At 37.9% G+C, this 250,761-nt stretch overlaps 3 protein-coding genes and 1 non-coding gene across 9 annotated transcripts; 2 read left to right on the top strand and 2 right to left on the bottom strand.

Annotated features, from left to right (window-relative positions):
• Positions 1–12,453: 12,453 nt before the first annotated feature.
• On the bottom strand, positions 12,454–93,488 carry POLK (DNA polymerase kappa). Of its 2 annotated transcripts, none has more exons than XM_065941119.1 (15): positions 93,355–93,488; positions 50,338–50,501; positions 43,666–43,785; positions 36,849–37,001; positions 32,859–32,990; positions 30,186–30,339; positions 26,196–26,435; positions 24,915–25,039; positions 24,175–24,341; positions 21,973–22,005; positions 18,448–18,544; positions 17,192–17,363; positions 14,538–15,497; positions 13,944–13,986; positions 12,454–13,711 (listed from the first exon to the last, which is right to left on the bottom strand). In XM_065941119.1, exons 2-15 carry the CDS (start codon positions 50,491–50,493, stop codon positions 13,627–13,629), a joined length of 2,637 nt encoding a protein of 878 aa, XP_065797191.1. In that variant the 5' UTR covers positions 50,494–50,501; positions 93,355–93,488; the 3' UTR covers positions 12,454–13,626. The 2 variants fall into 2 exon arrangements, with proteins under 2 accessions (XP_065797191.1, XP_065797190.1); XM_065941118.1 differs by lacking the exon at positions 93,355–93,488 and adding an exon at positions 69,922–69,942.
• LOC136172792 (small nucleolar RNA SNORA26) lies at positions 83,784–83,909 on the top strand. The gene has a single exon (XR_010664128.1). It is a non-coding gene; the product is annotated as a small nucleolar RNA SNORA26 (small nucleolar RNA).
• Positions 93,357–214,172, top strand: CERT1 (ceramide transporter 1). 5 transcript variants are annotated; one of them, XM_065941123.1, is made up of 19 exons: positions 93,357–93,510; positions 93,746–94,148; positions 99,181–99,315; positions 135,628–135,744; positions 156,505–156,612; positions 157,182–157,320; positions 164,072–164,155; positions 168,432–168,589; positions 173,151–173,243; positions 189,348–189,434; positions 194,471–194,563; positions 195,078–195,155; positions 202,258–202,353; positions 204,628–204,760; positions 205,570–205,640; positions 208,458–208,586; positions 209,546–209,675; positions 210,866–211,002; positions 213,276–213,412. In XM_065941123.1, exons 1-18 carry the CDS (start codon positions 93,425–93,427, stop codon positions 210,991–210,993), a joined length of 2,268 nt encoding a protein of 755 aa, XP_065797195.1. In that variant the 5' UTR covers positions 93,357–93,424; the 3' UTR covers positions 210,994–211,002; positions 213,276–213,412. The 5 variants fall into 5 exon arrangements, with proteins under 5 accessions (XP_065797195.1, XP_065797194.1, XP_065797193.1 ...); XM_065941122.1 differs by lacking the exon at positions 93,357–93,510 and having other exon boundaries at positions 93,666–94,148; XM_065941120.1 differs by lacking the exons at positions 93,357–93,510; positions 93,746–94,148 and adding an exon at positions 94,979–95,017.
• A 12,546-nt stretch (positions 214,173–226,718) lies between these two features.
• On the bottom strand, positions 226,719–242,571 carry HMGCR (3-hydroxy-3-methylglutaryl-CoA reductase). Its single transcript, XM_065940876.1, has 19 exons — positions 242,407–242,571; positions 241,879–241,990; positions 241,510–241,597; positions 239,934–240,018; positions 238,917–239,022; positions 236,224–236,330; positions 236,017–236,133; positions 235,423–235,583; positions 235,063–235,310; positions 234,771–234,949; positions 233,564–233,758; positions 233,060–233,218; positions 232,761–232,918; positions 231,902–232,007; positions 229,934–230,104; positions 229,509–229,649; positions 229,262–229,420; positions 228,631–228,785; positions 226,719–228,493 (listed from the first exon to the last, which is right to left on the bottom strand). Exons 1-19 carry the CDS (start codon positions 242,569–242,571, stop codon positions 228,439–228,441), a joined length of 2,667 nt encoding a protein of 888 aa, XP_065796948.1. The 3' UTR covers positions 226,719–228,438.
• Between the last annotated feature and the right edge of the window lie 8,190 nt (positions 242,572–250,761).

Raw genomic sequence — 250,761 nt, 5'->3', positions numbered from 1 at the left:
AATTAAAGTTAAATGTTGTGTGTATATCCCTGACCTGTCTGAAAATGTATCTACTGCCTTGAAGGATATGAAAAATCAAGTGAAAGCCATGTCTAATGAAAATATTCCCTTTTGGACTTCAGTTCTCTCCTGGGTAAAGGGAGACTGGTAGAAAACCATTGTAACTGTTGTTATAGTAATCTTAATCATACTGCTCTGTGGGCCCTGCTTCCTATAATGTCTTGTGAATTTTGTAACCCAGAGGTTGATAGCATTCTCTCATATGGGTGGCAGGAGGGCTAAGGTACAATATATCTCAATAAATGATGCTCGTTATGGAAACTAAGAGCATCAAGAGGGGGGAATGAAGAAGGAATTCATAGGGCCTGGACTCCATCTCAGGCCTGTCCGTGCTGATCGTGCTCAGCTGCCTCTCCAGTGGACTCTGAACTCTCTGCTTAGTGCCTGTGGGAACGACAATGGAAGGATAAGACCCCCTCCGGACAGGGGAACCTTGAAGATCATATCCAGGTTACTCATCGCCTAAGAGAAAAGAGACACTAATCACCCCTGCCTCCGGACACTATCTATCAGAATGTAAGCACAGGCTTATCGGTTATTAACTGTTTGGAATATAACTGCGGGCTGATTGATTATTGACTGTTTGAACACATAACACGGGAATGATGGGGTTATTGTAGTTGTATTTACCCTGCCTTTGTTTATGTAAGTCTCAAGGGAATTGAGGTGGTGGGTTTGGACACGTACACATGGGGTAGGTGGTGGGTTTGGACATGTACACATGGGGTATAAAAGATTTTCACAAATGCTGGACGGGGTCCTTGGCTAAGAGGTGACTCTGCCTTGGGCCCGCCGGTGTAATAAACTGCACTCCACTATCTGCATTGTCCTTCTGAGTGAGTCTGTTTCCCAGAAAGCGTGGCTATAACAATCTATTTATTTATTTTATATTGTAGTGGTTTTTGCCATACATTGACATGAATCAGATATGGATTTACATGTGCTCCCCTTCCCAATCCCCCCTCCCACCTCCCTCTCCATCCCATCCCTCTGGGTCTTCCCAGTGCACCAGCCCTGAGGACTTGTCTCATGCATCCAACCTGGGCTGGTGATCTGTTTCACACTTGATAGTATACTTGTTTCAATGCTATTCTCTCAGAACATCCCACCCTCACCTTCTCCCACAGAGTCCAAAATTCTGTTCTGTACATCTGTGTCTCTTTTTCTGTCTTGCATTAAGGGTTATCGTTACCATCTTTTTAAATTCCATATATATGCATTAGTATACTGTATTGGTCTTCATCTTTCTGGCTTACTTCACTCTGTATAATGGGCTCCAGTTTCATCCATCTCATTAGAACTGATTCAAATGAATTCTTTTTAATGGCTGAGTAATATTCCATGGTGTATATGTACCACAGCTTCCTTATCCATTCGTCTGCTGATGGACATCTAGGTTGCTTCCATGTCCTGGCTATTATAAACAGTGCTGCAATGAACATTGGGGTGCACGTGTCTCTTTCAGATCTGGTTTCCTCAGTGTGTATGCCCAGGAGTGGGATTGCTGGGTCATATGGCAGTTCTATTTCCAGTTTTTATTTATTGTTGGTAAAAATACCAACAATACCAGATTTAAGTTCCTCTCTCAGGGCATCAAGGCCTTGCCTGAACTGGTTCTGTGTACCACCCCAATCTCATTTGCTCTCCCCTTCACTCCCTAATATTCAAATAGTCTAGTCTTACCCCACTTTCTTTTTCTTAAAATATTTATTTAACTGCACCTGGTCTTAGTTGCTGCATGCAGGATCTTCCCTTGCAGGGCACAAAATCTCAGTAGTACATGCAGAATGCCAAAATGCTGGATCTTAGCTCTCCCACCACAGATCGTACCAAGAGTCTCCCACATTGTCAGGAGGATTCTAAACCACTGGCTCAACAGGGAAGTCCAGCATTTTCACTCTCCTCTTTCACTTTCATCAAGAGGCCCTTTAGTTCTTCTTCACTTTCTGCCATAAGGGTGGTGTCATCTGCATATCTAAGGTTATTGATATTTCTCCTGGCAATCTTGATTCCAGATTGTCCTTCATCCAACCCAGCATTTCACTTGATATACTCTGCATATAAGTTAAATAAGCAGGGTGACAATATACAGCCTTGACGTACTCCTTTCCCTATTTGGAACCAGTCTGTTCCATGTCCAGTTCTAACTGCTGCTTCCTGACCTGCATATAGATTTCTCAAGAGGCAGGTCAAGTGGTCTGGTATTCCCATCTCTTTAAGAATTTTCCAGAGTTTGTTGCAGTCCACACAATCAAAGACTTTGGCATAGTCAATAAAGCAGAAATAGATGTTTTTCTGGAATTCTCTTGCTTTTTCGATGATCCAATGGATGTTGGCAATTTGATCTCTGCCTCAGGTTCCTCTGCCTTTTCTAAATCCAGCTTGAACATCTGGAAGTTCACAGTTCACATACTGTTGAAACCTGGCTTGGAGAATTTTGACCACTACTTTCCTAACGTGTGAGATGAGTGCAACTGTGTGGTAGTTTGAACATTCTTTGGCATTGCCTTTCTTTGGGATTGGAATGAAAACTGACCTTTTCCAGTTCTGTGGCCACTGCTGAGTTTTCCAAATTTGCTGGCATACTGGATGCAGCACTTTCACAGCATCATCTTTTAGGATTTGAAATAGCTCAGCTGGAATTCCATGACCTCCACTAGCTTTGTTCGTAGTGATGCTTCCTAAGGCCCACTTGACTTTGTATTCTACGATGTCTGACTCTTGTTGGCGATCACACCATCATGATTATCTGGGTCATGAAGATCTTTTTTGTATAGTTCTTCTGTGTATTCTTGCCACCTCTTCTTAATATCTTTTGCTTCTGTTAGGTCCATACCATTTCTGTCCTTTATTGTACCCATCATTGCATGAAATGTGCCTTTTTTCTAATATTCTTAAAGAGATCTCTAGACTTTCCCATTCTATTGTTTTCCTCTATTTCTTTGCATTGATTGCTGAGGAAGGTCCCATGGTTGATTCCTTCCTATCATTCAGAAATTTGGCTCAAATGTCCTGTCTGCCCTGATCACCACATCACCTGTTCCCCTGTCACAATCACATCACACTATTCCGTAGTCTCCATAGCATTTACCACTACCTTAAAATATCTCATTCGTTTATTTGCTTATTTATTTCATCATCTATCAACCCCCCACAACCAGAAATTTAGCTTGGGCCAGAATACACTCTGTCTGCATCTCTACATCTAGAATGTGTATTTACATAGTAATTTCTTGAAAATATTTCTAGAAAGAACGGCTGGCTAGCTGGATGGATGGATGGATGAACTAACTGAACACTATCTTAAGAAACTGATGCTCTGTACCCAAGACTGGTCTTTGGGAAATGAGGCCATCCCAGCGAGCTGACCTGGATGGTGTGCCTGTTAAGAGACTTGATGTCATGCTTAACTTGGAAGACTCTTAAACAGCATCCCTCAGTTTATGCTGGAAATTTATTCCTAAGGCACAGAGGAACCCCTCCATGCTTTTAAAACTGAAGTACAGAAAAATTAGGTGCCTTATTTGAGGTCACACAATAAATTAGTGAAGGCGCAGGCTGTAGGAGATAACAGCACATAAAACTCTTTCCTTATTTGTAAAAGGGCTGAATCATTTCTTGGAAAATCCTCTTGCTTAATTTGAAAGAGGAACACTTTCCTTCCGCCTACAATGCAGGGTTAACCTGAAATAAAACGTTCTGAGAAACGTGAGCCAACCCTTGGGAGGGTGTGGATCCCAAAGCTGAAGCCCAGCCCACCGAGGGCGGAGGGGTGAGTATGGGCTCCGGTCCCTGGGGCACCCGCAGCTGCTCAGCCAGTTCCCCCGGCCCGCCCTGCGCCGCCCCGGAGGGAGTGTCCAGGCCTGTACCCGGACTTACGGAACTCGTGTCCGGCCGCCGCCTCCTCCTGCGGCCGCTCTTGCTGGGGGCCCCGGGACAGGCCCATCTCGGGCCGGCCGCCGCGCCCCTCAGGTCCTCCCGCAGCCCCCTCGCCGCCGCCCAGCTCCCTGGGGCGGGCAAACCGGGCTCCAGGTCCCCGAGGCCCGCCCCCCGAGGGCGCCGCGCACCGCAGGGGCCGCTCTCCGCCGGGCGCCTCCGCGGGCGCCTCGCCCGGGGCTGCAGTCCTGCCCGGGCGGGGCCGCCTTCAGGTGTGGCGCGCACTGCTGGAAGCACCTGCGGTGAGAAATTAAGAGGAAAGTCCCGGCCATGTTTAGGTGGTTCTGAGTACCATTTGGAGAAGACTCTTGAGAGTTCCTTGGACTGCAAGGAGATCAACCAGTCCACCCTAAAGGAAATCAGTCCTGAATATTCATTGGATTGATGAATATTCCAATACTGAATATTGAAACTGAATACTTTGAAGCTGAAACTCCAAAACTTTGGCCACCTGATGCGAAGAACTAACTCATTGGAAAAGACCCTGATGTTGGGAAAGACTGAAGGTGGGAGGAGGACAGAGGATGAGATGGTTGGATGGCATCACCGACTCAATGGACTTGAGTTTGAGCAAGCTCCGGGAGTTGGTGATGGACAGGGAAGCCTGGCGTGCTGCAGTCCATGGTATCGCAAAGAGTCGGCCAAGACTAAGCTATTGAACTGAACTGAATAGAATATCATTCGGAGTTGTCGAGGTTAGCTTTATAAAACCAACACCATTGGATCTTCAGTACTGAATCAATTCTAAATGGGCTTCCAGAATTTTCTTTTGAATAAAGTACGACTTAGTTCCCTCTTTGAAAATGGAAAACCTTGGTATCCCATTTTAACGCAGTGGTAACCTACTGGCCTCCCCATCTTGGGTATTCTTTCTTTCTTGAAAGTGAATGAGTTAGCAGCTCAGTCGTGTCCAACTCCTCGTGACCCCATGGACTATACTGGTTTATAAAGTAAAGAATTAATAAAATACAGTAATCTATGCTGGGCAATCATATGCCTAGCTAAAATTCGAATAATAAGAAAGAAATGTAGACTAGTGAACAGCCACTGAATCTCCATATCTCCACTGAATCCCTACTGTACATAAACACAATGTACTTGAATTAGGAGTTAAATTAGAAGTTTAGCATATTCTGAGAGTGAAAAAAAACCTCAAAACAGAACTAGATTTGAACCCACAAGTGACCCACCTCTTTGGTACACACACACACACACACACACGCTCACACACACACACACACACACAGATGAGTGATGTTAGGAAACATTGTCTATGGTTTAGTGAAAGGAGAGAAACTGGTGAAAGCTGAGAAGTAAATCAGAAGGCCAAAGATTAGGCAACTGCTGAAGACTTGACAAAAGGAATAAAAAGAAGTGGTGTTATAAGGGCTGATAGAATTAATAACAGATATAGGTTTGGCAAAGATCGTGTGTGTGTGTGTGTGTGTGTGTTCAGTAGGTATCAGTTCAGTTCAGTTGCTCAGTCGTCGCTGACTCTTTGCAACCCCATGGACTGCAGTATGCCAGGCTTCCCTGTCCATCACCAACTCCCGGAGTTTACTCAAACTCATGTCCATTGAGTCGGTGATGCCATCCAACCATCTCATCCTCTGTGGTCCCCTTCTCCTCCTGCCTTTAATCTTTCCCACCATCAGGGTCTTTTCCAAGGAGTCAGTTCTTCACATCAGGTGGCCAAAGTATTGGAGTTTCAGCTTCAGCATCAGTCCTTCCAATGAATATTCAGGATTAATTTCCTTTAGGATGGACTGGAGTCCCTGCAGTCCAAGGGACTCTCAAGAGTCTTCTCCAACACCACAGTTCAGAAGCATCAATTCTTTGGCACTCAGCTTTCTTTATAGTCCTACTTTTACATCCATACATGACTACTGGGAAAACCATAGCTTTAACTAGATGGACCTTTGTTAGCCAAGTAATGTCTCTGCTTTTTAATATGTTGTCTAGGTTGGTCATAACTTTTCTTCCAAGGAGTAAACATCTTTTAATTTCATGGCTGCAGTCACCATCTGCAGTGATTTTGGAGCCCCCCCAAATAAAGTAGGTATATACACATATATTTATGTGGTGTATGTACATTTATGTGTATGTGTATGTAGGTATATATGAGTTTGAAATAATAACAAACTTAAGAGACTGCAATTAGACAGAAAGGGTGAAAACTATTTGCCTCTGAATTATCTTTTGTCTCACTGAGCCTTTTGTAGATAGCAACAATTTTAGAAAATAAATTACCTCACACTTGTAGGGGGAACAGTCCAATATTATGATTTACTTAATAAATGAGATCATGTTTTCAATACTCCCTATAATATCATTTGAGTTTTTCTTGAACAACTGGTAGTTCAACTGTGTATGACAAAGCAAAGGTGATTATCCCTTAATAATCCAACAAAAAAACAGTTTTTGCCCCAGGGGTATAAATGCCACCTCTCTGTGAAGTTCACTGACATCCTACCAGCACCCGGGATGCTCTAACATATAATTGCTTTTCAAAATGGGGAAAAAAATCAGCACCAGGTATGCTTTTCACAATGAGATATTTCCTTAAAAAGCATTTTTTAAAACCCTAGGTTACTGGTCATATTTTGAGCCTTTTTCCAAATATTTCCAAGTTACCTCGAAAGAACAGAGTAATAAATCATTTCTAAAATAAGCCACTGCCCAGTAAAGAGAAAGAAGTACAGTTCCCTGCTCCTGGAATGCCCATCCCTATGGCCCAGCTTGAGTGCAGCCATCTAAGTTAGCCATCACCCTATCTTTCCAAAGAAAACATGGTAAGAGAGTAACAGACATCAGTCTTTGGACAAATATTATTTATTCATTTGTAGGTCAGCAGATAATAGTTAACGTCTGCAAAGTGCCAGACTTTCTGCTTAGAGTTCAGAGATCAGGAGAAGACAGTCCAGCATCTCTAGCAGCCCACAACCCAGTCGAGAGAGACCACAGCAAAGTCACAGCAAAGAACGCTTCAGAAACAGCCACACAAAGGAGTGACTGATCAGTTTTCCTAGAGCGCAGGGACCATTTCCTGAAAGGGGTCCCTGGGCTGAATGGTGATCCTTGGGTGAATTGTCTTTTGATGAATGGTCATGTATGTTTATTGTGTATGCAGAGGGCAAAGGGGCATCCAGGAAGCGCATTCTGAACAGAGGGAGCAACCGCCCACGACACCAGAAGGGAGAAGCAGCTCGGTTTATTGAGGAAACTACAAGCTATGCTGTGTGACTTGTGTCCTTGAAAGTCAAACCTGAGTTTAGTGTGCACCAGACAGTGATTTGTAGGAGCTCATTTGAATTGGCAACCAAGAGCCAGCTGTTAAGTTTTTAGGAGTTTTGTGAGCCAGTTGACATCATGTCAGTAGCTTGAAATCTGCCGTGGTATTTGCACATGCATGCGTGCTTAGTCACTTCAGTCGTTTCTGACTCTCTGCCACCTGTGGACTGTAGCCCGCCAGGCTCCTCTGTCCATGAGATTCTCCAGGCAAGAATACTGGAGTGGGTTGCCATACTCTCCTCCCCGGGGGATCTTCCCGACCCAGGGATCGAACCAGTGTCTCCTGCATTGCAGGTGTTTTCTTTACCGCTGAGCCACTAGGGAAGCCCATTTGCACCACAGAAATCATCATATGCTGAAAATCCTACCCTTCTCAGCTCCCACTGATCCTGGACAGAGTTGAGAGCTTTTGACATCTTTTGTTTCTGACATAATGGTGACATTATGAAAACATCATTTGTGGCTACTGTGCAATAAATGCACAAAGTGGTTTAGAGCAGGAAAAGCTGAGAAACCAGTTGGAAAGTCAGAGTTTAGGCACAATTTGTTTGTTCAGTTGCTAAGTTGTGTCTGACTCTTCACAACCTCATGGACAGCAGCGCCTCAGGCATCATTATTAAATAGCAGATACCTTTGGTACTGAGTCGTCTAAAATGTATATATCCATGGCAATACTACTCTATTGTTGCTGTTGTTAAGTCACCAAGTTGTGTCCAACTCTTTGAGACTCCATGGACTATATATAGCACATCAGGCTTCCCTGTCCTTCACTGTCCCCTGGAGTTTGCTCAAGCTCTTGTCCATGGAGTCAGTGATGCTATCTAACGATCTCATCCTCTGCCACCCTCTTCTCCTCCTGCCCTCAATCTTTCCCAACATCAGGGTCTTTTGCATTGAGTCAGCTCTTCGCGTCAATTGGCCAAAACATTGGAGCTTCAGCTTCAGCATCAGTCTTTCCAATTCATTAGTAGTAATACTATGCTATTAGTATATGGTATTAATTACTACAGCTTTTTAATAAATGTTGATATATACTAGGGCCTGTCGTTCTACCTTGTTATTCTTGGGTCTTTGCTCTTCCTAAATATAAAATTTAGGATCTACTTAAGAACTTATGAGAAAAACCACGAGCAGTTTTGTTTTGAGTTTTATTGAACTTACAGAATTAGGGGAGAATAGTTATCTTTAAAATAGCTATTCTTCCTGACTAATTTACTCAGACATACTGTTTGTCTTTCAGTAATATCTGGTAGTTCTAAAGTACTCAACAAATTCTGATAGATGACACCACCTCCCTACCTCCCCAGACCCTATAGGTCCCTTATAGATTTTATCACGAAAGAGATTATGTTTATTACATTTCCTAATTTTCTATTATTGTTGTACAGGAATGCTCCTGATTTTGTACATTGATCTTGTAGCCATAACCTTGAACTCCTTTATTAAATGTAGATTTTTAAAAATACAAACACATCTGACAATAAAGTTTTGTTTCCAATTTTTAATTCATCTTATTTATTGAATTGACTCCAGCAAAATAATAGAGGATACCCTTGTGTTATTTTTAAGGAGTGCTTCTAAAATTTCACCATTAAATGGTATGATTTATATAGTCTTTTATAGGTAAGACACAATTTACTAACAGAACCTGCTTTTGTTTGGGTGTAGCAATGTGTCTTGCTAAAAATTACATTTCCAGGTTCCCTTTAATATGAGGAAGCCACGTGACAGTTTGGCCAATGAGATGGAAGTGTAAACTGTTACGTAGGGCCTCCAGGAAAGCTCCTTAAGGTGGGACAGACTCATTGCCCTTTATCCCTGTCACTTCCTTGTCTTCCTACCTGGAACTCAAGTGTAAGGCTGGACGTGGAAAAGCCCATCCATCTTGTGACCAGAAGCTGGCCATGTGAGGCCAAGAAAATTAGACTGTGAACCCATCTTTGAACCACTGAGTTAATGCTAACCAATGAAATTCATGTTTCATGGGAAAACTAGAACTGATTTTTTTAAAGAGACAGATTGGGTTTCTATAACTCACAGCCGAAATGAAATTCTGAAGTGATGCTAAAAAGTAGGGTGCTGAAATAAAACCCAATATACCATATTCCTCAAAGTCCCTCCCTTAAACATGAAGTCTAAAAGGGAGGGACTTTGAGGAATATGGACACATATCATAGGCTGGAAAGATGGTGACTTGTTTAGAGATGATAAAATACTTGGTCAGCTTTGATAGTTTGATACTGGAGAGTAGACCAAATGCTGCTATAGCTATAGCATTAGGGGAAATGTTAGGAGAAAAACTGAAAATGTTGACAAGGGATGGCTCTTTCTTGCTGTGTTCAGCAAAGTCCTAGCAGAGAGAAATGTACTTTTATCTATTGAGGCAAATACCTGTGGAGATGGAGGAAAATATCACCTCAATAAAGAAAGAAATTTCTGACATTTTAAAAAAAATTGTGATATATGTCATTTATGAACAAGAGTGTATAAAATATATATGTACAATGTAAACAATATTTTAAAAGTAAACATCCACAGAGTCACCACCCAAGACAATAGAACACTGACAGCATTTCAGCAGCTCCATGTGCATTCCTCAGTCACATTCCCTTTTCTCCACACAGAAAGTCATTATTCTATCTTGGGGGCAATAATGTACATACTTCTTTGTATAATTTGATTTATGACATTCCTAAAGTGATATACACGGTTTTGAACTACATGCATGGACTCTTGCTGATGGCATCCTTCTATGATTTGCTTCTGTTGCTCCACATTACGTTTGTGATATTCATCCACTGTCTGATGACCTATTCCTTCATTTTCACTAATGTGTAGAATTATACTGTTTGAATATACATGAAAATACAATGGTAGGATTTAGCCTTTCTGCCAATGATGACTATTTGGCTTATTTCCATATTTTTTGGTTATTACAGTGCTGCTATATGTAACCTTGCAAATGCTTCCTAAAAACATCTTCAATAGTTATCCCAAGGCATTGTATCAGTTATGGTCCTGGCAGTAAAAAGAGAAACCTTGTATTTTGAGATGAGTTTTAAGAAAGGGACCATTTACGAAAGTGTGGGCCGGCTGTGTGTGCTGTGTAAGTCACTTCAGTCGTGTCTGGCTCTTTGTGACCCTATGGACTAGAGCCATCCAGGTTCCTCTGTCCATGGGGTTCTCCAGGCGAGAGTACTGCAGTGGGTTGCCAAGCCCTCCTCCAGGGGGTCTTCCCAACCCAGGGATCCAACTGCATCTCTTATTTCTCTGCATTGGCAGGCGTGTTCCTTACCACTAGCGCCACCTGGGCAGGGTGTGAGGGAAGCACAAAAGATAGGGCAGCACCTGAGGGCTAACAAGGGCAAGACTCCGTTGCCACCTTGTAGGGTGAAAGGCTGAGGGTAGAGAAAGCATTGTCAGAGCCTGGAGAGGGAGCGAGAAGAGAATGACATATGAGGAATATGTGACCTTTGTTCAAGAGACTTGACCAGCTTCAGAGAGGTATATGAGAGAATAAACACCCAGCTTCATCTTCTATCCTTGAAACCTTCTGCAGTGGCTTCTTGCTGCCATGATGCCTCACTGGACATAACACAGAATGAAGGGCACAGAATAAATCGGGAGGGCAAATGGAAGATAACCAGCACATATACAGGAGTGCAGTTACACGAGTATACACATCTTCAGAATTACTAAAGGGACTGTTTTCCAAAGAGGTTGTTTTCAAAGTAAGAGTTCATAGGGACTTCCCTGGTGGTCCAGTGGTGAAGACTCCGAGCTCCTAACACAGCGAGCCTGGGTTTCCTCTCTGGTCAGGGAGCTAGATCCTACATACCACTTGAGGCAGCTAAAGATTCCACATGCCGCAACGAAGATTGAGATCCTGAGTGCTGTAACTAAGACCCGGCACAGCCATGTAAAGAATTGTGAATGTGAAGTTGCTCAGTCATGTCCGACTCTTCACGACCCCATGGACTGCACCCTCCCAAGCTCCTCTGTCCATGGGATTTTCCAGGCAAGAGTACTGGGGTGGGTTGCCATTGCCTTCTCCAGGGGGTCTTCCCCATACAGGGATTGAACCTGGGTCTCCCACATTGCAGGTGGACACTTTACCCTCTAAGCCACCAGGGAAGCCCATAATGAATTAGCCCATAATGAATTAATTAATAATTATAAATAAAATAAAATAGTTAATTAATTAATATAAATAATTAAATAATTTTTTAAGGAGTTCATATTGCTACACATCATCACCAAAACAATATCATTAGATCCTTTCATTCTTATGAATCTAGGAGAGATGTTATAATCTCTTTGAGGTTTTTTTCCCCATTTCCCTATTACTAAAATGGCTGAGGATGTTTTCATGTTTCTTGGACATCTGGATTTCTATCTAAAGTGCCATTTAAAGACTTTTGACCAAATGTCTATTGGTTGTCTTTTTCTTACTGATTCATAGGAATCATTTGTGTATTCTGGATTATATACATTCTGGATACTAGTGTTCTGTAAATTATATGTGTTGCAAATGTGTTCTCCCAAGTGGCTCCCTATATTGTCACCCTCTACATAGGTAAGATTATAGGTGCTTAATCTTTGTGGTTTCGCTGTGTTTTTTTAATGTCCCCCAAACAAAAGTATAATAAAATGAGTTGGATTATTAGATAAAACAGAAGAGGATGTGGAGAAAATTCTGGGCAAAGAAAATAAGACTGAAAGTAACATAGGTAGGAAAAGAGTGGAAAAGTAAGGAAACCACTTATATTGGCTACAAAATTAAACATTTGAAGTTTCATTTTAAATTTTTATTAAATATTACTAAATGATAACATTTCATTAAATGAATAATCTAAATGAAAATAATATAGTATTTACTCTAATGTTGAAAAATCAATAAAAATAAACCTAAAACAAAATAGAAAAGAATATGGTATCATTTATTTTTCAATACATTAAATCAGTGCTTCATTGAACTTAATTTTCAGAGAATTAATGTAAGTAAATCATATGATCAAGAATCGCAGTTCTATAACGAGATACTTATCATAGCATATAATATTAGGCATGAAATTGGTATTCTGATAAACACTAAGCCTAATTTTAAACTAGCTAGTTATTTAAAGTCAAATTACCACTTCGGTGAAAGGTTGTGTGAGATCCTAATTTACACTATTCTTAAAACATTATGTCTTTATACAATTAGGTAATAAGCTATAAAATATAAAAAGAATAAACAAAAATATGAGAATAAAAGATTCGGTTCCTAAAAGCAGTAACAGACAATGGGTCCCATTTTCATGTTTCAATTAAATAATTGTTTTGTTTTGTTTTTCATAAAAACTCTTGATACCATGAAAGCATTTGGAGCAACTACTTAAGCTAACTAACAATTGTTAAGCTGTCTTCTTTCATGAATATTAATAAAAACATGATAGAAATAGAACTAAGATAAATGAGGTGTTTTATTTATTTTTTTAAATGAGGTGTTTTAAAACACATTAATCTTTTGAACTGCACATTCTTCTCTAGAAGATCATGATAAAAATAGAGTGTACAATTTATTCTTTTTTTCAAAGATCTGTGTAAAGTACAAATACAACTGATAAGAAATGAAATATTGCCATCTAAAAGTCCTAAATAAGAAAATAATGACCTTGAATCTTAAATATTTTTTAAAGTGAATAAGTGCTTATTCATTAGATAAAGAAATTTTAAATAAGAAAATAAAATGAATAATCATATTTTAAACAAAAGTTATTTTAACACAGAAAATAATGCTGTGATATTATTTTCCTTAAGGTAACAAAAGCACGCAGACTAATTCTTTTAAGCTAATACTCTTCATAGAACTTATGATAAATATTAGTAACGAATTCTCATGAGGTATCTGAAGATACTAGGACCTAAAATATAATTATTCAAAGTTGTAGAAGATACTAAGATCAAGCAGAGCATCCAGTGCCAACAAAGTGGCTAAGTGCTAAAAAATTCTTATGCTATGATAGTTTTATCTGAACCTATGAAAGCCCTTATAAATGTATGTTTTTATATTCACTATAAAACATAATAAAGAAACCACTTCCTGATCTCATTCCCAACTTTTCATTTTAAAATTATCTCTAACAAAATTATCTAACTGAAGTATAACTGAAAGTGAAATTCTCAGTTATCAAAAGATGTATACAGAAGTAAATTAGTATATATCCCAAATTTATACAAAGGGATTATTGTACTGGCCTTTCACTAGATGAACCTGTAAGCTTGAAACAGGGAAGAATACATTCAGTTATTATAAAATAACAAGTTTCAATCAAAAATTGATAAAATGTTCAACATTCATTTAAAAAATACATCAAGAGTGTGTCTGGGATTGTTTGGTCTTGTTTTCTTTGATGCTGAGTACTTTGTCATCAATCCTGGCCTAGAACGAAACAGAACATTGTAATGAAAACGCACAAAGAAGAATAATAAGAACAACAGAAAAGCATAAAGTTAAATGCACGAAGAGATTTTAAAAATTGTTTATGCAAATAATTGATTTTAAAATTTTTACTTAACGATTTATAAAAGCACATTTTAACATTTCCTAAAAATCAGGCCTCAAAATATAACAATTTCATACCCAGCTTTATTAAAACTCAAATTAGCCATACCTTTTTGCTTTGTTCCCAGTCTTCTGCACTTTGCCTGAGTTATCTTTAGAGGGAAGATAATGCATAATGAATAACATGAAGTAGTAAAAACAGTTTCTAAAGATTTAAAAAGTTAAAGTTAACAGATTAGAGATAATAAAAATCTCTTTAGGACTACGTATTTAGAATTTATAAATAATTTCTTTGTATTTTACTTATTTCATTAGTATTGCAGCTAACTTGGAAGCTGGGTTAGAGTCAGAACTACCAAAAAACAAGTTAAAGAGGCTTTCTGGCTATATAATTATAGCTAATTTACCACTGTGCCTTGGCAAATGTTCTCTGAAGGAATTTCTCTTTTGGATTAGATCACTCAGTTCCCTAAACCTTTGAGTTCACTCTGTGCTAAGTCAAGCCTAAACCAAAGATTTCCCGAAATTTCAAATCTAATGGCTTCAGCTAATTCTAACCCATGGTAAGGTAACTAACATTTTCCTAAGTGGCAGCATACACAAACTATCCCTTTAAAAGTATATGTTTTAGATTTAATAGCAATCTGAATTTTAATAAAACATTCCTAGAAAATCAAACTCTTAAAAAAACCCATAAACTCACCAGTACTTTTGGAGCTTTCTTTGGGTTGGTTACATGGATTAATCTTATCCTTTCTCAGTTCCTGGATAATGCCTTTATTTAAGCAAACATCTACATGCCCATTGAATAGGGTAAGATCTGAAGTCTTTTGTTCTAGGTTACAAACAGGACAAACTAGAACTTGGTCACTGATTACTTCATATAAATTAGGTTGGGGGGGTTCTTGCCTTCTTAATGACCCAACATCTTCATTTTCCAGTGAAGCGGTATAAGAATTCTGAGGACAGTGTTCCATATTAAATGATTTGCTTGAAGGACCAGAACATTCCTCTTCACTCAGCTTATTACTTAAAGCCCTTATATCATCTGTATTTGATGGTTTACCAGTAGTCTCTACCAGCTCTACAGGATCTACTGACATGATCTCTGTATTCTTCTGGTGGGTTTCATAACCCTGCTTCTCACAGAGAGAAACAGAACCATATACATTTTCTTTCTCGTTCACTTCTGCAGAGGAAGCATGTGAACATGAGGACATTTTGGGGTTTCCACTGATGGAAGGTCCATTAAGACATGCATCTACATGTTTATTAAAGGCTTCTAGACTGATGCTTCCTTGCTCCCTAAAGCAAACTGGACAGGTAAATGTCTGACAGTTATGTGATTTCTCCACCATTTCTAAATTCTCACTCATCTTCTTGTTTAAAACTTGGAATGACTGTGATGTTTGCAAACTTTGTTTATTTACGGTTTCACATGTAAATGTGTCTTGGGGGCTCGCTTTCCTTTCAGATCGTTTTTTATCAAAGAAACTCTTCTTATGAGACATTTGTGCAGGTTTTAGAAACTGATCTTTATCAGTTTTCTCTAGTATACAACTGGTGGCTGAAAGGGCTTGGTTTCCAGGCTGTAAGAAGCCAATAATGCTCCTTTGCTGGTGTTTCTTCTCCTCTTCATTGGGAAAACCAGAGAGCCGCACCCCTATATTAAACCAACCATAATTAATCCATTTCCAATTCAACAAAACCAACTCAACTGTAAAGCATAAAGTCATTTTGTGTAACAGTATTGTGACACTTATAAAAAAGCCTGTTTAGCCAAAAATAATAAGCAACACTGCATATTCTCTGAATTAAAGAATACTTTTCTAAAGGTGGTATTATGAATAGAAATTTACTCTCTTTATAATGCTAGGTATACTAAATAATAAGTATCTATTGCAGTTAGCATGATTATATAGGTCTTTCAATTAATATCTGACTCATGATACCATTAAATACCGAGTAACTAATTGGAGTCAATTGCACTGATTCTTTAGCTCCTTTTTTGCAATAGGCTCTATTTTTTAGAATAATTTTAGGTTCTCAGCAAAGTTGAGTAGAAAGTACAGAGAGTTCTCATATATACCCTGCGTCCACACATGCACAAACATCCTCCACCAGAGTGGAACAGCTGTTACAACCAATGAACCTACACTGACATGGACTATTATTCATAGTCTATAGTTTACATCACGGTTCACTCTTGGTGTTGTACAGTCTATGGATTTTAACAAAGGTATAATGACATGTATCCACCATTATAGCATCATACGGAATAGTTTCTCTGCCCTAGAACTCTTTTGTGCTCTGCCTATTCCTCCAACCACTGATCTTTTCAGATCTCTACCATTTTGCTTTATCCAGAATGTCCTATATTGGAATCATATAGTATTGTAGCCTTTTCACATTGGTTCTTTAAGTTAAAAATATACATTTAAGTTTTCTCCATGTCTTTTCATCATTTGACAGCTCATTACCTTTCTTTTCTTCTCCCCCATCCTCTATCCCAATAGATCATAGATCATTTCTTTTATGTGCTAAATAATATTTTGTTGTCTGGATATACCACAATTTCCATTCACCTACTATTGGAAGACATCTTGGTTGCTTCCAAGTTTTGGTAATTATAAATAAAGCTGCTATTAACATCTACTCTTTATCTCTTTTAGCTAATATACTATATTCAAATTGATTTTCATGTGTGCTATCTTTCATATGTGAAAGTACAGCTGACGACCCCCATTCTTAGCAGTAAAGTTGGCTTATCCCTAAACATTCTCTCACTTGTTCACTTTGGAAACATGGTTTGTTTGCCTTTTTTACCCCATGATGGCTAGAAATGTGGTTTTATACTGCCACAATCCTTTATCTGTAATTCTGAAATCTAAAAGCTCTGAAAATTGTAAGCAACAAATGGTAACTGATGACAAGATTGATGTGAAGCTATTTTGAGTCTTTACAACTCAGTGTGAATATTTTTTGTTTTGCTACAGAAATAATAAAATGTTAGATCATAAAGTGCTGCCTCAGATCCCAAAAGAGTATTACACAATATACTCAACATGTACTGAATTTGTTCTCTAAAATTTGAAGTTTAAAATTTTGAAAAATACCTAACCCCAAGGATTTCAGTAAGTATTGAAGGAAAAGAATGACTTTAACTGATTCTTACTAGAATTAAACTAGTGATCATGGCTTCACATGCATCAGGTTCTAAGTATCAAGAAAAATGAAAGTAGAAGAAATACAACTCCCTGAATGGGTCTAAGAAATAAAATGGAGGTGAGACTATTTCTCAGATTGACTCTTTGGAAATGTCTTGCAGATTTTAAGGAAAAACAGTAAAAGTTATACCCATAAGTCTTAATCTCAAAGGATGTGGAAAATCAGCATCAATTTCTGTTCTTAGCAGTTCTTTAGCAATAACAAATATTTCTTCTGCAGTTGAAACAAGAGCTGAAACTGTAGAGGCACGAGTTTTTACTTCAAAGTTCACATTCTTTAGCTTAATGGTAACAGTTTTACCCTGTAACAAACAGAATACATTATTTTATATAGCTCTTTAATGTCTAGAAAAAAGTTTTTTACATGTTAGAAAAATTCAGGAAAGTCTCTTATGTACAGAAAGTATGGAAGTATAATCAATTATTTACAAAACACGGTAATGAATACTGTCATAAAGAATAAGTAAAATCTGTAAGCAATCTAAAAATCTGATTTTAGTCAGTAATTATTACTTTCCTCTCCAGCTGGTTTTTTATGAAAGACTTTTATATAAAGGGCAAAGTTAACTGGTCATTTCTGTTAACTTTATTCTGTACTATAGAAATGTACACTATTATAATAAAAGATGTTAATAATGAGGGAAACGGTATACTGGAAGTCTCTATATTTTCTTTGTAACTATTTTATAAATCCAAAATAATTCTAAAATTAAAAGTTCATTTAAAGTTTTTTTAAAAAGAACTCTCTTTATATTTAAGGTATAATAGAGAAGGGTTATAAGAAAATATACATCAGATGGCCTTTTCTTTGTAACAACTTTTTAATGCTTTTGTATTACACTTTGTAATAACTCCATGTCTGTTTTGAGAGTGTTGGAAAAATACTAAACATAGGTTGTTGTGAGTGAAGATTATAAAACACGAAGTTCAAAGACTTCCAGGTTTTGTTCTCAATGTATTAAGCAACCTGGATTAAGGACTTGAAACAAAATGCCTATTCCACAAGCTACTGTCTACCTGACCATGACATCAAAGGATAACTGGAAAGGCATTTAAAACAGTACAGTTCTAGAGAAATCCTTCTCTTTGCCTTATTGTTTACTGCCAATATAACCCTGATTTTGAACTTACTCAAATGTACTCCCAATGTAATATAAACTCTGGAAATATATTGGAGTCACTCCAGCCTCGTAAATTGCTCCTCATAAAATGACCGCATCACAGGCTTCAGATAAGGGTCAGAATTCAATGTGTCTCTACTGAAGATATGAACTCTTTTGATATATCCCAATTTGTTTTTAAATGCAAAATCTAACTCTTAGTTTAAGGTTGCTTTTTATTATTAAAAATTTAGAAAACTAAGAATACCACATAAAAATAAAGTACCTTAAGTCCTTCTTTCTGCAGATCTTGAGCAAGTTCACTGCAAAGTTCTTGGCACAAGCTGTACTGTTCTTCTGCTTTACTTATCTCACTGAATGTCCTACGAAGACAAGAACGACTTGGGTGCACAAAGTCAACTATACTTCAGGATAATTTAGAAATGATAAAGTCCATGCAAATGGCCTAGCATTAAGGTATATTTCCTATAGTACTGAATAAAGTTTCCAGATGTACTAAGATATAATTAAGTAACAACATTCAAGATCTTCCTAAATAATGGGAGATTATTTATAGCTAAACTGATTAGCAAAGGTACATTTGTTCTCTATAATATTTTTTAAAAGATGATTAAACTCACCAACATATAAGGATAATGCCCCAAGAACTTACAAAACATTAGGATATATAGGTATACAGACCCTGTTACAGAGCACTGTCTTAAGAAAGTACAGATGAGAACATCATTCCAATTATTGCATGAATATTATCTGGAAGAGATTTATCTTCAAGTAGGTTTACGGGGTTGGTTCACGGCCCCTATATAAAGTTGTTTATAGACAATTGGAAATGGGCCGGTAAGATTAAATGCAGAACTTGTGAGTTCATTTGCACAAGGGTGTTGAAGGTCATATTAACAAAAAAGAGGAAGACACTAAAGAGAGAACAGGGTAACCAGTAAAAAACCTTGAGCAAACCCTGAAGAGTCATTCAGTGAAAAGTGGCCCTTCTAACCCAGCTGCCCACAGCAACCCAGTTTTGCTCCCTAGCGGCAACCAACATGGCCAGCTTCCTATTTATTATTTATTCCTCTAGAATACTGTATGCATATAAAAACTATGTTATACTTTTATAAATGAGCAAACACTTCCCCTATATAAATAGTAAAATATCAGACACTGTTTACCACTTTACTTTTCTCATTCATCCTGGTGAGTTCCCTGTAAGTAAACGATTTCCTCATTTTCATGTGGCAGCTGTGCTGTGCTGGGCTTAGTAGCCCAGTCGTGTCCGACTCTTTGTGACCCCATGGACTGCAGCCAACCAGGCTCCTCCATCCTTGGGGATTCTCCAGGCAAGAATACTGGAGTGGGTTGCCATGCCCTCCTCCAGGGGATCTTCCTGACCCTGGGATTGAACCCAGGTTTCATGCATTGCAGGTGATCCTTTATCAACTGAACCACCAGGGAAGTCCAAAAATACTGGAGGGTAGCCTATCCCTTTTCCAGGGGATCTTCCCGACCCAGGAATTGAACCAGGGTCTCCTGCATTGCAGGTGGATTCTTTACCAACTGAGCTACCAGGGAAGCCCTTTATATGGCAGCATGATATCCTAATTTAAATATGTAAGATCATTTAACCAATCCTCTATTTGTAGATACTTAGGTTATTTCCAACCTTGTGCTATAATAAAAAAAATGCAATTCACAACTTAGTATAAATGTAAAATGACATGTGATGACACCTGTGGAATAAAGAGAAGAGTGGGATAAAGAGAATAGTGGGATCAAAGTACATGTGTATCTGTATCTTGATAGACAAAATCGCTTGCTCCCTGTGGTAGGCCAAATAATGGTCCCCAAAGATGTCTAAATTCTAATCTCTTAGAATCTAGTACATTACATGGTGAAAGGAATTTTACACATGTGGCTAAATTAAAATGGGGGTGATGATCCTGGACTACCTAGGTAGGTTCAGTGTAATCCCTAGGCTCCTTATGAGGCAGGAGGGTAAGAGTCAAAGAAAGACAAAATGTGGAATCTGAAGATGGAGAACGGCGTGTGAGCCAAAGAATGCAAGTGGTCTCTAGGAGTTTTTAGTAAGGAAATGGACTCTGCTCTGGAGCCTCTAGAGGGAATGTAACCCTGCTGACACTTTAACTTTAGGACTTCTGACCTTCAGAACCACTAATTAGAAACTAGCACACTCTCCTTTAGAGTTTAATACCTTTTTCACTCACATAGTTTTGCCAATGGTGTGTGTATCTTTGCCAACTTGATTAATGAAAAATGCTATCTCAGAGAATTTTTAACCTGTATTTCTTAAATAAGAGACTGGGATTATTTTCACATGTTTGTAAAGCCATTTGTACCTTCTCTTCCATTAACTAATTGGATCTCTGTTCATTTTTTCTTATTGGTTTGCTGGCCCTTTCTTAAGAAATAGTAATATTAGTTAATATTCTTGTACAGCAAGCAATGTTCTCAATAACAAAAGAGAAGACAAAATAGGAGGGAAAAAACCATTAAATAGGAAACAGGACGATGCTATCTCACATTTGAATGCTTTTTCCCCTCTTTTCTTTTGGTTGCATGTGTGCGTGTGTACGTGCGCGCTAAGCAGCTTCAGGCATGTCTGTCCCTTAGTGACCCAAAGGACTGGAGCCTGCCAGCTCCTTTGTCCGTAGGATTCTCCAGGCAAGAATACCGGAGTGGGTTGCCATGCCTTCTTTTAGGGCATCGTCCGGATTCAGGGACTGAACTTGTATTTCTTGTGTCCTGCATTGCAGGATGATTCTTTACCGCTGGCCACCAGAGGAGCCCTTTCCTTTGATTGCTCTTACGTAAATCACAGCCTAAAACAGCAATTTTTATTAAGTCATTTACTGAGTGTGTTGTTTTAGAAAAGTTATTCAGTTTTTCTGATCACCAGTGACACATGTGCAAAATGAACACAGCCTCACAGCAGGTCCAAGGTTCTCTTTCTGTTGTTGTGCCGTTGCTGTGTGCAGGCTCTTTCTAGTTGCAGCAAGTGGGGCTGCTCCCTAGCTGTGGTGTGGGCTGCTCCCTGCGGTGGCTTCTCTGGCTGCGGAATGCAGGCTTCAGTAGCTGCAGCGCAGGTTCCGCAGCTGCAGTGCGTGGGCTTAGATGCACGTCGGGGATACTAGCTCCCCCGACGAGGGGCTGAAGCCATGTCCCTGCTCTGGAGGCAGACCCTTAACCACTGGACCACCAGACAAGTCTCGGCCCGAGTCTTAAATGTCTCAGTGGAACTGTGGCTCTTTGGGGAGACAAGTGAGAGGCTTCTCAGACAATCACATATATCCCAAGATAATAAGGCTCCATTGAGATTTCAGCCAACTTCCAACCAGGATTGGAAGCCACTGAATGAGATCGCCTCTAAGGTCTCGTTCATCGGGATCTTACTATTTGGTCCCTTCAGTCATTTAACAGTATTTGAAGAACTTCAGGGAAAACTTCCATTATTGTATCTTAAATTAACTACTCAGTATTATTCTTCTTATAAACAAACCTAGAAATTAAGATTTGGAATCCTAAAATTCTTGGTTTTCATTGAATAGGAACAAAACTAACATTAAAAAAAAATAACCGCAGTTAAATTTTTTTTTTCCCATTGAGAGCATAGCAAGCAAAGATAATAAAGCATTGTACTAGAATATTTACTTTAGGGGTGTCAACTGCTGAAAATTGTTATCTGGTCTACAAATAGATTTTTTAAGTTTCAGTGATATTTTATTAAAAATTAGTTTAAAATTATACAAATTATGAATAATTAGTAATAAAGCATTACCTCTCAACACTCCTGCTTTTCCTCTCTCCATCCCTTGAAATGAAAAAAATAAAAAGATTTTTATTTGCTTTCCAAACAACACTGAGTTCCTTTTAGTCAACCAAAATGATTTAACATCAGCTACCCTTTAGAGATCTCAATAATACTTTGGATTAAAAGTTATACATCATTAAATACAGTGAGTTTTTTAATCTAAAAACTATCACCAAAGAATGTAGATAGATAAGCTAATATAATTACATGCATGATGGATCAAGTCTATATCTATCAAAGAACACATCTGAAAATAGGATATTATAAATTGTTTCTATTAAAAACCTGAATATCAAAACTCACAACTGATGAAATCAACAGAATGTGGTAGCATAATGGTTTTCAGCTATAAGATATAATTGAATTTTGAACAGTTTGATTATCTAGTTTTTGGCCTTGGGCATATCAGTACTAGCCTATTTATTACCTATACCACTCTATAGAAGCTCAGTCAAAATGTGGTCTATGGCAATAGGATGATGACTGCGGACCTGAACCATCTAGTTAGGTTGGATTTTAGCTGCCCTGACAGGAGTAGTTAAAACCAAAAATCTGAAATGACACATAGATTATTCATTTTCCAAATATTTCATGAACCAATTATGAATCAAGCATTGTTCTAGGCCTTGGAGATACAATAATGAACAAAACAGACCAGGTGCCTGCCTTTAAGAAACTTCTATCCTGGTGGAGGCAGACAAACACAGAAATAAATAGAGAATAGATTAGAAAGTAAAAAGCACAAGAGATTAAAAAAATAAAGCTAATTAGGGAAATAGAGAATATAGAAAGAAAAGTAGGTTTGCTATTTTATATTTTTAAAAATTACCTATGAGTTTCACTTAAAAGCATTACCTCCTGCATCTCTACCACTGGTTAATATCTGCTATGTTATATTAAAAACTATATTGTTTTCAAGCACTATGGAAATAAAAAGAGGGTAATTTTTGGAATAAAGAAGACAGTGTTATTTTCCATCATCTTCAAATACTGGATTATTTATAGTACTGTGATGTCCTTCTCTTATCTTTCATCACATCCACTCAGGATCAAAGCCAGCTACCTGGATTCGAAAGAATGAGGAGCACAGAAAGAGAAAAGCAACAGCATAGGCCTCACAATCTCTGTAAGATTTAACAGATTTAACTGATTAAGCAAACATTTTATACGCCTCCTCAGTAATCTTTTAGTTTCAGTTCAGTTAGTCATGTCTGACTCTTTGTGACCCCATGGACTAGAGCACGCCAGGCCTCCCTGTCCATCACCAACTCCCAGAGACTAGTCAAGTTCATGTCCATTGAGTCGGTGATGCCATCCAACCGTCTCATCCTCTGTCGTCCCCTTCTCCTCCCGCCTTCAGGGTCTTTTAGTTTAGTTTAGTGTTAATTCTCATTCTTGTTTAGTGCCTTCTTTTCACCCACCCTAAACAGTGTACCCTTGTAGCTCTGGGATTCTTTTTAAGACCAGGATGAAGGAGCAGCAGGGAGAGAACACAGGGCTTCTCTAGTTGTTTCCTCTCCTCCTAGGTCTTTGCCTGGCTGGCCCCTTCAGGTCTCCACCACTGGAGGACTACAGCCGGCACCACCTCAGCCTCTCAGGTCAATCTCTAGGCCCCTACTCTGCCTTACTTTCTTCACTTGGTGACTTTCTTTTTCCCGCACTACTCTGCAAACTTTATGAAGGCAGCATTTCATCTTGTTTATTGCTATTATCCCCAGTGCCTAGAAGGGTGCCTAACACAATGTACTCAGTAGAGGAGGAGAAATGCAGGTAGTTCATGAAGGATTTCAAAGAATCACTACATCTGTTTGTTTAAAGAGTGAGTTCTGGAGCATAAGCCATCTTTCTTTCCTCGAAAATCCAAACACCAGTATTCTTATGTTCTGAACAAAGAACAAGGCAGGTTCAGAAAAGAAAGCACCCATCGTTCCTCTTACCCATCTATCCAGTTGCAGGAGCCAACAACCTAGGAGGGATTCTTTATTCATCACTTCCTTTTCTTTCATATCCAATCTTTTGACTCTAATTCAAAAATTATATTCTGAGCTGAGCTAGCCTAAAAGAATTTAAAACATGTTATCCTTCTAGCCTCTATCTCAATGGTGAAAACTGTTATTTCAGCAGACGATAAAGAAAAAGCAGAATGATTATAGATACAGATACAGATACCTTGCCAGGTGTGTCGAACCTAGACCCAGGGAAATATGAAGGAAATGATGCCAAGATGTTTCAGAGAAAAGGAGAGAAAGTAATGCCCTCTGTTGGTACAGTTCTGTACAAGTAATAATTCCAAGGGCCTTTAACATTTTCTCTGTAACTTTTCCTATTCCAGAAACCTAGAAGAGAATCAACATTTATCATTAATACATTTTAAAATTAAGGTAAGAACTGATATTATAATCTCATCATACCTTTTATAACTCATAAAAGGTATAAATAATGTCCTAGTTTTAAAAGTCATGCAAGAAAATGACTTTAAATAATTTTTGGCTGTATTTCCTAAACTAGTGTTGCATGGGAATTTAAAACTTTAAATTCCATGGAGTTTTTAAAAAGCATTTATAAAAGAGTTCTGTGGTCATATAAACTCAGGGAATGGTAGAATAAATGACTTCTTATTCTCTTTTCATTTTTTAAAATCAGAGTTATAGTTGACATACACCATTAGTTTCAGGGGTACAACACAGTGATTTGACATTTATATACATTACAAATCAATCACCACAGTAAGTCTAGTAACCATCTGTCCCCATAGAAACTTTTAATATTATTGACTATAGACTCTAGGCTATTCATTACATGACTTTTTTTTTTAAATAACTCCAAGTTTGTACTTCTTAATCCTCTTTAACTATTTCTTCAGAAATCAGAGGGTATATATAGAGGATAAATTTCATATAAAATCTCACCTTTCTAATGGGTAAGTCCTTGATGAAGTCCATTACAGCTTGCCTGTTAGGTAGAATTTGGTATTGTCCATTTGGTTTATTCTTATCACTGCATACTTTTGCTAACATCATATTGGGTGCAATGCCTTTAAAGAAGAACACTCTGATGACTCAAAGAACATGATGTATACAATTTTAAAACACGTGATAACAATACATAAAAAAATTAAATACAAAATCTGAAACTATGTGGAAAGCCACTTTAAAAATAACATTTGATTATTCTCTATCTCCCCAAGGCTTGCTATGGTTTCAGGAAAAGAAACTGTATTAGTTACTGTGGCAGCAGAAATGAGGAATATTTAAATCTCCATGGTATTTTAAAGTTTAATTTTTGAGTTTAAATGATAATATTAGTTTCCTACTATATTTAGTAGGAATATAGTCTGTCTTATAGAAAAGATTGAGAATATAATTTAGGATGAAAGCTTTCTCTTTGAAAAGATCTTTCGTATAGATTACCCACATAAAGGGAAAAAAAAAATCAGATTCTGGTTTTTAGTATATTTAAAACAATGATAATGAAATGTGTGCATACTTTATATGCACACAAAGCAAATTACCACCACTTATCAGAGAGGTGTTTTATAATTTCTAGGTGTCTTAATGATTAAGATAATTGGAAATAGGTATATTCAAATATAATAAATAATTTCAGTTTTTATACATATCATTCTAAAATTTATTACTTATTCTCACGCTTTGCCAAAGGAAGAAAAGACTAACCCAATTATAATATGGCTTTGTCAAAATAACCTAGGGTCCTCATGAATATCAGTTTCCGAACTAAGACACAGAGATATCCTCGTGAGTGACTGACATATGGTGCTCTTTTCCCCTTTACCAGATGATCCTAGATTGCTATGCAGCTTGCTGGTGTTTTTTCTGTCTTGTCCATACCTTGTACAGTCACCTGGGCCCTTTTTTTGTACTGTAAGTCTTCAAAGGGAAAACTGATAAAATATTATGTCCAAAACCAAATTAAAATATATTTTGTGTTTTGAAAAAGATAGCTACATGAGCTTTATGGTAAGTTTTTGCTTTGGACACATGGACGTTTCTGCTTAATTCCCATTTATCTATAGGATCAGAGCATTCTAAATAGGTAAACTGTCAGAAGTTAATAAAAAAATGGCCACATAAAATTTGTTAACTACACACTTTATAATGAGAAACTACTAATATTACATTTGAATTAGCTAGTCTGAAAGTTGTAACTATCAGAACCATCCTTTTAAATACCGGCACTGGCTGTGAGGGTTGTTTTCTGCTCGATCCTGAAACGAATTTCCTTCACCACTTCCTCAGCTGACGTTCCAAAAACAACTGAGTTTTGGTGTATTTGAGAATTATTCGGTTCTTCAGAGTTCACTTGGAAAGGATTTCCTGGGGACTGCAAATCAGGAGGACTGTCTTCAAAAAGGAGTGGAGAGATGGACCTTCCCAGCTCACTCAGTTTGTTAACTTCCTTTCCTGGATTATCTAAATTGTAAACAGGAACAGTAATTCATCTTCATTCTAAGAAGTACATACTTCATAAATTAAGTTTCCGTCAATCTTTTTAAAGACAAAACAAATCTCATTTAGTTTTGTTTCTAAGAACCAAGGTCAGAAACATTATCATTTATATTTTTAACTGTTTAACAAAGAAAACACTGATTCTAAGCTTTTCTTAAAAAGAATATCATCCATTTCCACTGTATACAGTTTAAAAAGAAATACCTTAGGTAAAATTCACTAATTTTTGAACAAAATTAGTTGAAAACAAGAGTTGGAATTAGATTCACAGTACTTTTTTTTCTTAAAAAAAAAAAAAAAAAGAAAGTTTTTTTCCCCTTTACTCATCTCTAGGAGAAAAAAGAACCTTAAGTTAGAATTTAAGAATAAGGAAAAGGCATTAAGCAACCTAGGGCAATTATGCGTGAAAGATAGATTTTATTTTTAGAGGAGAAAAAAACCTTAATGCTTTCTTCATTCATGGTAGAACTTTCCAAGTGTTAAAAGAATCTGAATTTTATTCTTTCAAATGCTGATTTTAATTTTAACTTCTTTTTTCTTTTTATAAAGTATCACTCTTACTAACAGCACATTTGAAATAAACAGAAATTATTTTTGGAAGTTATACTTCATTAAATATATAAATTCTTAAGGTCTAATCAGATTAACAATGATCCAAGTTTAAGGGTGAGAAGCCTTTATTATCAAAGGGCTGTTAACTGATATTATTAAAAAGTAAAGCAAAAATACTAATCTGGTTATTACCTCTTTTGAACAAATCCATGAACTTTACTTTCTGGGCTTAATGGAGAAGAAATTGGTTAAAGTGTAAAATTTATAAAAATAAGATGAACAACAGAGCTTTCTGATCCACTCCACAATTCTTTTTTATTTTTGGCAGCCCCACGTGGCTGGTGGGACCTCAGTTCCCAGATCAGGGATTGAACCTGGGACACAGAGGCCAATGCACTGAATCCTAACCATGAGACCACCCAGGAACTCCCTCCAGCCCATAATCTCACTACACATGAATGTTTTCCAAATTAAGGTACATACAGAAGCAAAGACTAAACTCTTAGTTTCAAGACACATACAAATGCATTATACTTAAAAAATGAAGTTGGCATTTTAGAAAGAGTTTACAGATAACACAAATAATATGACAGATACCTGATTAATATCAAATTTTTAAATATGTAATATCAATTAAGTCACAGATATTTTCCAAATCTGAATTCCCAGGCCACTACAAAATAAGGCTTATTTTCAAATTATATATTAGCTGTTACTTATGTACTTCAGTTCCTTTTCCATTATTTGCTTTTAAAATACAGAGCAATTAAGAGGGGATTAAGACTGTGGCACAGTTGAAATGGCATCTACCTGAACCCTTTCCCCACCTAGAGGTGTGGAAGTCAACGTAAAGAGCTATGGCAAACCTGCAGGTCTAGAGAGAAACCTTCACAGCCCCCTTCTGCAGTTCCTGGGCCACGTTTTACACTGCAAGCTTTTGTCACCACATCCTCAGGTGAGGCACTGACTGCGGAACACCATGACAGAGAGCAAAGCCTGCCGTTGTCAGCTCCGCTGCTCAGAGTCACTGCTGAATGGTATACAGGCACTGACTATGGAACACCATGACAGACAGCAAAGCCTGCCGTTCTCAGCTTCGCTGCTCAGAGTCACTGCTGAATGGTGCAGTTACCTGGTCAATCTGTCTACTTCTCTGCGAGGCCTGGCTCTGCAACCAACCACTCAAGTGGTTTCCTATTTGCTTTCTGAAAGAAATATCTTTATAAGCCCCATAACTGAGGTGATCAAAGTGCAAAATTAAAGTTTCTGATAATCTGAAATACTAAAAGATCCCATCTGGATGGCAAGTGCTAAAAAGGTTACGGTACAGTATTTTAGTTTTTTATATTGGCTAGCACCATCCAGATTTACAAGAAAGAATAAACATAAAATTATTATTATTATTTTATTTCTATATAGACATGGTAGTTAACAATACTTTTCCAAAAGTGCACCTTTTAGAAAAGGGGCAAACAACAGAAAAATGCCTTGGACTTTAGAGGAAGATATGTCAGCCACCTGCTGTGACTCCAAAGGTAGGTTGGAGAATTCACTGTTGAAAGCTTCTCTTGGCATAATGTGAAATCAGACATGCCTGAAAGGCCAGTCCACAGGGACTTAGATATGAAAAAAAAAAAAGCTAAGCTATTTAAATTGCTTAAGAATATGAAATACATGAAGAGGAAAGTACATAGATAAATGTTAAGAACGACAGGTATTAAAAATTCACAGCCTCATAATGAGTTTGGATGTACAGTAAATGAAAAGAACATTAGTAGGGAATGAAAACATTTATCTCAGCCCCAATATAATTTTTTATAACTTATTGTGAAAGTAATTGTTATAGGGGCTTCTCAGGTGGCGCAGTGGTAAAGAATCAGCCTGCTAATGCAGGAGAGGCAAGAGACACAGGTTTGATCCTTGGGTTGGGAAGGTCCCCTGGAGAAGGAAATAGCAACTCAGCCCAGTATTCCTGCCTGGAAAATGCCATGGACAGAGCCTGGCTGGCTACAGCCCATGGGGTTGCAATGAGTCAGACAGACTGAGCACACCACGCCAAGAATATAGGAGACCCTCAGGGAGTGATTCAATGTAACTATTGACATTTAATGGTTCCCCTCCTTTCTCTTGTGAAAGTTAAGGAATAGAGTAAGATTTTAAGCAATCTCAGGCGATGTGTGTCACTTCCCCAAACAAGTTCTACTAAGAGCAAAACACCTTTTGCTTCAAGACTACGTCCAGAACTGTTTACTGCTTATGTTGTTTAATGATTCTCTAAGAGAGAGAGACCTTAGAGTTCTAAGCAAGGTAATAAAATTATGATTTGATGTCCATATTAAATTTGCTCCTAAGAGGTGAGCCCCAAACCATGGTAGCATGTCCCCTCTGAAGCAGTCAATGAGTTGTGCACATGAAACGTGGCTATCGGTTTAAGCAAACCCTCTATTTCTACCTTTTCATCTAGGTGAACTTTGCTCAGGGGTCCAGGGCAGCGCTGGCATTTGAAGTAATCACACCCCGGACAGAGAGCTGACAGAGTACATGTACTCTCTGCATGTTTTTTGGCATTGTTTTGGATAGATAAGGGTCCCATTTGAAAAAACCCTTAGGGTCATAAAGGGTTTCATTACATAGAAAAAGAGCCAAAATAAGGTCTAAGGCAAAGAAGGGAATTGGAGAATCATTAATTTTGGCAAGGTTAAAAACAGTAATCACAATAACCAGATTATGGAAAATCTATGAAATAAAGGGGGAAGAAAATCCCATCCAATGTTTTAGTATGTTTGAGACTAATTTTTTTTTAAAGTCTATTTTCTATTATTAACAGCTACAACCAAAGGCTACCTTAAACAGAGAACCTCCTCAGATTCAATGCAATCCAACCCTCAGTTAGGTTAGATCTTAAGAAAAAAACTTCTATGAAATTACTTTGGACAGGGACTCTGCACACTCAAACTCTAAAGATTTAAGAATTTCATTTGGTTTAAAAGTGACATTCCACACATTTATCTCAGAAATCCTACTGGTATATTTAAGTTTCTGATTTTCATTTTTAATACTTTTTCATAATAAAGCTATACCTAGTCCTACATCTATGCCTGCTAACTGGTTAATCCAAAGGGTTTTTTTTTTGAAGTCTGATCATTCTAATAAATTGCTTACCGTTTTCTAGAGAGGTCCCTGCTGTGATGAAATACTTCCTTTTGTCCTCAGGCCAATTTTTTCTTTCCTCTAAATGCTTTGTTATATTCAGGTAGGCTTCATCAAGACTCATGGCCATAAAATTGGGATCATAGTCAGTAAGGATTTCCTTAACCTTCAAAAGGAACATGTTTAACATCATTCTGATAGGCAGAGAAAAAGTTAAGCAACATAATTTTAGGTAGCAGGTCAAAAGCAGAAGTGGGAACAACAGGATCTTGATCTCCTTTTATGACCTTCTTTTGTTCATTTTAAAAAGGAATAATCTTACATGAAGGTACTATGTTGCTTTAGAAAGTAGTTCTACTTCAATTAATTATGTCTATAAAACTCTACTCAATAATGCATGTATCCATTCAGAAAACAAAACAGCTACCAGGATTTAGAATGGAAAAGATGACAAAAACTGTAGTGTTAAGCCTATGACTATATTAAATGATGGGGAAAAGTCTGGAGTTGCATCTTGGAATAAAATAAATATGTAAAGACATCAGAATCTCTGTATGATTCCAGAAATGCCTTTTACAGAAGATAATTTTATTATATGAAGCTAAGAAGTTTTTTTTTTTTTTGCTATGAAGTTTTTTAACCACTGAAGTATTAGCTGAAATTAAAGGAAATGGTTGCCAAAATAATATGTATATTAGAAAAACATATTTGCTGAAATATGTAATGTTTCATCTAGTGTTTTAAAGCTGTCTGTGGTATCATGAGAAAAATCTTTCTAGACGTTTTATAAAAAGAAAGCTTTTTTGTTTAACATAACTATGAACAGCTGAATCAAAGGTAATTTTAGGAAATGTCACAAAAAACTTGGCCAAGCTTCACTCAGAAAGTGCCTTAATTAGCTTTGTTCTTATAGAAGAAATCATTTTCACAATGTGCTTAAATGGAATCTTTTTCGTGAAAATGAAACTGGAAAGTCAGTAGTTGGCAGCCAACTAAGATGATTCTGAATGAGAAGTGCTCTCTGGAGACAATGAGTACTCACTAACTTCCTTTACATAAGATACTTCTTCAAGAACAAAAATAGACAGGCTCCAGTGAAAACGAAGTACTGAGGCTCGGAGAACAGTTAAAGCAACTCCACTCTTTTGGATAAAACAAAAATGGCTTTTTCTTAAACTTTTAAACAAGCCATAAATATTGATGCATTTGTTGTCAGTGCATCTGCACTACAGTTCATTTACAGATAAGAACCCACTTGTCATCTGCAAATAAACTAGTTAGATCCTGATCAAATTTGAAGACAGATTTCTCTAACTCATGTAAATAACTAAAACAATTTGGTTCTCATTGTTATGTTGTCAGAAGTTTTACTGACTTAAAGCAGAACTTAAAAAAATTCTTACAACGTCTTTGAAGGATTTTCAAACTTATTAGTATTAAAAGCCTAGGTGGCTCAGTGGTAAAGAATCCTCCTGCTACTGCAGGAGACGTAGGTTCGAGCCCTGGGTCAGGAAGATTTCCTGGAGAAAGAAATGGTAACCCACTCCAGTATTCTTGCCTGGGATATCCTACGGGCAGATAAGCCTGGTGGGCTACAGTCTATGGGGTTCCAAAAGTGTCAGACAGGACTCAACGACAACAACAGATACACGGGGTAACCCGTGTGAATGGGCCTCCCCTTCCCTACCACCTTTGCAGATGCAGGCACCAAAGCCTTGCTTCCACAGACTGCTTTTGAAAGAACTGTTAAAAACTTTAAAAAAATTTGGGGTGGAATATCATTTTAATTTGGGGGAGCTTTCATTTCCAGGGGAAATGAGGTGGAACACAAATAAGAAGAGTGAATCTAAAGACAGTTTACATGACTAAATGGTAATAAGTGTGAGACTGGAGTTTTTAAGTGTTTCGATTCAGACAGCAGTCTTTAACACAGTGCGTTTTGCCACAGTAGTCTAAACATATTTTGACATCATACATTAAAATTTCAATTTCTGACTTCAGTTTTAGCACTGGCATGATGGTCCAGTTATTACTGAAACTAGAGGAAAGGACAGTTTTTCATACATCACACTTTAGGCAATTTTTGTGAATAATCAAATCTCTATTTTTCAGAAATCCTCTTCAAAGCAGTATATTATTCCCCTTTTTCTTTGATTATGGTTTTCAGGATATTAAATGCTCATAAGCCCCTTCACTAGATTATGGGGCCAGGAGAGCAGCTAATCAGAATAAGTTAATGTTGTTACTGTTAAAAAACACTGATAAAAAATTTACTTAGAAAAGAGCTGGAATTAATGATATGGAATTAAGTCTGCAGATTATAAATATAAGGTGATTCTAGAAGAAAATGTACACTGCACATTAGCAGAAAAAGAGCTAAAGTTAATTTAGGTTATAATTAAGGTAATGCAGGGTTTTCCGGGGAGATAAGAATTTTCTATGCAGATGAGAAAACACATGGAAAAGCAAAAAACAAAACAAAAACAAAAACTGGGAAATAGAAGGGCATAGTCTGGACATATCTGCAGCTCAATGCTCGATACATAAGCTGAGGAAGTGGTAGAAGGGACACTTACAGGGATTAGACAAGGATAGATTCTGATGTGCTACGGTATTTGGACCTGTCTCTATATATGACGCGAAATCAACAAGAGGCTATAAGCAGGAGTGAGATAGCAGACTTACCTCTCTACTCACAGCTTGGTATTTGTCAAAGTTTGGGGGCACTATAATAAGCTGTGGGCAGAGTCTTTTAGCAATAAATCCTGGCATGGCTGCACGAACACCGAATCTCCTTGCGTGGTAATTTGAAGTAGACTGAAAGAGAGTGGGCCACACGGAGAAAAACATTCAAACCAAAACTGACATACTGATCGATGCTTTCAAGAGAACCACATTACTGATGTGCATTTTCAATTCAAAGACATTTCTTTTATAGGCCACTGTCTCAAACCAAGCTTCTGACTTCGTCGTATCATGGTATAGTACCACGACGCTCTCCACTGTTGTCTCATATTTATAATGTGACATGAGGTAAAAAGCAAGACTGTGCTATTAAAAAGGTTCTCTTACATTTCAAGTAACTAAACTTCATTGGCTTTAATGAATATCTGTAATACAGTACATATAAAAGTTTAGATGACAGAAGGAGATTTACATGAAAGTTATAGTGGTATAAAGCTATACAGTACAAACAGTATAGAAGTTACAGAAAGTAAAAGTACATAAAGTAATAGTATAGCATAATACTATGGATTTGGAATTTGCTCTATTTGGGATTTGGGAAATTTTTCATCTAGAAAAAAAAGAAATATATGGTCTAATATATGGTCAGTTAAATTAAGTCTCAAACATGAAATGATTAAAGCACAAAAGAACTTTTAAAATTAAGCTTTATTTCCTAAGGCCGAAATTTTTTTTTTTTTGGTGAAAACATTTTAACTAGGAGATGGCACTTAATAATTATGAGAGTAAACAAGAAAACATTACTTATTAAATCCTGTTGATGAAAATACCTGGCAACAATCTAGGCTAATGTGGTAGGCCACAGTACCACTTAGAAAAAATTAATCACAAATGGAATCCTTGGAATCTCAAGTGAAAAATTCAAAGAATGTAAAACAAAATCTACCAAATGAAAGGGTATTTCAGAAATGATAATATAAATTTGCCATTTATAGTTTTCAAGTGGCATTTAAAAATCTTGATAGTAATCAAAACTATGCTAATCCTTGGTCAACATTCTGGAATAGAAAATGCAGACAGCACTTGGAAGACAAACCAATGCTTTAAATATTAATATGAAGAAATCTATTGGGATTGATATTAAAAAAGCTAGATCTACAGTAGAGTAGAAAAACAATTTTATATATGACGTCCTTTAACCTTTAGGTTTGTGGGGGATTGTAGATAATAGTCACAATCTTTCACAGTTCCTCCTGTCAAAAGGTGGGTTCTAGTTCCTCTTACCAAGAGACTAGTGTTGACTTGCTTTGACCAAAGGAATGTGAGGGAGTGACATTATATGAGTCCTGAAACCTAGGCATGAAGAAGTCTGCAGCTTCTGCCTTTGCTTCTGTGGGGTCCAGCAACTATGTGAAGATCTCGTGTTAGATTACAGAGGTCTTATTACCAGGATTTAATAAGACCATGTGGAGAAGCAAGCGCCATGTGGAGGGGAAAGCTCATAGCTAGAGGGATATGAGTGAAGCCATTTGGGACCCCTCAGCTCCAGGCAAAGTCCTGGCCAACCCCAAGTGGGATAAACAAACCCTCCCCATTGTACTCGGCTCAAATTACAGAACCATGAGCCCAAATGAATGTTCACTAAGTACTAAGGGGCTCATGTGCATAATTTCACATAAATACATGGTGATATATATTCTTAATAACACTGAATACTTTTCTTAAGTATTAGTTGATGATTTGTAGGAAAGGGGAGTGTACTTTCTATAAAGTTATTTTAGAACCAGGACTGTCAGTTGCCTACATACTTGTGGGAGCAGAGAGAATGAACAGACTGTAGTTTCATAATAAAACAACAACTCAGGAATCATGTTAGTAGCTATCGAAGGCATTGAAAAGAGTTAGAACAAAGAAGAACCTTCCTTATTTCTTGTGTATTTTTTTTTTTTAAACCAAACTCATCTATTTCAGTTGCTGTTTCTAACTCCCAACCCATTTTTGGCTACACACAGCTGTCGTGGTCACCTACCTGCTATAGTGAGGGTGGTAATAAGGAAAAGCCACACAGTAACAGAAATGCAAAGGTTTCAAGTCATGAAAAGAACTACTCAGTTACAGGACTCATATTAATAAAACACCTTACTCCAAAACTGGTGTTGGTAAACTTTTGCTGTAAATGCAAAAACACCTTAGGCTTTGCAGATCATGTGGTCTCTGCGGCAATTCCTAACTCTGCTCTTTTAATGAAACAACAATAAGTGAGTGGGTGTGACACTGCTCCAACAAAACTTTTTTAATTTTTATTGGAGTAGGTCCCACGGTGGTAAAGAATCCGCCTGCCAATGCAGGAGGCAAAAGAGATGTGGGGTCAATCCCTGATTGGGGAGATTCCCTGGAGTAGGAAATGGCAACCAGCTACAGTACCCTAACTTGGGAAAATTCCATTGACAGAGGAGCCTGGCTGGCTGCACGGTCCACGGGGTCAAGGAATCCGACACGACTGGGCCACTAGGCACACACACATAGTTGACTGACAATGCTGAATTCAATAAAACTTTATTTACAAAATAAGGCAGCAGGCGGGATTTGGCCTGTAGGCCACTGTTTGCAAATTTCTGCTTTAGAATAACATTTCCTTTTCTTTCTTTTTCAATTCTCTTTAACTAGAACAATTACTTAAGAAAAATTAATTTGCAACAGAAAGATAAAATGCCACTCTATCATTTACCAGGTTTATAATATTTTCTTGAGAAATCTGTATGCAGGTCAGGAAACAACAGTTAGAACTGGACATGGAACAACAGACTGGTGCCAAATAGGAAAAGGAGTACATCAAGGCTGTATATTGTCACCCTGCTTATTTAACTTATATGCAGAGTACATCATGAGAAACACTGGGCTGGATGAAGCACAAGCTGGAATCAAGATTGCCAGGAGAAACATCAACAACCTCAGATATGCAGATGACACCACCCTGATGGCAGAAAGTGAAGAAGAACTAAAGAGTCTCTTGATGAAAGTGAAAGAGGAGAGTGAAAAGTTGGCTTAAAACTCAACATTCAGAAAATGAAGATCATGGCATCCGGTCCCATCACTTCACAGGAAATAGATGGGGAAACAGTGGAAACAGTGACAGACTTTATTTGGGGGGGCTCCAAAATCACTGCAGATGGTGACTGCAGCCATGAAATTACATATGGCTACTCCTTGGAAGAAAAGTTATGACCAACTTAGCATATTAAAAAGCAGAGACTTTACTTTGCCAACAAAGGTCTGTCTAGTCAAGGCTGTGGTTTTTCCAGTAGTCATGTATGGATGTGAGAGTTGGACCATAAAGAAAGCTGAACACCAAAAAATTGATTATTTTGACCTGTGGTGTTGGAGAAGACTCTTGAGAGTCCTTTTGGACTGCAAGGAAATTCAACCAGTCTATCCTAAAGGAGATCAGTCCTGAATATTCATTGGAAGGACTGATGCTGAAGCTGAAACTCCAATACTTCAGTCATATGATGGGAAGAACTGACTCACTGGAAAAGCCCCTGATGCTGGGAAAGATTGAGAGCGGGAGGAAAACGGGATGACAGAGCATGAGGTATTTGGATGGCATCACCAACTTGATGGACATAAGTTTGAGTAAACTCCAGGAGTTGGTGATGGACAGGAAGGCCTGGCATGCAGCAGTCCATCGGGTTGCAAAGAGTTGGACACGACTGAGCAACTGAACTGAACTGAACTGAACTGATAACACTGGGGACATTATAAAACACTTCTTTGAATTTGTCTTCTTATCTGTCAAATGGAAATAAAAATTTGTACCTCAAGTGATGTTGAAAGGATTCAGTAAGTGAATACCTATAAAACACCTAGAAAAATATTCTGATAGAACTGGTAGAGCTTAATAAGGTCTTTTCCCTTCATGAACCGGTAAGGATTACTTGAATATGAATATGTCACGAAACTTCTTTTTTGTCTCCAATCTTACCTACTTACCAGCATACTCCTTGATCCTACAGCAATGGGTTTATCCTTCAATTCTGGATTGTCCCTCATTTCTACAGCTGCATAGAAAGCATCCATGTCAATGTGCACTATGGTACTGTTCAGATCCCGGCTCTGTTCCAACTCCATTGCAAATCTGTCAACCTTAATTTTTGAAAAGTTAACACATTTTAGGAATATAATATTGAAATAACAGTAATCATAACACTACTCTTTTTTTCCCCCTCTCCACTTGTGGGATCTTAGTTCCTTGACCAGGGATTGAACCCAGGTCCATGGCAGTGAAAGCACCAAACGCTAACTGCTGGACTGCCGGGGAAGTCCCAACACCAATCTTATTTTCAGTAGGTGTCTGTTTGTCTCTGTCCATCCATCTGGCCATCACTTATCCACCCATTCCCATACCTATCTATATATATATTTGATTATTGTTTATTAAGGCTGGTAATGGCTTTTATTTCCAAGAACATAGGCAGCCTGTTCTCAAATATCACTCCCTACCAATGCTTTCATTTTTCAATACCCACAAGTACATAATAGGTACTTAATAAATATTTACTGAATGAATAAAGCATTCCAACTGCTTATATATCAAATGATTCTACTGCTTTATAAATTTGGAAAACTTACTGTAACTAAAAGCTTCTGTTTAGGTAAAATAAACAACTTCCATCTGACTCATAATATTAATGTCTTAAAATACTAAGAAAGGAAATGTACAATAAACGATTATACTTTGGCCTATGATGTTTATATTGAATAGTACTGTACAACTGATTGTCTTAAGGCATGATGTAAACATTTCCTCTGTAGAATTGCTATTGTAAGGCTAAAATTTGATAATTGGTAGTCTATTTGAATCAAAATTGAAGATTTAATCTATAATTTATTCTTTCATGAAATTTCAACAATAACAGTGATAAATCTTGATCTTTAAGGAATTTTGTTTCTTTAGAGAAAAACAGTTGGACTGATAAGAAAGAAGACAGAGAAATGAAAGAAATAACCAAAGTAGGGCAGTGAGAAACAGCTTACATAGCAAACACACCCATTCCCAAGTGTTCCGTTCTTGTGGCCTCTACCGTGCAGGCTGAAAAAGCTAAATATATGGTATTCTAGCTTCCTCTGCAGCTGACGGTGGCTATGTGACCATTTTAATCTAGCAACATATAAGGAAGTCAGTAAGACCCTCAAGTAAAATCATGAAGAGAAGAGAGAAGCAAGCTACTGAATGAAACAGAATATATGAAGAGTGTGGAGGTGTGTCTGGCACATGGTCCAAGTTTAACAAATGCAACTTTAACTCATAAAAGGATCCCTGGAAAACTTCACAACAAAGCAATAAAAAATTAAGAGAAAAGCAGCCAGAAATAATCAAGTGGGGTGAGCTCTGAATGAAATGTGACAATCCCTAGAGTAGGTTTTCTAAAAGGTGGGAGACTTTCATGGGGGTATAATGGAGCCTTTCCCCCTTGTTTGACTTCAACCTTGTTTTCATTCTGCAGAAATTTTCTTTCCAAGGTCTTCTTTCTTAATGTTATAGTGACACCAGTTAACTCTTAGGTACAAGTCAAAACTGTAACTCCTTTATCCTCCAATTAAAAATCATATTAGAAAAAGTAAAACCAAAAACAAACAAACAAACAAACCCTGGGAAAACAAACAAAGAACTGCAATTCCTCTTTTATAAACAATCGCTCTGATGCACACTTGTCTCCAGTAGCCACAGTGAGGTTTCCGAGAGGATCCAACCTTGTTTAGCCGGACACTCGCTGAGTGACCTAGCTGCTCTGGGCCTTCAGGCTGCTGCTCTGGTGCAGTGCCCGTCCCAGTTCTGACATCAGCCCTCAGGGAGCTCAGAGGCCCCCCAGTCACACCAGGCCTCTGTCCCCTGTGCTGCAGAATTCAGGGTTCCCTTACTTGTTTTCTTGCTCTTAGGATGGCACTTACCCTACTAGCTTCTAAATTGTGAGTTCCATCAGGAGAAAGACTTTATCTGCTTTGAAATTTTTTCCTCATTGGAAGATTAAAAGGTACAAACTTAAAAAAAAACTTAAAAAAATAAAAGGTACAAACTCCCAGTTACAGAATAAATGAGTCATGAGAGTGAAATGTACAACACGAGGAGTAATATTATAATGACTTCGTATGATGACAGATGGTAACTATAGACCTACCATGGTGATCATTTTGTAACATACAGAAATATCAAAACACTATGTTGTACACCTGAAACTAACACAGTGTTACAGGTCAACTGATCTACTTCAATTAAAAAAAAAAAAAAAGATGAATAAGATTTGGGGTCTAAGGTACAGTATGATGACTATAGCTAACGACACTCTACTGATATGTGAAAGTTACTTAGAATGTAAATCTTAAAGGTTAGCAACATGAAAATAAATAACGGCAACTATACAAATAAATTCCTCATAAGAGAGAAAGGGAAGAGAGACTTATACACCCATTTATATTTATCAGTATAAATTTTATTCTTTTATATATGGACATGATTTAGCATGGAACAACATATATATACTTATTACATATGTATAATATATATATATCTCATTTAAAAGGAGAAAATAGTATTTGTAGAAAAAGTTTGGAGAAGGCTGATTTCACAGTGAGATACTACATCTAATAAATAGAATTTTTTTGACATTATTCCAATTTATCATCCAGATTTAAAATAACTATTTCTTCCAGTACTTCAATTTTATTTTATTTTTTTAAACATTTATTTTTATTTATTTGGCTGCATAGAGTCTTAGTTGTGGCATGTGGGATCTAGTTCCCTAACCAGGGATCGAACCCAGCCCCCCTGCATCAGGAGAACAGAGTCTTAGCCACTGAACCGCAAGGGAATTCCCAGTACTTCAATTTTAAAATAGAGAATAACATCCTGACATTAAAAAGATGTAAACAAATCATGGGGACTAATAAAAACAAGGGTAGATTAACCCAGAAAATGTGCCTAAGAACTGAGTCGACTGAGCATAAGGGAGAAGCATCTGAAGTATCTTAACCCAGAAACACTGAAAAGGAAGAAGACAATAAACAGAAACCAAGCCAAATGGGGGAATAATAAAAAACCCCTCCTCAGACTCATAAGTTAATGCTCTGACAGTTTCTTCAACAATCTGTTGTCTTTCTGTGCTCACAGCAAGTGTACCGTTGCCAAAAGGAAACCGCGCCACGGAATGAGTCACACATTCCCCTTTCCTTTACTATCTCTCATTAGTCACCCTTGTCTGAACTCTTCTTCTACATCTACCAAATGCACACTACCACTGCTTTTCTCCAGTTTCATCTGCTGAAATCTTCATTCATGGCTTCCTTCCCTCCATTTTTCCTTCCAAATGACTTCCAAGTCATATACATATATCTTGTATATACCCAAGTATATAACATTACCTAGTCCCTCTTGCTACAGTTCGGAGCCGGCGTCTGTCACAGTGTGTGAGGGCTTTATTTGGGTCTCAGGCCTGCCACTTACTAGTTAAATGGTAGTGGACAACTCAACCCCTCTCATCTTTACTTTATTTGTAAAGAGGGACTGGCATGCTGCAGTCCATGGGGTCACAAAGAGTCAGACACGACTGAGTGACTGAACTGAACTGAAGGAGAGACTAAACCAATTTCAAAAGGTGTAAAGAATTAAAAGAGATACCCATGTAACACACTTATCTAGGGATATGGTAAGGGCTGAGTGATATTACCTATAGTTTTTAAAGTAGAAATGACATTTGTTGATTATATTATATGTAATATGCAAAATGCTTATGTTAACTCACCTGCTGGTCAAATTAATTCAGAGATACTTATTATCCCCATTTTATATATGAAGCTAAAGCTGAGGAAGATTATGTAATTTGCTCTAAGTCATAGAACTGGTCAAAATGTTAGAACTAAACCTGGAAATCAGGTTTCTCTAAAGCCTGTACTCTTTCCATCATATCATGATATTTCCCTAAAACAAAATTTTTTTAAAGTATTTAACACTGAAATAAGCTCAAATAGAGATCTAGAGGCATATTTTATATCCATATTATGTCTTATTTACATTTTAAAAATTATTTTTAAAAGATTATACTTAGGAGATTACTTCAGAAATAGTTTTTCATTTTCTTAACTTACTATTAACCTAAAAATTGTGGGATAAATCTGAGTTCTCCAAGTCAACTGTCAAAGTGGTCAAAGCGCACTGATTTACTGACTAGTTGCCATTTAAATATGACATGGATGCTTGTCTATTCATGAGCCCAAGCTACACTAAGACGCTCTGACAGCTACAAAAATGATTATGCTTTTAAGTTTAATGAGGATGGGATCGGGTAGGGATACTTAGGGAGGTTCTGAAGAAACATCAGGGGAGTTCATGCCTTCAGAGCTTACTTATTACACATAATAAAATCTACTGTTTGGAAATTTCATTACTCTAAAACAGAAACACATTTCCCATGAAAACCTCTCTGTTCTTTCAGACCTTCTAGCCTCCTTAGGATTTCCTCAATCCCCTCCCACTTATATAATTTCTTTTAAAGGAAGCTCAAAAACTGAAACAATTTTACAATCAACAAAAAACACACTTCCTGCCATTTCCCTTGCAAAAGATGCCACAGAGCCTCCCATGGAAGAGTCAACTAAAACCATAACAAAACGTGAAGTTCTGCTACACAATGTAAGGGATTCTCTTATTTCTTCAGATTATTAGCATATTTAAGGATATGAGTTTTTAAAGTAGTGTAAACAGCAAGACGTTGCTATGCCACTCCTATGTATTACATCTTTAAAACTTTATTAAAGATATTTGTAGGCTATAAAGCAAAAAGAGTTCCAGAAACTAAATTGCCTAAGGAGTAATATCAATTTAAAAACAATGTTACTTTGGACTGAACGGAATTACTTTTTAACTTGATGAAATAATGCTTAATCTTGTATGAAAAAAACAATGGATGAAGAGAAAATGTTTTTCTAAAGAAGAGTGGTGAGAAGGAATATTAAACTATATTATTATCATTCAATAAATAAAATTGCGTGGTACCTATTAGAAAAATCTTTACGAGGGACAGACAAAAAAATATTTATTATACGGTAAGATCTATAAATGAGGAGAAATAAACTCTAGAAATGTGAGCAAAGAATATTGCCTTGGACTGCTAGTTGAACCCTGAAGTCTACTCTCTTCCTTCCATAGTAATAGATTTTTAGTTGAGCATATGGCCACCCACTTAGAGAATATATTTTATAGCTTCTCTTGCCCTTAGGTGTGGCCATGAAACTCAAATGTGAGCTAAGGTAACGCGTAACTTCTCTTTCACTAGCTTAATAGCAAATTACTTTCCTTCAATGAAGTTTTCTCCTTTTTCTTTCTTTCAATGTATAACAGAACCTGAGTCTCTAAATTACTACGGTGATCAGAACCACCAGAGCAGCTGGGACTACTTAACCTATAATGTGGGAAAGAAAGAAACTTATCTGAACCATTATATTTTAGGGTCTCTTGTGCCAGTTACTTAGCCTATATCCTAACAGAATAAAGCAGGCTATTCCCGTAAGAGGGAAATACTGACGGCTAACTTATATGTGAAAAGACATTCCTTCTCTGCTGTAATCAAAGGAGGGCAAAGTAAAACAACAATAATATTTCGGATATTGTATCAGCAAAAACTAAAAGACTGATAAAGTTGATAAAATTGAGTTTTACACAAGTATGTGAGGAAACCATCATTTTTATGTTGAAAATGTAAAATGGTACAATCTTTGGTGAAAATAACAGGACAAGAGTGCAAAGATACATGAATGCAAATGATCATCACAATATTATGTACCTCCACGGACTGACCTGCCATGAAACATTAAAAATGATGATTTGACAAATTATCTTCAGTCATGATAGCAGACTACTCAACATAGAAGATAAAAAACTAGCTTGTGCTCTAGGAAAGCATATGTCCAAAAAAGATGACATGCTAGTTTGGTAAAGAAAACAAAATTTACAATATCTGAACTCCCACCATAAGAAGATTTTTATAGCACACTTGATTAATGTTATAATTTTATTGCTATGTTATAGCTTAAAGTACTTTGTAAAACTGAATCAGATTTTGATAGAGGGTAAAACTCTCTAAATGTAAACTTTAGTTTTACTGCCTTGAGTTCTCATTCTACCACCTAATGCCTTATAGACTGGCTCGTCTCAAACTTTTCTATTGAAATAACTTGTAATACCACAGGAAATTGAGCATTTATTCCCCAAAGATGCCGAAGAAGCCAAATGGCCCCAAACTTTTAGAAGTCTCGTGTTTTATCTTAAAAATTCATGTACATTTGGCATTTTACCATTTACATGACTTTTTGTTTTACTATAACACAATTACGTTTCAAAGTACTTCTAAATTTAATTAGTTAACATGTTCCCCCAAATCTTTTTTGAAAAATTAGTTTTTCAAAAAACATGTCACATTTATCTTGGGGCCTTTTCCAACTGCAATATATGATTTGGATTAAATCCTAGCTCTGACAACTACCTGTCATAAGAAGCTGGGCAAGTCACTTAACCTAACTAAGGCTCCATTTAATCTCCTGTATAATGGAGGTGACAATGTTTAGGTGTGGGTCTTTATGTAAAAACATAGAGCAATTTTTTACAAAGTTGTATGCACATTTGTTAAATTTTTATGCTTTACAATGTAACAAACATTTACATTTCACCTTGTTTCCAGTTATAATTAGACCATGATGCATTTTAACTACCAATTATTATTCTACCAGTGCCTACTATAATTAGCAATTGAATTAATACCTGTAATTGTGCTTTCCTTAGCTGCTGGCTGGTAATTTGAGCTTTTTGTTGCAACATATTTTCAATTCGTTGGTTGACTTGCTTTTCTTTCTTGAGCTCATTTCCATAAAATCTGGACCCCTAATGTAGGAAAAGAATGCATAGCATAAAAGGGCTGAAGGAAAGCATCAGTGTGAACCTGATGGCTAAGAGTACAGGCTCTAGAAAGAAAACGGCTTGAATTCAAAACTTACCTCCATTACTTACTAGCTCGGTGACCCTAAAGTTCATCTTACTATGCCTCAGGCTCCCTAATCTGTAAAATGAACTTATAGCTATCTAAATCACAAGATTGTTGTGAGGCAGTAAGCACAGTACAAACTCTTTAAGATGAGTACAGATCTGCATTTGGGAAATAAAAGCATATCCTAGGTGGGATCCTCCGGGCACATCCAAGGATTTAGTCAGCTGGGTCATCAATTATCTCCTTTACTTTCATTGAAAATTTATGATAAAAAATTAACTAACAGAAACCTCAATTAAATACTCAGAGATCAGAAGAGGGAGCTCTGGCCCCCTTTGATGATAGCAGAAAGCATCAAAAAAACCTTTCCTGGCAACGACTCAGGCAATGAAAAGTCATGGCCTCTGTTTACTATATACCCTTGCCAACTTCCTTTTCTCCTCTTGGAAAGAGTTCTTCCCTTTATTTTTGCTAAGCACTTGCACATGGCTTACCATGGCTGCAGTCCTTGAACTGCAATTCTCTGCTAATCTCAAACAAAGCCATAATTTTTTTTAATGGAGAAATAATTAGCAGTCTGTTTTAGGTAAACAGTACTTTTAAATATTTAATATTAGCCATTAAATAAAATGTAGAAAGTAACTTTTAGAAAATAATCTATCATTACATCAGTGAACATACTATCTACCTATTTATAAGACTGATGGACATTGAGATCATTTTTACATTTTGGCTATCATGAAAACGGCTGCAGTGAATAACTGTGTACATTTTATGTGGTCACATGTTTTCACCTTCCTTGGATATGTACCTGGAAGTAGAATCTCTGTGTTACATGGCAACTCCCCACTTAACCTTTTGAGGAACTGCAAAACCATTTCCCAAAATGGCAGAAGCATTTCATAAGACTACCAGCAATGTATGAGGATACCAATTTCTCCATATCCTTGCAAAATCTGTTCCTGTTTGTCTTTATTACAGCCATTCTAGACTATAATACTCTGACTGTATCTCATTGTGGTTTTTTGAGTTTTTTGGGTTTTTTTAGCTACACTGGGTCTTCACTGTGGCATGCGGGGGGCATCTTTAGTTGTGGTCCATGGGCTTCTATAGTTTGGGCTTAGTTCCCCAACCAGGGATTGAACTCACATCCCCTGCATTAGAAGGTGGATTCTTTTTTTTAAAAATTTATTTATTTTAATTAGAGGCTAATTACTTTACAATATTGTGGTAGGTTTTGCCATACATTGACATGAATCAGCCACAGGAGTACAAGTGTCCCCGACCCCAAACTCCCTCCCACTTCCCTCCCCATCCCATCCCTCTGGGTTGTCCCAGTGGACCAGTTTTGAGTGCCCTGTTTCATGTATCAAACTTGGACTGGTCATCTATTTCACATATGGTAATATACATGCTTCAATGCTATTCTCCCAAATAATCCCACCCTCACCTTCTCCCAGAGTCCAAAAGTCTTCTATACATCTGTGTCTCTTTTGCTGTCTTGCATATAGGGTTGTCATTACCATCTTTCTAAATTCCATATATATGTGCTAATTGGTGTTTGTCTTTCTGACTTACTTTACTCTGTATAATAGGCTCCAGTTTCATCCACCTCATTAGAAGTGACTCAAATGTGTTCTTTTTAAAAGCTGAGTAATATTCCATTATGTATATGTACTACAAGTTTCTTATCCATTCATCTGCTGATGGACATCTAGGTTGCTTCCATGTCTTGGCTATTATAAACAGTGCTGTGATGAACATTAGGGTACATGTGTCCCTTTCAATTCTGGTTTCCTCGGTGTGTATGCCCAGCAGTGGGATTGCTGGGTCATATGGCAGTTTTATTTCCAGTTTTTTAAGGAATCTCCACACTGTTCTCCATAGTGGCTGTACTAGTTTACATTCCCACCAACAGTGTAAGAGTGTTCTGTTTTCTCCACACCCTCTCCAGCATTTATTGTTTGTAGACTTTTTGATGGCAGTCATTCTGACCAGTGTGAGATGGTACCTCATTGTGGTTTTGATTTGCATTTCTCTGATAATGAGTGATGTTGAGCATCTTCTCATGGGTTTGTTAGCCATCTGTATGTCTTCTTTAGAGAAATGTCTAGCTCTTTGGCCCATTTTTTGATTTCGTCATTTATTTTTCTGGTATTGAGCTGCATGAGCTGCTTGTATATTTTTGAGATTAATTCTTTCTCAGTTGCTTCATTTGCTATTACTTTCTCCCATTCTGAAGGTTGTCTTTTCACCTGGCTTATAGTTTTCTTCACTGTGCAAAAGCTTTTAAGTTTAGTTAGGTCCCATTTGTTTATTTTTGCTTTTATTTCCATTACTCTAGGAGGTGGGTCATAGAGGATCTTGCTGTGATTTATGTCGGAGAGTGTTTTGCCTATGTTCTCCTCTAGGAGTTTTATAGTTTCTGGTCTTACATTTAGATCTTTAATCCATTTTGAGTTTATTTTTGTGTAAGGTGTTAGAAAGTGTTCTAGTTTCATTTTTTTACAGGTGGTTGACCAGTTTTCCCAGCACCACTTGTTAAAGAGATTGTCTTTTCTCCATTGTATATTTTCCCCTCATTTATCAAAGATAAGGTGTCCATAGGTACATGGATTGGTCTCTGGGCTTTCTATTTTGTTCCATTGATCTATATTTCTGTCTTTGTGCCAGTACCATACTGTCTTGATGACTGTCGCTTTGTAGTAGAGTCTGAAGTCAGGCAGGTTGATTCCTCCAGTTCCATTCTTCTTTCTCAAGATTGCTTTGTCTATTTGAGGTTTTTCTGTATTTCCATACAAATTGGGAAATTATTTGTTCTAGTTCTATGAAAAATACCTTTGGTAGCTTGATAGGGATTGCATTGAATCTATAGATTGCTTTAGGTAGTATACTCATTTTCACTATATTGATCCTTCAAAGTCATGAACATGGTATATTTCTCCATCTATTTGGTCCTTTTTGATTTCTTTCATCAGTGTTTTATAGTTTTCTATATATAGGTCTTTTGTTTCTTTAGGTAGATCTACTGCTAAGTATTATATTCTTTTCATTGCAATGGTGAGTGGGATTGTTTCCTTAATTTCTCTTTCTGTTTTCTCATTGTTAGTGTATAGAAATGCAAGGGATTTCGGTGTATTAATTTTATATCCTGAAACTTTACTATATTCACTGATTAGCTTTAGTAATTTTCTGGTGGTGTCTTCAGGGTTTTCTATGTAGAGGATTATGTCATCTGCAAACAAGAGTTTTACTTCTTTTCTAATCTGGATTCCTTTTATTTCTTTTTCTTCTCTGATTGCTGTGGCTAAAACTTCCAAAACAATGTTGAATGGTACTGGTGAGAGTGGGCACCCTTGTCTTATTCCTGACTTTAGGGGAAATGCTTTCAATTTTTCGCCTTTGAGGATAATGCTTGCTGTGGGTTTATCATATATGAATTTTATTATGTTGAGGTATTCGTCGCTCAGTGGATAAAGAGTCTGCCTGCAATGCAGGAGACATGGGTTCGATTCCTGGGTCAGGAAGATACCCTGGAGAAGGAAATGGCAACCCACTCCAGTATTCTTGCCCGGAGAATCCCATGGAGCCTGGCAGGCTAAAGTCTGTGGGGTTGCAAGAGTCAGACATGACTGAGCAACTATGCACACAGCACACGTGTTCCTTCTATTCCTGCTTTCTGAAGAGTTTTTATCATAAATGGATGTTGAATTTTGTCAAAGGCTTTCTCTGTATCTATTGAGATAATCATATGGTTTTCATCTTTCAATTTGTTAATGTGGTGTATCACAATGATTGATTTGTGAATATTGAAGAATCCTTGCATCCCTGGGATAAAGCCCACTTGGTCATGATGGATGATATTTTTTAATATGTTGTTGGATTCTGTTTGCTAGAATTTTTTTTTAAGGATTTTTGCATCTATGTTCATCAGTGATATTGACCTGTAGTTTTCTTTTTTTGTGGCATCTTTGTCTGGTTTTGGTATTATGGTGATGGTGGCCTCACAGAATGAGTCTGGCAGTTTACCTTCCTCTGCAATTTTCTGGAAGAGTTTGAGTAGGATAGGTGTTAGCTCTTCTCTAAATTTTTGGTAGAATTTACCTGTGAAGCCATCTGGTCCTGGGCTTTTGTTTGCTGGAAGATTTCTGATTACAGTTTCAACTGTGCTTGTGATGGGTCTCTTAAGATTTTCTATTTCTTTCTGATTCAGTTTTGGAAGGTTACACTTTTCTAAGAATTTGTCCATTTCTTCCAAGTTGTCCATTTCACTGGCATATAGTTGCTGATAATAGTCTCTTATGATCCTTTGTATTTGTGTTGTCTGTTGTAATTTCTCCATTTTCATTTCTAATTTTGTTGATTTGACTCTTCTTTTTTTCTTGAGTGTGGCTAATGGTTTGTCTATTTTATTTATCTTCTCAAAGAACCAGCTTTTAATTTTGTTGATTTTTGCTATAGTCTCCTTTGTTTCTTTTTCATTTATTTCTGCTCTAATTTTTATGATTTCTTTCCTTCTACTAAGGAACCTGGGGTTCTTCATTTCTTCTTTTTCTAGTTACTTTAGGTGTAAAGTTAGATTACTTATTTGATTTTTGTTTCTTGAGGTATGCTTGTATTGCTATGAATCTTCCACTTAGCACTGCTTTTACTGAATTGCATAGGTTTTGGGTTGTTGCGTTTTTATTTTCATTTGTTTCTATGCATATTTTGATTTCTTCTTTGATTTTTTCAGTGATTTGTTGGTTATTCAGAAGCATGTTGTTTAGCCTCCATATGTTTGTATTTTTAATAGTTTTTTTTCCTGTATTTGACATCTAATCCTACTGCACTGTGATCAGAAAAGATGCCTGAAATGATTTCAATTTTTTTGAATTTTCCAAGGCTAGATTTATGGCCCTGGATATGATCTAATCTGGAGAATTTTCCGTGTGCACTTGAGAAAAAGGTGAAGTTCATTGTTTTGGGGTAAATATCCTACAGATATCAATTAGGTCTAACCAGTCCATTGTATTATTTAAAGTTTGTGTTTCCTTGCTAATTTTCTGCTTGGTTGATCTATCCATAGGTGTGAGTGGGGTATTAAAGTCTCCTGCTATTACTGTGCTACTGTTAATTTCCCCTTTCATACTTGTTAGCATATGTGGAAGGAGGATTCTTAACCAGTGAACCACAAGGGAAGTCCCTCACTGTGGTTTTAATTTGCTTTTTCCTAATGACTGATGAACATCTCACGAGCCATTTTTATATCTTCCTTAGTAAAGTGTCTATTTATATGTTTTGCACATTTTTTGACTGGGTTATCTTCTCATTAATGAGCTGTAAGAATAATCCATATTTTCTGGATATAAGTCCTTTGAGATGTGTGTTTAGAAAATAGATATTTTACTCTAGTATGTTGCTTATCTTTGTATTTTTAATGATATCTTACAAACTTTTTGAAATTTGATGAGAAATATAAATTAATGCTACACTGCATTACCGAAGACTGGCAAATCCAAAAGTATGGTAACATACTGTGTTGGTACGGTTTCAATATACTCTTATATACTGGCAGTGGAAATGTAAATTGATACACATACTATGGAGGGCAATTGAGCAATTCATTGAAAACTATACATGTATATATACTTTCAAGCTATCTGTATTTGGTTCAGGGAATCTCTCCTACAGTTATATTTGCATATATGTAAAGCTATGAAATTGGAGAAGGAAATGGCAGCCCACTCCAGTATTCTTGCCTGGAGAATCCCATGGACGGAGGAGCCTGGTGGGCTGCTGTCTATGGGGTTGCACAGAGTCGGACATGACTGAAGCAACTTAGCATGCATGCATGCATTGGAGAAGGAAATGGCAACCCACTCCAGTATTCTTGCCTGGAGAATCCCAGGGACGGAGGAGCCTCATTGGCTGCCATCTATGGGGTCGCACAGAGTCGGACACGACTGAAATGACTTAGCAGCAGCAGCAAAATTATGAAATACAAGGTTATTCACCATAGTATTATGTGTAAAGATGAAAGACCAGAAATGACTTATATGTTCATTAACAAAGATTCTGGCTAGTTCAATAAATAATAGTATATCCACCTATGTAGGCATAAAAAAGAGGGAAGATCTTTACTTTCTATACAGAAAGACTTCCAAGATATAACTGAAACAAAAACAAAAACACCCACAATTGTAGTATTCTCCTCTTGGGGTGGGAAAAAAGGGCTGAAAAAGAAGATATATGTTACTTTGCTTTAACAAGCATACTATGTGCATGTCAAGTACCAAGCAGAATGCAAAAGCATTAGCAGAGAAGGAAGATTATTCTACATGCATTGGAGCTTAACAATTTTATATATTAAAATACTTAAAATGTTATCTAAAACTCACTAACTTTCTATTTAAAAAAAGTAAAAAGGTTACTAAGCTAAAGATATTGAAAGAAAAAAAGGAACATACCTTTGTGGCTTCCATTATAATTTTGTTAATTTTCTCTTTATCTAATCCTTCCATTCCAGCTTTATTATCATTAAGTCCCATCCTGAGCAGAAGATCATCTTTGTAATTGTCACTCTTCTCCTTTGCGCTGTCACTCTTCTCCTCTGTGCTATCCATGGTGTAAACTTGAAGAAAAGAAAAAAAGTTAATGGTAAAATGGTTCTTTTTAGTATCTGAAAAAGCATACCAAACAAACATGTTTTTCAAAGCATTCATGGAGGACAAGGGTTTGGGAGAGGGGTGTCATTTTAATAACTGACATAAAAATCAGCAAAACAAAAATGCCAGTTAAGATTTTTTTGGTTACTGAGAAATAATTAGTACTCAGATTTAAAAATTATTATCCCAAGATTTATACTCTTGGAAGGAAGAAAGGGATTAACATTTCCTGCCAACTCTGTGCCAGTCACTACACATGGAGCTTTACACTTGAATTTCACACATCAGCCCTGGAAGGTAGATATTATTATCCCCAATATATAAGAGAAAAGAAACCTGAGTTATGGAACATGCCTACTGACAGACATTTGATAAGTGACAATACTTGTGTCCAATGTTTATGTTTTTTCCTCTATTTAATGCACTGTATGGGTTTCCCTGGGGGCTCAGACAGTAAAGAATCCACCTGCAATGTGAGAGAACTGGGTTCGATCCCTGGGTTGGGAAGACCCCCTGGAGGAGCACATGGCAACCCACTCCAGTATTCCTGCCTGGAGAATCCCCATGGACAGAGAAGCCTGGTGGGCTACAGTCCATGGGGTCGCAAAGAGTCAGACACGACTGAGCAAATAAAATCACTGCACAGCACAATGCACTGTATAAGAAATAAATACAAAGTAACACCTTCCCTGCCAAATGTAAGTTCAATAGCATTTATTACCTACTGGTTGCAGAGTTCCATTCTTAAATCAGTGAAAAATACAGGGAAAAAAATCTATCCCCTTGCAGAAAATCATTACACTTTGCAAAGTCACGTCACTTCTGAGGTTAATTTCAAATAATAATTCTTTCAGATTTTAATATAACTCTTTATAATTTACCTTCACATACATTAGCTTTTAAAAACAATTAAAACAACCACAGAAAATAGCTTTGCACATTCTCATGTTAGGGAGAAAGAAATTTGAATTTCAGGAAGGTTAAATGAATTGCCCACCACAGCTCTGATAAAAAGCAAAAGATCTAGGATTTCACGCCAAGTCTTCTCACTCCAGATCTAACGCAGCTACCAGGACATCACAGCTGCCTCCAGTTTGGGGCTCTTCCACCCTGGTGGCTCAGACTGTAAAGAATCTGCCTGCAATGCAGGAGACTCGGGTTTGATCCCTGGGTTGGGACTCCAGTCCATGGGGTCGCAAAGAGTTGGACACGACTGAGCAGCTAACACTTTCACTTTTTCACATACTACAAATAAATGGCCAGGTGAATAGCTGCCATGAATCTACAACAAATTATGACCATAATTTCTCATTTGGATGATTTACAGCAGGCTCATTTATTCTACCCTGCATTGAGGCCCTTCTCTCCCCAGTGACCCCCTCCTCTCCCCTTCCCCTTTTTCTATTTTAATATCACCATACATAGTTACAAATGTTTTTCTTCTGATGAGAACTTTTAAGATCCATTCTCTTAGCAATTTTCAACAATACAATATCACATGAACTATATTCACCATGGTGTGCATTACATTTGCATGATTTATTTTATAATTGAAAGCTTATACCTTTTGACTCCTGTTACCTATTTCCCCCACTCCCTACCTCTCACCCCTTCACTCCTCTCCCCGTCACTGCCACTGGCAGCCACCAATCTGTTCTCTGTGAGTTTTCTGTTTGCAGTTTTAGATTCCACATGTAAGTGAGATTATACAATATTTTTCTCTGACTTATTACCCTTAGCATAATGCCCTTAAGAGGACCTCTTCTTGGGAGCTGCTTTCATTTTTAGTACCAGCAAAGAAAAAAGTAAATTATAAAATGAAATTTGAATACTGTGATTATTAGTGATGGTTCCACTAGAAAGAAAATAAAATAAACCTGTATATCACAATAGTTGTCAAACTTTGCTACACATTACATCCACCGTAGAGATCTTAAAACCCTCGATGCCCAGCTTGTATGCCATACCAAGTAGGTCAGAAAGTCTAGGAGTAGAAGTCGGATATAAATATTTTTAAGAGATGCCCAGATAATTCCAGGGTGCCATGAAGTATAGGAACCACTGGTAACTAAGGGAATACAGGTTGATTTTCTATTATCCTTTGCATATTCTTCTCTTCAGCTTTCACATTAAGCCTAATATTACCCTGTATTTTGCCTTATGCTTTAGCAATCCAATAGTCTCATTTTCTAGTAAAACAGGTGAATGTAATTCATTCATAGTTTTCCCAAACCAACAATACTGAAGAATGAAGAGGCTAAATGCAGACAGCCTACTTTTAAGCTGCCTTTTCCTTTAAATGGTGAACTGTATGAAAGGAAGGAACAGAAACAATTATTGAAAGCCCACTACTTCACACACAGTATGTTACTTAGTCCCCAAACTCTTGAGAATTGATTTTAGCCCTTAATTGGTGAGAAGAACTGGGCTATAAGCAATACTGGCCCCAGGCACAGTTGTGAGACGTATAGTTTTCAGTTACCTTGCTGCCTTGTTGATGCCCCATTGCCAGGCAACATATATCCAGTTTCATGGGCACAGATTTACTTTCATCTACATGCTAATGACTTCCAAGCTTACAGCTCTAGTCCAAATGCCTGCCTGACATCTCAAATTTAACAAGTCCGAAATGGACCTTCTCTTCTGCCTCCATCCCCCAAACCAGCTCAATTTTCAGCCTTCCTCATCTCAGCTGAGGGCAACTCTAATCCCTTCCAATCGATCACGCAAAACACGTTGCAGTCATTCTTGACTCTACTCTTTCTCATACACCCCGCATCCAAACTGTCAGGAAATCTTGAGGGCTCTACTTTCAAAGTGTACCAGGAATGTAACCTTCTCTCACTATTGTCACACTAGTCTGAACCACCATTATTTTTTTCCTGGATTATTGCAATAGCCGCTTAAATTGTCTCTGTTGCTGCCCTTGCCCCCTATAGTCAATTATCAACACAGTAGCCAAACTGATTCTCCTAACCACGAGTGAGGTCACATCACTCCTCTGCTAAAAACTGTATAAGCCTACCTCGTCTCACTCTAGAATAAACCCCAAATCTTTACAGAATCTGTATCACTCTTACCTGTTACCTGTCTACCTCCATACCTAATGTTCTCCCATGCTTGCTCACTGCTGTCCAACTTTGCTGTTCTCAAATCTGCGAGGCACTCTGACCTTGAGGCCTTTTGCACCACCTGTTCCTTTCTCCTGGAGGGTTCTTTGGCCAATTCTTTGACTAAACTCCCTTATCTCCTTTAAGTCTTGGCTTAATGTCACCTTCTTAATGAGGGCATACCCCAACTCCCTATTTAAAATTGTAGCCTGGTTATCCCTCCCACACCCTCTTTCCACTGCCCTACTGCTGTGCATAGTTTACTTACTATGTTTATCATTCCCTAACATACTTACTATGTTTGCTGTCTGCCTCCCCCTATGAAAACGTTAAGTTCCATGAGGGCAGTGAACATTGTCCTCCCACTGAATGCCTCACACAGTGCTTGGCACAGAGTAGGTAGTCAATAAATATTTATTAAATGGTTGAACTAGGTTTATATCATTTTCTTATTCTTTTATTCACATAGCAAGGTCACTTAGTCACATTAAAAGATTGGGAGAAAAACTGCTTTTCTGAAGTTAATCATTTAAAAATACTATTAATTTTCCCTTACTTTAATATTATATAAATAAGGACAATTCTATGAGCTTAACAACTTTTGATTTTATAAGCCTTATTTTCCTATGATATTTAATGGTTAAATTGGTTTATTAAAGCTTTTGAGACTTATAATGTAAGAATATTTCCAATTTACATATTAGAATGCTTGCCAGGCTCCATTAATATTAAAAAATTGTAGCTTGTATTTCTACCTTGGGAAATTAAGTTACTTTGTTAAATCTAATTTCTTTGATTAAATATTCTTCAATTCTATCTAAATCTAAGAAAAATCATTGAAGAAATATAAACAACATACTAAGTTTTAGTATACTTGGATCTCCATGTGTTACTTTTGGTAATATCATTTATGTTATTATGGTGATTCTTCTTTTGTTTTTAGTATTTCTCTTATTTTCAAATTTCTAAAATTTCTCATTAGTATTGGTTATCTGCATTTTTCCCATTAGTTCTCACTGAGTTTCTTTACCTAAAAATCCAAAATTGAAAGGGGGAGCTCCAAACAGATGTGATCACATACTATAACAAAGTATGATAATTTTCCATATTTTTCTGGAAAGTGAGATTTAGTATTATTTCAAACAGCATTGTGAGGGCAGCATATAATGGAAGTGCCTAGTATGGTGTCTGGTACATGATAAAAGCTCAATCAATACTTATTATTACTAAAATTAAGACAAATATCCAAAGCTGTGAAAATCACCTGTCTTACTTTTCTCTCTTTAAGATAAAGAGGCCCTAAAAGGGAAGAGGGTACACTGTAAGCACCCTTGAAAAAAGCTGATATTTACAGATCATACAGAATTTTGTTTGTTCTGCTTCCAAAGAAGTATTTGTCCTATGGATACTATGCATTCACATATAGTCACATATATAGTCCCAAGGCCTATGAATGGATATAACTGTGCCTTATAAACAAAAAGTTTCTTTGAGAAAGAAAACAGTCAAACATTTTTATTGTTTGATATTATTGAATACAGTCTGTTTCACTTCAGCTCAGAAGCACAAACAGTAAATGCACAGCTCAAAGGAAAGAACTCCGGGTCCTTGTGATTTAGCATATTGCTTTAAAAGTACATTTTCTCTAAAAATACTAAAATTTTTCCAGTCTAATTCTACCACTGACTATTCAGGTTACCACTTAAAAACTGCAAGGCCAACCTCTATTTTTGGTGATAGTAAGACTGGAAAATTAGAAGTTTTCAGAAGGAATTCTAAGGAAGTTTTATGTGGTAAAGTTCCTACTCCTTATAAGAAAGCACACAAAACTATATAAACAATATCACAAATGCTTAGCATATTGACCAAAGTCACCTGGAACTAATCTATCAGGAAACAGGCAAAATATACAAAAGGTAATAAGAGAGAGAAAGAGAGGACTAAACAGGAGAAGAAGGAAGAGGGGAAAGAAGAGAAAGAGGGAAAACTAAACTATAGTAGGTTTCAAGGTGGAACTTGCTTCTTATTTCTAACATGTGATAATCAAACTCAATAACTCCCTCACCTCCCCCAAACAAACATTATGTATCTTAAGAACAAATATTTTTAAATTCCTCAACTATTCAAATATTTAATATGGTTGTTTGAACAGATTAAGTACCCAATAAAAACTCTGGACTGTGATTAAATGTTCTTTTAACAATCTACAAGAGTGAATTAAATGTAATAAATTAAGAACACTACTCAAATTTTAACATAGTAATTTTCAAATTAATGTCTGACTTACTTTTCCTTTTTCATTTTTATTTATTATAAAAAAATACCTTTTAAAATTTCAAGAAAATGAAAAAGTCAAATCCCAAGACTTTAACAGACTGTGTTAATTTGTTAACATGTTCCTCTCCAATTATTTTACAAACACATATGTGAACACATACACGCAAACCACATGACTACAATTCTTATATGCTGGGAATGAAAGCACAGAGGAACCTCTGTATTTTCAACTTTAGTTTTTTTTGTGTCCTGACAAAATAAGATGGACAAAAATTTCAAAATTATTTGAGATAGGATTATTTGCATGATCTAAAAATTTATATGCATCACTAAGAGAAATACAGAACTAATGTAACCTCACAGATCATAAATCAAGGGGATGTATGCTAAAAGAAAACTCATGTTCAAAGTTCCCTGGTGGTCCAGTGGTTAGAACTCAGGCGCTTTCAACTGCTGTGGTCAGGGATCTATCCCTGTTCTGGGAACTAAGACACCGCAAGCCACACAGTGTGGCTTAAAAAAAAACAAAAACCAAACTCAAGTTCTCACTAAGGAATTAAGGTCTACTCTTTAAGAGAGACCCATGCATGTATTTTCTTCCATTGCCTTTTTACTTCCTGAGTTGCTTATTTAATTTATTCCAAATAGAGTTGGATATAACTATGAGTCATGCTGGGTAGGGCACCCAAGACAGACAGGTCACAGTGGAGAGTTCTGACAAAAAGTGGTCCACTGGAGAAGGGAATGGTAAACAACTTCAGGATTCTTGCCTTGAGAACCCCATGAACAGTATGAAAGGGCAAAAAGATAGGACACTGAAAGAGGAACTCCCCAGGTCGGTAGGTACCCAATATGCTACTGGAGATCAGTGGAGAAATAACTCCAGAAAGAATGAAGGGATGGAGCCAAAGCAAAAACAACACCCAGTTGTGGATGTGACTGGCGATGGAAGCAAAATCCGATGCTGTGAAGAGCAATATTGCATAGGAACCTGGAATGTTAGGTCCATGAATCAATGCAAATTGGAAGTGGTCAAACAGGAGATGGCAAAAAGTGAACGTCGACATTTTAGGAATCAGTGAATTAAAATGCACTAGAATGGGTGAATTTAACTCAGATGACCATTGTATCTACTATTGTGGGCAAGAATCCCTTAGAAGAAACGGAACAGCCATCATAGTCAACAAAACAGTCCAAATGCAGTACTTGGATGCAATCTCAAAAACGACAGAATGATCTCTGTTCGTTTCCAAGGCAAACCATTCAACATCACGGTAATCCAAGCCTATGCCCCAACCAGTAATGCTGAAGAAGCTGAAGTTGAATGGTTCTACGAAGACCTACAAGACCTTCTAGAACTAACACCCAAAAAAGATGTCCTCTTCATTAAAGGGGACTGAAATGCAAAAGTAGGAAGTCAAGAGATACCTGGAGTAACAGGCAAATTTGGCCCTGGAGTACAGAATGAAGCAGGGCAAAGGCTAATAGAGTTCTGCCAAGAAAACGCACTGGTCATAGCAAACAACCTCTTCTAACAACACAGAAGACAACTCTACACATGGACCTCACCAGATGGTCAATACAGAAATAAGACTGATTATATTCTTTGCAGCCAAAGATGGAGAAGCTCTCTACAGTCAGCAAAAACAAGACCAGGAGCTGATTGTGGCTCACTCAGATCATGAAATTCAGATTTATATTGAAGAAAGTAGGGAAAACCACTAGGCCATTCAGGTATGATCTAAATCAAATCCCTTATGATTATACAGCAGAAGTGACAAATAGATTCAAGGGATTATATCTGAAAGAGTGCCTGAAGAACTATGGACGGAGGTTCCTGACACTGTACAGGAGGCAGTGATCAAGACCATCCCCAAGATAAAGAAATGCAAAAAGGCAAAATGGCTGTCTGAGGAGGCCTTACAAATAGCTGTGAAAGTAAGAGAAGTGAAAGGCAAAGGAAATAAGGAAAGATATAACTATTTTAATGCAGAGTTTCAAAGAATAGCAAGGAGAGACAGAAAGCCTTCCTCAGTGATCAATGCAAAGAAATAGAGGAAAACAATGGAATGGGAAAGACTAGAGATCTCTTCAAGAAAATTAGAAATACCAAGGGAACATTTCATGCAAAGATGGGCACAATAAAGGACAGAAATCATATGGACCTAACAGAAGCAAAAGATATTAAGAAGACGTGGCAAGAATACACAGAAGAACTATACAAAAAAAGAGCTTCATGACCCAGATAACCACGACGGTCTGATCAGATATCCTGGAATGCGAAGCCAAGTGGGTCTTAGGAAGCATCACTGTGAACAAAGCTAGTGGAGGTGATGGAATTCCAGTTGAGCTATTTCAAACTCTAAAAGATGATGCTGTGAAAGTGCTACACTCAATGTGCCAGCAAATTTGGAAAATTCAGCAGTGGCCACAGGACTGGAAAAGGTCAGTGTTTATTCCAATCCCAAAGAAAGGCAATGCCAAAGAATGCTCAAACTACTGCACAACTGCACGCACCTCACATGCTAGCAAAGTAATGTTCAAAATTCTGCAAGCCAGGCTTCAACAGTATGTAAACCGTGAACTTCCAGATGGTTAAGCTGGATTTAGAAAAAGCAGAGGAACCAGAAATCAAATTGCCAACATCCAGTGGAACATTGAAAAAGCAAGACAGTTCCAGAAGAACATCTACTTCTGCTTTATTGTGGAGAAGGTAATGGCAACCCACTCCAGTACTCTTGCCTGAGAAATCCCATGGACGGAGGAGCCTGGTAGGCTGCAGTCCATGGGGTTGCGAAGAGTCGGAGACGACTGAGCAACTTCACTTTCACTTTTCACTTTCATGTACTGGAGAAGGAAATGGCAACCCACTCCAGTGTTCTTGCCTGGAGAATCGCAGAGACGGAAGCCTAGTGGGCTGCCATCTATGGGGTCGCACAGAGTCGGACATGACTATCGTGACTTAGCAGCAGCAGCTACTTTACTGACTATGCCAAAGCCTTTGACTGTGTGGATCACAACAAACTGTGGCAAATTCTTAAAGAGACGGGAATACCAGACCTCCTGACCTGCCTCTTGAGAAATCTATATGCAGGTTAGAAAGCAACAGTTAGAACTGAGCATGCAACAACAGACTGGTTCCAAATAGGGAAAGGAGTATGTCAAGGCTGTATATTGTCACCCTGCTTATTTGACTTACATGCAGAGTACGTCATGAGAAACGCTGGATTGGATGAAGCACAAGTTGGAATCAAGATAGCCAGGAGAAATATCAATAACCTCAGATATGCAGATGACACCACAGTATGGCAGAAAGTGAACAATAATAAAGACCGTCTTGATGAAAGTGAAAGAGGAGAGTGAAAAAGTTGGTTTAAAACTCAACATTCAGAAAACTAAGATCATGGCATCTGGTCCCAACAGTTCATGGCAAATAGATGGGGAAACAATGGAAACAGTGACAGACTTTATTTCTGGGGGCTCTAAAATCACAGCAGATGGTGATTGCAGCCATGAAATTAAAAGACCCTTGCTCCTTGGAAGAAAAGCTATGACCAACCTAGACAGCATATTAAAAAGCAGAGACATTACATTGCCAACAAAGGTCTGTCTAGTAAAAGTAATGGTTTTTCCAGTAGTCACATATGGATGTGAGAGTTGGACCATAAAGAAAGCTGAGCACCAAAAAATTGATGCTTTTAAACTGTGGCGTTGGAGAAGACTCTTGAAAGTCCCTTGGACTACAAGGAGATCCAACCAGTCCATCTTAAAGAAAATCAGCCCTGAATATTCATTGGAAGGACTGATGCTGAAGCTGAAACTCCGATACTTTGGTCACCTGACGCAGAGAGCTGACTCATTTGAAAAGACCCTGATGCTGGGAAAGATTGAAGGCATGAGAAGGGGATGACAGAGGATGTGATGGTTGGATGGCATCACTGACGCAATGGACATGAATTTGGGTAGACTCCAGGAGTTGGTAAAGAACAGGGAGGCCTGGCGTGCTGCAGTTCATGGGGTCGCAGAGTTAAACACGACTGAACGACTGAACTGAACTAGGTAAAGTCAATATTTTTGCTGACCTGGCCTATAATATCCAGAGAAAGAATCTCTTAGCCTACAACTTCATGTAAGTGTAAACAAAATTTTCATTGTAAAAGGAACCTAGAAGACTTTTACAAAATATGCAACTCATCATCAAAATAGGAGTGTATAAGCTGAACTTTGGGACTTTACATTTCAATTGATTAGTAAATGTGTTTTGTATCAGGATATATTTCATTCTGTACTGAGAAGCAGATAGTTTCAGTAAATTATTCTGTATCTGTGAATTCTATATGTCTGTAGGATTATGTGGAGTGTAGGTTTTTGAATGCCTTCTGTCTCATTCAACTTTCAGTTCAGTTCAGTTCAGTCACTTAGTCGTGTCCGACCCCTGGACTGAAGAATGCCAGGTTCCCTGTCCATCATGAACTCTCAGAGCTTACTCAAACTCACGTCCATTGAGTTGGTGATGCCATCCAACCATCTCATCCTCTGTCTTCCCCTTGTCCTCCCACTCTCATTCTTTCCCACCATCAGGGAACTTTAAATAGTTAAGAATAACTTTAAAGGAAGGTTTGTGAAAGGGAGCATGAATTAAAAATAAAAATATGTGCAAAAGTACTTAGCTAGAATAATTTATTAAACTATCATCTGTTACACAAGTGATTTATGCTAACTAATGAGAGTTATTGGCTTCCCAGATGGCTCAGTGGTAAAGAATCTGTCTCACAATGCAGGAGACACAGAAGATGCAGATTCAATCTGGGTTAGGAAGATCCCTTGGAGGAGGAAATGGCAGCCCATTCCAGTATCCTTGTCTGGAGAATCCCATGGACAGAGGAGCCTGGCAGGCTACACGTCCATGGGGTCACAAAAGACTCGGATGTGACTGAGCACAAGATAGGGCAAGGCAATGAGAGCTATTAACAAAAAAAAGCAAAAGCAGTCCAGACTTACTAAAACCTATTTTTTCATAACCAGATTTAAATATGCTAACTGCTTATTTTAACATACAGAAGACTTAAGAAAGAATTCAATTCTAAAAGGAATTTTGACATGGTGCAAATAGTATGTGCTTTGAAGCCTGAAAGACATGGACTGAAGTTTAAATTCTGAAATATAACCAAGTTGTGTCATCAAGGGCAATTTAAGGTCTATAAATTTTGGTATTTTGCTCTGTAAAACTTATTTTTCAGGGTTTCTGAAGATTAAATGTGTGATATGTAAGAGCCCATGGCACAGTAAACACACACCAAGTATACCACAAATGTGGAATCTCTTCTTTCATTTTCATTATTGCTTATTTCTCTAAAATGTGATGAAGCCTACAGGCCTGGCTGCAAATACAAGCCTGGAATTGATTGAGAAATCATACAAAACTAATAAAAATCTTCATTACTAAAAACATGGCAAGTAAAAAAAAATCACACACAAACTCTCCCCTGTCTCCATACACACAATACACCACCTAACTTTAGGGAATTTGGAAAGAACCAACAGTACCCATCCCTTGCATACCATGGAACATAGCAGACCAAAAGGAAATATTCTTCATGGCTTTTAAGGCTACACCACTGATACGGTCCTAAAATTCAAATCAAGATACCAAGGAGCTATATTTTAGTTTACCTTAAGTGTATGAATATAATATTAAGGTAATCACGTCTAGACATGTATGAAATTTCAGTATTAATACCTAATGTGGAATTTGATCTCATAATAATTAATTGTATAAATGCAGTCATGTTCAGTATGACTGATTTAAAAATAACATATTAATGTGTAGAATATGTACAGAAATACTTTGTATAAATGAAGTTTGACACATAAATGCATCTTAAATATTAAAAAAAAAATCACATTAAATATACTTCTAAGAGTAAATCAAGTTTTTTCAGAGTAAGGTTTTGAATCAAATCCCAGGATATCCTCAAGTCAATCTCTGGAACTTTAGTTCAGAACATGTATATTTTAAAAATGTATATATCTGCTATTTACAATGCTCACATTAACAGATAATTTTAATCCCTTAATCTAAATATGTACTTGTATTATATAACTTTCACAAGTAAGCAAGATGTATCTCTCCCTCTGTAAGACACCATGATTTTCTTAAAAAAAGGAAAATGAATGATATCTCTGGTTTCCTTATGAAATTTTTCTTTTTGATTGCCAATCTAGTAATCATTGGAAATGTTTCTATCTTCCTTACCAGCCGACTCTGAAAACTGCATCCATTTATTTTAACAGAGATTAGAACCATATAGCTTGTTACTGCCTTTACTCTAAGCTAACACTAATAGCAACTCTGTCTTGGAACTTAAAATCTGACTTATTGCTATGTAAATATAATTATAAAAGGTTAAAATAAAGTATAGGTCTTTATTAAGGGGACAGCTAAAATTTATCAAGATTCAAGAATTTTAAACCATAATGGCATTAGCATATTTGCAAAACCTACAAAGATAATATTTTTGCCAAAAACCTTGCCCAATGACAGTAAGCTATTATGGTTAACTCAGTTCAGTTCAGTTCAGTTCAGTTGGTCAGTTGTGTTCGACTCTTTGCGACCCCATGAATTGCAGCACGCCAGGCCTCCCTGTACATCACCAACTCCCGGAGTTTACCCAAACCCATGTCCATTGAGTCGGTGATGCCATCCAATCATGTCATCCTCTGTTGTCCTCTTCTCCTCCTGCCCCCAATTCCTCCCAGCATCAGGGTCTTTTCCAATGAGTCAACTCTTCGCATGAGGTGGCCAAATTATTGGAGTTTCAGCTTCCAGTGAACACCCAGGACTGATCTCCTTTAGGATGGACTGGTTCAATCTCCTTGCAGTCCAAGGGACTCTCAAGAGTCTTCTCCAACACCACAGTCCAACTCTCACATCCATACATGATTACTAGAACTAACCCTGTTATTAAATCTGTACATGGTACTGAATTATGAAAATTAATCAAATTTGGCAGTAGTTTCCAGCATGTGAAGCACTCATTTTTATACTGCCAAGTACAATAAGAAACAAAATTTCATTTACAAATGAAATATGCATTTCCTAATACTACTAAAATAAACTTTAATACATCCTAGATATTGGGAAAACTAAGAAAAAGGAACAAATGCCATAATGTATAATAAAGTGACGCTCTTCTTACAAAAAATATATAGCAGAAGCAGAAGTGATAAAATGTTATATCCAAAAGTGGGTTATAAAAGAATGTGACTTCCATCTTTAATATTCTCATTATCACTTGGATTACTCTCTCTCTGGGGAAGCCAGCTGCCATGTGAGGCAGTCCTGAGAGGACTCCACGTGCGTGAATGTAGAACTAGATCCTCCTCCATCAAGTCTTTAGACAAGACTGCAGCCCTGGACAATAGTTTGACCGCCACCTCACAAGCCAAAGGTGCTCAGTTAAGCCCAGACAAGATTCTTGATGCACAGAAACTTTGAGATAGTTAATATATATAGCTTTTAAATATGTAGATCTTCCCTGATAACTCAGATTTGGTAAGGAATCCGCTTGCAATGCAGAAGACCCTGGTTTGATTCCTGGGTCGGTAAGATCCACTGGAGGAGAGATAGGCTACCCACTCCGGTATTCTTGGGCTTTCTTTGCTGTTCAGCTGGTAAAGAACCTGCCCACAATGCAGGAGATGTAGGTTCGATCCCTGGGTTGGGAAGATCCCCTAGAGAAGGGAATGGCAACCCACTCCAGTATTCAGGCCTGGAGAATTCCACGGACTGTATAATCCATGGGGTCGCAAAGAGTCGGACACAACTGAGTGACCTTCACTGCACTTTAATACAAACATATATATATATGACTGGTGATGTGTATACATATAAATATATGTGTGTGTGTGTGTGTGTGTGTGTATGTATGTGTATATATATATATATATATATATATATATAGAGAGAGAGAGAGAGAGAGAGAGAGAGAGAAAGAGAGGAAAGAGCTTACTCTCAAATTCAGTAATTATCTTGTTACTGACTAGTACTGGTCCACAGGCCACATTTTGAGCAGTGGAGCTTTAAAACAGCTGTATAATAAAGATTATTACTGTTTCGGTTTTTTTTGACCACCCTATGCACCCTATGGAGCCAAAGGAAAAACAACATCCAGTTGTGGATGTGACTGGTGATAGAAGTTAGGAACACTGATGCATAGGAAACTGAATGTTAGGTCTGTGAATCAGGGTAAATTAGAAGTGGTCTCACAGGAGATGGGAAGAGAAACATCAACATTTTAGGAATCAGTGAACTAAAATGGACTGGAAAGGACGATTTTAACTCAGATGCCCATTATATTTACTACTGTGGGCAACAGTCCCATAGAAGAAATGGAGTAGCCATCATAGTCAACAGAGAGTCTGAAGTGCAGTACTTGGATGCAATCTCAAAAACAACAGAAGGACCTCTGCTCATTTCCAAGTCAAACCATTCAATATCACGGTAATCCAAGTCTATGCCCCAACCAGTAATGCTGAAGAAGCTGAAGTTGAACACATCTATGAAGACCTACAAGACCTTCTAGAACTAACACCCAAAAAAGATGTCTTCTCCATTATAGAAGACTGAAACGCAGAAGTAGGAAATCAAGAAATACCTGAAGGAACAGGCAAGTTTGGCCTTGGAGTACAGAATGATGTAGGGCAAAGGCTAATAGAGTTTTGCCAAGAGAATGCACTGGTCGTAGAATATACCCTCTTCCAACAACACAAGAGATGACTCTACACAAGGATATCACCAGATGGTCAATGGAGAAATAAGACTGATTATATTCTTTGCAGCCAAAGATGGAGAAGCTCTATACAGTCAGCAAAAACAAGACTGGGAGCTGACTGTGGCTCACTCGGATCATAAAATCCTTATTGCCAAATTCAGACTTACATTGAAGAAAGTAGGGAAAACCACTAGGCCATTCAGGTATGACCTAAATCAAATCACTTATGATTATACAGTGGAAGCCACAAATAGATTTGGAGGTTTAGATTACTTAGAGTGCCTAAGGAACTATGGATGGATGTTTGTGACACTGTACAGGAGGCAGTGACCAAGACCATCCCCAAGAAAAAGAAATGTAAAATGACAAAATGGTTGTCTGAGGAGGCCTTACAAATAGCTGTGAAAAGAAGAGAAGTCAAAGACAAAGGTGATAAGGAAACATATACTTATTTGAATGCAGAGTTCCAAAGAACTCTTTGTGGATCACAATAAACTGTGGAAAATTCTGAAAGAGATGGGAATACCAGACCACCTGATCTGCCTCCTGAGAAGTCTGTATGCAAGTCAGGAAGCAACAGTTAGAACCAGACATGGAACAACAGACTGGTTCCAAATAGGAGAAGGAGTATGTCAAGGCTGTATATTGTCACCCTGCATATTTAACTTATATGCAGAGTACATCATGAGAAACGCTGGGCTGGAAGAAGCACAAGCTGGAATCCAGATTTCTGGGAGAAATATCAATAACCTCAGATATGCAGATGACACCACTCTTATGGCAGAAAGTGAAGAACTAAAGAGCCTCTTGATGAAAGTGAAAGAGGAGAGTGAAAAAGTTGGCTTAAAGGTCAACATTCAGAAAACTAAGATCATGGCTTCTGACCCAATAACTTCATGGCAAATAGATGGGGAAACAATGGCAGACTTTATTTTGGGGGGCTCCAAAATCACTGCAGATGGTGAATGCAGCCATGAAATTAAAAGACGCTTACTCCTTGGCAGGAAAGTTATGACCAACCTAGACAGTATATTAAAAAGCAGAGACATTACTTTGCCAACAAAGGTCTGTCTAGTCAAGGCTATGGTTTTTCCAGTGGTCATGTATGGATGTGAGAGTTGGACTATAAAGAAAGCTGAGCGCTGAAGACTTGATGCTTTTGAACTGGGGTGTTGGAGAAGTCTCTTGAGAGTCCCTTGGACTGCAAGGAGATCCAACTAGTTCATCCTAAAGGTGATCAGTCCTGAGAGTTCATTGAAGGACTGATGTTGAAGCTGAAACTCCAATACTTTGGCCACCTGATGAGAAGAGCTGACTCATTTGAAAAGACCCTGATGGTGGGAAAGATTGAAGGGAGGAGGAGAAGGGGACGAGAGAAGATGAGATGGTTGGACGGCATCACCAACTCAATGAACATGAGTTTGAAAAACCTCTGGGGATTGGTGATGGACAGGGAGGCCTGAAGTGCTGCAGTCCATGGGGTCGCAAAGAGTTGGACAGGACTGAGCAAGTGAACTGAACTGAACTGAAAGAATAGCAGGGAGAGATAAGAAAGCTTTCATCAGTGACTAATGCAAAGAAATAGAGGAAAACAATAGAGTGGGAAAGACTAGAGATCTCTTCAAGAAAATTAGAGATACCAAGGGAACATTTCATGCAAAGATGGGCACAAAAAAAGACAGAAATGGTATGGACCTAACAGAAGCAAAAGATATTAAGAAGAGGTGGCAAGAATACAGAAGAACTACACAAAAAAGATCCTCATGACCCAGATAACCACAGTGGTGTGATCACTCACCTAGAACCAGATGACCTGGAATGCAAAGTTAAGTGGGCCTTAGGAAGCATCACTACAAACAAAGCTAGTGGAGGTGATGGAATTCCAGTTGAGCTGTTTCAAATCCTAAAAGATGATGCTGTGAAACTGCCACACCCAATACGCCAGCAAATTTGGAAAACTCAGCAGTGGCCACAGGACTGGAAAAGGTCAGTTTTCATTCCAACCCCAAAGAAAGGCAATGCCAAAGAATGCTCAAGCTACCACACAATTGCACTCGTCTCACACGTTGGTAAAGTAATGGTCAAAATTCTCCAAGCCAGGCTTTAACAATATGTGAACCTTGAACTTGCAGATGTTCAAGCTGGATTTAGAAAAGGCAGAGGAACCAGAGATCAAATTGCCAACATCCTCTGCATCATCAAAAAAGCAAGAGAGTTCCAGAAAAACATCTACTTCTGCTTTATTGACTATGCCAATGCCTTTGACTGTATGTATCACAAAAAACTGTGGAAAATTCTTAAAGAGATGGGAATACCAGACCACCTGATCTGCCTCCTGAGAAGTCTGTATGCAAGTCAGGAAGCAACAGTTAGAACCAGACATGGAACAACAGACTGGTTCTAAATAGGGAAAAGAGTAAGTGAAGATTGTATATTGTCACCCTGCTTATTTAACTTATATGCAGAGTACATCATGTGAAACGTGGGGATGGATGAAGCACAAGCTGGAATCAAGACTGCCAGGAGAAATATCAATAACCTCAGATATGCAGATTATACCACCCTTATGGCAGAAAGTGAAGAAGAACTAAAGAGTCTCTTGATGAAAGTGAAAGAGGAGAGTCAAAAAGCTGGCTTAAAACAACATTCAAAAAACGAAGTTCAAAGCAATCAGTATCATCACTTCATGGCAAATAGATGGGGAAACAATGGAAACAGTGACAGACTTTATTTGTTGAGCTCCAAAATCACTGTAGATGGTGACTGCAGCCATGAAATTAAAAGACTCTTTCTTGCTCCTTGGAAGAAAAGCTATAATCAACCTAGATAGCATATTAAAAAGCAGAGACATTACTTTGCCAACAAAGGTCCATCTAGTCAAAGCTATGGTTTTTCCAGTAGTCATGTACGGATGTGAGAGCTGAACTATAAAGAAAGCTGAGCGCTGAAGAATCGATGCTTTTGAACTGTGGTGTTGGGGAAGACTCCTGAGAGTCCCTTGGACTGCGAAGAGATGCAACCTGTCCATCCTAAAGGAAATCAGTCCTGAATATTCATTGGAAGGACTGATATTGAAGCTGGAACTCCAATACTTTGGCTACCTGACGTGAAGAACTGACTCATTGGAGAAGACCCTGATGCTGGGAAAGACTGAAGGTGGAGGAGAAAGGAACGACAGAGGATGAGATGGTTGCACGGCATCACTCATTTGATGGACATGAGTTTGAGCAAGCTCAGGGAGTTGGTGATGGACGGGAAAACCTGGCGTGCTGTATTCCACAGAGTTGCGAATAGTTGGACACAACTGAGCAACTGAACTAAATGATGCAGCTTGTGGGATATTAGGTCTCCAAGTCCTAACAGCCTAGGAATTCCCCAACTGTTTTCATCTGAATAAATGTGAAAATTGTAAACATACTAATAACCTGATCAACTAAATAACCAATATAAAATTCAAGAGGGCAAAATCTGGGTACAGTGATAGGTCATTGAGCCTGTTATTTAATAAGTGCATGTTGAATGAATGAATGATGGGCAGATTAATAAACAGGAATAAAATTAACGGTAACAGCTTGTTAAATCTTTTTAAATGCAATAACTGTAAAAGTGTTTTGATCTTACAGTGTTTAACATGCATTACCCTATTTAATTTTCAAAAGAGATGAGGAAACCAAGGCACAGATTTAGTAAGTACCTTAAAGTTATAGAGATTGATACTATTCAGATTTGGCTTCAAAGGTGTCATACTTAACACTATAAACACAAAAAAGGTGAAATAGAAAATTGAAATTTTTAAAAAAGAAGAGTATTTGTTTTGTAGACTAATATGGAAGTAACATCAAAGTGGCATGATTGATAATGTTAATAGTTATAATACATAAAATATGATACATTTGCTGTAATATTTTAAATGATATTGCAGTCTTGAAAATGCTTTTAAAAGCCTAGGAAGTCTTCAAATGAAGAATACGAAATAATAACAAAGAAACTAAAGTAAAACTATGAAAATATGATGTTCATTCAGACTTTTCTAAAAACTAGGAAATTTTAAAGAGTATCTTAGAATGTTAGAAACACTATACAAATAAAACTACATTTGGGGGATTAACTGCAGATCTTCCTAGTGATCTGAAGGGCAATTTCTTCAATAATCATAGCAAAATCAATTATCAAAATAAAAAGCCCTATATTTCTCCCTAAAGTAATGCAGAAAATAAAGGGAAAGCATTATTCATAAAAAGATTTTTTTTTAATGACAATGAGAGTTCCTAATTATGGTCTTTGTACAGATCAAAGTAGCAGCAACAATGACTTCTCTTTCACAACACTGTCAGTGGTTTCTTCCGTTTTCAAGGATAGCCAAATTCAGTAAAGTTGAGGGAAAAAATAGAACAGATAAAAATAGAAAATATGAAATTCCACAAGGTTAGCTACATTTTCTAAAAACACGTATGAATAAATGATAACTAACATGTTCTAACAACTTACCATATACTAGGCACCTGTTTAAGAAGCATTCTCTAATTTATTCTTCATGTTTATTCACTAACTTATATATTATCCCAACAGAGTACATGACAGTAAGATATATAAAGAGAAGGTGTCCAAGCCTGAATTCAATTCCAGATTCTGTCTCCAGAGCCCACATTTTAAATTTGTATGCTAAATATGTAAATACTGCCTAAGATGCCAGTAGGCTTGTTTCACCTCTATTCTTGAAAGATATTTTCATCAGATATAGAACTGAGTTCATTTTCTTTCAGGGAATTACAGCTGTTGCTTCACTGTTTTCTAGTCTCCATTATATCTGTTAAGACCATAATCACTTAAGTTGTTGTTCCTTATATGATGTTATTTCTTTCTGACTTTCCCGTTTTTCCTCCTAGTCTTGGTTTCACCAGTTTGGTCATGCTGTGCCTAGACACATACCTTCCTTTAAAGGACATATCTAGACCCAGTTCCTATATTCTCCGTGAACACTTCCCTCTCTACTCCTGCTTCCTCTTTCATCTGTTCTTTTAAAGAACTAACTGGAGGTTTCCTCTGTTTCTGATATGCAGCACAGCTATCTTCCTTATCCCCTCCCACCCTTCCACTGCCTTTACTTTTTTCTCTTTTTCCAAAATATCCCCTTTTGAGAAAGAGAAAAAATGCCTCCAAGGCTTCAAAAATTCCCAACTTTCCCCCCCAAGAATATGACTTACAAATCGATTTGAATTATGTACCTGTTTTGCTGGGTTTCCCAGGTGGTGCAGTGGTAAAGAATCTGCCTGTCAATGCAGGAGACATGAGATGAGGGTTCGATCCCTAGGTCAGGAAAATGCCCTGGAGAAAAGAAAATGGCAACCCACTCCAGTATTCTTGCCTGGAAAATTTCATGGACAGTGGAGGCTGGTGGGCCACAGTCCATGGGGTCACAGAGTTGGATACGACTGGGTGACTGAGCACACACATACTGTTTACTAACTGAAATATCAAGTATTACACTCATCTTACTCACAAAATAGTCTGGGTTCTTAGTCCATAAAAAAGCACCACCACCAACAAAACAAAACAAACTACCAATAATCCACAGAAAGAAGCAAAGAGAAGGGCTTTGCCTCTGAAATTCGCCAGTATTTACTTCATACATCTTTTAACATGTCTGATTGAGGCAAAAGTAAGTATTACCACATGTTGTTTATTGATTCCCTTGAATTCTTGCTAGTTTTTTATCATTTTCTCAGATCATGATACATGAAGTATGGTTCTACTGTGAAATGCTTGCTACAATGGTATATACATGACAGCCATGCTTTTCGTATGTGAAAAACTGAAACATTTTTAGTATTTTAGCTATTTCTAACAAAGATGAACTATTGTGATGTCCCTAAGGTCAAATCTTTATCATATACTTTATATTTGATTCCAGAAAATTACTATAACTTCATTTTTTACTTCTTTAGTTTATGCTGTGTAGCTTATAGGCTCCTAGTTCACCCACCAGGAATCAAACCTGCACCCGCTGCAGTGGAATTGCAGAGTCTTAACTACTGGACTGCTAGGGAAGCCCCTACATGATTTTTTTAAAAATACATCTATTCTTACATTTTCTCCATCTAGTTTTTAAAAGTGCAAAAATTTCGCTGGATTGGGCAAAGAGAAATGAACCTGTAATATATTAAGATGCGCTTTGATATTTAAGGTGTGTCTGTCATTTGGCCATTATCTTGGAATGAATTATAATGGCTAACCTTCTGCCTGAAATTGGAGAAGGAAATACAAACATGTTTTAAACTTTTCACCTGAGACAGGAAAGGAAACAGAAACTAGTTCAGGTTTGGTTATGAAATAAAATTAAGGAATGTGGTTATATTAACCCTTGGTATACCACAAAGGGCTATTGGATTCAATTTTAGTTTTTGAGTTTTTTTCTTTGAGCAACTTCATTATAGGAATTGACATCTCAAATCTTATTCCTTCTTAGGAATCTTCCAAGGAACAAAACAGATTTACATTTTTAAAAATAATTTATTTGTCTGCACAGGGTCTTAGTAGCAGCATGCAGGCTCTAGTTCCCTGACCTGGGATCAAACCCAGGCCCCCTGCATTGGGAGCGCAGTCTTAGCCACTGGACCACCAAGGAAGTCTCAAACTTAAACTTTTTAAAATCAGAATTAATTATTGTGATTCTTATTTAGAATCAGATAATATTCTGATTCTTATAATATTCTGATCCTTATTTTACAATTTCTATATGAATCTATTTGAATTTTTCACAACTTGAAGATACATTATGGGGGGAGGAGCCAAGATGGCGGAGGAACAGGACGGGGAGACCACTTTCTCTCCTACAAATTCATCAAAAGAATAACTGAACGCAGAGCAATCTTCACAAAACAACTTCTGATCGCTAGCCGAGGTCATCAGGCGCCCAGAAAAGCAGCCCATTGTCTTCGAAAGGAGGTAGGACAAAATATAAAAGATAAAAAGTGAGACAAAAGAGCTAAGGACGGAGATCTGTCCTGGGAAGGGAGTCTTAATAAGGGACGTTTCCAGACACCAGGAAACTCTCGCACTGGCGGGCCTGGGGGAAGTGTTTGAATCTCGGAGGGCAACCTGACTGGGAGGGAAACAATAAATAAAACCCACAGATTAGGAGCCTAAAAGCAACTCCCAGCAGAAAAGTACCCCAGATGCCCGCATCTGCCACCAGCAAGTGGGGGCGGAATGGAGAGGAGCGGGCGGCATTGCTTGGGGTAGGGTCCGGGCCTGAGTGCCGAGGACAATCGGAGGGAGCTTTTGTGAGTTCCCAGCTTGAACTGTGGGAGAGCAAAAGAGAGAGAGAAAATTAACCGGCCGAACACACTGCCGGCCATTTACAGAACAAAGGGACCGAGATTCTGGATGGTCGACATCCGCCGGGAGGGTCGCGGCGAGACACAGGGCGCAGGCACCTGACCAGCGCGGGCGGGGACTGGGGCTGGGGACGGAGGGCAGAGGGCGCACGCACCGGACTGGCGCCGGCGGAATCTGAGACTGGGACCGCGGAACGGAGTGGGCGCGCCGCACCCGGGGTGAGTGCGACCGCCAAGCCCCTGGCTGCCTGGACCGCTCTGACGCGGAAGGCACAAAGAGCAGGCGCAGCTTTTTGTTCCGCGCTTTTGTGGAACACCCGAGGGCTGGAACCGCGCACAGCGCGGGGCGCGCTCCATGTAGAGCAGCCGGGAGCCTGAGCAGTGCAGACGGAGAAAGCAGCGCTAGCCCCTCCCGAAGCGACAGCCCCTCCCGAAGCGACAGCCCCTCCCCGCAGCGCTACGGAACTAGCTACCTGAATAAGAGTCCACCTCCGCCCGCCTGTGTCAGGGCGGAAATGAGGCTCTGAAGATACCGGCAAACAGAAGCCAAAGAAACAAAGGGAATCGCTTCAGAAGGGACCGGTGCAACAGATTAAAATCCCTGTAGAAAACACTGACTACACCGGAAGAGGCCGGTAGATATCGAGAAGTGTAAGCTGGAATGAGGAGCTATCTGAAACTGAGCCGAACCCACACTGACCGCAACAGTTCCAGAGAAATTCCTAGATATATTTTTACTTTTTTTTTTAAGTAAAAAAAAATTTTTCTTCTTTTTTCTCTTTTATTTTCCTTTAAAATTCCCTATTACTCCCCCATTACTCCTTAACTTTCATTTTCATAAATTTTTATGATTTTTTTAATTAGGGAAAATTTTTTTCTCTTTCTTTTTTTCTTTTTCTCTTCTATTTTCTATTTTTCTTTTTCTCTTATTTCTTTTAAAGTCCTCTAGTACTCCTCTACTACTCCTTAATTTTCATTTTCAATACACTATAACCTTACAAAAAAAAGAAAAAAAAAGAAGAGAAGCCCTATATTTCTAAAATTTTTTTTGGGGGGTGTTTTGGTTTTTGTTTTTAATATAGTATTTTTAAGAGTCTAACCTCTACTCTAGATTTTTAATTTTTGTTTTTCAGTATATGATATAAATTGTGAACATTTAAGAATCCAATATTCAGCTCCCATTTTTATTCAGGAGTGTGTTGATTATTCTCTTCCAATCTTGACTCTCCGTTTTCTACCTCAGAACACCTCTATTTCCTCCTTTCCCCTTGTCTTCCCAATCCAATTCTGTGAATCTTTGTGGGTGTTTGGGCTACAGAGAACACTCTGGGAACAGACAACTGCGTAGATCTGTCTCTCTCCTCTTGAGTTCCCCTTTTTCTCCTCCTGCTCTTTTCTATCTCCCTCCTCCCTCTCCTCTTCATGTAACTCTGTGAACCTCTCTGGGAGTCCCTAACGGGGGAGAATCTTTTCACCATTAACCTAGAAATTTTATTATCAGTGCTGTATAGTTGGAGAAGTCCTGAGACTACAGGAAGAATAAAACTGAAATCCAGAGGCAGGAGACTTAAGCCCAAAACCTGAGAACACCACAAAACTCCTGACTACATGGAACTTTCAGTAATAAGAGACTGTCCAAAAGCCTCCATACCTACACTGAAACCAACCACCACCCAAGAGCCAACAAGTTTTAGAGCAAGACATACCACGCAAATTCTCCAGCAACGGAGGAACACAGCCCTGAACGTCAACATACAGACTGCCCAAGGTCACACCTAACACATAGACCCATCTCAAAACTCATTACTGGGCACTCCATTGCTCTCCAAAGAGAAAAAATCAAGTTCCACGCTCCAGAACACCGACACAAGCTTCCCTAACCAGGAAACCTTGACAAGCCAATCGTCTAACCCCACCCACTGGGTAAAAACTCCACAATAAAAAGGAACCACAGACCTCCAGAATACAGAAAGCCAATTCCAGACACAGCAATCTAAACAAGATGAAAAGGCAGAGAAATACCCAACAGGTAAAGGAACATGAAAAGTGCCCACCGAGTCAAACAAAAGAGGAGGAGATAGGGAATCTACCTGAAAAAGAATTTAGAATAATGATAATAAAAATGATCCAAAATCTTGAAAACAAAATGGAGTTACAGATAAATAGCCTGGAGACAAAGACAGAAAAGATGCAAGAAATGTTTAATAAAAACCTAGAAGAAATAAAAAAGTCAATTAAAAATGAATAATGCAATGAATGAGATCAAAAACACTTTGGAGGGAACCAAGAGTAGAATAACGGAGACAGAAGAGAGGATAAGTGAGGTAGAAGATAGAATGGTGGGAATAAATGAAGCAGAGAGGAAAAAAGAAAAAAGGATCAAAAGAAATGAGGACAACCTCAGAGACCTCTGGGACAATGTGAAACGCCCCAACATTTGAATCATAGGAGTCCCAGAAGAAGAAGACAAAAAGAAAGGCCATGAGAAAATACTCGAGAAGATAATAGCTGAAAACTTCCCTAAAATGGGGAAGGAAATAGCCACCCAAGTCCAAGAAACCCAGAGAGTCCAAACAGGATAAATCCAAGGCGAAACACCCCAAGACACATATTAATCAAATTAACAAAGATCAAACACAAAGAACAAATACTAAAAGCAGCAAGGGAGAAACAACAAATAACACACAAAGGGATTCCCATAAGGATAACAGCTGATCTATCAATAGAAACCCTCCAGGCCAGAAGGGAATGGCAGGACATACTGAAAGTAATGAAAGAGAATAACCTACAACCTAGATTACTGTACCCAGCAAGGATCTCATTCAGATATGAAAGAGAGTTCAAAAGCTTTACAGACAAGCAAAAGCTGAGAGAATTCAGCACCACCAAACCAGCTCTTCAACAAATGCTAAAGGATCTTCTCTAGACAGGAAATGCAGAAAGATTGTATAAACGTGAACCCAAAACAACAAAGTAAATGGCAACGGGACCACACCTATCAATAATTACCTTAAATGTAAATGGGTTGAATGCCCCAACCAAAAGACAAAGATTGGCTGAATGGATACAAAAACAAGACCCCTATATATGCTGTCTACAAGAGACCCACCTCAAAATCAGAGACACATACAGACTAAAAGTGAAGGGCTGGAAAAAAATATTTCACGCAAACGGAGACCAAAAGAAAGCAGGAGTCGCAATGCTCATATCAGATAAAATAGACTTTCAAATAAAGGATGTGAAAAGAGACAAAGAAGGACACTACATAATGATCAAAGGATCAATCCAAGAAGAAGGTATAACAATTATAAATATATATGCACCCAACATAGGAGCACCGCAATATGTACGGCAAACGCTAACGAGTATGAAAGAGTAAATTAATAGTAACACAATAATAGTGGGAGACTTTAATACCCCACTCACAACTATGGATAGATCAACTAAACAGAAAATCAACAAGGAAACACAAACCTTAAATGATACAATGGACCAGCTAGACCTAATTGATATCTATAGGACATTTCACTCCAAAACAATCAACTTCACCTTTTTCTCAAGTGCACACGGAACCTTCTCCAGAATAGATCACATCCTGGGCCATAAATCTGGTCTTGGAAAATTCAAAAAAATTGAAATCATTCCAGTCATCTTTTCTGACCACAGTGCAGTAAGATTAGATCTCAAATACAGGAAAAAAATTGTTAAAAATTCAAACATACGGAGGCTAAATAACACGCTTCTGAATAACCAACAAATCATAGGAGAAATGAAAAAAGAAATCAAAATATGTATAGAAATGAATGAAAATGAAAACACAACAACCCAAAACCTATGGGACACTGTAAAAGCAGTGCTAAGGGGAAGGTTCATAGCATTACAGGCGCACATCAAGAAACAAGAAAAAAGCCAAATAAATAACCTAACTCTACACCTAAAGCAATTAGAGAAGGAAGAAATGAAGAACCCCAGGGTTAGCAGAAGGAAAGAAATCTTAAAAATTAGGGCAGAAATAAATGCAAAAGAAACAAAAGAGACCATAGCAAAAATCAACAAAGCTAAAAGCTGGTTTTTTGAAAAAATAAACAAAATTGACAAACCATTAGCAAGACTCATTAAGAAACAAAGAGAGAAGAACCAAATTAACAAAATAAGAAATGAAAAGGGTGAGATCACAACAGACAACACTGAAATACAAAGGATCATGAGACTACTACCAGCAGCTCTATGCCAATAAAATGGACAACTTGGATGAAATGGACAAATTCTTAGAAAAGTATAACTTTCCAAAACTGAACCAGGAAGAAATAGAAGATCTTAACAGACCCATCACAAGCAAGGAAATCGAAACTGTAATCAAAAATCTTCCAGGAAACAAAAGCCCAGGACCAGATGGCTTCACAGCTGAATTCTACAAAAAATTTAGAGAAGAGGTAACACCTATCTTACTCAAACTCTTCCAGAAAACTGCAGATGAAGGTAAACTTCCAAACTCATTCTATGAGGCCACCATCACCCTAATTCCAAAACCAGACAAAGATGCCACAAAAAAAGAAAACTACAGGCCAATATCACTGATGAACATAGATGCAAAAATCCTTAACAAAATTCTAGCAAACAGAATCCAACAACATATTGAAAAAATCATACACCATGACCAAGTGGGCTTTATCCCAGGAATGCAAGGATTGTTTAATATCCGCAAATCAATCAATGTAATACACCACATTAACAAATTGAAAGATGAAAACCATATGATTATCTCAATAGATGCAGAGAAAGCCTTTGACAAAATTCAACACTCATTTATGATTAAAACTCTCCAGAAAGCAGGAATAGAAGGAACATACCTCAACATAATAAAAGCTATATATGACAAACCCACAGCAAGCATCACCCTCAATGGTGAAAAATTGAAAGCATTTCCCCTGAAATCAGGAACAAGACAAGGGTGCCCACTCTCACCACTACGATTCAACATAGTGTTGGAAGTTTTGGCCACAGCAATCAGAGCAGAAAAAGAAGTAAAAGGAATCTAGGTAGGAAAAGAAGAAGTGAAACTCTCGCTGTTTGCAGATGACATGATCCTCTACATAGAAAACCCTAAAGACTCTTCCAGAAAATTACTAGAGCTAATCAATGAATATAGTAAAGTTGCAGGATATAAAATTAACACACAGAAATCCCTTGCATTCCTATATACTAACAATGAAAAAACAGAAAGAGAAATTAAGGAAACAATACCATTCACCATTGCAACAAAAAGAATAAAATACTTAGGAGTATATCTACCTAAAGAAATGAAAGACCTATACACAGCAAACTATAAAACACTAATGAAAGAAATCAAAGAGGACACAAACAGATGGAGAAACATACCATGTTCATGGATTGGAAGAATCAATATTGTCAAAATGGCTATCCTACCCAAAGCAATCTATAAATTCAATGCAATCCCTATCAAGCTACCAATGGTATTTTTCACAGAACTAGAATAAATAATTTCACAATTTATATGGAAATACAAAAAACCTCGAATAGCCAAAGTAATCTTGAGAAAGAAGAATGGAACTGGAGGAATCAACCTGCCTGACTTCAGACTCTACTACAAAGCCACAGTCATCAAGACAGTATGGTACTGGCACAAAGAGAGAAATATAGATCAATGGAACAGAATAGAAAGCCCAGAAGTAAATCCACGAACCTATGGACACCTTATCTTTGACAAAGGAGGCAAGGATATACAATGGAAAAAAGACAACCTCTTTAACAAGTGGTGCTGGGAAAACTGGTCAACCACTTGTAAAAGAATGAAACTAGAACACTTTCTAACACCATACACAAAAATAAACTCAAAATGGATTAAAGATCTAAATGTAAGACCAGAAACTATAAAACTCCTAGAGGAGAACATAGGCAAAACACTCTCCGAAATAAATCACAGCAAGATCCTCTATGACCCACCTCCCAGAATATTGGAAATAAAAGCAAAACTAAACAAATGGGACCTAATGAAACTTAAAAGCTTCTGCACTACAAAGGAAACTATAAGTAAGGTGAAAAGACAGCCCTCAGATTGGGAGAAAATAATAGCAAATGAAGCAACAGACAAAGGATTAATCTCAAAAATATACAAGCAACTCCTGAAGCTCAATTCCAGAAAAATAAATGACACAATCAAAAAATGGGCCAAAGAACTAAACAGACATTTCTTCAAAGAAGACATACAGATGGCTAACAAACACATGAAAAGATGCTCAACATCACTCATTATCAGAGAAATGCAAATCAAAACCACAATGAGGTACCATTACACGCCAGTCAGGATGGCTGCTATCCAAAAGTCTACAGGCAATAAATGCTGGAGAGGGTGTGGTGAAAAGGGAACCCTCTTACACTGTTGGTGGGAATGCAAACTAGTACAGCCACTATGGAGAAGAGTGTGGAGATTTCTTACAAAACTGGAAATAGAACTCCCATATGACCCAGCAATACCACTCCTGGGCATACACACTGAGGGAACCAGATCTGAAAGAGACACATGCACCCCATTGTTCATCGCAGTACTGTTTATAATAGCCAGGACATGGAAGCAACCTAGATGCCCATCAGCAGATGAATGGATAAGGAAGCTGTGGTACATATACACCATGGAATATTACTCAGCCGTTAAAAAGAATTCATTTGAATCAGTTCTAATGAGATGGATGAAACTGGAGCCCATTATACAGAGTGAAGTAAGCCAGAAAGATAAAGAACATTACAGCATACTAACACATATATATGGAATTTAGAAAGATGGTAACGATAACCCTATATGCAAAACAGAAAAAGAGACACAGAAGTACAGAACAGACTTTTGAACTCTGTGGGAGAAGGTGAGGGTGGGATGTTTTGAAAGAACAGCATGTATATTATCTATGGTGAAACAGATCACCAGCCCAGGTGAGATGCATGAGACAAGTGCTTGGGCCTGGTGCACTGGGAGGACCCAGAGGAGTCGGGTGGAGAGGGAGGTGGGAGGGTGGATCGGGATGGGGAATACGTGTAACTCTATGGCTGATTCATGTCAATGTATGACAAAACCCACTGAAATGTTGTGAAGTAATTAGCCTCCAACTAATAAAATTTCAAAAAAAAAAAAAGAAGATACATTATGGTGATCTCTATAAATTAAAGACATTTTATGGTATTTTATTTTTCCTATATTTTATTATTTTATCATTCTATGAATTATTTAATCATTGCTAATCAATTATTTTAAAAATTGGAATGGAATCATCTAGAAAGGTGCTCTAGTAGTGAAATAAATTACCACTATTACATCATTCCTCAGTTTTCTTACTGTGTTGTCCATAGTATTGAGTCTTGTCATATACTTACTTTCAAAGAGTTAATACTAAAATATAGATCCCAGATTTCATATGCATCTTTAATAGTAGCTTCTAGCATATCATTACTTCTGGCTTTTATCTTGCACTTGTATCATTCAAATGCAATGACATTACAAATATTAACATACATAATCTAGCTTAAAAAAAAAGCAACCATTCTCTTTCCTTCATAATTGTCAAACATCTTCAATTTTATGTTTATAAATGCCAGTTAGAATGAAGGCCAATAAATTTTTAATTTCTTCATCATCATTTCCTGTTTCCTTTGTGTATATATCTGCATTAAGCATTTGTACACTTACAAAGTATATTAAGTAACTTTTAGTGCACAAACATCATAAAGGATGAAAGAACACTGTCATACATCCTGTTGGCAAAATGGGATGTTCCAAATTCTTGCAAAATACCCTATGATGAAGTCCTCCATGTTGAACAACAAATTGGGTGGGAATGCCACATTTGTTTTTTATTCTTAAAAGTGCATTGTTCACTCTTCCATTTTATTTTGAAAATGGATAGTTCCAGGACCACACATAAAAGTCAATGAGCAAATAGCTACTTTCAAAGGACATGACCTATTTCAGGAAAATATGAAATAAAAACTTGAGTTTACTATGTGTTATTATAATTTCTAGTAAGGTTGTTGTTCTCTATCTCTTTGTTGTCACTTCTCAAAATTACTCCTAAATTACTTCCAAAAAATATATATATATAAAATAACATGATGATAAATGCCAATGACTACTTTTCATGTCATAAAAGTTAGATCAATATATAACTCCTTTATCAACATTAGACAAAAGGATGATTGCAACAGGCTCTAGAGATCACTTAAATTATTTATGGGTAAGTAGAACACAGCCTGGCTAGCAAATACCCTCCCGTAGTTATCAGTCAGAAAAAAAATTATAAACTGGCTTTATTATATGTTGTTGCACCCTAAAAACATATGTGGATGAATTTTCTTTTAAGAAAATTGTCAAACTAAAGAAAAACCATGCAACACACCTAGAAAGTAATCTGGCTCTAACAGGTGCTTAAATGTTTAATAATATTATTAATAATATTGATCACAGCTATTGTTTGTCTAAATAAAGTTGGCCCTTTGTATCTGAAGTTTCCACATCTGGGGATTCAAGCAACCAATGGACCCAGGTTGGCTGACTACGCAGATATGGAATGCAGACAGGGCAGGCCAACTCTGTTATTGTTCAGTTGCTCAGTCATGTCTGACTCTTTGCAACCCCATGGACTGCAGCATGCCAGGCTTCCCTGTCCTTCACCGTCTTCTGGAGCTTGCTCAAACTCATGTCCATCAAGTTGGTGATGCCATCCAATCATCTCATCCTCTGTCGTCCCCTTCTCCTCCCGCCTTCAATCTTTCCCAGCATCAGGGTTTTTTCCAATGAGTCAGCTCTTCACATCAGGTGGCCAAAGTATTGGAGCTTCAGCTTCAACAGTAGTCCTTCCAATGAATATTCAGGACTGATTTCCTTTAGGACTGAGTGGTTTGATCTCCTTGCAGTCCAAGGGACTCTCAAGAGTCTTCCCCAACACGACAGTTCAAAAGCATCAATTCTCCGGTGCTCAGCCTTCCTTATGGTCCACCTCTCACATCCATACATGACTACTGGAAAAACCATAGCTTTGACTAGATGGACCTTTGTTGGGAAAGTAATGTCTCTGCTTTTTAACATGCTATCTAGGCTGATCATAGCTTTTCTTCCAAGAAGTAAGCGTCTTTTAATTTCACGGCTGCAGTCACCATCTGCAGTGATTTTGGAGCCCAAGAAACAAAATCTGTCACTGTTTCCATTGTTTCCCCATCTATTTGCCATGAAGTGATGGGGCTGGATGCCAAGAACTTCATTTTTTTTTCCATTTATTTTTATTAGTTGGAGGCTAACTACTTTACAATATTGTAGTGGTTTTTGTCATACATTGACACGAATCAGCCATGGAGTTACATGTATTCCCCATCCCGATCCCCCCTCCCACCTCCCTCTCTACCCGATCCCTCTGGGTCTTCCCAATGCACCAGGCCCGAGCACTTGTCTCATGCATCCAGCCTGGGCTGGTGATCTGTTTCACTCTAGATAATATACATGTTTCGATGCTGTTCTCTCGAAACATCCCACCCTCGCCTTCTCCCACAGAGTCCAAAAGTCTGTTGTGTACATCTGTGTCTCTTTTTCTGTTTTGCATATAGGGTTATCGTTACCATCTTTCTAAATTCCATATATATGTGTTAGTATACTGTAATGGTCTTTATCTTTCTGGCTTACTTCACTCTGTATAATGGGCTCCAGTTTCATCCATCTCATTAGAACTGATTCAAATGAATTCTTTTTGAACTTTGTTTTTTAAATGTTGTTTTAAGCCAGCTTTTTGACTCTCCTCTTTCACTTTCATCAAGAGGCTCTTAGTTCCTCTTTGCTTTCTGTCATAAGGGTGGTGTCATCTGCATATCTCAGATTATTGATATTTCTCCTGACAATCTTAATTCCAGCTGTGTTTCATTCAGCCTGGCATTTCACGTGATGTACTCTGCCAACTATACCATGTCATTATTATACAAGGGACTATAGCATACATAGATTTTGGCATCTTCGGGATCCTGGAAACAAATCCAACACCCAAAGGATATAGAGAGACAACTGTATATGTATAAAAAGTACATAGTATAAGCCTACGAGGTTCAAAAATCTGGGTTAGACTACTCACTAGCTAGGATCTTGGGCAACTTATTTATTTGAACTTTAATTTCTTTATATATAAAATAAGGATAATGTGTATGTTGCAGGGTTTTTGTGAAAAATGAATCCTAAATGTGATAAACCTAAAACAATGTCTACACTAAGTAGGTCCTTAACAAATGATACTTCTTCCTTACAAAAAACGACGATGGAATTTGGTTCTTTAGTCCCTCATTAATTTTTACTGTGCTTAGTGATTTTTCTTCTGGGCTTTGTTAATTGCAATCCCTACAATTTCCCCTCAATCATCAACCAACTAAACTTATTCCATTCATCCATATACACTGGTCACTTACTATGTGACAGGCAATTTTAAAGCTCTATTTACTCTTTAATAATAATGTAACTGTTAAAACCATAACAACAGTTTTATTACTTATTTTTGTCTGCATTTCTAGAATAGTCTTAGCATTACTGTCTGTATTCTTAGACACACATTTCTGTATGCTAGATAACAGGCCTATGAAAGATGTGGTATGGATCTCATTTTTACAGCACCCTAATTAGGGTCATCATATAGCATGTTCTTAATAAATACTTTAAATGAAGATGAAGGTAAACTGTATCATCATAACAACATGTGTATTTCATAATGATAATTTTCAGTTTATGTGACTAAGGAGAAAAGGATCTGAAATTACAGTAAAAGTGAAATAATGAAAAGGCTGGGGAGAAAAACAGCAAACACATTGGCAAAACAACTATCATGCAGATTTTACCAATCCTTAAGAATATCACAAAGCTTCACGTAGTGTGGCTTTAATATATTACCAGAAGAGTTTCTCAGTGTAATGAAAAGAGGCTAAAAGTTAAAGACTGAAAAGCTTGGGGAGAAAAACAGCAGGAAAATGTATATATGCAGAGACTAGACAGTAACATTCCTGTTTATCTATTGTAGATGTACACCACATACTTTCTTTTCACTTTCAAGCTTTTTTTAATTGAAGGATAATTGCTTCACAGCGCTGTGCTGGTTTCCACCACGCATCAGTATGAGTCAGCCACGGGTGTCCCTGTGTCCCTGCTACTAACCTTCCACCCCACCCCACCCCACCCGGTCATCACAGAGCACCAGGCTAAGCTCCCTGCACGAAAGAGCAAACTCCAACTGGCGACCTATTTTACATAAGGGAATATCTCTGTTTCCATGCTGCTCTCAGTTCACCTCACCCTGGCCTTCCCCGCTGCGTCCACAAGTCTCTTCTCTATATCTGCGTCTCCACCGCTGCCCTGCAAGCAGGTTCACTGGTACCATTTTTCTAAATTCCATATATATGTCTTAATATGGGATATTTGTTCTTCTCTTTTGAACTTATTCACTCTGTATAAGAGACTCTAGGATAATCTACTTCACTAGAACTGACTCAAATTCATTCTCTCATTCCTCTTTATGGCTAAGTAATTTTCAATGTATATATGTAACACAACTTCTTTATCCATTTATCTGTTGATGGGCATCTAGGTTGCTCCCATCTCCTGGCTAGCATAAATAGAGCTGCGGTGAACGCTGGAGGGTATGTGTAGTTTAGAATTCTGGTTTTCTCAGGGCATACGCTACAAACACTATTTTTAAGACTAAAGGATTTTTTAGTGTTATAGTGAGACCTATTAAATACCAACTACCAGTGCCTTAAGAGGCTAACACAGGAGGGTAAAGAAAGTCTCCATAAAACCCAAAGAAGAGATTTTTAGAACTCCTCTCTGGATCCTGTCTGGAGTCACAACTGAACTGGAAGATTTTAAGTCTTAGCACTTACTAGTATGTGTATAGTTAATACCAAAGTCATTAAATTTAAACTTGACCGTCATGAAATAAATAAATAAATAAATACCAACTACCTCTGATACACTTTCAGTCCTACAAAACCAAACATATAAGCAAAAGACAATGAAATACAATTTTAATTTTATTCAACAGTAAGAAAGAGTATTTCTGCTTGGAACATGCCTGGCATGGCTTTCCTCTACACAATAGGAAACAGGATAAAAGGGTGGCCTACATGTTCTTTGAAATTTTGTTTCTGAAATCAGTCTTATTGATGAATGAATGTTAGAACTTTCCATGGGATATGACATATTCCTAAGTAGCTGTATGCAATATATTACCAACAGGTATCTTTCCCTTACTCAAATAAAGTTATCCTTGGAGAGTTAAATCATAAAATATCAACACATAAGTGAGTCTAAGATATATATGCAAGCCACCTTAAGAATCAGAGTAACAGGTGAGTCCTAGCAGTATGCACATAATAATAATAATTGATGTCAATAAAACAAAATTCTTTCAATCCAAATGGAGCATGGGTAGTTAGAAAGAGAACAGAGAAAAAATAAGTAAGGTAAATATTGACAATGCCTAGTTAAATATCCATTATATCATCATAACAGGGAAAACCCAAGTAAGTCCTCCTAATCATTTAGAATCATAAATGAGGAAAATAAAAATATGCAACTGGGATATAGTAAAAGGACATCAAGCCTATATTTGAAACCAAGAAATGAAGACCAGTTGCAGGGCCTGGAAAAATGGTGAGATTATTAGGGACTCTTGAGAAAAAGAATCAAAGTAAGTGGGAAAAAGAATCAAACTAAGTAATTGAGAATAGGTAGAGCATAATCCCTATGCCCATGAATCAATTAAAATAGAATGGAAGGCATGTTATGAAGGTTCTGTTATAGATTATTTTTCTCCTAGCTTCTCACTATTTCTCACTCTACTTTTCCCATAACTTCTGCCAGACTGTTACAGTAGAGGAGGAACAGAAGAGGAAAAATAAAAGCAGACAATAGCAATGCGCAACACATATAAACAACAGTAATACAAAGGAAGGGCAGGAATGAAGAGAAAGAAAACAGTACCAGCACAGGCAAGAAGGAGAGAAATTCTGCAGCTGTCTGGCTGTGAAGACCATTCACATACAAAGAATGCACATAAATTCATCAGATTAATTACAAGGCTCCTTTTTTTTTCCAGGTTGCTTTCAACTTACTATTTTTAAATTACTTTCTATTGGAGTGTGGTTACTCTACGGTGCCGTGTCAGTCTCTGCGGTACAGCAGAGTGAAGCAGCCGTCCTCACACATACATCCCTCACAGGGCCTTAAGTAGAGTTCCCCGGGCTACACCGGAGGTTCTCACTGGTTACCCATTTTACACACAGGATCAGTACTGCGTATGTGTCAATTTCAACTTCCCACTTGCTCTGACCCCCCTACAAGGCTCTTTTTATTCAACTAGATTTTATCATCAGCTTTTGGTATTTTTCTCAGTAACTGGAAACTTTGTTTTACCATTTACGCTAATTCATAGACTAGTACACTTGGGTTACTTACACTGGATGTGACTATATCTGGAAAGATCTAAGACTAACAGAAAATTAGGAGATAATATAATAATTAATATTAATTAATTATTAATATTAATTAATTAATTAACTAATATTAATATTAATTAATAATTAATATTATATCTCCTAATATAGGAGATATGCATGCCAGATGCTGACTATAGACAGGTAAAACACAACCATTTTTTGGTACCAACTCAAAAGCTTAAGATACGCAGGGGAGCAACGCCATGAATAGTCTTACATTCACTTTACACACGTTTGTACGCTACTCCCTTTTTTGAATACAGTCACAAAGATATTACAAAAGAATTCTGTACAAGGTCACAAAAGATGAACACATGCAAGTTTCTTGCAGCCCCTAATATTTCTGAAACTAGTGTTTACATTGTCAGGAATGGATATAGATGCATTCACCACATTTCACATAAATGAGTATCTACTTTGATATACTTATGAAAGAAAATAGCATTTTACAAATACATATAACACCGCAACAACTGGGATATACATAGCAATAAAAAGAGATTGGTTATACTGATGCCATTTATTAAGTTAGCATTTATTTAATACACACCAAAGTCAAAATGGTTATTAAGGATGAAGTCCTAGGACTCACACTCAGGGACTGTCTGCTTGCTCACTCTGAACTCAGGGAGAACCACCATAATGGCAGAAACTATATGATTCTTTAACAGGCCTGACAGGAACACTAAGCCTAACAGGCTAATATAATTTATTAGTAGTCAAAACAGGAAAAGGGGGAAACAAAAGTATTCTAAAAGGCAAGTAGTACAGGTTAAACTGGAAAAGGGTTGCAGAAGAGCTGTTAAATCTTTAAAATTTCTCAACTTCATTTAGGGCACATGCTGTATGTCACACACACAGTCATAAGTCAAAAGAAAAGGAGATCTATCAGCTTATAATATTTCTAATGTGACAAGACTCATTAAACAATTAACACGATAACTTGATGGAAAGAGATCAGCAAACAAAGACAGTCCTTTTTTTTTCTAATTCCAAACAACCATTGTTTTAATGAAAAAGACCTGGGGCAAGTGGCCTAAGGATTAGAAAATACTTTAGAGAACAGGATTTATCACTGTCAGGTCCTAGGTACCTTCTTTCAACTTACAAAATACTAGGTCAACTCACACGTATATCTTTCTTACCTTGGTTTCTGTTATAAACTCCTTGAATGCAGACCTACACAATCCCCTTCCTTTTTAAAAAAATCTATAACTATTTAAAAATTACTCATAGTAGTCAGCATAATAGCTTACATAGCGGATGCTTGCTGAATTAAACTATTAACTGAAAAGATAAGGTAAAATACATCAATTAATTATATTGACTGCCTTCTAAGCACTATTTTGGGGACTAAAATTTGAAAAAAGTGGATAAAAAAATTTTACACTCATGTTTTTAGTAGGAAAAAATAACATATACAGTCTAATACAGTCATTTAACCATTGATCATGCTATTCCTTTTAAAAGAATATTTGTGATGTGGCAGTTAGATTTTCATATATGTTACATAATTCTTTCCCCTCAGAATGCCCCCTTTCCCACCCCTACAGTTATAAACAGATTATAATGCAAATTATATATACTAGACAGGCCTATTGTTTCTAGGTGGCCTCCAACTCCCAACAAACCTCAGAAGGGGCAGACATATTCCATACTTTTGGGAAGAGCTAATTACAGCGCTGGCTGGCTAATTACCTGTCTAAGAATTTAAACTTACAGACATTGAGTGAAAGTGAAAGTCGCTCAGTCTTGTCCAACTCTTTGGGACCCCATGCACTATACAGTCCATGGAATTCTCCAGGCCAGAATACTGGAATGGGTAGCCTTTCCCTTCTCCAGGGGATCTTCCCAACCCAGGGATCAAACTCAGCTCTCCCGCATTGTGGGCAGATTCTTTACCAGCTGAGTCACAAGAGAAGCCCAAGAATACTAGAGTGGGTAGCCTATCCCTTTTCCAGGGGATCTTCCCAACCCAGGAATCAAACCGGGGTCTCCTGCATTGCAGGTGGAATCTTTATTGACATTGAGAGGGCGCTGAAACTGACAGGTAATTAAAACAAGCTGGACAACATGCAAGATGAGATATGAAGAGACAAATAAACTGAGATTGAGAAGACAAGAACACAGAGATGAAAGATACCATGAGGCCCCACAGATGAACAGAAAAACACCAAGACCTCGTTTTCCAAGGATTGAAATATGTACACAAGGCCCAGCTGAGGATTCAGAGATCTCTACAATAACATCTCTTATTTGAGCTACCCAAAATATATTTCTGATCCCTTCAGTTGAAGAGCCTTGATAAAATCATGTAACTTACTCAGTATAGTACTGAAAGTGAAGAGCAGAACAGGTTTATGGGGACAGAATTGTGTGGTTTACCCTCATGATCACAGGGCTGACTAGGACCTTTGACTCACTGATTGCCCAGCAGCACAAGAGAGTGTCATGTTGCATGCTGCTAGCCTGGGAAAAGATGAAAAACAAAGGCGGAAAATCCTAAGTTCAGTCATTCTAAGTAGGGGACTGTATGTATGTTCTTATATTCTAAAAATTACAAACAGTGCTCATAGAGAGGAAAAAAGAAGGGGAAATGCTTAAAAAAGCAAGTACAGACCTCCCTCAGTATCCGCAAGGGGTTGGTACAGGACTCCATGCAGATGCCAAAATCCATGAGTATTCAGGCCCTTTATGTTAAATTGTAGAGTATCTGCATATAAGCTATGCATAGCCTCCCATATACTTTAAATAATGTCTAGGCTACTTATAACACCCAATATGATATACAAATGGCTCATGTAAATGATATATAAATATCATGTAAATGATATATAAATAGCTGCTGGTGGGCAGCAAATTCAACCTTTGCTTTTTGGAACTTTCTGGCATTTTTTTCCTGAATATTTGTGACCTAAGGTTGGTTGACTCCAAGAATGTGGAATTGATAGACAGGGAAGGTCGATTGCACGATATCTCACTGCTTTAAGAACTCACCTTTTTTAAAATATTTTAACTTTTCAAAACTTGGGATGTTTCATATAATCCTTGTCAGTGAGACAGCAGTTATGACATAACTGTCATTACCTGTGCATCAAAATGTGAATAGGGGTCAGCAGCTTGGGGAAAATAACTCTGAAGACATGATGGGGCATTCTTAAGAAATGCTGTAATCAATTCTCTTTATGTTAAAGAGGGAAATGTATGGAAAAACAAGGACATTAACAACTCTAAGTTGAAAATTAACTTAGAACACTGTATGTAGAGATTAATCTTTAATTTATATTGTTTATAATTAAACGATTTATTCTATTACAAAAGTGATACATATGCACACACGTACTCACGTGACACTTTCTATACCAAAGGGTACAAACAGGAAATTCAAGTGGTCCATAATTTCATTACCCAGATTATCATTCAACACATTAAAAAGTGGAAAAAATTATCAGTTGTATTGCTTACATGCTGTATTTTGTTCATTTGTACTTTAGTTTTTAGACTGTTGCTATTCATAGATCACTACCTCTACTTTATGGATTAGTAACTCTTAAGCTTTAAAAATCAGGTTTTGTATGTAAATCCCCAGTTTTTAACTGATTATGTTTCACTTGGGAACAGTATTATAAAGATTACAATGAACAGTTAAATTCCTAGGTTAGCTAAAAAGGACTATTTAACTCAAAATGTATCTTTACCATAATAAATGCTGTGGGAATACAGAACCTGTAAGCCCTGTCATGGACTAAACTGTATTCCCCTCAGATTCATATTCTGAGGACCTAACTCTCAACGTGACTGTATTTGGAGTCAGGGCCTATTAGAAGATAATTTTGTTTGTTGTTGTTAAGTCACACAAACAATTAGGTTTGTTGTTGTTTAGTCACTAAGTTATGCCTGACTTTTCTGCAACCCCATGGACTGTAGCCAACCAGGGTCCTCTGTCCATGGGATCTTCCAGGCAAGAATACTGGAGTGGTTGCCATTTCCTTCTCCAGGGGATCTTCCTGGATCAGGGATGGAACCTGAATCTCCTGCATTGGCAGGCAGACTCTTTAGTGCTAAGCCATGAGGGAAGCCCTATAATTAAGGTTACATGTGGCCATAAGGATGGGGCCCTAATCCAATACGACTGGTATTGTTAATTAGAAGAGATAACGAGACCAGAGCCAGCTAGCATGTTGTGTTTTGTTATGGCAGGCTAAGTGGACTCATGAAGGCTCTTTATAACACCATGTTTAAATATTAGACAATGACCTCAGTTTCAACTTGGGACATTCTCTCCTACTATAACTCCAGCATCAAGAAGAAATATTCCCTTCCAAACCCCTACCTGGTGATTAGTAAAACTGCAAAATTCTCAGTTCCAAAATTGCTGGGGTTTTGGTTTCTGTGTCATTGCAATGGGAGAGGGAGGCAGGGATGAAGGCTTTGGGATTGGGATTTTGTTTAGAGAAAAAGGTGGGAGAATGGAGCAAGGTGAAGATAGGGAGAAAGAAGAGGAATTGAAGAATTCTAGTGGGATGAGAGGGCTTCTCAGGTGGGTCAGTGCTAAAGAATCACCTGCCAATGTAGGAGAAGCCAGAGATGCTGGTTTGAACAACTATTCTCTTTAATGCTGTATGATCTTTGGACAGTAATTTACCATCTCTGGGTTCACTGTCTTCATGTGAAGACATACTAGAAATAGAAAATAATTATATTAGAAATAGAAATAATAATTATTTCTACATTAGAAATAGAAATAATTATATTAGAAAGAGAAATAATATATTATTTCTATATTAGAAAGAGAAATAATATAGTGTTTCTATATTAGAAACAATAATGGAAATAGAATAGCATTCATAAATTCTACATTAGGGTTAAGTAAGACAGCATAGATGTAAGGACTGTGTAAGTGAAAAGATATTCAAAACCATTAACTGAATTAAGAGCACAGTTGCTCTGATATACTCACTACAGAATATATTATTTACACAATTCTTCCCACTTTTAGGGGTCTCCTGAATCAAAGAAAATGGTATGACCTTTAAAATCAGATCTGTTTTCAAATCCTAACTCCAATACTTAGTAGCTATTTGGCACTGGTTAAGTTACTTGGCAGCACTGAGCTTGAGTTTCATTATCCTTAAGATGAAGCCAACAACGCTCACATTATGTGGTTTGTAAGGAGTGAGTTAGATCAGGTATATAAAGTATCTGACCAAGGCTAAGAACTAATATTGTAAAGATGTCATTTGCTTCACAAATTTAGTGCATTCTTAATCCAAATTCCAACAGAGTGTTTCATGTAATTTGACAAAATGTTCTAAAATTCACCTGGAAGAGAAGATATACAAAAACATCCAAATGAGAAAGAACATTAGGCATTTTGTTATTATATATATGAAAATAGGATAAAGTTAAACAATTAAAACAGCTATAGATAACTAGATCAATAAGAATGAATGAAGTCCAGAAACAGACCTAGATACAATATATGGAGATTTTGCATATTATGTAAATATAAGGGTAAGAAAAACTATTGAACAAAACAGTGGGCCAACAGGTGAATTCAAGTTTAAAAGTAAAAAAAAAAGAAAAAACCTACTCTAAGAGACAATATAGAATATTGATAAGGTTGAGGACGGTTCTAAATGAGAGAGAAAACTCAGAAGCTATTATCCTCATAACAGAATAAAGAGAAAGCTTGTGTATTTTATTGTTGTAATGCAGTTTCTTACCATTAACAGAAGAGAATCCCAACCTCTAAAGTGGTATTCTGCTCAGCGTACAAAAATCCTTCTGTACTTAAAAGCATTTAAAAAATAGTCTGTTAAGTACAGAGACACACACAGCAAAGTTTTTTAAAAAGGCAATTTCTCTCATTAATTCTAAATACAATTAAACAATTCCCTACTGATTAAGTGTGCAACTTAGTGATGTAAGCATTGGTGCTTACAACCACACAACTTAGAAATTCATAAAATACAACAGAAAGTTCAACTTAAAAATAAATATATACGGTGCTCTCATGATTCTATTGATAAATTGCATTATGAAGTGGATTTTTCCACATTTCATAATCATTTCCTTGAGGCTTATGACATGTTAAAACCTAGAGTTAAAACAATCAGAGATACGAAGTCAACTATATTAGGTAATTGAAAAGCAAAGCAAAATTTGCTACAACATTTGACACTAAAAGTAAAGTGAAAGTCGCTCAGTGGTGTACAACTCTCTGTAACCCAGGAATTCTCCAGGCCAGAATACTGGAGTGGGTAGCCTTTCCCTTCTCCAGGGTATCTTCCCAACCCAGGGATAGAAGCCAGGTCTCCCACACTGCAGGCAGATTCTTCAGCTGAGCCGCCAGGGAAGCCCAAGAACCCTGGAGTGGGTAGCCTATCCTTTCTACAGGGGATCTTCCCTACCCAGGAATCGAACTGGGGTCTCCTGCATTGCAGGTGGATTCTTTACCAGCTGAGCTACCAGCGATATAACTTAGTAATTCAGTAAAGAGGAAAAATGTGCTAAGTGAATTTTTTCTATTTTTCTGTTGTGAATGACAAAATTGGGATTACCTCTTAATTAACATGTTGAAAAAGTATTTTCTAAAGCTTATCTCAAAGTTTTATTCATCTGACTGGCTTTCAATTATGCATTTTCACTTGATTTCACAACAGAAAAATAACTTGTATCTGATTTACAACAGATTCAGCATTTCGCGTCAATCTAGGAAAACAACCTATCATTCCGTTTTTTCTGAAGATTCCAGTTAAGTTGACCTCTATGGCGACTAGAGAGCCTTCTGGCCACTGTGCCTTTTCCCAGATTCAAAATTTGACTTCTATCCTCCTGTCACCTGAAATGAGCAGGTATTCTTTCTAAGGTCTAATAAGGAATTGTACTGTTGGCAATTCCTAGGAGGTTGACAAGATGGAAAAGAAGCAAAGATGAAAGAATTGATGCTACAAAGTTAACGATCTCCCCATAAAAATTATCTTAATAACATATGCTAAAAAACAAAACGAAATCTGTTAGATCTTCTCTCGGTCTGTCCACCAATTCAATTCTAGTCTTCAGGCAAAGCCAGCCTCCTACTGCCTAACCCGTTATTACTCAATAAGATTATTGCACTTTGATCTCTGTTATGCAAGGAAGTGGCCACGAAGCATGTGGAATCCTAGCTCCCCGACCAAGAATCGAAACTGCACCCCAGCATTGGAAGGCGAAGTCCCAACCACTGGACAATTAGGGAAGTCTCATCTCATCTGTCTCACCTCACATTCTTATTTTCCTTTAAAAACTCTTCAATGTCATTTATTCTCCGACATCTCCAAAATTACTGTCCACAATTAAAAACTCTGTAAATCTAACAAAGAAAAGTTCGTGCTCTGGTGAGAAGGGACTAAAAATTCTCCCTTCTAAACTGGGAAACCTCATGTGAAGTCTAACTTCTAAAGAGCGAGACGGAAGATCTTCGAAATTTGCAGATGTGGTGGAAAGAAATGCCCTTGTCATTAGAGAGGTCGCAATCCCCCGGCCCGTGGTAAAGGAAGAAAAGCCGGGTATACTTCCGCCCAGGCAAGCGGCAAGATGCTATCCGACTTTTGAGAAACGGCCACAGAGGGCAGGCCCGGGCATCTCCCGCAGCTATCTCACGTCCCGGTCCACAGGTCCGGCGGGTTCGTCATAAACACGCCAGGCACAGATAGGAGCGTGGCACAGGGGACGGGTCACGCAACTCTCAAACGAAGCCCACCCTCCCTTTGACGGTCCCCAAGGCGACCAGCCTTCCCGGCGCGCATCACTCACCAGTTGCCTCGGGACCACGACTACAACTCCCAGGAGGCTGCGCGGCGCACGGAGCAGCGTCCTTCCCAGAATGCAGCACAGCGGTGTCCCCCTCCCGCCTTCTCCTTTCTCCGCTCCTCCTACTTTCCTACCCGGCGTCACCCGGGACGGCCAGAGGTAGGGAACTCCGAGCCTCGGCGTGACGCGTCAGACGTTGGGAGGGGGACGGGGCGGGGAGCAGGGGGAGAATGGGAGGACGAAAGGGAGGGAAGAGGGGAGGGGAGGGTAAATAGTGGGCTAGGCAGGAAGATGGCGGCCTAGCGGAGGTGTGAGTGGACCTGGGTCTCTGCAGCTGGGTTTTCCCTCTTCCCGTTTTCCTCCTCTTTTCCTCTCCCCCGAGGTTGGCATCGAGGGGACCGAATTCGGGCGGCGGCGCCGGGCGCAGCGCAGGGGTCACGGCGACGGCGACGGCTGACGGCTGGAAGGGCAGGCTTCCTTCGCCCCTCGACCTCCTTCCCCGGCCCGCTCGGTGTCAGGCGCGGCGGCGGCGGCGGCGGCGGCGCGGCGGGCGGACTCCAGCCCTCCTCCCGCTCCCTCCTGCACCGGAGCGGGCACTCCTTCCTTCGCCATCCCCCGACCCTTCACCCCGGGGACTGGGCGCCTCCACCGGCGCAGCTCAGGGAGCGGGGGCAGGTCTCCTGCTCGGCTGTCGCGCCTCCATGTCGGATAACCAGAGCTGGAACTCGTCGGGCTCGGAGGAGGATCCGGAGACGGAGTCCGGGCCGCCGGTGGAGCGCTGCGGAGTCCTCAGCAAGGTGAGCAGCCCGCGAGGCTGAGGGGCCCCCGGCCCGGACTCACCTGCCGCGAGGCGAGCGGCTGAGGGCACGGGGTGGGGCTGGCAGCGAGAACACGGACTGTCTCGGGGCGGGGGCTGCGGAATGAGCCCGGGGTGTGGGGCCGAGTCCTGTCGCAGAAGTGCCCGGGCCGGGGCCGCGGTGGGGGTGGGGCAGAGGGGGACGGTCTTCGCCTGCCCTGGGGCTCGGCGGCCTAGGACCGGGTGAAGCGCGTCCCAACCCGGGGATCCATCCAGTTTGGGAACGGGATGCGCGCCGCGACTCGGGACCCCGGGGGGCAGCCGTCCTGGGTATAGGAATTCGGGATGAGCAACAGCAGTATCCGAAGGAACGAGTACGGTAAAGCTGCAGATCAGACCTCTCCAAAGAGGTTCGTCCAGAGAAGCCGAGCAGAGCAGGGGTGGGGGATTTTTGTAGACGCAGCTTTTGAGAAAGAAGCCGGAGCAACTCTGCTTGGTGCTGAAATCTGAGGTGGGAAGCTATGCCAGGCTAGATGTAGTGAGAGGTCATTTGAGGAGCACTTTTTGTACTTGCTTTTCACCCTTTCCCCCAATTCAGAGAAGAGCTATTGAATCGGCAGGTGATAGGTACAAGAAATATTCATAGTAACTTGAAACATGTCAGAATGGAAACCGACATTTATTTAGTCCAAGAAGAGTGTTATTTAGTAAAGTATTCTTGCAGACAGGGGGCAGAGTTAGGAAAAGACATTTTACTTTTCCTGTATTTTTTTAAAAACATTTTTCCAAAATTTTTACGAAGCAGATAGTCACGTGTAGAATTTGAGAACTACTTAACCAAAATGGATGAGGCCCCTTTTAAGAGGGAAGGTGGGTAATCTTTACCGTTGGTAGTACGTGGTTTGGGGTTTGCTGTGAAGGTTTTGTTTTCTTTCCTTCTTTTCTTTCTTTTAGGTTTTTGCTGTGATAAGATCCACATTTGCTGTGATAAGCCTTTTTTACTTCGTTTTCTCTGCCTGTTAAACTTTTAGGAATGGCTGGAGCTGGCAGTTAACTTGGAGAAGGGGAGCAGGGTCCAGTCTTTCAACAGGCTGGTCATAAGATACTAGATCATGTGCAACCACTGCCTATTAAGAAATCACCATGCTTCCAGTATACCTACTTTGGCTTAACTTTTGGACGTCCTTTGTGTAATCGTTTCATATTAGGCTTTTATATTGTCTTAAGAAGGCTGAGAAAGGACCTACAAGAGGCATGAGTATGTCAAAACTAAGGCTTGCACGTGTTAACTTTATTTGTGTATGGAACAATTACAGTGTGTGTTGATAATGTGATCATTATTGGAATTTCAGTGAAAAGTTTTCAGTAAGGTGAAACTCCCCAGCGTTTCTTTAGATTAAATGTATGTTGTAATTTAGGTATATAGATTGTAGTGGGTGTACATTTTCTTTTGGAACTGTTATGAATCTTTTTTGCTTCTCAGTGATTCCGATAATTTTATCAAATTAGTGTTGTGGTGTGTTAAGTATTTTACAAAAACAAGCTGTACTTTTGAACTATTGATTATCCCTTTTTGTGGGGTAGGAGGATTGTAGTGAGGGGTGGAGTCACCAGTGCTGTGAGTATGCGTGCTGTGTATGAGTATCTGAGTATCACTTACGCAGAGTGGTGTAGTAACTGTATACTTTACGACCAAAAAAAAAAAGGGGGGGGAAGACTTATCTCCGTGATATTTAAGTGCATAGAGAGGTAGTATTTGACCACTTCTTTAGTAGGCATGGAGAAGGAAATGGCAACCCACTCCAGTATTCTTGCCTGGAAAATCCCATGGACTGAGGATCCTGGTAGGTTACAGTCCATGGGGTCGCAAAAAAGTCGGACACGACTGAGCGACTTCACTTCACTTCACTTTAGCAGGCAAGTAACTTACATGTTGCTATGTACCGGGAATCAACAGGGATGTAGGTTTTGGTATTCTTGGTAACAGCTAAGAAGGAAATTTCCCTGAAATTTAGCCATTTATGGATACATATGTTTGCTTCGAAGCTTTTTCATCAAGAATATTTTATATTGAATGTATGTTTTTAAGTTTCAAGTACATATATATTTTGAATCTTTGTATTCACTTGGTAATTTTAAACAAGGGTTAGAACTCAGTGTCTGTTCTTTTCCTTCTGTTTAGTAATGTAGTTAAATCCTAATTCTCACTTGTTTTGTTCCCCCACAAATGGAGTGAGTTTGGAATGGTGGTGGTAGAGTAAACCTGTATTAGAAATACAGCAGCCCAGAGTTTTTTTTAATATGAACGTATTTTCTACAGGCTTGTTTCTTAGACACGTAGTTCCAAAAATACTGGGTTGACAATAATTCTAGGTGGTTATAACAAATGTCAAGATGGGTTATGGATGGGAAAAGATTCGGGCCTTAGATGGACTTGAGAGCAACTAAGCCTGGGTAACTCTCACTCAATTTCTTCTGAATTCTCTCCAACTTTATTACCTTATCTTTACTAATGTTTTCTTCACACGCTGAAATTCTGTCCGTCTCTGGAGTCCATCTCAACTGTTCTTTCTGTGAAGACTTTTATTTTGCCAACCATCCCAGCGCTCCTTTCCTCAAGGGTATATATTATCTCCTATGAGTATAGTACTGTATTCATTCCTATAGCATTTTACTTGTGACTTACTTCTGATCCTTATTATAAATGAGTTCTTTTTTTTTTCCTCCTGAATTTGTGCTTGCCGAACTGTTGGAAGCAGGATTATTTAATTCTCCTGCAGTGCCTACATATCGCTTTGTCTCTATTGAATGGGGAAGAGTGAGGAAACGTTATGAGGGTAGGAGAGAAGGCAAAAGTCTGCCTTCTAGTTGTGAATAGGAGTTAACACTTTCTGGGTACAGGGCCTGAAGTTTATGTAAATATTGGGTCTTCTATAAGAAAATAATATAAAAATATGGGCAAAAAATTGTTAGTGTCTTGTCTGTACTCTGAAAGGGATCTGTTCTTGTGAGGTTCCCTGATGGCCCAGCCAGTAGAGAATCTGCCTGCAATGCAGGAGACCTGGGTTCAATTCCTGGGTCAGGAAGATACCCTGGAGAAGGAGACGGCAACCCAGTTCAATATTCTTGCTTGGGAAATCCCTTGCATAGAGCTTTATTAGCTATGCATAATTCTCCTTCCAACTGAGAAATACTGTGTGCTTGGCAGTGTTCGCAGTCTGTTCTTGCTTAATCTTAAAAAACTTTGAGGTAAAATGTGACAAATAGAAGATAAGTAACATGATCGCAGTCACACAGTTTCTAGTTTTCTGAGAGGCAGTAATTGGACAAAAGGTAGGGTTAAGGTATACCAGTCTAAACAGTTTCTATTATAGGCAATCAGTTGTTCATGAAAGCTTTGTAACTGGACACTAAATGAGGTTAATGTGTAAGATAAGTAAGCAAAGTATGCCTAATAAGACTATGTAAGTTATGAAATTAAAAGCAGAAGATATCAGAAGTAAGGTTATTAAGCTTTCTCAGGAACCCAGAAAGTATTGTTTGGTCAGTTGCGTCCGACTCTTTGCGACCCCATGGCCTATAGCTCGCCAGGCTCCTCCGACCATGGAACTCTCCAGGCAAGAATACTGGAGTGGATAGCCGTTCCCTTCTCCAGGGGATCTTCCTGACCTAGGGATTGAACCCAGACCCTTTACCGTCTGAGCCACCAGGGAAGCCCGTGATAATGTGATTGGATTACTTGAAAAAAGGTAAGAGTCAGATTTAGGGGTTTAATAGGAAGGAAAGATGAAATTAAATAGTTTGTCAGAACTTTTCACACAACTAGGAGAGTACTTGAGCCTCTCTGATGTTGTATCCACTGCTCTGTCCATGCAGTACAGGAATCCTGAGCTGGGTTTGAGTCTGAATGACTGGAAGTAGCAGTATAGCCAAAGAAATAGGAACATATGGGGTAGTGCACTTTATGGCAGAGGTAAATTTATTTTTGTGTCTATTTGTCATTATTTTAAGTCGCTGTCTTAAGTGATGGTAAATCTCAGGGAGCTTATCCTGCGTGGATAAGTTCTCAGGGAGGGCTTGTAATGGTGACGTTCAGAAGATGTTAAGAGCCAAACAATCTCAAACCTGTTGAATTAGGAAATAGTAAAGAAAAGATTTCTCTGAGCCAATGCAGTATATTTTTAACGATCCATTTAGAGTTAGTTTTTGGCAGACAGTTTTTGAATTGTCTACTTAAAACCCCAGGGCATAAAAATATACAGTACCAACAATTCCCATAGAGGTTACATTTCTGCCTTTTCAGGTTTATTGATTTTGATCTTCACTGTGCAGCAGCAAAACTTTACCAGCACAAACCATTTGTAGGTACTGGAAAACAGATAATCCAAGTATGTTTTTGGAAAACAGATAATCCAAGTATGTTTTTGGAAACCAATGTTATGTTTGTATTTTATTGTTGAGTTTGAAAAATAGATCCTCAAAGAGTGCTATGGAGGTAAAAGTAAAGTTGATATAGACTTACTAAAGAGATGATCTGTATTTTTACTTTAATATAGTCATCATACATTTTCATATAGGAATAACTTAAACAACAAAAATAGAGTTTTGGCCATGATTGGCTTCTGTTTTAGAATGCTTCATGCAGAAGGAGAGTGACAGACTGTGTAGCCAAACTAAAGTTCTTTGCTATTGAATATGTCAAATATGACAGGGCCAGAAACAGTTTAAGTCTTGAAGGTGGTGAGTAGGGGAGGATGAAAGCTCACTAAAAAAAGCAGAATTTTTAACTGAAATGTGCTTCAGTTTTTATTCTTCAAATGTTATGTTTTATTTATTGTCTATTTTATCTATAATTTTGAAGAAATTATGGGAAATCATATATAATCTGGAAAATCTTAGCTTTTTTTTTTTAACTGCTTATAGTTAAGTTAGCACTTTTGACATTTTGGTCTTAAACTTAGATTGACCATTGTTTAAGATTGTTTGGATTTCTAAAATACTGACTTAATTTTTTGTTTCTTTTTTTCCTCCAGTGGACAAACTATATTCATGGGTGGCAGGATCGCTGGGTAGTTTTGAAAAATAATACTCTGAGTTACTACAAGTCTGAGGATGAGACCGAGTATGGCTGCCGAGGCTCCATCTGTCTGAGCAAGGCTGTCATCACGGTGAGTTCCTGTCTCCTTCATTCAGCAGCTGTCGATGGAGCATCAGCTCACACTAGGAGCTGTATTCTTGGGCTTATGTCTGTGAAAGAATAGGTTAAGATGCTTGCCCTTGTGAGGCATAGACTAATAATTTTTTCCATAGAATTGGTTTAGAGTATATCACTACATACTATTATTTTATATGTGTGCATGCATGCTCAGTTATGTCCAACTCTTTGTAACCCTATGGACAGTATCCTGGCAGTTTCCTCTGTCCATGGGATTCTGTGGGTTGCTATTTCCTCCTCCAGTTATTTTATTTAGACATGTAGGATTTATCTAGTTGGTTACAACAAGCCCTTAAACAAGGGCTTCAGAAAAACATGTTAGATGGCTTCATAGCTGATAGGTTGGGACAGCTACTTAGTTATTGAAAAAGTTAAAGGAGGAAAGTAAAAAGATACATATTGTAACATTTTGAAATTTTGACTTAAAATGTAATAGACCATAAATCTAAATTCGCTTAATCAACTTTCTGATGTAGTGCTAACAGTATCTCTTTGAAGATCATGGTTGAGAGAAATTTTTGTGTAAAGTAGTACATCCATAATGCATGATTTGCAATTTCTAGTTTTGATTCTCTAAAGTGGAATAAAACCTTAAAGATACTTTTGTAAAACCCTAAACATAGGTTCCTCTTTTTGACTTTTAATGTTTTTCCCTAATATTTTACAGATGTCTCACCTTTATCTAATTTAATACCTTTTAAAAGAATGACTCACCTTTATTGAGTCATTCTACTCAGCTTGCATTCAACTTCATTTACATAGAAGTAACTCTTTGCTTTTGTGTCCCATAGACTTACATAATGTTTAAGTTATGTAAGGACTACAGCAAGTAAACTGATATAAACAGGTTTAGGAACAACCAACTGAATTGTTAGACATGTAACTCAACTAGTAGGTCAGAAGTACCTGAATGTACTAAAAATACCATACTAGTTGAGAGTGGTTACCATTCATGGCATGTTTAATAAAGGTTAAAAATGTGTTATCTAAGGAAGGTTGGGAAAGTTTCCCTAGTAGCTCAGAGTAAAGAATCTACCTGCAGTGCTGGAGATGTGAGTTTGATCACTGGGTCGGGAAGATCCCCTGGAGTAGGAAAAGGCAACCCACTTCAGTATTCTTGCCAGGGAAATCCCTTGGGTAGAGGAGCCTGGTGGGCTACAGTCCACAGGGTCGCAAAAGAGTCAGACACAGACTTAACCAAAACAGTAACAACGAGGCAGATTAGTTAAGTGGAAGTCAGTTAAGGAAGCTGTTGTAGTTAAAATCTAAAAATGAGTATCTTAAAACAGTCTTAGATTTCACTGATACATCCAAAGAGAATTCACTTAATGAGAGAATTTATATTGTTTATATAAAGCAAATGGTATGCTTTGGATATATGTTCATATCTAAATGACTTAACATATGTTTATGTTAACACATTTAAGGAAAATCATATAGTATTTTTCCATCATTTTTCATACATTCTGCCCTTAGGTGTTCACAATTTGAAAACAAATACTTAGTTGAATATTGAGTTGGAAAAATTTATGGAGGAGTTATTTGGAAATGTTCAGAATGAAACTGCTGCCCTCCATTCTTAAAGACAATTTTACAGAAATAGGTTGAATGTAGAAACTCAGTGTTTGTTTTGACTGGTATGTGGTTCATTACAAGAACTTTTGAAATTGTGTCTAGTTTAGCATTTTAGAGTTTTCTTTTGAGATGGATCACTGCTCATGCTCGAGGAAAGAATGAATCAGGGATAGAAATATACTTTATAATCTTGAAATGTCTTCCCTTGGTTCTTCCCTTGTTCCTTCTTTTGCATATTGTTAGATGCTTGTTAGTTACAGTGCTTGTTTGACTCTTTGAAAATAGTTTATTGATCGGTGATGTGGAAACAGACAAATGAAATTTTGTCTTCCTAAGAAATACTATTCCTAGAGTACCATGCTAATTCTGTGGAGTTAAATTTAGTTATGTTGTCTTGAATTATGGATTGTGGTAATAGTGCATGGCTTATTTGGGAAAAAGAAAAAAAAATTTTTTGAGAAAAAATTTTAATATTTATATTGCATCTACTCAGGAAAAAGCAATGTGTTAGTTCTTTGTAGATTTCTGTTGTTGTTAGATCTGTAGTTGCTTACAGAACTTTCATTGCAGTTCATAATCAAATGAGTAGAAAACCAAAATGATTTGAAAACTTTGAAAGAACCTAGTGAAAGTATTCCGTGGGCTAGGTGATAGTACAGAAGGTTAAAAAAAAAAAATCAATAAAGCAGCAGAATCTGAGCGGTAGTTAATCTTCACTATAGTTAAGCAGGGCTTCCCAGGTGGCACTAGTGGTAAAGAACCCTCCTGCCAATGCAGGAGACGTAAGAGACACCTCTTAGATCCATGGGTTGGGAAGATCCCCTGGAGGAGGCATGGCAACCCACTCCAGTATTCTTGCTTGGAGAATCCCATGGACAGAGGAGCCTGGTGGGCTGCAGTCTTTGGGGTTGCTAAGAGTTGGACACGACTGAAGTGACTGAGCACCCATGCATAGCTAAACGGTGGCAGGGAGAAACAGAAGTATTTATATTCCTGAACTCCTTTGACTTTGTTCCTACTCTGTGGGTTCCCAGGTTCACTGTTACATAATATTTCAAGAAAATTCCAGAATATAACTGAATTCAGTGAGCTTCTCAGAATGAAGTTGACAAATAGAGTATGTATTTGAGTTAAATTTTTAAAATACAATACTAACCTCTGTTAAATAGGTATCTTTGCTTTCCTTAAATGTGGGCTATTACTTGTATCAATTCATCTTTGAAGGCAAGTAGTGTTTGAATTCACACACATGACATCCTTAGGAAATCATAATGTTCATATATGAGGAAGTCTGTACTTGAAGAGTTGTGACTCAACTGTAATTCCTTAACGTGTTTATTATTTGTTAGTGAACATAACATTTGAGCCCACATTTTCCCGTAGAACCTAATTCATTGTTTTCTTATTTTAGCTTAACAGTGAAGTCATTCTTTATTTGAAACATGTTCTTTAACTCTATGATAATACATTGAGTGAAATACTTTCAAGGAATTATGTATTTCTTGGGAGAATTTGTTACCTGGAAATAATTCTTAATGTGAGGGACTGGGAGTAAGTTAATAAGAAGAAAAATAGTACTGTGTCACTTTGTGGGAATTGATGTATTGTGTCTTGAATAAATGTGTGTGGTAAGTTGAATTTTTCAGTTATTGTAGTTTAGTAGTTATTACTTAAGACTCCGTCCCTGCTGCAAAACTTGCCATAGAGTGGATGCTCAGTGGGGTTAGTTGCGTTATTGATTGTGTTTCATCAATCAAAAGCAGTGTTTGTGGAGTATTTAAGCTTACTAATTTTTCAGTTCTGTTTTTAAATATCTATGGTGAAAATAAATATAAACTATACCATGGAAAGGTTTGCAAAGTAAATGCTTCTCTTTACTCTTAGTCCTGTGCTCAAGAAAGAAGCAAAGTTAAACTTTTAGTCTGTTCTTCCAGATAATACCGTGTCTGTATAAGCTTCTATTTGCTTCTGTCCTTCATTCTTCATTTACACAGATGACATCACACCAAACGTGTTCTGTACCTCGCTTTCTTGTACTGTGTCTTGGACACTTACTGCACTTGGCTGAATTATGTGGATGTAACATATTTATTTGCCACTTCCCTGTTCTTGGACATTTAGGTCATGTTTAAGTTTGTTTTACTGTAAGCACTCTTGAAACAAACATATGTAGTATTTTTAAATTTGTTTATAGTTACTGTCAAATGCCCTTTCAAAAGTACCTCTTTTCATTCCTACTGATGGTGTATGAGTGTCTGTATTTCCCCATACCTTCAAGTATTGAGAAAGGCAGGCTTTGGCAAATGTTAAATATTTGTCAAACTGCTAGATAAAAATAGTGTCTCATATTACACTTCTTTATTCAAGAGGGTGAGTAACTTCTTATGTTTAGAACTCTTAGCTTTTCCTCTTATCGCTTGTTCATATCTTTTCAGTTATTGATTTGTAAAAGCTCTTTACATCATATTTGGCAGTTGTTCATATTTATTGTACATGTTTCCCCCTCAGGTTGTCATTTGTCACTTTCTTCTTGTTTTATAGTCTTTTTTTAAGCCTAACAGAAATTAAACATTCTGTGTCCTTTTTTTGACTTTTTCCTTTATGACTACTGTATTGTGTTTAGATAGGTGTTTCCCCCTCAAAAACTATTTGCTGTTATTGTTGTTGAGCTGGTCAGTCATGTCTGACTGTTTGTGACCCATGGACTGCAGCCTGCCAGGTTCTTCTGTCCATGGGATTTCCCAGGCAAGAATACTGAAGTGGGTTGCTATTTTCTTCTTGAGGGAATCTTTCCTACTCAGGGATGGAACCTGCATCTCCTGCATTGGTAGGTGGATTCTTTATCACTGAGTCACCTGGGAAGCCCTCAAAGACTATAACTCGTGTAGTTATATTTTCAACTACAGTTTCATGTTTGACTTCTGTGGGAGTTACTTTAGTAAAAGGAGTGATGTGGGGACTTTTAACTTTTTTTTCAAGTGGCTAACATATAGTCAAATACCATTAATTGAAAAATTCACGTTTTCCCCACTGACTTGAAATGTCATCTTTATTATATATTACATTACCATGTGTATTTGAAGTTGTTTCTGGTACCATGTGTATTTGAGGTCATTTCTGGACTCCTTTTTGTTCAATTGGTTTGGCTCTTCCTTCTTTTTGTGTCATACTTAAAAATTATATTGCTAGCATTTCTTTAATCAGTTCTTTGAACTGCTAATGGCCCTTTTTTGAAAATAAGAGAAATGGTTTGTTTGTAGTTACTGAGATGAGACAATGTTTCAGGAATTACATACCACAGATTTTTGGTATAATGGAAATGTCTTCAGAATTGGTTTGGGGACTTCTTGGTGGTCCAGTCGCTAAGACTCTGCACTCCTGGTGCAGGGGATCAGGTTCCATCCTTGGTTAGGTAACTGGATCCCACATGCCACAACTAAGAGTTTGCACATCACAACTAAAGATCTGGCAGGCCACAACTAAGACCTGGCACGCCAAATAAATATTAAAAAAAAAAAGAAGAATTGGTTTGTCTAAGCTCTGTCTGTAGTCCCAATCTCATCTTAAGTATCTGACTTTGTATACCTACTATACCTTCTTTAAGTAAATGGGTTTTCTATTATTATTATAGGTTGGATATAGTGAAATTTGGGGCTTCCCAAGTGGGTGGTAAAGGATCCCTCTGCCCGTGTAGGAGATGAAGGAAACACAGGTTCAACCCCTGGGTCGGGAAGATCCCCTGGAGTAGGAAATGGCAACCCACTCCAGTATTCTTGCCTGGAAAACCCCATGGACAGAGGAGCCTGATGGACTGTAGTCCGTCATGGGGTCTGCAAGAGTTGAACATCACTGAGCACACACACACACATGACAGTGAAATTTATACACCAATTTAGTGTTCTAATATTTTCAGCCAGAAAACAAAGGTAATGAAAATGTTTATTGCTATATTGCTACAAAAAAAGTAAGCCAAATAGCTCTTAGGTAAGTAAAGGTTTTAAGGGAGGAAATGAAAGATCCTGGCAAAATCAAAGAAGCCAACAGGAAGGGGAGGAAGTATTCAAAATTGAAGATGATCATTAAACAAAAAATTTTAAAAGTGCCAAATAAAGAGTAGTCGGATCTAAACAGTTTTTTAATTAACTATCTCTCCATAAAACTGGAAGAAAAAAAATTTTTTTTAATTTTAAAAAATTTTATGTGGGGTTTTAAAGTAAAAAATAATAATTTAAGTTGATATTCAACAAATTGGATATCACCAGTCATGAAGAGGGCCATAACTGATGATCATATGAGGAACTACAGATTCGTAAGAAATTCAAGAAGTTGGCCTTTTATCAAACGTGCAATTTTGCTCTATTGAACTGTGTTAATAAGAACTCAAGAAAAGAGGGGAAGGTGTATCAACCAGAAAAAGCACTAGATAGATAATAGTGGATAATTTTCCTCATTTGAGGAGCATTTGCCAGTGAATATCTAAACAAATTGAAACCTTATACTGCTAAGATTTTTGTCTTTAGACACTAATAGTATCTGTTCAGCTGTTCATTTGGAAATATTATCTTCATCCTAATATTGAGTATAACTGAAATAATGTAACTCTAATATTTAGATACAGTGAGAAATATTTAAAATATTTGGTGAGAGGTTTCAGAAGAAAACAAATATTTAAAAAGATACCATTTGAAAGGTAGAGCCCAGAATTTTGAAATAGCATATCCAAAATGATATAATTACAAAATGCATTAGTTTGTTAGGATTGCCATAATAAAGAACCACAAAAACTGGGTATCTCTTTAAAAAAAAATTTTTTTTTTAATATATAGTTTAGACTCTTTTCCATTATAGGTTGTTACAAGATATCTAGTGTCCTGGGTCCTTGTTGTTTATCTCTCTTATATATAGTAGTTTGTACCTGCTCTTCCCAACTCCTGGTTTTTTTAATTTCCTTACTTATAGCTGAAGGATAATTGCTTTACAGTACTGTGTTGGTTTCTGCCATAGAGCAGCGCGAATCAGCCGTAGGTATACACGTCTCCTTCCTCTTGCAGCTCCTCATGTATCCCTCCCTCACGCCCTTTCCCTCTTGGTGAGTATTGTTTTCTATAGCTGTGAGTCTGTGTCTGATTTGTAAATTCATTTGTATCATTTTTTAAGATTCCACATATAAGTGATATATATATATATTTGTGTTTCCCTGTCTGATTTACTTCAGTTAATAGATAATCTCTAGTTCCATCCATGTTGCTGTAAATGGAAATATTTCACTCCTCTCTATAATGGCTGAGTAATATTCCATTTGTGTATGTGTATACATCCACATCTTCTTTATCAGCTCATCTGTTGGCAGATGTTTAGGTTGCTTCCATGTCTCGGCTATTGTAAATAGCGTTGCTGTGAACATTAGAGTGCATGTCTTTTTTCAAATTATCATTTTCTCTGGATATATATACACGAAGTAATGGAATTGTTGGGTCATATGGCAACTCTTTTTAATTTTTTAAAGAACCTCTATACTGTTTTCCATAGTGGTTGCACCAATTTACCCATCAACAGTGTAGGAGGTTTCCCTTTTTTCCACACCATCTCTGCCATTTGTTATTTGTAGACTTTTTAATGATGGCCATTCTGACTGGTTTGTGGAGATATCTTATTGTAGTTTTGATTTGCATTTCTCTAGTAATTAGCAGTGTTGAACATCTTTTCATATGCCTCTTGCCATCCTGTATGTCTTCTTTGGAAAAATGTCTGTTCAGGTCTTCTGCCTGTCTTTTTATTGCTTTGGCTTTTGTTTTTTTTACATTGACCTGTATATGCTGTTTGTATATTTTGGAAATTAAACTCTATTGATCACATCATTTGCAGATGTTTTTCTCTCATTCCATAGACTATCTTTTTGTTTTGTTTATGATTTCCTTTGCTGAGCAAAAGCTTTTAAGTTTACTTAGGGCCCATTTGTTTATTTTTGCATTTGTTTCCATTATTCTTGAAGATAGATCCAAGAAGATGATGCTGTGATTTATGTCAAAGAGTATTCTGCCTACATTTTCCTCTAGGAGTTTTATAGTATTCAGTCTTACATTTAGGCATTTGATCCATTTTGAGTTTATTTTTGTACATGCTGTAGAAAATATTCCAATGTCATTGTTTTATATGTAGCTGTCCAGTTTTCCTAGCACCACTTATTGAGGAGATTTTATTCTCTAGTGTGTAGCCCCGGCTGCTTTGTCGTTGGTTAATTGACCATAAGTGCATGGGTTTGCTTCTGGCCTCTGTCCCACTCCATTGATCTGTCTGTCTGGTTTTGTGTCCATACCGTGCTGTTTTTATGACTGTAACTTTGTAGTGTAATCTGAAGTCAGGGAGTGCCATTCCTCCACATCTGCTCTTCTTTTTCAAAATTGTTTTGGCTATTCAGGGTCTTTCTATCTTCATACAAATTTTAAGAATTTTTTTGTTCCAGTTCTGTGAAAAATGCCATTGGTAATATAATAAGAATTGCATTGAATCTGTAGATTGCCTTGGGTAGTATGGCCACTTCAACAATATTGATTCTTCTAATCTAAGAACTTGGTATATCTTTCCATTAGTTTGTGTCATCTTTGATTTCTTTCATCAGCATCTTATGCTTGTCTGAGTACAGGTCTTTGCCTCCTTTGAGTTCAGTTCAGTCCAGTTGCTCAGTCATTTGCCGCCTCAGGTAGGTTTATTCCTATATATTTTATTCTTTTTCATACAACAGTAGATTGGATTATTTCCTTGATTTCTCTTTCTGATATTTTTTTTAGTATGTAGAAATGCATCTGATTTCTGTATGTTACTTTTGTATCCTCCAACTTTACCAAATTAAATAACATTTATCGTCTCATAGTTCTAGAGGCTAGACATCCAGCTCAAGATGTTGTCAGGGTTGGTTCCTTCTGTTGCTTTTGATGGTATGCTGACAGTCTTTGGCATTTCTTGGCTGATAATGCATCATCCCCATCTCTGCATTCATGTTTACATGGCATTCTCCGTGTGCCTATAACTGTGTCCAGATTTCCCCCTTTTATGAGGACCCTAGTTATATTAGAGGCTTATTTTACTCCAGTGTGACCTCATCCTAACTAAATACATCTCCAATTACCCTATTTTCAAATAAATTCACGTTCTGGCATGTTTCAGGCTAAGGCTTTAGCATATAAATGTGGGGGTACACAGTGTAACCTGTAACACAAAATATCAAGAGTTAAAATTAGAACTCAAGTCTCCTGATTTCCACCTGGTGTTATTTTATCACTTACTGAGTTTAGGAAAAATGCATATACAATGCACTATATTTTATATAAGACTTACAGGAACATGACTATTAAATGTTTATAAAACAACTGTTTAAAGCATCTTATTATGACGAAAAGGTTTTTTTTTTTTAAATCTGTTTTAATCCTAAGAAAGTCTGTTTGAGATATAGGCTTATTATATGTAAATTTTACTAATTTTTTTTCTAAATAAAATGAAAAGGACAAAAATGTGTGATTTGCTATTACTGTCTTGTTAAATCTCTAATAAATATAATTTGTATTTTAGCATTCAAGTTTCCTTAAAACAAGGAATACACAAAATTTCCTAGATTTGCCTGCTTGAAATAATTAGCAACAAGCTTCTTTTTCAGTTTCTCTCAAGATCTTCTCTCAGGATCTTATACAAGTTTTTGCTTAGTATTTTTTCTTTTTTTAATTACAAAGCACAGTTGATTTACAATATAATACTTGCAGGCATACAGCATATTGCTTCTGTAGTTGTACAGTTCATACTCCATTAAAAGCTATAATGGCTTTAATTCTCAATGGTATACATATATAGTGTTTTTTATTTAGTGTTTTACCCTAATTTCTGAAATGCTTCAAGTATCATTCATGCTGTAGCTTTGTAGTAGAGTCTGAAGTCAGGGAGCCTGATTCCTCTAGCTGTTTTTCTTTCTTAAGATTGCTTTGGCTATTCGGGATTGTTTGTGTCTCCATACAAATTTTGAGTGTGTTTTTTTTTGTTGTTGTTCTAGTTCTGTGAAAAATGCTATTCATAATTTTATAGAGATTACATTGAATCTATTGATTGCCTTGGGTAGTATAGTCATTTTGACAATACTGATTCTTCCAGTCCCCAAGCATGGTGTATCTTTTCATCTGTTTATGTCATCTTCAATTTCTTTTATCAGCATCTTACAGTTTTTGGAGTACAGGTGTTTTGTCTCTTTAAGTAGGTTTACTCCTAAGTATTTTATTCTTTTTGAAACTCCTAGAAGAAAACATAGGCAAAATCTCTCTGACATAAATCTCAGCAATATCTTTTTCAATCCATTTCCCAGAATAATGAAAATAAAAACAAGAATAAACAAATGGGACCTACTTAAACTCAAAAGCTTTTGCACAGCAAAGGAAGCAGTAAACAAAATGAAAGGACAGCACACGGATTGGGAGAAAATATTTGCAAATGATTTGACTGATAAGGGATTAGTCTCCAAAATTTACAAAAGTGATGCTTAACAGAAACAACACACTCAAGAAATGGGCAGAATGCTAATTAGACATTGTTCCAAAGAAGACATATAGATGGCCAATAGGCACATGAAAAGATGTTCAGCATAACTAATTATTCAGTTCAGTTCAGTTCAGTCGCTCAGTCGTGTCCAACTCTTTGCGACCCAATGAATCACAGCACGCCAGGCCTCCCTGTCCGTCACCAACTCCCGGAGTTTACTCAAACTCATGCCCATCGAGTCGGTGATGCCATCCAGCCATCTCATCCTCTGTCGTCCCCTTCTCCTCCTGGCCCCCAATCCCTCCAAGCATCAGGGTCTTTTCCAGTGAGTCAACTCTTCTCATGAGGTGGCCAAAGTATTGGAGTTTCAGCTTCAGCATCAGTCCTTCCAATGAATACCCAAGACTTTTCTCCTTCAGGATGGACTGGTTGGATCTCCTTGCAGTCCAATGGACTCTCAAGAGTCTTCTCCAACACCACAGTTCAAAAGCATCAATTTTTCGGCGCTCAGCTTTCTTCACAGTCCAACCCTCACATCCATACATGACCACTGGAAAAACCATTATTAGAGAAATGCAAATCAAAGCTACAATGAGGTATCACCTCACACCAGCCAGAAAAAAATCCACAGACAGTAAATGCTGGAGACTGAGTAGAGAAAAGGGAACCCTCCTACATTTTTGGTTAGGAATGTGAATTGGTACAGCCACTATGGAGAACAGTATGAGTGTTCCTTTAAAAACTAAAAATAGACCTGCCATATGACCCTGTAGTCCCACTCCTGGACATATATCTGGAGAAGACATGATCCAAAAGGATACAGTGTTCATTGCAGCACTATTTACATACTCAAGACACGAAAGCAACCTAAATCTCCATGAACAGAGGAATAGATAAAGAAGATGTGGTATATATAGATATGGTGGAATATTACTTAGCCATTAAAAAAGAATGAAATAGTGCTGTTTGCAGCAATATGAATGGACCTAGAGAGTGTTATACTGAGTGAAGTAAGTCAGAGAATGAGGAATATCATATGACATTCCTTATATGCAGAATCTAAAAAGAAATGATTACAAATGAGCTTGCTTACAAAACAGAAGCAAACTCACAGATTTCACAGATTTAGAGAAGGAGCTTATGAAGTTTATGATTGCCAAGGGCAGGGTGAGGGGAGGATAGAGAAAAGAGATAGATAGGGGGTTTGGGATGAACATGTACACACTGCTTTATTTAAAATGGATAACCAACAAGGACCTATTGTAGAGCATAAGGGATTCTCCTCAATGTTATGTGGCAGCCTGGATGGGAAGGGAGTTTGGGGGAGAATGGATACACGTATATGTATGCTGAGTCCCTTTGCTGTTCACCTCAAACTATCACAGCATTGTTAATCAGCTATATCCCAATACAAAATAAAAACTTAAAAAAATATATCATTCATGGGCTTTCAGATCAAACTCAGATTTAGATCTTGGCTCTGTTCTTATGCTACAGGGACCTTCAAATGATTACTAACTTTCTCTGAGCTTCAACTTTCTTAAGTGGTTAAAGAATGGAATGATTATGTCTATTAAACAAAGTAACATAAAATACTTGTACTTTTGTTCTTGGCAACATAAGAGGCAGATTTCTTTAAGTTTATTTTGTGATATGCTTGTATTAGAAATAAAGCCTGCAGTTTTGAAAGAAGAAAGGAGAAGCTGGCAAAGCCTTTTGTTAAAGGGAGAGAGAGACGAAGATGCAGGTTGACTTATTAAAGCTGAAATATGTGACATGCCATATTTGAACAGTTCTCATGCTTTTCCTATAAGCAATTTCCTTGCATCAAGTAGTTCTATTTCACAACTTAAAAGAAATTATATGTGTGTGTATAAAATGTGTGCTATACTAAACAGCTAGCTCTTTTTATGCTTTCTGCATGTTCTGACTACTTTTTTTCTTCTACTGCTTATTGTGTGTGTATATGTGTGTTAAGGCGTATTTTACCTTTTTAGAAACCATATTTATTTAGGTATAATTTATGCTCGGTAAAAATCACCTTTTTAAGTGTACAGTTACAGTTTTCACAAATGTATGTAGTCATGAGATCATTACGACAGAGTATAGATAATTTCATCACCCCAAAAAGTTCTTACCTACCCTCTTTGTGATTAGTTATCTCCCCATCCCCAATCTCTGGCCACCGCTGTTCTTACAGTTTTACCTTTTTCAGATTGTTATATAAAATGAAATCATACAAAATGCAACTCTGTGTTTGACTTTCCATTTAGTACAATGCTTTTGGAAAGTCTTCCATGTTCTATGCATCCCTGATTTACTCCTTTTTATTACTGAGTACTATTCCACAGTGTACATATACTATGGTTTATTTATCCATTCCCCACTTGATAGATCTATGCTTCCAATTTGGGGCTACCATAAGTAAACTGCTAATAATTCAAGTACAGGTCTTTGTGTAAATATAATGTTTTATTTCTTTTGGGTATGGAATGGCAATTGCTGGGTCCTAGGAATGAGATTGCTGGGTCCTATGATAAGAGTAAATAATTCAAGTACAGGTCTTTGTGTAAATATAATGTTTTATTTCTTTTGGGTATGGAATGGCAATTGCTGGGTCCTAGGAATGAGATTGCTGGGTCCTATGATAAGAGTATGTTTAACTTTATAAGAAGCTGCCAAGCTGTGTTCCAAAGTGGCAGTACCGTTTTATATTTCTACCAACAGTGTATTAGAATTCCAGTTGCTCAACATTTTTTTCATTGCTTGTTTTTTTTGGATTTTTTATTTGGTTGATTTTTGTATCATAGCTATTCTAGTAGGTGTATAGTGATATCTCATTGTGGCTTCAGTTTGCATTTTCCTAATGACTAACCATGTTGTACATCTTTTCATCTGCTTGTTATTTGTATCTCTTTGGTAATACATCTTTTCAAATCTCAATTCTGTTTGCCTTCTTGCTGTTGAGTTATGGAAGTTCTTTATATATTCCATATATCATAATTTCAGGTATGTTTTTGGTAATATTTTCTGCCAAACTAACAGACTGATTTTGTCACTGTCATTAGAAAGTAACTTATATTTAGAACCTATTTGTATGTATATTTTGCTTACGTTTTGCTGTGAATTATTGGGAGCATTTGAAACTTACTTATTTCCCAAAGTACTTTGGAAAGATACCAACACTGTTATTAGTTTTTTTCCTAGATTTTCGTTACAGAGGTAACATTTCTCATAGTTTTTTAATTTCAAGATTATTAGTTTGGTCTTCAGTGGCACACAGCCAGTTAATTAAAATTACAAAGCTTTAGATGGAAAATTACAAGGTAACAACTCATCATGTAGTGATTTCACCAGGGAAGTTGTGTTACTCTTGAGCTTCTTCCTTGGAGTGACTGCTGTGTAGACTTAGTCTCTGTCCTTTCTTCATTTAAGGAAGGAAACATAGCTGATAAAAAGAATGAGATATGTTCTTAGTCTCCAAGTTAGAGAATATCTATTACCCAAAAATTACTTCTAAAAATATGCTTTCCTATATTTTCATCTTTTGAAAAATGAGGATTTATTACTTAAGAAAGAAAAAGATCAATATAAATTGATTATGAGGGGATGAGAAACTAAGACATCATAACCAGGTGACGCTCATCCAGAAATTCAGGTGATCTCTACAAGGATGGTGTCTTGAGGGAAGGAGACTGGATTGAGTAATAATTCTTGAAAACTTATATACAAACCCAATTTCATAAAGTGAGGTTTTCTCCTGTTATGAAAGAGGTTTCATTTGGCTTTTAAAAAATTAGGAGGTTTTTCCAGGTAAAGATTGATGTACTCTGTCTCTTTGCCCATGAAAAGAGTAGTTGTTGTCCAGTCTCTCAGTCGTGTCTGACTTTACAACCCCATGGACTGCAGCACCAGGCTTCCCTGTTCTTCACCATCTCCCAGAGCTTGCTCAAACTATGTCCACTGAGTCGGTGATGAAATCCAATCATCTTGTCCTCTGTTGTCATCTTCTCCTCCTGCCTTCAATCTTTCCCGGCATCAGAGTCTTTTAGTTCCAGCTTCAGTATCAGTCCTTCCAATGAACATTCAGGGTTGATTTCCTTTAGGATTGACTGGTTTGATCTCCTTGCTGTCCAAGGGACTCTCAAGAGTCTTCTGTAACACCACAGTTCAAAAGTGTCAGTTCTTTGGCACTCAGCTTTCTTTTTGGTCCAACTCTCACATCCAAAAATGACTATTGGAAAAACTATGACTTGGACTAGATGGACCTTTGTCAGCAAAGTGATGTCTTTGCTTTTTAATATGCTGTCTAGGTTTGTCATAGCTTTTCTTCCAAGGAGCAGATGTCTTTTAATTTCATGGCTGTAGTCACCATCTGCAGTAATTTTGGAGCCCCCCAAAAATAGAGTCTGTCACTGTTTCCATTGTTTCCCCATCTATTTGCCATGGAGTGATGGGACCTCATGCCATGATCGTAGTTTTCTGAATATTGAGTTTTAAGCCAGCTTTTTCACTCTCCTCTTTGACCTTCATCAAGAGGCTCTTTAGTTTAGTAATAGAGTTAAAAAAAAGATTTTTAATCCCGAAACAGAGGAAGATAAGGAGATAATGTATGTGTTATCCACTCAGTTGTGTCTGACCTTTTGCAGTCCCATGGACTGTAGCCTCTGTCCATGGAATTCTTCAGGCAAGAATACTGGAGTGGGTCACCATTCCCTTCTCCAGGGCATCTTTCCGACTCAGGGATCCAACCCAGGTCTCTCGCTTTGTTAGCAGATTCTTTATCATCTGAACCATTAGGGAAGCCCCAAGGAGACAATAGAAGACAGAGTTTTAGAAGTTGGAAAAACATGGACAAGTGCTAAGTGAGTTTGTAGATCTGAGAAATCCAACTCCTAAGCTATGAGTTGGGAATGCTGTGAACTTGATTTACGTCACAATCATGTAATACTTTAGTAGTCCCAGGTACCTCTTGAAATGAGAATTGAGAGTGGAAGTTCTAAATAAGCAAGATGAGTCAAATATGAGCTTAAACAATCACATCCTCAGATTTTTCTCACACAACTTTGGACAGTTGGATAATTGATCCACCCCTCACCTGACAAAAGATGGTGAATTGTTCTTTTAGAGTGGATAAAATAGTGTTTTCTGAGCTGGAAAGTGGGGGAATGTGCACTAGAAAAAAATGAAAGCAAGTAATCACTTGATTAAAGGAAGTATGCTGATAAAATTTTGAGACCTCCCTCTAACCCATCCCATTCCTATTCCCAACTTGATTCCCAAAACATTAGCTAATAAACTTTCATACTCAGAGGAGGAGGTTGCTAGAGTCTTCTCTAGAGAATCTGACCAACCTTAAGAGGAAATACCTAACAATAGCACTGGAACTTCTCCAGCAGTCACCCACCTACCTAGATTATCCCACAGTGAATCCCATCTTTGATTACCTGTAGCCTTGCAGCTTCCAGGCAGCTTTTACATCCCTCACTTTTAGAAATGAACAGTCAACACTACCAGGCCGTGAGGAAAGTTTTCAGTATAAATGAAATCAAGAGAGTAAATGTAATACTAGGCAACAGATTACTCAAATATTCCACAAAATAAGAAAATGTGTTTCTTTTCTCAAAGAGCTAAGATGAGTATTTGGAATCATTAATCCAAAAAAGTATACTACAAGAAAGGAAGAAGGTAAAAAAGAGCTCTTAGAAATTATTAATATGGTCAGTGATATAAAAAATCAAATGAATTGGAAGGTAGGATTATACACATTTCCCAAAAAGTAGCAAAAAACAAAAGGACAGGAAATAGGAGTAAAGGTAAACTTAAGAAAGAGATTTGATATGTGAACTGTGGGAGCTTCAGAAAGAGAGAAAAGAAAATAATACTCAGTGCAAGAGTATGAGAAACATTTACAGAAGTTGAGAGCATGAATTCTCACACTGAAAGGGCCAATGAAGATCCAACATAATAGGTGAAAAACAAACAAAAAATCATGAAAAACATATTTTGAGGTGAGTCAGACCACTTCGGAGAAAAAAATATCCTGAATGGTTCAGAGGGGAAAAGAAAAGATCACAACAAAGGGCAAGGATTCAAAATAACTGTGGGCTTTTCGAGAACAACCCTGGTAGGTAAAATGGAAAAGGTCATGCTTGCCTTCTGAAGAAATATTTTCAACATTGAGTTCTGTATCTAGCTGAACCACTAAGGAAGTATAAGGGCAGATAAAAGCATTTTAAAATATGAAGGTCTTAAAAAATTTACTTCTTGTGGTTTTTGAAAAATGTTTTAGAGATAACATAATTAAATATCTATGGATGAAATGATATGTTTTGAATTTGCTTCAAAATAATCCATTTATTCAGGCATGATTTGGTGGAGGGTGTTGATGAAATGAAAATGACTATGAGTTAGTTGTTGAAGCTGAATAGTGGCATGGGGGTTCATTATTTTTGCATATGTTTGAGAATTCTCATAATAATAAGTAAAAAACAAACATTCCACAGACCTTTCTTCTGGAAAATGTGCCACTTCAAAACAAGGAAATATTAAATAAGAGGAACATAAGCAGAGGACATTGACATTATACCTAAAATATGATATCCAGTATCAGCTGTGGACTTGTTGGAAATACAGATCCTCAAGCCCTACCTCAGACCTAATGAGTAAGAAGCTCTGGTTTATGAAGTCCTGCATTATGCTTCATTGACAACGCAAAAGCCTTAAGACTGTGTGGATACCACAGTCACTGTGCAATATTCTTCAAATGATAGGAATACCAGACCACCTTACCTGACTCCTGAGAAATCTATATACAAGTCAAGAAGCAACAGTTAGAACCAGACATGAAACAATGGATTGGTTCCAAATTGGTAAAGGAGTATGTCAAGGCTGTATATTATCACCCTGGTTATTTAACTTGTATGCAGAGTATATCATGTGAAATGCTGGTTATTTAACTTGTATGCAGAGTATATCATGTGAAATGCTGGGATGTGAAGCTCAAGCTGGAATCAAGATTACCAGGAGAAATATTGCTAACCTCAGATAAACAAATGGCAGAAAGTGAAGAGGAACTAAAGAGCCTCTTGATGGATGTGAAAGAGGAGAGTGAAAAAACTGGCTTAAAACTCAACATTCAGAAAACTAAGATCATGGCATCCTGTCCCATCACTTCATGGTAAATAGATGAGGGAAAAAATGGGAAAATGATACATTTTATTTTCTTGTGCTCCAAAATCACTGTAGGCAGTCACTACAGCCATCAAATTAAAAAGACTCTTGCTCCTTGGAAGAAAAACTGTGACAAACCTAGACAGTGTATTAAAAAGCAGAGACATTACTTTGCTGACAAAGGTCCATCTAGTCAAAGTTGTGGTTTTTCCAGTAGTCATGTATGGATGTGAGAGTTGGACTATTAAGGAAGGCTGAGCGCCAAAGAATTGATGCTTTTGAACTGTGGTGTTGGGAGAAGACTCTTGAGAGTCCCTTGGACTGCAAGGAGATGAAACCAGTGAATCCTAAAGGAAATCAACCTGAATATTTGTTGAAAAGACTGATGCTGAAGCTCCAATACTTTGGCCACCTGATGTAAAGAGTTGATGCTGTGAAAGATTGAGGGCAAGAGAGGAAGGGGATGGCAGAGGATGAGATGGTTGGATAGCATCACTGACTCGCTGGACATGATTTTGAGCAAACTCCAGGAAATAGTGAAGGACAGGGAAGCCTGGTGTGTTGCAGTTCATGGGGTCGCAAAGAGTCAGACTTGACTTAGTGACTTAACACATCAATTCTGTCTTAGCAAACCCTTTAAATAATTCTGATATGTGCTAGTTTTAGAACCACTCTCCTAAAGCAAGAGGAGTAGCTGTGCTCAGGTAAGAGAATGGACATGAACTGGTGGTTTATTCCATCTAATTTTCTTAACTGCTTCTTCTCTAGACTTTGATAGTTGATCTGATGTTGAGATCAAGTGGTAATGTATTAATATAAAAGAAGAGAAATTACTGTTAGCTGTGCTATTATTGCTGGCAATTTAAATGGATAATGTGTGTCAAGGTTGCAGACTTTGGGAAATTGTTGAGGCTAGCGGTTGTCTCAGAAATGAACTAGTAGTAGTAATAAGGAGAAGTGAACATCCTCTACACCAGCCTGACTGTTGTCTAACTTATATCTTGGCATTCTCTGCTAAAATTGCCCATTGAATTCTCCATTACCTATAATAGAAGGTCTTTTTCTTCATCCATTATCAGACACCTGTCTTTCCTCTGGGCTCAACCTAAACCACAGGTTTTCAAAGAACCACTCCTTGTCCTTGTATCTGAACTATAAGATTTTTAGAAAAGGAAAATGGACAGACTGACAATTATGTAGTAAGAATTGTGCTAGGTATTCTGCACGCCAACTCCTTTAGTCGTCATAATAATCTCCTTTGCATAAGCAAATAAAGATTGCCTTATATTGTATGTTTACCGTTTTTATATATGTGCTTTTATCTTGTTTTGTGCCTTTGATTCTTGTTATGGGAGAAATAGTAATTGTCCACTCCTATTGCAAGGTGGAAGAATTTCCATTAGCCCAGTTATTTCCAAACATGTGTTCATCTAGAATCATCTAGAAGACTTGTTGAAAACAGATTCCTGTTGTATTTGCAGATTCTATGTGAAAGTAAATCTGCTTTGGCAAAGACATGAATATTTTCAAGTTATTAAGTTGTTTTTACTATTTAGAAGACTTGAAAGGAATCAGTTTTTTCTGAGCTAAGGTCATTAAAATGTACTTTGATCTTAAAGCAGTTACAGTCAAATTGTGGTAAAATTTGGGAACATACTAGTAGTGTTTTCATTACAAATATAGTGTATTTGGGACTCTACAATCAGTTATTTTGAATTAAAGTTCCTTTACTGAATTATGATTTCTAGTGCCTAGCATAATGCCTTTATAAAAGGCTGTCAGTTGAATAATAGCAATTTTTTTTTATTTCTGATGTGGATTTGATTTTCATAAGTTGTTAGATGTTTTTCAGAGTTATTGAAGAAGATGCATGCATGCTAAGTTGCTTTAGTTGTGTCTGACTCTTTGTGACACCATGGACTGTAGCCCACCAGGCTACTCTGTCCATGGGATTCTCCAGGCAAGAATACTGGAGTGAATTGCCATTTCCTTCTCCAGGGGATCCTCCCGACTCAGGGATTGAACCTGGGTGTCTTATGTCTCCTGCATTGGCAGCAGGGTTCTTTACCATTAGCGCCACTTGGGAAGCCCCCCTGGGAAGATGACTGGAGCTAAATAAAGTTATGTCTGGCCAAGATATGTTTTAGGTAGAGTGCAGCTTATCAAAAGATGTTGATTTATATTAATTTACTTACTGTGAAATAGTATAACTTTATTGTAATAGGAAATGTGCATGGATTCAAAAGTTTACTTTTTGTGATTCTTGTGACAGGTAGGTTATCCTCTATTTAGTTGTAGACAGTTACCAATAAAGTTCCATTACAAGTCTACAAGGGGTTTGCAAAGATGGTGAGAAAAGATTACAATTTTATGTTCACTAACTTTTAACTGATATTTGTCATTTTCTTTAACTATTAGTGCAGACAGAAATCACAGTAATATTGTATCTGTGACTTTTTCACCAACAGAAATAGATAGCATCACGTGGCATGATATATATTGCAGATATCTCAAAATACCAGTACCTGCATCTTGCTGTTAATTTGTTAGTATAAGCTAATAGGACTTCACTATAGCTCAGATGGTGAAGAATCTGCCTGCAATGCAGGAGATCCGGGTTCAATCCCTGTGTCAGGACGATCCCTTGGAGAAAGAAATGGCAACCCACTCCAGTAGTCTTGCCTGGAGAATCCCATGGGCAGAGGAGCCTGGCGGGTTACAGTCCGTGGGGTCGCAAAGAGTCAGACACGACTAAGGGATTAATACACATAAGCTAATACATAAATTATTATATATTAATTTTAAACTTTCATTATGAGTTTTGTATAATTTATTTCCTTCATAATCTAGGTATTCTGTTTTATACTTTTGAAAATACTGATCTGAGGAGTTTGAAAGTTTCATTGGATTTGCACAGGGGTACATGAACTGCATTACACAGGACTGCACAGAACACTTTTGTAGCATTGGAATTTTATTTTGAGTCTGTTATTAACGTCTCCTCAAGTAATTTAAGATGAGAGAATATATCTAAATTTCTAAGTGAAATGTGGTATTTCAGGCCCAGTGAGGAAATAAAGTACCTTATACTATCCTTTCGCTTCCAGCCTTTCCTGGGTGATAAGGTTTTGTATTGTCTGCCTCCGTAAACCTCGTCTCTCACCAGATTCCCCCTCGTGGTATCACCTCCAGTCATGCTGCCCTTCTTTGACTGCCTTATGTAGGCTTGTTCTCTCCTGCCATAGATCTTTACATGCTCTTCTCTTGCTCTCTGGAATGTTCTCACTTTATTCCATTTTATCCTTCATCTAAGTAGTACCAATAGAGGTACTACTACTTTGGAAGGCTTCTTTGGTTTCCTTGACTAGGTTCCTTCTTTATTATAGGCTTTCTTGACATAGTGTACCTTTCTTATTTGTAGTTGCAGTTGAAGTTTTAAAGTTCTTTTTTTTTTTTTTCATTTATTTTTATTAGTTGGAGGCTAATTACTTTACAGTATTGTAGTGGTTTTTGTCATACAGTGACATGAATCAGCCATGGATTTACATGTGCTCCCCATCCCGATCCCCCCTCCCAGTTTTACAGTTCTTATGATTGAGTTAATGTGAGCTCTGTAGTTACGGACTGTGCCTGTTCTTCCTCATCACTGTATCCTGCGTGCCTTGACTAGTACTTGGTAAATCAGAGGTACTTACAACCATTTTATCTGTCAGTTGGTTACATAGATAGATAGATAAATGAATGCTTTAGATCGTGTTTGTCTAATAGAAATACAATGTGAGTCCCAAGTGCAAGCCACACATGCTATGTGCTAAGTCGCTCAGTTGTGTCGGACTCTTTGAGACTCCATGGACTGTAGCCCATCAGGCTCCTCTGTCCATGGGGATTTTCCAGGCGAGAATACTGGAGTGGGTTGCTATGCTCTCCCCCAGGGGCTCTTCCCGACGCGAGGATCGACCCCTGTCTCCTCTGTCTCCCGCATTGGCAGGCAGGTCCTTCACCACTACTGCCACCTGGCAAGTCACATGTATGGAACTAAAAGTGTTCTAGGTACAAAGGATTAATTTGTTATATTTTATTTAACTTTATATATCAAAATATTATCCTGATTTATAGGCGTGAAATATTATTACTGAGACATTTTATGCCAAGTCTTCAGAGTGTATTGATATTTTATACTTGTAGCACATCTCGGTTCAAATCAGTCACACCTGGCTAGTGACTACTATATTGGACAGCACTCATGTCAAAGCATATTAAAACTGAAAAAATTGAGGCTGGCTGGATCATGGTCAGCCCTTTATTTGAGGATAGAAACTGAAACCATTTTGTTTATTCAGAAATTCTCAAAATTGAGGTAAAAATAAGAGACAGACTACCCAGAGGGTATATCAAGTCAATATGTTAAAAGAAAAAAGTTGAATAATGAATACTTATAATTTTCTTTTCCTGTATATTTTTCTGAAGATTTGCAAATTAGGTTTACAAATAAAACAAAAAATTGGGGGGAAGATAATTTGCATCTAGGGGCCTTGAAGTTAATCAGAGTGACCTTGTTTGGGAATCTGTTCTCAAATCTGCTCTCTTAAACTAACACGTATTTGTTAAGAAAGTTTTGTTTTTTAAGCATTGTTTATTATAGGGTGATCTGGGGAGGTTTCCCTGGCAAAGAATTACCGGTATTTTAATGAGTTTGATGCCACTCAATTTACAATAAGCCATTATTTTATATGCCACATTGCCAGTTTTAGTTGATATCAAATTGTAAGATTTGTCCTTATTTTAGAGATAAAGGGGGTCATTTTTATAATAAGTGAAATGGGGTATTTGAAAAGAAATTTCGAAGAGGGAAAGTAGTAAGGGGAGAGGTGACCAGGAAAGGAGCAGCAGTTGTAAAGACCCACCTGGACCACTTGAAGCAATTGTAGGGAGGCCTGTATGGCTGGAGTGGGGTAGACAAAGAAGGCAGGAGGTTGTGGGACCTGACTATGTGGAGCCTGACTGTGAGTCGTTCTAAAAGAACTTTGGCTTTCATGCTGACTGAGCTGGGAAGTTACTGGAGGCTTGGGCAGAGGAGTGATTTGATCCTTGTAGCAGGATCACTTTTGGCTGCTGTGTTAAGAATAAATTGTCGGAGGCAGGAACAGGAGCAGGAAAATAAAATCAGACAGCTATAGGAGGCTTTTTTCAAGTAATGCAGATGAGAAAGAATGGTGGCTTGGACCAGAGTTGTGTTGGTGAAGATTATGGGAAATGATTGGATTCCAGATTATTCTGAAGGTAGATCTGATAAAATTTGCAGATTTGTTGATGGATTCCTTGTGAGGTATGAGGAACATGAGGAGTCAGATGATTTCAGGTCTAAACAACCCATAGTTACCATTTACAGAAATATGGAAGGAAGCCTGCAAGAGAAGTTTGGGAGGTAAATCAGCTAATCGGTTCTGGATATATTGAGATGCCTCTTAAGTATTCAAGAGAAGATGGAGGAGGCAATTAACTCAAAGTCAACATGTCAAGGAAGAGGCTGTTTGGAGTTACAAGTTGTGCATGTTTATGTGTGCATGAATCACATTGTGTGTATGTGTGTGTAAACTTATCTTTTGGTCCTCACGTCATTGATTCCTTCAGAATTCTCCCCCCTCACCACCCCCCACCCCGCCCCTGATATGTTTAGTCTTTGATTTTTTTTTTTTAACTTTTATTTGCACTTATTTTCTGCGGCATTTATTCCCGGGCCATAAGTTTTTGTTTCTTCTGGGATATCTTTTTCTCCTGTGCAGCCTCCTCCTCTGGTTTAGGAACAATCTGTTCTTTTTCAGTAAGGATCATCTCAGTGTGGCAGGGAGAGCTCATGTAGGGGTTGATCCGACCGTGAACTCTGTAAATCCTGCGCCGCATCTTGGGGGCTTTGTTCACTTGGATGTGCTCAATGACCAGAGAATCTACATCTAAGCCCTTAAGTTCAGCATTACTTTACATTTTTGAGCATGTGTAGTAAAAAGTCAGCACTCGTTTTGGACCACCGACCCTGCGTCCAGCCCCACTCTTTGACCTGTGCACACCTGCCAACTCCACCGCTGTAATGACGGAATGGCCCACTTTGCTTCTTTAAAGTGACATCCTTCAGATACTTGGTGGCTTTTCAGATATGCATACCCTTTATGGCCTGCGCAGTTTCATGAGTGTTTTTAAAGTGAACACGAAGATTTGAACCTCTTGATTTGCATGATTTTGTGGGGTTTTCTGGGTTGAGTAAATAGCGCACCATTTTTAGGGGTCAGCTCAGGCCGCTTACTGGAAAAGCTAGTCTTTGATTTTAATGTTAGAAGTTTTCTCAAATGTTTGATGACATTGGCTCCCCTTGACAATGAGATACAAGGAGAGATTGAGCAACCGACTGTCACAGGGAACTGTTGACAGTAAAGAAAGCATAGAGTTGATTACTGGTATCTTTTAATGTATCATTTTTAACTTTTTATTTTAAAATAACTTCATACAGAAAAGCTGTCAGAGTAATGCAGATAGCTCCCAAGAACACCGAGATTCACCAGCATTTTTACTCTTGGTCTTAGCCACAAGGCCAGTAAGTGATCAGCAGTGTTTTAACATTATTTCTTTTCACCATTCTTTCCCTACACACACACACACACACACATACACACATACACACACACACACACACACACACACACACACTTTTTTCTCGGTCATTTGAGAACACAGCACACATCATGCACACCTTAGTGTATGACTTCTAAAGATACTCTCTTACTAAGTGTGTAACTTGGCTGTCAAAAATACAGGAAGTTTCATGTAATACTTTTTCTAATCTACAGCCTACATTTATCACTTATTCCAGCTGTTTCCTTTATAGCATATTTTTTCCTTCCAGTCAGAATCCAGTTTTAGAGTATATATTGCATTTAATTTTCATGTCTCTTGGTTTCTTTTAATCTGTAGCAGTTCCTTAGCCATTCTTTGCCTGGCATAACATTCATGTTTTTTAAAAATATAATGGACTAGTTATTTCATAGAATGTTAGTCTTTCAGAGTTTGTTTTACAGTTTTTCATGATTAGATTCAGGTTGTTCATCCTTGGTAAAATAACTACTAAAATGATATGATATCCTTTTCAGGATACCACATCAGAGGCACATGTTTCTGTCTGTGTCTCATATGATGTTAATTTCAATCATCCAGTCAAGGAATTGTCCAGTTTTCCTGCTTGTAGTGACTGTTCTTCTCCTTGAAATTAAAATGTTAGCTCTCTGGGAAGACATATAAGACCATGTATAAAAATCCCATTCTTCATCAGACTTTTTCCCCTTTTTGATTTAGTAACCTTCTGTGATGCCTACCTCACCCAGTGATTTCTGTAATGATTGCAGAATGGAGATTTTCCAGTTCTGTAAACCCTTTTCACACTTACGTCAGCATTCTTCTTTTTTGTTCTTTAAAAATCCTCTATTTTTGTTCCATTTGTTAACAGAATGGACTCATATATTCCTGAATTATTTGGTGAACTATAATCCACTACTGTACTTACCTATTTTGATTATCTAATTGCCCTTGATTTGATTAACTGAAGTCCTTTAGAGCTATTTCTTTGATCCTTTTGACATTCTTCCCTCAGGACTACCTCTCCACCTCTAAAAAGTACCCCCTTACTTTTAGGCTTAAGATTTTCCAAGTTCGTTGTGTACCTCACCTCTTCTAGCTCGGGAATTACCCATATCCCTAGCAGCCTTGATTGCTTTCATTTCAGGTCAGCCGCTCAGTCGTGTCCGACTTTTTGCGACCCCATGGACTTCAGCACGCCAGGCCTCCCTGTCCATCACCAACTCCAGGAGTTTACTCAGACTCATGTCCATTGAGTCAGTGATCCCATCCAACCATCTCATCCTCTGTCATCCCCTTCTCCTCCTGCCTTCAATCTTTCCCAGCATCAGGGTCTTTTCATATGAGTCAATTCTTCACATCAGGTGGCCAAAGTATTGGAGTTTTATCATCAGTCCTTCCAGTGAATATTCAGGACTGAGTTTCTTTAGGATGGACTGATTGGATCTCCTTGCAGTCCAGGAGTCTTCTCCAACACCACAGTTCAAAAGCATCAGTTCTTTGGCACTCACCTTTCTTTAATCCAACACTCACATCCATACATGACTACTGGAAAAACCGTAGCTTTGACTAGATAAACCTTTATTGGCAAAGTAATGTCTCTGCTTTTTTAATAAGCTGCCTAGATTGATCATAAGTTTTCTTCCAGGGAGCAAGTGTCTTTTAATTCGATGGCGGCATTCACCATCTGCAGTGATTTTGGATACCCCCAAAATAAAGTCTGTCACTGTTTCCACTGTTTCTCCATCTATTTGCCATGAAGTGATGGGACCAGATGCCATGATCTTAGTTTTCTGAATGCTGAGTTTTAAGCCAACTTTTTCACTGTCCTTTTTCACTTTCATCAAGAGGCTCTTTAGTTCTTTGCTTTCTGCCATAAGGATGGTGTCAGCTGCATATCTGAGGGGATTGATATTTCTCTTGGCAGTCTTGAAGCTTGTGCTTCTTCCAGCCCAACGTTTCTCATGATGTACTCTGCATAGAAGTTACAGGGTGACAATATACAGCCTTGACGTACTCCTTGCTTGCTTTGGGTAGGTGGAATCTTGTGGTGGGAGTAGGATCTTACTACTCACTATAGACTTTGTCTTCCTCTTTTAAATATCGCACCCTTTCTTCAGCCTTGCTTGATAGCCATTAGTTTAGGGGTTCCTTTAGCTCAACATACCCAAATAGAAAACCTCTAATCTTCTGCTGGAGTGGTAGTTTGGCTATTTTTAGAGATGTTGTCTAGGCAGACTAATTGTTTCTTTTAATCAACGTGTTTGTAGGTTCAAATTACTGATTCTCATTCTTTTATTCTTTCTGTGGTTCTGTGGCACAAATAAGCATGCTGCTTAGCCTGTCCCCCCCCACCCCCACCCCCACCCCTTATCCGTCAGTGAGCCTGGCTCGGGGAATTCTGAATGAATATGGAAACTGGAGCTGACCGCCCTTGCCAGGGTTGACAGTCTCTGCTGGACAGATTCTAATGGGAGCAGCAGGCAGGCAAAAGCATGAGGTTTTCTACCTTCTTCTTGCTATCCAGGGCTGCTGGAGAATGAGGGAATCCCACAAAAGAGAAGCCAAAGAAGGGGAGCTCAAAATTGTGTCTAAACTCTCCCCAAATCTCTGGCTGACTGACTCCTAAGCCATGCATGCACGAGGCAGATGGGGTGTTACCTGAGTCTCTGCTCTTGTGGCAGAGACTTGGGGATGCTAAAACTCCTTTAAAGAAAACGGCCATCTTTTTAGCTATAAGAACCTTCTAGAAGGGACCCAGTTAATGAAGAATCCAAGAAAAAAAAGAGCCAGAGAAGAAGAACCCCAAATTCTGAGTTTAACTCTCTGCGCAGATTTGTACCTGATCTTCAGCAGTGTATGTGCAGGCCAGACCAAAACCTTCTGAACTAAGGTCCTAGATGCTGTCCATTAAACACACAAAAGAATTGGCCTGCAAAAATTTTTGCCCTTTGAAACAAGAATAGTATTTTTCAGAATAATACAATAGAATCCAGGGTTCACAACCTAACATGCGCAATGTCCAAGATAAACTCACTCAACATACAAAGAGCCAGGAAATTGAAACACATTCTCAAGGGCAAAGACATGAATAAGTGTGAAGTTAAAGACATCGGATTTATGTGACAGAGGTTTTAAAGTAAAATTATTTTTATAATAATTTGAGGTAAATTATAATTTATGATTTTTTGAGGTAGAAGAAAATACGATTATAATGAATAAAAGGTAGTTTTCAAAAGAGACAAAGAATACATATAAAAGAACCAATAGGACTGAAAGGAATGACATCTGGAATGAAAACCATTCACTTCATAGGATTTGTAACAGATGAAGATGACAGAAAATCAAGATTTTGAATTTAGAGCAAAAGAAGTTATTCTTAAAAGCAAATTTTTTAGGATTTTGTGTTTGTTTTTAAATGAACAGGATGTCAGGGATCTCTGAGGCAATTTCTAATTAAATGGCCTTTAGAAGTCTCAGGAGAGGGAGGAGGATTAAAAAAAAGAAGAAATTATAGTAAAATCTTAGCAAATTTGTTGAAAAATATAAATTTACAGAGTCACAAAACTTAACAGACACGTAACAGGATAATCATAGTAATCATAGTCAAGCTGTAAAAACCAAAGGTATAAAAAGGCTGCAAGTAGCCATGGAAAAATACCATACATATTGGGGGACAGTGATTCAGGTTACCATACACTTCTCATTAGAAACCATAGAGGCTCAAAGATATACTGTAGTGAAAGAAAAAACTTTCCATTCAGAACTCTGTATTCAATGAAAATTATCCTTCAAAAATGAAATAAAGATGTTTTCAGACGAAGGAAAATTAAGAGAACTTGTGGGTGGGCCTGCTGTAGCAAGAAATGCTAAAGGAAGTTTTTCTTGCTGAAGGGAAATATACCAGAGGCAAAGTCAGACCTTTAGGAGCTAATGAAGGGCATAGGGGAAATAAATATATGGGTAAATAGTAAGGTTGTGTTTCCTGGAGGAGGGCGTGGCAGCCCACTCCGGTACTCTTGCCTGGAGCGTCCCCGTGGACCTGGGAGCCTGGTGGGCTGCAGCCCCCGGGGTTGCAGAGTCGAGCACGACTGAGCGATTAAGCTCAGCACAGGGTTATGTTTTCCCTTCTCTCTGCTTTTAGGATACTAAAAATGTAAATAAACCAATGTCTCAAACACTGAATCTTTAAATTCCTCCCCAACCAAGAAAGCACACCCATATGACTTCACCACCATATTCTTTCATACATTCAATGAAATAATCCCAATCTTATACAGACTCTTTACAACACACATTATGTGGGCAGTATAATCATGACACCTAGGCCTGTCAGACAAATTGCAAGAATATAAAATTACAGCTTGGTATCTCTGGTAGACATAAACACTGTATTCCTTTGCAAAATATTTGCAAATCAAGTCCCAATAGTATATAAAAAGGACTGTGTTGTTTATCCCAGAAATGCAAGGTTAATATAATTTTACTAAACCAGTCATTTTAATTCACTGTATTTACAAACTAAAGAGAAAAATTTGTAACAATTTCAGTAAAGGCAGACAAGTAAAAAAAGAGAGAAGTGGTTGACAAAATTCAATACTCTTTAGTATTGAAAATAAAAATTCTTAGAGAACTAGAAATAACATCAACCTAATGAAAGACATCCACAAAAACACACAGCTGACATCATGCTTAATGGTGAAATACTATGCCTTTCCCCTAAGATTAGGTATAGGGCAACGATATCTGCCTTTACCACTTCTGTTTAACATTGTTCTGGACATCCTGGTCGTTTCAGTGAGGCAAGAAAAAGATATATAAAAAGATAAATATCAGAGAGGCTGAAGTAAAGCTGTTTGCAGATGACATCGTCTTCTGAAAGTGAAAGTGAATGTCGCTCAGTGGTGTCTGACTCTTTGCTACCCCGTGAGCTATACAGTCTTTGGAATTCTCCAGGTCAGAGTACTAAAGTGGGTAGCCTTTCCCTTCTCCAGGGGATCTTCTCAACCCGGGGATCAAATCTAGGTTTCCCTCATTGCAGGCAGATTCTTTACCAGCTGAGCCACAGGGAAGCCCAAGAATACTGGAATGGGTAGCCTATCCCTTCTCCAGGGCATCTTCCTGACCTGGGAGTCGAACTGGAGCCTCCTGCATTGCAGGTGTATTCTTTACCAACTGAGCTATCAGGGAAGTCTGGCGTTGTTCTTTAAATTCCTTCAAATTATTAGGAAACAGTTTTGATAACTACTAAGTGAATTTTGCAAGATTGTAGAATATAAGCGAAACTCACTTAGTCATGTCCAACTCGTTGTGACCCTGTGGACTATACAGTCCATGGAATTCTCCAGGCCAGAATACTGGAGTGGGTAGCCTTTCCCTTCTCCAGGAAATCTTCCCAACCCAGGGATCGAACCCAGGTCTCCTGCATTGCAGGCAGGTTCTTTACCAGCTGAGCCACAAGGGAACCCCGTAGAATATAAGGTTAATATACAATTACAAAATGTATTATCATATTCACTAAGCAAACTGACTTTTTAAAAATATTTATTTGGCTGTGCTGCATCTTGGTCATGGCATGTAGGATCTTTGATTTTCATTGTGGCAGGCAGGATCTTTCATTGGTGATGTGCGAACTCTTAATAAGCACTAACTGAATTTTTAAAACAATTCCATACACAGTAACATAAAAAAATTACCTCAGGAATCAGTCTAATGTTGTATACCGTACTTTGGACACTGTTACCTGCAAACTGTGTGAGATTGTCAAGATAAAGACGACCTAAATGGAGAGATATTATGTCCATAGATTAGAAGACTCAGCATTGTTAAAGTATCATATCTTACTATATTAATCTATAGAAAATCTAAGCTTTTAATGCCCTTTGTACTATAATTTATCTGGAAGCATAAATTATTTGTAATGCAAACTACCTAGACTAACCAAAGCAGGATTTTAAAAGAAGAGTTTAGTTTGAGGACGTAACACTACATGATTTCCAGATTTACTGTTAAGCAAAAATAATTAAAATACTGTTATTGGAGTAAGAATAGACACTCAGATCAGTGGAACAGAGTAGAGAGCCTATAAGCAAATCAAACAAGGTTGTGGAGTGACTAGATTTGATAGACTGCGGGTAAGAACATAAAATGACTGCAGCTATTTTTGTCAGTTCTTTAAAGTTAACTGTTTACTTATTTTATGAGTCAGTCAGCCCATTCCTAAGTCAAAAGAATTAAAAATTTGTATCCTTACAAGACATGAACTTTTGTCCAACCGCAGGTATGAATAAGTAAAATATGTTATATCCAGCATTATTAAACTCTTGTCAGCAATAAGAAGAATAAGTTATCAATAAGACATGGCAGTATGCGTAAATCTCAAGATACTTATACTAAGTAAAAACAGTATTTACTATCTGATTGCTTTTATATAAATTTAGAAAAAGTGAACACTAATATACAGTGAAAGGAAGAAGATCCTTGGTTTCTGGAAGCTGGTGACAGAGGAATAGATGTTCTGCAGACAGGATAAGTCCTTTGGGGTTTACAGAAATGAAAGCATTTCTGTCTTGATATGGTATTGATTTCATGGGTTATATACAAGTGAAAATGTCATTGAATTGTACACTTTAGGGAGGGGGGATCGAATGGGGAACACATGTAAGTCCATGGCTGATTCTTGTCAATGTATGGCAAAAACCACTACAATATTGTAAAGTAATTAACCTCCAACTAATACAAATAAATGGGGGGGAAAAAAAAGAAAGTTGGGTCAGTTTGCACCCCTAAAAAAACAAAGAATTGTACACTTTGAATGGATAAATAGTCTATTATATATTAATTATATGTCAATAAACTTTATTAAAATTTGGTTGACTTTCTTTGAATTTCTAGGGAAATCTTCCTACACCTTCTCCACTGAGTTTAACTTTTTTAATCTTTTCATTCTACTTTTCCTTGCACTAGAGAAATTCCTTCTAAATCATCCTGACATACTGTTCTGATCTAGACTTTTGCATCTTCTGCATAACTCTGCTGTGGGCATTTTCCTTAATGTCTTGCTGGGAACGCCCTTTGCTGCTGCTTTTCCTGGATCTCCATTGCTTCTTACTTCTCTTGGTTACTTCTTCATTTTGGTGAAGTGTATCTTCTGGTTCTGAAAGGTAATTTTTCTATATCTTTGTGGTTTAGAACTTTCATACTGATTAAGTGCCCAGTTATGAAACCCTTAAGTATTATTACTATCTGCCTTTTCTCTCGGATTACTTAGTTTTCCTGTAGATGAATCTTCCTTACAGGCAGAAGGAGATAGAAGGAACAAGTATGGGTACAAGCCTTTTGGGAATCAAGTAAGGGAAAGAATCTTTTAATATGAACACTTTCCCTTATCTGCTTTTTTCACCTTTCTTCCTTTATAGGAATGTCCCTTCTTCCTACCCCTGTCTGGTACCAACTCTCAGAGAGGTGGGGCCTCTAATGTTACTGCACAGTGGGATAGGAAAATGAGGTTCCAGGGGTCTAGTTCCACTTTTTAATGACTCTTGATTAGTTTTGTTTTCTGCATTTCCCATGCCTTCACCTGTAGTATCACTTGATGCCTCCAAAACAAACTGGCTCTTTTTGTCCTTTCCCTTGTATGTGTTTGCTTTTCAGCATATTCAGGCCTGTTAGTGTCAGTTACCACATTCCAGCTTTAAATTTTGTTAGCAACTGTTTCCGTTCTTTTTCTTTGTAGATTTATGCCTCTTCCTATAAGGGTATTTTGAAAGATAATGGATCTGTGGTATGTGTTAAAGCCTTAATTCTCACTGTGATGGCAGTTTGGAAGTGGGGCCTTTGGGAGGAATTCGGGTTTATTTGAGGCCATGTAAGTAGAGGCCCCATGGTGACATACCCTTAGGAGGGGATGAGGAAGCCCGAGGGCTCTCTGTCCTCCATATGAGGACATACCTAGACGGCAACCATCTGCAAACCAGGAGGAGGGCCCTCACTGAGCGGCCTCCCGCGCTCACACCCTGATCTTGGACTCCCAGCCTCCAGAACTGTGAGAAATTTCTGTTGTTAAAGCTACCTCGGGGTCTCCCAGGGCTCAGAGGTAAAGAATCTGCCTGCCAGTGCAGGAGACATGGGTTCCATCCCTGGGTTGGGAAGATGCCCTGGAGGAGGAAATGGCAACCCTGTCCAGTGTTCTTGCCTGAAGAATCCCATGGACAGAGGAACTTGGTGGGCTGCAGTCCATCAGGCCGCAGAGCCAAACACGACTCGGTGTGAGCGTGCATCACAGCCCACGTAGGTAGATTGTGAAACTTCACTAATAAAGCAATCAAAAAGCTACCCAGGGTATGCTGGTTTTTTGTTACCGCCAATAGCCCTAAGGACAATTGACAGACCAAGAGTAGACATAAATGCCGTTTCGCCTTTTGATGTATCTGTTGTTGTTGATGTGACAGAGGATGAGGCCCATCTGCCTTTTCCTTCATGTTGTGGGCTTTCTTCCCTAGCACGTGTATTCTCATTCTCAGTGGGCCCCTGTACTTGGTCCTTGGGAAAGCGAAATAATCTTAGGTACTTACAGTATGTAACGTGGCCTCCAAGGAAAGTCAACTGGACAGACTCTTAGTTCTTACTATTTGATTTCTCTCACTAAGAATTTTTTTTTCTTGGAGTAGGGGTGATAATGCAAAAAGCTTGAGAAATATTGTTTCTTTTTTCTTAAATTAATTTCACAGAATAAGCCTTCAGATTGAGTTTATTTCCTGTGACCATTGTTCCTGGGTAAAATATGTCTTTCAGGTCTGTAAGTTTTATTTAAAGATAGCATCGGGACTGATGCTATCAGTGCCAGATAGCACTGGTTGGAACTCTGTGCTGCCAATGCAGGGGATACAGGTTTGGTACCTGGTCAGAAAACTAAGATCCCTAGGGCCAGAGATCCCACATGCCTGCCTGCTATGGGGCCAAAAGATTAAAAAAAGAGGAAAAGATAGTATCTTTGAATTTTTTGTTACATTTGTTGCATTTTCCTCTTTCAAAACACCAGTTAAATCATTTGCTTGACCTCCTTTGTTCACTCATTATATTTCTTTCACTTTGTATTTTTCTCAAGTCTGTTTGCGAAAACAGACTTATTGGCTTTTTATTGCTGCTTCTGATGTGGTTTCAACTCATTTCTTTTTTCTCAGCCCTGTTAGCTTACTTTTCATTGCTTGCTGCTTTATCTCTTCTTTAGATTTTTTAGTCATTTTTCTCTGAAGATAGCTCATGTCATCTCTTACATCTACCATCTCTTGTATTTTTTCATGTAATTTTGTTCTTTATCCCTTATTGGTTTTCTTCTAGTCATCTATCAGGGCTACGACCAGGGTAAGACCAACGAGGGACTAACTTCAGTCATAATATTTAAGATAGCTTTGAAAAACTCAGTAATTGAGATAAATAGTATTTTGATGTATTTTTCTTTAGAATAATCCATGATGAATAAAATATCCACAGTGAAATTCAAAGTAAAGGTTAGTTCTCTTTGAATTAAAGTCTAACTATCTACAGTGGTTCCATCCACCACATCAGCAGTTTTGATTTCTGCAATTTTAGTTACCTTTAAGATCTGAAAGTATTAAGTGGAAAGTTCCAGAAATAAACAGTTGATAAATTTTAAATGGCACATTGTTTTGAGCAGCATAATGAGATCTCATGCAGGCTGCTCTGCCCCTGGTGGGTCACGGCTTCTTCCTTAGTCCATATCCACGCTGTGTATACTGCCTGCTCCTTAATGCCTGTATAGGAGAAAACATAGGGCAGTTGACCCTTGAACAACACAGGCTTGAACCCACACGGCCACTTATACCCAGAATGTTTCAGTAGTGTATAATACCTACAGTACCACCCAATCCAGGAGTGGATGAGTTCAAGGATGGTGAGCCCCAGATGCAGAGGAATGACTGAGACACTCAGGCTTTCTACATCCCCAGACCCCTAATCCTGTTTTCGTTCACAGGTCAGTTCTCTCTGTAGGATTTGGTACTATCTACAGTTGCAGGCATCCACTGGGGTCTTGGGATATATTTCTCTTAGATAAAGGGAGAGTGTTGTTATTATGTGTTTGAGTGTGTGTGTGTTGAGACATGGTGTGAACTTTTTGTCTAGACTTTGATTTACCCTCCTGAACACACCTCTTAACAAATCTTTCGTTTCTTTAGCCTTGTAGATTTGGCTTTCCGCATGTCTTGACTTTTTAGGGATTGAAAACTTGTGTGTCATTTACATCCTACCACCTGGAAATCAGCAGCTCCCCCTTCTGTGCCACCTGTCCCTCAGACTGTTGATGGTAGAAACGGCTACTCTGTGTACACTTTCTGTCAGCTCCATCTCTTTGAACAGATATTGAGATACTGCATCTCATGTAAATGTGACATTCAAGTGAAGTTTTCTAAATTCTAGATTTGCAGACTATCATTTTATTCCATTCCTGTGTATAACGTTTTTATCTATTAAAAGCTTAAAGTTCTCTGTATATTGAAACTTTGAAACATAGGGAGAAGAAAGCATAATTGATATACTTATCAGATTTAGTAATTTGGCAAAGTTTACTTACATTGATTTTAGTCACTCACACCCAGAGAAAGCTTAATGGCAAGTTTCTGTTTCTAGGAATATTTAAAATGTGGCATAGGACTCTGGAAGATTATAAGGAAATTTTGAAGATATGAAAGTGGAAAAAGAATTTGCTGGGGAAACTAGTAAATTTTGAACAACAGGTGACCCTCCATACCCACTAGCTCAGCGTCTTCAGATAAGGAGATCTGGTTGTTCTGAGCTGTTTTATGTGTGGGGCTTAGGCATCTGAAATTTTGGTGTCCAAAGGGAGTCCTTGAAACAATTCCCAGCAAAAAATAAGCAGTGACTGTATATATATATTACCTTTTTATTTTCTAAAGCTTTAATGAAAATATTGAACATAAAATATAAGTCCTTCTTAAGAATAGTCACTAGAAATATAATAATGATTATATCTCAGAGTAAAAGTTTAAAAACCTCTGGGCCATTTAGAACAGTAGACTGATCTGATGAATTATTTACTTAGTTCTTCAGATAGTACATATGTTTTCCTTCCTCCAAGAAACTTGTTAATGACTGGACTTCATTGTTAAGATTTATGAATACTTAGCTTTCAGTTAAATTCGCAGTCATATTTTTGGGCATTAAATGCTGTCTTCTGTGTATTTCTGTATTCGTAGTTACTGAAGCAAGGCATGCACTGTCTTGTTTCTTCCCGCTGCTTCTCTCCATCTTGCGCTGCCGCCCACTATAGTCCTCACTCTGATGCCCAGCACATAGTGATGCAGAGTGTTAGCTTTTATCTTTTAGCCAGTCAGAACCATGAATTAGTTGTCTTAATATTAAAAGAGAAATTGTTTCATAGGCCAAAGAACATTGTGGAATTAGCTTATATTGTTTTTGTTGAATAAACTGATAAGGAGATAAAGATTGATACTATTAAAGCTGGGAGATAATAAACACAATATGTAGATTACATTCAGCTAGTAAGTTTATTACTATATAGACCAGAGAGGCTTCTCTTTCCTCTAAGGCTAAGCTAGTTCAAAGAAGAGGACATTGTACTTTATCCAGTAGAAGAAGAGGTTGTATTTGTGATGTGATCCTGTCATAGTTGAACTCATTCATTGAGAGAAAAACAAGTATATAAAATTTTTATTTTATATATTGTTTTGAAGAATGTGAAACACTGAACCAGATATTTTACATTTGCACTAATTGCTTACATTTTGGTGAAGGTGGTTTCCTCTAACATACGTCTGATGTAATCATTTTACTTTTGCTTTTCATTAGCGACTCTCCTGGCTATTAAAAGATGTAAAAAAGCCTAGAAGTTAATTTGAGATATTTAGAAGGGTGTTAATGTTATTTCTTATAGAATATAAAAGTATCTTGCTTATCAAATTTAATGAAATAAGACTATTGATGATGAGAATTTACTTCTGAATAATGAAAGCAGAAAAAAAAATGTCTTTTGTAAAACTTACTTTTGCCCTTATTAAAATTGTGCTTTCAGTGATATTCCCACTAATTTACACTGACTCAAAGCGTTTGATGGAAAATATTTTATCTCTTTTTTAAAAACATGTCTGTAGTTCTTGTGTCAGTTCATTTGTGGGAATAGTGAATGACCATAGTTTTTGGTAATTATAGCCCTGTTGTGCTCTTTATCTGAAATATCTTCAAAAAGTTATTTGAGTACAAAAAGAAGAACAAGTCTCTCACTGGCCAGAATGAGTATATTCATGTTTTTGCTGTAGGGTATAACACTTCTAAGAATATAATTAGCTTTGCTTTTCCTTTTCTCCCTTTTTTCCCCCCACAGCCTCATGATTTTGATGAATGCCGATTTGATATTAGTGTAAATGATAGCGTTTGGTATCTTCGTGCTCAAGATCCAGATCACAGACAGCAGTGGATAGATGCCATTGAACAGCACAAGGTGGGTCTCGAGTGTTTGTCTATCTAAAGAGACTCGTGGTAAACACCTTTTTAAAAGAATATTGATCTGTACGTGTATAGTGAATAGTTGAACATAACCTTTTGGGTTGTGAAAATTAAAGCAATACGGCTGTAAATTATTGAAATGATTTTGTTTCTAACATTTGAATTATAGTAAGGGGTTGCCATGATAAATATTTTTAATTGATGATTAAAGCAAAATATGCCCTTTTATATAAATTTGTTTTTATTTAGGGTTTGCTTCATAATGAATGCCTTTTATATGATCTGGGTAAAAGGATTCTTAAAATACCATCAGATTGTAAAATCCTAATGTTTGAAAGCTTCACTGTTATTTTTTGTTGTCATTTGTAACCATTTGGGTAAATCCTTAGTATAAACATTTGTAAATTGTTAAATTTTTGTAAATATGAAGTTTTCTAATAAACTTTGAGAAAGTCTCTCTTAAATAAGTATATAAACCATAGTCTTGAAATTTAAAGCTAGTTTTGACTTATGCTATGAATAATTGGTATATAGACTAAAGAAATATATTAATAAAAAAATTCTATTATTAGCTAATTCAGTATTTCATGGTAAAACAAAGAATAGGGAAAGATACATATTCACCATGCCATTCCTGATTGTGACTTAAGAAGACTGAATTTGTTCATATACTTGTCTGTGCTTGTTCATTTGGGTTTCACAGAGTTGTAGTTGAAACACCTGTTTTGGTTATTTAACAGACACAGAACATGTACACACATACACACAACAAGAAAAACTAGTCAGGCCTGGGATACTGCAGGCACTTTCTTCTTGATATTGATCATGCATTAGGCTTATTTCTTAATTATAAATTTTCCTAGCCTAAGGAAATCTGGCTCTCATGCTTTCCTTTTGTCCTTGTTTTAACTTTAGAATTATATTAGCTTAAAGCATTTTGTGAATCTTAGTTTCCTTGATATTATTACCTCAGGAAACAGTGTAAAAATGGTAAACAGTTTCCTATTATTTAAAGGAAAGATGAACCAGTAGACATGGAAGCAACCTAAATGTCTATCAATAGATGAATGGATAAAGATGTGGTACATATATACAGTGGAATGTTACACAACCAAAAAGGAATGAAATATTGCCATTTCCAGCAACATGAATGGACCTAGAGATTATCACATTAAGTGAAGAAAATCAGACAGAGGAAGACAAGTATTATGTGATATCACTTATATGTGAAATCTAAAAAGAAGATACAAATGAACTTAATTAGTAATACAAAACAGAAACTCAGATTCACAGATGCAGGAAACAATTTATGGCTCCTAAAGGGGAAACAGGAGGGGGAAGGATAAATCAGAGTATGGGATTAACAGATACATACCACTATATATATGATAAGCAACAAGGATTTATTGTATAGTACAGGGAGCTATATTCAGTAATTTGTAATAGCCTGTAATGGAGAAGAATGTGAAGCTGTATGCCTGAACTGACACAGTATTATAAACCAACTGTAGTTAAGTAACAATTAGAGCAAATAAATAACAGTGAGATGAGCTAGAATTCTAAAATCTCAGTGCTTTGGAGCTAGGCTAATCTGAATTCTGACACTGCAGACTGCCGTGTATGACGTATGTGACCTTGCCTTCATCTCTTCTTAATGTGTTTAAGGGGACATGAAATAATATATAAGGTTACTTACCAGAGTGGCTGATGTTTTTTCCCATTTATGACATAAAGAAAGAGTTTTGAAGTCACAAATTCACTGAAATTATACCATGTTTTTTATGGATAAAGAGTTCTACATTCAATGACAGTTGCTAAATGTGCATTTAAAGAGAATGGGCAGTTTTGTGTAGTTAATCAGGGCCAGCCCTCTTAATAATGATTAAAGGCATTATTAAAACTAATTTTGGTATAAAGGCATTATTAAAACTAATTTTGGTATAAAGGCATTATTAAAACTAATTTTGGTATTTTTAACTGAGATGACGTTTGTTGGCTTAATTAGTTGATTTAGGTCACAGCTCTAGTTTTTTTCTGTTTTAAAAAGCATATTTGATTTTGTTCATTCTTCATAGTGAAGTTGATTCAGGAATCTTTGCAGGTTTTCATTTTGTTTCTTCTCTTTGTATGAGGAATGATGCATAAAGCATATATTTCTTCTATATCATTGATTTCTTTGCACCTTTGAATAATGGATAGATAGGATCTTTGAGTCTCCATCAGAGCATTGTGACTTACTGGGTAACACAGTTTTGGTAAATTTAAGTTCTTAAAAATAGATTCAGCAGCAAGGTTCTAGATACAGTATATAAATTTTACTTTCTTATTTCTAAATATAGTTTATTCATAAACAAGGAAGGAAAAATCATTAATTGTTATTCTTATTAATACTTGTCAAATTTTAATGTAAAATATGATATGTACCAATTAAACAGCATATTGGTGAAGATTTAAACTGAATTTGAATTCTAAAAATAAATTGTTATTAAACTGACATGGGAAGGAGAAAATTCAAATGCTATCATCAAACATAATGAAAAAAGTTTTCTCTCTCTCTCTCTTTTTCTTCCCATAGACCAGGAGCAGGAAGGTAGTGAGATGTTTTCAATTTCATTCTTCAAAATCACTAAAAAAATATTAATGTGGAACCTAAATTTGGTTATTTTACTATTTTTGAGCAAGCATTCTTAGATTGATATTCAGAATCAAATCAGATTATTAAGATATGATGATGATGATAGGAGGTATTGTTTATTTTGAGGGTCACCAAGTACTAATCATTGTATTATTATACTTCATGCACTTTATTTTCTGTCTACTGCCCTGAGAAATGAGGGAAATACTTTTTCACAGACATGGTAACTGAGATTTAGATTAAACTTAAGTGATTTGCCAGAGACTATACTGCGTTTTCGTAAGCAGACTCTTAGGATACAGTTTTATGTTGATTGTGCTTTCTATCGGGTACTGTTGGCGGAATGTTTGAAAATAGTTCCTACAGGTTCACTTCCTGCAGGTTAGAATGTGTTGTCTGAGTTCTGCTACCATATATATACAGGATAAATATGAACTCATCTTTCTGCCCATGGATTGCCATAACAGTGTTATATTGTAGTGTTTTAAGCACTAGAGACTGGGGTCTGACATATATGGGATTAAATCCTAACACTATTGTATAACAACTGTGTGACCTTGGTAAATTACCTAAAGAAGGAAAGATGACATAATACATTGTTTACCTCCCCGACTCCTCTCAAAAAAAAAAATCCACAAAAGACAAGCAAGCAAAATAACCAAATCATGATAAACCAAGTACTTCAGAGATGACCTGAGTTCCTGTCATTCCAGTTCACTCAGTTCAATTCAGAGTTCCTTCCATGGCACCAGCTGTCCTTATGATGGCTGGACAGTATACTTAGAACAGTGGCCCTGTCCTTTTCTCTTCTGATGTCGTCAGATGGCCCTGCCGCCCCACTGCCTTTTCTTGCTGTGAGGCCTTTTTTAGGGCCTGTCCAGTAGGTTTGGCAAGGGAAATGGGAGGTTTCTGTTCTTTTCTTTCCAGAAAGCGGTTACGCTCATTATGATAACCTTTATATATCAATCAATTTCACATACACATCCATACATAAATCCTTACATACATATCAGGAGTTCTATTTTACAGAACCCCTTCACCAAGAACAAAACGGTAGAGGCGATGGTGATGATAGCAAACATTTCTGAGGACTACGGTGTGCCAGATAGAGTAACGAACACTTCATATGCTTTTTCACATTTTGCTCTCACATCCTTGTGAGATTAACATTATTGTCCTGTTTTTACACATTAGGAAATTGAGGCATAGAGAGGTCAAGTAACTTGTCCAAGTTTAAACTGCTAATTAGTGAAGGGGCCAGCATTCAGACCCAGGTCTGTATGACCTGAGAACCGGAACTTCTGTCCAGCAAACACTTCTGCCATCCTCTACGTATTCATGGCAGATGTATTTTGTTGACTGAAATCTTGAGCTGCTTGAATCACAGTGTTCTCATATTTTTTATATATCCTTCATATCTCTGGTGTTTGTTTTGAACCATAAACTTCTTAAAGGCTCAGGGATACAACTTTTTTGTAGGAATCAGAAAAGCGTTAGACACATATGTTTTCCAGTTGAAATAATTTACAGTAGTGTAAAACATTATATGGGGGAAATTTGTAATTTGAGGAGTTGTTTTTTCCCTTTAATCTTTACAGTTAGTGTTAGAATGATTACTGACAAAAATACACTAGGGTTCTGTGTTCTTTGTCTAGCTCTGTTGTTTTATCCTCCTTGGTATTCATTCCATAATAACTTAATCAGCACAAGAAAAGTTAATATGATTTCATGATATATATTTAAGTTTTTGCAATACATTAGAAATTGCATAATTCAGTGTAACATTAAACAAATAGTCCCTGTGGAAAGAAGGTATTTCTGAGGTCTTTCTTAAATTCAGGGGTTCTATTTTAATATAAAATACAGAAAGGGGCATATGTATACCAAACCAGTAATTTTATTTAAAATGGTGTGCTGGCTTTATATATGTAGAATCCATTCATACTTTGCATTTCTCCTTAGGAATTGAAACAACACTAAATAAATCTTTAAAGATGGGGCTTGCTTGTTTTTTTAATCTCTTAGCCATCTGCCATGCTGTCTTTGAGGTCTAATGAGTTGTTTGTAAAAATTATTTTAAAACTAAAAACTACAAATGTGATGGTAAGTTGGTTATTTTTTATTTGGATAAGTTAATATTATTTTTAGTAAAGATGTGTCTAGTATTATCTAAAGGCTTCTGTGAGCATTTTCTGTGTAATCAGTTAATAAAGAAATTGTGATAAGCCATCTGTTGATTCTGTGATTTAAAAGAATTATAGTATTACTCCTAGAATCTTCTCCAGTTGCAGTGCATGTGATTTTGAATAAACCAGGTTTCTTACCATGAAAGAAGTAGACTCCCCTACATCACCACCCCATCAAAACAAAAAAACTAGCAGGAATGCTCTCCCTACACTAGCAGATTTAAGAATCACGTTGATAAAGTTAAGTTTTTTGGCTCTGGTAAGAGTTTTTAGTAATCATGACATTGCTTTATTTCCATAAGGGAGCAACCTTAGTAGACCCTGAAATTTTGGTGGTCATGGACCACCCGTATTCCCTATATTTTGTAAATTATCTAAGACCTAAGGAGTCATAGGAGAGTATACAATTTAGGGAGGAAGAATCCAGATAATTTTTACAGATGTTGATTTTCTGTGGTGAGAATCTACAGGCAGTTGTTTTACAATTTAATGTTTTTGTCTTTGTTTCTTTGTGAAGGCTCACTAATTTATATGTGAAGCTCCATTTGATTACTTTCAGAAGAAAGGTGTATTCTTGGCTTGAGAAGTTAAAGGATTTCTGTCTGAGGAAATTAAATGCAATTGTTTTTTAAGGAATTGATATATTTTACTTGAAATGGGTTATGAAAAAAGTTTCCCACCAGAAGATTCTCATGGTTGAGCAAACCTAAATGATGCCCAAGACTCACTTTAAAGATCTTTTAAAAATACTGTTGCTCTTTGCCGTAATAGAGTTTTCTTTTTCCTGTGGTATGTCAGGGTCAGTTTGATCTTAGTGCTTTTTCTCTACTTCTAAAAGAAGCAGTTTCTGCTTACTTGACATCTTAATTACTTTTATCTTAAATTTGACATAAATTTATTAGAAAACTATTTCTAACTAGGTGGCAGAATATACCTGTTTTCTTTTTACCAAATTTTAAACATCAAAGTCATATAAAGTCATCCCATTTCTGTTTGCTGCGGGATCTTAGTTCCCCAACCAGGAATCAAACCTATGCCTGTGGCAATGGAAGCTCGGAGTCTTTACCACTGGACTGCCAGGGAAGTCCTCTGCCTTTTTTAACCAACTATAATATTGGAAAAATTTCTTAACAAATACTAGAAGTTCATTCTATACTTGTCTGCTTTATAAATGATTATCATGTAAACTTAGGTGTGCATTTTGAATCTGATTAAATTGATAAAGGTTTAAGAATGCAAATAAAACTTTTACAACAACTGTTTCTTAGTGTATACTTTGTATAAGTAATTTATGGGCTCAGTGGGTTAGAACTCAGTGGGTTAAACCATGGTTAGAACCATGGTTTCTTTTACCTTATTTGCATCATACCACAGTAATGAAAGGAAGAGGATGGAATCAAATGTTACTTTTCCTTTATATTCAAGAGTTCTAATTGTGCTCAGTCACTTCAGTCATGTCCAACTCTGCAATCACATGGACTACAGCCCACCAGGTTCCTCTGTCCTTGGGATTTTCCAAGCAAAGATACAGGAGTGGGATGCCATTTCCTTCTCCAGGAGATCATCCCAACCCAGGGATTGAACCTGCTTCTCTTTTGTCTTCTGCTTTGGCAGGCAAGTTCTTTACCACTAGCACAGTCTGGGAAGCCCTTTAATGGTTGAGGGACGTACAGACCTAGTTCCAGCTGCTGGAATAGTCAGGGCTTTGCCATTTTCTCAGATAAATTGTAGAAAAACCCAAGTAGGTGGTAAAACAACTGAACTTTATTAACCAGCATTTATTAAGTCTCTGGATGTTTCTCACCTAAAAATGAGGAATTTGGTTGATTCTAACAGTGGGAGTTACTCGCCAGATTTCTTGCAATAACCCATAGTTCAGTTCCGTCACTCGGTCATGTCCGACTCACCGCAACCCCATGGACTGCAGCACGCCAGGCCTCTCTGTCCATCACCAGCTCCCAAAGCTTGCTCACACTCATGTCTCTTGAGTCGGTGATGCCATCCAACCATCTCATCCTCTGTTGTCTCCTTCTCCTGTTATGGACTATTGCCTTTTACCATGGACAGTATGAAAAGGCAATAATGCATAATGGTTAGTAGAATGTTTTAATACTTAAACATAGATAATGTCTAATTACCATGATCTTTAAGGTTAGTGAAATCAAGGAAGAAAACAAGATACACACTCTCTTTAATATTCTTAGTGTTTTAGAATAAAAATACTTGTATCAAAGGCTTTTTTTTTAAATCAAAGGCTTTTAAAATAACTTTTTTAGTTTCTGTTGCCTACGATTTTGTTGCAGTCAAAAGCTGAATTTACCTGAATTCATCTGCACTTTGTGCTTCCATATGTTGCCTAAATACTTAATGAAGTTTATAGTCTTAAAAAGAGGGAATAAATGTCTTTAATTTGTAGTTTTCAACCAGGTTCTTCTATCTAGGAAGGTGTTATCTTTTATCAGTTATTAAAGGAGGAATCAGAATTTTACAAGAACAGTGAACCAAGAGGATATTTAGGTAGCTCATCTTATTAGCCATGTGACCAGTTGAGGAGAAATAACTTGACAACATTTAATGTCAGAAAGCCAGGAAGGGTCTTACAAATTAATGAGAAAAGTTGACACAGTGCAATTTAAAGAAAAAAAAGCCAAGAGACTTGATCTGGTACTTCGTAGAGAGCATATCCAAATGGGTAATGGGCATATGAAAAGGCAGTCAGTAGCCAGTGCCACTAGACGTCAGGGAGCACAGTGATACTACTGTGTGCCTGAGTAACTTAAAGGATTTATTACAAAATGTTGGTGAGGATGGCGTGCAACAGATACAAACTGGTAAAACAATTTTGTGCTGTCTTCTAAAACTGAGCATGGTGGTTTAGTCACTTAAGTCATGTCTGACTCTTTGTGACCCCGTGAACTGTTATAGCTTGGCTGGCTCCTCTGTCCATGGGATTTCCCAGGCAAGAAGACTGAAGTGGGTTGTCATGATCAGGTGAATATTGAAAATTTGAAAAGGTCTTACAAGTATTGATGTCATCAGTTCAGTTCAGTTCAGTTGTTCAGTCATGTCTGACTCTTTGCGACCCCATGGACTGCAGCATGCCAGGTTTCCCTGTCCATCACCAACTCCTGGCGCTGACTCAAATTCATGTCCATCATGTCTGTGATGCCATCCAAACATCTCATCCTCTGTCGTCCCCTTCTCCCACCTTCACTCTTTCCCAGCATCAGGGTCTTCTCCAATGAGTTGGTTCTTTGCATCGGAGGCCAAAAGTAATGGAGTTTCAACTTTAGCATTGGTCATTCCAATGAACATTCAGGATGATTTCCTTTAGAATTGGCTGGTTTGATCTCCTTGCAGTCTGAGGGATGCTCAAGAGTCTTCTCCAACACCACAGTTCAAAAGCATCAATTCTTCGGCTCTCAGCTTTCTTTATAGACCAGCTCACATCCATACCTAGCTACTGGAAAAACCATAGCTTTGACTAGATAGACCTTTGTTGGCAAAGTAATGTCTTTGCTTTTTAGCATGCTGTCTAGGTTGGTCATAGCTTTTCTTCCAAGGACAAATCGTCTTTTAATTTCATGGCTGCAGTCACCATCTGCAGTGATTTTGGAGCCCCCAAAAATAAAATCTGTGACTGTTTCCATTGTTTCCCCATCTATTTGCGATGAAGTGATGGGATTGGATGCCATGTTCTTAGTTTTCTGAATATTGAGTTTTAAGCCAGCCTTTTCATTGTCCTCTCTCACTTTCATCAAGAGGCTCTTTAGTTCTTCTTCACTTTCTGTCATAAGGGTGGTGTCATCTGCATATCTGAGGTTAGTGATGTTTCTCCCGGCAATCTTGATTCCAGCTTGTGCTTCATCCAGCCCAGCGTTTCTCATGATGCACCCTGCATGAAAGTTAAATAAGCCGGATGACAGTATACAGCCTTGACGTACTCCTTTTCCCGTTTGGAACCAGTCTGCTGTTCCATGTCCGGTTCTGTTGCTTCTTGACCTGCATACAAGGTTTCTCAGGAGGCAGGTCAGGAGGTCAGATATTCCCATCTCTTGAAGAATTTTCCACAGTTTATTATGATCCACACAGTTGAAGGCTTTGGCGTAGTCAATAAAGCAGAAGTAGATGTTTTTCTGGAACTCTCTTGCTTTTTCGGTGATCTAGCGGATGTTGGCAATTTGATCTCTGGTTCCTCTGCCTTTTCTAAATCAACTTCAGCATCTGGAAGTTCACAATTCACGTACTGTTGAAGCCTGGCTTGGAGAATTTTGAGCTTTACTTTGCTAGTGTGTGAGATGAGTGCAATTGTGTGGTAGTTTGAACATTCTTTGGCATTGTATTTCTTTGGGATTGGAATGAAAACTGACCTTTTCCAGTCCTGTGGCCACTGCGGAGTTTTCCAAATTTGCTGGCATGTTGAGTGCAGCACTTTCACAGCATCATCTTTTAGGATTTGAAATAGCTCAACTGGAATTTTATCAGCTCTGTTCATAGTGATGCTTCCTAATGCCCACTTGTCTTTGCTTTCCAGGATGTCTGGCTTTAGGTGAGTGATCATACCATCATGGTTATCTGGGTCATAAAGATCCTTTTTGTATAGTTCTTCTCTTTTTTCTTGCCACCTCTTCTTAATATCTTCTTCTTCTGTTAGGTCCATACCATTTCTGTCCTTTATTGAGCTCATCTTTGCATGAAATGTTCCCTTGGTATCTCTGATTTTCTTGAAGATGTATAGAGTTTACCAGACTTGCACGTTGTTTTAATTCTTGCCACATATTTGCTACTAACAACTTAGGTAAATATTAACTAGATTTTTAGCTGATTCTTTATGTCTTTTTTAGTCTGTAAATTGCTTGCAAAATGTTTCTTTAGATAAGAAAGATGAGGGGTGAAAAGTTAATCTGGAGTTGAATAACGGTTCCATATTGCTAGTTTTAGAAAATATTAAAGAGAAGCGAAGCTTTGTACTATTAAAGTCCTTGATTTTTTTTTTTTAAACAGTGTTCAGTATTGTATTTGAATTTTTATTTAATCAGGAGGGAAGATTTCTGACAGTCATCCGGACAGATGTGATTCTGCTTTTGCTATATCTGATATGGAAACGTAGTGGTGGGTGGCATGACTTATGCATATTGACAGCAGTGGAAACTATTTTCTCATTTTATTTGCTGAGTATATTGAACACTCCCTGGAAGAAAATGTTTCTTAAAAAATCAAGGTACATAAAACTACTCTTTTTCATCAAACATGCCTTTTTACCAAATACCTTAAAAACAGTTTTGCTTCCATTGTCTTAATTGCATGATAGATATCCTGGGCTTGTGTGGTGTTGAGGTATGAAAGACAGCATTGTGTTAAGAATCATAAAAATACGTAGCAAAGTAGATGAATGTTCTTTAAGTTAAAATGTTATCCTCAAAAAAAAAAAAATTCTGTCATTTTTCAGTCATACAGCAAGTTCATGTTCTTGACAGATAAGACGTGATCATTGCCAGGAATACGTATATATCAATGTCTATTTCCTAGCCCCTTGTTCTCTTCAGTAGGCACCCCCTTGATCTGTAGAACGATAGACTGTAACTAGCCAGTGTTATCATTTAATCCTGTTGGAAGTCTTTCAGTGTAGGTATTATTCCCATTTTGCATAAAAGTGAGATTGAACGGATTATGAGAACATTGATTAGTGAGTGGTAACATTATTCCAAGAACCATAACCTCAATTTTTTGTAATATACCCCCCTTTGTAGTTAATTCCAGTTGTTTTCTCATGGGTGCATAGTTGAATACTAAGAAATAAATCATCAGTCTCCTTAAAAAATGAATCTTTTCCATACAGTTAGATCCAAAAATTCTTAAGTCTTTCGAAACCATTCCTGTTCCTGTAAATAGTTGTATTGATCAGATTTCATTGGCTTCCCTTGCCCTGGATTTTTAAAAGTAACTTTTATTAATTATAAGGAAAAAGTTACAAAATGACCATCAGTCTTATAACCAAGGCAGCTCTTTATTTTGGTGTACTTCCTTCTTATTCTCTGTACATTTTGTGTCCCTATAACTATGGAAATGACAAAGTTTATATCATGTTGTTGTTTTTTTAACTCTAACATCATTTTCTCCTTTTAACACAACTTCCATAATGTTTCATTGTAATTTTGGTACTCATTTGCTTATTCCTAGGCCTTTAGATTGTTTCAGTTATTTTTTGCATTTAGTATTTACTCCCGTCCTACATAAAGTATTTTTCTGTAGTTTGTGTCCTCATAAAGGATTCTCAGAAGTAGGACTACTCTACTCAAGGATACTAGCACTTTTGTTGTATGTTGTCAGGTTATTTTCCAGAAAGATTGTGCTGACGTTCATTCCATCTATAAAACATGTAGATCTTCCTTTCTCTGCTCTGCGTCTCTGCCAGCTTCATTAATTTTTAACCTTTTCTAAGTCAGATAGATTAAACATGTGTTCTATGACTTCATTTTTTGTTTTTATTTTTGTAGAAGTGATACATGGTTACTGTGAATAATTCAAACAATATAGCCAATACTGAAAACTATATGAAAGAAATTGAAAATTCAGGCCACATAGAAATGACCACTCTTCATCTTTCGTAAAGATTTCTTCCAGATAATTTCTTTGCATGTACACCTTAGAGTTTTATGTAAATGATTCCATGCTACTTTGTAGCTTTTCCTTCACTCAGCAGTAAGTTACAAGGATCTTCTCCTGTTTGAAACAGATTCAGTTCCTCCCTTACTCCGGGAGAAAAGAATGCATGTCTTTTTTAGAAAAGTTTGGTTTGGGGTCAAAGCCCCAGAATAATCAAGAATGTTCATTTGCTGACCATTGTTTTATGTGCATGTATTTCTTTCAGGATCTTTGCAGGAAAGAATTAATAGTTCAGGTCCCCTGGCCAATACCATCTTAAAGTTTCAACAGTTTTGCAAATACTACTTAGACATATTAAACCTGTTTTTTCTCTTATTGGGACATTTAAAGGAGTCTCAAAAAGTAGCATTAATTATTTTGCCACTCTCATCTGTTTGCAGTTAGATAAAAAGAATGTAATTATGACCTTTTTACTTTATGCCTATGAATCTTCCTTACAAAAGCAAATATACGTTTGCTCCCTTTTCTAGGGCAAATCATAAATTAAGAAAGTCAATGAGCATTGCTGCTAGCTACTTTTTAAATTTATTTTTCTCTGTACAAGTATTTCTGGAGTAGAGATATAAAGGAATTTCCTGATTTTGTGGAAAGGTGAAGAAAGAATGGTAGCTAATACTTACTAGGCACTTACAATGTAATATAAATATTACAAAGTATTGTTAAAGATTTCTTCACTATAAAGCACACTTCTTATATCCTTGTCTACTTCTTCAAGTTCCACTATTTCAAAACAGGTATCTCCCTACAAAAAACAGAGGCTAGAACAAAAGATTTTATTACAGCAATACTGACTAACCACATTTCAAATAGTAGATGATAAGTGAGCAGGGAGGCTGGCGGTAGGTTAGTTTAAGTGCACTTCTACCTCCAACAGAGACTTAGAAGCCGTGTGTGAGCCTGATCCAAGGAGAAACATGAGCAAACGGGATTTAAAACAGGGAGTGAAGTGTCAGATGTCTGTTTTTAAAGTACCCCCCTGGCCACATTAGAAGAGATTTCAAGAGGAACTAGACTAAAAGCAGTTAGAAATCTGGAGGATTTATCCAAATGAGATACTAGGTGACAACAGCTGGAAAACAGCAGTGGGAAATGGCAGTGGGAAAATAGTGAAATGGACAGATGTGGAAGAAGTAGAAGCAAATCTCTGGATGTTGAGGCAGTTCAGTGTTGATTAACATCATGGGCTCTTGGATCTGGAATTAAATCCTGGCTCCCTTACTTACCAGTTGTGCAACTCATCACATAAAATCACCTACAAAATGAGTTAATATTAGTGCCCATTTTACTTAGGCTTTGAAAAGGATTAAATGAGATAATTCACTTAAAGCTCTAGCATCATGCCTGGCACAAAGTAATATCCTAAGTATTAGCTTTTACTCTTGGTATCGGTGTTATAATTTATCCAGCTTGACTGTGTGGGATTTGTATATAAAATATCCATGTAAAATTGCTCAACTCTTTTCATCAGCCCTTCTCTCAAGACCAAACAAGAAAGATCACTCTTATCCTTTAGTATTTGTTTGCTAAAACTAGAGTGGAAATATTGTTAAACAGCTTGCCTTTGTTAACAGCCTCATTTGATTTATCTTATTTCTTATCTCCAATTTAATGTCATTAAGAAAAAACAGCTGGGCTTCTAGACTCCCTACAAGGGGAAGGATTTGAAAAAAAGATAATGACTGCATTTCAGAGTGTCTAAGTTAGATTGTTTGGAATCATCTTTTGTGACACAGATAGGGCTCTTAAAAAGCTTTTGGTGGACTTCACTGGTGGCGCAGTGGGTTGGAATTGACCTGGCCACTTGCAGGGGACACGGGTTTGATCCCTGGTCCGGGAAGACTCCACATGCCACAAAGCAGCAAAGCCTGTGCGCCATAATACTGAGCCTTCCTGCTGCAACTCCTGAAGCTCATGTGCCCCAGATCCTGTTCTCTACCACAAGAAACGCCCGTGCACTGCAGTGAAGAGTGGCCCCCATGCTCTGTAACTTGAAAAGACCCATGCACAGCAACGAAGACCTAGTGCAACCAAAAATCGATCAATTAATAAATGTTTTAAAATTCCCATTAAAGAATGCTTTTGGTGCAGAGGATATACTTGGTAGCTTTCTGAGAAGTCTAATTTCCCCTACAGATTAAACAGTATATGTACTATGGAATCCAAAGTCTTAAACTAAGTACAAGAGAGGAATGTCTGAAAGCAAGGAGAATGGGCACTGCTGTTGTTACTCTCTACTTCTGTAGTATCCTATTGTATTTGGGCACTGTTGTAGTTCTTTGCATTGTGATAGGCAGTGTCTTAATTTTCTTTTACCCCTCTAGCCTTCTTTTAATACTTAAATAGGACGTGCAGTAAGGCCTTAGTTAGCCCTTCCAGCCTTATCTCACTACAACACTACTTATTTAGATACTTCTGTAAGTGAAGGCCTGTCTCATACTTATTAGAAGAAAATGAAAAATGAATAACCAAGTTCCGTAATCGACCTTCAAATGAGGTATTTTATTTGATAATTGGTTTTCTGTTTATTTACTTATTCTTTAACTGAAGGATAATTGCTTTACAGATTGTGTTGTCTTCTGTCAGACCTCAACATGAATGAGCCATAGGTACACGTATGTCCCCTCCCTTGAACCTCCCTCCCGTCTCCCTCCCATCCCACCGCTCTAGGTTGATACAGAGCCCCTGTTTGCGTTTCCTGAGCCTCACAGCAAATTCCCCTTGGCTCTCTTTTTATGTATGGTGATATAAGTTTCCATGGTACTCTCTCCCTGCATCTCCCCCTCTCCCCCTGTCCATAAGTCTGTTCTCTATGTCTCTTTCTCAGTTGCTGCCCTGCAAATAAATTCTTCAGTGCCATTTTTCTAGATTCTGTATATTTATGTTAGTATACTATATTTATCTTTCTCTTTCTGACTGACTTCATTCTGTATAATAGGCTCTAGGTTCATTCACCTCATTAGAACTGACTCAAATGGGTTCCTTTTTATGGCTGAGTAATATCCCATTGTATATATGTATCACAACTTCTTTATCCATTCATCGGTCGAGATAGTGGTTTGTCAGTTATGATGGAAGAATGACTAGGAAGCATCCCAGTGTGGTTTGAGAAAAGTATCTTGAGAGGAAGCAGATATTCTGTTCATTTAACCATATTGCTGCTGGGCTCTAGGCAGTCAGAAATGGATGAAATCTTCTTTAATACAATTTTTTAGAATATATTTTAAATTTTCTTTGATTTATGAGATAATGCAGTTTCTGGAAATCATTGTAGGTTCAACCCTTCCTCATCTGATACATCGTTAGTGTCAGTTTTTTGAATAAATTGTGGTATGTTTTATCTTTCCAGCTGGTTCAACACCTTTGGTGAACATTTGGTCCTCCACTGGATATATACATTTTTAGCCTAAGTTTTGGTGTTTTAAGCTTGATATAGAGAATTGTAGTTCTGGACTAGCCATATCATTGTAAAGATAAAGAGAAATAAGCTCGAGAAAGTAATGACTGACTGGTCTAGCTGTCTGGTGGTGACTGACAGTCACGCCTGCGTCCTCCCTATTGCTGTCTGTGTTCTTTGTACTTCAGAGGCTAGTGCTTCTCAAGGGGGGGTCCATACGTATTTGAAAGGCGAACAGATTCTTAATGTAAGTGTGACATTGTACCAGATTTTATTACAGCAAATAATAGTTTGTTTACCTAGAATCATAAACAAAATTATCGCCTTTGCAGCTTAACTGTAAGCCATAATCCTGTTGGTTACATTGTTCTCTTGGCTGTGGTGTCTTGCTTCTCTTGTGGTTTGCTTTAAAATGATACTCAAAGTAGATGTGTGGATGCTGGCAACACGGCAGGCGTATTTGGTTTCACTAAGGGTTTTAGAGTTTCAGTTTCTGGAAAATGCTCCATTGTTCTTATGTTAACTTTTAGTCTAACTTTTCTTTTCTCTTTTCCCATAGTTAAAATGGAAAGGGACAATGTCAGGGGTAGACCTATGCCACTAAACAGAATTGTTGACACCGTGAGGAAGTTCATTTCTTTTTCAGTTTCTTTGCTATGCTTCTTCCTGGAGAGTATTATTAGGAAAAGGAATAAGCTTTTCAGAAGGCAAGTGCTATGAAAAAATAAACCAACTTTTTTCTTGTATTTTACACCACTGTTTTCAGAGTGTAGATGGGCTAATGAACAGACTGTGCAAATGAGAATAGATGTTTATCTCCTGTGTGAATGAGCCAAACTAATGTGACATGTGGCATGTGGTGTGGCGTGTGGGATATCTTAGTTCCCCAACCAGGGATTGAACCTGTGCTCCCTGCATATCTTAACCAGTGGACCACCAGGGAAGTCCCTAGAGTTCTTTTTTCAAATTAGTTCTTAGGCATTTCTGGTCCTTTTTAAAACTTGTAACTTTGAACTATGTGATTTAATTTATTGTGATCTTCAGTGTTCTCAAAAAAATCAAGATACAGAAGGTAAAGGTACAAGTAAGGGATTTAGTATGAAGGTTACTGTCGTACTTTGACCAATAATAACCTTTGTATCAACTTTCAAAGTATGCTGCTTGGAAAGTGCTACTGACCCCCTCTGGTGGCCAAAAGATTATGCTTTTTCCTCCCCCTAAGATGAGGAGGAGTATTATAATAAAGGTGTGGTCTCATTACTGTAATATTTAAAAGAACCCCACCTTGTACTATATAGGACATGTTCAGTAAGTACGTCATTGAACCAAAATGGCATTTTATGTTTATATAAAACACATTAATGAATACTGCTTACAAACACAGATATCCCATCATGGTTTTTTTTGGTAAAGCAATTTGTGTGCGGGAATCTTAAAGCATATATGTTTAAAGGGGGAAATATCCTATAGTGACTGCATTTGAATTCCACATTATTAATTTTAGATGGAAATCGATGTTTTAAAAAATACTATTTTGATTAGAGGTTGTAAATAATTTCCACTTTTTTCCTGTGGAAAAGCGGGATTAAGAAAAAAGCTATATACCTTTAATGTGTTATCCCTAAAATTGTACCAATGAGATTTTGAAACCATGTTACAATTTTTAAGAACATCTAACAGTGTATATCCATTGTGACCATAAAGAAATTTATTCCCATTTTCCTCACCCCACCTTCAAAACACAGATTATAAATGCAGGATGAGTAGTGTTGCCTTTAAGGTGAACATCTTAGAAAGCCCAAGTAGATGTCAACAACATTGCAACTTTTCAGAATAGTTTTATGTCTTTTACAATAATTTTTAGCCCCTATGACAAAATGTTTTTAAAATATTGATATCCCTGGGCGACCTCCCTGGTGATCCAGTGACTAAGACCTTGTGCTCCCAGTGCAGGGGTCCCAGCGTCAATCGATCCCTGGTCAGGGAACTAGATCTCACACGCAACCAAGAGTTTGCATGCCACAACCAAAAAAGAAAAAGATCCTCCATGCGACAAATAAAACTCAGCATAGCCGACTAAATAAATAATAACATTTTTAATTATTAAAAATAAAAGAAAAATATCGATGTCTTTGATTTTTGAGAGAAATCCAGTGCCAAATCAAGCCATGTCATGTGAATAGGAAAGGCAGTCAAGCTTAATTATACAGTTTGTAGCTATTCCTTTAAAGTAGTAAGACAGTTTTAAAATTTTTATTCTGCCACTCCCCAAAATGATTTTAGATAGCTCCATTTTGTGTCTGTATCATAAAATTACTCTCAATATTATAATATACCTAGGAATCTTTGATGCAGTGACAGCATTGTTGGCAGAATGATAGGCGTTTCCAGAATGACTAGTTTTTAAATAGGGGGAATTCATTTGTATGTGCATGTATATATTTGTTAAGCAGTTAGATTATTTTTAAAGTTATCCCAGTGCAGTTACTGACATAGAGTGACAAATGAACCCCCATTATCTAAACTGAAGAAAATGAAATTGATATTCATGAGTATACTATATTTTTTCCCTTAGAATGATATATATAATTTATAATACAATTTATTTAAGTGAAACTTTGTTAGAAATAGAAACACAATTATTCTAAATGCTCAGACTCAACATTCACTTACTATCCATTACTTAAAATGTACAGCAACATTACTGCTATAGTAGAGTCTTTTGTTCTGTCATGCCTTTGTTGTAAGGAGATATTACTGTTTTGAAATAGTGGAACCTGAAGAAACAGACAAGAATATAAGAAGTATCTCTTAGAGTCAAAAAATGTTTAGTAAAGCTTTGTAGTGTTTGTATTTTGTTTCAGGATCTTAAAGTTTTGACTTACTCTGTTTAGGACTCATTGATATAAAGCATGTAAGTGGAGAGGGTAGATTGATTTGGATTTGAATTTCAAATTGGTTCTAAATATTTTTAAATAAATATCTAAAATTGTTTTTAAATAAAATTTTGATTGAAAATTATGAGTTTTATATTTAAATGGACAGTTTGAATTAATTACTGGTTAGAAATGAATGCCATGCAAGTATCTGAGATAAGTGACTTCTGAAGTGCTTTATATTGTTAGTTCATTACATTTAATAGTCCATTAAATCTATTTAGTCCAGTAGGTTTTTCTTATTTTTAATTCCAGTCTTCTATATTTAAATCTACGAAAAAGTTTACCAAAACAGCACAACAGTAAAAATGTAGAAACCCTGTGCTCAGAAAGTTAGTATTCCTGTCAGATGAGAGACAGAGACGAGAGCCGCAAGAGACCTAGGTCAGTGGGTTTGTTCCAGGACATTATTTGATTAAAAAAGTCTTACTTTTTAAATGAGTTATATGATTTCTGTAATTAGAGTTCTCTTATTGGGATGCTGTTACACTGAAACAAGCTTGCCTTTTTCTCTTTAGCTTTTATTGGGGTACAATGTATGAAATGTACCATTTTAACTGGACACTTTGAGTTTTGACAACTGTAATGTATTCCCACGGAAATGCATCTCTGTAGGTAGCGTCCCCGCTGTACCCTGGCCTGCTTTTCTCATGAACTAACTTTGTCTTTTTTTAAAAATCAGTTTTCTTGAGATGCAGTTTATATACAATGCATATACTTAACCCTTTCATTAATAGTTTCCCTGGCACCAGAATACTTACTTCGTAATTTCTACCTTGTTATTAAAATATTGCTTTCCTTTGAGATAGGGAGTGGTGTAGGGTGATACAAGTCTTGGAGAAGAGCTTTGATTCCATCTAATCATAAGTTTATGGAGTACAGGAGGAGAAGAGGGTGACAGAGGATGAGATGGCTGAATGGCATCATCAACTCAATGGACATGAATTGAAGCAAACTCTGGGAGATAGTGAAGGACAGGGTAGCCTGGTGTGCTGCAGTCCATGGGGTCATAAAGAGTTGGACACGACTGAGTAGCTGAACAACATAAGTATATGTGTAATTTGTTATGAAATTTACAGTTAAAAACATATTGCAGTACCTTTTATAGCTAGAATGTTTTATGAACAATTATTATTAAAGTATGACAATTTTATTTTGAATCTTTAACAATCAGTATGTGCTAGAAGCTTGGACTTTGGGAATATATGCTAGGTATGATACTAAAAATGATTAGGTATTATTTTACTTCTTAAGTTTATGACTAGGATTAAAATTGTGTACAGTACTTTTAAAATCTACAGTAGAAAGTAATCAGAGACCCTAAATACTTGAACAGGTTTTAGGTACTTGGAACTTATTTTTTCCAAATGTTCGATTCCTTTGTATTTTTGAAAAGTGAAAATTAGTAGCTCAGCTGTGTCCAACTCTCTGTGATCCCATGGACTGCATGTAGCCCACCAGGCTCCTCTGTCCGGGGAATTCTCCAGGCTAAAGAGTACTGGAGTGTGTTGCCATTTCCTTCTCCAGGGGATCTTCCTGACCCATTGATCGAACCCAGGTCTCCTGCATTGCAGGCAGATTCTTTACCATTTGAGCCAGGAGAGAAGTACTGCATTTTCCTAGGGAGGATGAGATACAAAATTGATATGCTAAAGCAGGGGTCTCCAACCTTTTTGGCACCAGGGGCCTGTTTGATTGAAGGTAATTTTTCCACAGATGGGATCAAGGGATGGTTTCAGGATGATTCAACTGCAGCAATGGGGAGCAGCTGTAAATACAGATGAGGTTTCACCCACTTACCTGCCACTCACCTCCTGCTCTGCAGCCTAGCTCCTAACAGGCCACAATACTGGTACCAGTCTATGGCCCCGTGTGTTGGGGACCCCTAAAGAGTAGCATCTCTTCAAAATTAGATCACAGTGCTGAGTCTAAATAAAGCCTTCCATTGTGTGATGATAAAATAGGTTGGGAAAATTGGGGATTTTCTTTGTGTCATGAATTGTTAAGGTCACTCCAAAAAGGGAAAAAATTGCAACTGTCTTACAGAAGGTCCAGTTCCAGGAGTAGTAATGAAATATAGCTATTAAAATTGAGTAGTAGATGCCATAATCATAATAGGTTAAGAATGGTTGAGAATACAGAGTCAAACTACCTGAAATAATAGGAAAGGCTTCATTGAGACAGAGATATTTGAGCTATGTCAGGATAAGTAATTTGTCTATAAAGAAACCGTACTTGATTTCCTGGTCTTTGTTCTACCAAAATTTTTTACCATGGTAAAATATGAATGACGATCTATCATTTTAGCTTTTTAACTGTATAATTCTGTGACATTAAATTTATCCACATTGCTATTCAACCATCATCACATCTGTCTCCAGAACTTCTTCATCTTATCCAGCTCTGTACCTAGTAGATTCTAACACCTCATTCTCCTATCTTCCTAGCTCCCTGATAACCACGACTACACTTTCTGTCTCTATGAATTTACCTACTATAGGTAGCTTTCCTATTATAATCGGTTAGCCCACTAGCCCAGCATATAGTTGGTATTCAGTACATTTCTAAATTAATGGCGGTTAGCAATTGAAACACATTGCTTATGCCAGTGGATTGCCTATATTTCTCGAGTGAACTCTTTATTTCTAATTATTGTTCTAATAACCTTATTTTTAAATTTTTTACAAAAACCTTAGTTTATATGGAAGCTTTTGTTTTCTCAACTATTTTTTCCAGTTTTATTGAAATAAATTGATCATGTAATATTGTATTAGTTTAAAGTTTACAGCATAAAGATTTGATATATGTATATATTGTGAAATGCTTGCTACAATAAGTTTACTTAACATCCATCACCTGACATGGTTAAAAAGTTTTTTCTTGTGATGATTAAGTATTTTTTATTTAATTTTTTCATGTAGTTTACTTTCCTTTTTAGACTGAATCTGGGTATGGATCTGAATCCAGCTTGCGTCGACATGGCTCAATGGTGTCATTGGTATCTGGAGCAAGTGGCTATTCTGCAACATCCACCTCCTCATTCAAGGTTTGTAATTATGAATGCTTTAAGTTAAGGCAGCATAAATTGAGTTTAGTACTGAATGTTGTGAGCAGAACTTATTTAATAGTTTCTTGAAAGAAAATCTTTCATAATTTTTCATCACAATGTTAATTTGAAAATATTAAATATTAGAATAGCAAAGTTGTCAGGCTTATTTCTCTCATTTCCTTCAGGCTTCTCACTGTCAAACAATTAATTAGTTTCAAGTGTTTCTCTGGAAACACTACATTGAACTTGACAACTCTTCCTACCCCAAGCCCTCGGTAGTAAAATACAGACCTTAAATTAAAAGATGATAAAATCCCATCCTTTGTGATACTTAAGTGAAGTCGCTCAGTCGTGTCCAACTCTTTTCGACCCCCATGGACTGTAACCTACCAGGCTTCTCCCTCCATGGGATTCTCCAGGCAAGAATACTGGAGTGGGTTGCCATTTCCTTCTCCAGGGGATCTTCCTGACTCAGGGATAGAACCCAGGTCTCCTGCACTGCCACCAGGGAAGCCCAGTGTTGATTTTGTTAACTTGGATTCCACCCCCCATCTTCTGTGTTGCAGAAGGGCCACAGTTTGCGTGAGAAGCTGGCTGAAATGGAGACCTTTAGAGATATACTGTGTAGACAAGTCGATACTCTGCAGAAGTTCTTTGACGCCTGTGCTGATGCTGTCTCCAAGGATGAGCTTCAAAGGGATAAAGGTTAATTAGGCTATTACCACTATTTTTACTTGGAGAATGAATGGATTTAAAGCCTCTTGATCTTAAAGGGTAATGTCTTTAAGTGATCAAGGTAATTATAGTCACTTTTGCTGCACATCGCTAATGTCGCACAGATTTCAGTGTCCACATAACTTGTGTACTTTAATAGCACCTTAATTAATCTGATCACCCATACCAGATGTCATTGAAGATTTTAAAATGATTTTTGAACTCTTTATTTTATTAAAAAATGTAATATCATCTTGATAATACAGAGCATTTCACATGATTATGTCTTATAAATTGTACCCTATGACAAGTCTTAAGAGACAAGCATATGTTTTTGTTAAATCCTCCACATCGGGAATCAGTTGGTCTTTTTTCCCTCCCTCTTCCTCTTCTTCCTCCCTCTTTCCTCTCTTTCTCTTCCTCTGTCTTCCTTTCCTCTGCCCTTTTTCTCATAGAGGAAGAAGTCTGGGTAATGGAATAGAATAATAATGGAATGACATGTACATATATATAAGTAATTTCTAGTGAGGTTTTTTCCTTTAAGAGTTAAGAGAGAGAGAGATGATATTTAGTTAACCTGTAATATGAATTCTAAAGATACTCTCCATTTGTTACTGCTGAATATTATTGGTGTAGTATCTGTTCTTCTGTTTTTCTCTTAATCTGCTATATAGGCAAAATGAACTACTCATAACAGTATTACTAAATAGTGCTAAGTTTATTCCCAGTATGACTAGGTTGCCTGACATGATTTTGTTTTTTGGTCTTATTAAATGTGTTTAATGTGGGTTTATATTCTTTCTGTTAACAAGATGGCTGAGTAGAACATCATGAGCTCGTCCCTTCTTACATATTCTTTTTCTGTTCTCTGTTCTTTTTTCCCTTTCTCTACCTTCTTTTGGGTTGAATATTTTTTATAATTCTATTTTTTATCTCCTTTGTTTACTTTTTGTTAAATTTGTTATTATAGTGGCTATACAGTTAAGTTATTACAGTCTACCTTCAAGTAATATACCACTTCTTTTATTGTGTAAAAACCTAGAATAATGTATTTCGATCTCTCCGCACTACTGAGGCAAAGCAGCTCCGCATTCTCTAGCCAGTTCCCTGTGTATTGTCCCAGGTCTGTGTTGTTGGGACAGACACTTTCCCTGCTCCACACAGACTTCGGGTCCTCTTCGCTGGAATCCTTGCAGACGGTTCTTTCTATGCTCTCTGTAGTTCCTCAGCTCACATGTGCTATCAGCGCTCTACACAAGACTCTCAGTGGGACCTTCTGCCCCTCCGCAGAGTTCTCTCTGTACAGCGCTCTTCTCCCAAGCACTCAGCCTTCTGAACTCTGGTGACCTTTGTCCATCTGGATTTTCAGCTCCATTTTCTCACCTCAGAGAGTACCAGGCTCCTCCCGAATTCCTCCTTACTCCACAGCTTGGAAACCCTCACCTCAGTAGACTGGACCAGTCACAGGGCTCACATCATTTGTTTCCCAGCCCTTAAGGATCACTGTCCTTTGTTGCCTGATAGCCAGTGTCTTGAAAACCATTGTTTCATATATTTTGTCTAGTTTTTTAATTTCATGCCAGAGGGTAAATTCTCTCCTTGTTGCTCCATCTTTGTCTGAAGCAGAAGTCCATATTCCTCTTAAAATACTTAATTTTACCTAAAGTAGACTTGAAATTCTTTATATTTGATACACTTTAATTTTTTGGCTCTTTAATATTTAATGTTTATTTCTCTAAAAAAATAAAAATATGGTTGAACTTCTATTTCTCATTAATTAAAAAAGTATATATACTTTTTTCCCCTATCAAATTAGACCTTACACATCAGCTTTCATTTGCTTGCAGACAGCCCTTTAAACTAAAACAAGGTAGACACAGATTTGAATTCTTCTTAATTTTTAAATGGTCTGTGTCTCCATGTCAATAGTACATAGCATTTTAAGGATGAAAGTGATGGTGGAAGGAGCGGAAATTGTCATGCATTCACAACCAAGTTGTGTAGAGGATTTGAAAAATACCTTTAAACACTATGCATGTTTGACTGTATAGCAACAGTGATGTGTGTGTGCATGCTCTGTCATGTCTGACTCTTAGTGACCCCATGGACTGTGGCTGCCAAGCTCCTCTGTCCATGGGGTTTCCTAGGCAGGACTGCTGGAGTGGGTTGCCATTTCCTTCTCCAGGGGATCTTCCTGACCCAGGGATCAAACCCACATCTCTTGCATCTCCTGCATTGCCAGTGAATTCTGTACCACTAGTGCCCCCTGGAAAGTGCAACAGTGACAGACTGATATATTAGTTTGCTAAGGCTGCTGTCACCAAAGTACTCCATCACCTGTGGCTTAAACAGCAGAAATTTATTTCCCCACAGTCTGGAAACTAAAAATGTGAGATCACGGTTTTGGCGAGTTTGGTTTCTTCTGAAACCATGAGGGTCATGAGGGAAGGATCTGTTCTAGACGTCTTTCCTTGCCTTGTGGATGAGCATCTGCTCCGCATGTCTTCACATTATCTTCCTTCATAAGTGTCCGTGTCCAAACTTCCTTCTCCTATAAGGACACTGGTCATCTTGACATATTGAGTGGGCCCATCGTCATGACCTCATTTTAACTTGATTACCTCTGTGAAGACCGTGTCTCCAAATACAGTCATAGTTTGGAGTATAGGAAGGTTAGGACGTCAACATATGAATTTTGTTGTGGTACAATTCAGCCATAACAACTAATTTCCCTATAAATGGCTATTTTGCAAAATTTTATTTTTAAGAGTACGTGCTGGGTAAAGCTGAAATAAGAACATGGAATAAGAACAGTAAGGGCCATAGTTTCTTGCTTCGACTATACATCAGAATTGCCAACCTGAGGATCTCTGTAGGTGTAGTAATACTTTCACTAAATTACCAAGACTAAATTATCTGTGACTTTAATTTTTAGAATCACACGCTTCTTTCATTGTGTGCCATTGAAATGATAATAGAAAGCTCTCATTTTAAGTGTTCAGTGTTTTTATTTAAAACATTTTATTATAATTGCTAGTAAGACTGAACGCCTCCCGCCCCACACCACCACACATACACACACTCTTCAGTAAGATTTAATTAACCATTTAGGTCCAGATAGATGGCACTGGTGGTAAAGAACCTACCTGTCAATGCAGGAGATGTGGGTTTGATCCCTAGGGTCAAGAACATCCCCTGGAGGAGAAAATGGCAACCTACTCCAGTATTCTTGACTTAAGAGCCCCATAAAAGAGGAGTTTGGTGGGCTACAGTCCATAGGGTCACAGAGTCAGACAGGACCAAAGCAACTTAACACACACACAAAAACAAGATATATATACATATTGAAAGTAAAGGTTCTGATCTTGTTTTTCTAGTCATTATTACTTTGATGACTTAAAATACTTATCAATTTCTGCACATCTCTTTGCTCTCTAACATGGATGTTGTTACACAAGCACATGATTGTGAGATTTAAATTAGAATATATATGTTAGCACTGTGCTTAGTAGCAAAAAAATCAATAATAGCTGCTGTTATTAATATGGTTAATTTGGATAATCACAGGGATAATGAAAGCAGGAATGTATAAGATCCAAAGATGGAATTTAGCATAATAGATATGAGTGTTGGTGAGGGAGAGACTGGTCTGATTGGGATGGGAGATTTGTATTAGGACAATATTTCAAACCATGTCAGATATCCCTTAAAGGTGCTTCAGTATGGACAAGGAGTACTTAGTTGGGAAGGGAAGGGGAAAGGCCACTTTTTTACCAAGAGGAGCTTTTGTTTTCATCAGTTTTATATGTTGATTATTTGCTTTAAAAAAAAAAAAAAGGTTGAAAATTCCTGTTTGATAGTACTAGGCTAGTGAATAGTTAGGGAGATGAAAGCAAATCTTTAGTAACCCAAGGTAGATGCTGAGGAGATGAAAGAAGTGCAAAAATTTCAGTATTGAAGACCAGTTAATCATGGTAGTATTGAGCCAAGATCAGGATCCTGTCTGAGGACGATTGATGACTTAAAGTCAGAGCAGCTTTATGGTAGTTAATTTCTTAAAGTGAAAGTGAAGTTGCTCAGTCATATCCAACTCTTTGCGACCCCATGCACAGTAGCCTACCAGGCTTTTCCGTCCATGGGATTTTCCAGGCAAGAGTACTGGAGTGGGTTGCCATTTCCTTCTCCACGGTATCTTCATGACCCAGGAATCTAACCCGGGTCTCCCGCATTGCAGGCAGACGCTTAACCCTCTGAGCCACCAGGGAAGCCTGTTTCTTAGAATTGACCTTATTTGCAAATTATTGATGAGAAGCCAGAGATCCACAGAATCTGGAAATTTGATTAATCTAGAAACTAAAGTATTTGCAGAAGCTAAAATATGGATATTGAAGTCTGTAGGAATGATGGGCGTGGAAAAGAAACATGTCAGTTGGATACTGATAGCAGTTAGCTGCTGATAAAATAGTAGGTGTTAGTATTAATAGATAATGGCAGCTTGTGGTTTGAAAATTATTATAAATAAGTACGAGTTTTTCAGGTAATAAAAAAATGAAATAGCCCACTAATTAGAAAATGGTAATACTGAATAAAGGTATTTTCCATTTAGTCAGGGAAGGAATAAGAAATAGGAATAGGCTTTGCTTCCATTAGAGAGTTAAAATAGATGAAATGTTCCTTGTAGAGCCAAATTGCTCCTGATATAAGGAAATGTAGACAAGAAGTAAGACATTAGTTTAATGTGAAGATTTCTCTTGTAGAAAGGGAGTTCAGCAAAAGATAATATTAGGTTGATAACAAACGCAATTATGATTTCAGACCATGAATTTTAAATCATTATTGTTGTTCAGTTGCCAAGTCGTGTCCGACTCTTTGCAGCCCCATGGACTGCAGCACGACTAGACTCAAACACATCTTTATTAATCAAAATAAGAATCATTACAATTAACACATTTTTGCCAATGAGAAATAAAGTTGTTTATTCCTGCAGCATAAAAATCCATGCTTTGGGATTCAGTGAACTGTTGGAAAGCATTTTCTGCATCTTGTTAGTTGTGGAAGTATTTTCCCTGCAAAAAGTTGTCTAGATGCTTGAAAAAGTGATATTTGGTGAGAGCTCAGTAAATATGGTGGTTGAGGCAAAACTTTGCAGCCTAATTTGTTCAACTTTGGAAGCATGGGCTGTGCAAGGTACAGTCGGGCGTTGTCCTGGAGAAGAATTGGGCCCTTTCTGTTGACCAGTGCCAGCTGCCAGCATTGCAGCTTTCAGTGCATCTGATCAATCTGTTGAGCATGCTTCTCAGATACAATGGTTTTGCCAGGATTCAGAAAGCTGTAGTGGATCAGACCGGCTACTACAGACCACGGAACAGTGCATGTTTGGCTTTGGGAAGTGCTTTGGAGCTTCTTGGTCCAACACTGAACTGGTCGTCATTGGTTGTCCTGTACAATGCACTGTTCATCACATGTCACAATCTGATCAAGAAATAGTTGTTGCTATGTAGATTAAGAGAAGACAACACTAAAATGATGATTTTTTAAAATTTCCAGTCAGCTCATGAGGCGCCACTTATCAAGCTTTTTCACCTTTCTAATTTGCTTCAAATGCTGAAGGACCATAGAATGGTTGATGCTGAATTCTTCAGCAACTTCTCGTTTAGTTGTAAGAGGATCATTTTTGATGATGGCTGTCACCTGTCATTGTCACCAGCCAGCCACTAGGCTGCTCATCCTCAAGGCTCTTGTCTCCTTTACAGAACTTCTTGAGCCCCCATAGCACTGTATGTTTGTTAGCAGTTCTGGGCCAAATTCATTGTTGATGTTGTGAGTTGTCTGCACTGCTTTATGAACCATTTTGAACTCAAATGAGAAAATCACTTAAATTTGCTTTTTGTCTTGTATCATTTCCATAGTTTAAAATAAATATAAAATAAGTAATAAATCATTAGCAAAAAAAGCAAGAAATGTGCATTAAAATGATATATAACATATTTATTTAGAATGTATTCTAATATCAAATGGCAAATTTCAACAATGCAAAAGCTGCAGTTACTTTTGCTCCCACCTAATAAACCGAAGAAGCCATTCAAAAATATAGAATAAGGTTGGTGGCTGAGGTTTAGAAATTGATGAAGCAGAATTTTAGAAATTTTAGAAATTTAGAAGCAGAATACATAGTGTAGAGGATTCATATGTTAGGCAGTATAAAAGGAGAGTATTGTATAGAAGAAAGAGGTATGTTGAAGAACACAGGGGATTCTGTATTTCCTGGAATTGGATAAGTTAAAAGGAATATCCAGGCACAGACATATTGGGATGAATTAAAATCGGTATCACAACTGTAAGTCATTATATTTTCCCTGCGTATCCTGGAGGCAAGATAAAGTATCTTCTTTATGTATTGATACCATTACCATCCTCTTCAATCTTTGTAGGCCTCTGGCAGAATTACAAAATCTCCCCAAGGTAAGGAGGAAGAGATATGAAGACTCAAAGGACAGAATAATTTATATCTCAGTACTATCCTTTACAAAACTGAGAATGGATATGATTTTTATAATAATGTATTTAAAGACATTTCACAGCATACTTATTGGACATCCATTGATGAGCACTGAGAATACAAAGATGAATAAGATCGTGCATTCAGGGAATCCAGAGGATATTTAATCAGTTGAACATAAGAATAAACTGGTTGATTTCTGTTTGCTTTCATCCTGATATTCTTAAAATATATTTTACTTAGTGGTAGAAGATGATGAAGATGACTTTCCTACGACACGTTCTGATGGAGACTTCTTGCATAATACCAATGGCAATAAGGAAAAGGGTAAGTAAGAAAGTTTTCTCTCTTAGGGTATGTGGAAAAAATATACTTTCTAAAGTTACATAGTAACTATTTAACAGGAATAATTGTTTAATGGAGTAATTGGAAAAAGTCTTTTTTTAAGTTGGAATATGAAAGTTTTTTCTAGGAAAAGACATGGAGGTAAAATACAGTCTGACATTAAATAATATGAGAGCTTATCTGACAAATATTTCTTTCTAAATTTTAGACATTGGCCATTTATTTCAGTAGTGTTTGGTAGAATCAGTTTCTAGTACTGAAAAAATATTTGTTAGGAAAGATTGTAATGGAGCTTGAATGTTTCTTTAATGTTATTTCTGTCTTTAATGTTCTTTTCTCTTTCCACTTGATAAGCTGGTGTTGCAATGTATTTAACCAGTGTTACTAAAGGAAAATTATTGAAATAGCTGCTTTCATAGCACAGTTGTTCATAAACTCAGGAACAAGGTGGTTTATTTCATATATCAGTTAATAACGAGTTACTTTTTGGATGGAATTCCTAATTTTTCATTAGATATCTGTGTTTTTAACAACACAGATGAACATGGAGGGCATTATGCTAAGAAATAAACCAAAGACAAATAACACGTGGTATCACATATATGTGGTATCTGCTGGGAGAAGTTAAGGTTGCAACAGAAACCTGTGACTTGTAGTCAGTGCTTTCTTTTAATATATTCTAAGAAAAAGCTGACATGGATTCTTAAAACTTTAAGTTGCAAATAAGCCTTTGTGAGAAAAATAAGTTAATCTAATTATGCTTATTTTTGCTGAAGTTAAGAAAGAATATGAAGTAAAATCTGATTGTTTTTCAGTTGCTAAGTCCTATCTGACTCTTTGCGACCCCATATATTGCAACATGTCAGGCTTTCCCTGTCCTTCACTATCTCATGGAGTTTGCTCAGATTCATGTCCATTGAGTCAAGGATCCTATCTAACCATTTTGTCCTCTGTTGCCCTCATCTCCTTTTGCCTTCAATCTTTCCCAGCACCAACTGTTTTCCAGTGAGTCAGCTCTTTGCATCAGGTGGACATAGTATTGGAGCTTCAGCTTCAGTATCAGTCCTTGCAGTGAATATTCAAGATTGACTTCCTCTAGGATTGACTAGTTTGATCTCCTTTCAGTCCAAAGGACGCTCAAGAGTCTTCTCTAGCACCATAGTTCAAAAGCATCAATTCTGTGCTCAGCCTTCTTTATGGTCTAACTCTCACATCTATACATGATGACTGTTGGAAAAACCATAGCTTTGACTACATGGACCTTTGTCAGTAAAATAACATCCCTGCTTTTTAATACACTGTCTAGGTTTGTCATTGCTTTTCTTCCAAGGGGCAAGCATCTTTTAATTTCATGGCTGCAGTTACCATCTGCAATGATTTTGGAGCCCAAGAAAATAAAGTCTGTCACTGTTTTCATTGTTTGCCCATCTATTTGCCATGAAGTGATGGGCTCGGATCCCATGATGTTAGTTTTCTGAATGTTGAGTTTTAAGCCAGCTTTTTCACTCTCCACTTTCATCTTCATCAAGAGGCTCTTTAGTTCCTCTTCACTTTCTGCCATAAGGGTGGTGTCATCTGCAATCTGAGGTTATTGATATTTCTCCCGGCAATCTTGATTCTAGCTTGTGCTTCATCCAGCCCAGAATTTTGCATGATGTACTCTACATGTAAGTTAAATAAGCAGGGTGACAATATATAGCCTTAATGTACTCTTTACCCAATTTGGAACCAGTCCGTTGTTCCGTGTCTGGTCCTAAGTGTTGCTTCTTGACCTGCATGAAGATTTCTCAGGAGGCAGGTAAGGTAGTCTGGTATTTCCATCACTTGAAGAATTTTCCACACTTTGTTGTGATCCACACAGTCAAAGGCTTTAGAGTAGTCAATGAAACAGAAGTAAATGTTCTTCTGGAATTCAAGGAAAAATATATAGAACAGTGGAATAGAATTGAGAGTCCAGAAGTAAACCTTATTTCATAGTAAAATAAATATGATCTTTTATAAGAGTGAACACAAGAAAAAGAAAATAGGTTTTCAGACAGCTTTATTGAGATGTAATTAACATACCATACACTATATATATATTTAAAGTGTACAGTTTGGTCAGTTTTAATATTATCATAGTGCTATCACCACCATCAAGACTGTCCTTGAAAAGTTGTCTGCCTCCATCCCTTTTGTCTTCCCTTTCTCTCCACTTCTCAGCCGGCCACAGCCCTTCTGTCACTGTAGATTAGTCTGCATGTTCTAGAATCTAATGAATTCAGTTTTTCTTGCCTGATCTCTTTCTTCGTTTGAAATTTCTCATTGTTATGCGTATCATTATTCAGTGTCTTTTCATTGCTGAATAGTATTCCCTTGTACAGATGACGTGACAGGTTTCTTCAGTCCATTTGGCTGTTGGTGGAAATTTGGGTTGTTTACAGTTTGGAGCTGTTATAAATAATGGTCCTATGAACATTCAAACACAATATGTTTTTTTATGGACATATATTTTATTTCTTTGGAGAGATGGCATAGTTGAATCATATGGTAGGCATATATTTAACTTTTTAAAAACCTTCCACACTACTTTTCACCAGTCATATTTGAGAGCTCAAGTTCCTCCATATCCCCACTGACTCTTGATGTGGTCAGTCTTTTAAAATTTTAGTCTTCTAATAGGTGTATAGTGGTATCTCACTGTAGTTTTAATTTGCTTTTTTCCTGTATCTATAAGTATTGAGCAACTTTTTATCTGCTTATTTGCTGTTCATATTTCTTCTTTGGTGAAATGTGTATTCAGATCTTTTGCTCAATTTTCAATTAGATTATATTTTCCTGTTGAGATTACTGTGTATTGTATTGATATATTAATATACTGAGATATCTATATTAATGTGTAATATATATATGGATAGATAGATAAAGAATATGTCCTTTATCATATGTATTCTGTGCAAAGATTTTTTTTTCCAGTCTGTGGTTTGTTTCATCATTCCTTTAAAAAAATTTTATGTGGATATTATATATATTTGAGGTGAGACTTCCCAGGTGGCTCATTGGTAAAGAATCCACCTGCCAAGCAGGAGATGTGAGTTCAGTCTCTAGGTCAGGAAAATCCCCTGGGAAAGGAAATGGCAACCCTCTTCAGTATTCTAGCTTGGGAAATCCCATGGACAGTGGAGCCTAGTGGGCTAAGTCCTTGGGATTGAAGCGAGTCAGACACAACTGAGCAACTAAACAACAACAGAAACATACTCAAGGTGTTCAGTATAGTGATTTGGGGTATATGGTTATGCTGAAACGATTACTGCAGTCAAGTTCATTAACATATTTTTCTCAGTTACCATTATTTTATTATTAACTATAGATTAGCTCTCTACACTTACTTATCCCACAACTGCAACTCCCATTCTTTTAACAGTGCCTTCAAGAGTAGAAATTTTAAAGTTTGATGAAGTTTAGTTTGTCAGTTTAATTTTTGGATTGTCGCTTTGCTGTCATATCTACATTATGAGTTTTTAAAGTTGGAAGTATTATTTCATTTATAAGAGTTCTATTGAAATGGTTTCTTATAACTATAGTGATCTGGGACTTCCCTGACTGTCCAGTGATTAAGACTCCATGCTTCCAATGAAGGGGGTTGTGGGTTCAAACCGTAGTCAGGGAACTAAGATTATACATACTGCACGTGGTGGCCCAAAAATAAATGAATGAAGCTTAAAGATATTATTCTGTCTTGTTTGCATCTTATGAGTTTTTTTTAAGGTTGTTCATTTAATTCAAAGACTAACTTTAAATTAAAATTATAATATATGAACATAACCATTTTTATGTATGTATTGGTCCCAGAATTATATTCAGACATTTACTTAAGTTTCTTATATTACCTTATTCATTTCGGCATTTTCTCCTCATATTTTTTTTAAATTCAGGTTTTCTCAAAATATAAGGTAGTTCTTGCCATAATTAGGTCTCACTCTAGGCTATCCGTTATTATTAAATTATTATTTCTTTTACCACTTACTTACTGGATACTGCTTGGCAAACAGATTTCAGGAAGCAGAATCAGAGAAAAGGACTTGAGAGTGCATATGTTGTCCCAAGCTTCTTTGCTTATAGAGATGGATGGAAATTTTTAAGTGTTGGCCAACAGGAAGGCAACTTCATTTTGAAAGTTCTTCTCTTATAGTTTTCTAAAAAATATCTAATTTTAAGTTGTAATGAAGAATGATTTCTTTGTTATAAAGATTTATAGTGAATAATTTTTTTTCCCCAGTATTTCCACATGTAACACCAAAAGGAATTAATGGTATAGACTTTAAAGGTGAGGCGATAACTTTTAAAGCAACTACTGCCGGAATCCTTGCTACACTTTCTCATTGTATTGAGTTAATGGTAAAACGTGAGGATAGCTGGCAAAAGAGAATGGACAAGGTAAGATTCTCTTTTCTTCTTTTAAAAAAATAATCAGATTTTCTTTATATACCAATTAAACATTTAAACCTAAGTAACTTCTTAGGGAAAGATCTTTTGGGTTGTTAGAAGTAGCAGGTGGTACTAATTCTCTAAAACTTTAGAACATCTTAAATTCATTTTATTAATGAGATTCATTGGTTATGTATTTGGTTACTGTGTGGTATGCGTTCTTCATTGGATTTTAACATAAAAGTTTTTCTAATGATAATAGTAATGCTTGGAATAGAAGTATGAACCATTTAACATTTCCTAGCTTTATTGTTTGGAGAAGGAAATGGCAACCCACTCCAGTGTTCTTGCCTGGAGATTCCCAGGGACGGGGGAGCCTGGTGGGCTGCCGTCTGTGGGGTCGCACAGAGTCGGACACGACTGAAGCGACTTAGCAACAGCAGCAGCTTTATTGTCTAAGACATGAATGTATACTTAAGTTATATGAACTACTTGGTGTATATAAAAAATACCAATTTATAAAGTTAAATATTAACTTACTGCGTTCATGGTTGTGTATGTTTTCCAACATCACTGGTGTCGCTTAACACACATTTTGTTGTTCATTGAACATTTGCTTTCTGTTCCCCTTCCCTACCTTTGTTTAAACTGCAGCACTGATGATAATGTTATAATATGAATTTTTAGTTGTAAGTGTGAAGTAGAATTTGGCTCAGTGAATTTGTTTAGTAGGAAAACTTTTGTTTATAATTTAATATCATAAAAATGTTAGAACCAAAGCATATCTTAGAGAATTTAGTTGTAGTGCAGTGCCATCATTTTATAGAAGCACCAGCTGAGGCCCAGAGGCTTGTCTAGAGGTATTAAGTAGCAGAATTAGAAGAATTTTACTCTTCTGTATTTTAACTCAGAATCGTATCACCCATTAGTGAGTCATACTGCTTGCAGTATTTGGAGGTCTTAGCAATTTGAGCAGAACACTAAGGAAAGCAGTGTCATCACTGATGTAATAGCAGAATGGCTATAGTTTAATAGCGCTTGATGTTTAAAAAAGGTTAGCATGTTCTCGGGTGTAGGTGAAAGTAAGCCAGGTTGATTGACTATATGTTTTCTTTTAAAACCAAGCAGTAAGGTACATTTAAAATATTCATTTAAGGTACATACAGGTACTTCATTATTATTCTGGAGTCAAATTGTTTGTTATACCATCAGCGATTTCAGTTGTAGATCATAGTGAATTTTTAGAGGAGTCACACACAAAAATAAAGTGTGAGAAAACAGGACACCCCCTTAAATTCACTAGACTACCCCTTCGAGAGAACCTTTCAACTTGTCCGGATTAGCTTATTCAAAACTTTTGGGTAGCTTTCTCTTAAGCACCCCCACCCCCAGTCTACTAATCCTTCCCTAGAGAGTCACCATCTCCAGTCATGTGCTCTAACGACACTGCCTAAAAAAATCCATTAATGACACATGTCTTCCCCATCTTTTTGGCAGTCAAATTTCTTATTTGAAAAGGGACATGGATTTGTAGTTGTGTTCAATATTGGTAATCTTATCCATTCTCTTTCTTTACTGAGTAGCACCAGGTAGACTGTATCAAAGAATCTGTGAAAAAAAAAAAACACTTTTTTGGTACCATATTTAGCCAAATAACAGCACAAAAGATGGTAGTATTAATTGAAATCTGCATACAACTGTAATTTATAGTGCTCTTACAAGTTTCATTCACCTTTTCCACCATCACGTTTTTCCTCAAGGTTGATATAGAGTCCCAGTTACATTTTGCAGGAAATGTAAATGCATGTGTGCATATACAGTATATGCACATATATTTAGTATGTATGTACATATATATTCTTATATATATACACACACTCTGTAAAGATTAGGAAATTCTTGAATAGAGAGAGTTGTTTATCAACAAACATGTCCTTGGCTCAGCTGGTAAAGAATCCGCCTGCAGTGCAGGAGACCTGGGTTCGATCCCTGGGTTGGGAAGACCCCCTGGAGAAGGGAAAGGGCTACCCACTCCAGTATTCTGGCCTGGAGAGTTCCATAGACTGTATGGTCCATGGGGTCGCAAAGAGTTGGACACGACTGAGCTACTTTCACTTCACTTAGGTAATTGATATAATTGGGAAGGAAAGTACAGTGATAACAATATGGTTTAATTGAAATTGTGTTTTTTTCAAGAAGTATTTCTATGCTTGTTGTGTGCTAAACTGTAAGCTGGAAATGAGGAAACAGTAAAGAACAGGAAGTCATTCTTGAAGGATGTTAAAATCTAATGAGAGCAATTAGATACGTGATAGTTGATAAAATAATAGCTATTTAATAGCTGTATACCTTTTATGTATATTTCTAATATGTTTATCTAGTATATAGTAGATATACATATATAGTAGATATGTATAATATATATGTAAAGCTCTATAGTCTCCAATTTTATGTTTAATAGCTCTTATGTAGATTTCTAACATTATATCCATTGTTCTTACAGTTAAATAATTTAAAATTAATATTCTTCAGTGTTGATGGTTTTTCTCAGTTACCTGTATAAATAATTCCTTCTTTTATAGAAGTATACTTAATTTTTAGCCAGTTATGTCCAAGAATTCTAAGATTAAGCAATTTTAGTTGTTAATATTAATAAGAGAAAACCTACTCATCAAAGATGTTTGCTTATATTAATAGATTCACAGGTGTATAATTTCACATGTTTATTCACTTTCCTCAAGGTCTTTCTAGTGTTATTGCTGTTCCGTGTGTTTTTGTTTTGCTCATTTTTTTAAATTAAGGTTTAATATATATACAGTGAAGTGTACCAATCTTAAATGTACTGCTAGATGAGTTTTATACATATGTATACTCCCCTGTGGCCACTACTGAAATCAAAATATGGACATTTTATAACCCCCCCCCCCCCCCCGTTTTTCATGCCTCTTCCTACTCCGTACCATACCACGGCCTCAAGAAGTAACCACAGTTTTAACTTATTAGTATATCCTTATAGATTAGTTTTGCCTGTTCTTGGACAGCATGTAAATGGAATCATACAAAATATACTCTTCTGTGTGGCTACCCCCTCCCCAACACTGATTGTGAAGTTCCTTCATCTTGTAACCTTTAGTGATAATTTGTTGTTTTTTATTGTTATAGAGTATTATTCCTGTATACTGTTCTTTATATGATGCATTTTCATTCTATGACTTTACTGTGTTTTTTCCTTTTTCCTACTGATGGGCATTTTTTAATTTTGGCTCTTGTGAATAAAGCTGCTGTGAGCATTGTTATGTGTATTTTTGGTGGATATATGCACTGTTTTCATTTGGGCATATACCAAGCAGTAGAATTTATCAGTTCATGAGGTATATACTTAGCTTTAGGTGTATAGAGGTAGACAGTTTTCCAAAGTAGTTATATCAGTTTATAGTCCCACCAGCAAGTAAGTGAGAATTCTAGTTGCTTTTCACCCTTGACAGCACTTGGTATTGTCATTTTTTTGTGAGTGATTTTTTATATTTTAATTTTAGCCATTCTGATGGTTCTGTAGTCCTGTCTTCATTTCAGAACACAACAGTTTGTAGGCCCAGTATACTAATTCATTGATTTGCACTAACTTAATTCAGATGGGTTTTTAGAAGTGGTTAAGCTCTTTGTGGGTTCTCTTTGGACTTTAACCCTTAAATATTTGAGGTGAAGGAATAAAGGTGTTAGATTCTTTATATTAATAGTAATTTTGTTGGGCTTTAATATCAGATTTGATCCATTGCAGTCCATTGTTCTAAAAAAGAAAGTTTGAGGTTGGTGCCAAGGCCAACCTTTTAAAATTTTCTCCTTGGATCTTTTAGCAGATTCTGAGAGCTATAGACCTTATCTATAAAAGCAGAAGGTTAAAGTAGAAATCTAAGCTCTTTTTCAGCTATAAAATAATTTAATCCAGCAGTTGGAAAGTATAAGAAACATCTAGAATATCTTTTTTGCAGTTACTGGTTTTACCAGTTATTGAGTTATTTTTTTCCTGGCATCCATTACTTGCTTTTTTTCTCTATAACAAAATAAATTTAGCTCCTACTGGGGGAAACAGACATATTAATATATATTATAGACGTTTCTCTGATGCTAATTTATCTTTTTTTTTTTTTTTGACATGTAGACACTTTGGTAGTTACTTAATCCATGTAAATATATAACCTACCTAGTGTGTGTGTGTTAGATGCTCAGTCATGTCCAACTCTTTGCGACCCCATGGACTGCAGCCTGTCAGGCTCCTGTGTCCGTGGAATTCTCCAGGCAAGTATACTGGAGTGGGTTGCCACTTCCTTCTCCAGACCTACCTAGTAGGTGATCTTAACGGTAGCTTGTATGTGATATATGACCCAGAAAAAAAGTGTTTTCTTGGGCAGAAGAATACTCATGTTTTTCTTTTCTTTTCTTTTTTTTTAGCAGAAGAAAATTCTTACAGGAGTAAAAGTTATTTTTTTGGCCAAATTATAAAATTTTGGTGAAATGTAAAAAAAATTCCATATCACATGATAAATTCTTCATCTGGTTTTATTTTTTAAAGGAAAGTGAGAAGAGAAGAAGGGTGGAGGAAGCATACAAAAATGCCATGACAGAACTTAAGAAAAAGTCCCACTTTGGAGGACCAGATTATGAGGTATGAAATTACAGTTTTGGTCTTAGAAAAAGAAACACCTAGAAAAAACATAATATATATTTATGTCACAAAAGTGATTTTTATATTATGCTTTTGTAACCTTTAAATATTTTGAATATTTTATAATATATATGCTAGGCTTACCCTGAAAAGATTTTTTTTTTCCTACAAAACTTTAAAAGGCTCATTACTAGCCCTGTCTACTTTATAGGACAAGTTTCTGTCTAGCCTGTGAGGGTTATACTTATTGATATTACCTTGTAACTCTTTCTTTTTTTTAAATTTTATTATTTGAAATCAATAGATGCATTATTTTTTTGCCTACGCTGTGAAGCATGTGGACTCTTAGTTCCCTGACGAGGGATTGAACCTGTGTTCTCTGCATTGGGACTGCAGAGTCTTAACCACTGGACCTCCAAGGAGGTCCCTAATTCTGTTTTTTTGTTTTTGTGTTTTTAAATAAAAGCAACCTACAGAGGAAAACTCCCAAGAACTTGACTGGTGAAACATTTTAGTCTGTGCTGTATACTATGAGGTCTTAGCCATAGCAGAGCATGAACTGTTCTAATTGCCTCACCTTTATGTTTGAAAATTGTCTGAAATCAGCTTCTTTACCCATTTTGTTATTTGTTAAGCAGTTCGTAGAATCTGCGTCTCCATATATACACACATGTAGGAATGCAAGGAGTATCATTGACATGGAAGTAAAATGTTTTAAAAAAAGACATTAGATTGTATTTAAGAAAGTAGAAGAAAAATTCCTTGCCATTCTTATTCTAGAAAGGAAAAAAAGACCCACTATTGACAATATTTTTTATGTTGGGATTGATTTCCAGCTGTGAAAATCCATAGTGTGAAGTCTCGAGCGATAATATTTTTAAATTAATAAGCTGTCATTTCATTCCTTCTAGAATGTATAAAAATTACATAATCAGCTATTGTCTTGGATTTTAAAGTCTAGATTACTGAAATATTAGCTGTTAAAACAAAAACTTTAATTTTTATTCTGAAGCCGAGCAGGTTGATTTGCTATTTTAGGTTTGTTTGGGGGTAACTATGAGCCTTTACAATTTGCCCTATTTTTTTCTTACTGCAAAGATGCACTGGCATGTCCAGTCACATCAGTTGGTTCAGATGTGTGATGTACGTTGCCATGTGTGTATGCATCCTCTACAAGTGGCTGTGCTTTTGTGACCTTTAGTGTTATATTATTTGTGTGACAAGTAGTATAACTTACCACAGTGCAATACTGCCTAGCCCGTTGTGTTAGTTAGGCACCTGAGCTGACTACGTTGGACTTTCAAACAAATTAGACTTACGAATGCACTCTCCAGATGGAACTCGTTTGTTCGTAGGGGACTTACTATATGATTTTATATTTGTCTCCCCTTTTGTCATTTCAGAGGAAAGAAAAGGAGGGTCCTTGTGATAGGTTTATATGTTTATTAGTTTAAAGAAATTGCTTTATTGATGTAAGTTAGGCTTTCTTTTTAAAATGTTTATTGGTTATTTGCATTTCTTCTTTAGTGGCTCTCTTGTACACATCCCTTGACATTTTTATTGTTAGAATTTGGGTGTTTTTTTCTTCTCTTGATTTAGAAGATGGACAGGACTGACTTCATTTCTCAATTATTTTCTTCTTTTTAACAGTTAAAAAAAATCTTATTAGTTTTGCCGTGCAAAATTTTATACTTTCTTGTATTTAACACACAGTCTTGATACAGTTATCTTTATGTTTTTTTCATGTTTTAAAAAGCATTCTCTTTTTAGCCTAAAGGTATAAACTGAGGCAGTCTCAAATTACCAGAAATTGAGTTTATTTGGGAATAGTAGAGATTATGATTTGGGAAATGCATGCCAAGTAACAAGTTACAGGCAATTTTGTACAGGCTGTGGGGCTAGCTGTATTTTATGGACAAGGAGTACAGACAAGGGAAGTCCAGCCAGAGTCTAAGCAGTAAGTTCATTAGCTTGAAGATGGGGAGAGATACTTGGCAGATGGTCGTTGGTCTGAAGATAAGGCTCTGTCTTCTGCTGATCTGGCGTTTATGGGAAGTCATTCTCTCAGTTAAGTTCCATTCTTCAGGTACAGGCATGAGATTCCCATTTCATATCGTCAGATTCCATTTTAGATTGAAATCCTTTCACACTGTACTTCAAATAATTATCTATATTTTCTATTCTTTTTTTTAATGATCTCTTCTAGGTATATTAACACATCTGATTTTTTTTTTAATTATGATGTAATGGAGGAGTCTGTAATTTTATAATCCAGTTGGAATTGTTGACTAAACCATCTTTTTCCCACCTAGTTGAAATGCATCTCCCTCTTTCTCTTTTAGTAGTTAAGGGAACTTCAGTTTTTTTCTCATCAATTCTCTGTTGATGAAAAATTAAGAAAGAAATGGACATTTTTATTGGAGCCAAACTGAGGATTATAAACCAGGAATAGCATCTCAGAAAGCTCTGAGAACTGTTCCATCCATTAGAAGTATTTTTGAGACAGAAGTCTCTACATCAAGTTAAATGATGTAATACTGACAGTTTACACAGTTCTCTTCTGCAAGTGTAAACTGGTAGGTAACATGACTCACTCCAAGATCAAGAAGGAAGGTTATCTTTTAAGGAGTTGTGCTAGGAGAACGTTGTGCTTTAGGATCAGGCAGGTGTTTTTGTTGATGGGGAATATTTGGTCATGATGCAAGATGCAGATAATACAGTATATAGTAGCAGGGAAAGGGGAGGTCAAAGGGCAGAGAAAAAGTTTTTTTAAAAAAACACTTTAAAAAAAAAACACTTAAATTTTTCTTGTCTTGCCATAAAATACTAATTTTATTTCACAATTTCCCTCTTTTGATCGTTAACCTTTTGATAGAGAGCATTAGGCAATCAAATATTTGGTCCCTTGACACCAGGGTTGTTGCTCACCTGCCCTTGATAAGTCCATCATGTCTCTCTCAGCTGGGTTCCACTAGCTCAGTTCTCTTTTGGCGGGGGGAGTTACACCAGCAGAATGTTCAACAAGTACTGAGAGCCGATTTCAGGTTGTCCAATGTGATTTAACCCAAATTTCCTCACATGTGCATTATGTATGTCCATTAATTTATAGAGCACTGTATAGATGTGATCTACAAATTCAAGTTGTTTAGACATCATTATTTTACTATTAGCAAGTGACACACAGTATGGAAGGCAAGAAACTATCACTTTGTAATTCCACAAACTAATTTAAATTGTCAGGAGGATCAACAACATCATTAATAAAGATTTAAGCCAAGATCCTCCTAAACTGAACTCTTTTCCTAGTGTTTCCCCTAAACTGGAAGGAAGATTGCTCAAAGTGGAAATCTAGATCTTCATGTGTCATCAAATATTGTGGCCAAACGGTCATACCATTGGAAACCTGATAGGAACCAGTGTACTCACATTACAGATTAACAGAAGCTACCCATAAGGGACCTTATTAAGCCCAAGGCAAATGAATTATGTGTTTTCCTAACCAACCTGGGAAAAACCACGGTCATGATTTTGTTCTGTAAATCCATTGTGTCCTTGTGGGAGCTACCCAGTATTCACCATCTAATGAAATGGGCTATTTATGGCTAGATTGAGAATAGGCATCTTTACTTGGCCAGGTAAGAGCGTGTCACTTAGGGATATTGGCAGTGATATTAGCTTGCATGGTGCTAGAGTTTCTTCAAAATAAAATGTCCAAGGGCCATCCAGTTAGAGCCTTGGAGAGGAGAAATTCAGCAGGACAACCTGGGACATGGGTAATTGGCCCCAAACCCAGTGATTAGATTAATTTTAAACTTGCAAATATTGAGTCCAAGAAAGAAACTGAAACCAAAGAAGTGACTCATTAGAAAATACCCTGATGCTGGGAAAGATTGAAGGTGGGAGGAGAAGGGGACAACAAAGGGTGAGATGATTGGATGGCATCACCAACTCGATGGACATGAGTTTGAGCAAGCTCCCAGCGTTGGTGATGGACAGGGAAACCTGGTGTTCTGCAGTTCATGGGGTTGCAAAGAGTTGGACACCGCTGCGTGACTGAAGTAAAGAAAGAAATACTTTTGATTCATAAGCAAAGGTATGAGTTCCACCCCACCCCACCAAAAAACAAACGTAAGCAGTTATCAAAGTTGCCAGTATACAGACCTAGTCAAGCATCTTGGATTAGCTGTCTCCTTCAGATGTCTTCTTGTGCTGGTCTGGTAATACTGTTTTTAGTTGAAGTCAGGTGTCAGAAATAGGAGTTGCAGTTTATTTAGGAGAGGAGGCCAAATACAGTCTGTTCTAATGTGACTGAGTCCTTTATCTGAGACCTTTTCCAGTAGGAATAATCTCCTGGTTATAGGTCATGGCACATCTGATCTTCATCCAAAGTTAAATTACTGTGATAAGCTTCAGAAACATACTTCGAGTGCCCTTTTAATAACTAAACTTTACAATAATATGACAACAAGGAAACTATCTCGGAAAAGAATCTTAGGCAGTAGTGAAGATCTCATTTAATAAAACTAGAATTTAATATCCACTTAAACATTATCTTTCTCTCTCTAAAATTACCCTAATTTCTACTAAATACAGCCACATTAAGACTAATTTGTTCACAAAATGTCTGATTAATTGACCACATAGACTCTTTAAATTGGCTGTGATGGAACTTTCCATAATCTCAGAATGAACTTAAACTCTCAAGGCCAGGAAAGCCACACCAAAGCGTGTCATGGATTCTGCCTCTGATAAATGTAGAGTTGGGTTTAGGTGAGTTTCTGAATTCCTTGAGATTCCTGCACCTGTTAGTAGGTGGCCTTCCTTGTATGCCTGGTTAAGTTGCTGGGAACCTAAGAGTTTACAGATTCTGAAGGGATCAGGTAGGGAGAAAAAATAAATGTTTTAGTTCTATATACAGGGGTGTAATTTAAGGGTTCCTTTATATCTGGAAAGCAGATTAAAAATGAATAGTATTTCAGACAAAAAACCCAAAAATTATAACCGTACTCATAAGTTCATTCAGTCCTGTACTAATCCTACATCTCAATATTCAGTTAGCAGTTTTATGAAACCATCCAGTTTTCTATCAGAAGTCTTTAATTTCTTAGCCAGTTCAGTGGTATGATCTGAAAGTTATCAGAAACCTGTACTTGTAAGGTTTCTGTACTGTTCTTTTTATGAATCTTCTTGAAGATGAAGTATTTTTGCCTGGATATTGGAGTAAAATAATAACTTTCCATAAATTACAAAAGATGTGAAAAGGTAAAGACCTGATTCCAGTCCAGTTGACAAACTTGGTTACTGCTGTGACATAAAACAATTTAAGATAATTTCTAGAATTATAACTGATAACATGTTACCAGGACATTTTAGGAGTTCCACATAATTTCTAAAATTCTATAAAAGTGTTAGTTGCTCAGTTGTAAACAACTCTTTGCAACCCCATAGACTGTAGCCCACCGGGCTGCCCATTGACTGTAGCCCACCAGGCTCCTCTGTCCATGGAACTTTCCAGGCAAGAGTACTGGAATGGATTGCCATTTCCTCCTCCAGGGATGGAACCTGTGTCTCCTGCATGGTAGGCATATTCTTTACTGTTTGAGCCCCCAGTGAAACTAGACTTTCTAGTAATAACATTTACCCATTTAATAGGACGTCAGAAGTGTTATCACCACTCAAATTTGACAATGCTTCCCATGCAATTTAACATACCAAATAAGCCCAGTTTTTAATTACTCTTCTCTCTGAGATGGAGAGAAAACAAATAATTTGAGATATACCAGGGACCCTTTGAAAAACCTCAAAGTTAATTAAAGGTCCGGTGAACTTCACTTAGAAGTTGATCTTTGGAAAGTTTGTCAAAAATACCAAAACCTTTCAAAAACCTGGTTAAATAGGATTATAGGTCAGTGTCCTTTAACCAGCATGACAGTAAAAGAGCTCAAAGGTTGTCATAAATCACCAAAAGGCAAAGAAACTCACACTATCTCTTACTAAAAGCAGCTCAGTGTTTTAAGAAAACTTTGTCTTCTTAGAAAACTAAATTCAAATTTCGTATACTTTACCTTTAAAAATAATTTTCTTAATTCAGTCTTATCTTAGCCATTCCCAACCATGTACAAAACTCTTTTCTCAGTGTTCCTTTTCCTTAACCCTTTAACAACTTTCTGTATCCGTATTATTTTTTTCATTTTTTTCATTTCCATTCAGAAACAACCGGCTAGCTTTAAGACAAAACTATCCCATCTTCCCCTTTTAAAAAAAGCCTTTCCATTCCTGATACTTTTTATTCATGTATTAAATTTTTTTATTTGTGTATTTATTTGGCTGCACCAGGTCTTAGTTGGGGCACACAGAATCTTTAGTTGCGGCATGTGAACTCTTAGTTGCAGCATCTGGGATCCAGTTCCCTGACCAGGGATTGCACCTGGGTCCCCTGCACTGGGAGTGTGGATTCTTAGGCACTGAACCACCCCAGAAGTCCCTCACATACTCTTTCAGTGAAAACATGCTTCCCATCTTCCTTGCATGCTAAAATGTTTCCCTTACTCTTTTAGTAGCTTTAGTTGCAATATTATAATTCTTAACCTTAAAACCTAGTTTCTAGTAAAAAGTAAGCACTTATAAACTGTCTTTTACATTATTCTTTAGATTGGCCGGTTTATAAATACTATTTGTTTCTAGAAAACATTCACTTTCTTACAGAAAATGTCTTAATGTGGCATTATATTAATAATCCTCTAAGTACCTTTTAGGAGTTTCTCTGCAAAAGGAAACCTGTGTTCTGTAAATAATGTCCCAATATCTTACTTGGAAACGACTTGGGTATTCAGTGGATTCCCATTATTTAATTTAATTAAGCACAACTCTAAAGTTCAAGTTACCAAAATCCAGAAGGAGTATTTTATATAGACATTCCCAAAACATAAATTGTTCCTGAAGGGTTAAAAGTTTCATCAAGTTGTTATTTTTCCTTTTGCTGAACAATTTTCTAACAGGAATACTAAGATTTTATTTGATTTCTAGTAAATTTAAGTATAATGAAAGTATTACGCTCTAAAGACATGTCTGTATTAATTAAGCCAACAAGCTTAAGCTAACTTAATAACAGATATTAAGTCAGTACTAAATATATCATGGACCATGTAAACTTGAAATTCATTCTGACCAGGTTCTTATATATTTCTGAGTACTTACATAAGAGCTTAATTGCCTTTAAACCAATTAAATGGAGCTATTTTACCAAATAATTCTGACAGTACCACACATCTACAGCACTCATATATAGATACGAGAAAACACACAGGCAGAGACCTCATAGTACCTGTTACTAAATTTCAGCCGGAAATCAGGTGTAGTGATATAAAATCCATCAGTTATAAAAGAGGTTGAATTCTAATTGGGTTTCTGCCAAATGCAACAAATCAAGATCACCTATTTAGATTGCTAAACCCTTTTTACTAGCATTTATGAGAGATACTTAACATTTCTATTTGAGAAGTCAAGTAACAAGTTGTCTACCCCACCTCAAGGCCAGAATTTTTTTTTTTCCCTCTATTTACAAACCTCTTAAGATAAAATAGGGGAGATTTTGGGAGTGGTAAAAGGATTGGTGGGTTTTGGATTATTTCTGGAGCCACACTTCTGGTGCTGTAAAGGCTAGATTTATAAAATAAGTTTTTTGGTTTGGCACTTTTTTTCCCCCTTTCTCAAAGAATTGGGTGGCCATCTCAGTGACACCAAAGGACTGACATACCCATTCACTTACGTTGGAATCTTTCTTTCCTTCATTTAGCTTACAGGGGGTAGGGCGGGGGGAGAGCCTCTTCCCAGCTAGCCCTCTCAAATTCCTATCAGGCTTCAAGTATCACCTATGGTCGGTCAGTTTAGTCAGACCATTGGCTTCCCACCTCCCACCTTGGTAATCCATTTGTAAACAATTTTGAGGATTCTCCCTGGGTTTAAGAAATTCTAACTGTGGCCCTTGATCTGAAGAGGCTTGCCTACAAGCCTCATGTGTTCCGTTTCCTAAAAGTAACCATTTGATAGTGTTTTCTGAGTAGAAAGGCAATTAGGACGGAAGATTATTAATAGAGGGGAATAGCAGTTAAAGTTTAGGTACCTTTTATATCATCAATCTTTTTTTAGCCTTCTACAACAAGTCTTTCAGTGAGATTTTTGAAATTTTGAAGTCTTGGGGGGTTATGTATACCAATTAAAATAGGTACGATATTTAAGATGAGAACTCTGTAAAATTTTAACAATTTAGTAGACTTTCCCACTCAACAGGTCTAAGAAGCTAGCCTGATGAATATTTTTCCCTGCTAATATAATTTTAGAAAAGAAAACTGATTTTTAAAATCAGTTTGGAAGTGCTAAAAGAACCTATTGTGACCATTTTAGGGGTGAAAACCTCTAGTTGCATTTAAGAACTTGCAAGCATATATAAACCCAGCTGGTATTCCCATTGGTGACTGTCCATCCAAAGGGTTTGGCTGTAAGGCACAATTTCTCATTATTTTGTAATCTAATTCAGATGTGGGATATGAGATGTGATCTGAACAAGATTCTGAGGACAGTGTGGCAGATCAGATGTGTGCTTGTTCTGAGTCTAGCCACAAGGAGTTCACCTCACAGGGCGTGGTTCTCCCTGTGGCCGCCTGCAACTAGCACGGGTGCTTGGAGCTCTAGGTTATCGGCCTCAGTTGTGCTTCCCCCTCAGTTCCCCCCATGAGTAGTATTTACGTAATAATTTACTTAATGACTGTAGTGGAGCTCCCTTATTCTCAGAGCTGAGTAATTCATTCTTTCATTTCACTAACAAAAGCTTTGTTCAGACCATGTATCAGCCCTCTTTTTTTTTTCTCCCAATTTAAGCCAAATTTAACAAATACCCAGCCATCTGTGTTTCCCTGGGCCCCTTGTCCAGAATCCCTAGGTCCTGCCAAAGAAATGCACAAGTGCCCCTTGAGACTCCAAATCTTGAGTGAAATAGCATGAATAAAATTTTCAGGATCGTCATTCAAACAATGAGATTTGGATACTAGGAGAACTCACCAGAACCCCTGAGGAGCCCTGATAAGATGGTGGGCTCTTATGGGCCCCTGCTTGGTACTGAGCATTGGTTCTATGTGGGCTCCCAAGTGCCATTTAGTGGGTATCTGATATTCCTGCCAGCTAAACCATGCATGTTGATGAAAATTAATCAGTCTGTCTGAGAAAGAAATGGAAAATTGTATTCAAGCCAAATTGAGGAGAGCTGTTCTGCGCATTAGAAGTCAAAGCACAGTAGTGTAATTTTGAGATGGGGCAGTACATCAAATGATGTAATATTGACAGTTGGCACAACCCAGTTCTACAGGAACAAAGTGATGTTGTGTGATGCCTTACGGGATCAAGAAAGAAGTTTATCTTTTTAGGAGTTGTTTTGTTGATACTAGGAAACTATTGCACTTTAGGATTGAAAAGTGAAAGTTGCTCAGTCATGTCCTACTCTTTGCGACCCATGGACTATACAGTCCATGGAGTTCTCCAGGCCAGAATACTGGAGTGGGTAGCCATTCCCTTCTCCAGGGCATCTTCTCAATCCAGGAATTGAACCCACGTCTCCCGAATTGCAGGCGGATTCTTTACCAGCTGAGCCATCAAGGAAGCCCTTGGGCAGGTATTCGTCCTGATGGGGAAGATTTGGTCATGATGCATAATGCAGATATACAATAAATAGTGGAGGGGAAAGGGGAGGGCCAAAGGGCAGAGAAGAGTTTTTTTCTACGTTAAAATTTTTATCTTGTCATAAAATACGAATTTTATTTCAAATCCCTGTAGTTTCAAGTTATGTAATCCTTAAACTAGTGCCTGTTCTTACACCTTTTTCTCCTTTTCAAATTTTGAACCATTGGATTTTAGATACTAATTCAAAATATGACTTTTTTTAATTCTTATCAAACATTCACAGTGTTCTAGTTATTGAACAAAGATTTACCTGTTTCTGTCATCTGTAGCCTCAGAAATTACAATCTTAAATCTATTCCTTAAGATTTAACTAATGCAAGAGACCACTAGGCATAAAAGTGAACAAGCAACCATTTTAAAATCATGAATGAAATTTTAAAAGCCCATTATCGTCATCATTTATCTTGGTTTCATAAACACTGACAGTGAAAGTCATTCAGTTGTGTCCGACTCTTTGCAGCCCCATGGACTATACAGTCCATGGAATTCTCCAGGCCAGAATACTGGAGTGGGTAGCCTTTCCCTTCTCCAGGAGATTTTCCCATCCCAGGGATCGAACCCAGGTCTCCTGCATTGCAGGTGGATTCTTTACCAGCTGAGACATCAGGGAAGCCCTGCTGGGCATGGGTGATATTTTAAGAATGAGACAAACAAGGATCCTGCCCAGGGACCTTGTTGTTGTTGTTGTTTAGTCAGTAAGTCATGTCTGACTCTTTGCAACCTGGTGGACTATAGCCTGCCAGGTTCCTCTGTCTGTGGGATTTCATAAGCAAGAGTACTGGTGTAGGTTGCTATTTCCTTCTCCAGCGGATCTTCCCGACCCAGGGATGGAACCCGGGTCTCCTGAATTGGCAGGTGGGTTCTTTACCACCAAGCTGCCAGGGAACCCAACTAAGTACATAGAGTAGGAACACAGAGTAGTTAGTGGGTGATTAGAATGTTTGTTATGGAGCACTTTAACACTGGGAGGATATTAAGTCAGGGAAGGCTTCCAGGTGTAGTAACATCTGAGCCAAAACCTTAAGAGTGACTCAGCTTAGTATTTGTTAACAAGTGGATAGCCTGGAAAGTGTTTGCTTGTAGGTGCTGAAGAAAAAACATTTGAAGACCAGAAGGAAGAGAGCACTCTGCCACAGGGTAGCACAGAGCACGTACATGTGGAGGGCGGGGCCTCGCCCGAGTGGGGAGCGGCGAGACTGGCTGGGAAAATCGGCCTCAGGCCGTGGGCTTGAGGCACAGGAACTTCCCAGGTTTGCAGTTTAGAAAAGTCATTCTTGCCTCCTGCAGTGAGGAGAGTGGACTGAAGGTGACAGTTGTCACTAAGGCCTTGGAGACTTCTTTCGGTATTACAGGTGAGAATTGAAGATAGCTTGAATTCGGATAGAACAGTAGGAATGTACATGGACAAATCAGATATTTGCAAAGTAGTATGTGGTGACTGAATGAGGGAAAAAAGGAGGAATTCAAGAACAGGCCCAGGTTTCTGCCTCAAACAGATTGATGTGGAGAGGGAAGAAGAACAGGTTTTAGACACGGTGCATATAAGCTGAAACATTCACATGAGAAGTCTATCTTACGTATTACTAGATGTAAAGATCTACACTTGGGAGTGAGATGGCAGGCTGTGAACTTGGGAATCTTCAGATGATGACCGAAGTCATAGAAACAGTAAGAATGCTGTGGGAAGAGCAAAGGTGGAACCCGGAGGAGCACTCACATTTAAGGAGCAGACATTTAAGGGTTCCCTGCTTGGGAACCCGAAAAAGTGCTTGCTTTTCCCAGTGCATAGTGAGTGCTTAGTTGTATCCAACTCTTTGCAACCCCATGGACTATAGCCCACCAGGCTCCTCTGTCCATGGAATTTTCTAGGCAAAGAATACTAGAGCAGGTTGCTATTCCCCTACTCCAAGGGCTCTTCCTGACCCAAGGATGAACCCATGTCTTCTGCATTGGCTGGTGCATTCCCAGAGGGCGTCACCTGGGAAGCCCAAGTGCATGCTAAGTTGCTTCAGTCATGTCTGATCCTTTGTGACTCTACAGACCGTAACCCACCAGGCTCCTCTGTCCGTGGACCACAGCCCACCAGGCTTCTCTGTCCATGGGATTCTCCAAGTATGAATATTGGAGTGGGTTGCTGTGCCCTCCTCCTGGGGATCTGCCCAGCCCAGGGATTGAACCCTGTTCTCTTATGTCTCCTGCATTGGCAGGCAAATTCTTTACCACTAGCGCCGACTGGGAAATTACAGATCCCAGGCGGAAGCTGTGACAAACATAGACCGCATACTAAAAAGCAGAGACATTACTTCGTCAACAAAGGTCCATCTAGTCAAAGCTATGGTTTTTCCAGTAGTCATGTATGGATGTGAGAGTTGGACTATAAAGGAAGCTGAGTGCTGGAGAATTGATGCTTTTGAACTGTGGTGTTGGAGAAGACTTCTGAGAGTCCCTTGGACTGCACGGAGATCTGACCAGTCCATCCTAAAGGCATCAGTCCTGGGTGTTCATTGGAAGGACTGATGCTGAAGCTGAAACTACTACAATACTTTGGCCACCTGATGCAAAGAACTGACTCATTGGAAAAGACCCTGATGCTGGGAAAGATTGAAGGTGGGAGGAGAAGGGGACGACAGAGGATGAGATGGTTGGATGGCATCACCAACTTGATGGACATGAGTTTGAGCAGGCTCCAGGAGTTGGTTATAGACAGGGAAGCCTTGAGTGCTGAGGTCCATGGAGTCACAAAGTCGGACACGACTGAGCAGCTGAATGGACTGAACTGAGGGGATGATGACACCAGTGAAGATCATTAACATAACTCTGCTAATAAGCAAGTAAGATAAAGACTCGAAGTGTCCCATAGACTTAGCAATAAATAGCTCTTTTCCTTGGTAAGCTTAATGAGATAGAAAAGTTACGTTTTTTGTTTTTATTTCAGAGGACACACACACACACACACACACACACACACACACACACACACACACACACACACACACACACACACACACACACACACACACACACACACACACACACACACACACACACACACACACACACACAAATATATACACATGGGCTTCCCTGGTGGCTCAGTTGATAAAGAATCTACCTGCAATGCAGGAGACCCTGGTTCGATTCCTGGATTGGGAAGATCCGCTGGAGAAGTAATAGGCTACCCACTCCAGTATTCTTGGGCTTCTCTTGTGTCTCAGTTGGTAAAGAATCTGCCTGCAATATGGGAGACCTGGGTTCATTCCCTGGAGAAGGAAAAGCTACCCATGCCAGTATTCTGGCTTGGAGAATTACATGGACTGTATAGTCCACGGGGTTGCAGCGAGTCAGACATGAGTGAGCAACTTTCAGTATACTTATATGCTGTAACGTGATCACAACATCTATCTCCTTACATTTTTACAATTTTTTTTTTTTTTGCAGTGAGAACTTAAGTTTTTTAATAAAGGAAATTTTATTCCAGTTCTTCCTCAGATTTTTAACACTGCAGTTCCCAATTGGTAGACTCCTGAGACTCTGACTCTTGAATAGATGGAATGAGCATTACAACTTCTTATAGATGTGGTTATCAGTAGAGTTTAAAAATCATTAGAAAACATTTGATTTTGGATATTTTATGGTTTTGTAACATCAACAGAGACCAAAATGATTCTGCTGACATTTGAGTGTCTGAAATGTTTTGGCTTTATAAAGGGAGCCCTGCAGGACTCTTTTTCATGATATAGCTGGTCATTAGATGGTTATGTTAGGGAGGAATAAATCTTCCTCTACCTTTGTTTTTTCTGGCTCATCTAAAAAATTAAATTGACACAGGACAGATTAACAGGAGAAAATCAAGGTTTAATGATATGTCTGTGTGGGAGAAATCCAGGGAAACTGAGTAGCTCCCCAAAATGGCCGAAACCCTCACCTTAAATACCATCTTAAGCTAAAGACAAAAGATGGAGACATGCTGGTTTGGAACTTAAAAGACGGGGGTGAGGTAATTCACCTGAGGACAGAAAAGCAGGTGTTTGGTAAACCAGTGTTTGCTGGGCCACGCAGAAAGAATGGCACACTGCAGGCTCTGGTCTCTAAATCCTGCTGAGTTTCCCTCATAACATCTAGCCCACATTCCTTGTAGATCTCTCTAGTGATTGCTCTGTTCTAGGCACAGAGACTCTATCTAAAACATTTTTAGGTCATGAGAGGGGAAGATCAAAGTTTCTTCCTGACTCTTTCAGGCCTTTGTTTGTTTTTAGCTAGCTCAGAATAAACCCACGTGCCAAAGGGATATTTTGGTAATTCATTGAGATGTGCACTTCTATGTGTGCTGTAGTTAAATTAAAAACTTCAGGGGGGGTTTGAAGTGACTTTCGCAGGATCCTCTAGAACTGTTGCACTGAATCAGGATTTCTGATGTGCCTGTGCCAAATAACAGAAGCGCTACAGCACAGTTCGTCCCACTCTTCTCGTGGGCCCCAGTCTGTGGCAGGGTAGGGGTGAGTTACCACAGACTTTTTGATGGAGTCGTGGTGACTTGGAATTTTCAGTCTTAATTGGGAAGATTCCAGACAGACCCACGATAGTTCATTTGTCTTATTTTGTATATTTAAAAATTTAGGAAATTTAAACCCAAGCCTGCCTCTTCAGCCTTCAGTTTAACCATAATATGAAGCTGCTGGGGGGAGGAATATTCCCCCCTCTACCCTCCTTGAGTTCTTGTGGCTGGACTAATAATAAACTTGACATGAGACAGATTAACAAGAGAAAAACAAATTTTAATTCTATCTGCGTGGCGGGGTCTCACAGAAATGGGACCTCACAGAAAGACCTCTCACAGAAAGAGACCAAAGCAGTCAGCTTTTATGTTCATTCAACAGTGAAACAATAAATTTTTGAGGAATTGATAGGATGATGGGGCCTCCTACAGTAGCTCAATAGTAAAGAATCCACCAGGGCTTGATCCCCGGATCACAAAGTTCCCCTGGTGAAGGAGATGGCAACCCACTCCAATATCCTCGCCTGGAAAATTCCATGGACAAGGAGCCTGGCAGGCTATAATCCGTGGGATTGAGAGTCAGACACGACTTAGCAGCTCAACAGCAGCAGCAGAGCAACCTCTGGATGCAGGGAATGCACATTTCACAGGAGGTTTGCTTCCTGTTTTCAGGGAGACGAGTGTCAGTATCCCTCTTGCATTGGACATTTCTTAAGTAACTTTAATTCAAAAGACTCAATATGCCATTGAGAACCATGGGGTAGCCTACTCTGGACCCCAACAGTGCTCCTGTTCCGCATATAGTCTACTTGTTCAGTCCACTTAAATGTGTTTTATCACTGCAAGATATGTACATACCTTGCCTGTTTCCATTTTGTTGTTATTCTTAGTATTTTTATCTTGTGATGCAGCTGAGGTTCTACTTGCATTAGAACTACTTGGAGGACTTATTAACATGCATATTCCTGGCTCTACCCAAGACCTACTAAAAAGTAATTTTTTTGAATTGGGGCCTGGGATTTTTCATTTTATTAAGTTCCCCAGGCAGTTCCTCAAGTGGTTGAGAGCCACTGCTCTACCGTTCTAAGCAGGCTTTCAAGCATCAGTTCAGCTTTTCTTTCTCTATGATGGAATTGTCTTTGCTTAGGAAGATCCCCTTCAGAAACCCTGTCAGTACTTTTCATTGGCTATAGATGTTCTGCAATTTTGTACTTAAAACCTTCCTGCAGTTTTATATGGTTTCTGACAAGTACTCAAGTTACAGGTACTCAACTCTGCCACTGTAGCATGAAAGCAGACATGGACAGTCCATAAATGAATGAGTGTGATTATGTCCCAGTAAAGCTCTGATTTCGTACAATTCCCATGTCGTGATTTGGGGGTTGGGGGGCACACCACTCAACTTGTGGGGTCTTAGTTTTCCAACCCGAGATTGAACTTGGACCCTCATTAGGTAGAGTGCAGAGTCCTAACCTCTGGACCACCAGGGAATTCTTTGAAATGTTACTCTTTTCTTGTTTCTCAACCACTTAAAAATGAAATGCTGAGCTTAAAGGCCATTCTGAAAGTAGATAGTGGACTGGAATTGGCCATATAGTTCACCAGCTCCCTGTTCAACTGTATCTGCCCTAACACAGTATTGGTGAATATATAGTAAGTATTTGAGTACCGAGTGAGTGAATTAATTGTAACACTAGTGACTTTGCATAGAACATATGTTGTTCATCTTTATGTATTATCTGGTGTAATAACTGGTTCCAAAATGTTTGACAGCTCACTTTTTAATTTCCTCTGAGAGTTAATGCCAAGACTATCATGTTTTCTATTTTCTTGAATCAACCACTTCCCCCCCCCAACCCCCCCGTGTGTCTGAATAGGAAGGCCCAAACAGTTTGATTAATGAAGAGGAGTTCTTTGATGCTGTTGAAGCTGCTCTTGACAGACAAGATAAAATAGAAGAACAGGTATGTAAATTTTTAAAATTTTTAAAAATCCTTGGTGTATATTTCATATAAATAGAATTTGAAATCATGATCCTAATAACCTAAGAAATGAACTGTGTCTACGTTGAGTCACAAATAAAGAAGACCCTTTGTAAGTCACTTTCTTCATTGATCAATTTTCAAACAATAGAAAGGAAGATTAATAATTGTTTAAATGAAGCATGCATAAATAACATGAAATTGAGTGGAAATATTCTGCCTGTTCTCTTTGAAGTATCCAATTTTCAGTTCAGTCCAACCATTTAGTCATGTCATTCTCTGCAACCCCATCGGGCTTGCAGACATCGGGCTTGCAGCACATCGGCTTCCCTGTCCATCACCATCTCCCGGAGCTTACTCAAACTCATGTCCATTGAATCAGTGATGCCATCCAACTGTCTCATCCTCTGTCATCCCCTTCTCCTCCTGCCTTCAGTCTTTCCCAGCATCAGGGTCTTTTCCATTGAGTCAGTTCTTCACATCAGGTGGCCAAAGATTGGAGTTTCAGTTTCAGCATCAGTCCTTCCAATGAATATTCAGGACTGATTTCCTTTAGGATGGACTGGTTGGATCTCCTTGCAGTCCAAGGGACTAGCAAGAGTCTTTTCCAGCACCTCAGTTCTAAAGCATCAATTCTTTGGCAGTCAGCCTTCTTTATAGTTCAACTCTCACATCCACACATGACAACTGGAAAAACCATAGCTTTAACTAGACAGACCTTTGTTGGCAAAGTAATATCTCTGCTTTTAAGTATCCTGTCTAGGTTGGTCATAGCTTTTCCTCCAAGGAGCAGCCGTCCTTCAATTTCATAGCTACAGTCACCATCTGTAGTGATTTTGGAGCCCCCCAAAAATAAAGTCTGTCACTGTTTCCATTGTTTCACCATCTGTTTGCCATGAAGTGATGGGATTGGATGCCATGATCTTAGTTTTCTGAATGTTGAATTTTAAGCCAGCTTTTTCACTCTCCTCTTTCACTTTCATCAAAGGGCTCTTTAGTTCTTCTTCACTTTCTACCATAAGGGTGGTGTCATCTGCGTATCTGCATATCTCAGCCAATTTTATTATCATTCTATTATCATTATCCAATTTTATTATCATTCTATTAATACAAAGCATATATTTTCTCTGAGTAAAACAGTCTCTTTGAATTCCTCTTCATCACCAAATACTATATGAATTCAAAAGGAAGATGGCCAAGAGTTTATTTTTGCTCTATGTTAGTACCATTCAGTTTTTATTAACTCATTTATTGCTTTCACTACCTTCACCTTAATTACTTTCTCACTTTTAACTTTGCTTAGTGTTTTATCATCATTAAATTCACAGCAGTTATACCAAGCCCCTTCTGTGGAAATTGAAGGGAAGTATTTCTTAAATCCTTCAACTCAGTTTCAAGATTAATTTGGATCTTCACCTTCTTTAGAGGCTTCCCTGTGACTCAGATGGTAAAGAATCTGCCTGCAGTGCAGGAGACCCAGGTTCAATCCCTCGGTTGGAAAGAAGATCCCCTGGAGAATGGAATGGCTGCCCATTCCAATATTCTTATCTAGAGAATTCCATGGATGGAGGAGACTGGTGAGCTCCAGTACATGGGTCCCTAAGAGTCAGACACAATTGAGCAACTAGCACTTTCACTTTCTTTCACTTTTTCGCTTTAATTCTGCAACAGTGCAGTTACTATGTATTGCCACTAGATGGTACCGTATATTACCACTAGGTTCCTAACATTGTACAGGAGGCTGTGATGGAAAACATCACCAAGAAAAAGAAACGCAATAAGGAAAAATGGTTGTCTGAGGAGGCCTTACGAATAGCTGAGTAAAGAAGAGACAAAAAAGGCAAAGGAGAAAAGGAAAGATATATCCATCTGAATACAGGGTTCCAAAGAATAGCAAGATGAGATAAGAAAGCCTTTCTAAATGATCAGTGCAAAGAAATAGAGGAAAACAATAGAATGGGAATGACTAGAGATCTCTTCAAGAAAGTTGGAGATAACCAAGGGAAGATTTCATGGAAGGATGGGCACAATAAAGGACAGAAATGGTATGAACCTAACAGAAGCAGAAGGTATAAAGAAGAGGTGGCAGAAATACACAGAACTATACAAAAAAGATCTCTGTGACCCAGATAACCACAGTGGTGTGATCATTCACCTAGAACCAGACATCCTGGAATGCTAAGTCAAGTGGGTTTTAGGAAGCATCACTACAAACAAAGCTAGTGGAGGTGATGGAATTCCAGTTGAGCTATTTCAGATCCTAAAAGATGATGCTGTGAAAGTGCTGCACTCAGTATGCCAGCAAATTTGGAAAACTAAGCAGTGGCCACAGGACTGGGAAAGGTCAGTTTTCAATCCAATCTTAAAGAGAGTCAGTGCCAAAGAATGCTCAAACTACCACACAGTTGCTGTCATCTCACACGGTAGCAAAGTAATGGTCAAAATTCTCCAAGCCAGGCTATATGAGCTGAGCATGTGAACTGAGAACTTCTAGATGTTGAGGCTGAATTTAGAAAAGGCAGAGGAATAAGAGATCAAATTGCCAACATTCGTTTGATCATAGAAAAAGCAAGAGAGTTCCAGAAGAATATCTACTTCTGCTTCATTGACTACGCTAAAACCTTTGACTGTGTGGATGACAACAAACTGGAAAATTCTTCAACGAATGGGTTTACCAGACCACCTTACCTGCCTCCTAAAAATTCTGTATGCAGGTCAAGAAGCAACACTTAGGACTAGACGTGGAACAACGGACTGATTCCAAATCGGGAAAGGAATACATCGAGGCTGTATATTGTCACCCTTCTTATTTAACTTATATGCAGAGTACATCATGAGAAACACTCGGCTGGTTGAAGCACAAGCTGGAATCAAGATTGCCGGGAGAAATATCAGTAACCTCAGATATGCGGATGATACCACCCTTATGGCAGAAAGTGAAGAAGAACTAAAGAGCCTCTTGAAAGTGAAAGAGGAGAGTGAAAAAGCTGGCTTAAAACTCAACATTGAAAAAACTAAGATCATGGCATCTGGTCACATCACTTCATGGCAAATAGATGGGGAGACAATGGAAACAGTGACATACTTTCTTTTCTTGGGCTCCAGAATGACTGCAGATGGTGACTGCAGCCATGAAATTAAAAGATGCTTGCTCTTTGGAGGAAAAGCTATGACCACATAGACAGCATATTAAAAAGCAGAGACATTACTTTGCCAACAGAGGTTCGTCTAGTCAAAGCTATGGTTTTTTCAGTAGTCATGTATGGATGTGAGAGTTGAACCATAAAGAAAGCTGAGTGCTGAAGAACTGATGCTTTTGAACTGTGGTGTTGAAGAAGACTTGCAAGTCACTTGGACGGCAAGGAGATCAAACCAGTCCATCCTAAAAGAAATCAACCCTGAGTATTCATCAGAAGGACTGATGGTGAAGCTGAAACTCCAATACTTTGGCTACCTGAAGGCAGGAGGAGAAGGGGATGACAGAGGATAGGATGGTTGGATGGCATCACTGACTCAATGGACATGAATTTGAGCCAGCTCTGGTAGTTGGTGATGGACTGGGAGGCCTGGTGTGCTGCAGTCGATGAGGTCGCAAAGAGTCAGATATGACTGACTGAACTGAACTGAACTGAACTGAACCACTAGATGGTACTTATGCTTGGATTTTAGTTATTCTTCTCAAGACTATAAGCATCTTAGAAATAAATCATGTGTGTCAGTTATATACCCTAAATTAACTTGCATAGAAAAATTGGCTTGTTATTCCTTTTGATTTTAAAGGCAGTGAAGGCTGTTGTGCTGTCAGCTATAGATGGGCACTTGCCGCCTGCCTCTTCTCAGATTAAATCACAGGTGCTGCTGCAGCTGCTGTCCTTCAGCACTGCCTGAACAGAGTACAGGTTGGAGAGGAGGGATGAGGCACTCCATGCTCTGGGAAAACTGGCAGAATAGGCCTTCAGATGGATATTTCTAGGAGGTGATTTTATGAGTCCAGTTCTTGTATCTCATATTTAGAAAAGATACTGAATTCCTTCATGGTGATGTCTGTTGCTGGTGACTAGCTGAAATATGCAAAAATGCATTTGATTGCATATACTCCCCCTTCACCAAAATCACAGATATGCTGACCTTCCCTCACTGCCTCTTTGGAGCGGTGTCTCAGAGCTATCTTACATGCCGTCTCCTAGTCTGTGGTTCTCATTTTGCCCCAAGTGAAACTTAGCTCACAACTCTCATGTTGTGTATTGTTTTTAAGTTGATAGTGCCCATTTACTGATCTGTCTACCCAGGTAAGTCGTCTGCAACAGTGGCTGTTTGCTTTTCATGTTCATTTCATAGATCTCATTTCCCGTTTTTTAACATGCAGAACTCTTAAAACTTTCAGTTCCTAAGTGAGTTCTCATTTTGGGTGCCAAAAATATAGCATCTGAAATAGCATCCTTGTATTTGGTTTTTTACAGTGTTTAGGGTTTTTTTGGTTAGTTTTTTTCCCCTTCACTGTGTTTTTCCTTTTGTTTTAATCTGGGTTATTTGGGGAAGAGTTTTGAACTGTGCGATCAAGACAAGTTACTCTTGAGTTTTGCCACCAACTGTGTAGCTCAACACTTATTACTTAAATCCTCTGGGCCTTGGTTTTCTAGTCTTTGAATCAAGGGCTTGGACAGGATGACTTAGATCATCCCTTCTGGCTTAAAAATGCTCCTCTACTGAATATCAGCATGGTGGTTGAGTTGGAATTGAAGAGAATGAATGAAAACTTCTTTAGACTTTGGGAAAAAGAAATATTCAAGGGGCTATCAATATCCTTGGTCTAAGGTTAGTACCTTTGGAATCTGAAAGAAGAAAATCAGGATACATCAAGTGTCAAGATTTGGCAAGGCTTGTGTCTTTAGAGTAGATTCATAATTCAAATATTTATAAATACTAAACTGTTAAGTAGTTAAATGTTACATTATTCCCTCTTAAGCTGCAAAATAACACTTTGTAACCTTCCTGTTTAAAATTATGTGCTTTCTTAGTCGCAGAGTGAAAAGGTCAGGTTACATTGGTCTACTTCAGTGCCATCTGGAGACACCTTTTCTTCTGTGGGGACTCACAGATTTGTCCAAAAGGTAAGCTAATGCCAGAGTTTACTGAAAGTATATGCTATATTCTTCACTGTTGATGAAACTATCCTGTTACATAAGTTTTCTTCATTTTCCTGAATTTAAGTAATGAGATTTTTTTCGTTTGGTATTACATGTTTTCTTCCATAGACATCCTCCAAAAACTGTTAGAAATCTTCTGAATATAATGTTCTTCCATTTTTATTTAAGGGAAAAGAAGGGTGGGGAATAGGGAATGGCTTGTCCAAAACAGTTAACCAGAAACGTAGCCAGTGATATTAAATCTTTTTTCTCTGGGGTTAAGTGGTACCATTTTGTATTATTGGCAGCCTGCATTCTTTATAGAAAGATTTTGGAGCATTACACATAATAGGTGCATGAAGTCAGCGCTCGCTGCTGAGCCTGTTCCATATAGTGCTTTGTTCTCTCTTTCTTTATCTCGTGTTTGGAAGTTGGTACTGAATGCTCTGTTGTGCCTTTGTTCTGATGACTTGGTTTTTTCTTTGTCTGTCTCTGGTAGCCCTATAGTCGCTCTTCCTCCATGTCTTCCATTGATCTAGTCAGTGCCTCTGACGATGTTCACAGATTCAGCTCCCAGGTACTGTATGAATGTATAGAGTGGACTTGAGTCTTTCTGTGCTATATTTCAGCCTGCTTTCCCAGTTCCTAGAAGTCTTTTGATTAGGCCACTTGTTTTGGTTTGAATTTTAAATAGTAACATCAAACATTAAACAAGCCTTCCTTATCTGCTAAATAGTTTCTCTGTCAGGCATGCATGTGCCCTTTGTATCCTCTGTTGTGAATAGCTTGGAATTTCACCACATAGGAGGCACTCCTGAAAGATTTTAAATTGAACTGAAGCTAGTAGAAGGTATCTGGTTTTTAACTATCCTGTGATATCTGTTTCTTCAGACAGGATTCAGCAACTTTTGTGGACATGGTCTATAGGATATGTTATAGCATCAAAGCGGGTTTCAAGTCTCACTTCCAATATAATTTAAAATATCTCATGATATATTCAACAGGGAAATAACCTTTGAAATAAAATTTGTCTCATTACCATTAAAAGTTTTGTTGAACTGGTTGTATTTTCCTTAGGTCGGTTACCCTTGGAAATGAGTATTCCTGTCCATATGATAAATCTGTGGAAATTGATTTTAAATTATTTAGTATCAGCATCATTTAGGAATTTAGAATAGGGATTTGGATGTGTGCAGTCTCTGCCCTCATAATAAAATCGAGCATCAGCATTAGGTTAAAAATTATTTTAATCTTCACATACTTGCCATTCAGCCTTGTATTTTTATGGTGATTGCATTTTGTTTGTGATATGTCATCATATGTTAAGAACCTGAACTCTCTAGTCAGAATGACCAAGTTTAAATCCGGTTTCCTGCATGATATTTGACAACTTTTCTGACTCCTCTGTGCTTTGCTTCTGTCATCTAGCTAGGACTGTGTTATAACTAGAACCTAGCATGTAGTAAGTGCTCAATAAATGAGCTTTTATCATTGTAATATTATTTCTTTGAGCTAATCAAATTTATCTGCATTAATTTTTTCTCTCAGTTTTATAGTAAATGATTTTTAAAAATCAGTTTAAACCAGGTGTATGAATAAAATTTACATTAGTTTTCAACAATGTAATAAAGAAGAAAATTGTTTACGACTCAGGTTTTTTTCTGACTTTTGTAGCTTTTTTCTCCTTGAACATTTTTGGGAAAGAGATATGTCAGTTCCTCAGCAGAAATTACCCTTAGCCAGATTTCTTACCATATTTCTCACCTCCTGCTAATGCATTTATGCATGCTTTTAAAATAGTGACTTTTGGAGGAGGAATGGCAACCCACTCCAGTATTCTTGCCTGGGAAATCCCATGGACAGAGGAGCCTGGTGGGCTACAGTCCATAGGGTTGCAAGAAAAAAAAAAAATTTTTTTAATAAAATAGTGACTTTTATTTTACAATAAATCAGTGACCAAACTGAATAATACTGGGAGACTGGTTTATTTGCTAAGCTCCGCCTTGCATTGAAATAATAAAATAACAGACTCTTAAAAAGACATCATTACTGGTCACTATTTTCTCTTAAAATCTAGAAATATACAGGCTATAAATTAAAGAAAATGTAATGAGAGCAAGAAAAGAATTTGAACTGTTTATAGGTGCCTAAGAATTAGGGCTTCAGAATCGAGACCTGGACCTTAGTTATAGAGTATATAAAACAGCTGAAAGCCTTCAGATACAAGTGAAATGTCGAGGAGCAGGTGCCCAGATTTTTACAAGACTTCCAAATGAAACAGTGTGGAGATTTCTTAAAAAACTGGAAATAGAACTGCCATATGACCCAGCAATCCCACTTCTGGGCATACACACCGAGGAAACCAGATCTGAAAGAGACACGTGCACCCCAATGTTCATTGCAGCACTGTTTATAATAGCCAGGACATGGAAGCAACCTAGATGCCCATCAGCAGATGAATGGATAAGGAAGCTGTGGTACATATACACCATGGAATATTACTCAGCCATTAAGAATTCATTTGAATCAGTTCTAATGAGATGGATGAAACTGGAGCCCATTATACAGAGTGAAGTAAGCCAGAAAGATAAAGAACATTACAGCATACTAACACATATATATGAAATTTAGAAAGATAGTAACGATAACCCTATATGCAAAAAAGAAAAAGAGACACAGAAGTACAGAACAGAATTTTGAACTCAGTGGGAGAAGGTGAGGGTGGGATGTTTTGAAAGAACAGCATGTATATTATCTATGGTGAAACAGATCACCAGCCCAGGTGGGATGCATGAGACAAGTGCTCGGGCCTGGTGCACTGGGAGGACCCAAAGGAATCGGGTGGAGAGGGAGGTGGGAGGGGGGACTGGGATGGGGAATACGTGTAACTCTATGGCTGATTCATGTCAATGTATGACAAAACCCACTGAAATGTTGTGAAGTAATTAGCCTCCAACTAATAAAAAAAAAAAAAAATTTAAAAAAAAAGACTTCCAAATGTAGCTTAATTCTTCACCTAATTTCTTGTGTAACTCAGTTGAGAAAAATCTTTCTAGTATTTTTTTTTCCTAATGTACAATGCTCATTATTGATCTGGTTTTGTTTTTAAAAGCTTTTGGTTATTCTGCTCTTTTATATGCCCAAAGGGGAAATTAAGAGCAATAGCATTGAGGTCTCCAGATATTTACTGTCTTGCTAAAGTATTTGTTATCATTAGCGCACTTGGGTTCTGGCAGTTAACTGTTGATTAATTTGGCTATGCCATCTACATACAAATACTGGCTCATGATCACTTTGTTCTTGTTGGTATATAATGGTCATAGTCCTGCTTAAAGAGGATAATTAAAACTGAAATTGCCCCTGAAAATAACTTCAAATAAAATGTATGACTCTCTTAGGAAATTGGGCTTCCCTGGTAGCTCAGCTGGTAAAGAATCTGCCTGAAGGAGCACGTGGCAGCCCGCTGCAGTATTCTTGCTTGGAGAATCCCCATGGACAAAGGAGCCTGGCCGGCTGCAGTCCCTGGGGTCACACAGAGCTGGACACGACTGAGCGACTAAGCACAGCACTAGGAAATCAGTAGTAACACATGAATCTTTTGGGCAGGTGTTGGAAATGAAGTACCCCTAAATGAAAGGGTATAGAAAGTAGGAAGGAATTAGATTCATAAATGAATCTTTTTGACCACATTTATTTTCATAACACAGTTACCATGTAAAGGTGTCAACTCACAGACCAAAGGAAAATAAAAAGCATCCTTAGTTGGAAAAAAAAAAAGAGAAAATCAAAGGGTGGGTAGTACATCTACAGGTTAATGTGTGATGAGAATCACCGTTGCAAAAATAAGTCTGTGTAAAGCTTTTGCCCACTTTTGTCCTTAGTAACTTTACTGTTGTGGTAATTCTCTATTTCACCCCTCCCTTTTTTATTATATAAAATAAAATCACTAATTACTTTTATGCTGATAAATGCTAATTTAGCTGAACTAGAACATAGACTAAAATAATAGATCACTATTAATATACATATCCTTGTTTCATATATATGTATATTGAGTAAAATTACATACCTTAGTAATAGTTTTTTCCTACCAATGTAGATAATTCTATATATACTGTTTTGTATAAAAACTAGCATTTTTTTTGTTTTGTTTTTTAAACACCTGTAGTTGGACCCATCTTCCCATCAATATATATAGGTCTAGATCTCCTTGTCTGTTGTATGACTATGCATGCTAGATTTACCTGCCTAATATTGAACATTTATTTTCAGTTAGTCTCTATTATTTAATAAATAGTGCTACCTAGGCATCCCTGTATATTCACTTTTTCTGTATATACATCTTGGTACATTTATCCGATTATTTTCTTAGAATATATTTCTAGAAGAAGTTTTAGGACAGAGGTCATGCACACACCTGAGTTTTTTTATTCTTATTGCCAGACTGTCCATTAGAGAAGTTGAACCAGCTATACTCCTGGGTCAGTTTTCTTTTGCTATCCTGACACTGAATATTATAATTTAGTTAATATTTGCCACTGTGATAGACTAAAAGTGTTATTTTTGCTCCTTGACTGTTTGCGTTTTTCAGTGAATTGACTATTCATATCCTTGACCATTTTTCTTTTGGGTTAGCAGTATACTGTTAATTTGTTATTAATAAATTATTGTGTCCAGCAGATCCCTTTATGACCCTGTAACAATAAGCGTAGTTGTATTCCTTTTACATGGATAAGAAAAAGAGGTTGAAACTCTGAGCCCTCCTGAGACTTTTGTTCATTACACTTTTGTTGTGCCATCAAAGGACAATTTTCTTTAAATCTACCTTGCTAAAATGGCATACTCAGTGATTGAAATGTGAAGTGAAAGAAAAGGTCAGAATTGGAGTGCCATCACCTCCAAATGTGTTTTATCTCCAGTCTTTTCATAGTTCATTTGCTATGAAGATGCTGTTGATGTCAACTTACCATTTTCAACTCAAGGCACAAAAAACCAAGGGCACGATTCCTGAAATTATGCTTAGGCTAAAATTCACCCTTCTTGTTTTTAAGTGATAGAACTTCTAGTAACATTATTTTCTAGTATATCAGATTTTGAACCTGATGAGGTAGAAATTTGGGCAAATATTTATTCATGTCATCCAATTAATGGTCCCTAGCGTTACACTTATCTTTGATACAGAGTCATAAGTGAAACAGTAAATGGAGCATCTTTATATCTGAAATATGAGTGTGGTCACACAGGCCCAAGCCATGGCCCCTGTGGTGCCATTGGTACTGCATTGTTTTAAGATACAATTCATTACAGTGAGATTTTACTGGTGTCATCTTTGTTCGTAACCTTAGTATTTTCAAGGAATATACCATAATGGATAAAGATTCCTTGGTGAAGGCTTTGAGGACATGGCTAATAAAGTAATTGGGTACTTCATTAGTTTTGTTAATTTCCTAGGAGCACAGTAGTGAATACATCTTGTTTGTTTCTCTGTTGGGTGTTTTCAAGCCCTCTTAAGGAAGTAAATGAGGACAAAAGACTGAAAACTTTTCCATAGATGTAGTGGTAGCTGTAATAGGAATTCTGTTGCTTCATCTGTCTAGCAAGACAGTGTTAAATGCATTTACTGTACATTGTTTCAAACTTAAGTTACCTCCTGTCAGTTTGTATTTGTGGAATCTGGTTTCTTTTGCACCAGAACTCAAATGAAAAACAGCTTCTCATTTTTCAGACATTTGAAATCACTCATTTAGGGACACTCTCCCAAATAGAGGCACAGTTACCTGCATATTTTTTCAACAAAAGAGCTAAATGGCACTAAAATTCTTTTAAACAGAACTCTGTTTTTTTAGCAGAATAAACTCCTTAACATTCTTCTTTCACAAATAATCCATTTAAAGTAGGGCCTGTTTGGGAGAAATATTTCTTTCTACCTCTAACCTCATAATAAATATAGGTGTTCTTAACTCCTAGTATCCTACCGAAAAAGTTTGTACATATCTAGAGATTTCTAAGATCTTGAAATCTAAAAGTGATTAAAAATAATCTCCCATTCGTGGTGTGATGCAGACTGATGCCTTAGGCCAGTGCTGCTGTGGAGGCTCTGTTGGTGCACGCTACCTGGGACTTGCTTTGTTCTTCCTCTAATAAGACACCTGTGGTGTGTAGTGTTTGTAACTTGGAACTCTACATTAGTCATCCATCTTGAACCTCGCAAAGCAGATTTCAGAATTTTAAAGACACAAAGGTTTTATTCCCAGTCAGCCTTTGAAGTTATGTTTTCTAATTAAGGCTTTATAAAATTAATAGATGTACTAGTAGTCATGTTTAAAATTTCTTCCAGTTCTCTAACTCAACACCCTTCACATTAAAGATTATGGATAAAGAAATAAGTTACTATGTAATAACATTTATTTAGTACAAACGTAGATTGTAGAATTTCGGCCTACACACTATTATCAAAAACTTTTCGGATGGTCATTGCCAATTAAAGAGACCACTTTTAGTCATAACTACTTTCACTAACCAAAAATGCCTTCTGAAATCCAGGAAACTTGGTGTACACATCACAATAACATATTGATAACATCCTTATTTGCAGAAAAATGATATCTTCAAAGTGACTAATTTTAAGAGCTCTGCCCCCAAATCATTAACGTATTTAATTCAAAATACATGTAAACCTGGTTCTTATGTTTCCCTAATGAATGTAATAGACTTTATGTAAAATAAATTGTTAAAGTTAGGAAATAAATCTTAAAATTGAAGCATAATATACATATTTTTCAATTCTTTTCTGCCGCCTTTTAATGTTCTATAAAATAAAATTATGAGTAAAAGTTAAGAAAATAGGACTTAGAAGCTGTGTAGATGGAAAAGGTGCCAATTTCTTTCAGAGACAATCTGTTTATCACTTCATTTCTGTTTATAAACATGTTTCATACTGGGAGGGTTTCCAGAGAACACATTTAAATGAGATCTTACCGATGAATCAGGTTTCTTGGAGTATGAACTATTTGACTCTTATTTGTTTATAAAAGATGTGTCAAGATAATTTGATAGTTAAAAGCAGAGGTTGCAATTTAAATTTAGTAAAAGAAATTTAGTTAGAAATTTAGAAAGAATGTAGAATAATGAAATGGAATCAGATATATGGAGAGGTTGGTTATTTTTTAAGTTGGCTTATATTCATGATAAAAGAGTTGAGTAAAATTACAAAAATTTTTGTAGAGAAATCTTGACACACAAGCTTTCTAATATCTCTGTGTAGTATTTAACTACAGAAACACTGGACTAGATGGTTTCTTTGTGCCCCTTCTACGCTTAATGCTTCATGATATTATGCTTTAAGACATTATCTCTGTAAGAATGCATATTGTAGGAAAGGAAGGAGTAATTCTTTTTTTCCAGAAAGCACATATTTTGGTCTCTTGATGCACATTAGGCCAGTGTTAAGTAGAGTGAAGCACCTTCTTTCCCCACGTTTCTCCTTCCTGTCATTAACCTGGATATGATATCTGGAATGTGGACTAAAACTCTTCAACACTGTATAAAACCTACTAACCTTTGTGCATTTGGTTGCTAAGCTTTCTATAAACATCATTTCTGAACTGAAATAACTGAATACCGTTCTGTTTTAGAGATTGTTGGATGCGGATTCTTACAGTTCTGTTTTTCTTTTTAAGGTTGAAGAGATGGTGCAGAACCACATGACCTATTCACTGCAGGATGTAGGTGGAGATGCCAACTGGCAGTTGGTTGTAGAAGAAGGAGAGATGAAGGTAATTCCCTGCAGGCTCATTGCAGCCTGTTGCAGTCATACTGTATTATTATTATTGATCTAAGTAAGGTAGCACTTAGAATTTTCATTTAAGTAAATTATTACAGATGATTGAAGAAACTCTAAATACTGAGAAATAAAATGTCTCTTTGCTTCCCTGGTTTAGCTCTTACATAATTTTTTTATGATCATAGTATAAATCTGTACCCAGATTTTTCTGTTTTCCCTTGGCCATGGGGAAAATAGGCTTTGGTGTGAACCGGTCCCAGTTCGCTAGTGACTGGGTATCTATCTCTCTAAATAGACTGAGCGCTGTGCCCAGGTGTTAACTTTTCCCTCTGTGGTCTGTCCCTCACTTGTTCTTTCTCTCACTGCTTCCTTTTTTGGACATTGGTTAGCTAATCTTGCTCATATCCCTAAACACAAGACAGTAACAGCAAGGGACAAGAGATTGAGCGTTCAGTTGAAAACCAACAACAGTATCATTGAATTTTGGATTACTTCATGCCCAAGGCACAATGCTAACGATAAAGAGATATTTAATAAGATTCCCTCCAAGCTGAAACTTTGGTTGGAAGGAGGATATTGACATTTAAAAGATAAGATTATTTAGCTCTACCAGATAATATTGAATGAAAAGTACAGGTGAATACTGGAGAAAAATTGAAAGAGATCTCAGATTTGAGACAGATTGTTTTACATCAAGGACTATGACTAGAAATGGAAACAAGGTTATCACAAAGGTGCAGCGAGGGCATTTATATTCAGGAGTCTTGTACAGACTTTTAACCAGAATTGTTCTAGCAAGTGAGATACAGTATTAGATGTTGGAATTTACTCTCCTCCTGAATAGGGAACAAATTAAGAAATCAGAGGAGATAAGCAAATGAGAGACCACTATGTCAGTTATAATTCTGACAGTCTGATTAGAGAACATAAAGACCAGCTGTCATGAGGTTACTAATATGTTTCCCCAGAATGACACATAGTATTTCTGACATAACTAGGTAATCCCAGGCCTTCCCCCACAAGAACACGCCCCCAAAGCAGCCCAGCACGCACCCTGCCCACAGGAGAAGGGGTTCAGCCAAGCCTGCCTGACCCTCCTCTGTGTTCACCGTTCAGATGTCCCTGTTGCTCCGCAAAGAGGGGGAAGTGGAAGGGTGAAGAGAAGTCAGGAGTCACAGTCTAGGTGGAGGTCCTTCACCTAAAGTGAGTGGCAGAGAAAAAGTGCTCCCCCAACTTTAGAGAGAGTCATTGGGGCTGGTTTATGGGGTGTATAAAATAACACACTAAACAGAATGTGTTATTGTCTGTAGCAGTGAGCTAGCCATTGTACAGAGAGTGACATTTTAGAAGGACTAGGCTCACAGGGATATGAAACTAGAGACCAAGAAAACCCCTTAGGAGATTCAGGTACGAGGTGATGAAAACATACCTAAAAATGATATACAATAGTAGAAAAGTCAAGTTTTGGATGTCTTATAGTAAGATTACTAATAAGCTTAAAAGCTATGTGAAGTGTAAGGGACAAAATCAAAAGTCTAGAGTTTCCTGTTTTGGTTACTGGAAAAAATATCAGTCCCAATAACATAAATAAATATGTAAGGAAAGGCACTTTGGAGAGAGAGGTTGTAAAAGAGAAGAAATTGGGTGAAATGCCTAATGGTGTCCGGCCCCATAGGCACTTCATAAATTGAGTGCTGATTTCCTCTGTGATAACCTATTTGTTTTTCAAAAGAACTTACTGCAGAGCTGTCTGAAGTACCAAATCCTCTATAATTTTGAAGTAATTAATTTTGTTCAGGAGTTTATATATACAGTCTCAGTTATTTAAAGCAAGATAGATCTTAAGGCATGCAACCTCATTATTTAAAAGCAAGATATCATTGATCTTTATGCGATTTTAGCATTCCATCATTGGTGCAACAAATAATCGCATGCCTTCTGTGTTTCAGATACGGTTCTATTGCTGGGGATACAGCAGTGAACAGAGCTGCCGTATTATCCCTAAGGAGATAATGCTCTAACCAGCTGTATTGGCCTTCTTAGCCATGATGAATGGTCTTTGAGAATGTTCAGTAAATAATGTCTAATTTAAGTTGATGTATTTGTAGCTCTCACTCATTACATATGCATACTTTGGAATTGTAGTTTTAAATATTTTTATGTATTGTCTTTGTTAATAATTTGAAATTTTAATTTTTCTTTTGGCAGAATATTTATTTATGTTCCATAAGTGTCTTTCAAACATGTTTTAAAATATATCCTCTAGGTATATAGAAGAGAAGTGGAAGAAAATGGGATTGTTCTGGATCCTTTGAAAGCTACCCATGCAGTTAAAGGCGTTACAGGACACGAAGTCTGCAATTACTTCTGGAATGTTGATGTGCGCAATGATTGGGAAAGTAAGCTGCCGTTAATATATTTTGATACAGTTTTTTAATTCTAAGTCAAATACCAAATCTAACCTGGTTTTCTTCATCTGAGCTATAGTTTACAAAGTCATAAAAACTCCAGATAGTTAAAGAAACTATCTGGAGAATCATACAGGGGACTGATAATACCTGAGCTTGTCATTGTACAAAATGCTTCTCAGTGAATTATAGCATTTAATTCACTACAGTCCTATGTGATAGGTAGGTAATAAAGTAAAATTCAGATAGCCTAAGTGATATGTTAAAGACCACAGAACTAGTTAATGGAAAAGCCAAGGCTAAAATAAAAGGTTTCTATTTTATCATCTTCTATTTTTCTATACTGGTTTATGTGATAAATTATAGATTAAGGGGGGACTGTGGGGGGAGTGGTGTCGGTGGGGGGTGGGGTGTTCTCAGGCTTAAAACATAGTCACCTAAACCTAGGTGAACAGCTTATTCAGCTTCAATAAATTAAGGATGATAGAGAGGTAAGGGGTCGTGGTGTTAGGGAATAATTTGTGCCCTAGTAATGAAGCCATGATTAGAATTGCTTCCTTGCAGTGGGAGCTGGATACTGGGTCAAAGAAAATGAGGTTTCCTGGTGATTAAATCTCATTGCCACCATCTATAACCCTTAATACTAAATAAATATAAACTCGCTTCCATGTGGATGTAGCCTCAGTAGAGCAAGATCCTGTCATTTTACTATAATGTCCACTCGTAATGTAAGTGAATTAGTCACATGCTAGGAAACAGTAATACATTTTTTGACTACTGACATTTTCTCTTCATTGCAGCAACTATAGAAAACTTTCATGTGGTGGAGACATTAGCTGATAATGCAATCATCATTTATCAAACTCACAAGGTAAGTATCTTTTAATCCCAGAAGGGTTCCAGCGCAGTTTGAACAGAGACACATAAAATATTCTCTAAAGTAAAATTTGGCAGGAAGTTAAGTTGCACAAAAAGATTCAAAGACTTTATTAATCACAAATTTCATATATTTGAAAAGTAAATCATATTGTTTAAATGTTTCTGCTTTAAAGCAGAAATGGGTGCAAATACAAACCTGAAAAATATGTAAAACATTATGTTATATGAAGATATATAGTAAGTCTGGAGAAGAAAGTACTGAAATCTATTTAAATGTTTTTCTACTGTCTAGTTTCTAGAGGAAATAAATGAGTGACCAAATATGAATTGATTTCCTCGGACAGTAATAGAAGAATGGAAAGTATGTTATTAGTCTGTGTTAAGACTCAAAAGTGAAAATGACCTAAATCTGATATCAAGGATAAATTGCTAAGCATCAGCTATTGAGAGGTTGTTGGCCTTGCCCCAGAACACAAAGAAACATTGTCATTTAAATTGGTTTCCTTTCACTTCATTTCTTCCTCTGTTAATCTAAATATGTAAATTAGAGAATATTTGTTTTACCTTACTCTGCTCTATGTCTGTTCTTAACATTGCCAAATATTATGTTGAATAAACAATAATAAATTAAAATTTTGGAGAGATCCACCAAAAGCAGTTTTGTATGTTATATAAGAAACATGATTCAGTAAGTACTTCATTTTTCTTTTTAAAATAATTTTTAATTGAGTTGAATATTTGATAATATTTCCAGTTTTGTTATGTATTTCTTGAGCTAGTCTTGTTACCTGAGGCATGTAATATTTAATGACTCTGACTTAGGCTTCATTTACATGACAGCTACTCAAGAAAGGCATAACAATGACGAGTCTGTTTTAACTCACTGATTTAGGGGGTTAAAGTAGAGTCTGAAATTTAATAGACTTTAAAATATTAGTTGCTCTTTAATTTGCAGTGAAAATAAATGACCAGTCGTTTAGAATCAGAAGGCTCTTATTTTCTAAAGATAATTGGTCCTGGAAAATGGCCTGCAGAAATTATTTTGCTTGTTAAATAGTAGATGGAGGGGAGGAATATATAGGTCGTGTTAGGATTATTTCTGGAAAACTAAAAGATTATTTAAGTAATGTATCTTATATATAACAGAATTTAAGTTACAGTTGTAGTTAGTTGAATAAATGAATTGTCCTGGCATAATTTTTTCAACAAAATCCAGTAATAATAGGGCTTCCCTGGTAGCTTAGCTGGTAAAGAATCTGCCTGCAATGTAGGAGAGACCCTGGCTCGATTCCTGAGTCAGGCAGATCCACTGGAGAAGAGATAAGCTACCCACTCCAGTATTCTTGGGCTTCCCTTTGTGACTCCGCTGGTAAAGAATCCATCTGCAGTGCGGGAGACCTGGGTTCGATCCCTGGGTTGGGAAGATCCTCTGGAGAAAGGAAAGGCCATCCACTCCAGTATTCTGGCCTGGAAAATTCCATGAACTGTATAGTCCATGGGGTCACAAAAAGTCGGACACGACTGAGCGACTTTCACTTACCTTATCACTTTTCCAGTAATAATAGAATTCTTTCTTTTTAGATTTGGCTTCTTTCATAATAGTCTTAAATTTTAGAGCGCTACTCATCTCTTGATACTGAAGTCATTCTCTTCAAATTTCTGTCTCATCATCATCCTTATTTGCCTTCATTAGTTCTAATATGGCCACATTTTCATTTGTTTAATGGCATCACATAGATTTGCCCAGCACTACTGTCATAAACTTCATGACATTTTGTGTCTTTAAAAGATGAACCATTTCACTTTGCAAATGATTTGGATTGTATTAACACCGAGTTGTTGACTATTTATTAAATTTAGCAACCAGGAAAGACTCTGTGCATATTTTCTCTCATTAAAAGTATGTAGTCCAGTTTGCAGAGACCTAGATTCCGTGTCATTTCAACAGTATGTTTTTCCTTGCATACCATGAAGCTGGAAGATTCAATCGAATTCTTCAGATATGATTTTGATATCAATGGAGCATCTTCTTTGCTCTGAACAGTTAAAACAGAGACATAGTACTGTACTTAAAAATGGTTTCATGGCTGTGGGAGGGGCTGATGGGGGTTGATTGCTTAATGGGTACAGACTTTCTGCTGGGAGTGATGACAAATTTAGAACAAGTGGTGGCGTTTACATAACATTATAAAAATAATTAAGGCCAGTCAATTGTATACTTAAAATTATAGCATTTTATGTTACATATATGTTACCAAATTTAAAGAGAACTATAAATAACAACGTTATTCTTTTGGTGTATTCTGCAGAGCCATTAACTCAGTTTTCATTATCAGATCCTTTGGTGGGTGCTTTCCATTTAAAATCTGACAGATATTACCTTATACTAAAACATTTTATTAGTCTTACATTTGTTTCTTTGTTAGTTCCTTATTAAATGGAAATAAAAAGTAGTTCAAATTTTCAGGACTTCCCTTGATAGTCCAGTGGTTAAAACTCAATCCCTCGTTGAGGAGCTAAGATGCTACATGCTGTGTGAAAGTCACTCACTCGTGGCCAACTCTTTATGACACCATGGACAATACAGTCCATGGAATTCTCCAGGCCAGAATACTGGAGTGGGTACCCTTTCCCTTCTTCAGGGGATCTTCCCAACCCAGGAATCAAACCCAGGTTTCCCACATTGCAGGCAGAGTCTTTACCAACTGAGCTATCAGGGAAGCCCAAGAAAACTGGAGTGGGTGGCGCAGCCAAAAAGAAAACCAAAAACGGAGTTCAGACTTTGAAAAGATGTGTACTTCTTCCATAGAGAGTGTGGCCAGCTTCTCAGCGAGACGTCTTATATCTTTCTGCCATTCGAAAGATACCAGCTTTAAATGAAAATGACCCGGAGACTTGGATAGTTTGTAATTTCTCTGTAGATCACAGCAGTGCTCCTGTAAGTATGGTATAAACGTGTTATAACTGTACAATATAAAGTTAAATACACAACACAGCACAGGGCAGAAGTGATCCGCACACATCACGCATGAAGATTTGATAATGCTGCTTAAGTTTTTGTCTATTCAAGTTGGCTTCTTGGAAGAGTGCAGCCGGTAGTGTTATCTGAGAGCGACAGTCACGCCATGAACATCCCAGAGGACTGTTTTCCTTTCCTCCTGAGGCTCTGTGACACAGCTGATGGGTCACTGGGTAGGCTGCTTGGCACAGTCGCCTCAAGCCATGACCAACTGCAGGCAGAACTTCTGTGGTTTCTACCTCGTTTTAGCTACTTTTACTACTTAGGAGGAGGGAAAACGTTCCTGACGTCAAATCAGCTTGGCATCTATTCTTCTTTTTGTTTTTTCAAGAGATAAAGTTTAATGTATGCACACAGTTTTTTGTGTAATACAGCATCAAACCATGTAGGGCATTTACTCTTATTTTATACATCCAGAAATGTTTGAAAACACTTCTTAAGGCTATAAAACAGAACATAGAAAAATGAACAAGATTATATTCAATACTTACAAAAAGTGATGTGATAAAGAATATAGAGTACTTTTTTCCTTTCCAATACTTCAAAAGATGTATTAATATATATACTTTTTTCTTAGTAACATCACAAATGATCACATCTTCACATGCTTGCAAGACTATTATCATTTTTCATACACAAATTTTTTTTCTAGCTTTGTGACATGCAACCTTTAATCATTCAAGTAACTTCAACCCACACCCCACAGTTGCTGCCTCCCAGCATTCAGACATTGGCATGTATTCTTCATTGGCGCTCACAGGATTTTGTTGGAGATGATGACTTATAGTTTTGGTTAACTTAATGTAGATTAGACCAGAAGAGGTTACAAAATACTGGATATCTGCTACACTGGTGGTGTTATTTTTTTCTTTTGGCAGCTAAACAATCGATGTGTCCGTGCCAAAATAAATGTTGCTTTGATTTGTCAGACCTTGGTGAGCCCCCCAGAGGGAAACCAGGAGATTAGCAGGGACAACATTCTATGCAAGATTACATACGTGGCCAATGGTATGTATTTTGTTTTTGGTGTTTGGTCATATGGATGTTTTTATTATGATCTACATGATAACTGACAGTTTGGACAAATACTATTTACAAATGTCATTTTAGTTTTTATCCATTAGATTTAGTAATTTTTAATTTGGAGAAATATATAAAAATTACTGGGACTCTTTCAAAATATACATGTCTGAATAACTACTGTATCAGAATTTCTGAAGCTGGGGCTGGAACGGCAAATTTGTAAACTTCATCTTTAGATCACTATTACATGTACAGTTTTAAGAACCATTTTATTAGATATATGTCTCTTATAGAATATTTGTATAATTAGGAATATAAACAACAGTGAGAAAGGAAATAAATACTTCTTTTTTCCCAAAATTTTCAAAGACCATTTAGTGACTTAGAAAAATGTTTATAACTTAAGTGGTATGAGAGAAAGCATATAAAATACCATTTCAGTAAATTTTAAAAGAAGAAAATATGTACATATGAAAAGTTAAAAAGAAATACTAATACTGACTTGTTGCTTGGTTGTTGGATTACTGGAAATTGTTTTCTTCTTTTTTACTTTATAATTTTGGGTTTTTGTAAAAATAATAGTTGATGTAAAATATTGTGCTAGTTTCAGGTGAATAGTTCTTTTTCTTATTGTCAGACTTTTTAGTTTTCTAAATCTTTGTTCCCTTGTCCTTTAGTAGCTGCTAGTAATGCATTTATTTCACACTGGCCTAGTGCTGGACAGTCCTGTTCATCACTTTTAATGGTTCCTCACTCCACCCATCTCCTACCTGCAGTGAACTAGAGTCCTTCTAAGCAAATGTTCAAACCTTCTTTATACAGACCCGTCATTGCCAGTGTGTTTACAGAGACAGCTACGCCTGAGCAGGTTGCTATTTGATTATAATGGAGTTTACTGAGTAAATCGGCCTTTAGTAAGCAGACGTGCTGCTGCACTAGGATTTGCGTATAGTTCGGGGAACCAGGAACATTTTAGAACAGTAATAAATGCTTTCTAACTTGTTACCTGTTCTCATCTGGTGATTGGTACAGTACTAAGGACTGAGTGGTCAAGACTTTTTAAGAGGTGCTGTTTCAATGTGAGGAATTTTTTTTTAAAGCAGAGGAACAAAATGAGTGCTTTACACGTGTTTGGGGAATTACCTTAACAGCTTTCATTTTCCTTTGTCTCACAGTAAACCCTGGAGGTTGGGCACCAGCCTCGGTGTTAAGGGCAGTGGCAAAGCGAGAGTATCCAAAGTTTCTAAAGCGTTTCACTTCTTACGTACAAGAAAAAACTGCAGGAAAACCTATTTTGTTCTAGTATTAACAGGTACTGGAAAATGTATTTTATCCTTTTTTTAAACTTTATTTGATTAACATGGCTCTTGCAGACATAATAACTAAGCACAAATTCCCTTATTTCTCCCTTCCCAGAAAATACGTTTAGGTTTTTCGTATATTCTTCCAGACTTGTATGTATGTACTGACATATCTTTGATTTTCTTTTTTTCCAAAGTATTGTCTTGCAGCTTGCTTTTTCTATTTAATATATCTTGACTATTAGTACATAGAAAGATATGAGACATATAAAACTATATCATTCTTTTAACATCTGTTGTATAAATGTTGTAGAATTTATTAAGCACTGGCCCATGTTAATGTCTAGCTGGTTCCATATTTTTATTGTCAAATAACGCTGCACTGATTATCTTTGCGCTAGTCACTGAAATCGTTGTTTTTTTTTTTAATAAGTGGTATGTTAATATGGTTCAGAAGTTAAAGGTTTGAAAAGATACACAGTAAAATTTATCCCCTGTCTCCTAATCACCCAGTTTTGCACCATCACCACATACCCCCACATAACCAAAGTGTATAGGTGCTACTAGTAGTTTCTTGTGTTTTTCCAGACGTGTTTTATTTTCACCTGAATAAGCAAATACAAGTGTATTCCTGCCACACACCCCCTTATTGTTGTTGGTAAAAGGCTGCATGCTGTAGGGGTTCTGCCTCTTGCTTTTTTACGCTTTATCTTGAAGGTCTTTCCTCATCGGTGCAGAACTGCTTTATTCTTTCTTATGGCTGTGTAGAATCCAATTGTATGGATGCACATACATTTATCTAACCAGTCCTCCACTTGCAGATGTTAAAGCTGCTTCTCGCTTTTGCGGGAGCAAACAGTATTGCAGTCATATCCTTGTTGTTTAGTTTGTGAGTAAATTACTAGCCGTGACGCTGCTGGCACTTCAGAGGTCTTGCGCATTTGTAATTCAGAGGGTGCCCTCTGTAGAGGTTGTATTAATTTACCATCTCACCAGCAGTAACAGGTCAGAAGTACTATTTCTCTGACACTCACACAATGTAGGAAATAAACCTTTCTGATTTTTTCCAACTCGACAGGTGAGAAATATTCTCCCAGTGCAATTTAAATTATAGTCCTCTTGGGAGTTCCCCGCTGGCCTAGTGCTCTCACCGCCCTGGCCCAGGTTCGGTCCCTGGTCGGGGAACTGAGATTCCACAAGCCACATGGCACGGCCAAAAAAACGTATTGTCCTCTTGTTACGCATGAGTTCCAGCATCTTTTCATCCAGTTGAGAACTGCTTGTATAATTAAGTCTGGTTTCTGATTCTGTTTATACTGTGTTACTTCTTTTTTTTTTTTTTTAAAAAAAAAAAAGCTTAATTTACTTTCAGACACCAACACGGGGATTATTGCATTGAAGTCCCAGATATGTAGCTTTTCCCAGGAAAATAGGTTACATGAAAATGTTAAACAGGTTCTGGTCTTACTTCTCTGAATGGTTAGTGTTTGAGACAAAGTCTGCCCTTTGAAGGATTCTCTTAAAGCATAAGTGTAGTACCTAAATGCACTATTTTTAGAATATCTTATACTGTGTATGTGTGTGTGTGTAAAGACAGAACTGGTCTCTGAGTCCAGATTGACAGAAAATCATATTTTCCTCTACCTACATTGAATCTTCATTTACCTAAAGTAACAGTTTGTTTCATAATAATTTTGGGAGATGGATGTATGAACTGGATCCTAGCATCGAAACCTTAGGAAAGCTAACATTATTAGTTTGATGATGGAGAAATAGTAACTTTCAATAGTGTGTATCATCTCTAGAGAAATTCCATAAAGAGTTAGTGAGGCCCAAAGATACTTAAAACTTAGAACTCTTAAACTCGTTTGACAAGGTATTTCTTAAGATAAGGCAGACCTCTTTCTCATAGCCTAGGTAAATTCTTGATACTGTATACCACAGTTTATATTGAACACTAAGACTGAGGAAGTCAGTTTGTGGGGTACAGATCCAGAGACCTCTGCTTGATTCCCTTTTCGCCTCCTGTAGCACATTGTCTGTCTTAATTTTTTCTAGCCTTCACAAGATTTCTTATGCCTTCTTTTCTGATGATACGTTTCAAATATGTAAAGTTACTAATTCTATATTCCTTAAGGTGAAAAATCCTTAAAATATAAAACTTCAGTAGAGATTCTGTGCATGCCATGGATTCGGAAGGAAGGAGAAGTCGCTTCTAGTAGTCCCGCAGCTGTTAGCGGCCATATAGTACTGAATGTTTTACTTGTTATTTTCTTTCCTACAGTGACTGAAGCAAGGCTGTGTGACATTCCATGTTGGAGGAAAAAAGTTAAAAAAACAAAATTGAATGCTCTAAGCTGGAACATAGGATCTATAGCCTTGTATGTGGCCCAACACCTTGGCCTTGTGTTCAAAAATGAAGAAAATACCGCAATAGCAAAGCTGAACATCTTAACACTAGCTGTCTTCTGCTAGATCTCCTTGCTCAGCATTTAACTATAAATACATGTAAAATTACATGTATATGGCTATATTTTTATTTGCTTGCTCCTAAAAGAGAAAAGAAATCAACTTTGAATCACAACTAGGAATTGATGCTTTAATTTTTGGAAACTTTTTCAGGATTTTTAATTTACTGTGGTCCGGCCTGAGACCCCCAGTCGCATCAGGTTCCGTGCACAGAAGAAAAGCACACGAGTTGGACGCACGTGGGCACGCGCTTTCTGTGCGCAGGAGGCCTGGATGGGGTTCTTTTTTAGGCCCACAGTCAAATCTGTGTCTGGAATTTTTTGACTTTTTTGCTTTGTATAATCATAGAATTCGTTGCTGCTGATTTCTATAATAATTCATGTTGTTATGTACAGTGTCTCTTAATAACTGAGGGCTGTCAATAACGTGTGATTTCGCCTTTTCTATAGTCTTACTCCCATGAAGAACCTTGGTTCTGATGGAGAAAGAGTGAAAAGCTTTATTTTTTTCTCCAGATACCTTTATATTTCTATTGTATTTTTAGTTGTGTATTGTGTGCTACAGATTTTTTTCAGTTTGTTTCAAACACAATTTGGTAATTCCTGAATTGGTTCTGCCTGCCTCCAAACAGAAACACCTGTACAACCTTACTGGGTATAAACTACTTTCTGGTAAAACGGTCAGAATAAAATGAGCTCATGTTTTCCTGACACATGTGAGAGGACATACGGTATTACTTGTTCCAGCAAATCTCGCTGTTTGACATTTGATTCAATATTTCTAGTATTCAGTAACGTATGTTTGTTTGTTCTTCTAATTTGGGTCAGTTTAAAAGCTGTGTTACAAGATAGGCATAGAAAATGTGGGTATCACTCCTGTTTGCCTCTTGATCAGAAACTTTAGCAGGGCAGAAAAGAAGTCCGTGTGATTCAAACTGAAATTCTATCTTTAGTTGTTGTAAGAAGTTAAATGTAAAATACCTTTTTTAGTTTTAGGCCTCTTTGAAAACTTTGACACATGGAGTTGAGGCAGGGAATGGAACTTATTGAAGTAGAAATGACTGCCCACTTCAGAATCTTCATTTTGTTTATACACAAGTGTGCTTACATAAATCAGAGGCATTTTGTAGATGCTTTGCTGACTTGTTCATCTCTGTAGAAACACAGAAACCAGACCCATTTTGTAAAGCAGAAAGTCATGTCATGTGGAACATGTCCTGTATATATTTCATACATGGTAGTGGAGTCTTAATGATAAATGCAAGGTGATAACTTAATGATGGGATTAGTCTGATCACTTAATATACACAATCCTGGAAGTTAATTACTTGCATCAGATATAGTGGTATTTATTATTCTGTACAGAGAGAAAAAATACATATAAAGCATATGCTCACATTACATGCACACAGATTTCATGCTCCATAAATCTTTTCTATTTTTTAATTTACCTTTCTCTAAATGATGTGCATGGAATATGCCTTATTACAGAAAAATGCCGTTCATAATTTGACTACGTGGAGAAGTGCCTATATGGTGGTAATGCTAGTTAAGGCAAATAAAACAAATTATCTTATCAGTTTACTACATCACCGTTAACATTTTATATCATGATGTTTAAGAAAGAAAAATTTATACCTCAAATGTGTATTTTATTTTACAATCAGTTCTGCAATTGGGATGGGAGGGTTGGGGAGGAAAGGTTTATTCACCATAGCAACTGATGGGAATCTTCAAAAATATTCTATATGCCCACTATAAATGTTTCTCTGTTCATCATTTCTGGTAACTATCATGACTAAATTGGATAGCTTTATTTTACAAAGGTATGGACAGTTTACAGAGCAGTGTATAAATCTTCATTAGTTGCATTTGCACTAAATGTTAATGATATACTTCTGCAACTTATTCTGTAAATAAAATGATTACACTAAAAATATTTGTATTAAAAAAAGAAAAGAAAAATGTATGTTTTATCCTCAGATAATTGCACTGGAACTTCACTAGGGTTAATCCTGCCCAACCAGATTTAGAAAATGAGTTAGGGAATACGAAAGAAGTTTAAAGGAAATCAAAATTTGGAGCGGTACTAGCCCTTTAGTACCGCTAAAGGTACTAGACCCTCTCTAGAATTATTTCCATATGGCTAATTCCAACATGCTGAATATACATGATGTTTTCTTATCTACAGTTATTTCCTACTTCTCTTCCCCAAGCCCCAAAAAAAAAAAAAAAAAGATTTTGCTCTTTTCTACTCAGTTGCTCTTTTGTACTGTGATAGAAACATGAGAAGTACTGGCGATGAGAGGTTTGTCCCTGAGTGCCCACTGCACAGTTCAGGAGAGCCTGTGTTCCACTTGGAATTCAGGAGTCCTGATTGTGAGGTAGAGGTTATATCATAGCAGCTGTTGATTTGGGTTCGCCCAAGGGGGAGCCAGACCAAGGAGGGTGGTGACTGGGAGAGCTGTAAGAATACAAAAGAAGGAAAAGGAGGGATGAGGTTCCCGTTTGTTCAGTTTCATCAACTAATTGGTACTCCTCTACAACATCAGTGTCCATTGCTATTGAGAAAATTTTAGTTGGGCTGAGCTGGTTCTCTTGTGAAATTGTGCTGGTTATCTTTAAACTTATTAGTTGTTGTCCAGTTAAACACTTTTCACCAGTATTTCATCCAGAAGTTGTACAGACAGTATATTTGGATTATTGTCATTGTTCATCTACAACTCAAAACATAATCATTTTACGTACCTTGGGAGTGTGTAGAGTGTAACTATTCTAAATAGCTTTATGATCCTGATGATGTTTTTAAAAAATAATAAAGTTGGATCTTCCATGTTACAATCACAAAATTAAAACCAGTATTTAAAAGTGGAAAAGTATTAAAATATTATGGACAAATGTGCTTGCTTGGTTGTTTTTCTTAACCCCCAGGTACAGACCTACATAATTCTACGTAATTCTCAGTTAAGAGCTTGAAATACTCCAGTTGAATGCTCTTCAGACTATAGGTTGTAACCCCAGTTGGGCATCAAGGAAACTACTGAGTTGTTACCTAAAAAAATTTAACAGAATGGAATAGACCCAAATACATAGGATGTAATAGACGTAAATATTTTTTTAATCTTTTCATATATATATGTGTGTATGTATGTATGTTTGGTCGCTTAGTCGTGTCCGACTCTTTGCAACCCCATGGACCACAGCACGCCAGGCCTCCCTGTCCATCACCACCTCCCAGAGTTTACCCAAACTCATGTCCATTGAGTCAGTGATGCCATCCAGCCATCTCATCCTCTGTCCTCCCCTTCTCCTCCACCTTCAATCTTTCCCAGCATCAGGGTCTTTAATGAGTCAGTTCTTCGCATCAGGTGGCCAAAGTATTGGAGTTTCAGCTTCAGCATCAGTCCTTCCAATGTACACCCAGGACTGATGCCTTTAGGATGGACTGGTTGGATCTCCTTGCAGCCCAAGGGACTCTCAAGAGTCTTCTCCAACACCACAGTTCAAAAGTATCAATTCTTCAGCACTCAGCTTTCTTTATAGTCCAACTCTCACATCCGTACATGACTATTGGAAAAACCATAGTTTTGACTAGACAGACATTTGTTGGGAAAGTAATGTCTCTGCTTTTTAATATGCTGTCTAGGTTGGTCATAACTTTCCTTCCAGGGAGTAAGCATCTTCTAATTTCACTGCAGTCACCACCTGCAGTGATTTTGGAGCCCAAGAAAAGAAAGTCTCTCACTGTTTCCATTGTTTCCCCATATATTTGCCATGAAGTGATTGGACCAGATGCCATGATCTTCGTTTTCTGAATGTTGAGTTTTAAGCCAACTTTTTCCACTCTCCTCTTTCACTTTCATCAAGAGACTCTTTAGTTCTTCTTCACTTTCTGCCATAAGGGTGGTGTCATCTACGTGTCTGAGGTTATTGATATTTCATCCAGCAATCTTGATTCCACCTTGTGCTTCATCCAGCCTGGCATTTCACGTGACATAACTCTGCATATAAGTTATATAAGCAGGGTGACAATATACAGCCTTGATGTACTCCTTTCCCGATTTGGAACCAGTCTGTTGTTCCATGTCCAGTTCTAACTGTTGCTTCTTGCCCTGCATACAGATATCTCAGGAGGCAGGTAAGGTGGTCTGGTATTCCCATCTCTTGAAGAATTTTCCACAGCTTTTATGATCCACACAGTCAAAGGCTTTGGCATAGTCAATGAAGCAGAAGTAGATGTTATTCTGGAACTCCCTTTCTTTTTCTGTGATCCAACAGATGTTGGCAACTTGATCTCTGGTTCCTCTGCCTTTTCTAAATTCAGCTTGAACATCTGGAAGTTCACGATTCATGTATTGTTGAAACCTGGTTTGGAGAATTTTGACCATTACTTTGCTAGCGTGTGAGATGAGTGCAAATGTGAGGTAGTTTGAGCATTCTTCGGCATTGCCTTTCCTTGGGATTGGAATGAAAACTGACCTTTTCCAGTCCTGCAGCCACTGCTGAGTTTTCCAAATTTGCTGGCATATTGAGTGCAGCACTTTCACAGCATCATCTTTTAGGATTTGAAACAGCTCAACTGGAATTCCATCACCTCCACTAGCTTTGTTTGTAGTGATGCTCCCTAAGGCCTACTTGACTTTGCATTTCAGGATGTCTGACTCTAGGTGAGTGATCACACCATCATGGTTACCTGGGTCCTGAAGATCTTTTCTGTATACTTCTGTGTATTCTTGCCACCTCTTAATAGCTTCTGCTTCTGTTAGGTCCATACCATTTCTGTCCTTCATTGTGCCCATCTTTGCATGAAATGTTCCCTTGCTATCTCTAATTTTCTTGAGATCTCTAGACTCTCATTCTATTGTTTTCCTCTGTTTCTTTACATTGATCACTGAGGAAGGCTTTCTATTTCTCCTTGCTATTCTTTGGAACTCTGCATTCAGATGGGTATATCCTTCCTTTTCTCCTTTGCCTTTCTCTTCTTTTCTCAGCTATTTGTAAGCCCTCCTCAGACAGCCATTGTGCCTTTTTACATTTTTTTCTTTGGGATGTTCTTGATCCCTGCCTCCTGTACAATGTCACGAACCTCTGTCCATAGTTCATCAGGCACTCTATCAAATCTAATCCCTTGAATCTTATTTGTCGCTTCTACTGTATAATCGTAAGGGATTTGATTTAGGTCATACCTGAATGGTCTAGTGGTTTTCCATACTTCAATTTAAGTCTGAATTTGGCATTAAGGAGTTCATGATTTGAGCCACAGTCAGCTCCCAGTCTTGTTTTTGCTGACTGTATAGAGCTTCTCCATCTCTAGCTGCAAAGAATATAATCAATCTGATTTTGGTGTTGACCATCTGGTGATGTCCATATGTAGAGTCTTTTCTTGTGTTATTGGAAGAGGGTGTTGGCTATGACCAGTGCATTCTCTTGGCAAAACTCTGTTAGCCTTTGCCTTGTTTCATTCTGTACTCCAAGGCCAAATTTGCCTGTTACTCCAAGTATTTCTTGACTTCCTACTTTTGTTTATATGTAGTAGGTTACAATTCTAAATGAGATTTTTCAGTTACAGACCCTGGTTCAAAAGTTTGGTGTTTGTGGGGGGTTTTTTTGGTTTTTTTGGTTTTTTTTTTTTTTTCCAGTTGCTGAAAAATGGAGCCATATGCAAGTGGCCATTTCTAAAACAGTGCCATTCATACACATATAAAACTTAGCTATGTGCACTTAACCATAAATAAATCGTTACTCGTTTATTTAAATAATACAACCAGCTCCACTTGTTATACTCAAGAAATTTACACTCTCAAACTACCATAAGATGAGAATTGTGCATTTGCAATTCACCTGGTAATTGATTTCCTCCATACTGAAAGGCACTGAGCATATTTCTTTGCTGGTGTTCAAAGAGACATACCATCCAAACATTATGACCACAGATACAACCAACTACATAATCTGGGTTGCCAGAGAGGAAATCTGGCTGTTGTGTTGCTTTATTGACAAATAGTATTGTCTTTGTGGCACGTTTTTCAAGAGCAGTTCTAACTTTGTTCGGTTTTTGCCTTAGGCTTGACTTTTGGATATAACCTGGACATGTGGTATAGTCTAGCTAGCCATTTCCAATTGTTTTTAAGGCATCGCCCAGATTTTCTTGTCATTGTTTTGATCTACACCACAGGACTCTCAGATTATTAGCATTTGCATTGTCTTCCCATAAAAATTTAATCAACCTTCTATGTCTGTACACTGAATAGCCTTAAACAATATCATACACTATTTTGTGTGGCCTGCTTGTTCTCCAATGAATTCTGTGAGTTTAGTGCTAGAGCAAATCTTCAAGATGTTTTAAAGTACTTAAGATTCCCAACCAAGACTTTATTGCCCAGACTTTAGGATTGTTGAGATGCCAAGTGAGGATGTCTAGAACAAAGACATTTGAAATTACTCAAGATTCCCAACCAAGATTTTATTGCCCTGACTTTATGATCATTGAGGTGCCAAATGAGGATGTCTAGAACAAATCTTAAAGACGTTTTAAATCACTCAAGATTCCCAACCAAGGTTTTATCACCCAGACTGTATGATCATTGAGGTGCCAAATGATGTCTCCATCACGTGTGCCACACATCTTGCCCTCATTTTATCCAACTTCTCCCCTTACAACCCACTGGGTGGCAGCGGGTGGTGGTGATGGGAGGTGGTGGTAGCACACGTAAAGATAAGAAAGTGGGCCAGGGTTCCAGGCCTACTGAGTAACTCAAGTCTTCTCTCCATTAGACTCTACTTTTTAGTGTCTTACGTGCTAATATTTAATATCTATAATACAGTGTTTGACAGAATAGAAGAGCCAACAGGCTTGAAGACTAGAACTTTGGAGTAAAGGTCTTAACACCACACTTCAGTGTCAGCTTCACAAAGCTACAATATCTGTGTTACAAAACCCTGCTAGATATATAAATTTTGTCTTAAAAGTTCAAATTTGACCATCATTTAGCACCTCAACTTCCTTCCTGTCTTCTACTTTGGAAGGGTGAAACATCACCACAAACAAGCCCAAGGAGAATATTTTAATCTTGGATTTTTCAACCCAACGATGAGATCCAACATAGTGTCACTTTTGTGGACAGCCTACTGCAAAATGACCACTGAGGTAGTGACTAAAACATGCTTTGGATCCACACTTGGTCAGTTGATTGTGATTCTTTAATGTCTCTACTCCTTGTGATAGGGAGACCTAAGTGGTACTTGGGCCTGGCAGCAGGGAATCCTTGTATGGTAGCTAAATCAAGATGTAATCAACATCCAACCATTTCAGCAATGTGGATAGATGGCACTAATCATACAGCCCTGAAAACAAGCTGCAGAGTATTTATTGAGCACCCACTACATACGCAGTGTTCTAGGATTGGGAATATATAGCCTTCGTTGTTTTTGTCATAACCAAGCTTTTTAGAAATGTATCTACACTAAAAGGAAATAGGCTTTGCAATCAAGAGCATTTTAATAAAGTGCATGAACGGTAGACTTCCCCACATATGAGGTGTGTGAAAGTCTTTGATTCTTGGTTTTCAGTTGTGTCCTCAAAAGGTAAATAGGGCCTGGATTGTTGCTGTGTTTCAACAAGTTCAACTTCCATGCGTGGCAGTAGCAGGAAATTAGTAAGTCAGCTGTTCTACTTTGCCAATTATTTGAATTAAAACTATAATTTTTGGCTTGTGACTTTGTCTTTTCATTCCTAACATCCAGTAGATTTTTCTGTTCCTTCTAAGTGAATTTCTCCCCATGTTTCTGGATACCATGTTTTCAACATACTGAAAGGGAATGAAATTTAGAGGCCAGAAGATCAGAGTTTTTCTTGGTCTCTCGCTTGGAATGACTTGATCTTACCAAGTCATTTCAGTGTCTCTACATCTATTTTTTTTCTTCTATAAAATAATATGAAATCACCTACACTGCAGAATTGTTTGGGGAAGAGTGAGATAATGTATGAACAATGCTTTGGACTCTACAGCACTGTGCAAATGTAAGGAACAATTTGGTCAACCACAGATACGGGCCCACAAACTGTCTTTTGAGTGCTGAAGGTATGAGGCTGAGTAAGACACATCACGACAAACAACACACATCTCGGGGCTTTGAGTCAAACAGTAAGTCACTCGGTTTACCTGGACTCTAGCCTACAGGATATGTCTGCTAAGGGAGAAAACTAGAGAGAGGCAGAGGCAGTTCATGGAAAACTTTGCTCTGTGAAGTAGTTTGATCTCTTTCCCAGCAGGGGGGGAGAGCCTTCTTGAGCATTATTGTTTTACATATCTAAGAAAAATCAGTGGGACGTGGTTCCTGATTTGGATATAGAATAAGCCAACCATTATTGATGTTTTTACTGGTGTATGATTCTCATGCTAATGTCAGAAATAGTGACATTGTCAGTAAATGGAAGTGATGGCTGCCCAGCAGTCACTGCCGTGTTTGTAAATGAATGGGAAGCATTCAGAGCTGGAGAATCAGAGTAGCGGTGAGAGTCTCCTACATGATCTCTTTTCTGCTGATCAAGTAGGCCATTCATACCTAATGCCTTGAATGTGCATGCTAAGTCACTTCAGTTGTGTCCAACTCTTTGCGACCCTGTGGACTGTAGCCACAGGGCTCCTCTGTCCATGGGATTCTCCAGGCAAGAATACTGTTGAGTGGGTTGCCATGCCCTCCTCCAGGGGATCTTCCCAACCCAGGGTCGAACCCAGGTCTCCTGCGTCTCCTTTACCACTCGTGGGTTCTTTACCACTCGTGCCACCTAGGAAACAGTGCCTTGGCTATCTAAAGCTAACAGTACCTGTATCTCTAGGACTGAGTCCACATTCCTGGACTTAACTCTGGCAGTTGGATTATGTAACTACTGTGACATTGCTGTTGTATTCTAGCAGCTCTACTAACAAGCTAGACTAGCTTATCAGCCCAACTGACTCATGTATATGAGTCATGTATATACATGAGGAGAGGGTAAATAAAAGCATGTTCTGGAATATATAGGCCTTGAAAAGTGAAAAAAAAGTGAAAGCGTTAGTCGCTCAATCGTGTCCAACTCTTTGTGACCCATGGGGTATAGCCAGCCAGGCTCCTCTGTCCACAGAATTCTCCAGGCAGGAATACTGGAGTAGGTCGCCATTCCCTTCTCCAGGGAATCTTCCTGACCGAGGGACCGAATCAGGTCTTGTGCATTGTAGGCAGATTCTTTACCATCTGATCCACCAGGGAAGCCCAGATAAGGTCTTAGAAGCCAGCAAATCCAAGGTTTTTCCAGTAGTCACGTATGGATGTGAGAGTTGGACTATAAAGAAGGCTGAGTGCCGAAGAATTGATGCTTTCAAACTGGTGCTGGAGAAGATTCTTGAGAGTCCTTTGGACAACAAGGAGATCAAGCCAGTCAACCCTAAAGGAAATCAACCCTGAATATTCATTGGAAGGAGTGATGCTGAAGCTGAAGCTCCAATACTTTGGCCACCTGATGCAGAGAGCCAACTCACTGGAAAAGATCCTGATGCAGTGAAAGATTGAGGGCAGGAGAAGGGGACAACAGAGGATGAGACGGTTGGCATCACCATTTCAATGGACATGAGTTTGGGCAAACTCCAGGAGATAAAGGACAGGGAAGTCTGTGGGGTCGCAGAGTCGGCAGTGTTGACTTAGTGACTGAAAACAAAGCTGAGGCGAACACGAAGCCAAGGAACCAAGGGTTCACAGCTAGCTAGTTGCAGAGCCACGGGTGGAATTGCCAGCCCCCTCAACACTGCTGTACTCTTCCTACTGAAGCTTGTATTTTCCCCTTTGGAATAAGTCCTAATTACAACAGTTCATTGTGTCAGTCATTGAACAATAATAGAGGACCTTAAAACTTAAGGTACTGTACTAAGTTACAAGAAAAGACATGGTCCCTGTCTTCAAGAGACCTTGGTCTGGGGGGAAATGTGGGCAAGATTTACCACTGAAATAGGGAAAACAAAAAATCTCAACTTTTATTTGCACATATTTTTATCATTTTAGTTTTGTTTTCTCTAGTGGAGTAGAGTGCTCAAGTTTGTTCAAGGTTTCGATTCTACAGGCCTGGGTAGGCACTGTCCTGAAAGCAACTTAAAGATGGACCTTTCCTCAATAGCTTTCGATTTAAAATTGTAATTATCCAGGCTGTACCAGCAACCAGCTTCAAGCTTTGGCTACTTACCAAGGGTTGTGCAGTATTGGTGAGAGAATCCAGATTTGCTGACGGAGCCATGGCCAGAGGTGAGTGGGCTGCTCATACAGACCTGACTTGACTTTCCTACTAAGAGCAATCAAGGTTTCAGCGTGAGGTAGGTTGTTCACAGGTCATACCCTAGACCAGAGGAGCCTGAGGCTACAGCCCCTGTCCCCGTGGTGAAATGGGTGGGGAGGTGGGGCACCGGTGTTGATCTCCTTTGTGACCGCCCAGGCTAGGAGACAGCTGGGGGGAGTGGTCCTGCCATCGTGCATCATTTAGGGCTAACAGTCCTCCGGATTTGCTTTACAGTGTCGTTTCTCACATACAATCCCAGCTGATTTTACAGTGGTGACTGAGACAAACTTGCTCCCTTCCCTGTCCCCACCTCATCCACTAAGCCCTGTTTTCCGTTTCAAATGAAGTGAAGTGAAAGTCGCTCAGTCCTGTCTGACTCTTTGCGACCCCATGGACTATACAGTCCATGGAATTCTCCAGGCCAGAATACTGGCGTGGGGAGCCTTTCCCTTCTCCAGGGTACCTTCCCAACCCAGGGATCGAACCCAGGTCTCGCGCACTGCAGGCAGATTCTTTACCAACCTGAGCCATCAGGGAAGCCCAGTTTCAAGTGACAGGAAAGCAAGGGAGGCAACACAGCTGGTGCCTGTAGCCTCCCCTCGGACTCCGGTCCTGATGCTTGCCCGCCAAGCGTCTGCGACAACACACACGGGTGCCTGTGTGCTTTATGTCCGCAGTTGGCACAGGGCCCTCCCACCCTTAGGCGCATGGCCTTCTGGCTTCAGAATTAACCAGTTGAATGGTTGGTGGGATGATCAGCTCCTTGCCTCTGAGTAATCTTACTCCGGACCCACCATCCTGGGAAGTTCAAGTGCTAGGCAGTCAGAGCTAGAGTGCGGGAGGGGAAAAGAGTGAGTGGGGAGTGCTATCCGCACAAAGCTCTTGAGAGGTGGATCTTTTTTCCCCCTTTGGCCCTCTACTGCCTTATTTGGCCCTTTGGGAGAGAGAGCAGAGACCAAGGGGAAGGAAAGTGAGGGGGATAGGGGGCTAAAAATGTCTTTTCCTGGGACAGTCATACCATTCTGTGAAAATGTGGAGAACTCGGGTGATTTGGGGTGGGGTGGGGAGGGATCACACGTGGGAGACACAAAACCAAATACCATACTAGTTTCTAGTTGGTTGTATCTTCAAGATTAATTTTTTTTAACTCTGTCTTTAATATTAAGCAGCACTTGGCCTCTCCGTGGGAGTCTGCTGACTGTGCGCTTCCAGATAGACACACGTTTCTCATGCAACATGTTCACAATCATCCTGTGCCCCTCAGACTGAAATCCAGGACTGTTAGAGCAGCAGCCGCACCAGTAGAAAGATCTGCCAGAGTCCTGGCCCCATGCCAGACCAGGGGTCGGTCAGGTTGAAGGCACCTACCGTGTAACCACCTGATCCCACCCCAACCCCAGATGGAGGCGCCAGGCTTCCCCCGGCCTTAAGAGAACAACCGTCTGAAAGGGCCGCACAGCCTGAGGGCCCACACCTGCCTCAGCAGCTTCCCAACTTGCTCAGGAGGAAAACGACAAAAAGCATGTGTGTGTGATGAGGCAGGGCTCCACACACATCGTAATGAGAAGGGACTCTGCTGAAATAGAAACTAAACCACTTGCTATCTTCTTCTGGCTTACAGTATAGAAGTTTTCTATTATTTTTTTGCTAACTGGGCAAAGTTCTTTCTTAACAAATTCAAGTCATGTCCGAATAGAGAGGACAGCTTGAGAAACGGGTCTTAAGAATTCCTGTAAGTGAATTTACTGCTTTCACTTCAGTCTTCTGTACCCACCGGGTTTGTATTGAGGTTTTGCTGTTCTGTGGCCTCTTGTTTTAGCTCAGACGCTTCAATGTGAGAGGTTCTCTTTGGATTTAATTCGCCAGCCTCTGAGATGAGGAAAACCTGTGCTGCCCCGTGCATCCTTCTGCTCATCCAGTCGGCCAGGCAGTAAGGAGATGAAATTCCTTCCCTGTCTCCTGCCCAGCCTGCTCCTCTCTCGAGGGGGCCAATCGGACAAGTGATCACCTGTCACCTTGGGAGAAAAATCCAAAATGATTTTCAAATATCTGGGCTTGGTTCTTAGGGGTTCATACACACCTGTGTAACTGGCAGTGAGGTCAGAGATTGTGAGTGAACGGGATCAGCGTCTGAGGAGGCCCGCCTCAGCTGCGTTACGCTGACTCAGCGGGGCAGAGTGTGTGTGTGTGTGTGTGTGTGTGTGTGTGAAGTCAGAGATCGTGAGTGAACGGAATTAGCGTCTGAGGAGGTCCGGCGGGCAGAGTGTGTGAGTGTGAGTGAGTGTGTGTGTGTGTGTGTGCTGACTCAGCGGGGCAGAGTGTGTGTGTGTGTGTGTGTGTGTGTGTGAAGTCAGAGATCGTGAGTGAACGGAATTAGCGTCTGAGGAGGTCCGGCGGGCAGAGTGTGTGTGTGTGAGTGTGTGTGTGTGTGTGTGTGTGTGTGAAGTCAGAGATCGTGAGTGAACGGAATTAGCGTCTGAGGAGGTCCGCCGGGCAGAGTGTGTGAGTGAGTGAGTGAGTGAGTGTGTGTGTGTGCGCGCGCGTGCGTGAAGTCAGAGATCGTGAGTGAACGGCATCAGCGTCTGAGGCCCGCCTCAGCTGTGTTCCGCTGACTCAGCTGACTCAGCTTGTGTGCGCTCATGCGATGGCCGTTTGGTTTCGACTGTCCAGTCTTCATGGCTTCTCCCTCTCAGCTAACCGTCACACCCCTCATATCCAAAAGTAGTCCAGCTGAGAGGATAAATCTGAACAATTCAAAGTATAAGGAAGATAGGCTTAATACACGTATTAAACTGGCTTGCCGCTCCTGTAAAGTTGGAGAAGATTATCGAGAATGATAAATGGTCTTGGGACACCAATTCACATTAGAGGTACCACACTGACCAGACTTTAAAGGCTTCTAAATCCCAGACAGGCCTATAGTTAATCCAAACAAAAAAATAGTTACTGCTTACACTTATCAGTATTAACTTCCTTTTCATAATTTACTGGAACTGGGGGGAAAAAGTATAACAAAATGTATACAATTTAGTAATTGTACAAAACATCAGTTTAGCAAGATGATATGGGTTACAGTCACCAAAATGAGGACCCAAAATATTTTTCATTGCCACTTCCATAAAAAATTCAGATAAAGAAGTCACTGGCTGAAAAGTCACAACAGAAACAATTTAAACTTTTACATACAACAGAAAATGTGGTTCTCAAAGTCCATCTTCCGCATGAGCCTCCAGCTTTCCAAGACCAACACTTGAAGCACTTGATGTAATACAAAATAAGGAATTCTTTATTATTTATACAAAAGTTATACATTAAAAAAAAATTAAGATTCGACAACTCTGCTGACCCCCTGAGGAAGCTTTTGTAGGTCCATCAAAGAGCCCCATGTGAACCTTTCAGCCACCAACCTCCTGGCCACAGGACAAGGGACACTCCCTCCAAGGCCATTCACGCGGTGCCTTCACTGGCTCTGAAAGAGGACTCTCCCCTTCATTAGGCTCAACAAGCAAGCCAGGGTTTCCTGGACAACATTAAAGAATACTGTCTGCTCTGGCCCAAGCTTAGAGTATTTTACCAGAATATCAGTTGATTTTTATTTATTTCTTGAACACTTTCAATAAACTCCTAGCACAAGAAACTTTATTACAACATATACAGATTTGGTACAGTTCTTTACAAAAAACTACCTAGATTTTTCAGCTAAATAAATTTGTGTCTCTTAAGAAATTTTTAAGTTGGCTTCAATAAATGGTAAATTTTCTTCCAAACCTGTCCTTTTCCACCCTCTGAGTTCTGAGAGAGGTCACAGACTTGTATGTCATTGATAAATAGTCACCTTTGTCTAAGCAATATTAAGAGCTCTTGTATCTTTAATAAAGAGCACAAAACTCTGCTTCTTAAAGCCTTATATACTGAAAGATGTTATAATCAATCTAGACAAACATTTAGACAAGAGTCCTCTCTGAACAAATAGCCTGCAGAAATAAATGCAGTAATTTGTTTTCTTGAAAGAGAACTGTTTAGCACTGCTTAGCACATTATTCTGTAATCTGGGAATAAGAGTAATTCTTCCTTTGAAGAAAGCAGGTCCCCTTCTGAAGAATTATGTTGGCTATCCCCCAAAATCAAAACAGACCAGCACCAAATGAAGTATTAGTTTACAAAAAATAAACTTAGCTCTTATTTCTTAAAGGTCTACAACCCGGACTTAATAAATTAACTATGAAATCAGGAGTTTTGTCAGCTACAATATAATTTAAAAATCCATTTTCAACCCAGGGTTGGGGCAGGGCGGGTGTGGACAAGAGGAGGGTTCAATCTCACACTGTTCTCCATGAGTTCCATGAAGAGAAAACAGTTGTTTTTTTCCAGCTGTATTCTCCTTCAGAAGTGTGCTGTAGATTACCATCTGTGATGCTATAAAAGCATAATATTCATGTCGAGATCTTGGCAGAGGACACAGCATGTAATGCATGTAAACTGTTTTCAGATCTGAGAACTCTGCATGGAAAGAAGAACCTCAATCATTCTGAAAGAGCCAAAAACCAAGCAGTCGTGTCACTGATCATGTCTATTCATTCTCAACACGACACTGCATTGAGTTTTTTAATTCACAGATTTTATGTTAGTCCTTTAGAACCCAACGCCTGTTTTTTAGTTCTGAATGGTCAGGCTGTTCAAGCTGCCTTCTTACTGCAAGTTCCTTGGAGGTCTTGCAAATTTATCTTTGACCTATGGCAGAAAAGGAGATATGCAAAATATCAGGAATGCAAAATGATAAGCTGGGACTTGTTATCTGACAGGTAGGTTTTTTATACTGCATATGTTAAGCACAGGGAAAATATATCAAATGAATCTGTAAGTCTTACCTGTTGTGAATCATGTGACTTCTGACCAGATGACCTGCTGCCAGTGCTGCCATCAGAGACAGCTCCCCAGCCATCACCGTGCCGCACACGATTCGGGCAAGCTGCCGGGCATTTTCCCCGGGGTTGTCTCTGCACGCTCCTTGGACGCCTAGCATCTGCAGCCAAGGACAGACACAAGCAGGGCTCAACCTCCCAGTCATGGCAACAACTTCCTACTCAACCAACTAAAACGAGGGCAACTAGGTCACCAACGCAGTGGACATGAGTTTGAGCAAGCTCTGGGAGATAGAGGAGGACAGGGAAGCCTGGCGTGCTGCAGTCCGTGGGGCCGCAGTCAGACACGCCCGAGCAACCCAGCAACAACAGCAGCGTTAGAACAGAACCAGGCTCCACAGGGTGTGCTACGTTTTCAAAATCTGACAGCCAGTATACGGTGGATACACTACAGCGACCCGAACACCCGTGGCCTGGCTAGCGGCGCACTTATCCACACTGGATTAGACTGGTGAGAATGAAAACACCGCTGAAATGAGAGGGGAGTGATATGTGGTATCAGGCAGCAACACAGAGGACCTCAACGAGTCAGAACCGGGCTCGGGGCGACTGCGGGCGGTGCTCCCACATGTCTCACCTGCAGGCAGGCCTGCTGAGGGAGCAAGTTGGTCCCCCCACCCACGGTTCCTATTTCTATAGACGGCATGGTGCAGCTGATATACAGGTCTTCATTCGTGGGACCACTTGCTTCCATTAAAGTAATACAGTTCGAACTACCAACATTCTGTGCTGCATCCTGAAAAAGAAAAAAGGAAGTAAAAATATAAAACTTCTCTTTCTTTAGAACAACAAAAGACAAGAAAGGTGGAGGCTGGAGCCCTCACCTGTCCACAGGCAATGTAGATGGCAGTTACGATGTTTGCTGCGTGGGCATTGTAGCCGCCGATGCTCCCAGCCATGGCAGAGCCCACCAGGTTTTTATTAATGTTGACCTCAACCATAGCCTCTGTTGTAGTCTTTAATACCTAGGACACAGAGTTGTGCACATTTTACGTCTTCCCCCGAAGATGAGGAATGGGTTACCAGATCTACTTTCAGTGCCTCCAGAAAACAAGGGAGTGTAGATGCAGCCCCATGTAAGCCCTGACCCCAAGAGAGAGTAGCAGTAACATTTGGTCTATGAGTGATCAGTCATCCTGAACATAAAACATACACCTATATGTTCAAGTTTACCTAGAATGTGACTATTTCTCTTCCCAATTCTGTAATCCAGTGAAAGATTAACAAAATAAACTCGTCATCCACTCACTTCTCTGACAACCTTGGCTGGAATAACAGCTTCACAGACCACAGACTTTCCTCGTCCCTCTATCCAGTTGATAGCCGCGGGTTTCTTGTCCGTACAATAGTTACCACTAACTGCCAGGATCTGCATTTCGGGGAAATACTCCTGAAGTTTGGAAAGTGCTTTTTCCGTACCCTATTAGTCAAAGAAAGAAAACAAAAGAAAAACTACATTAAAACACAAAATTATTTATGAATTGGAGGCTTTTTTTGTATCTAATAATACTAACACTTCTAAATACAATAACTATAATAATGATCTTTTCTTAATTTTTTTGATATGAAAATGAAGTTCTTTGTAGTCACTGATGAATTGTATGATGAGGATATAATGAGAATATAATACTATATTCGTGTCACTGGGGGTGAGGACCCCAATCCATGACCAATGTGTCATAAATCCCCTTTTCTAGTTATTTAATTGTTACCTACAAGCCCAAGTTACCAAAGCCAGCAAAGAGAACTCAAACATTAAACTAAGTCTTGTAAATGGAATGTGGATTTACATAGAATATAACAAGCCTTCCAAGGACTTCTAATCAAGTTAAATCAATTCAATTAACTCATACTTTAAAAACCCAATTAAAAAATTTTTTTTTACCTGTGGTAAAATACACAGTACAGAATTTGCCGTCTTGACTATTTTCTAGTGTATAGTTCAGTATTGGTAAGAACCTTCGCATTGCTGTGTCAGCAGTCTCCACAAACTACGCGTGTTAAACACCTCCTCACTCCCAGCACCCACTGGCAACCAGCCTTCTTTCTGCTCCTATGGATTTAACTAACCGAGTTAACTCTTCAGGCGGAATCATGTAGTACTTCTCTTTATGTGACCAGACTCTTTCGCTTAGTACGTGACCCTCCAGGCTCATCCACATTTAGCATGTGGCATGCTTTCTTTTTTGGGATTCCCTGGTGGCTCAGACGGTAAAGCATCTGCCTGCAATGTGGGAGACCTAGGTTAGATCCCTGGGTCGGGATGATCCACCAGAGAAGGAAATGGCAACCCATTCCAGTATTCTCGCCTGGAGAATCCCACGGATGAAGGAGCCCGGCAGGTTACAGTCCACGGGGTCGCAAAGCGTCAAACACAACTGAGCGACTTCTCTTTCTTTTCTTTCTTTCTGCTTTCTTTTTAGGACTGAATAACATTCCACTGTATGTGCCTCCCACACTTTACCTGTGGGTGGACATCTGGGCTTCTTTAGCAACAGTGAACGCTGCTATGAACGTGGCTATACCAACATCTTTTTGAGACTCTGCTTTCAATTCTTTTGGTGTCTACCCAGGAGTGGAACTGCTGGGTCAAAGTAATTCTATTTGTAATTTTTTCTTCAGGAACTGCTATTTACTGGAAATTTTTAAAGCATATGTATTTAGTCACTATATTCTCTTTCTGAATAGTGTTTATAACTGGGAAAGCACAATTAGCCTGACTACTTGACTTTAAAATTTTACATTTCTATCTGATAAATAACAAATATTAGTAGAAATAAGATGAGCTATACACAATCTTCTTATAAGGAGATAATTAAAGGAACTACACACACATGAACTTGGCTTTTTAAACGTATGTTTTGAAGTCTCTAGAATAAGTCATCTTTCAGTTTACAGGACAAAGTTTTGAAGCACTAATCCCCAGATTCCTCCTGGCCCTTCAGTGTAGACCCAGAACATGCACAATGCTAAGTCCAGATTAAATATCTCAAATATGAACAATACCAACCAACAAATGCCTGATTTATATAACATGACCTACATGTATCAATACTGACCTTTCGATACAAATCTTTCAATCAATTAACTCCTTGAGTAAGTAGTATGTGCACAGGGTATAAAATTCAAAAATACAGTAGGGGATAAAGAGTGAGTCTGCTCCCCTCTTCAGGGATAATCACTCCAGCAAAGTCTGTTACAGTGCGTCCATGCTCACCTTTGAAATCATGTTCATCCCCATGGCATCACCTGACCTGGACTGGAAACGGATGTACAGGTTGCGGCCGGCCACACTCATGTGCAGTTTCTGCAGACGTGCAAACCTTTAAACAAAAGCAAAGACTTTTTTACTTTTTTAAGAAAATGGATGTTATCCTAAAGTCTACCTAAGTTGGTTCATTTTACACTTAAGAGAAAACTCATGGAGACTACATATTAAAAGTCTTTTCTTCTTTAATTAAACATTCTATTAGAGTACTGCTTCAGTTGTATCTCATTCTTACATGTTACAAGAAGGAAGGGGTGCAGAAAGTCATTTCATGACAAATAAACTTTAAAAGTTCATAATAAAAACAAGCATAAAAGCTTGAACTATACTTGGGGTTATCATTTATATTGACTATCCTTATCAATTTAAGGATAGTCAAAGTAAATCTACTACACTAATTTATTTACCTCTATCCTGCTTGGAAAATCTTTTTCTCAGGCAATCCTGCCCTAGGGCAATTTTAGATCCAAACTCTTCGAGGGCAAAGTAATAGCCTAATCAAAATGAGCCTTGTAAATCCAACATACAAACTTACTAGCTCAAACTATTTTTTCTAACTAACCTCTATGTAGATATTCACTGAAATCAATATTCTGCTCTGCCCTCCCCACCCCACACCACCCACTTCATCCCAACCAAGAATTAACATCACTATTCTGAAAGCATGGATTTAAAATTGATGTTTCGTTGCATCATTTTAAGAAGGCAGTATGTTCACAGTTATATTTAGCCATCCTGAGTATGGCACTGGTTCTGAAATAAATGTGAATGCACAGAGAAGCCCCCTCGACCCCCAACCCCCACACACCTGCTGGTGCTGTCGAACGCTTCCTTCATCACTGTGAACCCTTCTGATGTCTCAAGCCAGCCCTTCACTTCTGCAGAGTCACAAGCACGGGGAAAACGCACCACTGGGCCACGAGTCATCCCGTCTGCAAGGACTCGGCTGCTGGCACCTCCACCAAGCTATCCAGAGGGTGTGACAAGAGCAGACATTAATCCTGAAAACAATTCTCCTTGTCCCAAAAGGTCTCCTTGACTATCCCCAAATCTCATCTCACTGTCTAGAGAGTACCTTGAGAGGCAGATACATAAACGCCTACTTACGCCTATTGCTCTGCAGCCTCTATTAGTGCTGGCCACAAGACAGCCTTCTGTCGTTGCCATTGGAACCTGAAATTCTTTTCCATCCAAGCACAGAGGTCCTGCCACTCCAACAGGGATGGGCATGTATCCAATAACATTCTCACAGCAAGCTCCCATCACCTAAAAGGTAAAGTCAGGCACCAAGTAAAAATCTATATTCCAAATACCCAGCCCGTCATTAGTAACTTCCTTCAAACTTAATCCTTTAGTGTATTTTTCAATCAGTTTTTTTATTTACTCTTTAAAAAGTTTTGAAAACACTAAACTCTTGAGTAATGACTGTAAATAACAGGGAAAGTATTTTTGAATTTTGATGATCTATACCATAAGTAGAATACAAAATTACAGTAAAATGAATTCAAAACAAAAATGTTTTATAAAACTATGAAAGAAAAGACAATCAAGAAGAAGACTGAAAGACTAAAGCTATAAAGTAAAGCTGCTCAAATAAAGAAAATAACATACCAAGGAGTAATTATAGTCCCTGTAAGGGAGATACTGGAGAGAAGAAGGCTCTGGAAGTTTTTTGGAAAGTAGCTGTCGGCGAATAGATACACCTCGTTCATGGGTCTCCATCAGAGTTTCCAATTTGTAAGCTGGGATATGCTTTGCATTGACCAACTGGATGATCTCAGCATCACTAAGGAATTTTGCACCTTTCTAAAGAAATGGAAAAAAAAAAATGGAAGGGGGTTGATAGAGGGAAATGAAAATAGACTTAAGAATCATACTTCATACTATTCATAATAAATAGGCTATTTTATATAAACAGTGCTCTCTGCAGAACTAAAATACAAGTGCTTTGAGAACCCAAAGGAATTTGAAGTTCTAAAGAAGGAGATGATTTGAGTAGAAATGAGAACATCAAAATAAAAATTCTCTATAAAAATGCGAAAGCTAAACAAAATGTTAAGCCAAAACACTAAATTTTGCAAGTGACATACATAGGGGGAAAAATTTCATAATTAAGATTCTGACACCCACCCTATAAGTTTTGTATGTAGCATGGCAGTTGAGATACTGGTACACATATTAAAAAGAATGAGGGAAAGTGATAAAGAAACAAAATCTACTCTCACTCACATGTACATAAATTCGGAATCAATCAGAGTAAGCAGATAGGAATGGAATGCAACAGTCATGCTAAACCCCTAAGTCAAACAGGGATTGTCAGCAGGACATCCTGTTCAAACATTAGAAAGAAAACAAGCATCCTCAGGACCATCAAGCTTACTTTAAAAACGCAAAAACAAACACAAAGCCCCTCAAACCTCTCTTCTTTCTCTGAAATTCATTTCTGTGTTAAAGCTTTCCTAGGCCTTAACACACATATAGAATACAGCAGTTGCTCCTCTCTTCATTAAATGATAGTAGAAAGAGCACTGAGTCTTCAGTCAGTAAATCTTGGACTCTTGATCCCAGCTTTACCGTTTTCGGTTTTACTTTGGGACATACTTAATTAACCCTCCTAGAGTCAACATTTTCTCATCTGAAAAATGGAGAAAACTATACTTACCTTACAAGGTTGCAGGGAATAAATAATGAGACCAGGACCTGTAGACCATGTAACACTGCGCTGAGAACTTACAGGTACCCAGAGGCTCTAACTTCCTTCCTTCCTTTAATAAAAAACTCCTTTTCTTAAGAAACAAGCTTGAGTCTATTTTCTCACCTCTGCATTCTCAAGAATCTGTAGACATTCTTCATTAGGCCGAGGCTCCGTGGGAAGTTCAACTTCAGGTTCCTGTGTCTCTAGTTCCAGTGGAGTATCGAGTAAGGAGGAGTTACCCACCACAAATGTAGCTCTGTTTGAGGTGTCATTTTCTGCCACTAAGGGTTTTATAACCTCAACTGTTCAAGAGATCAAAAGAAATCTCAGACGCTGAAATTGTGCTTTAAAAAAGACTCAACTTCTTGACAAATCAACACTGGAAGAACAGAAAATGAAGAGAATAAGAAATCACCTTTTCTTTCTCTGTTTTTCCTGGCCTCCTCCTCCATTGCATGGAATTTCTGGTCATTTCTGACCAATACAGGGTCACGTCTACAACAATCGTCTGTGACTTTTTTTGGGGTTACTACAGGAGATGTGATAGGATTTTTTAATGAGAGTGTAGATTCTGTCTCTGCTTGTTCAAAGAAGATATACTTGACAGCCAGAAGGAGAGCTAAACTTAGGGTAATAACTTGTTCAATATCCATGCTGATCATTCTAAATAAAAGAAAGCAAATTAAAATGTTATTACTCAGAAATAAAAAAGGCATAACCTAAACTGTCAGAAGCATAGAGTGCTGTGATTCAAAGTAGGGCTCAGGGAACTTACTTAGAGAGATAAAACTGCCAGAGGGAAACACTTGGTTCGATTCTCTTGGACACATTTTCATCCAATCCCAAAGAAACCTTAGAATTGTCCGCTGTGCTGTTTTGAGGAGAAGGATCAGCTATCCAGCGACTGTGAGCATGAACAAGAACCAAGCCTAGAGACTGAAATAAAAATTTAAAAACCATGTAGCCTCTACATGTCAACGGAGCCTAAACTCATATTCTGCAAGTGGATAACCAAACACCGTCTTCCTCCCATGCCCTCCCTCACCAGGTAAAGAAAGCCCCAGGTTTGCTACGTGACTGAGCAAAGGGATGACTCAGGGAAAGGCTGAGAACATTCCCCCAAAAGAACAGAGTTTTAATGAAAGAGAAAGTGGCAGGATTTGAAAAATTCATTTAAAGCAGAGAGAAGACCAAAGATCTCATAAGGAATGAGGAAAAAGATAAGAGGAGGGGAAAAAAAAGGAAGAGGAGTATCAGTGAAAGAGCCAAAAACTGTAGAAAGACAAGAAGAAGGGCAAAAAAACCCTGAAAAGCAGAATATGATATTGGAACCAAAGATAATGAGAGGAGAGGAAATCTATGTAATTACCATAATCATCTTAACCCTCTGAGTAACAGGATTTGGCTTATTTTCTTCTTCTTCTAAGACTCGGGCAAAATGGCTGAGCTGCCAGATTGGACGGCCCTCACGGCTTTCCCGAGAAAGCTACAAAGGAAGTCAGTGTTGCGTTAGAAGTTGCCGACTGTGTAATGAGAAATCCTCTTTTATAGTGCCGTAAGGAAGAACAGTTCTTACCTCTAGAACCAAGGACACACAAGCTGGGAAGAAAGTCATGAACACAAAGTAGTTGGCGAGAACCGACATGCAGCCAAAGCAGCACATGATTTCGAGCTGACGCACCCCTGGTTAGAGAAAAAGGAAAGCGTGAACAAGGGAGTAGGTAGGACTGTATTTCTGGGGCTGCCGGCATCACAAGGCTCCTCCTACAGGTAGACAAAGGCGTGAGATACTGGCGTAGGACGCTCCTTGCCACCTACTGGCAAAAGCAGTCAGGAGCTCAGACGTGCTGGGAAGCCCCAGGGCACAGGGGCGGCCGCCCTGAGGGCAGAGACCCTGTCCCCGAAGGCACAGCGCCGGGCATGGCAGTGCTTAATGCCACCCGGTCACCCGTTTTTACCAGATGGCCATACTCTGTTTTGAGATAGGATAGGTATCAGGGACAGAACTCTAATGGGGCAAACACTTTCCACCCCGTTATCCTGCTAGTCCAATCCCATTCGTCACCACAGAACCAATTCACCTGCGGACCAAGGACTTTTTGTAAAACACACTGCCTGTTATGTCATTCTTGATACAGTATCATAATCAATATTTTATGTGCACTACACAGCTGTCATTTCAATACAACCTCTGTGGTATCTACTGACAGCCTTAAAATTTCAGTTCATTTCATTGATCTCTTTGAAAAATGATGTAACACAGAAAGGCAATCCAACATCCAAAATTAACAAATGTTTCAGGTGTCATTTGGTAATCTTCTCAAATAGAAGGGAACAGAGCTATGAAAAGATTAGATTATCAAATCGTACTCCCTCGCTTCACAAATAAACTTGAATATAAAACATAAAACATTTTTGATGCTATTCATATTAAAAATAAAAAGGTTTTGAAAACATATAAAAATTGATCCCCTTCTCCCATAAAAACTGCTAACTAAAGTAATACAAAACTTAAAAAAATTCAACATTGGGTTTTATTTTCTGAATTGTATTAGATCATTGGACTAAATGAAAGAAAAAAGCATATACTATATTTCCTAAAACTTCTATAGCTATTACTCTCAAGGCAGAAATTCAAGAGAATGAAAAATTACAATGACAAAAGCATTATGAACAACCTACATTTAAATAGTAGTCTCAAACTTGAGACTATCAAAACCATACTTGCCCAGTGCCCTAACCCCCGGCTGTCCACTCTTTCCCTCTGTACCGCAGTAGCCACGGGTGTCGTCAGGTTCTGCAGGCATCCTCCCCACTCTGGCCCAGGGCCATGTGCCACTGTGTTACGCGTGGACAGCACTATATTCTTCCAAGAAGTAGACTTGTTTCTTTTTCACTGACTTTCCCAAGGGTTACTTCCTTGTTAATAGGTATTAAATCTGTCCTTTTATTCTACTCTAAGCCAAATCACTTATTTCCCATCTCTATATGGCTGTAAATGCCTCCCTGCTGGCTTTTTCAACATCAAATTGAATCACTTCCTTCATCCATATGCCTTATCCTGACCAAAGTCATCGCCCTACTTCCCGTATCAGTTTCCACTGCTTTCCACGTCATTTTCAAATGAATAATCCCTGGTTTCACAGCCCACTACCAGTTCCTCTCGTCTTCTTATATACTGTTCTGCTTGAATAAAATCACATAGTTATATTTTCACGTGGTCAAAAATGTTTTCTTGACTGTGGTGGCAGTTACATGACTACATCTTTGTCAAAACTTAAAACTATACCCCAAAAAAGTAAATTTTAAGAAATATACATTTTAAAACTTTTTAAAAACATATTGCTGAATAAGTTTTGTTTTGAATGACTAAATAAATGAATAAATAATAAATTTACCCTCCGAAAGTTAGAAGAAACATCATATATACTTATACACAATCTAGTGAACAGATCTCAGCTAATAATGACAACTAACGACGCTCTTAAAAGTTGATTTACTTTTGAAAGAATAAAGTCCCTTATTGAGGACACCAAGGCACTGGGAAATACAGTAGAAGAGCAGTTAGCCAAGTGTGGCCCTCATGAGAAAGCCATAAAATCTAGTCTCAATGATTAGGAAACCTTGACAACAGCATGATATATTCTTTCTGGCAAATTTCCATGAGGCCATAATTTCTGTCCTATATAGTGGAGTCCTTTGTTTGATGTTTAACATCTAGTTCTCTACTATGCAATTAAGGATGAATAAACATATATTTTAGGGTCAATGCTGGCTCAGTGCTAAGATGTACTGCACACTGCTTAAATCTTCCTAACTACTCTGTTAGGTGGACCCAACTTAGATCTGTCCAACTCCAAACTTTTGCATTGTCTCCTACATGACAGTTAAAACAAAAGGAACCGAGTCATTAAGTCAGTCCAGATGACGTCAGGGGCTGGAAGATGGCTTTCTAAATGAGCCTAGAACACAATCTTGGTTAAAAACCAAACAAAAACATCTTAAAGTCATCAAAAAAGTGGAGCACCAGAAAAGATGCTGAGACAGTAAGAGCGAAAATAAATCAGTAACCTGCTCAGTTTTCACTAAAGCAGACACACAAAAGGTCAAATCAGATATACCTACATATTCATACAATTAAATAGTTTTTAATTTTTGTAATGTCAGACTTTTAAAAGTCAGACTTTAAGAATAACTAACACAATATAATGTCTTTCTCTCTCTCTTCTACAAATTAATTTTAAAGTATATTAAAAATTGTTTACAAACCTGACATGGTACCAACTCCAATCACAAGACATTCCACAAGAGCATCCAGGGTGAAGGTGGGACCCAAAACTGCCATCCCACGAGCAATGTTCTCCCTGACTTCATCCTAAAACAGGCAAACACGGCAAACGAGGAGAAGGCAGGAGACAACGTTAACAGCTTTTAGCGCATCCCCGGGCTTCTACTAAATCGAATTTACTATATTAAGAAAAAAATACACAATATGATAAGACTAACAGGCATTCCAGATATAAAGGATAATAATAATATAAAGGTCTAAAAAAAGAATAGGTATACTGCTCTGCGTCCCCCACTCACTGAATTAGTTATTTCTTAGGAAGATTCCTTTGAGGTAGTATATTAGTCCTGCCATTTATATCCCACATAAATTCCTACATCATTTTATATTTTGGCTACAACTCACTGACACAAGTTCTTAGTTTAAAATTTTTTGAGATCATGTAAGTATTATGAAACTTAAATATCCTTGTCAAAATGCTCGAATGGTCATAAATATTCATAAAATACATTCTCAGGGCAGAAGTACATGATCTTTTATACTCAGTATTACTAAAAATGTTAACATTCTTTAAAGTGACTAATGAACACCAAGATGAAACTTTCGATGAAATAATGCTAGTGTTAATTCAAGGGGTTCAGAAATCAATCTACCCTGAGATTCTTCCTTTAGATCCTGTCTGCTCTCTAATACGTTTCAATAGGTAGATACTCTAATTTATCCAAAAGACATAATACCTCACGTTCTGACACCTTCAAAAAGGAAAATGGAGAAAATTCCAAATTTTAGAAGCTGTGCAATTACAATTGAGTTGGCAAATAAATGGGACAGTTCCTAGGGTACCTAAGAAGACCCGTCTCAAGATTGGACAAAATTATATGCAACTCCTGAATCATGGACTGTGAAAAAGTCCAAGATTTTTCTATTAATCTTTCCTATTAATGTAAACAGCCTGAGAGAAAAGAATACCGCCTGCATTCATGTCTCATCAACAATACCTGTGAGTTAGAACTGAGAGCAAACTTGGCCAGCGCACTTGCTCTGGAAAGGTCGATCAGCAGCAGGAAAAAGGGCAAAGCTTCACTGGGGGGGAAAAAAACAATGTGATCAGGTATATTTAACAGAAGAAAAAATATCACTAAAAATCCCTTCCTAAAACAAAACTTTCCCTTGGTGTACCTTTTGCAGACCAAGAGGTATACCCTATACTCCTCTGACAACCTCAAAGCTAAATTTATGAGTCAAACTATTTAAGAAGATTTTTAATGTTAAAAATGTACATACGCTTACACAGAAACACCTTTTGATAATTTTATAGCAAAACAGCATCATCAGTAAAAGAAAAAAAATGCATTCTTGTGAATTAGTATGGGGGAAAACAGTGGAATACAGGTACCCCCACTTGTCAAAAGTTCACTTTATCCCACTTCATTTTTATGAAAGACCTACACAGTACTCATTTTTGCTAACCAAAAGAAATCCAAAGAGGGTTTTCACTCTTACAAAAACAAGGTGAGAAGTGAAAACAGCACGCAGTGTCTGCTTTGCAGGGAGCCGCACAGAGCCCGTGGCACCGGAGCAGAGGGGCACGGCCCAGGACCTGTGCTCGGCATCGCAGCGCCAAGCTCACAGCCCTGAAGCGCATCTGTGCTGCATCGCGACTTGTTGCGTGCATCCAGAGCTTCCCCATGGCTCAGCGGGGAAGAATGCACCTGCCTCGCAGGAGACGCAAGAGACCTGCGTTCAATCCCTGGGTGGGGAAGCTCCCCTGCAGGAAGAAGTGGAAACCCACTCCAGTATTCTTGCCTGGGAATTCCTATGCACAGAGGAGCCTGGAGGGCTACAGTCCACAGGGTCACAAAGAGTCAAACATGACTGAGTTCAAAGATACACACTGTGTGCATCCATTAGGAAGACGTGTTCTAAGGTAATTGCTTCTTCATTTACAGAAGGTTTCATAGGAGAGGTGTACTTTCAGGTAGTAGGGAAAACCAGTATACTGTATGTAATTCTTTTCTCATTAATTATAATACTGTCTATGGAAGGATAAACTAAACAACTTTTCTGGAGAGTTAAGTTGGCAATAATGACCCTTAAAAGCCCTAAAGACCTACACAGCCACTGTTTCACTCCTACGGATGTATCCTAGGAAAATAAGAACAAAAATTTGCTACAAAGACATTTATCACAGTATTGTTATTAATGGGAGAAATTAAATAACCTAAAAATCCAACTCAGAGGATTAAGTAAATAAACTACAATACATTCATATAGGAAAATACTCGACAGCTAGCTGTTAAGGACATGCAAAGATGTTTATAACTTTTCATAAGCATAAAAGTTATAAAGCAGTATATAGAGTATGATCTCAGAAATTTTCTTCAAGCATAAAAAAATGGGAAACAAAACACAGCAAAACATTAACAGGTATTAGCTAACTGATTTAATGAAAAATTTTCCCCTATTTTCCATAAACTCGCTAATTTAAATATTACAATGCTTTATAACATGGAGAAGAAAAGTTCTTAACAAATATATTTTGGAAAAAAGTATATTTATGCTTTAAATACTTACTTCAAACCTGTCAATTCTTTATCTAAGAAATGAATGACAACTGTACTGAATACGAAACTGGAGAAAATTGTGAAGAGTCCAGCAATACCTATAACGACAAAATTCAACAAACTGAAAAAATTTCACCCTTATTACACACAAATAACATACAGTCCTACAATATTCTGAAGGAAATATTATTTTCTGCAGACTATTAAGGTCTCAAATAGCAGAATGTCTAATTTGAATGAAAAGAAATGAAACTACTGAATACACGCAGCACACATTAAGCAACACACACATTTCCACCCATGTGATCTAAGCAGGTAAATTTCCACAGGGAATAAAACATTTGATAGCACACAAAAAGGTTCATATATAAATTATTACCCAAAATATATTTTGATCCAAGTTGGCGTAAATTCTGGAACTGGAAGTAAATATACAATATTGCTATGCATCGTGTAATTGTAAGAATTATGATGTCGCTGCTCAAAACATCCTATTGGGAGAAATAGAAAAGTCCAAATCAAAAATAAGAATTTTTATTTTGTATGGCATCATTAGTTTATGTATCATCATGATAATGCAGGCACAAGTAAAATAAAATATTAAAGTGCAAATAAAATATTAACTCTCAACTTTTAAACATCCAATGTTTAAGTCAATCATTTTTTACTATTAAGTTACTTAGGAAAGCTAGATTTCTCAGGTAAAGTCAATTACACTCATTTCTATACCAAAAGCAAAAGGAAAGTATCTGTAAGTAAATACAAGTAAATATAGGTAACTGAAAATTTGAGGTAAGTTATGAATACTGAAATAAAAATTTTACTCATAAGTTTTTTTGATTATATGGTCTCTAAAAGGAGAAATTTAAAATGTAATTGAGTCAACAATCAGATTAATCTCACAAACCTCTTCAAACTTCGGACATTCATAATTCCAGCCACAGATCTTACTGTTGCCAGTAAACATGTTCATGGACATCAAGCAGATGGTCAGTGTCACTGTCCCCACTATGACTTCCCAGGGATGGGAGGCCACAAAGAGGCCATGCATTCGGAAAAGTCTTGACAACATTGTAGCTACAGAATCCTTGGATCCTGGAAGGAGCACCAAGTATGAACACTTAATATACAGCTCACTGTATTTTTAGGAAAACCTTTAAAACCCTGCTTTGAAAACCCTGCTTTTGTATGCGGTGTCTTGTACCTTAAGGATAATACTATTTGATAGCGTTCCTCGTAATTCCGGGAAATAATTACAAAATTCAAATGAGAGGACTCATTACTCCTTTACTCACAATACTTAAATCCTCTATTATTCACTAGCAAACAGCTTAAAAGTAGCTATTTCTTACCACTTGTATGAATTTGAGCATTTAAGATCAAACCAAATAAATATCTCAGCTCCTGATTATTATCTAAGCCAAGCAGGAGAGCAGTAAAGCAGAAAACGGAAGTGGGAAACAACCACGCACATTTACTTTCTGATTACCCTGCCACAAAACGGGTGTGAGCACTCCCCTCACTCTCTACATTCTAGCTATGCAAAGGGTAAATACCGAACCATGTCCTCGTCAGTGTCCTCCTGTCAATCACTATCTTAGTTTATAAAGCTCCTCAAGGGCAGGAGTCTACTGGACCTGTCCATTCCATACAACACGTGCCATACTGTCACTAGAAAATGATGTTTAATAAGCCTTCCTAATGCTGCTGTCACTAGAGGTCTTTCCCCAGACTTCAAGTTAATAAAAGTGCTGGGCAAGTACAAGAATAGGGCTGGCTGGCCAAAGCAGACATATATGGCATTCAAAAATTTCCAACAGAACTTGGGTTATTTTGATCTAGTGACTACCATAACTAAGCTTCTCCATGTTTGTTGACTAAATAATAATAATTTTGATATTCTGATTTTTAAAAATCTAATATAGTTATTGATCCCTAATATAGGAACTTGCAAGCCTTCTTACACTAAAATTAATGCTTATGATATAGCATATTAACCACCCATTAAAATCAATTAAAATTAAGATTAAATTTTAAGCCCACTGACTGACAATCAAGAATAAGCAAGTGATCTGTTTATGGAAGAAAAAAATAAAAAAGCATCAAACTAAGGGAAATAAAAAAGGATTAATCTATTTAAAGGATTAGGGAAAAGAAAATCAGAGACACTTAGGAACCAGAACAATTACCAAGTGTCACCTCTCACACTTCAGCCACACCAGACCACCATATAGATACCTGGTTTCCAAACTGCAGGTCATAATCCCTTCACTCCATCAATGAGATCACGAAAACAAGTTTCTGAGTCAGAACAAACATTGTAAAATTTAAAAAAAAAAATAGCTGTGGGTTAGATATGTGGTATGGGTAGGTATTATTTCCTGAAACACTATGTTTCATGAAATTATAGATATGAGTGTATGTCCTGGCTTCTGACATAACATGTATTTCTTAATGTGGGTCTCAATTTTAAAAGGCTGGCAGGCACTGAGATATGTAAATGTGGCAAGCATCTGCCTGTGTCTCTTCAGGTTTTCTCAACCGTCCTCCCTGAGTTCTATTCCTCATTTCATCCTCCAGTGCCTTGCACTCATATATCTTAAAAGCACTTGCTCAAGAAATACTTGCTACTTAGAAATAAATTCTTAAGCTACAGTAGCATGCATGTTATTGACTCATCTTGAACCTGACCTAAAAAGATGACTTTTTTAAAGGGCCCTAGGGTATGGATATAATTCCCCCCTCTTCAAGGGCCCCCATTCTCTGCATTCAGAGAACATATTAAGGAGGAGGGGGTGGGGAAGAAAAGTTATATTTTCTATACTATCCTGGAAAATGAACAATAACAAAAATATCTTTTGTTAAATTAGCAAGGACTTGAAATACTGGAGAATATGAAGCACATCTTAGGTTTGAACTCTACTTCATTTCAACTAAAAACTTCATTAAGAGCCGAGATTTTCATGCTGGCCTTCTATCACATAACTTCTTCATATTTAAAAACAAAGACCAAAACCCTGTAAACTAGTCTAATAGCATCAATGTTCCAGAAGATGAATTAACTGAAAATACATTTCAAAACTAGGTCAAAATTTTTAATACTCCTTTCTCCCCAAGCCTTCTCAACTTAAGAGTATTCTCTTATCAAGTCAATATATTTTTCACTATCAGAAAGTGAATTCAGCAGAATTAAAATCTGAGCTGCTAGCAAGAAGGCACCCCAATTTGATCACAAATAGGTTGAGCATTATTAAATATTATTAGGAACATTATGTTTTCCCTCAAAAGCTTCATGGTAACATTGTCAATTCTGGGACATTTCTTTCCTAGGTGTAAAGTCATCTTTGCAACATTCAGGTAAAGATTGACACAGAATCCCATGAACCATTCCCAAACACAGAGAAGCTCACCTATTTGGAAACGCAAAATGAGTAACCAAATGTACAAAGGTGTGTCAAAAGTCACCATAACTGCACACTCATCTCATTTCCCACTAGCAACCTCCCTATATTCCTGTGATTATGCAAAGCATTTAAATGGCATGGAATCCAATCCTCCAACTTCATCAGCAGTTGCAAATGGCACTAGCAGGCAATAGGGATAGCTCATGCAAATTCAAAGTGTTTAGGCCATGCTGCAATAAAAATAAATTTTAGTTTAAAAAAATCAAGTTAAAAAAAATAATAAAAAATTAAAAAGTCAAGTTAGGCAATGTGTGCCTTGCCCAGACAGACAGAAGTATGCTGCAAACATTTCATAGATTACTCAAAAGAATTGATAATTTAAATTAAACTGAATCCCCAAACTCTAATCCAATGTGCTACAAAAACCACCTACTGTGGCAAACTGCAGAAAAGGATGCTTTGGCCTCTTACTCTAATTCTTTCCTCCCACTCAGTGCTCTTGTTATGCTATATATTCCAGTATTTGATTATATACTATCTTACACTGTTCTTAAATTAATTACTGTGTATGTTTTGTCTCTTGGAGGGCAGGAACCATGTCTTGTACTGAGTCATTTTTAATTCCAAAAGGATTAGCATTCTGCTGCTCAACCCAGTATCTTAGGCGGGGAAAAAAGTTCTTGCACTGGAAGCAGGAAACCTGGACTCTACACTCAATTCTATGGCATGATGCCTCTTTGTAAATCACATATCTTTTTATTCACTTATAAAGCTAGAGCTCCAAAGTTCTTTAACAAAGGCAAGTATTAAGTGAACCATATGAAACTGCTATTTTTTGTATGGGGAAAAATGGTCAAATTTCAAATATCAACAATTTCATATGGTCAACCTAAACAGCTACTGATACAGATGTGGTTACCAGAAACTAGATCAGACAAGAATAAAAAGAGAACATGAAATATGAGCGCACACACTTCATCTTGAAATGTTCATGCCACATACACGAAGTTTTCACATGTTAATGTTTCACATGTTAATGTTAATCTTTGCATATTTTTTAGCCTTCATATTACTCTCAGTGTCTTTACTGCCAAGTTTTATCACAAATTGGAAAGACACAACCACCAAGAAGGCCCTCAAAATCCAGTCCAACCCCAAAGCACACTTTGAGTCTTTGCTACATTACCTCTAAATCATAAACTGTTTCTCACTGCATGAAGAGAAAAATCAATCCACAAGCAAACAACAACAAAAATACATTCTCTACACTGTGTGACGCTGAGAAGGCAAGTCTTCAATCCCTGAACAATTTCAAACGACCATTTAAGAGGAGTACATCAACTTCCTCCTACCGCAAAAACTGACTGTTCTATTTGTGAATCTCCAAGGTACGTTTCTCCTAGCCAAAATACCAAAACCAAATAATTCCGAAAAACCTACAGGATTTAGACTAAAGGACATCAGCAATCAACAACCAGGAGAAGACGCCTCTCCAAAGAAGAATCGTTTAAGTCTTTGGGCAAGTCTCTACCTTGGGCTCTCGCATCCTCTCAACTCGTTTCTCCAGGAAATAACCGGAGGCATCTATGCAGATCCACAGCTCTGAACTAGTCAGCAGCATTTATGGAGATCTCATCCATCACTTTACAGAAAGGAGCTGACGAACAGCAGCGCCAGGGCGTAAACCCAGTAAGAACAGCAAGCATGGGCATGAACCACGGCACCATATAGACTTTCTCGCGTCCTCTCCTCGAGCTGCGGGCCGGGCTGCCCCACAGCCTCCCCAGAATTTATCGAATCAAGGGGACTCCGAGGTCACCCCGCCTGGCACCCTTGTCGCCCCAACGATCATGACTGCGCAGCCAGCACCGCCGGCTTCGGACAGGGCCAGGGAACGCGGCGATGCCCCGCCGGCCCATCGACAGCGACCGCAGCCCCGAAGAGGCGGGCCCCCCGTCCGAACCGTAGGCCCGGCCTGTCCCGCGGCTCCCCGGCATGGATGCGGGCCGCCGCTCGGCCAACTGCGCCTCAAGGACGTCTCTTCGCAGTCCCCGCCGGACCGAGGCGCCACCCGGGGCAAAACCTCCCGCTCAGCTCCCCTCCAGATCAGCCGGAGGTGCCGGTTGCCCCTTCCCGGCAGGGTCGGGCGGAGCTGGAGAACCTCCACCTACACGACCCCAACCCGCTCCCACCCACCGCCCTCCTCACCTCCGGATCTCACTAAGAGGCCACAGTTCCCCGGAGCCGGCGCTCCGCCCGTCTCCAGTCAACGGAGACGCGGAGCGGAAGGAACCTTCGCTCTACGCACGCTCGGCACCGGACGACCCCGCGGCCAATAAGGAAGGATCGTCCGATCGTCTAGCCAATCATCTGGGGCTGGCTCGGCCTGACGGCCCTACGTCACGAACGGTCGCCTTAACAACCGCCCACAGCTCTCGCTGGTGCTGAGAACCTGCACCGCACCATCTCTCACCATGGCTCCGCCAACCAATAGCGAGTCGAATCCCAGCACTGGGGCCTGCCTATTGGTCATAGAGCCGTGGAGGCGCACGCATGGAAGCTGCCTAGGCGAAGACGATAGGGGATCTGGCGGGTGGAGTGTCCTCCAGTCCAGGATCTGACCTGGGGTCATTCTGGCTGGGAGAGCACGATGGGGAACAGAATAATTGGAGCCTGAAGGTCAGCGCAGGGTCCGGTCGAGAATAGAAAGCACAATGTCTTAGTGGATAGAGGAGGAGGGAAGTGGAGGTGGCCCTGAAAACCTGGATATAAAAAGGGGAAGGTGGCAGAAAGGAGAAACTCAGACCTCAAGCTGACCCATTTCCGAAACCTAAACCCACACTTCCCTGTGACTTACCCCTTTCTGTAAATAGTGTCAATGGCTTCAGTCACGGGGTCTCTCTCCCCAAACCACTCGCCCCCTCTCGTCTCCCACTCCCCTTCTCTCCCTCCAGCGCATGTCACTAGTCACAGACCCTCCAATCTGAAATGTGCCTGCTTTGTTCTGTCCAGTTGCCTCTGACCACTCCCTGCTGCAGGCCTTTATTATCTCTTCGCTGAAATAATACAATAACCTCCCCTAACCTGTCTCTCCACTTAGGTGTTTCCACCTCCAAATCCTATAATTCCGTTGGTCTGCCCCCAAACATCAAGAGTTTCTCCCTGTCTATTGGATTAAAGAAACTGGCAACCTCAGTATGGCCCTACTCCACATTTCTTGCTTGTGTCTCACTTCTTACCTCAGTCCTATGTTCAGTCAAAAGAATAACTGACATCTCAGTACTATTTCACCTTCCCGTTTATGAGCTCTGTGTTCCATCTGGATATGCCTGCCCATTTTAACTGGTGAAATCCTAATTCTCCTTCAAGGACCATTTCATATATCACCTTGTTTCCTAATTCCCTTAAATATATGTCATCTCTTCCTACTTTGAACACCCAAACAGGTCCATATTATATGACCTGTGTTATTATTTTATTATGTGGAAATGTCTTAAGAACACAAATGGCAACCCACTCAATTTTTAAAGCCCTGTATTTTGAAATGCAGTCCCTGATACATACTATACAATCAGGAGAAGTTTTAGTAAACTGTTCTCTTGCTAAATTCTCATAACCCTTATGAAATAGATATTATTTACATTTACAAGGAAAATGAGTTTGTTAAACAACTTACTTTAGATCAAACAGGTAATAATTAGGAAAACTGGGATTTGAACCTAGAGCTAAAACTTAGACTGCTTCTTCAGTGTAGGATCTTAATTTGTATTTCTTTACCAAATACTTTTTGAACACCTATTATATGCAATGCACCTTGGTTGGCACTGGGGTTATAGTGGCAACATGACAGACATTCATAAAACTGCCTTTTATGAATCTTATACCTCTTTGTAGAATTAGATGATTGTTATTTGTTGAATTAATTATAATGGAAGGAAAGAGTTTTCACAGTGAAGAAGACCAAAGGGAACTAACCAAAAATTGAAGTATCCTATTATGAGTTTTATCAAAAGGAAGAAGAAAGATTTGTATAAGAGGTAGAAACTTTGTCACACTTTTAGTGTCCCTATAAGTCAAAAGGACCAGATATCTCAGAATTATTAGTTACAGTTTATACAAATGCTTACTAATGTAAATTCAAATAAGGATTATGAAGGTTTTTCCAAAAAAGGCTTTAGACCAAGATCTGGAAACTGTATTCCCAAATTCTGCTTAATTATGTACTCCAATAAAATTATGAGTTCGAAAGCAATAGTTTTATATTCTTAAAACGACTTATATATGATCCCCAAAATTTATGTGAAAGAATCTTTACTGCTCTTAAAAATTTGTACTTGATGAGAGATCACAAAATTTGGCAAAGACAGAGTTGAAGGGGAAAGTGGGATGTAGGGTGGTCAGGAAATCTAGGTGTCTTCTTCTTGTGTGGGTTTACCCTCACAGCAAAGTACAATTACAAAAGTAGTTTTTGTTTTTGTTTTTTATATTTACTTGTTTCTGGCCGTGCTGGGACCTCACTGCCCTGTGCGGGCTTTCTCTCCTTGAGGGGAGCGGGGGCTCCTCGTCATCGCAGTGCAGGGGCTTCTCACTGCGGGGCGCAGAGCTCTAGGGTGCGGGGCCTTCAGCAGTTTCTGCGCGTGCGTCAGTCCCTGCGGCTCGCGGGCTCCAGAGCACAGGCTCAGGGGTTTAGTTGCCCCACAGCATGGGATCCTCCCTGACCAGGGACCGAACCGGTGTCCTATGCATTGCAAGATGGACTCCCAATCATTGGGCCACCCGGGAACCCTATAAAAGCACAGTTTTAAGAGACACTTTCAAAGTAGCAAGTGGCCCGCATTGCCATCTTTAATATAGCTCTTAGTATTAATATTTAGTTACATAAGTATGTTAGCCCTCCAACCACCACTTTTCCTTCTTCTTGTTGTCATGGGCCATGTTTAGGATGAGGAATTATAACAGGAACATTAGTAGTAATAGTAAAATCTTTTTTTTTTTTTTTATTAGTTGGAGGCTAATTACTTCACAACATTTCAGTGGGTTTTGTCATACATTGATATGAATCAGCCATAGAGTTACACGTATTCCCCATCCCGATCCCCCCTCCCATAGTAGTAATAGTAAAATCTTATATAGCTTTTTCTATGCACTGGCCACTTAAAGTATTTTATATATATTAACTCCTTTAATTCTCATAACATTAGGAAAGCATTAGTAGAATCTGCATTTGACAAATGATGAATCTACAGAAACAAAGAAGTTAAGTAATTGGCTTAGGTTTACACATTTGGAATATGAACTTTGAAATCCATTTGCTAAGCACATGCTCTAAATCCCTCCACTGCTCTATCTTTGGTATTAGCACATATCATGATTGTTGAAGTTTCTGATGATCCATTGTGAAAGAACTAATTTTACTTACCTATTTATTTCTCATTCACAATTCCCAGATGTGTTCAAATTTACATCTTCTCACTTTGGGTAATTTTCTCTCTCTCTTTGTCTTGCATACACACACACACACACACACACACACACACACTTAATTTCAAGGATTTTTTTTTTTTAAACTAGTTAATTGCAAGTGATAACTGGTCACTTAGTTTTTCGCAGGTACTGTGATTATCACTCTTACTCAAGGTCAGGAAATAGTCAAGGAGGAGCTACTCTGCTAAGCCAGGGGCCAACACTCAAGTTTCAGTTTATTTTTGTTTTTTAACGTGTTAGCCACACTTTGCTGCATGTGGGATTTTAGCTCTCCAACCAGGAATAGAACCTGTGCTGCCTGCCATGGAAGTGCGGAGTCTTAACCGCTGGACCACCAGGGAAAGTCCCTCAAGGTCAAATTTAAGTAAGAAAAC

This window comes from Muntiacus reevesi, chromosome 7, assembly GCF_963930625.1.
Source record: "Muntiacus reevesi chromosome 7, mMunRee1.1, whole genome shotgun sequence".
Lineage (NCBI taxonomy): Eukaryota > Metazoa > Chordata > Mammalia > Artiodactyla > Cervidae > Muntiacus > Muntiacus reevesi.
Note: the sequence above shows the minus strand (reverse complement) of the source record. Positions and strands in the feature narration are given on the sequence as shown.

Coding starts and splice junctions, on each gene's coding strand:
- POLK (XM_065941119.1), bottom strand. CDS start 50,493: ATGGATAGCACAGAGGAGAAGAGTGACAGCGCAAAGGAGAAGAGTGAC. Junction 17,364..18,447: donor TGCAGAAAGAAGGACTTAAG/GTACTTTATTTT, acceptor TGTTTGTTACAG/GGTAAAACTGTTACCATTAA. Junction 15,498..17,191: donor TTTGAGATTAAGACTTATGG/GTATAACTTTTA, acceptor GGTTTAATATAG/GGGTGCGGCTCTCTGGTTTT.
- CERT1 (XM_065941123.1), top strand. CDS start 93,425: ATGCAGCACAGCGGTGTCCCCCTCCCGCCTTCTCCTTTCTCCGCTCCT. Junction 164,156..168,431: donor CAATGGCAATAAGGAAAAGG/GTAAGTAAGAAA, acceptor TTTTTTCCCCAG/TATTTCCACATGTAACACCA. Junction 173,244..189,347: donor TTGGAGGACCAGATTATGAG/GTATGAAATTAC, acceptor GTGTCTGAATAG/GAAGGCCCAAACAGTTTGAT.
- HMGCR (XM_065940876.1), bottom strand. CDS start 242,571: ATGTTGTCAAGACTTTTCCGAATGCATGGCCTCTTTGTGGCCTCCCAT. Junction 233,219..233,563: donor GGGACTATAATTACTCCTTG/GTATGTTATTTT, acceptor TTTACCTTTTAG/GTGATGGGAGCTTGCTGTGA. Junction 229,650..229,933: donor CAGCCAAGGTTGTCAGAGAA/GTGAGTGGATGA, acceptor TCTGTGTCCTAG/GTATTAAAGACTACAACAGA.